The 288,358-nt window shown below is 44.9% G+C and overlaps 2 protein-coding genes across 3 annotated transcripts; one reads left to right on the top strand and one right to left on the bottom strand.

Moving 5' to 3' along the window:
• Positions 1–9,495: 9,495 nt before the first annotated feature.
• SBDS (SBDS ribosome maturation factor) lies at positions 9,496–16,347 on the bottom strand. Of its 2 annotated transcripts, none has more exons than XM_045994027.1 (5): positions 16,081–16,347; positions 15,314–15,443; positions 13,656–13,856; positions 11,925–12,089; positions 9,496–10,224 (listed from the first exon to the last, which is right to left on the bottom strand). In XM_045994027.1, exons 1-5 carry the CDS (start codon positions 16,092–16,094, stop codon positions 10,096–10,098), a joined length of 639 nt encoding a protein of 212 aa, XP_045849983.1. In that variant the 5' UTR covers positions 16,095–16,347; the 3' UTR covers positions 9,496–10,095. The 2 variants fall into 2 exon arrangements, with proteins under 2 accessions (XP_045849983.1, XP_045849982.1); XM_045994026.1 differs by lacking the exon at positions 16,081–16,347 and adding an exon at positions 15,535–15,778.
• A 259-nt stretch (positions 16,348–16,606) lies between these two features.
• LOC123934211 (S-adenosyl-L-methionine-dependent tRNA 4-demethylwyosine synthase TYW1-like) lies at positions 16,607–217,268 on the top strand. The gene is made up of 16 exons (XM_045994245.1): positions 16,607–16,757; positions 17,790–17,917; positions 18,481–18,618; positions 24,324–24,425; positions 26,068–26,262; positions 28,385–28,606; positions 34,194–34,316; positions 50,006–50,123; positions 54,969–55,021; positions 90,838–90,956; positions 109,532–109,641; positions 121,282–121,459; positions 139,719–139,854; positions 184,393–184,503; positions 193,597–193,764; positions 216,117–217,268. The coding sequence occupies exons 1-16, from the start codon at positions 16,754–16,756 to the stop codon at positions 216,336–216,338; spliced, it is 2,127 nt and encodes a 708-aa protein (XP_045850201.1). The 5' UTR covers positions 16,607–16,753; the 3' UTR covers positions 216,339–217,268.
• Positions 217,269–288,358: the final 71,090 nt, after the last annotated feature.

Genomic DNA, 288,358 nt, shown 5'->3' on the forward strand with positions numbered 1-288,358 from the left:
TTGGATGGTGGATGAGGAACACAGGGAAGGAACAGGTAGGAGGGAGGGAGGGAAAAGGAAGCCTCCGGGGGACACAGGGGCGCATCTAAGTGGAGATGTCCAAGGCGCCACGGGAGCCCAGAAGAGCCATCCGACCCAAGACACAGACATGAGAATCTCACATATTCACGACGTTCGAAGCCACAGGAGCACAGTTTTATAACCAGGAAGATCGGGCAGGCTGGTTCCTTCGTGGGGAGACCTGAGACCCTGAATCCTGGAAAATTCTGTGTTTCATCACCTTTTCATTTCCCTTCCCCAAGGGCCTGGTAGACACATGCTTTGACGTGGGGCTGTTCTCCCCAGCCTAGTGAGGGGCTCTTGGAAGAAAGGGTGTCGAGGATTTCGGGGATCACCACTGAACAGGAAAGTGTATCTGACGAGGAGGCGTGTCCTGCGTGATCCTCTCTTCAACACCGGGCTGCATCCGAAGCTGGAGCTCTTTTCTGATCAGCTTCAGTCCCCACTCTGTCTGTCGCTGTGAGAAATCCAGTATGTCACTTCCCTGCTCATACGTCCTCAGTGACAGCCCATCTTGTCTAGGGTCACGGCTACGGTCCTTGGAGTGGCTGCTAACGTGTGTGTGTGTGTGGTCAGCCCCCTTCCCTGGACCACGGACCCCCTTCCTCAGGAAGGACCCCTATCCTCAGCCCCCTGCCCTGGACCCCACTCCTCTGAACACAGCTGGGGTCAGTCCCACAAGCCATTTGCTGTCCTTGCCACCGCCTTGCCTCTCACAGCTCTCTTCTTGTGCATTTGCTGAGGGCTTTAGTTTTAACTGTGTGTTCCCTGACTTTCTTCCTCTCCTTCCTGGGTTCTCGTAACGTTCCATGCTTCCAGCGTTAGAACGTCAGATCACTTGACTCTAAAATCCCCCACTACATGGGTGCCTGGGTGGCTCAGTCTGTTAAGCCTCTGCCTTTGACTCGGGTCATGATCCCAGGGTCCTGGGATCGAGTCCTGCGTCGGGCTCTCTGCTGAGCGGGGAGCCTGGTTCTCCCCCTGTTCACTCCTCCCCCACTCAGGCTCGCTCGCTCTCTCTTTCCCAAAAATAAATAAGCAAAATTAAAAAAAATACCCCATTACAGACCATAAGTTCTACTGAGGCAGGGACCACATCTCAATTATTTCTGTATTTCCAGTGGCCCAGCACCCAGCCTGACGGCCTAGACGGGCTCTTGGAGGACCAAATGAACGTGACCCATCCAGGTTCTGCTGGTGGCGGGTCACAGGCCTCGGTGGTGCTTGTGGATTTAGCCCCTGAAGGACATCACAGTGATGTCCTTGCTGGAGCATGTTTGCCAGGGAAACAAACGGTGTCTTTCCCTCTCTTACAGTGTCAGGATGTCGCCTGCAGTAAATAAAGGCTCGGAACAGGTGAACTGTTTCAAAGTGTGGTGTGCTTCTGGATTGGGGGCTATTAGGCTATTTAATTTAGTAAAAGAGGAGAAATTCAGGCAAGTGGGGTCACCACATTTTACAAGGATACTTAGGTATCTGTCTGTTTCCGTCTCTACGCACCTGTCACCCTCTGGCCAGCGTGCTGTTTTCCGAACTGTTCTTTTTCTGAACCACTTATTATGTTTTCCTGCTCCCTCTCTTCCCGCCTCTGTCTTTATGTAATATTGGGATATTGAGACAATTGACATGTTCAAGTGGAATTTTAAAAATTGGAATGGGGGGGCACCGGCTGGCTCAGTCGGTAGAGTGAGCGACTGTTGAACATGGGGGTCATGAGTTCAAGCCCCACGAGGGCTGTCAGACTTACTTAGAAGTTGAAATAGGAAAGAGACTCGTTTATGCTTCCGTACTGGGCCCCGAGTTTTAAGCATTTGGTGACCAGTGCTTTTGTCAAACGCTGGGGCCCTTTGGACTAAGAACAGTTTTGTGTCTCAGGATAAGAAATAGATCGTCAGTGAAGACATTGCTCTGCTGAAGCCTGGCGTTTCCTGGCCTCCTCTGCCGTCCGAGCAAAGGTGGGACAGGAAACCTTCTCTCCGGGAGAAGCCGGTCCCTGTGCGCCCTACTTGCACGAGGAAACTCTTGTCGGGGCCGAGCTTGCCAGACTGCGGGGAGGAGAGCTGCCAGCGGGTTTTAAGATCCATTTAAAGGGTTGTGCTTAGATGAGAAGCATTAAATAGGACAGAGAGGATGGGAGAGTATCTCCACAGGGAGGCTGGATCTCAGCTCATGAGACGAGTGTTTTATTGTCGTGGGTGAGCGTGCGTGCGTGTGTGAGGTCCTTCTGTACAATGCACTTCTCACTGGGGTTGTGGTCCAAAGGTCCGAGAGCGCTGAGCTCTGGTCGCTGCCTGGGCAGTGCGGCCCCGACACCGCCGCCTTCCCCGCCAGCTGCCTCGCGCGAGTGGAGCCTTTGCCTCCAAGGGGGAGCGTGTTCGAGACCCCGCGGGTCAAGGGTGTGTTGGGCCCGGAGGACGGTTCCTGAGGGCGAGACAGGGATCCAGCCTGTAGCTGACCTTCCCTCCATGCCCGTCCTGCCCGTCCTGCCGGGTCTTCCTTCCCAGCTTCTTAACCACCGTCTCCTGCTGAAGCCTTTCTTCCCTCTCGTTAGCATTTTGCACGCTAAGTCTGGGGTTGTGTTTGGTGAGGCTTAGTGCTTTGCAACCTGTTGTAGGACACGGTCTGTTCGACACACGGTGTGAATCTCGCCTTTCCTCAGGTCCCAGAATCTGCGAGAAAGTCTCCCATGCCTTCCAAACGGTCCTCCCCGCGCCTTCCGCCCGTCCTCCCGCGCCGCACCTGGTAGCCGGCTGGGAACTACAGGCTCAGACGTGCCGGATGAAGACGGGTCACGCGCGTGTGAATACGGAGGGCGCGGGTTCACTTCCGCAGCTCAGGCCGAGGGACACTCCTGTGAATGAGAAAGCGTCGTAATAACCGCCACTTGGGGGCAGCTTCCTCTCGGCCGACCTGGCCGAGTGTGCACCGCGTCCCCGAACTCGCGGCCCGCACGCCAGCCCCGCTGGGCTGCACGTGAGGACCACCGGCGCCGTCGTTCCAGAAAGGAGCAGACGGGGGGCGCCTGGGGTGCTCTGTCGGTGAACCGTCTGCTTCGGCTCAGGTCATGATCCCAGAGTCCTGGGATGGAGCCCCGCGTCGGACTCTGCTCCGCGGGGAGCCTGCTGCTCCCCTTGCCTGCGCTCTCCGTCTCTCTCTGGCACGTAAGTAAATAAAATCTTTAAAACCAAAACAAACGAGGAAACCAAAGCAGCTTACAGAGGCCGGGCGAGCTCCAGGGAGGGCAGCAAGCAGCCAGGGTCACGGAGAGAAGAGCAGAGGGAGGCACAGACCGGACCTCCTGAGCTCAGCCCCCACGTGGCGCAGTCACGGCCCGGGGTGCTCGGGGCGCCCCGAGGCCACTGCCGTGACCTCGTCATCTAGAAGGTTCCGTCCTTTCAGAAGGAACCCGTGTTCTCCTTCTCGGCAGGTGGAGACGTGATCAGGCGGCTGCGGGCGGAGGGGCGTGAAGGCGGCCGTGTTGTGGCTGGAGCGCGGGGGCCTCGCCCGGTGGGTGAGGAGTGTCACCGTGTCCGCGACGGTCACGGGCAGGGGCAGCTGCTGTGGGTCGTGCTGAACCGCAGCGCCCGTTTCTGTGTCTGGGGCAGGAGGTTCACCACGGAGCCCCCCTTCCTAACGCCCGGCCCTCTTGGAGCTGAGGGACTTGGGTCCCTGACACGGGCCACGATGAAGCGCTGAGTCCCGGCGACAGGCGCCTTCTCAGAGGGAGCCGTGCAGGTGCTTCTGGAGAACTTACTGGCCGTCGGGGCTGAAACTTGAGCGTGTCCCTGGCCACGGGCTGACATCTGACCTGCGCGGAGGCTGGTCGGGTGCGCGCGGGTGTGTGCAGAGCCCGTGCCTGGCCCCTCGCCCACCGGGACACAGTGGGGCGCAGGCCCGGTTAGGTCCCTCCGGGAGGGTCCGCCCAGCCCCGGGCCGGCCCCTGCTGTGCAGACGCTGCTTCAGCAGCGACCACGAGCGACGGAGGAGACCGTCGCTGCAGACTTTCGAGCGTCGAGGAGACACACCGGCCCTTTTCCCAGCGAGGACACCGTGGCCTGGAGATGCCATGGAATGTTCCGGAGGCCTCATGCTGGAGAGTGACAGAACCACGTCCGTTCTGTCTGCGACACTTCCAGGAGCTGACGTTGCCCTGACGAGGCTCTCAGGGATGCACGAGAAGCTCCTGAACTCGGGCGCCTGGGGGGCTCCATCGGTGAAGCGTCTGCCTCCGGCTCGGGTCATGATCCGGGGGTCTTGGGAGCTCAGCAGGGAGCCTGCTTCTCCCTCTCCCTCCGCCCCTCTGCCCTGCTTGTGCGCACTCTCTCTCAAATACATAAATAAGGTCTTTTAAAAAATAGTCATTAGACATTATAAAAAAAGGGCAGACTTACAGGGCATGGCTGAGGCTTTGGCGACTGCTCCCCACCCCGTTTTCCACAGGGGACCCGTGGCGTCTCCGGCGGACGGGCGGGAGCCCCCGCGCTGTGGCTGCTTCCCAGGTGGTGGACACGGTTCTGCTCATCAGGACGTTCTCACCGCGGGTCCTGCCGGGCCCGTGTGAGATGAAGACAGTCTGAGCCAGGGTTTCTCAAGAAAACCCAAAGGCTTTTGTTACTAATAAATGCACATTTCAGTCAAGGTGAACTGTCAGAGCGGTTCCCTTCAGGAAGTTTATTTTTTCTCTGAAGCTGTTCAGAGTCTGGATGTTTGGGGTCTGCGGGGACCAGTGTGGTCCAGCGCCCCCCCCGCCCCGGGCACACTGACTGGAGGCCCAGCTCCTCCTGTCTGGGAGGCGTGTCGGGCCGCCCCAGGGCACCCGGAGCAGACTGGCGGGCTCTGTGCCTCCAAGCTCAGAGGGATGCTGGGGCGCATCTGGGTGGGGATGATTCCAGAAACCCCGGCATCTGCTGCAAGAACGCCTCCCACTCTCTTTCTCTTGTTGGGACTTACCGGGGAAATACACACATAAGGAAAATGTAAAGAAAGTCCGTCTGGATGCTTTGCCTGGAAGCAAAACCAGAAATCTCCCTCATATTTTTCTTCTCTGCCTTCCCATTTCGGTAGAAATTGTATTTTAACATCCGCCACAATTCATTATTTCACAGGAAAATACAAACCACATAGCTCTTGGTGTGGACGCAAATGGAATTCACGTTTGCAGCATCAAGGTCCCCCCCGCCCCAAATAAATCTTTTGAGCGGAGCAGCATCTTCAGTGTTTCCTACAGGGAGAGGGGGCAGGCACACCTGGTTTCTCAGTGTCTTTAGAGAGTCCGGGGAACAGACCTGAGCACAGCAGAGTACAACCTGCATCCGTCCCGTGGACGTACCCTGATGTGTTTTCAGACATTTCTCCTTCATCACCTGCGGCTCCTTGAGGGCAAAGACTGTGTCTCACTTGCCGCTGTGTCCCCAGCACCCCGGAATGTCTCCGGATTTGTTGTGGATCGAGGAAGCAAAAGCTCTGTGTTTGTCGTCTTAAAGGTCTGTTCCCAAAGACCCAGGCAAAGTCATCACAGAAAAGGAAAGAAGCTTTTGGAAAACACAGTGTTTTCAGATAGTGAAATCCCCGGCAGGCACCTTGTCTGCACGTCCTTGCCAGTGAGAACGAGTGACCTGTGGCCGCCCCAGGTTCGGGTCAGTGGGGGGAGCCACCGGGTCCTCCTGTGCTGGACCAGGGAGGGGAGTACGGAGCTCGCGCTCACGCCTCCAAGGGGCAGTTCGCCGAGCCCACAGGGTTCTAGACGCTCTTCTGAGTGTCATGTCACCTAGGTCATCGCCAACGGATGGGCAGCAGATGTGAGCCTCCTTCCGCAAACACAGACCTTGACCTTGGGTGAAACTGGGTAATTGCTCACATGTCTGAGCAAAACCTTCCTGGTCGTGAGTCACAGAAACCAGCTCGAGCTCAGTTCTGCAAAGGAATCGAAAAGGGAGGGGCAGGGAGGGGCAGGGAGGGTCCAGGGATGTTGTGCTGAGCCCACAGTCAGACCTGCCACCAGAGCCAGGAGGACCTCGAAGTTGGATCGGGAAGGAGCTGGGAGCCTGGCAAACACACCCCCGATGCGTCCTTCCGGCCACTGCAGAATGGCTCCTTTCTCTCGGTTCTTCGTCCTTTGAGAAGGATGGCAGCCCTGTAGCTCCTGAAACCCTGTATTCCAGGGCCAGCCGCCTGCTGAAGACCTGACTGTCGCTCCCAACTCTAAGCTTTTTACAGGGACGACTGCGTCTTCTTAGTAGGGTCTGCGGCCAGGCCACACACACGGTTGCAAGTTTCTCCATGTGTGGAAACCAAGGATTTCAACCACCTCCATTTTGACTTCGAACCTTCTAAGGCATTAAGGTCTTTCCAGCTATCTCTGAACTCAGCAAAAGAGCCCGCAGGCAAGGTATCCCCTGTGGGAAGTGAAACTACCTGCTCCAGCTGACCTTTACGGCCCGCCTGCAGGTGCCCAGCAACCTTTATCCCCCGTTTTCCCTATCAACCTGGAGTATTTTCAGCATCTTGGAGACGCTAGTCCACTGCCTTCCCGGAGTCGGCCTCACCGGAATAAATTCTTTCTTGTTTCACTGTCACTTGTCTCTCTGCGAGCAACTGGACCTGGTCCGTTTGGGGCCCCTGGAACCAGATGCTCTCGCACGCCTGTGCCCCAGCTCAAGAGAGACGGAGCGACGGGTTCTAGACAAGCGATGGAAGGGTCGTGGGTTTGACAAACACTGAACATGCACTCGCTACGTACCAAGTTGATGCAACTGGTAAGATTTAAATTCCCGTTTGTCCAAATTCATTTCAGACTCGGGGCTTCTTCTCTTCCTAGGATGCTTTAAAACAAATCTGTCTGATGCTTTTTTCCGGTTCCTTTAGCCTCCCCAGATGGTCATCAAGTTTCTAGAAAATCTGTCGCAGAAAACTCGCAGGAATGAAAGTCTTTCCTTCCTATGCATTTGGCTTCTCGGCTTTCCCGTGTCCCCATCCGAGCTTTGCACAATCTAAATGCTTGTTCTTGGCTTAAAATATTGACTTACAAACTCCAGTGCGCATCTGAATCACTTGGAGAGATCACTGCAGCAGACGGCGGGGCCCTGCCCCCAGTCTCTGATTCGTTAGGTGTGGAGCGAAGGTCAAGAATGTGTGTTTTCAACAAGTTCCCGAGAGGTTCTAACACTGCTGGCCCGGGGACCGCACTTGCACAACTGCCGAACTGGAAGAGCCGAAGTCACGAGCAGGTCCCCCGACACACGAGTCACACAAAGCTGTGTTTGTTTAGCTGACCCTTGAGCATCTCGGGTTGCCCCGTGTGGGTCCACTTACACGCGGGTTTTTCTGGTAAAGACAGTACAGCGCTGTAAATGTGTTTTTCTTCCTTATGACTTTCTAGCTTACTTCATTATAAACATACAGTATATGATACACACATGTAAACTGTGTTAAACGACTCATTCTGTTACTGGGGCTCTGGTTAACAGTACGCTATCAGCGGTTGAGTGTTTGGGGGTCCAAAGTTGTATGGATCTCGGACTACTCGCTTCCTCTGGTGGGGAGGGCAGGGGTCGGCACTTCTAACCCCGAGCCACTGAAGGGTCAGTGGTAATACAGAAAGGACTGAATTAGCAAACATGCAAGGAGAATTCAGCCCTTGCCATTGTTTTGTTTGAGCAAATTTGGTAGAGAAATTGCTCAGAATTCTCTGAAAAGCTGAGTACACTCAATTTTTCTGCAAAACTTGGATGTGGAATTGTATTAATTCTTACCGTAGAGAGCTGGAATCAGAAAATGCAACAGCTTGTCATGAATTTGTAAAATGATGAAGACCTATGAGAGAAGTTTGTCATTTGACATTCTTTGGTCCTTTCAAGAGGAAACTGTTTTCCTGCGAACACATTTGAGAACGGGAGGCACCTGGGAGCCCTGGGTGGGGTATTACGGTGAGTAAACAGAAATGGCGAATTACCCTGCCCCCCCGCCCGCCCCGCTCAGGACAGCGTCTGGAAGTGCGTGGAGTGAGCGTGGGGGCTGGAGGCGGGAGGCTGGAGTGTGGGGGAGCTGCGGGGCACTTGCATTTCACAGATTCTGCAGCTGTTTCGGAAATCAGAGTATCTATGAGGACAAAGTGGAGCCTTGAGAAGCAGCAAATGGAAACACAAGCCAAGGAAACAGGAACTTAGAAGTGAATTCATTAGAAATTACGTGTTTTGCAGGAGACTTTGTCCCTATACTGTTTACTTGCTATTCCTGAAGGAGGAGGACTAATTTTTACACTAAAACGTCTTCTGGGGTGTTACACTGCCTCCTGCTCAGAAACCGGGTCTAACATGGTGACCTACCTTGAGGATACTTCCCTTCTACCAATCATCTGGTAATAATTTCTGGTCCATAGTTACACGGTGTGGGGCACCTGACTCTTGGCTTCAGCTCAGGCCATGAACTTGGGGTCCTGGGATAGAGCCCCGCGTTGGGCTCTGCATTGAGTGTGGAGTCTACTTGTCCCTCTTCCTTGCTCCTTCTCCCCCCGCCTCTCTCCCCAATAAATAAGTTGTTAAGTAACACAGCACAACCATGTAAATACTTTTGAGAAATGAGATTAGTATGTGGTAAAACTTACTTTTTATAGGCTCTGACTCATTATGTGATCTACATTTTACATTTCTTAAGGCTCCAGCTTTTTAGATGAATAATGAGAAAAACTTCAGGGGCTACCTAACCGTTGAACCTTCCTACTCAAGATGCAGCTAAGCGAACATTTCCAGTGAGTAGGATTTCCAACCTGAAACACTGTCGAAGCTGGAGATAAAGTGTCAATCTCGTTGGCTAAAAAACTATCTTCTGGGCCTTCAAGTTCAGATCATCCTCATGAGACAACGAACTTCACCGGGAAAGCGGAGTCAGTCGGAACGCCACCTTAGGAACTGGCAGCAGAGCGGGGACTCATTCCAGCGCAACAGGAAGTGTGTGTTCCCGAGACACCCAGCAGGAACACTTCTTCTGACATTGTGAGAAACAATTTGACTTTGCAATTTCCATCAATTATTTTTAAATGGGCCGTTTCTGAGAACGAGCATTAGCAGTGAATTGCGTGTGCTTATAAAACCCAAATGGGCCTGGTCAAATACAAAACTCCTTCAGTTAAAAACTTCCGTCCACAGAATACAACCACATGTTAATTTTGAGTGAAACCGCAGTTTGTTTCTACATCTCTTCTGAAGATAAGTAGATTTTAGGAAACTTGCATTGTCCATTTAAGTGTTTATGTACCAAAATAATTGTATTCAATTACTTCCCAAATCACGAAGACTTATCCGGTGTCCGTTGGAAGAGGCCATGTTCTAAGCACCCCTCGCGGGACTTACTTCGTCCTGCTGAGAACTCCCCAGAGCACTAGACGGCGGCAGAGGAAAGGAAGGGAGCCTGGAAGCGGTCTAGAAACACACGCTGTCATCCAATAAAAAATAGAGTGCTTTTATTGATTACATATAATTCCACTCTGTTAACATATATTATAAACTTTAAGGTTCAGAAACCAAGGACGTTATTCTTTACCGGGAATCACAAAGGTTAGGGCCGCACGGTCACTGAGAACTGCTTGTCCTGGGTCTCCCCAGAGCTACTTCCGGATACTCAGGGTCATCGTCCAAGCTATGGATTAGGCCATGTCTCGTTAAGTCAGAATAGGACATTGTTTTCAACAAACACTTCCTTTTTGTCATATCCTCCTCTATGTCTCTTGCTATAATGTACAAAGTCTAACTGTTGCCGCACGGACTTGCCTTGGATCACCTGCAGGCTGGGAAGTCCGGGCAGGAGACAGCAGCAAAATGCTTCTCTGCCCTTACCATCTTGCATTTTTCATTTTTGCCCGAAACCCCACTTTATAACTAAAACTGAGCGAGCCCCACAGTGTACTACCTATCAGAAGAGTGTGTTTGTGTACATGAGCACAAGGACGGATAACGTCAGAATCTGAGTTCGGTGGACCAGAAAGGAGGGGACTGTGGGGCAGAGGGTGCTGTAGTGTTGAGCAGAAGAGCCTGCCGCGGGTCACTCCAGTTTCTCATCTCCTTCTTCCACGTCTTTCAGGCTGAGCACTTCCAAGGAACCTCTGCCCTTCGTCTCCTTTTTTATCAGCTCGTCGATTTCTCTGAAGCAGCCGGGGTCAACCAGACACACCTGAAACACGAACACAGCTGCTCACCTCGTGAAGACAGAGTGACACAGCACCACCGTCCCGGGGACAAACGCGCACTTTCCGAGCGTGCCTACTGCTCGAGCTCTACAGCGCAGGAGCCAAGACCACGCAGCGGGCACCAGACGGGGTTCAAGTCCAGCCTGTCTTTCCCCACCCCTCCCAACTTTTATTTAAATTCTCGCCAGCACAGTGCACTGCTGGTTTCGGGAGAACTTGGGGATTCGTGGCTTACGCAGTAACATCTTGCGCTCATCATAACAAGTGCCCTCGGTACCCACCCCTATCTGGCCACCCCCTCCGTCATCCCTGTTTGTCTTCTATCCTCACGAGGAGTCCCTTATGGTTTGCTTCCCTCCATTGTTGTTTTTCCCCCCTCTCATGTTCATGTTTTGTTTCCTGAATCCCACATGTGCGTGAATCACAGGTATCGGACTTTCTCGGACTTATTTCGCTGAGCGTGACGGTCTCTAGCTCGGGCCACGCTGCTGCAGACGGCCCATCTCACTCTCTGACCGCTGCTCCACGGTCTACTGCACACGTACACCGCAAGCTCTTTCTCCCTTCAGCCGCTGGTGGACACTCGGGCTCTCTCCGTAGTGCGGCTGAGGCGGCTGCTGCTGCTATAAACATTGGGCTGCATGTACCCCTTGAAATCGGTGTTTCTGTACCGTCTGCGTAAACACCTAGTACTCCCATCGCTGGATGCAGGTAGCTCTGTATCAGCTTTTTGAGGACCCGCCATACTGTTTGCCAGAGCGGCCTCTTTCTGTAAGTGTGTGTGTAGCCCCGGGGGGAGTCCACTCCCTGCCTGAGGACGTCTCTGGATTCCTTGGCTATAAAGGGAATGGGACTAAGAATACTATGGTTCTTTTGCATTAAAATTTAGCACGAACATTAAAGTTCTGTGAAAGCACCACTTTTTATGGACATCTGAAGGAGAAAAAGCAGCTCGAAGGCCCACTTAGAAATCACACGTGACGTTCTGAAAAGATCTGGGAACGTCAGGATGTCGGCTGTGCTGCTCCCTGTTGCGGGGATGCGCCCGGTCCGTCTAGACTCATTTACACGGAAGCTCTTGCAGAATCTGAAGGCATGAATTTGCAGACAACGGACCCTATACTGTGCCTGACACCGTGGGGTGAGGACCCAAGACACAAGGTTTTTGTTGCTTCTACAAAATGTCCTGTGGTAGGAGGTGCCTGGGTGGCTCAGTCTGTTGAGCATCTGACCCTTGGTTTTGTCTCTGATCGTGAACTCAGGGCTGTGGGACTGAGCGTGGGGTCTGGCTCCGAACTGAAAAGGGAGGCTGCTTGAGATGCTCCCTCTCCCTCTGCCCCCCCAAACCCTCTCAAATAAATGCATCTTCAAAAAGAAAAAATTCTGTGCTAAATAAGACTGTCCAACTTTTAGTCTTATTTCCCATTTTCTGTAACAGAACACTCCCTGTAAAATATAGTCTCTCATCCAAAATGAGTGCGGACTTAACAACAGCAAAATCCCAAGTGTGCCTAACTATGATTTAGTTTGACTTAGAACTTGACATTCTTACTTAATTCTATGTCAGAGGTCTTGGGAATGTCTTACTGTTCACACCCTCTAAGTGTCAGTTACGCGTTTATGACCACAGAATGGAGGACTCTGGTAACACAGAAGCAAAGGAACAAGAGTGTGTTCATCTCACAATCTCTAACTGCTGGCCGTAGTCCTCGCTCTCTATGACCTTGATCAGGGGCTTGAGCTTTTCTTTCAGCTTCTTCCCTTCGTTCACCGGGAGAAGGAACCGGAGTCTCATGTGAGCACGTTCGATCTGCATTTTCTCCTTTAACTGCTTTATCACCTCCAAAGCCTAGGAAGACAAAATGGAAAACAATGGCCATATTTCGCTGCTGCTTCTGCTGCATGTCTTTGGAAGGGATCCAAAACCAAGCGGGTTCTATCTGGCTGAACTGGGCGCCAGTCCTTAGGACACAGAGAACACGAGCAACCATAGGAAAAAAGTGTTAAATTGGGACTTAACGAAGACAAACCTTTGGGTTTCATAAAAGTGTCAAGAAAGTGGAAAGACAACCCAGGAAGAGAAGACGCAAGCAGGTTGTACATCTGATGAGGCACCAGCATCTAGAACATGTACAGGACACTTACGATTGGGTAATGAAGACACAGATCATTAAGAAAGGGTCAAAGGACGTAGACAGTGTTTTCTCCACTGAGGACTAAGGGTCAATAAGCACATGAGAATACGCTGAAGTCACAGGTATCAGGGAAATGCAAACCAAACCCAGGAGAATACACCCAGGACAGCTCTAGTAAAAAAGGCAGATTAATCACAAACATCATCAAAGACGTGGAGAAACTGGAACCCCTGAGCATGGACTGTGGGAATGTAAAACACCTCGGCTCTTTCAGAAAATGGCTTGGCATTTCCTCAAAGTTAAATATAGCCACCGCATGACCCAGGAATTCCATTTCTGGGTACAGAGAAATGGAAACACGTACACACAAAAACGTACACATAGAATTTCACAGCAGCGTTATTCATAATAGCTAAAAAGTAGAAACCACCCAAATATCCATCAACAAAATACGGTACTTCCATACAATGATCACTACTGAGTCCTAACAAGGAATGAGTACTGACGTGCTTTAACAGGTATGAACCTTCAGAGGCCACTTGATTCCATTTCTATGAAATGTCTGGAATAGAAAAGTCTGTAGAGACACAAAACAGATTTCCCAAACACTTGTGAGACGAAGGAAACAAGGAGTGACTACTAATGTGACAGGGTTTCTTCTGGGCGGTGACAGAAATGTTCTCAAATTAGGTAACAGGGAAGGCTGCACGAACTGTGAACATGCTGTTGAATTACACCCTATAAAGAGATGACTTTTTTGTGTGGCACATGAAATATGTGTAAACAAAAAAATACAAAACACAAGTTGAGACGACTCTTTAGAAACCCAAGTTCTAGGGTGCCTGGGCGGCTCGGTCAGTTAAGGATCTGACTCTTGGCTTCGGCTCAGGTCATGGTTTCACGTTTGTGGGATCCAGTCCTGTGGTGGGCTCCACGCTCAGTGTGGAGTCCGCTAGAGACCCTCCCTCTCTTCCTCCGCCCCTCCTCCAGATTGTGCGCACACTCTCTCCCCTATAAATAAATACATCTTTAAAAAAACCCCAAATTTAATCTTTAAAGGACTGATCTGGAAAGGAACAGGTGAGCTGTAGTACATCTGTGCTTTGTTAAAAAAGAATTCCCCTACTCCTCCCTATAACCCCCGCATTTCCTTCCCCCTCCCCAAAACCTCTACCCCACTGCTTCTAAGTAGTATTGTTATTATTACAGACCATCTTAATATTTTCTTCAGAGAAAACTGATTTTTATCTGGATACTTCCTGACACCGAAAAGCACTCACCTGCTGTTTTGTACTCTTATTGGTTTTGACTGAATAGTGGATGTCCTTCATGGCTCTCTCAATCAGGATAACCGTGTACGGTCTCTTCGTCTCAGGGTTCACACACTTGTCGGCTACGATGGTCGCGATGTCCCTAAACATCTGCTCCAGCTGCGTCTGCCGCTCTTTATCTGACACTTGAACCTCCCCTTTCGTCAAAATCTAGAAAACCCAACAGATTTAAAAATGCAATGTTTTCACTGTGCATTACTTGTGAACTAAGCACAGGAATTAATAACTTGGGGAGAAACTAAGTCCCATCCTCCTCAGCTACTGAGGCACCAGTAAGGGTCTGAGCTGCACCTACAGGAGAAACTGCATTACCTGGTGCCGGATCTTCCCTGTTTAGGTAGGGACAGGGGAAAAGGCAGTATTACACAGGGGTCAATGGTGAAAACCTTGAAGAGAAATTCTTATTTTCAGGTATATTACACTGAAAATACATAAACGGACAAAGTACTGCAGATCAGTGGAACACTTAATTTTGGGGAGCGTGGCGAAATTGTTCCTGTCCTGAATTATTAAAAATGATGCCACACAATAAAACCCCAAATGATGTGACTAAAAACAGCAGAGAACCTCAACAGACGCTTGCCAAGGAAGACGTGCGGACGGCCAACACACAGACAAAACGATGCTCACGTCACCTGTCACCGAGGGGACGCAAGTCAGAACCACCATCAGTGAGCACCGCATGCCTGTCGGAACTACTGGAGTAAAAAAACCAAAACACCAAGAAACAGTAACTGCCGTTGGAGACGTGGAGGAGGAGGAGCCCTTCGCACCGCTGGTGGGCACGAAAACTGGGGCAGCCACGGAGAAGACGGGACGCGGCTCCTCACAAAGTTAAGAGCGGAAATACCGTGAGACCCAAGACTTGCCCTGCGGAGCATTAACACAGTCATTCGCAGTCGGGCGCACCGTCCCCGGCCGCGGTTGACAGGAGCCGAGGGTTCGCAGACGGACAAGGCAGGCACGGTTCGTGTGAAAGTGTGCGGGCGCGCGTGTACACAGGCTCACACGCAGTACGACTCAGCACCGGAAGGACCGGGTCTGGCCACTTGCAGTGACAGGGACAGACCCGGAGGGACGATGCTCTGCAGTCGGAGAAGGACGGCACCGTGTGACCTCTCTGGAGTGTAACGCAGAACAGCCAACAGGGACGAACAAAACCACAGCGGACTCTTGGCGGTGAGTTGGCGGTGCCGGCGGGGAGTCGGGCCGCAGGAAACGGGAAAGGGGTCGGAGGTCTGACGTCCCGCAGGAGACCTCCCAGAGCCGCCAGGAGGGGTCGCGCTCCGCTGGCAGGACCGCGGCAGCACTGCTGGCGGACGGGCGGTGACCGGGACAGGCGGTGACCGCGACAGGCGGTGACCGCGACAGGGGATGACCGGGACAGTCGGTGACCGCGCCGGCCACGCTGCGCACCGGACACCAGCGCCACCGCACGGACGCTAAGCTTCCCTCCCGAGACAGCTCGGCCACGCGGTCCGACCCTGACTCATCTCGGGTCACGCCCTCAGGCCGATCCGCGCCCGCTGGGCTCTACTCCCGCCCCGCGCGCGCCCCGCCCCACGGCCCGGTCAGGCGCAGCCCCGCCGGGAACGGCCGCGGCTCACCTGCTTGCAGACCTCGGTCTGGTCGTCCGTCCCGAACGCGCTCAGCAGGTCCTCCCTCCGGGCCACCTGCCCCTTGGACACGTTCACGAACACCGAGTGCGTCTGCAGCACCTCGTCCAGGTCCTTCTCGCTGCCGGCGGCGGGACACGGCGCGTCAACGCCCGCACGCCCCGCCCCGCCCCGCGCCCCCCGCGCCCCCGCCCCCACGGCGCGGCACTCACACGCCGCTGCGCCAGCTGACCACTTTGTTGCGGTAGCACGCGATCTCGAAGCGCTTCCCCGCGCGCTTCATGCGCACCACCGCCACGTTGGTCAGGCGGATCTGGTTGGTGGGGGTGAAGATGGACATGGCCGCCGCGCGCAGACGGGGCCGCGCTGCCGAGGCTCACTCGCGCCGCCGGCCCGAGGCCCACCCGCGCTCGCTGTGGAGACCCGAGCCGCGCGGCTCCGCCGTCCCCACACCCGGCTGACCTACTGCGCAGGCGTCGGGTGTGGCGGAAGTCGGAAGAGGAAAAGGGAGCCACAACGCCTGCGCGCTGCGGCTTTTACGACGTCGTTCCGCAGCCGACAAGCGAGGCTCTCTTCTTTCACGTAATACACTTCCGCCAATGAGTTAAACCGCCCTGACTGAGCGGGGCACGGCCGTTTCCGCGACCGGGCGGAAACGTAGCGTCCGCCGCTCTTGGTTCCGCAGAGCTCGAGGCCACCCGACCTTAACTCTTTATTGCGGAAAAACTAAGATGAAGTTGAGCAAAAAGATGACGAACCCCCGCGAGCCCATCGCCCCGCTTCAACGATGACCAACGCTTTGCCGTCCCTGTGTCCTTCTCCCTCTTTCTTCGCTGGGGTAGATTAAAGCCAGTTACGTTAGCTCTAAGTGCGTCCGTGTCCACTCCTTCCAGACGCGCCCAGCTAGCTCAGCGAATCGCCGGTCCACAGCCACAGTCCCCGAAACAAGCCCTTTCTGTGGTCGCTGCGTTCCCACCGAGGACCTGCCCCGGCGCACAGCGGCGGGCGGACGCGGCTCTCTCCGGAAGCCCTGCTCCCGCCGGCGTGTCTCCCGGGAGCCACGCCTCCCTGGCCCGCCCCCTCTGGACACGCCCCTTGCGCCTTCGCACCTGTTCGGGAGCGCCACCCGGAGCCGTGGGCGGTGCTTCCCTCGGGGCCCGCCCCTTCCCGTCGGAGCCAATCGGAACGCGATCGGGAGGGCCGGTTTCCTCGCGCGGACCTGTAGGAGAGGCTTCCCTCGGGGCCCGCCCCTTCCCGTCGGAGCCAATCCCGACGCGCCGGCGACCGGCATGGCGGCCCCCAGCGCTGAAGCGTCGGGGCTCGCTGGCCGCGCTTCAGGGTAGTTCGGCGGCCTCCGTGCGCGCGCAGGCGCCGGGCTCTCCCGGTCTGCGGTCCCGGGGTCTGTGCCCCGCGGGCCGGGCTCGGAGGAGCATGGGTAAGGGCCCTCCGGCGGGCGGCACGCGTGCGGCGGGTGAGGGAGGAAGCCGTGTCCCCGGAGCGTCTCCCCGCGGAGCGCGGTGCTCGGGCCCGTGCTTCGGCGCTTGCTGCCGCCGGCGGGACCCGGGCCGGGCTTGCCCCCGCGGAGCTCGGGATGGGCCCGGAGGGGACCGAGCGTCCGCCCTGAGTCCCGCGCGGGCGAAGCGCCGGCTCTCCTCCCCGCGTGCGCCGGGCCCTCCGTGCTTCCCGCGCCGGGCGCCGACCCCGACCCCGCCGCCCGCCTTCGGGGCTCGCCCTCTGACCAGCGTGCGGGTCCCACCGGGAGGCTCGGTCTGTCTCCGCGCTGCGGGAGGGGCGGTGCGGGGTGCGGCGGCGGCGGACCCGGTGCGGGCGGCGGGGTGTCCGAGGCGGGAAGCTCCGCGGAGGGAGCGCCGCGCAGGCCGCGTGCGGGGTGTCAGCGTCGCGGGCTCCGAGCGCCGTGTCCCGCGTGCGCGGTCCCTGCGGTGTCCTGTCGCCCCAGTGCGCGGTCCGTGCGGTGTCCTGTCGCCCCAGGTGCGCGGTCCGTGCGGTGTCCTGTCGCCCCCCGTGCGCGCGGTCCGTGCGGTGTCCTGTCGCCCCCCGTGTGCGCGGTCCGTGCGGTGTCCTGTGGTCCCGGTGCGCGCCGTCCGTGCGGTGTCCTGTCGCTCCGGGTGCGCGCGGTCCGTGCGGTGTCCTGTCGCCCCCGGTGCGCGCGGTCCGTGCGGTGTCCTGTCGCCTCCGGTGCGCGGTCCGTGCGGTGTCCTGTTGCCCCCCGTGCGCGCGGTCCGTGCGGTGTCCTGTCGCCCCGGTGCGCTGTCCGTGCGGTGTCCTGTCGCCCCCGGTGCGCGCTGTCTGTGCGGTGTCCTGTTGCTCCCGGTGCGGCCGCGCCGCTTCTGTGGTGTCCGACCCGGTCCGTGAAGGCGAAGGTCGGTTCCGTCTGTGTCCCTGCGGCCGGGGTGAGCCGCGTCGTGCGCTCCCAGTCAGGTCACTCTCGCGTGTCCCTCCGATGCAGATCCCGCGGGCGCCTGGGACTCCGCGTCGCCCTGGGTCTCGCTGTGGACAAACAGGTTTTACGTGTACGTGGGCTTGGCCTGTGGCATCAGCCTGTGGATCTGCTTCCAGATCGTCGTCAGGAGGCGGGTAAGCGGCTCCTTCTTCCCGGGCACGCGGAGGGGCCGGTTCTCTCGGGTTTCGGAAGAGCCGAGAGGAGCCTGCACTTTCCGTGCAGTCTCGACTTTTTTTTATGCCTGAAGCATTTATTATCGTTTTCAGAGTCTAAGTTACTATGGACTAAGCTAAATAGGTATGTTTTGAGGGGCTGTGGGTGTCTCCCTCTTAAGTTACAGGAAGACTCCCTAGTGGAAAAGTAAACTTGTAAACAAAGAGTCTCTTACCCCTCTCCAAAGGGCAGGGATCTCCTCCTTCCTCACCACGAACTCAGGATCGGTGCCGCTTCGGTGAAGCCCACCTCGCATGGGTGTGCGCGCGAGTGGTGTGGGTGTGGGGGGAGTGGGGTCTTCATGGTCTCAACCAGCCTGGGTCCCGCCTTTCAGGGACCCAACCGTATACCCACGGGTCATTATTTGAGGAGGACACCAGAGGGATCAGGAGAAAAGTCAGTCAGTGTCTGCTAGTTTTCATCCCTGTTGAAGCTGGGAGAGGATTCGGACCTGATGGACTTTGTGCACTTGTTTATCTTCAAGGACAAGAGCTCCCAGGAGAAATCTGTTCCAAAAGCAAGCCAGGATTTGGGGACAGATGGTTCTATCTCTGTTCAAAAGAAGGAGGTCTCCGTGTCCGGAGTGAAGATTTTCTATGGTTCCCAGACTGGAACCGCGAAGGTGAGAACCTCATGCTGTGCTTTTCCTTGGGTTTCCTGATCTTGTACAAGATCCCTTAAAAGTGTCCACTAACTGCGAACGGAATCGGTCTTCTAATTGTTTTTTTTTTCATCTTTTTTCCCTTTTCCAGCTTACATCTTTCCTTTCTGGGGTGCCGGATGGGTTTTTATTCCTTGGGCCTGGTTCCAGCGGGTTGGTGGAGTCGGGTGGTCGCTGTCACGAAGGGTCTCTGTTCTGAAGCTTGCCTTTGCCTCTGCAGCAGAGTTCTAAGCCTATTACTGATGGTGCACTTAGAAGTAGGGGACCGTGAAAAGACAATGTCCGCAGTGGTGTCCCGGGTGCGGCCCGACTTTCACAACTTCACACGTCCAGTTAGTAAAGTGTATTTTGTTTAGTAGCATTAAATGGTTGACCGTAGATATTGTATAGTGTTTAAAGTAGATACGTGCTGCAGATGTATACGCTGCCGGCTTCCTCGTTATGAAGGCCACAACCGTTCAGTGCTTTCTAGGAGAGGATTCTAAAGTGGACGTGAAAATGACATTCAAGAAAAAAGTCAGTGTCCAGTTAATTTTGTGTTGGACTGAAGAGGGGTGCACTGCCCTCCTGTGGACATTTGCAGAGTAATATTTCTTGGTTTTCCCGAAGTGCAGTGAAGGTTCGGTTCTCCACTTCTTAGTTGAGGGTCTCGTAATGCCAAGTTCAGCTGTAAGCAACAGAGGTGGGAAACCGGCAGAAATGTGAAAAAGGCATCTTTTTCACAAGTCCTTTTTCACGAAGTCCTTTTATGTTATTTATAGAAGATCCTATTCATAGCCTCTCTCGTGTGTGTTTTTAATGTTTTCTAGAAGATCAGATCAGCACTTGCAGGTTGTCCCAAGTCCAGGTGTGAGGAGGGTTCGTAATGAAAAGTGCTGTGTAGTGAGTCTCGTCTGAACTGTTCCGTATTTTTGGTTCCTCTGATCTGTCTTTTTAACCTGTGTGTGCTGTGTTTCTAGATTATTGATGTTAAAGTTACCGACTCCTTATAGTAATTAACACAGACATTCCTCAGACCTCACTGGCTTTATTGTGGGCCACCTCTTTGCTGATATGGGTTGGACGACCCTCCTTGAAGCTGTGCCATTGGAGTTTCTTTACTCTGCTTTCACACTGGATGGGTTCATGTCTGCGTAGGGGAGATCAGCTTTTCCTTACGACTTTGAAGGTGTCACTTAACTGTCAGAGCTAGTCTCCTCATTCCTTTGTCGATTACTTAATTTTTTTTGTTTCTGGAAGCTTTTAGAATCGGTTCTTTGTCCTTGATGTTTCAAACTTTTTTTTTAAGGTTTTACTCGTTTTCTTGAGAGAGAGAGAGAGTGTGCGCACAAGCAGAGGGAGAGGAGAAGCAGGCTCCCCTGCTGGGCTGAGCAAGGAGCCCAATGTGAGGCTCGATCCAGGACCCAGGATCATGACCCAAGCCCCAAGGCAGACGCTTAGCCGACGGAGTGACCCAAGCACCCCTATGTTTGGAACTTTTTTGAGGCGGTGTCTAAATTGGCTCTTTTTTTAGCTGTTGGCTGGACACTTGGACTCTTTTGAAGATTTGTGAGTGTTTCTGTTAAGATTTCTTGGGAAAAATTTTCCCCCCTCCATTTTATTTAAATTTTTTTCTTTCTGGGACTCTTGTTGGTTGAATGTTAGAGCTTTTGGATGACTTGTCTTAAGTCTTTCCTCTTTTGTAACTTTTTCTTTCTTCTCTGGGTTGTGAGATTTCAATTCCAAATCTTCTTTTCTGAATGTTCAATTTTGGCTATTATGTTTTTAGTTGCAAAAACACCACTTTTTTTCAGTTTTCATGTTATATTATTAGTAATTTGAGAGTATATCTCCGTAGGGGCACCTGAGTGCTCCGTTGGTTAAGGATCTGTCTTTGGCTCAGGTCGTGATCCCAGGGTCCTGGAATCGAGTCCTGCACTGGGCTCCCTGCACAGCGGGGAGTCTGCTTCCCCTCTGCCTCGCTGCTTACCCTGCTTGTGCACTCGCTCTTTCTCTCCCTCTCAAATAAATAAAATCTTGAAAAAAAAAATGTATCTCAATGAATTCATTTTTTCTCTTCCCTGATTTGTCTGCTTTCTCACTTTTTCTGCTGCTGCTATTTCTCCTTCCTGCTGCTTGTTTTTAAGATCTTCTTAGTGATCCGCGGTTTTCTGTTAATGTAGAAGAGAGACCAGTGGGGTAGCTGTTGTGGATTTTCTCTGTTCCTGTGTGCACGGATTTGTGTTCTCTAATTACAGATTTCCTGTGCATTGTGGGTCGGGCAAGCCAGGTTCCCTGTTGGCCTCACATCTCCCTCCTACTACTGCACTAGTTTTTTTTTTTTTTTTTCTTTAAGAATAAAGCTTCTTGAGTGTGTCTGCTCCCCAACTCCACCTCTGTAATTTCCCTGCTCCTGTTCGCCTTGGGCCGCTTTAGTGAGGCACATCCCGACGTGTTCCCAGGACTTCCATGTTGCTCAGTAATTCTCACTCTTCATCTGTCTTGACGCTGTTCTCTCCTCCTCAGCCAAGGCTTGTCTTCCTCACCATTTGCAGATTTCTTCTCATCGTCTTGACCTTGAAAGACAGGAGTGTCCCCAGGCACGGTCCCTGAGACCCTGTCTTTATCTGCACTCGCTCTAAGGGATCTTGTCATCTAGAGCTTCACATTCTTATTCATTAGATATAATTTGGCAGACTTTTTCTATAAAGAGCAAGGTGTTTTGTTTTATATGCTGGGTTTTTAGTTTGTAGTTTCTGTGGGCCATATGCCTCGTTGCATCTACGTAGCTCTGCGCTGTAGTGCGGAAGTGGCCGCAGAGGGCGGGTGAATGAACGGCACAGCTGGGTCCCAGGAGCTTTTACCTACGGACACAGACGGAGGACTGCCTCTGACCTTCACGCCTCGTTTGTGTCCGTTTCTGATCTGAGCTGTTCCCCTCCACTCGTCTATCCTGTACAGTGGGCTGTCATAGGTCTCCATGTGACGTCTGGTAGGCATCTCAACAATAGTACGCTTCAGCTGAACTCCCCCCTTTTAAAAAAATTTGTCAGAGAGAGGGAGAGAGGGAGTGCAGGCAGGTGGAGCAGCAGGCAGAGGGAGAAGGAGGCTTCCTGCTGAGCAAGGACCCTGACTTGGGGCTCCATCCCAGGACCCTGGGATCGTGACCTGAGCTGAAGGCACAGGCTTAACCGATTGAGCCGCCCAGGTGTCCCAGTGAACTCCCATGTTTTTTTCCCCCATGGAGAACCCTTACCATTTCAGTAAACGGCAACTTCATCTTTCCAGTCGTTTCTAGTTGACTAGTTAAAACAACAACAAGTTTTTGAATTCTCATCTTTTTCCTGCTACCCCCATGCCATTTGTAGCAAATGCTGTTCGTTCTACTTTCAGAATGGATCCAGATGCCAGTCGCTTCTCAGCACTCTGGCTCACGGCAGCCTCTGCCTTTGTCTGGATCACTGCGGTCACCTCCCTGCTGGCCGGTCCCCTTCATTCAGTGCTGCTCAGCCCCTCCCCTGGCCTCAGTGTCCTCTCAGCCCAGCAGCTCGGGGACTTCGAAAACTTCAGTGACATCACGTTCCCTTCAGCTTAATACCCTGCAGTGACCTCGTTCACTTAGAGTGAATCCAAGCCCTCCCAGTGGCCGGAGACCCTTGCCCCCGATTCTCCACCGTCCCTTTTACCTCTTGTCCTTGGTCCTCACGTCTCCAGTCCCGTTGACCTCCTTGCCAAGCCTGCTCCCTCCTGTGGGCCTGTTCACGTTCCCTTTGCTCTGCGTGGGGTAGCCTCGTGGCTTGTCTCCCATGTGCTTCAGGCTCGGCTCAAGTCTGTCGCACCACATACGTGTCGTTTCTCCACACTGGCCGTCCGGTTGTGACACGAACTACGCAGAGTTTTCGTCAGACTCCACAGTGTAAGGACGCAGTCTGCATGGTTGTCTCCGCTTCAGTTGCCAGTCCCAAGTCCCAGGGGCCACCTGTGCTTATGACTGGACCAGCTATAAAGTCGACCCCGCGGTCCTCTCCTTAGGTTTGATTGTTTCCTAGAAGGAGTCACAGAATCGGGAAATTGCCGGACTTCCCAGTTTTAGGAAGGATACAAGGCAGACGCAGACAATGGTAGACACGCATAGGGCAAGGTTTGGCGGGAACGGTGGCTTGGAGCTTTCACGCGCACTCTGTGCCCGCCATGGCTTCAGCACAGCAGCACCCACAGACTCCCCGAGTCCTATCATTTAGGGGTTTTACGGGACATTTCAAATCCTAGGCCATGGGCGATTGAACTCACTGAGAGCAACGGTGCTGAAAGTTCTAAGCCTTTAATCACATAGTTGGTTTTGTGGTGACTAGCCCCCTGCCTGGAGCTTCCTGGGACCTGCCTCCCCCTGAGTTCTCTCATTCGCTCACCGAACCCAGGAAGTGCCAAGTGTTTTAGGAGCTTCGTGCCAGGAACTAGGGAGAAAGACTGAATATTTATTTATTTTTTATCTTACACACCCGTCCTGACCGTCCCTGTGTAAAATAACAAATGTCCCCGTACTGTCCTTCCCTGCGTTCTCCCCCCTTACCCTGACTTATTTTCTTCCTAGCACTGGTTACCACCTGACCGTGTCTTTTCTCATTTCCACGTCTGCTCAGTCTCTGCCCGCTAGAACGTGCGCTCCCCGCCGCAGGGACTGTGCGCGCATTGTCACTGTTGGGTGACTCCGCCCGGGACAGAGTCTGCATGGGAGACGCCCGCTAAAGTAACAGATGCTCGGTGCGCCTCGCTTTCATCCTGGGAGGTGGGGAGCCTACGGTTAGTCTACTTACGTGAAAAGTATGAACATGTTTTTCAGGGTGCGCACAAGTCCACCATGTGGCTACAGGTTTTCCCAGACACCGGGTTCATTTTGTCCGGAGAAGAGCCAGCGGGTGTCTGTCGGGGGGCGAAGGGCTGCCTGGGCTTGGAGTGTGTTTGTCCCGTCTCCAGACTGCCTGCTGCTCAGTTCCTCTGTGCCCTGGGCCTCCGTCCCGGCTCACTGTCGCGGCTGTTTCTGAGCCCAGAGTCTCTCCAGGGTTCTATCGGGGACATGGACTCTCCCCTCGGGCTTTCTGCTCCCTGTCAACCTGCTTCTGTTTGATTTTTGTCTTCCAGGACTGTGTCACGTTTCTCCCGTGTCACCTTCTCGTCCCTCTTCAGGATTTCTTTCTTTCTTTCTTTTTTTAAAGATTTTATTTATTTATTGGACAGACAGAGATCATAAGTAGGCAGAGAGGCAGGCAGAAATAGAGGAGGAAGCAGGCTCCCCGCTGAGCAGAGAGCCCGATGTGGGGCTCGATCCCAGGACCCTGAGATCATGACCTGAGCCGAAGGCAGAGGCTTTAACCCACTGAGCCACCCAGGCGCCCTCCACCCCCTTCAGGATTTCTTATCACCTGGTGTCTATCCTAGCGGCGCAAGGCGCCAAAAGCCCGTTTAGATTTTGTCCCAGATGTGTCCGTGCAGACCGCGCAGCCGAGCGGCCGATTGTGGAAGCGGGAGAAGTGAGAGTAGTGTTTTTGTTTCTGATGCTAAACGTTCGTCAGTGGAAAGGCTCCTCACGATAAATGCCTTGTTCCTTTGACAGCGTAAGTGAAGACTGTGTTTGCTCAGTTAGCTTCTTGAGGACTTTATGTGATTTTTTTCCTTTTTTTCTCTACTAGGGATTTGCAGCAAGTCTTGCTGAGGCAGTTACCTCCCTAGATCTGCCTGTGACGGTTGTCGATCTGAAAGACTATGACCCAGATGATCATCTAGTAGAGGAGGTTGGTGATTGGGTAATGTTTTCCTTCAGTCCAGACTCTCAAATGGGATTGACCTCCTGGGTTCCGGCATAAATAGAATTTTCAGAACAAATTTAATTTTCATGCTAAGGAATTTGAGTTGGTTGAGTTTGCAGCGTCAGAGGTGCTGAGTGTGTGGTGTGGGACCCGTCCCTCTGGCGTGCGGTCTTTCCTGTGGCAGGAGGAAGGGTGGGCAAGGGTGGTGGTAAGATGTTCCCTCCTCCCTCCTGCTACTGATCTCATGGTCGAGCGAAGGTGATTGGTGGCATGTGCTGGGCCATGAACCACGTGTGAGCTAAGAGGTCAGGAGCCGCTTGGGTAGCAGAAGGAGTATGGATTTTGAAGTCAGAGAAATCTCTTATTACCTGTGTGACATCGTGCGTTACTTAACATCTACATGGGTGTAATTTCTTCACCTGAGAAATCCCCTTCCTTTTAGTCATGCTCAAGGGAGTTTCCTTACAGTAGGGGTTCTGAGTGTGGTCCTTGAATGGGCGGTATCAGCATCTCCTGGGAACTTGCTAGAAATGCAGCCCAGCCCTCGGCGTGGGACGGTAATTTGACAGGTGCTCCAGATGATTCTGAAGCTCGTAGAGCAGGGGTCGATGATCTTCTCTTAGAATGGACCAGATGGTAAACATCAGCTTTTGTGTGGCCGTGGGCAATATATAATGAGTGAGTGTAGCTGTGTCCCGATAACGCTGTATGAAGACAGAACAGAACAAGCCGTGAGCCGGACTGGGCCGGTGGGACATCGTTTGGGAGCTGTGCATAGCCCAACTGTGTCCATTTCTTTCTGCTGTAAGAGAATAGTGGAGTGCAAATGAGCGAGCTTGAATCTGCTCAAAATTACTTGTGAAAAATTATTAGCAGCTTTTGAGACTTTATTATTAATGATGGATTGCTTATAACACACCTCGTGACTTATAATTTCTAAGGTGCATTCAAAGAGATGGAAACCATAGCCGGCAGGATGGAGGGGTATTTTATTTCCCCACGCAGATGACGGCACCAAGTGAATAAGTTACTTGACATTTAAAAAGTTTTGTTGCTTTAATTTTTTAGGTAATTTTAAAGATCTCTTCCTGTGTTTTTTTCCTGATTTGGATTTTGTTCCTGTATGACAACTGGAGACCATAGGAACTACTGCTTGGGAATTGGAATGGAGCATGTAGTTAGGGGCCCCGGGGAGTATATTGGCAGGAGCAAGAGACTGGGTTTTCTTCCCATGCAAGGTGTCCTTGCTTTGTTTTCTTTCACTTTTGAAAATGAATAATGTTTTGAAAGCACCTTTGTCCTTAGAGATTAGTATTCATGTTAATGTCAGCATTTTAATTTAATTTTATTTATTTTTAAAAGATTTTATTTGTTTATTTGACAGAGAGACACAGCGACAGAGGGAACACAAGCAGGGGGAGTAGGAGAGGGAGAAGCAGGTTCCCCGCTGAGCGGGGAGCCTGACGCGGGGCTCGATCCCGGGATCCTGGGATCATGACCTGAGCCGAAGGCGGACACTTAACGACTGAGCCACCCAGGCGCCCATGGTTGTCAGCATTTCAAAAAGGAATTTTTTTTACTGATAAGTTGTATGTTAAATATTCTGAAATAATTACTTTCTTGTTAGGTTGCTAGTAAAAACGTTTGTGCCTTCGTGGTTGCTACATACACTGACGGTCGACCCACTGAAAGTGCAGAGTGGTTCTGCAAGTGGTTGGAGGAAGCAGCCAGTGACTTTCGATTTGGCAAAACTTACCTGAAGGGTATGAGGTACGCTGTATTTGGCCTGGGAAATTCTGCCTATGCAAGCCACTTCAACAAGGTAGGTATGTGTTGAAATATGGGGATAAATTCTCTGTTGTAATTAAAAAAAAATTCACACGCACACACATTTGCATGTGTATGTGACGTCGTCCCCAGACTTTGGTGTTTAATAAACTTCCTGTGTTACTCTCTTTGGGGGGAAATGCTGCATATATGTACCCATGCGTGGGGTGCAGTACGTTCTCAAGTAAGTTTTTTTTTTTTTTTTTAAAGATTTTATTTAGTTATTTGACAGACTGAGATCACAAGTAGACAGAGAAGCAGGCAGAGAGAGAGAGAGGGAAGCAGGCTCCCTGCCGAGCAGAGAGCCCAATGCGGGACTCGATCCCAGGACCCTAGGATCATGACCTGAGCCGAAGGCAGTGGCCCAACCCACTGAGCCACCCAGGCGCCCTCTCAAGTAAATTTTTATTGAATAAAATGCTTATACCTCCTATTGTCTGGTGTCATAGTGGCCTGGGTTCATGGCCGTCGTGTTCAGTGTGCCGTCCCCAGGCAGGACCTTGGGGATGAAGATCACTGATTCTCTGGACTTTCTCAGCCGCCTGTTCTGTTGCTGAAGAAACTTTATGGCTCAAGCTAACCCTGAATACAGTTGAGCTCATTGTCTTTTAGTCATTGATTTTTTTTTCTTTCTTTTTTTTTTTTATTAACATATAACGTATTATTATCCCCAGGGGTACAGGTCTGTGAATCGCCAGGTTTACACACTTCACAGCACTCACCATAGCACATTCCCTCCCTCATGTCCATAACCCAGCCACCGTCTCCCTAAACCCCTTCCCCCGGCAACCCTCAGTTTGTTTTGTGAGATTAAGAATCTCTTACGGTTTGTCTCCCTTCTGATCCCATCTTGTTTCATTTATTCTTTTTCTACCCTCCAAGCCCCCCTCGTTGCATCTCCACTTCCTCATATCAGGGAGATCATATGATAATTGTCTTTCTCCCCGATGACTTATTTTGCTTTAGTCATTAATTTTTAAAGGGAAGTAGAAGAAAGACATTCACTGTCTTTTAAGTAATAAAACATTGTTTTGTTTTCCTAGATCTTTTTTCTAAATGAAGTTAATTCGGATCCTTTTTTTTGGCAGTCTGTTCTGTATACTCTATTTATTTATTTATTTTTAAAAGGATTTTATTTATTTATTTGACAGAGAGAGAGATCCCAAATAGGCAGAGAGGCAGGCAGAGGGGGAGGGAGAAGCGGGCTCCCTGCTGAGCAGAGAGCCCGATGTGGGGCTCGATCCCAGGATCCTGAGACCATGACCTGAGCTGAAGGCAGAGGCTTAACTGAGCCACCCAGGTGCCCTGTTCTCTATGCTTTAAATAATCGAGAAAAAAAAAATACAGAGCATCTCTCTTTCTTGTGGTTCTTAACAGTTACTAGAACTTTTGTACATGTACCTCTTCCCAACATGGGCCCCGCCTGGCCCACCTTTCCCGGATAGATGAAGGTGGACATGGAGATCTTTCCGTAAGCTTGTTTTCGCTCAGTTGTTGTATCAAGGTGTGTGTTTCTGACCATATTTTCGAAGGACGTAGACTCCAGACTGGTTCAGTTCAGGCATGTACATGTTCCGTGTAATGCCCGGCCCCTCAGGAAGCCTGTTCGGATTTTGAACTCCTACCGTGCTGCTCGGTAGCCCCCGAGTCAGCTCAGCCGCTGCCGCCTGCAGCGCGTCAGAGTGCGGAGCTGGTCAGGTCTGAGTCTGGCCAGAGGGACTGCGTTGCCCTTTGTTATTAAAACAGGCTTTGCTGCCTTTTGGGACAAAGTTATTTTGCTAACGAGTTACTTTATTCTGACCGTGACTTAGAATAGCAGTGTTCAGTCTTTTACGGCAGCCACCGTTACCCTGGTAAAAGGGTTTGTCCCTTGATTCGTAACGAGTCTTTTGGTGGTTCTGTCAGCGGTAGCCAGTGTAGTGTTTGTAGGTTGTAGCTGGGGCTGGAGGGCCCGTTTGGGCCAAGTTCCTCTTCCGGCAGCAGCCAGTGATGGGATCGGTGACGGGGTCGGTGACGGGGTCGGTGACGGCGTCCCGGAGGAACTCGGGCCTTTTGCAGGGCCAGCTCCCAGCCTGTGATGTCGAGGACTGCGACTTAGCTCCTCTGTCTTCTCGCAGGTTGGCAAGAATGTTGACAAGTGGCTCTGGATGCTTGGTGCCCACCGTGTGGTGGCGAGAGGGGAGGGGGACTGTGACGTGGCTAACAGCAAACACGGCAGCATCGAAGCGGACTTCAGAGCCTGGAAGACCAAGTTCCTCACTCGGCTGCAGTCACTTGAGAAAGGAGAGAAGAAGCCCTGTGACGGCAGCTGCAAGAGAGGCCAGTGTGACTCGTCCGCGGTACGCAGCCCGTGTCTGGGTCTCGCTGCTGTCCTGTGCATAGGGATGCTCGCTGGGCCTCACCTCTGCCCCGAGAAACGCCTTCCCTGGCTTCTGGTTAGAAGGAAGATGCGGCTCTGCGGCGGCGTTTGCGAGGGCACGGGTCTTCCCAGGGCCGCCAGGTGGGCGCCGCGCCCTCCCGGTTCTCTGCTGCAGCGGTCGCGCGGGACACACGGCCCAGCTAGCGGGGCTTCTCCTGTAGCTGGCGGGTGGGAGGCTGAGGCTGAGGTTACGTGTGTCCCGTCCTCGTGTCCCCCAAGCATGTCTTCATCCCGACTCTCTCACTGGACGGCTGCATTATCACTCAGACTGGAAGGCTGCCCGTCACCCTAGATTCCTCTCTCTGTGTCCCTCACTTTCTAAACATGTCTCTGGTCCTTGTTCAGGGACCCTCATTCCTCGGAAGCTCACGTCACCCGACGTTCCTCTGCCGCTGTTGTCACGGCCGTCTGTCTGCCTTTGGTCACCTGCTCACTTGGGTCATTCAGGAACCACTTTACTTTCTGACTCACTTTCTCTCCACCATGTTCCTGTCCTTTCCCCCTGGGGAAAAGCCGTTCGTGCAGGTGACTGATGCAGTGTCCTGTCTGCCAGGTGTCTGCTCACCTCCAGCAGCCGTTGTCTTCGCTGACCTTGGCCTCTCACTTCCGCAGTCACCTCTGAAATTTCATGTTCCCGTGACCTCGCCTCTGATCTCACATGTCCTACTTTAAAATTCTTTTGGTTCCAAGCCTTTTTCATTGGATAATGAAAACTGCTTATGCTGCTTCTGTCCTCACCCAGTTTGGGTTTTATGCTCATTCTTTTACGAACGATCTCCAGTTGCCTTGCCTTCCAGTTGCCTTGCCTTTGACCCGACTGGTCAAACCCCAGACCGGGTTGAAATCTACCACTTGCCCGCCTGTTTGCCTGCTGCGAGCTCCTTGACCCGGGTTCTAGGCCCGTGTGTGCACTCAGACCTGCCCAGCAGTGTCCAGCGTTCTTGTTTAAGTTCCCTTTCTTGCTCTCCCAGGTGACTGGCTGTTCAGTACTTTTTCTCCCTGCTTGTTCCTCCAGCTATCACGGGATGCTGCCAGAGATCTCCTGTAACGCTTCCCTCCCCGTCTCTTGTGCCGCAGGACACCGTGGGCCCGACCGACTCCTGTCAAAGCCACTCCGTGTGCTCTGGGATCAAGGGCTTTTTCTCTTTTTCTGGGTCTCTTTCTGTCTCTTGTTCGTCTCTTCCCCCCCCCCCCCCATTATATTGTTCTGTAGATTAATGCACATGCCTTGGAATCATCCTGTTCAAAGGAACAGGAAAAGCAAGTAAGAAACAAATGTTTCCTTCGTTCTGTATGTTTCAGCTGCTGTTTGTATTTTCTGTTCTCTTTTCTAGCTAGTCTTTTTGCTTGTGTTTGCTTATCATCCCTCCCATTGGTCCTTACTATGTTTTTACCCTGTTTAAGAAAATTGAGGTAAAATGCACATACATAGGATGAACCGATTAACTGTTGTAAAGGATACGGTGTGTTGGTGTTCAGTACATCCTCGGTCCCGTGCAGGCACTGCTCGTTTCAGAGTGCCCCTTTTCTAGGTGCTGGTACACTTGTTTTCAGATCGGCCAGTTTCCAGCTGATCCGTGATCTTGTTTGCTTTTCTGCCTGCTCAGATCTGCTCAGATCTGCTACTGAGACCTCTAATGACATTTTTATCTCGGTTATTAGACTTTACAGAGCAAGAATTTCTTTGTTTCCTTTCTATAATTTCTGTCTGTGTTGACGTTCTCTATTGGGACGTCATTCTGGGTTCCTTCAGCTCTTGGAGCATTTTTTTTTTTTTTAATATTTTATTTATTTATTTGACAGACAGAGATCACAAGTAGGGAGAAGGCAGGCAGAGAGAGGGTGGAGGAAGCAGGCTCCCTGCTGAGCAGAGAGCCCGATGGGGGGCTCCATCCCAGGACCCTGAGATCATGACCGGAGCTGAAGGCAGCGGCTTTAACCACTGAGCCACCCAGGCACCCCTCTTGGAGCATTTTTAAGGCTATTGACTTGAAGTCTTTATCGGGGAAGTCTGCGTTTCCTCAGGGATGATTTTGGTCGATTTCTCCTTTGGGTAGGTCAGACTGTTTTATTCCTTCTTTGTGCCGGTTGTGTTGAAAGCTGAAAGTTTTGAATATTGTGATATGTTAACTCTGGAAATCAGATTCTTTCCCCTGCTCAGGGTTTATTTTTGTAGTTTGTTGGGTTGTAATTGTTTGTTTAGTGACTTGAAAACCATCTTTGTGAAAACTGTCTATTGTGCATGGTTTCTGAAATCTGTTTCTTCAGTTTGTGTTCAGCTGGTGTTGTGACAGACTTCCTTGGGTGGTGTTTCTAAGTTTCCTTTTTTAAAAAAGATAGCTAGATTTATTTATTTATTTCTATTAACATATGGATTATCTGTTTCAGGGGTGCAGGTCTGTGAGTCAACAGGCTTACACACTTCGCAGCACTCACCACAGCACACACCCTCCCCAATACCCATCCCCCAGCGGCCCCATCCTTACCCCTGCACCCGCCCACAGCCTTCCGTTTGTTTTGTGAGATTTAGAGCGTCTTATGGTTTTTCTCCCTCCCGATCCCATCTTGTTTCACTTTTTCCTTCCCTACCCCCCACAACCTCTTGCCCTGCTTCTCAAATTCCTCATATCAGAAAGCTCATATGATGATTTTCTTTAAGATTTATTTATTCATTTTAGAGAGAGAGCATGTGAGCCTGGGCTCGAGGAGGGGGAGGGGCAGAGGGAGAGGGAGAGAGAATTTGAAACAGATTACCTGCTGAGTGCGGAGCCTGCTGTGAGACTTGATCCCAGGACCCTGAGATCATGACCTGAGCCCACATCAAGAGTTGGACGCTCAACCAACAGCCACTCAGGCACCGCAAGTTTCCTTTTTCTCGAGTCAGTGTTTACTTGGTTCTTGCAAACCTTTGTCAGATCTCTGGGAATTAGTCAGAGTTAAATCTTAACTTTTAGTTGTTTCTGTGGGAGGACAGGCCCGTGGAATTACCTACTCTGCCATTTTTGCTGATATCAGCCTCGGATCTTAACATTTAAACAAACTTAGATAAAAAAATTTTTTTTAATCAAAAGTAACACTTGTCGTTTAAATCCTCAAATAGTGCTTCTAGGCTTATAATTAAAAACTATACTCTCTTGCCTTATTCTAATTCTTACTTTCCCAGGGCAATCATTTTTAATTCTAGCTTTTTCATCCGATATTTACCTCTGTATTCCTAAGTAATAGGCTCTTCTTGCTATTTCCTGATTTTTAAAGCAGTTCAAAATCTCTCTCTCTGTCTCACATGGACACACACACGGTATCACTTCCCTTCCTCTCATTCTCTTTGTGTGGTTGGATCACACTTTCTGGCCAGACCAAATGCGAACTGTGCACGCGCCCCCTCCCTTCTGTGACCTGTGGTGTCGCGTGTTCATTCCTGTACACTTAACCTCCCTTAGAGAGTGCTGCATCTGCTTTGCTCTGTGACTGTCACTGATTCGTTCCAAAATTCTAGTGGAACGGAAGATTATCTCTCAGTATCCTGTAGTTTTTATCGATTTCTTGGAGGGTTCTCACGAGTCCTTTCTCCTCCATGGTTTTGGATGCATGGCTGTTCTCCGAGGCTTGGTGCGGATGAAGTCCTTTCGTTAACTGGCTTCCTGGGTTGGAGTCCCTGGTTCTGGTATCTTCTGTCTTATTTCTTGGTTGACTCTCCTTTTGGAGCACATTCTCTAGGGTGTGAGGAGGGTTGTTTTGGAAGGAAATTTTCAGAATTTTCATGTCTGCATGTCTTTATTGTGCCCTCGGAGTTGACTGATGCTTCACTGAGAAGAGTTCTAGCTCGGAGTAAATTTCCTTTTTTCCCCGGAAAATTGACCACATTGATCAACTGTCTTCTCGTTAGAGTATTGCTTTTGGGAACTTCAATTTAATTTGATTCTGAATTTTTATTATAAGATTCTCTTCTACCCCTCCCAGAAACTTTAGAAGCTTTGAAAAATACTTTTATCTTTTCTTTGCTCTGTTTTTTCCCCCTAATTTTCTGCCTGTCTTCTCTGCTTTCTTCTCTTGCACAGAATATTTATTTCTAATTTATCTGTATATGGGAAATGCAGCCTCGTGGGGTCCCAGCTTTGACTTTGGTCTTCTGTGTTAGTCTCTCCTCCCCGTATCATCTCCTCGACTTCGCCTGCTTTTCCCTGGTCCTGTCTGGCTGTCAGGTTCTCTAGAGGCCGGCGGATACTCTCAGCTCCGTCTCTTGCTTACCTCTCACCCTTTTAAGTTCATATTTGTCCTCTTTGAATTCATCCTATGTTTGCCAACTCAGTGACACATTTAAAATTGTGCTATTAATATATTCTGTTATTTAGTGTTTTTTCTTTTTTTTAAAGAATATTTTATTTATTTATTTGATATGGAACGAGAGTGGAAGAGAGAGAGAGCGCGCTCAGGCTTCAGGAACAGCAGGCAGAGGGAGAAGCAGACTCCTCGCCAAGCAGGGAGCCTGATGCAGGGCTCGATCCCAGGATTCCAGACCATGACCCGAGCCAAAGGCAGACTCCCAATCAGCTGAGCCATCAGGCACCCCTGTGTTATTTTCCAGAGTAGGGGTGTTCAGTGTCCTCCACCTGGCACCTGGGAGCAGAAGTCCCAGGTCACACCCGCCCACTCCGGACTGGCTCTCTGCCCCACAGTGACTGCTCTTTCCTAGGCCCCAGGACATGGTGTTGTCTTCATTTTACTTGACCTCTCAGCAGTGTTTGGTTCTGACTCCTTTGAATCACTCTCCTCCTGACTCTTGATACCATTCTCGTGGTTTGCTTTCTTTTTCACTTGGGATCGTCCTCCCTTTTCCAGCCTCTACATGGTGCAGTGTTTCAGGGCTTGGTGCGCAGCTCTTTGTTGGTACTTTCTTCCTGGGTGAGCTTATCCAGTTTCGTGGCCTTGTGTTCTGTCTGTGTGCTGGCCAGTCCCAGGTTTATATTTCCAGCCCTGAGCTTTACCCTGAATTTTGTTCCGGTCTGTGCATCCTTTTTAAAAATCTCTGCTTGAATGTCTGAGGCATCTCATACTTTACACATTCAAAATGGAGCTTTCCATTTCTGCTCCTGGTCTGTTTCTCCCCCCATCTTTCTCATTTCAGTGAATGGCACCATCATCTCAATTACTTCTAGAAGAAACTTGAAAGCCATGTTTAAGTCCTTCCTTTTCCTCATTCCTGCATTAGTTCATCACTAAGCCTGGTTGCTTCTGTGTCTCAGACAGAGGTCAGGAAACTTTTTCTGTAAAGGGCCCGCTGGTAAATATTTCGTCTTTATGGGTCAGATGGTTTTTGTTGCAGCTGTTAATCCTGCCACCGTGTCACAAAAGTAGCTACAGATGATGTGTAAAGTGACAGCTGCATTCCGCTTGCAGGGCTTGGTTTGCTGACCTCTGGCCTAAAATATCTCACATCTCTCCAGGGACTCACAATTTGGGAGCTTTGCTACTTTGAACAGTGTGTTTCTGACATGTTGATGTTCCAGGAGGAAGAGCCCTGTGAGAGCACCAGTGAGGACGAGTCTGGTGCCGAAGACCGTCCGAATCTGAGTTCTGTCGTTGACGTTGAGGACCTCGGCAGGATCGTGAGCTGCGTGAAGAGAGAAAAGGTAGCGTAACCCTGGGAGAGGCGGCTGGGACCCTGCAGCTGGCTGCCACCTCGCTCAGACTCCATCTGAGTCGTCTTTCTTGGCCTCCTCCCTGACAGTGTTACACTTCGTTGCCATCTTTTAATAATTTTTAAAATTTTAATTTTTTTTAGAGGAGAGAGTGCGAGCGGGGCCGGGGGAAGAGGGTGGGTGGAGAGAGAGGCTGTCGAGCAGGCAGCCTCCACGCCCCAGGCAGAGCCCGAAGCAGGGCTAGATCTCGGGACCCTGAGAGTATGAGCCAAGCCTTGAACAAGAGTTGGACGCTTACCTGGCTCAGCTGCCCCAACTCTTTGCCATGTTTCTGTGAGCTTGTAGGAGGACGGGCGGATCCCAGGGCCGGAGCTGAGGAAAGGGTAGATGGTTACAGGGGCTTTGTTCAGTGCTGTGGCTGGAGAGACGGGTTGAGCAGCGTGAAGAGATCGTGTGGGGATTCCAGGGGGATCTCTCTTACAGGTGCTTCCCTGTCCCAGAGACTGAGCTGTGTTGGGTTTAGGGACAGCACCTTGGTTTGTCAGGGCTAAGATCAGCGTAGGTGGAGGGCCTAGGAGTTCGGGAGATGTTAGTTTGGCTTGTCATTGTCGCCGTGACGGGATGAACATGAGAATGTACGGTGGTAGGATTTGACACAGATTCCAGTGATCCGAAATTGAAATAGTGTAGTGCACACAAGAGCATAAAATTGTATAGACTCGATTTATGTATGAGTTTTGGGAAGTGAGAATGTCTTACTACAAATGTAGCAAGTGCATACGTTTTAGAAACAAAGGAGGTAAAACCGTGGAAAAAGCCCAGAAAATCAATGATAAAATTAACACAACCTCAAACGAAAGAAATCAGTGAAGTAACAGGATATAATAATATATTTCCAAACAATAACCAGTTAGGAGCCCTGGCGGAAGAGAAAAACCCCTCTACAGCAGCTATATAAAAGGTAAATAAGTATATAGAAATAAATCTAAAAAGTAATGTCCTAAATCTCTGATGAAAACTGAAAACATTCCTGAAAGATATAAAAATGCCTTGAACAGTCACACCTCTTGTTTTTAGATATGGTGACTCTGTTCTAAAGATGCCGTTTCTCGTTAATACACAGATTTGATGAAATCCCATTAAAAAATTAAGTTTCAATAACTTCTATTTTTTTTTTCCTGGAGCCAGCCTCATTGATTCATATGGAAGAATAAACGTGCGAGAGCGGTGAGGAAAGCCTTGGTATAGTAAGGAGAAAAACCAGTCCTACTAGATATTAAAACTTACTACAAGGTATCTAATTAAAACTGTTTTGGCTCCTTTTGAGACAGATCCATGCAACAGAGTAAAATTTCAGGAATAGACCCCAAAATTATGAGAATTTCGTATATAAAAAGGTGTTATCTCTTTTCCTTGAGGGAAAGACACACTTTTAAGAGAGATGATATTGGCAGCTTGATAGCTGCTTGTGCAAATTTAAAATCGGCTCTGCTCCTTACATATATCAGAATAAATTACACTGGGTCAAGAGATCTCAGTGTTGAAAAATATATATATAACAGAGTTGAGTTAGATGCATTACTTTGAACTTGGAGGTAGGTTTTCTGTATGATTCAAAATCTATAAGCAGTAGGGTGGCTGGGGGATGGACACTGGGGAAGGTTTGTGCTGTGGTGAACGCTGTGAAGTGTGTAAGTGATGACTCACAGGCCTGTACCCCCGAAACAGATAATACATTATATGTTAATTAAAATAAATTTAAAAATCTAGAAGCAATGAAAGATTGAATTTAGCAATGGTTTTTTTTTTTTTTTTAAAGATTATTTATTTATTTATTTGACAGACAGAGATCACAAGTAGGCAGAGAGGCAGGCAGAGAGAGAGAGGAGGAAGCAGGCTGTCTGCAGAGCAGAGAGCCCGATGCGGGGCTCAATCCCAGGACCCTGGGATCATGACCTGAGCCGAAGGCAGAGGCTTTAACCCACTGAGCCACCCAGGCGCCCCTAGCAATGGTTTTTAAAAAAGATTTTGCAAGTCAAAAGACAAATGATAAAGAGGGGAAAATATTTGCCTTTTATATAATAAAGAAGGAGTTAATTTTTCTACTCTACAAATTGCTCTTAGAAGTTGAAAGAAAAAAGACCTGAAACCTCATGGAAAAAATTGTCCAAACCCCCTGAATAGGCAAGTCTCTAAAAAAGTTGCACAGATGGTCTTTAAGCATATGAAAAAATGCTCAGATTCACTTAAAATGAAGGACATGCACATTAAAACCACGCTGACCTAGATTTCTCACCTGCCAAAACAGCAAATGTTCAGAAACTGGACAGTGCACGTAGCTGGTGAGGCTCGGGGAGAACAGGTATGCGTAGCTTGGTGATGGGAGTCTGGAGTGGTGTAACCTGTGCGGGGGTTTTGGTAGTCTACCAAATTCTCGTGCATTTACGTACGATCCAGCAGGCCCGGTGTGATTTGCCTTGCAGATCCAGGTTTACAAGTACAAAACAGCAAACACACGGGGCTAGCTATACGCATGTGTAGCGAACAACTGCCAGATCTTGGTCGGAAAAGCATGAATTTTCCACACTGTATAGATACTGTTGTGCAGCTGTGGAAAGCAGTAAGGCGGGGGCCGCCCAGGTGGCTCAGTGGTTACGCATCCGACTCTTGATTTCAGCTCAGGTCTTAATCTCGGGGTCGAGAGCTTGAACCAGTGTTGAGCTCTGCACTGGGCATGGAGCCGACTCAAAAAAAATTAATTAGTAAGGTGGATTCACGTGTATTAATGTGATTGTCATGTGGTATTGGATTTGATTTGGGAGTTGACCTGAACATCTGATTTTTTAAAAAAAATCTGTTTATTGTCATTTATAATTTGAGTGTGTGTGTGTAAATAGTATTTTGTAGCTGTGTTTGCAGAAAGAACCTTTCATACTCTTTTTTTTTTCCTTAAAGATATATTTGTTTATTTGATAAAGAGCACGCGCAGGAGGGGCAGAGGGACAGGGAGAGAATCTCAAGTAGACTCCACGCTGGGTGTAGAGCCTGACACGGGGCTGCCATGGGCTCGCTCGATCTCATGATGGTGAGATCACGACTGAGCCGAAACCTAGAGTTGGATGCTTAATCAACGCACTAGCCAGGCGCCCCAGAGCCCTTCATGCTCTGACACCAGCTAACACCCCGTTCAGTTCAAATGGCCTGCTGTTGGGTTTGACTCCGACACCACCTGGAGTCAGCCTCAGACTGCGGGCTTAGGTCATGGTCTGCACGAGACGGCCTCTACTTCCCTTGGCAGCTCTCAGTTGGGGGCCATCTGCACTTTGGATCAACTGGTTATAAATTTGGGGGTCTCGTGATCCCCCGTTTCGGTGACTTGCTGGAATGACCCAGAACTCACCGAAAGCACTCACAATGACAGTTTTAAGAGATACAAATTAGAAACAACCAGTGGAAAAGACACATAGAGCAAGGTCTGAGAGCAGAGGGATGGGGAAGAGACTCAAGAGTTTCTGTAAATCCAGGCACATCGCCCCGTCCCGCTGCACCCCGTGTTCGCTGATGGAGCTGTGCTGAACTTTCACTTCCGGAACTCTTACTGGGGTCTCATTGCATAGGCCCAGCTGAGTAGATCATTGGCCATGGACTGAACTCGTTCTCCAGCTGACCTCCCTTCCTGTTTCTTGCCCTGCAGATCCAGCTGGCCCAAAGTTGCACCGAGTGGTTGGTCTTTCCGATGACCAGCCCCCATCCTGAAGCTATTTAGGGACCCCCCCACTCCAGTCACCACATTTGCATAACAATGACCCTTCTGGCACTTAGAAAATGCCAAGGTTTTTTGAAGCTCCCTGCCAGGATCTGGGGACAAAGAACAGATGTATGCTTTGTTATGCCACAGGCCTAGAAACAAAGGTAGTGAGCTCTCGAATCTGGTTTCCTAAATGTCCTCCTTCACTTAAAGGAACCAGGGCTTCTTGGAGAAGTGACTTCTTCCAGGGTTGAGGAAAGGAGAGTCACGTGGGCCTGGGACATCTCGTTGGGCAAGTAGATCCTCAGTGACTGACGGAGATATGTCCAAAGGACGTAAGAACCAGCTCAAAGAGTTTCCCGCAAGCCAAACTGGGGACACTTTGGGCATCGAAGATGAGCGCAGTGGTTATATAATGAGCATGTGGATTCTAGTGTATCAAATTAAAAAAAAAACAGTCATTGTGCTACTGAACAAAGAAGAAGTACAGGAGAAAGTCTTTGTAGAAAGTTTTCAGGTAATAAATATAGCAGCCATGATCAAATTAGAAAATCACTTGTTTTCAATCCCATGTAATAATTGATTTAAGCAAGGATTGGGTGAAATGCCTTTGGGGAACAGATAGTCACATAGTTTCAAAATTTCATCCCCCAAACTAACCCACTTAGATGCGCCAAAAATAAATCAGTTGGGGGGAACATACCCTTTCAGATGTTTTGCTCTTTACAAAGGATAAAATGTACCTTTACAAATGGAGTGAAGGAAATCCCAGTAAGTGTTTGGACGTGAAAGCTCAGTGTAGCTTCCCAGTTAGCGAACACATGATGTGGCGGGAAGAGATGATGTGCCGGGATTCCATAGTCAAGTTCAGCTTCGTCATCTGTGTTAAATCAGCCTGTGTGCCTCCTGATAGGATGAGTATGGTAAGATGTGTGCAGTATCATCTGTAGACTTCTGTGTCAAACATATTGAGCCTGAATTTAATCGTGGGGAAACAGTCAGACAAACCCAGAATGCGGGATAGTCTTGGAGACAACTGGCCGGACTCTAGAAAGAGTCAACGTCTGGGGTGGCTTTCTGTCTCAGTGCGTAGAGCATGTGACTCTTGATCCCAGGGTCGTGAGGTCAAGCCCTGTGTTGGGTGTGGAGCCTACGTTAAAAAAAAATTAAATTGAAAAAAAAAAAAAGATTTTACTTATTTGGCAGCGGGAGAACAAGCAGGGGGAGCAACAGAGGGAGAGGCAGAGAAGGCTCCCCGCTGATCAGGGAGCCCGATGCAGGGCTTGATCCCAGAACCCCCGGATCCTCTGACCAGAGGCAGACGTTTAACTGACTGAGCCACCGAGGTGCCCCCAGAAATAAAATAGTCAGCATCATAAACACAACAAAACGTGGAGTGAGGACAGTTCTACGGTTTACAAAGACAAATGAAACATAATCAGATGCATCGTACAATCTTTGATCTTGAAGAGAAAAAGCCATTGTCTGGACACTTGAGAGTATTTGGAACGGATTTTTTGAAGTCGATAATATCGGCTCTTCATTAATTCCCTTTGTTGTGATACTGGTATTATAGTTCTGCAGTTCTGTCTTGCCTTTTTTAGGAGATGCATTCACAGTATTTAAGGGTAAAGTGTCATGGTACCGACCACATGCAAGTGGTTCATTCTGCACACGTGTGTGTCTTGTAGGGCATGTGTGTGCGTGTGTGTGTGCGTGTGCTCGCGTGCACGCACGTGGACGGATGCCAGGTAGTGGTGGAGCGAAAGTGGTGGATCTGGGTGGGGGGACTGTGGGTCTGTGGTACCTTTCACCTTTTCTGAGGATTTGAAATAGAAAGTATGAGGACCTACTTTCCCTCCATGCTCCCAGAACAAAACAAGAAAAATCTAATTATCAAATAAATTATAAACTATTTATGATACTGCCGTATAAGACTGTCTCACATTCTTTTTTAAAGATTTTATTTATTTATTTGCCAGAGATAGAGCGAGAGAAAGAGAGAGAGAGAGACAGAGAGCACAAAAGCAGGGGGAGTGGTAGGCAGAGGGAGAAGCAGGCTCCCCACTGAGCAAGGAGCCGGATGTGGGACTGGATCCCAGACCCTGGGATCATGACCGGAGCCAAAGGCAGATGGTTAACCAACTGAGCCACCCAGGCGTCCCCTATCTCCCATTTTTTGCTAGTTTTGAGTTATATATGGATTAAAACATGAGGACTCTAATTTTATACAGGGTGGTCCCGTACTATAACAAATGGTAATTGAAAAAAAAAACAAATTTAACGTTTATTTAATTTTGCCTATTAAACTTTTTCTTTTTCTTTTTTTTTTAAGATTTTATTTATTTATTTGACAGACAGAGATCACAAGTAGGCAAGGAGGCGGGCAGAGAGGGAGGAGGAAGCAGGTTTTCTGCCAAGCAGGGAGCCCACTGTGGGGCTCGATCCCGGGACCTTGCGGCCATGACCCGAGCAGAAGGCAGAGGCTTAACCCGCTGAGCCACCCCGGCGCCCCTAAGATACAAAGTCTTAATTTGGCAGTACAATGCCCAATTTGTGTAATATATATCTAGTCTTACTAACAAACTCAGTTTCTGACTTAATTCAGAGGTGAAATACCCTCCATCTTGTGTGCTCTCTGGTCTGTTTGCCAGCTGCTGTTTTGGATCTGCCTAGACTCTGGGGGACGGACGGGGAGGCAGGAGAGGGAGAAGTAGAAAGTTCTCTCTGTGCTCTCCCCTCCTCGGTCTACAGTTGACTCTTCTCCCAGCAGCACCGTCATTGCTTCTTTGGGGACATTGTCCATGGCGGCCCCTGACCAGTTCCTTGCACAGACCAAGCGTCCTCCGAGACGTGTGCTTCCGATGGTGGCTTTCTCCTTCCTCTGCGCCCCGTGCCTCTGCCTTCATCTCTCTGAAGTCCGTCTCCGTTCTCTGTAGTTCCCACTTGGTCTGCATGAAGACCTTCGCCACCACACCCCTGTCCGCTCCCGCGGGAGACTCCCGAGTTCTTCATTCTAGGAGGACGGGCCGATTCCCGCCGGCAGCCGTGCTCACTCGCTGAGGCAGCTGGTCATTCCCTTGGTGTCTGGACTTCGGGGCAGGAGCCCTGCACTGCTCAGTGATGCCCTCCGAGTGCAGGGCATAGGCGGCAGCTTCCTCGAGGGGCTGCGCCAGAGCCTTTCTCCAGGGGTTTGGGGTAGGTGGGCCCCTACGCCCAGCCTCTCTCTGAATGAGGCAGGTGGGGGCCTCAGACCACCTTCCCAAAACTCCCCAAAGAAGTTTTCAAAAGTCCTCTGTCCTTACCCCCACGTGCTCTACCCTTTCACATCGTTGACGTGAAGGAGGCATTTAAAAAATTTTTGAATATTTGAATTTGGTCTAGTGAACAGACAGCGTATCACCGGTTTCGGGGGTAGAGCTTGTGATCGGTCAGCACGTGCGGTGTGAGGCTTAACGCCCGTCCCCATCCCAAGTCGCTGCTTCTCAGATCGTCCCTTTGAAAACACGGAACTTGATTTGACCCTCCCTTTGAGGTTGGTTTAACTTAATACCCTGTTGACGTGTGTTTAAAAAATCCGAAGAGCGCGGCTCCTGTCCCTGTTCTTCCTCAGTCTCCTTTTCAGAGGAGGCCGCAGTTTACAGTTCGGCAGTGTTTTTCCAGGTGTTTCACTGGCTTGACAAACACACCTGCGTTTGGCCTGACTTTGTGTTTCTGGCTGCACAGCTGGGATCTTTCTGTACTCGCAGGTCTACAGACCGCTTTTCTCCTCTATCTCGATAGCTCTCCAGGGCCAGCATAGAGACCTGCCCACCTCGATTTCACATTTGCGTCGTGGCCCAGGACCGTGTCCCGTAGTGTATTTGGCTCCTGCTGGTTAACATGTAGGTGTTTGAATATTATATAAATTTGTCTCAAGAATAAGTTCATAAAGTTGAAATTTCTGGATCAAAGGGGATTTTATAGTTTTAATAGATACTTCCAAATTGTCCTATAGATAATTGAAGTTATTTTTATTTATTCTTATAGGAGAGATGAGATTTCTCTATATCTTTGCAGCCCACAGGTGTTACCTTGCCAGCCTGACAGGTGAAAAATAATAACCTGATTTTAATTTGTGTTTCTTTCATTTTGAGTCAGATTGAACCGTTTTATTTTCCTGTGAACGATTTCTTTCTGGGTCTGCCTGGTATTCGATAAACCACAAGGTCTGAGGGCATCGTCCCCACGACTGCTTTCACTTCTGACACCAATTGCAAGTCTTGCTGGGGGGCGGGGTTCCTGAAAACCACCCTCAGGTTTGATAATTTGCAAGAAGGACTCACAGAACTCCCTGAAAGCTGTTATCCTCATGGTTGTGGTCTGTTGCTGGGAAGGGGAACAGAAAAATTGGCCGAAGGGAGAGATGCACAGAGCAGAGTCTGGGAAGAACTCATTCATTCTCCAGGACGTGCGGCCGTCTCAGCACCGATAATGTGACGGTGCACCTGGGTGTTGCCAACCCAGGAGGTTTATCTGAGCCTCACCGTCCAGTTTCTGCTGGGGCCAGTACGTAGCCGGGACCGACTCCCTGCCCGTGTGGCTGAACTCTGTCTCCACTGCCTCCCCCGAAACCCCTCGCGGTCTGCTGTGTCCAAGGGGCCCACCGTGAATAGCAGACCTGCTCTCACGCAAGAACTTCCAGGCGTTTAGAAGTTACTTTCCAGGAACTGGGGGCAAAGGCCAGACTTCCCTTTTGGCAGGGCCACAATTTTTAGTACATGCTGTCCTGTATCCATTTTTATATTGGCTCATTTGGCTGCTTCTGTAAAGCTCAGAACCAAAAAGAATTCTTGTTGAGTGTAAAACTCTAAGCTGTAATATCTAGAATTATTACCTCGATTTAAGGTTGCTGAGCGTTCTTATTGGTCATTTTTAAATACTTGCCCGTGTCGCGATGGCTTCTGTCATTTTTGGAAGCTCTGTGTTTCGGAAGCCCTGGCAGAGGGGCTGTGGAGAATGACAAGTGTGTGCAGCGTGGGTTCAGGCCTTGGCCCAGCGAGTGTGTAACTCAGTGATCCGAGGGCACAGCTTAACCCTCCCAGCCTTAATCCCCTTGTCTGTGGAGCAGGGGCCGCACCCTCTGCCTTCCTCACACGTGTGAGTCAGATGAGAACACACGTGACCGTGCGTCACAATCCCAGCCTGACACACACGTCAGAGTGAGAAACGAGATTGCTTAGACATTTTGTACATTTTCCTACAGCTGGCCGGCCAGTCCCTTTCAGGCTTTCTGCTGTTACAATTAGCACTGGTCTGAGACCTTTTTTACTTTAAAAAATGTATTGAAGGGCGCCTGGGTGGCTCAGTGGGTTAATCCGCTGCCTTCAGCTCAGGTCATGATCTCAGGGTCCGGGTCCTGGGATGGAGCCCCACATCGGGGGGGGGGGGGTCTCTGCTCAGCGGGGGGTCTGCTTCTCTCTCTTCTCTGTCTGCCTCTCTGCCTACTTGTGATCTCTGTCTGTCAAATAAATAAATAAAATCTTAAAAAAAAGTATTGATATTATCTTAGGTTATATTTTCCCCACATTGGTACACCGGGTGAAAGCAAATGTATAATTTTATGACTCTTAATGAAGAATCCGAGTAATTTCTCAGTGGCAAAGCTGTCTTAAAACAGGGTAGATTTCTGTGCATGAGATCCCTGATTTTGATAGATTTCTGGATTTTTCCGTTAGGCTAAGAGGAGATATTTAAACTTTATTTGTAGTGAGTGAAGAGTTTGGAATGATTTTTTTCTCTAGCTTTATTGAGGTATGATTGATAAATAAAAATTTTATCTGTTCTGGTTGCACACTGATTTTTTAAGGTATATTATGTGATGATATGTATACGTTGTGCAATGATTACCACAGACAAGTTAACAAGTCCTTCCTTTACAGTCACCTCGTGTGTGTGTGCGTGCGTGTGTGTGTGTGTGTATTGAGAACACTGAAGATCTAATTCAGCAAATTCCAAGTGTACCGTCATTCGTGGGTTCATTTTTTCTGTGCTTTTCATCTTCTGTCCAGTAGAGGGCACTGGAGAGAGCAAACGGACGTTTTGGACAGCTCTGCGAAATTATCTTTGGAAATGACGATTTTGGATTTTATGAACTTTAAGCAATTGATTTATGATGTTTTAGATTTCTTTTAGAAGTTCCTCATGAAGTCATTAGATTTGGGGCAAAAATAAATGTAAATGTTTTTCCAGCTTCCGTGTGACGTGAAAATAAGCAGTGTTTGTTCTTCATTGAATTCAGCTATGGCAGGGTTTCCGCGTGTGTCTCGTGTTTTCATTTTATACTGAACATAATGTCGTAAACTCAGTGGTGGATGGTACTAGTTCTCCTGACTCTTGTCCGGGGCGCGCTCACGTGCCCGAGCTGTTACTGTAGACGAGCACGAGCACCTGTGAGTGTTGGGCCAGAGTGCTCCTGTCGTAGGACCTTTTTTGGAGTAACCGTCCCCGATTCCCACGGAGTCACCCTGTCTCAGCCTGTGTGTCTGTTGGCATTTTACTCGTCATTTTGTTTTCCCATCTCTCAAGTGGGAGATACAGAAGTGACTGCTTGGGAAGTTGTTGTGAAGGCGGAGGTCACTCACGTGCACACTGTATTTTGCTGCCTGCCTTGTGGTGTGGACGTGGTAACTGGGAACCATTTTCGTATGCGATGTCTTGGAAGAGCGTGAGTTTGGTTGACTGGTACACCACCATGTGGGGTTCTGCCTCCCATCTTCCGTAGCAGGATCCAAGATGGTCGGTCCTGGGCTGAAGAAAGTTCGATGAGTCGCAGTGATGTCCGCGAACCAGAGCCAACGTGTGAACGGTTGGGAGGTCAGGAAGGTAGACACACAAGCAGAGGGGTGGCGTGCCGGGGAGCACGGCGTGTTTAGGGAGCTCCTAAACAGTGTGATGTGTCTAGAGTTTCAAGTGGGGGTGGGCAGGTGTGGAGTGAAAGAGAAGGAAGGCGAGGCAGGGGCAAGATACGGGAGGCCTGTTCATTCTCTGCCGTGGGGCTGTGACCTTTAACCTGCAGGCGTTGGGAAGCAGTGCGCTTCGATCGAATAGGACGGGGAGTTTAGGGCTGTGGGGAAAAAGGGTGAGTCCAGTACAGGTTCAGGATATTAGCAGAGATCGAAGTACACATTGGATTGTCTCATTCGGTCCCCACAGGGACCCCGATATCCATACTGTTACCGTCTCCGTTCTACCGTTTTACAGGGCAGGAAGCATGTGTAGAGAAGTACGGCAGTTTGTCCAAAGTGGGGTCAAGGCTAGACTCTGTCTCTCCGTTTCACCCTCCAGGGCAGCAGTGGTTCTTAGAAGAGAATCTAAAGAGTTTCGGTAGGGCTCAAGGAGTTAGCCAGAGCCCGGCAGTTCTCGTTGTTTATTTTTTGTTTTTCTCTTGGTTGTGATTTATAAATGTAGAGCAGAATGTTCCTTTTTTCCCCTGCAGTAAATTAATGTTGTTAAATACTCCCCATAGCATGTTCCGGTTAAGCAGACAAACAGTGATACCAGTATCGTTCGTTTCGGAAATAAATGGTGAATGCTTGGTAATTACTCACCAGAGAAGCATTTCAATTTACAGAGGTATCTCGGTGTGTCCAGTTCTCATTACAAAGTTGCATAGTCCTGCAGTGGAATAACATGCAGCTGTTCTCTTTTCGTTATTATTTTTAAGGATTTGGGTATTTAATTCACCCAGAAACACAGGTGACAGCGCCTTTAAACCAGCCTGCCTTACCCTGGCCTTTGTAGCCAGGAGCGCTGTTACAGTGAGTTCTGGAATGCTTTTCCTTCCTTTCCTTTTTTTGTTTTAAATAAAAGATTTATTTGTGAGGAAGAGAGAGAGCGAGCACAAGCAGGGGAAGCAGCAGGCAGAGGGAGAAGCAGTTCCCCGCTGAGCAATGAGCCGGATGTGGGGCTGGATCCCAGACCCTGGGATCATGACCTGAGCCGAAGCCAGGCACTGCGTCGACTGAGCCACCCAGGCGCCCCTGGAATTATTAGGTCAGGTGATCCAAAATAGAATCACGGGGTCAGAGGAAAACCATTTGACACATCTGGTTAAGGTGCTTTTCAGAAAGTGCAGAAAGCATCCTTAAAACCTAGTCGTCAGAGAAACTTTGAGTCCCATTGAAACCTTGTCATTTAAAAACTGAGCTGTGACAAGTAAGTGGTATATGGGGGTGGAGTCCTTTTTTTTTTTTTTTAAAGATTTTATTTATTTATTTGACAGAGAAATGAGGGAACACAAGCAGGGGGAGAGAAGAGGGAGAAGCAGGCCTCCTGTTAAGCGAGCTTGATCCCAGGACAGTGCAGGACAGACGCATAAGGGCTGGGCCACCCAGGTGCCCCACAGGGGTCCCTTTCTTAAAGAAATAGGACCCTGCAGAAGTGGGGTTAAATTGCAGCAGAAGGAGTTTTAGTTTCAGTACCCAAAGGAGAGTTTTAATCTTGAAAGTTGCCAGGTCTAGAATCATTATGGAGAGTAGTGAGCTGGGCATTTCTCGAGCTAGGACTAGCTGTGCGCACGTTTTGAAGCATTCATTTGTTCGGCCAGACATTGGCTGCGTGCCACCCTGGGCTAGCAAGGCCCCCGGCTTGAGCCAGCTGACGGTATAGGAGAAGGACCTCTCCGGAGAGCCTGGCCACGGCTTCCTGCCTGGCTTGTTGAGGGAGGGAGTCACTGGATGATAAAGCAAGGATCAATAAAATAAACGGATTTAAACAGATTCTTTTCCCCAGAAGAAACGTCTGTATACTTTGGTAATGAAAGACTTGTTTGTGGCAAAACACCTGTTTGGCACCTGGCTAGGTGGAATTTTACCTTCAAATCTTTAACGGATGACTTTTTTTTTTTTTTTTTTTTTGCCTTGTTTATTTCCTAGTTGATAATTGGGATGGTACTGCGGTTTCTGGCATGACAGTATGAAAATGAATTAGCCGATATTGTTAGTATCTTCTTTTTTAAAAGGAAATTAGTACCACTTTTGCTCCCAAGATTATGTAAGATTAATATAGTGCTGTCTGTTTTTAAAGGACTTTTCACTTATTTATAATCATTTTCCTAAATGCCTAGGAAGTTAGCTTATAAGCAGCTTTCTTCTTTGCTTGTCGGGAAGCAGCAGCTTGGAGAGGACGTGCATTTTCTTTCAGGGCAGGCGTGGTGGGTGTGGGGGTTGGAAAGGGATGGAATTACAAGTTGGAGAGGGTTTTTACAGTTGTCCTGTCCTTCGGAGAAACCAGGGCCTTGTGCATGGACTGAGCCGATCTGTGGGAAGTGAAGCTTCAGAACTGGTCACTCATTGTTCAGTGGGGCGTCCGGGGGAGGGAGGAATCAAGGTTGGCCATCCGTGGAATTTTCACTTACTTCGGCTTAGGCTGTGTAACCACCGTACATATGTATGTTTGTTACGTTACTGTATTGGGGGCGAACAGTGAACAGGGTCCGCACCCAGGAGATTAGAATTAGAATTGGAATGGTGCTTTGCCCTTCCCTGGGGACTGTTCTGAACCATGGCCTTTCTTTTCAGAAATAGAGTGTAACTGCTGCGTTCGGAAGGCGGGGGACTGAACTGCCGCAGACAGAGAAGGGTGAATGTTTGTCCTGAATGCTCAAGACCTTTCATCACGGCCTCTGATTGCTTTCCTATCTAAATTTTGTATGTGAATGGTTGAAATGCAGTAGCTACACTTATATTTTCTCCTGGACAACTTCTCTGTAGTGGGACGTGGATGGTACTCCATGACCACCGTGCTAGGAGTCTGCATTTCATAGGGGTCGGAGTGTGTCTTTTTGACCACAAGTGGGTGTCTCTGGAGCTCTGAGTCCAGCTTTGGATTGATGTGGCCGTGGGGTAAGCAGACCAGCTGGTGATGTTTTGTGGAGATGGAGGTTTTGGAGCGCAGACACTGCTACCTCCTGGCCCTTCTCGCGTGGTTAGTGGGGTGCTAGTAACTTGCCGTGCAGTGACCCAGAGACTCGGACTCGCTGTTGGCGTCAGCTCATCTCGCTGTACCACACACTGCCTTTTTAAGCTCACGTCTTTGTTTTTGGATCGGAAATAGACTTAAAACAAAAAAAAGCCAGAGGATTCTTTTATTTTTAAATAATTGTATTTTTATTTTTTTTGAGAGAGAGAGAGCAAGGAAGAGCACGAGAGTAGAGGGGGCAGGGCCAGAGGGAAAGGGACACAGAAGCCCAAGCAGTCTTCCTGCTCAGTGCTGAGCCCAGCGCAGGACTGGATCCCACTACCCTGAGGCTGACCGGAGCCAAAATCAGGAGTCAGGTGTTGAACCAGCTGAGCCACCCCAGGTGCCCCTGATTTTAAATATTTTAAAAGACTAACTGAAACTTCTAAATTTTTTTAGATAAAATACCCAACATTAAATGGATTTTATGATGGACGAGAAAATCATTGATGCTTATTTATAAATTTTTTCAGCTCTATCGGAAAATGTGTAGTTGAGAACTGTATTAACAGAAGCAAAATTGTTCATTAGCTTTGCATTTGGATTATATTTAGTAACTGGGAATGCTGACTTTAGGACAGGTAGAGTTAATTTGGGTTCATTGTTTCTCATTTGATCCCTTTGAGTCTCTAAAGTACTTTTTTACTGACTTCCATTTTGGAGCAAATCCTTGAAGTAACAGGGAAGGTAGAGAAATCAACTTCAAATTTCTTTGGCTTATAAGCCTTTCTGTTTCTTTCTAAAAAATTTATAATCCGTTTTACGTTTTTTGTACAGAGAACTTTGCATGTTCGCAGAAGTAGACAGAATGATACAGTGAGTCCCCGTCGGCTTCAAACACGGACCATCCTCCTGTCTCAGTTGGCTGCCCATTTCAGTCGCCCTGTGGTCTCTGAGGTGTTCCCACTTTTGGGCAGAAAGGATATTACTGTTAGATTTGCTTACTGATTGCTAGGGACTGGGCACTGGAAATGGGTTTGGTGGTGGGGCCGCTGCCAGGGTGAATTATGTTGAATTTCTGCATCTCCTAGTAAGACCCGCTAAGTGTCTCCTCTGAAGGGTAACACAGATGTTGTGTGTTTCCTCGGAATTACTGATAAGCGCTACACCACCTTGTGAAAAGACATTGAGAGAACTTAAAATTATGTGTATATGGTAAGATTTAAAAAGAGGAAGAAATGAGTTCAAAGGGTGAAGGTCATCGTGCAGTCAAGCCACGTGCAGAGAATCCACGACAAGCGTGACGTGAGGCTTTACGTGGTTGTCAGTTTGCTGCTGAACTTTCAGGGGCCACAGTCACAACGAGACACAGTCAGTCTTGTGTTATCCTTCAGATTCTTTTTTTCACTGAAGACGCATTTTCCCCGCAGGATCTTCTAGAAGGAGCCATCAGGGCGACAGGTGGAGTAGTGATTTGGTCTCTGAGCAAACGGCTCAGAGCACTATTTTGGCTTGTTTTGGGGCTTTGCAGTCTTACCAGCAGTCTTACATCTTCCTGAAGTCTGTTATGTATCAGGCTTGGTGCCTGGTGATTTATTTCTTTTAATCTTAACACATCCCTGCTCCCCAGATGCTACCTTCCTCCTTTTCAGGTGAGAAATTGAAATTCAGAGAAATGACTTGATGAATTTCGGCAGCTGTCTGCCCTCAGATTGCTAAGGATAATTGGCAGCTGGATGAGTGGATCGTTGACTTATATTTGGTGGGTGTATGTGTTGGAGTGCGCAGTTACTTTTTTGGAAAGAAAAAAGAAAAATGAGGCTGGCCGTTCTTCGATCGCCGTCTGACTGGGACCATGATCGTTTTGGAGGAGCCCGGGTCTGGGGGCCGGGGTTCGCGAGAGCCCTGTCCTCGCCGCTGTGTGGTCGTGAGTGCTGTGCTGTTACTCTCGTGCCCTTGCCCGTGCTGACTTGTTCTTTTAATTTTCACGCAGAGAGAGAAGGAGCAGCAAGAGGAGAAGAGTGGCTTGGTCAGGAGCTCGGGGAAGAACGGCCCTGGCGAACGAAGAGCTATGATAACCCCCGCTCTCCGGGAGGCTCTCACTCGACAAGGTGCGGATCCTCGGGCGGTGCGGTCCCAGGACGACCCCCACAAGCCTTCTGATTTCATACCTAGACGAGGAAGCCTAAATTGGAAGTGCCACGGGGAAAGCAGGGTTGGGGGTCCTTCTGGGGTCAGCCTAGCAGCTGTGTCATGCGTCACTGTCGAGGAACCCCCTCTTGTTCCCACGGATCACTGGTGTGTGGGCTGCTGGGCCAGCACGTTTCCCCTCTGCTTGGTTTATTGGGTTGTTAGTGTCCGTGTGGCTCGGGTATGCGGACGGAAGATGCCGTCGCGGGCTTCTTTATGTATTGTCGTTTATTAAGTGGAAGTTATTATTATTTTTTTTTAAATTTTTTTTTTTTAATATTTTATTTATTCATTTGACAGAGATCACAAGCAGGCAGAGAGGCAGGCAGAGAGAGAGGAGAAAGCAGGCTCCCCGCTGAGCAGAGAGCCCGATGCGGGGCACGATCCCAGGAGCCTGGGATCATGACCCGAGCCGAAGGCAGAGGCTTTAACCCACTGAGCCACCCAGGCACCCCAAGTGGAAGTTATTAAATGCAGGAAAAAGCTCGTGTTGATATGAGGCTGGATTGAGTTGAAGTGTTTTCTGTAGCATATGTCTGGGGTTCTGTGGTCATCACTTACTAAGGAGCCTGTAACGTGAGATCAAATAATAGTTTTGATTTCCTATAGAAGAAAGAGTGGTCAGTTGGGAGTCAGTAGACTGACTGCCTCCCCTCACTCGAGTCTTTCTGTATTTATTGAGAAGCTTTTGTGTAATAGTTGTGGAAATGCAGACCAACATACAGTCTCTCCTTCAAGGAACCATCAGCCTGTTAGAGGAGACGGACAGGAATATTCAGCTCATGTGTATATATGTTTGTGTATGTTTGTATTTATATATATAATATGTATATGTAATATGCTTTTAATAAGGACATTGAGATTATTTACTATTCAGAGTGATTTTATGATAGGTTCAAATCTTTCTGCTGTCTGTTTTCTACTTGCTCATGTGTTCTTTGATTTCCTTCTTTCCTGGTTTCTGCCTTCTTTGGATTACTTTTTTATGATTCGGTTTTACATCCTTGTTGGCTCATTAGTTACAGCACTGTCTTGTCATTTGGTGGTGGTTGGCAATTTTACACTGTGTCTCTGTGTCCTGTCCCAGTGTATCTTTGGGATGATACACCTCTTCCTGCGGGAGAAGCGGGAGAAGTGACTTCAGGAGTAAAACGTCTCTTGCCTCCTTGCCAGCCTCTAAGCAACTGCTACGTGTTTTACTTTTACGTGTGTTAGAGACCTACACTACGCTGTTGTTATTTTGGTTCGAATAGTCAGTCATGGATTCAATTAAATTAAAATAATTAGTAACAATCTTACATAATTATTTCTGTAAATTTATTGAACAATTAAAATAATTAGTAACAACCTTACATAATTATTTCTGTAACTTTATTGCATTAAAAATAATTAGTAACAATCTTACAGAACTGACTCAGGTGGGTGCCACACTTGGTGCTTCTCGGTCCCTTGCATAGGTCGGTGTTTGTCCGGCAGCCTTTTCTTCCTGCCTGATGGGCTTCGATTGGCATTTTGTGTTGTGTGGGCTTTTTGGTGATTAATTATTTCAGCTTTTCTTTTGTGTCTCTGAAAGAGACTTTGTTTTGCCTTCATTTTTGAAGGCTGTTGTTTGATGGGTGTGGAATTGTCGGTTGACGCCTTTTTCCCTTTTGGCGCCTTCTAGGTGTCGACTTGCACCTGTTGCCTCTGATGAAGCTTGTGTTCCGTCTTTCGTTTGTTCCTTTGGATGTGATGTTTTCACCCTTGGGCTACCTCTAAGATCTTCTCTTAATTACCGATTCTGAGCAATTCAGTTACAATGTGTTTCAACATCGTTTTCTTCATGTTGCTTCTACTTGGGATTTGTTGAGCTTCCTGGTTCTTATTATATGTATATATTCATATATATATTTATATATATATATTTTTATATTCATATATATATTTATATATATATAAATTTTATATATTTATATATATATTTATATATATATATTTATATATATATTTATATATATATATTTATATATATATGTATATATATATAAAATCTTCCTGGTTCTTCTTCCTGGATTTTATAGTTTTAATCAAATTTGGAAAATTTTGGCCATTATTTCTTCAAATATTTTCCTGTCACTGCCTCCCTCTCCTCTTTCTTGGGGACTTCAGTTTCATGAGTCTGACCTATAGCTCACGGATACTCTTTTCATTTAAAATTCTTTTTTCTGTTCTAGCTTTCATTTTCGCGTAGCCTCTGTTGCTGTGTCTTCGGGTCTGACGTAGTCATCTTTCTTCTCTGATGTCTGCTCTTCCGTTAATTCTGTCTGTGTTTTTCAGCTTCTGGTTTATAGTCTTCATCTGTGGAGTTGAGTGTGGGTCTTTTTATAGTCTCCATGTCTCTCCTTAACGTTTTGAGCCTACAAATTATAATTAACAACTGTTGTAATGTACTTCCAACCCGTGTGTCAGTTCTGGATCAGTTTAGTTGCGGGTTATTTCTTCATTGTTGTGTTGCGTGCTTGGTGGTCTTTGATGGCATGCCAGGTCTACTTTAACCTTAATGGGTGCTGGATATTTTTGTATTCCCGTAAACATTCTTAAGCTTAGTTCTAAGATGAAGAGCAGTTACTTGGAAGCAGTTTAAGCCTTTTAATCTGGCTTTTATGACTCGTCAAGTGAGACCAGAGCTCACCCACTATATGGCTAATTACTTCTGATGATCGGGGCATCTGTGCCTTGTGAATCTTAAGCTTCCGACTGGTATGAGAGGGACAGTTCCCAGCCAGCTGAGTGCAAGGCGTACCTCTAGGCCTTTCAGATGATTCTTTCTCATTCTCCATGAGTTTTTCTCTCACTATCGCACTAGGCAGTCCTCCGCTAGATATTCCTGGGAATCCTCCGCAGATTCTTGGGTTGAATCTCTGTGCAACTCTTGACTCTCTGGTACTTCGTTCTTCAAACTCTAGCCATGCGGGCTCCCCGGACTCTTGGCTTTCATGTCCTTACCTCAGAGAGTACTGAGCTGTTCTTGGATTGCCCCTTCCCGCGGCATGACCTGGAAACTTGCAAGGCAGTAAGCTCTGGGAATGCTGGGCTCATCTTGTGTGTTTCCCATCTCCCTATTACTGTCCCTTGTTGCCGATGTTTCATGTCTTGGAAACTGTTGGGTCATATATTTTGTTCCATTTTTGGCATTTCAGGTGGGAGAGTAAATCCTCTGTCACTTAATCTTGGTTAGAACAGAATTGTGCACTGTGATTTTTAGCGGCTGCAGTCCTTCAGCTTATCTTGGCATGGTGGTCAGCCGCAGGTCTGTCCGACCTGTACTCTGCGGTCTTCTTCATACCTGTCTAATGAAAATTTTGTAAAACCCTGTGTATCTTGGAAGAGAAGAACATGAAGCACTAACATAATAGAGCGTGATTTCTATGATAATGGTCTCAAGAACATATAATGTAGAAATCCAGAAGAACTAGGATTTTCTCCGGGAATCTTTTAAATGCTCATTCTGCGTCTGAGCTTACTCGCTCCGGTGGACTCAGTTCTGTCTTCAGATAGAAACGAAGAGCCTTATTAATGTGCAGGATATTTACGTGAATGTGGAAGACGGTAAAAGACAAAGCTGTGTCGTATTGCCACGAGAGACTTGTAATCCACATTGACATTGTTCCATGAATCGTCACCCTGTGAATACGGGAGTTTAACCAGCCATGGAGCCACTTCTGCCACCATCCAGACTAGATTTCGCCTTTTGCCTCATTCGTCTGCAAGTCAAGAGTCTTTTTGTGTAAGAGACTCCTAATTGTGGCTTGTTACTTGAAGCCTTGTGAGAAACTTTGTTAAATGCTTCCTGAAATCAGAATGTTCTACTTGTTTGCTCTTCTGGGTCATTACAAAAGGAGATGTGATCACTTTGGCATGGCTTTTCCACGCTTTTTATGTCTTCCGTGGCTCACGAATTCTAAATGCTGGGTTATGGAGTGGTGCTGAGAATTCATGTTAGGTTATGGTTCCTAGAATTTTATCTTCCACTTCTTGGGGCAGTGTTTCCTTATTTCAGTCTTCTTTTGGCCATCTGATTCTTCATCTTTTTTCAAAGATTACTGTTGCGAGTTCCCCAGTCTGTTGTTCTTGCTTTTGCTTTACGCCCAGCATGTGTTTTTTGTTTTTAACAAAGTTTCCCTGCGTCCTCCAAAAGCCCGCGCATTCTGTAGGTGTCATTCTGTAGGTGTTGCCTGTAATACTCTGTGTTCTTTGTCGCTTTACTGTGTTGTTTCGATCTTAGATCTCCAGTGAGTTTCTGTCTGTGGGATCTGTTAGATACTGAAAGATGTGAAAAGTTTCTATGATTTTGTATTAGCCTCTTGTTTCCGTATGTATTTCTAGTCTCTGTTATTACATGCATATACATTTTAAGGTGTTTGATCATCCTGGTGAAGTAAACCTTTAAACCTGTGTTTTTGCCACTGGGTTGTTGCCTGCCATCATTTAAGGAAAGAAAAATGATTTTGTTATAGTTTTGTTTTTTTTAAAGATTTTATTTATTTATTTGACAGACAGAGATCACAAGTAGGCAGAGAGGCAGGAGGAGGGGGGCAGGGAAGCAGGCTCCCCGCTGAGCAGAGAGCCCGATGCGGGGCTCAATCCCAGGACCCTGAGACCATGACCTGAGCTGAAGGCAGAGGCTTAACCCACTGAGCTACCCAGGTGCCCTTGTTACAGTGTTTTAATCACCTATTAATATGAGGCTTTGAGTCAATTCAGTGTTGTGTTCTTTTTCTGTTTAGGGTATCAGTTGATTGGGAGCCACTCCGGGGTGAAGCTTTGTAGATGGACAAAGGTATTTATTTTTATTTAAATGTTATTTCTGTTTCATGCAACTTTTGTATGGCTATGATACGCAGCCAATGAATTTTACCATTTTAAAGAATGATTTACATTTAAAGTAATGATTTTGAATAAATTTGCTAAATGAGTTCAGTGTATATTGATGGATGTTTAAAAAAAAAAACAAAAAACCTTCTCCACCACCCAAATTAAGATATATACCGGCCATGTTCCTCACCCTGGTAAGTTCACCGTGTCCATGTCCAGCCAGCAGCGCCCCCCACAGCCAGGAACAGTTGTTCTAGTTGCTGTCTAGTTTAGTTCTGCCTGTTCTAGAATTTCATACGAATGGAATCATAATGTGTATTTTTTGGCAAGTGGATTCTTAAAGTCAACGTAATGTTTGTGAGGGTCATCCGTGTTGTAGTACATGTCAGTAATTGATCCGTTTTTATTGCTGGGCACTGCTCAGTGATGTGGAAGTACCACAGTGTTTAGTCTGTTGAGAGGCAGTGGCTTGCTTTCAGTGTTTGGCTATTATGACTAAAACTGCCATGAGGCTTCTTATACAACACTTTGTTATGAACATGTGTTTCAGTTTTCTTTGGGTCCACACCCCAACGTGGGAACTGCTAGGTCGTAGGGTAGGTATATATTTTACCTTCGGAAAAAACTCAGTCTATTTTCAGTGTGGCTGTACTGTTTCATACTTGGATTGGCAATTTCTGAAAGTTCCAGTTGGAACATGATCTCACCAGTCTGTGGTATTGAAAGTCTTTTTAATTTTAGCCATTCTAGGGAGTGTAAAGTGCGATCATTGTGGCTTTAGTTTGCATGTTGCAGATGACTGCTGATGACGAGGCGTGCCTTTTTTCATGTGAACATGGGCTGTTCTATTTGTAAAGTGTCTGTTGTCCAAATTAGGTTGTTTAACATGATACTGTTGATTTGTAGGAGTCCTTCCTGTTGTGGAAATGAGTCGTTTCCCCCAATATGCACTGTGCACATTTTTTCCTAATCTGCGGCTCCCTTTTTACATTTCCCAAATGGTATCTTTTGAAGTCTTAAATTTGAATAAAGTCCAAATTGTCTTATTTTTTTTTTAGCGGTTAGTGCATTTTGTTTCTTTTAGTTTTTTGTTTGTTTAGTGTTCTTTATATATTAAGGAATCTTTGCCAACTTCAAAGTCACAAAGATACTGTGTCTTTTTTTTTTTTTTGTGAAAGCTTCATATATAATTTAAACTATTATGTTTTAGGTCTTTGATTTCACCTTGAATTGATTTTTATGAATAGTGTGAGATCAAGGTCAAGACTTATTCCTTTACCTGCCCCCATGTGGATATTCAGGTGTTGTAGCACCATTTGTTGAAAAGAATTTCCTTTAGCCATTGCATTACTTTAGGCCTTTGTAAATATCAGTCATTGTCTATGGGTAGTCCCATTTCTGGGTTCCTTATTCTGTTCATTGGTGTCTTTGTCTGTCCTTTTGCCAATACCACAATTGTCTTAATAACCGTGGCTTTGTAGTAAGTCTGAAATTACGCAGTGTAAGTTCTCTGTCCTGTTTTTTTTTTTTTTTTTTTAATTTCCAATCTAGTTTCCACCCTTCTGGGTCTTTTGTGTTTCCATATAAATTCTAGAATCACCCTGTGAATTTCTGTTGTATGCATTTATTCTGTCTCCTCAGATGCTGTATTTGTCTCTTTGGCATCCATTCATCACAGGATCAGTTAGATTAACTATATTTTCTTATTTTGTGTATTCTCGATGCTCCGGCTTTTGGGGGCCTTACAGACCTGGGGAGAAACTGTCCCTCCCAGGGCCAGCTAATTCCTAAAGATAATAACATCCTGCCTGGAGTATGCCTTTCATGTGCAAATCACCCACTCCGGAACCTTCAGCCTTCAGTTACCTCCTTATCTAGCTCACACACCAGGCCAGTATTTTCCCTGTGCGGCGTTATCCCAGGGCCAGGTACGGGTAGACTAGAGACAGCGCTACAGCCTGAATTATTCAAATAAGCCAGTCCTGCATCGTTTACCCTGTCCTGGCTCGCCTTTCCTGCAGAAACCCCAATAAAAGTTCTGGCCTACGCTTTCCCCCGCTCCTCTCTCTGCCTCCTGAGCAGACCTGCTGCTCCTCTCACCCTGTGTGGTGTGCGTGCCCTCCTTGTCTTGAGAGATGTCAGTGGTGTGTTCTTTCGTTGGCATTGGCCTCTTCCGGTGGGCTGGCACTCAGTCACTTCCATAAATTCAAGTAAGATGGCATTTTTAAACAGCTTTATTGAAATATAATTTACCTATCATACAGCTCCCGCATTTAAAGTGCACAGTTGAATGGGTTTTAGTACATTCACGGGGCTGTGCAAATATTATCACAGTCTGACTTTAGAACATTTTTGTCCCCTCTGAAAGAACTCATGCACCCAGTAACCATCCGTCTTCATTCTCCCTTCTCCTCCCAGCCTTGAAGCCCCATTAATCTACTTACTATCTTCATAAACACCCCCTCACCTGGACGTTCGCACATTATGTGGCCTTCTGTCTGGCTTCTCCCATCTAGCATCATGTTTTCAAGGTGCGTGCGTGTGATAATTTATATCGGTATTCCGTTCCTCTTTATGGCCGAGTAATAGTCTGTGTATAGCTATAGCCCATTTCGTTGTTGGCCGTCTGTTGGTGGACATTTGGTTTGCTTCCCCTTTTTGGAATTTATGAATGATGCTTCTGTGAACATCCTTCTGTGTACAAGTTTTTATGTGGACGTGTTTTTTTGTGCTTTGGTTATATACCTACGAGTGGAATTTGTGGGTCATGGTTACTATGTTTAAATCATTTGAGGGACTGCAAAACTATTTTCCAAAGTGGCTGTACCATTATATTTTACATTCCCACCGGCATTGTTCGAGGGTCCCAGTTTAGTGTTCTTTATATAACGTTTGTTCTTTTCCATCTTTTTGGTTATAGTCATCCTTGTGGGTGTGAAATGGTTTATCTCACAGTGATTTTGATTTGCACTTACTTTTCCCTTAATGACAAATGTCGTTGACTCTGTTTGTGTGTACTGACTGGACAGTTGTGAATCTTCTTTGGAGAAATGTCTGTTCGGGTCCCTTGCCATTTTAACGTTAGGTTCTTTGCCTTTATATTGTTGGGCTGCAAGAGTCGTTCATGTCTTCTGGATGCTTGTTCTTTTTTTTTTTTTCCCTAAGATTTTATTTTATTTGAGAGAGAGCGAGAAAGAGTGTGAGAGCATGAGCAGGGGAAGGGCAGAGGGGGAGCCGACTCTCCATCGTGCAGGGAGCCCGATGCATGCTGGGCTTCATCCTAGGACCCTGGAATCATGGGCCTGATCTGAAGGTGGTCACCTAACCGACTGAGCCACCCAGGGGCCCCAGGATACTAGTTCTTTATCGCACGTATGGTTTAACTCCCCACGGCTGTTGGCGGCCGCGTCGCCAGGAGCGGAGGTGCTGTAGGCCTCGTAGCTGGGCTTCCGGGGTCACAGGACCTCCACTGGCGTCTTCTGGGCCTTCTCTAACCTGGCTTGTCCCCACGGAGTATTCCCCACAAAGATCTGTGCTTGCGGTTTCGGTTAGCCCACACCAGGCCGTTTTGAATAAAGCTGGACTTTCTTCTCCAGGCATGCTTGCCTTTTTCTGTTCTCTGTCCTGCTCTTAAACATCTCTACCCTCAGTCCACACCGCTGCCTCCTGCTGTCTGTTACTTCACGTTTGTGTGTCCCGTCCTTCATCTTGTACCTTCTTGTCCTTCGTGACTCCTGCCTCGTCTCGTACCTGGCGAGGAAACAACCTTTTGTCTTCACCTTTCTCCCGGAATGGCCCTGCCCTCGATGTCCTAGTCCGTATTTGACCTTTGCTTGGTGGCGCCGTGCGTTGATGGCCCTCCTCAGTAAGGAGCCTGCTGCCCCAGCTCCTGTTGTTTTCGGAATATAGTATCTTCTCAGCACTCCTCTGGGCCGCGTGTTCCTGCTGTCCGCTCCTTCGTGCTGTTGCTGTTGCCTGTGAATAGCTGAGAAACTCTCCTTTTTCACTGCTGCTCTTCCGCCTTCACCCGCAGGGGCAGGAGCATCCTGAGGCGTTTCTGACTCTGCCGTCCGGCGCCTTCTTGTGCTCACCAGTCTTTTCTTTCTGTAAACCCTTTTCACATCCAGTACTTGTCTCTTCCAATCCACTGATTTTCAGTAATGTCAGACTCAGTGCTTTCTGCTTATAACCAGTGTTTTATAATTCCCTTTGGCCATTCTAGATTAAATTCACAGATTTACAAATATAATTTCACGTACGTAATTGAAAAAGTCAGTGTTCTGCTCTAGCTGTGATGGAAGGACAGAAAAAAGGAAGTACTTTGTATTAAAATAGTTTGTATTTCTTACAAGATGCTTAGGCACTACTGTGTTAGAAGGCATAGTAAATTAGGAGCTACTTCTACCTGCTTATAACGGACAAGTTTGTAGCGAGGAGAGATAAACAGGAGTTATTCTGTAGAAGGGGTAATAGCAAGGCAGAATTATTTAGGTATAATAACAGAAAGAGGAAGATAACCCTAATCGAAATAGGGCTATGTACCCATCAACTGTAGACTATCAAATTAGAAAAATGAAAAATGTAGATGTACTTGTAAATGAGTGGTATCTCGTTTGTGAGTGTTGAGAAAGAAAAATTTTCTCTGTTGTCATTTGGGAGGAGGGGAGACAAATTGTTGTAGAAAATTCCTGCCTTGAAATTCCAGATCTTGTTGAGAGCCCTGTGTCCAATTTGTTACAAAATCCTTTAAGTGTCAGTAGAAACAGAGGATGAGTTGGAAGCAGAAAATGTGGTAAGAGTGGCTGAGAGAAGTGTGCTGGACCTCTGGTGACAGGCTCAGAGTAAGATTTTAAAATGGCAGGCCACCTCCCCCAAAATAAGTTCAATTTCAAATAATTATTGCAAGATAGAGACCTGTCCTTATGCCATAAAAGCTAACAACGTGTAAGATGACTGTCATAATTTTAAAATGGCTTTGATCCGTGAGAATCCTGCATTTCATGTGTCTGTTATGTAATATTTGGTGCTAAGTCTACCAAGAGCGTCTTGAGTCTCTCCTGTAATGCACTTGTAGGTGACGCCTACAGATAACACAGACGCAGGAGTTTTGCTGGGGACTTAAGCATTAGAAAACTGCGTTATTTCCTATGCCACGGTTTTTCAAAATGGTGAAATTTCTTGGAGAATGTTTTGCATAAGAGAGAGTGTTCTCTCTTCTTCCTTTTTTCCAACTTTATTTACTTGTCGGAGAGAGAAGCTGCAAGCAGTGGGAGCAGCAGGCAGAGGAAAGGCAGACGCCTCACTGAGTGAGGAGCCCGATGCGGGACTCGATCCCGGGACCCTGGGATCATGACCTGGGCTGAAGGCAGCCGCGTAACTGACTGAGCCACCCAGGTGTTCCAAGATTGTTTTTTTTTTTTTAATTTTTGAAAAATTTACATGGTAGCTGCGTTCCTGGAAAATTCAGTGTATGTTAAAATTGTACAGAAAATATCTTATTAGCAATATGAAGTTGGAATCTAGGTTCAGAGAATGATGATCAGATTTTTCACAATTATGGAGGTCTGGTGAGTCATTTGAAAGGAAGTAGAGAAAAAAAAAAAAGAAAGGAAGTAGAACCCCCTCTTTTCTGTGGGATTTATCCTGAGCCGTGGCTCCGCTTGCTTATTGTCAGTGCCTCCAAACATGTCAGTAACAACAGTATTTCCACCAGTTTCCACACCCCATCAAGTGCCGTTGGCTCCGCTGAGGACCTCCGTCCCAGGGCATTTTCACTGCTCGCCTCCCAGGTTCAGGTTTTCTCGAGCACTGACTGCATCTACTTTTTTTCTCCTCTAGTAGCAGCTTCCAGGGAGCCCTCCTGCTCTCCTTGCCCGTCCACTTACCTGACGCTAACCAGGTTGGTGTCTGGAGCGGGCTTCTCTTCTAGCTGCTCCCTTCTCGGGGGGTCATGGTTGCTCTCCGTTACCCATCCGGGTGTGTAACAGGTGTCTTGAACTTAGCATATCAGATACTGAATTCTGATTTTCACCCCTGACTGTGTTTCCCTCAGTCTTTACTGTCAGTTAACGGTGGTTCTATTGTTTGCTCGGGTTGGAAACGTGGGGGTCATTTTTCCTCCCCTGTTTATCCCCCTGTCCCATTTCTCGTCCCCAAGCAAATTTTCTTTTCGGATGTATCCAGAATGTGACTTCTTTTCACCGCTCATACTGCTATGCCTTGGTGTGAGCCACTGTCCTGGGCTCCTTATACTATTTCAGGGATGTTAGTGCCCTTCCTGGTTTCACTCTCATCCGTTCCCAGATAGATCAGGTCCTGTCACTTTCGCTCATCCTCGCAGTCCCCCCAACCTGCGAGCCTGTTTTTCTTTCCGATAGCGGGAGTAGAGCCTGGTGTGTGATAGTTGCGTGGTCAGCGTTTGTTAGATCAGAGGGTAGTAGAATAAAGCCCCTGAACCCGAGAAGGAGCCTGCTTAGTATCGTTTTGACCCACTTGCTCAACTTTTCCTTCTCTTGTAACCTCGTGCACGGTGGGCTGCCGCACCCCGCCCCCCCCCGCCATGATTTCCACCTGCCGGTCTGTGTTGGTCAGGAAAACAGACCCGCCCTGGGGATTGTAGCGAGAACAGATCTAGTAAAGGAAATGAACTAAATGCTCACAGAGCCATTGAGAGGCCTGCGGGAGTGAAGGCAGAGAATTGCTTCTGGCTTTGAGGAGTCGGAAGGCGCTGGCCTCAGAGGACGCTGCTTGTGACCTGGGCGCCGCAGCACTGAAGCGGGTGTCCCCGGAGCCTGCTGGGAGCCGCTGCAGACTTGATGTGTGTGGTCTGCCCTCGTGCCTGCCTGCGGCTGCCAGAGAGGAGGCGTGGTCCCTCCTTCTTGTCTTCCGCAGATCGTGTAAGCGCGTCTCCTTGGTGGGTTCCTTCAGATCGGGGAGTCTGGGAAGTGCGGTGCGCTGGCCCCTGCCTGCTCTCTCCAGCAGTAACGTGAACAGAACGTTGACTTCCGCCTGGTGTGTTGCGAAGCTGCTGCTCCTGCAGGGGAGGCTGCATTTGCGCACCTGCTCCTCGAGAAGGGGGAGCACCGTTCCGAGATCTCGGGCCCAAGGATGCAGTTACAAGGTTCCCTGTCGCCGGCCTGTCTTCTGGAAGTAGCTGGAGGAGCGGGGGAGGATGATCTGCCTAGATACAACTGTCCTCGTTTGTACCTGGTCACCCACTGTGGTTGGTCTTTATAATTTTCTCCTTTGACCGGGCCGGTTGCATTTCCCTTGTGCTCAGTGAATGCCCGAGAGACTGCTTCCTTACCAAGTGGGGGTCCAGCGTGCCAGGGAAGCGTTTGGGCTGTTGCCCCTCCTGCTCTCTTCTCTTAACTTTTATCTGTTGCCCATGGGCCCCAAGAGATGCCCCAGAGATCCCCTTGGTTCCTGACAGAACTTGTTCATGTGACACGAGAAGCTCAAAGGAGCGGGTGGTTGTGTGAATTTTTAAAACCCGTGGCGAGTGTGCTCCTCCGTCTTCTTGCAAGCTAACAAGTGATCCTGGCAGACGACCCTTGGGTCAGGGCAGAGCACAGCGGCAGCTCGAATGTCCTGTTCATGTTGGTTCCCTTGTTCCCCAGATGCCGTGAGGGTGACGTTGAAGTGGGCCCAAGGCAATGCAGGGTGCACAGTGGATTCGCTAGAGCTGAGGAGTCCCGCGTTAGGAAACCCCCCGCGTCCCGAGAGCGGTGTTTGCAAACCCGCCCACCCCTTAGCTGGGGGTAGACACTGATATATTATGCTGGACAGGAACCAAATCTGCCTTCCGCCCCGAGAGAGATACCCTGTCTTCCAGGGCTGTTTGCTCTACAGACGTCCTTGAAAACAGCCTGCAACGCGAGCTGGTGGGAGAGCTGCGAGCCGGCGTGGGGTGCCGGCCAGTACTCCTCTGGGACCGGCTGGAAGCGTTCTTCCCTGGGGAACCGGTGAGCTGCCGCCCGTGTCCGAGCGGTGTGAGGCAGCAGTGGAGTGCGTGGGTCCCGGGGAGCGGGGAGAGGAGGCACAGCTGCACCCACCTCCGTAGCTCTCCTATGGGCCTTCTTTGCCCCGCTAGTTCGGTATCCGCGCCACACGGTACGGCGCACCGGCTCATTCCTGATGCCTGGCCGCGTCACCAACACAGCCGCCGGCCCCCTGGGGCTCTCGAACGTTTGTAATGTGGCTGGTGTGACTAAAGAATTGAATCTTAAATTTTATTGACTCTGAATTCATTTAAACTCAAATAGCCACACATGGCTAATAGCTACATTGGGTAGTGCAGTTCTAGACCTTTCCATCGTCCTTCCTAACGCCCTAAAGGAGCTTTCCTTGTTTCTCTAATAAAGGGAAAGTAGCTTTGACTACTCCTGATTCCAAAGCCATTTCTTTGCATCTCTCTGAAAGCAGTTATCAGTTTCTAACTCATAACACAAATGGTATGCATAGGACTTACTGCCCCGCTGAAATGTGTGTTTAGATTCATTTCAAACATCGTCATTTACTATTGTAGAGACACTGTCTATGCTTTGTAGAAAATGGGAAAATTGGGGAGAGATAAAAACAAAGTAAAACATCCTTTCACCATAGGCTCAGAACTATGTAATACACGAATACACCTTAATACATAAGCTTTCCGTGTACATGTGTTCGCTTTAGCCTGCGTGAGCTCATAGTATATATATGATGAAATCATAGCGTTTTATGACCTTTTTTTTCCTGGCAGAGAATCTCTAGTTTACAGTAAATCTTCATCTGATCTAATACCCAGAACACACTCCTGTTTCCTGAATTAGCCCCCAAATGACAGTTACACCTGTGAATCCTCCCGCTTCATCTGGTTTTGTCTGTGACGTTTTTTATTTAAATGATACTGGCTTGTGTAGTTAGGCTAGTTTTGCACAATATTCAACCTTCCAGATTTATCTGGTTGTTTCTTATATCTTTGTATACTTTTAAAAAATTTTATTTAAGGGGCGCCTGGGTGGCTCAGTGGGTTAAAGCCTCTGCCTTTGGCTCGGGTCATGATCCCAGGGTCCTGGGATCGAGCCCCACATCAGGCTCTCTGCTCTGTGGGGAGCCTGCTTCCTCCTCTTTCTCTGCCTGCCTCTCTGCCTACTTGTAATCTCTGTCTGTCAAATAAATAAAATCTTTAAAAAAATTTTATTTAAATACAATTTAGGTAACATATACTATTATTATTAGTTTCAGGGGTAGAATTTAGTGATTCGTCAATTGCATAGAACACCCAGTGCTCATCACATCCAAGTGCTCTCCTTAATGCTCATCACCCAGTTACCCTATCCCCCACTCTCCTCTCGAGCAACCCACTGTTTGTTTCCTAGAGTTAAGAGTCTCTTATGGTTTGCCTCCCTCTCTGTTTTCATTTTATTTTTCCTTCCCTTCCCATGTTCATCTGTTTTGTTTCTTACATTCCACACGTGAGTGAAATCATATGGTATTTGTCTTTCTCTGACTGCCTTATTTCACGTAGCGTAATACTCTCTAGTTGTAGCCACATCATTGCATGCAAATGGCAAGATTCATTCATTTTGATGGCTGTGTAATATTCTGGGGTGTGTGTGTGTGTGTGCACGCGCGCGCACGTGTGTCTCACATTTATATACCACATCTTCTTTATCCATTCATCTGTTGATGGACATCTGGGCTCCTTTGTGGACATTTGCTCATTGTGGACATGGCTGCTATAAACACTGGGGTGCAGGTGCCCTTTGGAACCAGCATTATTGTATCCTTTAGATAAATACCTACTAGTGCAATTGTTGGGTCGTAGAGTAGCTCTGTTAAACTTTTTGAGGAATCTCCATACTGTTTCCAGAGCGGCTACACCAGCTGGCATTCCCACCAATAGTGTAAGAGGGCCCCTCTTTCTCTGCATCCTCACCAACATCTGTTTTTTTCTGAGTTAATTTTAGCCATTCTGACAGTGTGAGGTGGTGTCTCATTGTGGTTTGATTTGTATTTCCCTGATGCCAAGTGATATGGAGCACTTTTTCTCGACAATGATCTGTTGGCCATCTGGATGTCTTCTTTGCAGAAATGTCTGTTCATGTCTTCTGCATGTTTCTTGACTGGATTCTTTGTTTTTTGGGTGTTGAGTCTAATAAATTCTTTATAGATTTTGGATACCAGCCCTTTATCTGATAAGACATTTGCAAATATGTTCTTCTATTCCATAGGTTGTGTTTTAGTTTTATTGACTATTTCCATTGTTGTGCCAAAGCTTTTTGTCCTGATGAAGTCCCAGTAGTTCATTTTTGCTTTTCCTTTGCTATGTTTAGCAAGAAGTTGCTGTGGCTGAGATCAAAGAGATTGCTACCCGAGTTCTTCTCCAGGATTTTTTTTCCCCATTGAGGATGATATTCTCTGTGGGTCTTTTATATATGGCTTTTGTGATATTGACGTATGTTCCCTCTATCCCTACATGGTGGAGAGTTTTTATCAAGAAAGGACACTGTATTTTGTCCAATGCTTTCTTGCATCCATTGAGAGGATCATATGGTTCTTGTTCTTCTTTTATTTATGTGGTATATCATATTGATTTGTGGATGTTGAATCACCCCTGCAGCCTAGGAATCAATCCCACTTGGTCGTGGTGAATAACTCTTTTAATGTGCTGTCAGATCCCATTAGCTGGTATTTGGGTGAGAATTTTTGCATCCATTTCATCAGCGATATTGGTCTCTAATTCTCCTTTTTAGTGGGGTCTGTGCTGGTTTTGGAATCAAGGTAACGCTGGCGTCATAGAGTGAGTTTGGAAGTTATGCTTCCATTCCAATTTTTTGGAACAGCTTCTGAAGAAAAGGTACTAATTCTTTAAATGTTTGGTAGAATTCCCCTGGGAAGCCATCTGACCCTAGACTCTTGTTTGTTGGGAGATTTTTAATGACTGATTCAACTTCTTTGCTGGTTGTGGGTCTTTTCAAATTTTTTGTTTCTTCCTCTTTCCTTTCAGTTTTGGTAGTTTATATATATCTAGGAATTTATCCATTTCTTCCAGATTGCCCAATTTGTTGGTATAAAATTGCTCATAATATTCTTTTAGAATTGTTTGTATTTCTTTGGCATTGGTTGTGAATGCTCATCTTTCATTTATGATTTTATTTATTTGGGCCCTTTCTCTTTTCTTTTTCATGAGGCTGGTTAGGGGTTTATCAGTCTTACTGTTTTAAAGAACTGGCTCCTAGGTTTGTCGATCTGTTCTACTGTTTTGTTTTCATTTCTATATAATTAATTGTTGCTTTAATCTTTATTATTTCTCTTCTCCCATTATTTCTCTAAATCCTTGGATTTAGGTTTTATTTGCTGTTCTTTTTCCAGCTCTTTTAGGTTCAGGGTTAGGTTGTGTATTTGACTTTCCCTGTTTCTTGAGAAAGGCTTGTATCGCTATATCCTTACCTCATTGGATTGCCTTTGCTGCATCCCAAAGGTTTTGAACTTGCCATGTTTTCATTCTCACTTGCTTCCATGTATTTTTTAAAGTTTTCTTTAATTTCCTGGTTGACCCATTCATTCTTCAGTAGGATGCTCTTTAACCTCCATGTATTTAACCAATTTTTTTCTTGTGGTTGGCTTCAAAATTTATAGCACTGTGCTTGGAAAATATGCATGGTATGATCTCAGTCTTTTGGTACCAGTTGAGACCTGATTTGTGACCCAGTATGTGATCTGTTCTGGAGAATGTTCCATGAGCACTTGAGAAGAATGTGTATTCTGCTGCTTTAGGATGAAATGCTCTGAACATATCTGTTGAGTCCATCTGGTCCAGTGTGTCATTCAAAGCCCTTGTTTCTTTATTGATCTTCTGCTTACATGATCTGTCCATTGCTGTGAGTGGGGTGTTAAAGTCCCATACTATTACTGGGGCACCTGGGTGGCTCAGTGGGTTAAGCCTCTGCCCTCGGCTCAGGTCATGATCTCAGGGTCCTGGGATGGAGTCCTGCATTGGGCTCTCTGCTCAGCAGGGAACCTGCTTCCTCCTCTCTCTCTCTCTCTGCCTGCCTCTGCCTACTTGTGATCTCTCTCTGTCAAATAAACAAATAAAATCTTTAAAAAAAAAATAAAGTCTCCTACTATTACTGTATTATTATTATCAGTGGGTTTCTTTAATTTTGTTATTAATTGGTTTATATATTTGGCTGCTCCCAAGTTAGGGACATAAATATTTACAATTGTTAGATGATCTTGCTGGATAGACCCTTTTATCATAATACAGTGTCCTTCATCTCTTATTACAGTCTTTGGTTTAAAAATTAGTTTGTCTAGGGGCGCCTGGGTGGCTCAGTTGTTAAGCTTCTGCCTTCAGCTCAGGTCATGATCCTAGGATCCTGGGACTGAGAACTGCATCAGGTTCTCTGCTCAGCGGGGAGTCTGCTTCTCCCTCTTCCACTGCTGCTCCCCCTGCTTGTGTTCTCGGTCTCCTTGTCAAATAAATAAACAATATTTAAAAAAAAAAAAGTTTCTACACAGCAAAAGAAGCAATCAACAAAATTAAAAGACAGCTTACTGAATGGAAGAGGATATTTGCAGATAACATACCTGCTCAAGCATTAGTATCCCAAATATATAAAGAACTTAAAGAACTAAACACCAAAAAACCCCCAAATAAATCCAGTTAAAAATTAGGCAGAAGACATGCACAGACATTTCTGCAAAGAAGACATCCAGATGGCCAACAGATACATGAAAAGGCGCTCAACATCACTTACCTGGGAAACATAATCAGAACCACAATGAGATATCACTTCATACATGTCAAAATGGTTAAAATAAAAAATACGAGAAATGGCACATGTTGGCAAGGATGTGGAGAAAAAGGGGACCCCCTTGCAGGTTTGGTGGGAATGCAAAGTGGGGCAGCCACTGTGGAAGACAGTGTGGAGGTTCCTCAAAAAGTTGAAAATAGAGCTTCCCTATGATCCAGCAATGGCACTGCTGGGTATTTACCCAAAGAACGCAAAAACTCTATTTTGAAAAGATACATTCACCTTATGTTTATTGCAGCCAGATTATGGAAACAGCCCAAGTGTCCATCCACTGATGACTGGGTAAAGATTGTGATGTATATCTATGATGGAATATTACCCAGCCATAAAAGAATGAAATCTTGGGGCGCCTGGGTGGCTCAGCGGATTAAGGCCTCTGCCTTCAGCTCAGGTCATGATCCCAGAGTCCTGGGATCGAGCCCCACGTCCAGCTCTCTGCTTGGCCAGGAGTCTGCTTCCTCCTCTCTCTCTGTCTGCCTCTCTGCCTACTTGTGATCTCTATCTGTCAAATGAATAAATAAAATCTAAAAAAATTAAAAAAAAATGAAATCTTGCCATTTGCAACAACATGGGTGGATCTAGAGGGTATTATGCTAAGTCAGATAAATGAGTCAGAGAAAGACAAATACCATATAATTTCATTCATATAGAATTTAAGAAGGAAAACAAAGAGTTAAGCAACAAAACAGACACTTAAATACAGAGAATGAATTGGTTGCTAGAGGGGAGGTGGGTGACACAGGAGAAGGGATTAAAAGTACTTACTGTGATGAGCACTGAGTACTCACTGTCGAATCACTGTAGTTTACACCTGAAACTAACATGGCACAGTTTGCTGATTTTCGTGAAAATCTATATACGTATTGGAGATTCATTTCTCTAGCCTTCTCTCAACTTCATTAAACTTATTTTTTTTTTTTTTTTTGGTAGTACCATTTGATAGTACTTGTCTGAGAGAATACGTATTTAGGCTTTATATAATAATATTTTCAGTTTTGTTATTTCTTTGTTAATTGGCTATCATTATTCTGTAAAGAAGAATTTGTTTTTCTTATTATTAACTGTGGGTATTTGGTTACTCGGAAATATAGTTCCTATTGGCAAGTTAGGATAAATGCTTAATTTACTTTAGGTACCAGTTCTCAAAGTCGATGTTATTTTACTAGCTGCCTCAAATGGTAACAAATTTTCTTCTCTGTTTTGGAATACTATAATGTTATTTTCTTCAATTCAGCCCATCATAGTAATTTTCTTTGTTGGACCTAAATTTTCACAGTTTGTCTGGTGGGAACTTTTCTAGCTGACTCCTGGGTTTCTCTTCTCTCCCTCCCCACTCTCCCTTATTTATTTATTTTTTAAAGATTTTATTTATTTATTTGACAGACAGAGATCACAAGTAGGCAGAGAGGCAGGCAGAAAGAGAGAGGGGGAAGCAGGCTTCCTGCCGAGCAGAGAGCCCGATGCGGGGCTCGATCCCAGGACCTGGAGATCATGACCTGAGCTGAAGGCAAAGGCTTTAACCTACTGAGCCACCCAGGTGTCCCCCCCGTAAGTTAAAATATTTTCGGCATTATTGAAGTATAATCGGCATACAAGAGATTGTATATGGCATGTAAATTTTGATGAGTTTTGACATATATATATGTACTAGTGAAACCATCATCAAAATGAAGGTAATGAACACCCCCCAAATTTCCTTGTTTTTGTTTGTAATCCGTCTGTCTCTTTATTCCTATCTCCAGGAAACCACTGATTTGCTTTCTGTGTATATAAGTATGTATTTTCTAGAATTTAATATAGTTCTGTATTATGCTCTCCTTTTGATCTGGCTTCATTCATATGGCATAATTATTGGGATTCTTCCATGTTTTTGTGTGACTCAATATTTCCTTTCTTCCTGGATCTTTTCCATTATATAGATAGGTCATTATTTATTCTTTCACTTCTCCATAGACATATGGACTGTTTCTAATTGTTTTGCTATTGTTTTTGCTCCTGTGAAGTCAGTGCTGTGAACCTCCTGTACAGTCTTTGGACATAACACTCATTTTTCTTGGGTGTATACCTTGGCATGGAGTTGCTTAAGCATATGTTGAGATTTAGTAAGTATTATGGATAGTTTTCCAAAGTAGTTGAACTCTCATTTCAATTTTAACATTAGTTTTCAGTTGCTTTAATTTTATAATTGTAACACTTTTTCCCCCCTCAACAAAAATCTTGGGTTTTGGTGCTGGCATGATTTCTTATTGCCGTTAAAGCTACAGTGGTGGTTCTTAAAGCGCGATCTGCAGATCCTGTGGGGTCCCAGAGATCAAAACTGTTTTCATCATAATAACGCTATGATGTTACTTGTCTTTTTTGCTGTGTGGACATTTGAACTGATGGTACAAGAGCAGTGGTGGTTAAGAAAGTGGACTTCTCAGTGTGAATTAGGGCCGCAAACCAAACTACTGGTAGTCAAGGTATAGTCTCTCCTTTTTAAAAAAAATTTTGTCAATTATACTTAAGAATTACCTTGATAAAGTAGGAGAAATTAGAACTTTTTATTTAAGATCTCTACCTTCGAATACCCGTCTGTTTAGTATTTTGTATGAAGAAGTGGAGAGATGCATAGAGCGCTTGGGTTATGCACCAGAGTTACAGTTTCTTTAGGAAAACAGTGTTAGAGGTAGGCTGCAGGTTGCTGTGTTCATGGAATGCCATCGTAACACACAGAAACAATGAAGAATGGTTATTCGGGCTTAGGTATTTGGCCAGTGGTTTTTGTTTTTGATTTCTTTAGATAATCAAAATGATCCTGGGGCGCCTGGGTGGCTCAGTGGATTAAGCCGCTGCCTTCGGCTCGGGTCATGATCTCAGGGTCCTGGGATTGAGCCCCGCATCGGGCTCTCTGCTCTGCAGGGAGCCTGCTTCCTCCTCTCTCTCTGCCTTTCTCTCTGCCTGCTTGTGATCTCTCTCTCTGTCAAATAAATAAATAAAATCTTAAAAAAAAAAAAAGATCCTGACATTTCAAGGAAAGCCATTAAAAGTATTTATTGCCAGTAATAAATTTGAGCCTTAACATGAAAACTAGAATTTTAGAAAACTTGTATTAATGTCATAAGTTTGGCAGTTTCCCAGTACTTACAGGGTCTAATGATGAGATCAATTCTGATATTAAAAAGTGTGATTTTTAAATACTATGTAATGAATGAAATGTGCCAATATTTGGAAGATCTGCCTAACTTTGTGAATCTTTGTTTTCCAGTGCATGATGCTATAAAAGCAAATTCAAAGTGCAAGATAAATAGGTTTTACTATAACAAAATATGAGAAGTTCATTGATAGTTTCCAGATTCCATAATGCAGTTAGTTTTTAATGAAATTTGTGGACTTTTGGTATAGTATCAAAGTAGAACCTTCACAATTTTCTGAAAAAGCTATTAAAGCACTCCTTTTTTTCCAGCTGCATGTCTTTGTGGGGCTGGATTCTGTTCATATACTGTAACCAAAATAACATATCGCAATAGTTGGAATGTAGATACGTATAAGAATCCAACTGTCTTTTCTTATTTTGTCTTGAAAAAAAATTTTTTGTCATAAAACCGTGCTTTTTTGTCATAAAACCGTGCTTTTTTGTGAACCTGTAATAGGCTTGTTATTACCGCAGATGAAATAATGTAAAGATATAAACATCTCTTGGTTCTGATTTCTATTATGTTAATATTGATTGACACAAACCACACATATATGAAAGTTCTTTGGGATCCTCCACAATTTTGAAGAGGAGAAAAAAATTCATAGTAGCTCCTTCTGTCAGTAGAATTCATCTCATTAAGAGTGTACATTCCAAATATGCATTTCTAAAGTTCTTTGTAATAAATTGTATGTCTGTGTGACTATGGTAGTAATTTGATCTTTGTTAATATATATCAATTAGATTTCAGTGTAAAAATTTTTAAAAAACATTTTTTTAAGTAGGTTAATACGCTTTTATGCTTTTCAAGGTAAAAACTTTAGGATTATATAAAAAACATATATACAGGGGTGCCTGGATGGCTTAGTTGGTTAAGCATCTGACTCTTGATTTTTTTTTTTTAAAGATTTTATTTATTTATTTGACAGATCACAAGCAGGCAGAGCAGCAGGCGGGGAGGCCGGGGGAAGCAGGCTCCCTGCTGGGCAGAGAGCCCGATGCGGGGCTCCATCCCAGGACCCTGGGATCATGACCTGAGCCAAAGGCAGAGGCTTTAACCCACTGAGCCACCCAGGTGCCCCCGACTCTTGATTTTGGCTCAGGTCATGATCTCAGGGTCATGGGCTTGAGTCCTGTAGCAGCCTCGGTGCTCAGTAGGAGGTCTGCCCGAGATCATCTCTTCTCTCTCTCCCTCTGCACTTCCTCCTGTGTGTGTGCACTCTCTGTCAAATAAATCGTAAAAAAAAAAAAAAAAGATACATGATGAAGTCAAAATCATTCAGTTTTCCTCTGGATCACTTAGCACAGAATATGATAATCATATATTAAGTAAACATATATTAAATATCTAAAATCAGTATATTTGCCAGAGAGCTGCAGTAATCACCATATAGTAAAAGGATTTTGTCATAATAAGGCAAAAATTGATCTGGAGCTGTTAGCCGCTATATTGAGTGTGAAAGCTCTTTGAAAACTAATGAATTGTGATGTGAGGCATTTCTCCCTTCAGACTAGGCGTGAACGTAATTAGTATAAACGATGTCGGAGTCTACTGACTGGGGAGCCCTCAACGACCCATGACTCAGTTTGGTCCACACTCTCGTAGTCCTTTCTCACAGGGCTCTGGGGGCGGTCGTGTGACCTGCTTGGCTGATGGGCCCTTAGCACGTACAATGCCATCCGTGGCTTGGTAAGTGCATGGACATCGAGGCTTGTCCTTTTGGAAGGTTTCCTCCGACCACCCAGCCGTCGTGCTGAAAGAAGCCCGTCTAGACCAGTGCAGTGAATGCGCAAGGCCTGTCCGCCAGCATCGCGTGTCAGATGTCTGCGTGAGGTCTTCCGGGTGTGAGCCCCCGCTGAACCACCTCTCGCTGCGGCTGCACGAGTGACTCCAGCACGCACCATAGGTGGTGGGAAAAGCCCCCACCTGACCCACGGCATTAACAGAGACAGTAATAGGTCGGTGTTGTGCTAAGCCACTGAATTGTAGACCAGCGTGTTAAGCAACAAGAAGTACCTGAGCCGGGGCACCTGGGTGTCTCAGTGGGTTAAAGCCTCTGCCTTCGGCTCAGATCATGATCCCAGGGTCCTGGGATCGAGCCCCATATCGGGCTCTCTGCTCCGCAGGGAGCCTGCTTCCTCCTCTCTCTCTGCCTGCCTCTCTGCCTAGTTGTGATCTCTCTCTGTCACATAAATAAAAAAAAATTAAAAAAAAAAAAAAAGTACCTGAGCCGGATGTACTAGTAGTCGTGGTTTGCTGCTGATCTGGTGGGTGTTAGATACCTTTGTGGCATCTGTCATCCTGCAGACAGGAGTTTAGATGGGAATGCTGAGAAAAGCCCAGGAATTGTGATTGATTCGTTTCTCAGTTCCGTGTCAGGGAGCATTTGCTTGAAAGCCCAAGGGCCTGGGAAGCATTCTGTCAAGTGCTCTGTGGCGTTGCCATTTTCGTTTTCTAAACCTCTGTCATCTGAGTGGAGTCCTGGCTGAAAGAAAGGACGCGTGACTTTGTAAGGGTACCGATGGAGGAGGAGGGCGTGGTCACTTTAACCTGTTTGGTGGTCACTTTAACTGACAGTGTGTTTTCCCGTCTTTACCACTGCAGTCTGGAAAAGTTATATATATTTGTCCTAAGTGTGTGCCTAAATATATACATTGTATATGCCGTGTGTCCTGTATCATAGCACTTCCACTTTTCATTGTGAATGTGGCTTTCTTACTGTTAAAGCAGTGGTAGTACGTCACGTGTCCCGGGAGTAGCAGAAATGACAATGTGATACTGCTGTACCACGGTCAGCCACTCAGCAGACGCTGTCTGTGCTGCGAGAAGTGCAGGCCATAGGCACGTGAGAGGCCTGCTCTCGCCGATTCTGTGATTCAGCTTGGTGAAAGGGTCCTGTCTCTGCCTTTGTCTGTCTTCTCCGGTTTCCCTCCACAGCCCCAAGTAACACCAGTAAGCCCAAGCCCAGATCAGAAGTTGACTTGGTAATAGTCTTTATATCCTTGCTCGTTTTTGGTGTCATTTTCTATCTGTTTCTTAGAGAGGAGTGTTCAAAACTCCAGCTCTAATTGTGGATTTGCCTTTCTCATTTCAGTTCTGTCAGTTTTTGCTCACGTACGTTGCAGCTCTGATGTTCGGTGCATATACGTTTAGGATGCTTATGTCTTGGTGAATCTGCCCTTTTAGTGTATGTGATGTCCCTCATTTTCTTTAGTAAGGGTTCTTGTCTAGAAGCTCAGTTGTCTGGTGTTAATTTAACCATCCCAGCTTTCTGCTTGCAGACTATCCTTTCCCCCTCTTTCTGCTTTAATCTCCTTGAGTCTTTGGCTCAGAGCAGGTGAGCTGGCAATGAATTCTCTTAGTCTTTCTTTACCTGAGGATGTCGTATTTTGCTTTCATTCTTTGTTTGCAAGCATATAGGATTGTGGATTGACGGCCTTTCTTTGAGCACTTCAAAGGTACTGCTCCGTTGTCTTCTGGCCTTCGTGGTTTCTGGCGAAAACTTCCCAGTAAGGCATACGATTGTTCCCTGCAGTGAGTTCTGCCGTGCACAGTAAGTTGTGGGGGAGGAGTGTCTGTGAGCTTACTGAAATGCTGAGCCACAAGTAAGTGATGAAAAAGCACATTCTCAGCGTCGAGAATAGTGGGAAGCAGGATGCACGGTGATGAGTTAGGCAGATAGCCATTCCGAAAGCTGTCACATTCCGGTGAAAAAACATAATCAGTGCTTAAAGTCGTGATCTTACACTTAGTGAAGAGGTTCACAGGCTTTGTGGATGATGCTTTTCATGTTCATCCTTCAAATCATTTGTCCTTAACAAAACTACTTTATAATAACACCTTTGTAAAATAGGTGTTTTTTGTAAAAGGTATCTTTGTAAAAAAAAATAAGAAGAATATAGGGGCGCCTGGGTGGCTCAGCGGGTTAAAGCCTCTGCCTTCAGCTCGGGTCATGATCCCAGGGTCCTGGGATCGAGCCCCGCATCGGGCTCTCTGCTTGGCTGGGAGCGTGCTTCCTCCTCTCTCTCTCTCTGCCTGCCTCTCTGCCTACTTGTAATCTCTATCTGTCAAATAAATAAATCTTTAAAAAAAAAAAAAGAAGAATATAGAAATAAAATAAAACTTACATTCCACCTTAGAAATCTTAAAGTGTATTTTTTTTTTATTTTATTTATTTGACAGAGAGAAATCACAACTAGGCAGAGAGGCAGGCAGAGAGAGAGGAGGAAGCAGGCTCCCTGCTGAGCAGAGAGCCCAATGTGTGGCTCGATCCCAGGACCCTGGGATCATGACCTGAGCCGAAGGCAGAAGCTTTAACCCACCGAGCCACCCAGGCGCCCCTTAAAGTGTATTTTCTTTCAGCCTTTTCTACTGTTCACCTTTATGTATACTTTTACATGTTTGAAATCATGTTGTATATGAAGTTTTGTATCAGTTTTTCTCACCGAACATTGTAACAAGCTTTTTCCTGTTGAAGTCTTTTCTAAGCATAGAGACTACATAATTATTAATGAAAGTGCCATAATTTAATTTGCCATTTATCTGATGATGATGTGGGGTTTTTCCCCATTAATATAATGAATTATGTGAAGAATGTGTTTTTGTATGAAGCTTTGTTAGCATTTACATTATTTCCTTCGAGTCCTAGAAATGACATTACCAACTGAAAAGGTTTACTATCTTTTCTTGTAATTTCCTATGAACTGTTTGTAAAACTATTAATGAAGTCTGGGTCTGTCATTATTCAGAATATTCTTCCTAGTCTGTTCTTTGCTCCTTCAGTTGTTACTGTTGTTGATGTGCTCTAATTTTACATTTTTATTTATTTTTATCCATTTAATGTTGCCTTTGTGTTTTCTTCTTTTTTTTTTTTAAAGCAGGAGAAAAATAAGGTCTAAATTTTATTTTACTTTTAAAAAAATTAACATCATGTATTGTTTGTTTCAGGGATACAGGTCTGTGATTTGTCAGTCTCACCCAATTCACAGCACTCACCATAGCAAATGCCCTCCCCAGTGTCCATCTGCCACCACCCCATCGATCCTACCCCTCTCCCCTCCAGCAACCCTTAGTTTGTTTCCTGAGAGTAAGAGTCTCTTATGGTTTGTCTCCCTCTCTGGTTTCATCTTGTTTCATTTTTCCCTCCCTTCCCCTATGATCCTCTGTCTTGTTTCTCAAATTCCTTGTATCAGTAAGATCATATGATAATTGTCTTTCTCTGATTGACTTATTTCATTTAGCATAATAGCCTCTAGTTCTATCCATGTCATTGTAAATGGCAAGATTTCGTGGTTTTTTTGATGGCTGCATAGTATTCCATTATAGATATATACCATATCATCTTTTTCCATTCATCTGTTGATGGACATCTAAGTTCTTTCCATAGTTTGGCCATTGTGGACATTGCTGCTATAAACATTCCAGTGCACGTGCCCCTTCGGATCACTACATTTGTATCTTTAGGGTAAATACCCAGTACTGCAATCGTTGGGTCAGAGGGTAGCTCTATTTTCAGCTTTTTGAGGAACCTCCATGCTGTTTTCCAGAGTGGCTGCACCAGCTTGCATTCCCACCAACAGCGTAGGAGGGTTTCCTTTCTCTGCATCTTCTTCAACATCTGTCGTTTCCTGACTTTTTCATTTTAGCCATTCTGACTGGTGTGAGGTGGTATCTCATTGTGGTTTTGATTTGTATTTCCCTGATGCTGAGCGATGTGGAACACTTTTTCATGGGTCTGTTGGCCATCTGGATGTCTTCTTTGCAGAAATGTCTGTTCATGTCTTCTGCCCATTTCTTGGTTGGATTATTTGTTCTTTGGGAGTTCAGTTTGATAAATTCTTTACAGATTTTGGATACTAGCCCTTTACCTGATATATTATTTGCAAATATCTTCTCCCATTCTGTCAGTTGTCTTTTGGTTTTGTTGACTGTTTTCTTTGAAGTCCCAGTAGTTCATTTTTGCCCTTGCTTCCCTTGCCTTTGAAGTTGTTTCTAGGAAGAAGTTGCTGCGACTAAGGTCAAGGAGGTTGCTGCTTGTGTTCTCCTCAAGGTTTTTGATGGATTTCTGTCTCAAATTGAGGTCTTTCATCCATTTTGAGTCTTATTTTTTTGTGTGGTGTAAGGAAATCATGCATTTTCATTCTTCTGCATGTGGCGTCCAATTTTCCCAACACCGTTTGTTGAAGAGACTCTTTTTCTATTCGATGTTCATTCCAGCTTTGTCGAAGATTAGTTGACCATAGAGTTGAGGGTCCATTTCTGGGTGCTTTATTGTGTTCCATTGATTTATGTGTCTGTTGTTGTGCCTGTACCATATTTTCTTGATGATTACAGATTTGTAGTAGAGCTTGAAGTCTGGAATTGTAATGCCGCCAACTTTGCTTTTCTTTTTCAACCTTCCTCTGGCTATTCAGGTCTTTTCTGGTTCCATATAAATTTTTAGGATTTTTTGTTCCATTTCATTGAAAAAAGTTGATGGTATTTTGATATGGATTGCATTAAATGTGTAGATAGCTCTAGGTAGTATTGACATTTTCACAGTATTTGTTCTTCCAATCCATGAGCATGGAATGGTTTTCCATTTCTTTTTGTCTTCTTCAATTTCTTTCATGAGTATTCTGTAGTTTTCTGAGTACATATTCTTTGTGTCTTTGGTTAGATTTATTTCTAGGTATCTTATGGTTTTTGGTGTAATTGTAAATGGGATTGACTCCTTAATTTCTTATTCTTCTGTCTTATTCTTGGTGTAAAGAAATGTAACTGATTTCTGTGCATTGATTTTATATCCTGACACTTCACTGAATTCCTGTATGAGTTCTAGCAATTTTGGAGTGGAGTCTTTTGGGTTTCCCACATAAAATATCATATCATCTGCAGAGAGTGAGAGTTTGCCTTCTTATTTGCCGATTCAGATGCCTTTTCTTTCTTTTTGTTGTCTGATTGTTGAGGCTAGGACTTCTAGTACTATGTTGAATAGCAGTGGTGATAGTGGACAGTCCTGCCATCTTCCTGACCTTAGGGGAAGAGCTCTCAGTTTTTCCCCGTTGAGAATGATATTTGCTGTATATTTTTCATAGATGGCTTTGATAATATTGAGGTATGTGCCCTCTATCCCTACACTGTGGAGAGTTTTGGAGTTTCTATTTTATTTATTTTTTCAGCGTAACAGTATTCATTCTTTTTGCACAACACCCAGTGCTCCATGCAAAACGTGCCCTCCCCATTACCCACCACCTGTTCCCCCAACCTCCCACCCCTGACCCTTCAAAACCCTCAGGTTGTTTTTCAGAGTCCATAGTCTCTTATGGTTCGCCTCCCCTCCCCAATGTCCATAGCCCGTTCCCCCCTCCCAATCCCACCTCCCCCCAGCAACCCCCAGTTTGTACTGTGGAGAGTTTTGATCAACAAAGGATGCTATACTTTGTCAAATGCTTTTTCAGTATCTATTGAGAGTATCATATGGTTCTTGTTCTTTCTCTTATTAATGTATTGTATCACATTGATTGATTTGTAGATGTTGAACCAACCTTGCAGCCCAGGAATAAATCCCACTTGGTCGTGGTGAATATTCTTTTAACGTACTGTCGGACCCTATTGGCTAGTATTTTGGTGAGAATTTTTGCATCTGTGTTCATCAAGGACATTGGTCTGTAATTCTCTTTTTTGATGGGGTCTTTATCTGGTTTTGGGATCAAGGTAATGCTGGCCTCATAAAATGAGTTTGGAAGTTTTCCTTCCATTTCTATTTTTTGGAACAGTTTCAGGAGAATAGGTGTTAAGTTCTTCTTTAAATGTTTGGTATTCCCTTGGGAAGCCATCTGGCTCTGGGCTCTTGTTTGTTTGGAAATTTTTGATGACTCCTTCAATCTCCTTACTGGTTATAGGTCTGTTTAGGTTTTCTATTTCTTCCTGGTTCAGTTTTGGTCGTTTATACATCTCTAGGAATACATCCATTTCTTTTGTCTAATTTGCTGGTGTATAGTTGCTTAGAATATATTCTTATAATTTTATTTCTTTGGTGTTGGTTGTGATCTCTCCTCTTTCCTTCATGATTTTATTAATTTGGGTCCTTTTCCTTTTCTTTATGGTAAGTCTGGCCAGGGGTTTATCATCTTATTAATTCTTTCAGTGAACCAGCTCCTAGTTTCGTTGATCTGTTCCTCTGCTCTTTTGGTTTCTATTTCATTGATTTCTGCTCTGATTTTTTTTTTTTTTTTTTTTTTTTTTTTTTTTGCTGTTCTTTCTCTAGCTCCTTTAGGTGTAGGGTTAGGTTGTATATTTGAGATCTTTCTTGTTTCTTGCGGTGAAAGGCTTGTATTGCTATATACTTTCCTCTCAAGACCACCTTTGCTGCATCCCAAAGATTTTGAACAGTTTTCATTTTCATTTGTTTCCGTGAATATTTTTAATTCTTTCAATTCTTTCATTTCCTGGTTGACCCATTCATTCTTTAGTAGGATGCTCTTTAGCCTCCATATATTTGAGTTCTTTCCAACTTTCCTCTTTTGGCTGAGTTCTAGTTTCAAAGCATTGTGGTCTAAAAATATGTAGGGAATGATGCCAATCTTTTGGTGCCGGTTGAGACCTGATTTGTGACCCAGGATGCCATCCATTCTGGAGAATGTTCCATGTGCACTAGAGAAGAATGTGTATTCTGTTGCTTTGGGATGGAATGTTCTGAATATATCGGTGATGTCCATCTTGTCCTGTGGGCCATTTAAAGACTTTATTTCTTTGTTAATCTTTTGCTTGGATTTCCCTCTGCTAGCTTTTGATTTGTTCATTCTTTTTCTAATTGCTTAAGTTGTAGTGTTAGCTTGTTTATTTGAATTCTCCTTCTTTCTTTGTAACACAAGCATTTGTAGCTATAAATTTCTTCCTCAGCACTACTAAATTTTGGGTTTTTTTGTGTGTGTTTTTTTCATTTTCATTAATTTCTGAGTATTTTCTAATTTCTCTTGTGATTTCTTCCTTGATGCATTGATTGTTTTAAAGTGTGTGGTTTAATTTCTACACTTTTGTAAACTTCCTCCCATTGTAGTCAGAGAAGATACTTTGTATGATCTCTGTTTCTTAAAATCCACTGGACTTAATTTTTGGCCTAATTTGCAGTCTGTCCTAGAAATGTTCTGTGTGCATTTGAGAAGATTGTGTATGCTATTGCTGTTGGCTGGAGTGTACTACATGCATGTCTTAGACCTAATTGGTGTGCTGCGTGAAGTCCTGTTTCCTTCCTTGTCTTCTCTCTGGTGGTTCTTTTCATTGTGAGTGGTGGGATATTAAAGTCTCCAACTGTATTGTGGAGCTATTTCTCCCCTCATTTCTGCTTCATATATTTTGAAGATAGGGCATTTGGTGTGTAAATGTTTATAATTATTTTGTATTCTTGCTATTTTGAATCGTTTATTAATATATAATGTCTTTTGTCCCTTGTAATCTTTTTTGATTTGATTTGTCTTTTGTCCCTTGTAACCAAAATCTATTTTATCTGCTAATAGTATAGCCATTCCTTCTCTCCTTTGATTACTGTTTGCATGGAATATCTTTCCGACCTTTAACTTTCAACCTATCTATGTCTTTTGGAGGTAAAGTGAGTCTCTTGTAGACAGCATAGAGTTGGATCATGTCTTTATATCCATTCTGTCAAGGTCTGTCTTTTGATTAAAGAGTTTAATCCATTTCAATTTAAAGTAATTACTGGTAAGGAGGTGCTTCCTTCTGTCATTATACTTTTCCCCCTATATCCCCTATTGCTTTTTTGTCCCTCATTCCCTACATTTTTGTTTTTTTTAGTTGATTTTAGTAGTGAAATGTATAAATTTCTTCTTAATTTCCTTTTGTGTATATTGTATAGCTACTTTTTTTGTGGTTACCATGGGGATTACATTTAACATTAATGTAACATTTTATTTTAAAGTTACCACCGCTTAACTTCAATAACATGCAAAAATTCCACCTTTTTTTTTTTAAGATTATTTATTTATTTATTTATTTGACAGAGAGAGAGATCACAGGTAGGCAGAGAGGCAGGCAGAGAGAGAGGAAGGGAAGCAGGCTCCCTGCTGAGCAGAGAGCCCCATGTGGAGCTCAATCCCAGGACCCTGAGATCATGACCTGAGCCGAAGGCAGAGGCTTTAACCCACTGAGCCACCCAGGTGCCCCCAAAATTCCACCTTTAAAGCTCTGTCCACACCCCTTTCAGTTAATTGATGGCACAGAACTCTATCTTTATACCTTGTGAGCAGAAAAACATAAACTAGTAATTCCTTTAATTCAGTTATCTCCTAAATTATGTAGGGAACAAGATTTGGAATTACAAACCATAGTTGCAAAATACTGGTTTTATAGTAATAATTTTTTTCTTTAAATGTATTAGTCTTTAAATCATGTAGAAAACGAAAGTTACAAACTATTGACACAATAACAGTCGTTTTCACAACTGTTCCCATACTTACTTTTATTGGGATCTTCTCCGTACGGCTTGGAGGTACTATGTAGTCCCCTTTCACTTCCCTGCGGGAACCCCTCGAGCGTCTCTTTTGGAGCAGGCCTAGTGGTCATGAGCTGCTTCAGGTTGTGTTCATCTGGGGATGTCTTGATTTCTCCCTCCATTCTGAAGGATGGTTTTTGCCAGATATGGAATTCTTGGTTGACGGTTTTTTTTCTTTTCGCACTTTCAATATCTTGGCCCACTGCCTTCTGACCTCCGAAGTTTCAGACGAGCGATCTGCCCATAATTTTATGACAGACCCCTTGTACGTGATGATTCATTTTTCTCTGGCCACTTCCAAGGTTTATTCTTTGTCTTTTGAAAGCTTGAGTGTGATGTGTCTTGGTGTGGGTCTCTTTGAGTTCATCTTAAAGAGTTTATTGAGCTTGTTGGATGTTTACATTCATGTCTGTCATCAAATTTGGGGAGTTTCCACATATCGTTTCTTTATATATTCTCTCTGCCCCTTCTTTTGGGACATGTACAATGTGCATGTTGTTCCACTTGACGTGTACCACAGGTCCTTTGAGCTCTCTCTGCTTTTCTTCATTTTTCTTTTTTTTTTTTGCTCCTCAGCCTTGGTAAGTTCTACCCTTCTATCTTCAGGTTCGCTGATTCTTTGGCGGTTCAAATCTGCCGTTGAATCCCTCTAGTGAATTTTTCATCTCCATTATCAAACTTTTCAACTCCAGAATTTCTTTTTGGTTTCTCTCTAGGCTTCATAGCTCTTTATTACTATTTCCATATTGTTCACACATTGTTTTGTTTTCACATCTTCCCTTAGTTCTTTGGGAAACTTTAGGACCATGTTTTTAAGGCCTGTCTAATATATCTGCCGTAAAGTATTTTTCAGGAATAGGTTCTGTTGAATTATTTTTTTCCTTTCAAACGGAACATGCTTTCCTATATCTTTGTGTGCCCTTTGGCATTTGAATCTAGTCACGTGGTAACTCTGGAAATCAGATTCTCCCTTCTACAGGGTTTGCTGTTTTTTTATTATTGTTTTTGTCTTACTGAGTTTTGAAGGCTCTCTCTGTAAGGATCAGGCTGAGGTGTAAACTTAATGTTTTACATCTTTTTCTGAGCCTTTCCCTGGGCATGCAGAGTAACTTTCTGTTTCTCCCTGCATGTTCCACTGTATGTGAATATTCTAGTCTTTAATGTCTGGTTCCATGAAACAGAGGATGGAGAATGCAACGCAGAGGTCAATGAACGCCCACGATGGGACAGTGTAAAGTGGAGGGGGTAAGAATAGGTAGAGGCCCTTTCAGTCTCCTGGAAGTCACTTCAGCTAGAGGGGTAAGGCCTTGCACAAATCTGGATGGGGAGTGGTGCGACAACATTGATTGGCTCTATGCTTTTTCGTACCTCTGTGATCAGAAGCTACAATTAGCAGTCACAGCACAGGTCCCTAGGATTTTGCAGGACAGGTCCTTTTTGCCTACCCGAGCTGCCACAAACGGTGTGCAAGCTGCCTCAGGAACACACGTGTAGCTCTCTGCCACATGGCTGGGGGTGGGTAGCTCCTGCTGTGCTAAGAGCTGAAATGAACTGTCCAAGCTTTTTCCTGGAACTTGCAGCCCTCCAACCGACTGGTTTCCGAGTAGTTGCGTTAGACATATTCTAACAGTGCAGTTGTCCGGGTGGGGCGACTGATTCCTGGTGGGTCCTCCTCCTCCGTCTTCCCTGAATTCACCTCCTGTTTGTATCCTGTTTGTTTAATCAGTTGGAATTCATTTTGCTCTAGAATAGGAAAGAAATACCCGAGTTAGGGGTCAGTAGACTTTTTCTTAAAGAGCCAGTAGTGACTTTTTAACTTCTGTGGGTCGCACGATCTGTGGGGCAGCTCCTCCGCTCTGCCATAGCAGAAGAGCCGCTGTAGGCAGTAAGTACACAAATTGGGGGGGGGGGGCAGTATTCCAGCGGTCCTGTACTTGGAGAAGCCAGCAGCAGACTGGTTTTGTCCCATCGCAGGTGTTCATTGACCTCTGCGTTGCATTCTCCGTCCTCTGTCGAAGATTTGAGTCTGAAATTTTATCCACTTGTGTATAGCCGGTTAGCTGGCCACAGGGTCATCGATGCTGGCAGAAGGCACAGGCAGTTTATGATAATAATAGCTGTAGCCAGAGTGTCATTATTTACTCTGGTTCCGGAGTCCTTGGTGCCCCTGGGGCAGCTCTGGAAGGGCCAATAGCATCTCTGTATGTGCTATAGGAGAGGAACCCCAAGTTTCGGGAAAATGAAGCTCTTAGAGTTGACAGTAATCCTGCCTGACCTTTGTCCTAGAGGGACATCTCCTTATTATACTGGATAACAAACACACATATCATTGGCTCCAGAGAGAGACACTGTATCTCCTAAGGCCATTCACTATACAAACCTTTTTGAAAAGATAGTCTAGAATAAAGGCAGTCAGTGCTGCTTGCGTGAATTCAGAGAGAGACCCATGGAGTTCTGTCTCCCAACACCCCATCTCCATTCCTCCCCCTGCACCCCTGTCCCCAAATTGATGTGCATAAAGCCTGCCAGATGTGCATAAAGCCTGGCTGTGCTGGGCTGCAGCTGTATTTTCTTGGGCTCTCATTTGCCTGGAGGCCAGGAATTCATGGATTCATAACTCTGAGGCTATCTGTAATTTCTGCCCCTGGATTTAGAACATAGATTTAATTCGAAGTGTGTATTACCCTCAGGCCTTTTCCTTTTCCATCCTCGTTATTCACTAATTTTCACATGGGAGAGCTCTTCCTTTCAGAATGTGTTATCTGGTGCTCCCTTCGGCAGCATATATACAGAATGTGTTATTTGAGGATTTGTGCTCTGGACAAGGGGGCCTAAACTCCTTTCTCCCTCTTCCTTCCTACTATGAATAACTCTGAACCTGGGAAAACATAAGAGGCACCAGATGAGAACTTTGAAATATGGTAAGAGGAAGTCTAACTGGTTTGGACTCCAGGAGTGGAAGAACGATAGGGCAGTAGGATGTTTTACGTCTGTCTGTCTAAAGAGGAAGGCTGAGACCCCCATTTCCTAATCCTTAATTTAGCAACAGAAAACCACCTAAGGAGGCTCATTAACTCCTGGCACAGAACGAGAGTCCCTTCAGCGGGATCAGGCAAGTCCAGGACCATTGCCAAGGGGATCAGCTGGGAGCCCCCCGACAGACAGTAAGCAGCCAGGACAAGTGGTCTCCTTCCCTGCTGGACCTGAAATTCTCCTCCGCTGTTAGGAGATACCAGGATCGCCAGGTGAACGTGGAAAGAGAGAGATCCCTTCCTACCACCTCCTTTTCCAACAAGGGACCTGACTTGTGAAATGCTCTCCATCCCTGCCGGGCCTGAGGCTTCCTCTCCCAGCTGAGAGATACCATAGTGGCTGAGTGTCACTGGCAAGATGGGTCAGTGGGGAAGCAGTCCAGCTGAGGATGCCTCTTTGCCCTGTGGCCTGAGACTCTCCTGTCCCACTTAGTTACTGGAGCTGTCTGGGGCAGTCGGCTAGAAGCACTGTGCCACACAGACAGCCTAACCGGGGAAGCCAGCTGGCATGACACTTTCCTCTTCCATTGAGAGCCCCGTCAGGGAGCCATCCTGGAGAAACCCCTTCTACTTCTGAGATGGTAGCAGCAGAGACCAGTGGAATCCAAATTAAAATTACATTGCAGAGGTTCTGAAAATTAAATTGCCTTTGGAACCACAGCACACAAAACTGGTCCCAGTCCTGCTTGAACAGGAGAATTAAATAGGACCTAGAGTCCCCTAACACAGTAGATGGAATGTCTGGGATGCAATGAAAATCACTTGTCACCCCAAGAACGAAGAAAATCACAACTTGAACAGGAAAAGACCGTGAACTGATACCAGTACCAATGAATGAGATCCTAGAATCTCGAGATGATTCTCATTCTTCATCTATCATCATATCAGGATGATGGAATGAGATGACGGAATTTAGAATCCTGACAAGGATTATAAAGCAGTTGTCATAAAAATGCTTCAGCAATCAGTTACAAATTCTCTCGAAACAATTGAAAGAATAAAAATTCTCAGCAAAGAAATGGAAGTTATAAAAAGAACCAAGGGGGAGTTATAAAATTGAAGAATACAGTAACAGAAATAAAAAAAACTCAACCGAATGGGCTCCGCAATGGAGTGGAGATGACAGAGGATAGAATCAGGGGTCTTACCACATCAGTAGTATGATCTGTAAACAGCACAGCTCGATAGAATTTACCTGATCTGAACAACAGAGCAAACCGCAAACAGGATAAAACTAAAGAAATCCACATCATAATACCTTAGAATTAATGATCTGAAAAGTAAAAAGAGATCTTGAAAGAGGGTAGAGAAAAATGATGTGTTAATACTTATTTGACATCAGATTTCTAATCTGAAATCATGGAGGCCAGAGGGAAGTAGTACACATTTTTCAAATGTCGAAAGAAAATACGTGATGAGCATTAATTCTGTATCTGGCAAAACTGTCCTTCCAGAATGAAGATTAAATAAAGACCTACGTGATTGAGAACAGAGAATCTGTTGTTTGCTGACCTGCCCTTAAACCCGGCTAAAGGGGGGCTCCTGCGTGGCTCAGTGGTCTAAGCCTCTGCCTTCAGCTCAGGTCATGGTCTCAGGGTCCTGGGATCGAGCCCCGCATCGGGCTCTCTGCTTGGTGGGGAGCCTGCTTCCTCCTCTCTCTCTGCCTGCCTCTCTGCCTGCCTTTCTGCCTACTTGTGACCTCTCTCTCTGTCAAATAAATAAATAAATTAAAAAAAAAAAACGGCTAAAGGAAGTTCTAATGAAATGATACGGATTATTGGAGCACAAAGAAAGTCAGGAAGAATAATGGAAAGATCAGGAATATGGGTATGTGCAGGAGATGATCATTTTCTCATGATTTTTAGAAATCATATTTGATGTCTGAAACGAATTAAAATACCACATAGTACTCAGGGCAGTGATATTTCATTTAAAAGAGGAAAGGTTAAAGGGAATGGAAGTGCCACACTTCACGTGAGGTATAAAATATTAGTAGCAGCCGACTCTGAGAGTCATGTATGTATGCACATATCCACACGCACACACATATGTACATGCAGTATACACAAAAGTCCTGTGTATATGCAAGACTCAGAATAACTGCTACAAAACTATACCCAGAGCTGCCAACAACTTTACAAAGGGATACACTAAAAGAAAAAAAACCGCAAGATAAATGCAGATGGAATACTAAAAGTGTTTAGGTAACCTGCAGGAACGAAATCAGGAAAAGAGTAATGAGAATGAGAACAAAAAGGAAGCAAGCAGGAAGCAAATAACAAAATACCAGACCCGAGGACTAATAAATTAGTGATTGCTTCAAATGTAAATATTCTGAAGATTTTATTTATTTATTTGAGAGAAAGAGCACAAACGGGGGAGCAGCAGGACGAGGTGGAGAAGCTTCCTGCTGAGCAGGGAGCTCACCCGGGCTCGATCCCAGCAGTCTGAGACCATGACCCGAGCTGAAGGCAGACACTTAACCTACTAAGCCACCCAGGCGCCCCTCAAATGTAAATATTCTAAATATATGAACTGGCAGATAACTGCAGAGCGGGTAAAAAAACGTAGGACCCCAGAATACATTAACAAGAAACTCACTTCAAATCCAGTGACATGGGTAGCTTGAGTAAAATGATAGAAAGATTCGTAGCATGCCAACAACAACCCAGAGAGCAGGATTGCCTCTATCAAGTCAGATTAAGCAGACCACAGAGCCAGGAAACATACTAGAGACGGAGAATGACATTTCGTAATAATAAAAGGATAATCCACAGTAAGTGACGTTACATCAGACACTGGAGGCTTAGAACTGATGTAGTAGGATGGAAAAACCTTAGAAAAATAAAAATTCACAGTTACAGCCGGGGACCTTTTTTAAAAGAGCACACATGTGAGCGGGGGGAGGGGCAGAGGGAGAGAAGAGAACCTCAAGCAGACCCCCTGCTGAGTGCGGAGCCTGACCACCGACCGGGGGAGATGGTGACCTGAGCTTGATCCAAGAGTCAGATTCTTACTGGCTGAGCCATCCAGGTGCCCCTGTAGTTGGGGACTTTGAAACCCCTTTCAGCATCTGCTGGAACTACTTGACTGAAAATCACAAGGATATAGAAAATCTGAGCAACACTAGTAACTAATAGGTTCTGGTTGACAGATAAAGAACATCTTACCCGCAGCAGCAGAATATACATGTTTTCCAGTGCCTGTGGAACACCGGCCAAGACAGACCGTGTCCTCGGCCAAAGAACAAATCTCAGTGGATTTACAAGAGTTGAAATCCTTAGGTTGTTCTCTGACCGTAATGGAATCAAGCTAGAAATGAATAATAGAAACAAAAAGAAAATCTCTGTATGGAAATTAAACAGTGCATTTCTGAAAGCCCTGGGCCACAGAAGAACTTGTAAAGGAAATGAAAAAAATACATACAAGCGAATGACAGTACAGAGAAACCAGATGTGGGGGGTGAGTCAGGCAGGGGTCCGAGGGAGGTTTACAGTGGCAAGTGCTTACGCTGGAAATGCGGAAAGAGAACAAAGCAGAAATCGATGAAAATCTGAATGCGCGTACATGTGAATGGAAATCTCAGTAAATGCTGATACGTTAGAAGACACAGTGCGGGAAACTGTCACTTTCCCCCCGACTGATCTGTACGTTCCGTGCAGTTCCTACTAGAATCCCAGTGAGGGTTCTATAGAAATAGACAGACTTACTCTCAGGTTTGCAGGGAATGGTCCTGGCCCTAAAATAGCTTAAGCAGTGTTGAGGAAGAGAAAGAAAGTGGGAGGAATCATATACCTCCCTGTGATGCTGTGATGCTGTGATGCCTGCCCAGCGGGGAGCCTGCTTCTCCCTCTCCCTTTGCTCCTCCCTCTGCTTGTGCTCTCCCTCCCTCTTTCTCTCTCTGTGTCAAATAAATAAAAATAAAATCTTTGAAAAAATAAACTTCACATCTTACATGAAAATTAACTGAAAATGCATCATGAACTAAACTAAAGCTATAAAACTTACAGAAAAAATAGTTATTTTATTTTTAAAAGATTTTATTTATTTATTTGACAGAGATCTCAAGTAGGCAGATAGGCGGGGGGGCGGGAAGCAAGCTCCCTGCTGAGCAGAGAACCCTATGCGGGGCTCAGTCCCAGAACCCTGGGATCATGACCTGAGCCAAAGGCAGAGGCTTTAACCCACTGAGCCACCCAGGCGCCTGAAAAATAGTTTTAAAAAGAGAAACATGCCATCCTTCTTCTCATACGCTTCTGTCCCTTTATCCTTTTAGCTCTCTGGTATTCAGTGTGCACAGCACCCCTCTGGGAAGTTTTCTCCGCTCCTGCAAGGCCAGCTGGCTTGGCGTCCATCTCACGGGCTCCAGTAACGCCGTGATGGACACTTGGCTTTTCTCTGCTTGCCCAGCATCTGGGCCTTTTCGTGTTTGGGGAATTCCCTGTGACATTAGCTTTGTTTAGCGCCAGGACCCACTGCCTGCTACCAAGCCAAGAAGGAGAGATACTGTTTCCTGGTATCTCGGGCTGGCAGTGGGTGTAACATATCATTTAGGGTGGTGCTTGCCTTTGCCTGAGACTTGGAGTGTGAGGTAAGTGAGGAAAAGGACCTGGGCATGGGCACCTCATGCTTGGGCTGGTGGCAGCAGCCTCTGCTTTTCATGGCTGGTGCCGGTGATGGTGTCCCGAGAGTGACGGATTGAGGGCTGGTCCTGCTGCCAGCCAGCCTTATTCCTGCCTTTCTAAAGATTCTGTGAGCTGTGGGGTCCTTTTAATAAATCCCGTTTCTTTTCAGCCACAGTCAGTTTTGTTGCTTGCAAGAGACTCTCGATTGATTCAAATGCCCTGTTGTAATAGCATTCCCCGTTTTGCCTCTTTACTTGACATTTCCTCGTACTGGATCATGGTTGGGGGCTCCGTCTTACTCATTCTTGTACATTCAACACCGCGTCCTCGAGGTTCATTACCTTCTCAGTAAATAATGGAATCTGCAGGTCTTCAAGTTTGTTTCTCCTTTAGTGCTGGTTTCCCTCTGACTTCAGCATTTGGAAGGCTTTTGTTTTTAGTTTCCGGTGCTGTTTGCAGGATTCGAATGTTTTGTTTGCCTTTTGGATATTTTATTGGGAAGTTGAAAGAGAATTTGTGGTTACCTTGAACAATATTTTTTCTTACTTTTCTTCATGTAAGTACCAAGTGAGATGGACAAGGGAACTGTTTTCGTCAGGGCAAAAAATAAGACTTTGTGATCAACCAACATAGTAATGAAGCTGGTAGATTTTTTTGGGTAATTTTCTTTCATTGTGGATAGCATTATGATGTTAGCACACTGATATATATATCACACATGCGCATGTGCACGCACACGCACACACACACACGGGCTCCTCACGTCTCCTCGTTTGTTCCTGTTATTAATTCAGTCATACTTCAGTCGCAGCTGAGATGAGTCAACATCAGAGTCACCCTGGCTAGCTCTGTTTTGACCCTTCAGTGGGGATGCCTTTGAGCATACCTCCTTAGCACCCTTCCTCTTTTCTCCACTAATAGGAGCCAAGTCACCATAACCTTATTCGCGTAGCTTCCCCCCAGATTTCGCTCTTACTGAAATCCAGCCTGTCTTGCAGAATTTCTAGATGGATCTTCCTGATGAGACCTCAGAAAGCTTGATAATATCTCGTGATTCCAGCCCTAAGTTGATCTGCACTATTTCTTCAACTTTTCATTCTTACTACACTCACCGTGGTTTTACGACTCATATATTGAATAGTGTCCTTTTTGGGAAAAGTATGTCTTTTACGTTCATGCTGCTTGTCCCCTTAACAGTCTCAGTATGTTCAAGTTCTGCCCTTCAGTTGACACAACGTGCTTCAGGCTGCACGCCCTTTCCCGCCTCCCTCACTCAAAGTGGAGATGCCCTTTCGTGTGAGTGCTGTGCCCTCTTCTTGGAGCCTGTCGTACCTACCCCTTGGTTTTCTGTATTATTGGACTAATATTATTTGAGGCAGTTGAATGGGTTTGAAAGTGTAAGCATCAGTGTCCTTCTCTATACAGCTTTCAGAGTTAATGAATCATAGGTTTATTTCACTGGGTTTTAGAAAACTTAAAGGACCATCAAAACCCAAAGCACCATCAAAACACTATAATGTTAATTTTCTGCATCATGCCGATACCAGTATTTATGGTTATGAAATGCACATTTTTTTCTTAAATATGATATACTTGGTTTTCTGTTTCCTTGCCTTGAGAATTTTATCCGGATTATCCTTTGTTTTTTCACTTTCACAGTCGATGCTCCGAGGGAGAGGAGGTTGCTATAAACATACATTCTATGGCATTGAAAGTCATCGCTGCATGGAAACTACCCCAAGCTTGGCTTGTGCAAATAAATGTGTCTTCTGTTGGCGGTAAGTAAAAATGAATGGCTGTGGTGACCAAATATCTAACCATCTGTAATAATCAATTTCTGTTCAGATTGCTCGCAAATTTACCTAAAGCTCTGCTGTTTCTATAATGAATCTTTTTCATTCCTAATATACTCATGCGTTTGGTGGTTTTCTGTGATTAGTTTTATCAGGGGGTTGCCAGTTTTTTGTCTTTCATGAATCCTTTACATTATATTTTTGTTTTCTTGTTCATAATCTACTACTATTTTTTTTGCCCCCTGTTCTTTTTGGAACTTAGATCATTAACTCATTAATACTAGTCTTCTATAAGTCTTTAATCAAAAATTTTCATCTAAGGACTTCTTCAGCTACATCCCATAGATTTTGATTAGTTAATTTAAAAATGTAAAAATCTGAATGTAGTTGACGTACATGATAGTTTCAGATGTGCAGCATAGTGACTCAGCAAGTTTATGCCCTAGGCTGTGCTCACCACGACGGCAGCTCTCGTCTGTTACCGTGCAACACTAGGACAATACCCTGGACTGTATTCCCTATTCTCTACCCTTTATTCTTACGACGTATTTATTCAGTAACCGGAAGCCTGTATCTCTCACCCCCCTCACGCATTTTGCCTGTCTCCCATCCCTGTCCCCTTCTGGGAACCATCATTTCTCTGTATTTATAATTCTGATTCTCTTTGTTTCTTTCTTGATTCATTTGATTTTAGATTACAGATATAAGTGGAATCATGTGGTGTATTTGTCTGGGTCTGTCTGCCTTATTTCATGTAGCGTAATACCCTCTAGGTCCAACCAAATTGTCACATACAGTAGTGACTCATTCTTTTTGTGGCTGAGTACTAGTCCATTCACATGTGTTCCACAACTTCTTCATCCGTTCATCTACGAGGGGACACTTGGGCTGCTTCCATTTCGCGGTTATGATAAAGAATGCTGCAGTAAACAGCAATACATACATCTTTTTGTTTTCTTTGTGTAAATAAGTGCCCAGGAATGGAATTATTGGATCATATGGTAATTCTATTTATAATTTTTCGAGTGACCTCCATACTGTTTTCCACTGTGACTGTACCAACTTAATATTCCCATCAGCTGTGCAGAAGGGGTTCTTTTTCTCCATACCCTTGCCAATGCTTGTTATTTCTTGTCTTGTTTATTCTATTCTGACAGGTGTTAGGTGATAGCTCGTGTGGTTTTGATGTGCATTTCCTTCATGACTGGTGATGCTGAGCATCTTTTCATGTGTCCGTTGGCCATCTGGATGTCTTCTTCTGAAAAGTATCTGTTTAGGTTCTTTGCCCATTTTAAATCAGATTATTTGCTTCCTGGTGTTGCGTTGTATGAATTCTTTATATATTTCGGGTATTAACCCCTTATCAGACATACCAGTCTCTTTAGTATTTTCTCCCAGTCCTTTGTCAGTTACTTTTAAATTTCCTCTTTAGCTCTTTGGCTCATTCTCTGCCTGATTAATTCTCTCTGATTTCGTCCTTGGCTTTCTTTTATTGTTCTGCATTATAGTGGTAGGAGAAGTAAACCGTCTCTATGCGTTCATTAAATACCTTTATAATAGTTTGACACCTTATATTCTTGGTTTTTGTTTTGTTTTGTTTTTTTAAGAGAGAGAACTTGCAAGCTGGGTGCAGGGTTGGTGGGGCGGGGGGGTGGGAGGAGAGACGGGGAGGAACAGGACGAGGGAGAATCTTAAACAGGCTCCACACCCAGCACAGAGCTGGCTGCAGGGCTCTGTCTCACAGCCCTGAGATCTTGAGCCAAAATCAAGAGTTGGACGCTTAACTGACCAAGCCACTTTTGTAATCTTTGTCTCTGGCCCTAGTCTCCCTTCCGAGTTTTCATTCTCTGTTTGCAGTTGCCTGTTGGATATTTGGATATATTCTTTCCGCTGATCCCCAGGTACTCCCACAGTGGGATTTATTATGCTATCTGTGAACCTCCTCCTCTGGTTTTGTTATGGCTCCATTAGCTGTCCAGTGGCTTAGGCTGAAAAGCTCTTTCTCTAACTCACTGTATCCACTTATATGCCAAATTCTGTGTTACTTTCTCTCTCTCTCTCTCTTTTTTTAAGATTTTATTTATTTATTTGACAGAGAGAGATCACAAGTAGGCAGAGAGGCAGGAAGAGAGAGAGAGGGGAAGGGAAGCAGGCTCCCCACCGAGCAGAGAGCCCGATGTGAGGCTCGATCCCAGGACCCTGAGATCATGACCTGAGCCGAGGGCCGAGGCTTTAACCCACTGAGCCACCCAGACACCCTCATTTTACATTCTTAATATTTCACCCTTTAGCAACCAAAATGATTTAATACTTGCCAGTCTATGCCATTTCTTCATTTATCATATTGGTATAAGAGCTGTAATTCTTTTTTTAAAAATGGTTTTATATCATTGATCATAAAAGTAATCCGTGCTTACTGTAGAAACTTTTAGAAAATACCAGAAGGTGTAAAATATTAAGAGAAACAACTCTCTGTAATTCCAGAGTCCAGACAAATCACTGTTAATGCCTTGGAGCCTTTCTTTCTCTTTTATCCCCCCCCGAGTCTTCTTATATTTTCAAAAAACGTGGTTGAAATCATTCTCCACTTTCTGATTTTTATCCTGTTTTTATTTTTATTTATTTATTTATTTATTTTAAGATTTTATTTATTTATTTTACACAGAGAGAGAGAGATCACAAGTAGGCAGAGAGGCAGGCAGAGAGAGAGAGGGGGAAGCAGTCTCCACATGGAACAGAGAGCCTGATGCGGGACTCGATCCCAGGACCCTGGGATCATGACCTGAGCCAAAGGCAGAGGCTTAACCCACTGAGCCACCCAGGCGCCCCTGTTTTTATTTTTTAAAATATGAGACTCTTGCTCTGTCATTAAATTCTTACAGGCATAAACTTTTTGTTTTGAAATAATTTTGGGTGCACAGAAGACTTATAAAGATAGTAGAGTTTCTGTATATTTTTCACCTAACTTTCCTTAATGTTAAGTAAGACCTTACTTAACTATGGAACAGTTATCAAAACAATTATAAAAAATAATCAAAATGAAATTAACATTGATGCGGTCCTATTGATTCAACTAGAAACTCTGAGTTTCATCAGTTTTCCCACTAACTCCCTTTTTCTTTCAGGATGCAGGTTGGGATCCCTCATCGCATATAGTCATTATATCTCTTTAGTTTTCTGTTGTCTGTCACAGTTCTTCCGTCCTTCCGTGTTTTTCATAACCTCAACACCTTGGAAGACTGCTGGTCACAAATCTTGTCTAGTGTTTTCTCCTGGTTAGAGTGAAGTTACGGATTTTGGGGAAACTACCATAGGAGTGATGTGACCTTCTCAGCAGGTCCTATTGAAGGGATACACGATAACATTCTGTTCTATAAAAAGCATTAGCTTTTATCATTGGATTAAGAGGGTGCTTGCTAGGCTTTCAAGTGTAAAGTTACACCTTAACATTTTTCCCCTTTGTGTAATTAATAGATATTTTCGGAAGATACTTTGAGTCTATGCAAATATGCTGTTTCTCTTTAAGCATTTGCCCACTAAATTTTTCATTCATTGGTGGATTATTACAAATTATTACTTTGGTGGTCCACTGATTATTTTTTTTTACATTTAATAATTGGACTGCTTCTTTAAGGAAGACTCATTTCTCCCTCATTTTAAAATTTATTATTATATTACTTTGGACTCAAGAAAATCCAATACTGTTGTTATTTACTTCATTGCTCATATTTTTCTAGCTTTGGCCATTAGTAGCTCTGTTGGGTTGGCTTCTGTGTCTTTTCTTGCATTTACAAAAAACGCTTGCGTGTTACCTGATTCCGTAAGAGGCTCCAGGTCCAGCTCGTGTTTTCCTGCCCAGCTTTGGGGTCAGCCACTTTTCTAAGGAACTCTTGTTCCTGTTACTGAAGAATGATCCTTAGACTCGGAAATTTGGATGCTTGATCCGCTCCTTTATATTGGGGTATTAGTGCTTCCAGGGCCTCTCAGCAGATAGAAGTAGAAAATGTATGTGTATCTCTTGGTGTAGATTAAAATACACAACTAAGAGTTTTTACTAGTATCTTCAACTCCCATCAGCATCATAGAATTCATTCTAGTATTTCTTTTGTGCTTTTTTGTTAGTTTTTTCTTGGACAGTCAGGAACCCAGCCTGGCCCTCATCATCTACAACATAATAGCTTCAACCTTAGTTATATGCATGTGAAGGACTTTAGAATTACAAACTCACACCTTTGTGAGAAATAAATTTATCTAGGATGGATTTATCTGGCTTTGGCATTAGGATAATGCTAATCTTACAGAATGAGTTAGGAAGTGGTCCCATCTCTTACGTTTTTGGAAGTTTGGGAAGAATTGGTATTGATTCTTAAAATGATTAGAGGAATGCACCAGTGAAACCTGTTTTGGGGCTTTTCTTTGTAGAGAGGTTTTTGAATACTGATTCAATTACTTGTCATAATTTGGTTAAGATTTTCCATTTCTACTTGAGTCAGTTTGGGAATTTGTATGTTTCAAGGAATTTGTTCATTTCATCTAGTTTATCTAATTTGTTGGCATATAGTTGTTTATAATATTATCATGATCCTTTATTTCTGTAAGATTGGTAGTGGTGTACTGTTTCATTTCTGAGTTTACTGATTTGAGTCTTCTTTTTTTTTTTTTTTTTTTTTTTTTTTGCTCAATCTAGGTAAATGTTTATTGGTGTTGATTTTTGCAAGAACCAGCTTTTGGGTTCATTATTTTTCTTTTATGTTTTTCTGTTTTCAAGTTTCATTTGTTTCTATTCTGATTTTTGTTATATCCTTCCTTTTGATGCCTTGAGCCTAGTGTCCTTCTCATTTTCTAGTATTTATGGTATGTAGGTAGGTTATTGATTTTTTTTTTCATGTGAGTGTTTACAACTACAGATTTCTCTCTGAGCACTGTTTTAGCAAAATTCTGTTCATCTGTAGTATTTTGTAATTTCCCTGTGATCCACTGGTTGTTTAAAACTGTTGCTTAATTTCCATTTATTTGTTGATTTTCCAGTTTTCTTTCCTGTTCTTTATTTCTACTTTTATTTCATTGTGGTTGAAGAAAATATTTTGTATGATTTCAGTCTTTGAAAATTTATTGATACTTGTTTTATGGCCTAACATAGGGTGCATCCTAGAAAATAGTCTATGTACAATTGAAAAAAACGTGTATATTGGTTTTTTTTGGGTGTTTTGTTTTGTATATGTCATAGGTATTATTGGTTTATCATATTGTTCAAATGCACTATTCCTTTTTTGATCTTCTGCCCAGTTCTATTATTTAAAATATGGTTTTTGAATTTTAAATTACTAATATAGAACTGTATTTTTCTTTTAGTTTATAAATTTTTGTTTCATGTATTTTGGTGCTCTTATATTAAGTATGTGTATACTTATAATTGTTAATATCTTGATGGATTGATCTGTTTATCAATATATAATGTTCTTTTTCTTTTCTAATGGTTTTGACTTGTCTATTTTGTGTTATATGAGTATAGCTACCTCAAGTCTTTTTTGATTACTATTTGCATTAAATGTTTTTCTTCCTTTCACTTCTGTCTGTGTCTTTGGATCTAAAGTGAATCTCTTAGGCAGTATATTGTTGGATTTTTTTTTAATGAATTCATTCTGCCAATCTCTGGCTTTTAATGTAGATAATTTAATCCATTCACATTTTGCTCTTTGTTTTTGTAAATTTTATATCTTTTATGTTGTACACTTTATTACTGTCTTCTTTTGTGTTTGTTTTTTGGTTATGTACAATTTGACTCCTTTATTGTTTCCCTTTCTATACATGTTTTCATTATTTTCTTGGTGGTTATTCCTCTGGGGATTAAAACTAACCTCTTAAATTTACGACAGTCTACATTTAATTTTCTTTATCTGTGGCAGTTAAGTTCTGTGAAGTTGAACGAATGCTGCATTAGCAAATATTAAACTGACTTTTAGGGGAAGTAAAGGATGAAGTTCTTGGAGTCCTCTTGTCACAACGTATTTGCCATCTTCCCAGTGTGTAACTTTGTTCTCTGTGTTTCTGTGTAAAGATGCCTTATTTTACATAAACTATTGATTCATTAACATTGAACTTGTGGCCAACAGCATTGTAATTCATGCCTGAATGAAGCTTATCTAACACATATTTTCCCTCAAGGCACATTGTAGTTTCTTGTGATTCAGAACACTACACAGCACTTTAGCCCTGTGCTTCGGAGCTATTTTAAATAGCAACATCGCTAAGAAAAAGCACAGAATGCAAAAAGTGGGACATTAAGTTGACTGCCAAAAGAACGTTGTTTGCAGTATAAAAGCTTAAACAAGAAGGCAAAGAGAACATTGTGTTGTTTGACCTCATTTGGGATGTATGTACTAGACTCGGATTTTTTTGCTGCTCTCTGAATGACCATGAATGACCATAAATATTGACCTCAAGTATTGATTTTGGGGTTACAGATAAATTTTAGGAAGTAGGTAATTTTGCAAATATGGCATAAGCAAATAATGAGGATTGACTTTATTTTGAACAAATACCACCTTTGGTGAATCGGTGTTCAAAAACTTGGCTCATACAAAGCTTCATTGCTTCTCCTTTGTGTTATCACAGGTTACAGTTTTATGCATTGTAGGCTTATTAACAGAGATTTATGATTATTGTTTTATACATGTATTTTTTAAATTGTATAGGAAAAAAGAGGTGCTGGAGTCCAAAAAGTTCAGTTATACAGACTTTTTTGTATTTGTAACAAGCTTTATGTTCAATATTTTTTGTGTGGTGCAAGTCTATCTAGTGTCCCTTCCTTTCTGCTTAAAGGGCTGCTTTTAGCATTTCTTGTAGTGCAGGTCTGTTAGCGATGAACTCCCTCAGCTTTGCTTCTTCTGGAAATGCCTTGTATTTCCTTCAGTTTTGATGAATAGTTTTGCTAGATATGGAATTCTTGGTTGACATTGTTTTTCCTTTTAGCATTTTAAATATATTATCTCACTACTTCTTGACCTTCGTGGTTACTGCTGAGAAATTGGCTGTTAATCTTACTGAGGATCCCTGGCATGTGATGAATTCTTCTCTTGCTTCGTTCAGGATTCTTGAATGCTTTGTCTTTTCGCAATTTGGTTATAATGTGTCTTGGTTTGGATCTCTTTGAATTTATTCTGCTTGAGTTCATTGAGCTTGTTGGGCGTGTAAATTAATGTCTTTTATCTAATTTGGGAAGTTTTTAAAGTTTTTAGCCATTATTTCTTTGGGTATTCTTTATGCCCCTTTCTTTGTTTCCTTCTGGGACTTCCATTAAACATATGTTGGCATTCTTGGAGGGTGTCCCTCAGGTCTGGAAGGCCACATGCACTTTTCCTTTTCTTGCTCCTCACACTGGCTGATGGACACATCTTCAAGTTTACCGATTCTTCTCGAAGCCTGCTCAGTCTGCTGTTGCAACCCTCTGGTGAATGAATTGTTCATTTCAGTTCTTTTTACTTTTTAGTTCTGAAATTTGCTTTCTTTTTTTTTTTTAATTGTTTTTATCTCTTAATTGACATTCTGTATTTGTTCAGACATTTGTCTTGGTTTCCTTCAGCTCTTTGACCATGTTTAAGACAGTTGACTTAGTCTTTTTCTAGCAATTTAAGTGTGATGTTTGTGCTTCTTCAGGGACAGTTTTTATTATTTTTCTCCTGTGAATGCGCCATACTTTTCTTGCTTCTTCATATGCTTTGTGACGTTTTCTTGAGCACTGCACATCTTGGAGATTATGATGTGTTAACTCTGGAAATCAGATTCTTTCCATTGTTCAGGTTTGTTTTTGTTGCTTGCTCTGGGTTTTAGTTGTTTTTTTGCTCAATGAGTTTTCGAGACCATTTTTGTACTGTCTTGGGTATTACCTGTGAAGCCTGTGTTTTAGCAGCCAGGGAATATGTTGATAGAGATCACCTTGAGCACCTGGAGTGAAAGAAAAAAAGAGGAATAAAAGCCCTTTCCCAGTCTTTGCATATCGACTGTGTGTTGGGGGCATTCCTTCAAAACTTGGCCAGGCCGTTGCCAACTCTGCCTTTGTCTTCATTTCCTATTTGTGCTGAGCTTGAAAATCAGTTGTGGGTGAAAGTTTAGTGTCTTCTCAGGGCTTTTCTTAGCATGGATTCTGTCTGGGTGTGCAGTAGCCTGTCTTTATTCTCCGAAGTATGGGATGCTTTTCAGTGCTTTGACTTACCCGGTGCTCTTTCTCCGAGCATTTCTTTCCAGGCGTTCAGCTAACTGTTGTTTTCTTGAACTGTTAGGCTTTGGTGGAGTCAACAGCAGGTTGTTTACTTATCTACCGAGATCTGTATGGAGTTCCTTTTTTTAAAATTAGGACTACGGAGTTTTTTAGACGGATGAATAGTATAATGAACAAAGCCAGCCATGTTCTGTTTGTCTACCCCGTTATCACTATTTTGATGCAGATCCCAGCCATGATATTGTTCTGTCTGTACATACTTAAGTTGACAAATAATATTTAAAAAATGACCCTTTAAGAAAGAATATAGCCATAATACCATCATCTCATACTAAATTTTCTTCGTCTCCTATTAAAGGGAATGCATGTGTTTCCTTTTCTAGTTATCCAGGGCTATAGGAAAAAACAAACAAGCAGACCTGAAAAATATCTCTTTGGACATCCTGTTAAATCAGTGGTTTTCAACTGGAGCAAAATTGCTATTTTTCACTCTGTGGGGAAACCTTGGCCATTTGACAATGTCTGGAAGCATTTTTGATTGTTAAAGCTGAGGGCGGTATTTCTGGCATCAAGTAGGCAGAGGTCAGCGATGCTCTTAAACATCTTAGAGTGCACAGGGAAACCTGTACAACAAAGAATTATCCAGTCCAAAGTGTCAGTTGTGCGGCTGCTGAAAAGTCCTGTGGGCAGTGGGCCAGAGGGACTTTTCCAGTCAAAAGGACTGCGGCGGTGTGATGTCGTTAGTCATAGAGTCTGCTTATGAAATTTAAAATATTGTAGGATGAACATTTGCCAAACAAAAGCCATGTGAGGGGTGCCTGGGTGGCTCAGTGGGTTAAGCCTCTGCCTTCGGCTCAGGTCATGAACTCAGGGTCCTGGGATGGAGCCCCTGCTCAGAGGGGAGCCTGCTAACCCCTTTCTCTGCCTGCCTCTCTGCCTACCTGTGATCTCTGTCTGTCAAATAAATAAATAAAATCTTATAAAAAAAAAAAAAAGCCGTGTGAGCATGCAGACTGAAATATCAGATCACGTAGTACTTAGCTTGTAGGAGAAGGAATCAGGGACTTTGTGTCCCAGTCCTCACTGCATCACATTTTACAGCCTCTTTTAAATTCTCCCTAAGATTCTTTTTTTTAGATTTTATTTATTTATTTGACAGACAAAGATCACAAGTAGGCAGAGAGACAGGCAGAGAGAGAGGAGGAGGAAGCAGGCTCCCTGACAAGCAGAGAGCCCGACGCGGGCCTCGATCCCAGGACCCTGAGATCATGACCTGAGCTGAAGGCAGAGGCTTAAACACACCGAGCCACCCAGGTGCCCCTCTCCCTAAGATTCTTGACATGAGTAGTTGTGTGTGTGTTTGCTTTTGTTTCTGTTTTTTTTGAAGGCCAAGATTCAAAAGAAATAATGGGATTTAGTGGGTGGTACCCCTTCCTGTGTTACCTGTTCATAGCCAGTAGCCAGTCCTTCAGTTTCTGAGGCACTAAGTTTACCCAGGTGTTAGTTTTAACTTTAATTTTTTGAAAATTTATTTATTTGAGAGACAGAGAGAGGGACTGAGCAGGAGGGGCAAAAGGGAGAGGGAGAGAAAAATCTCAAGCAGATTCTGTGTGACCCGAGCCAAAACCAAGACTCAGACATTTAACTGATTGACCACCCAGGTACCCCTACCCAGTTTTTAAAAAAGGAAATGATATACTTAATGAAGTCATTAATGAGACTTTAGAGAAAAGTTAGTGGAGAGATTTCACTAAGCGTAGCTTCTGACAAAGAAGTACTAATACACCAACTTTAAGATTAGAATTCACCATCTGTCTCAGTTACAAATAATTTAATACACATGTTAGAAAAGGCCTAGAGAAATAGACTTAGATGCTTATGTGAATGTTTTACTTATCTTTATTTCATTTTACAGTTTCTTAAAAATAGCCTCTGATCCTCAGTTTCCTAAGTGTAAAATAAAACAATAACACCTTCCTTTCAAGGTTGCTCTGAGCCTTAATTGCTTGGGGGAGATGGTGCACGTGAAAGCTCTTCAGACTGCCGTATGATGTGCAGATGTGAGTTTTCCCTAATGACTTTCTGTAGCTTTGTTTGGATAATATGGGTAGCAGATGGTTATAGATAGATAAAATATTATTGTTCTATTAATTTTCAGGAGTTGTTGAGTGCTATGTGTATAGATAGCCCAGATTTACCAGTTTGTCTCCTGTTTTCTGTTCATGTAAGTGAAAATTTTGTACTTTGAAATTTCAAATTCAGAGTTTTACGTGTCTTGAACAAATAACCTGATTACAAAAATGGGCAAAGGATCTGAACAGAGTTTTCCAGAAAAGATATACAGATGTCCAGTAAACACATGAAAAGGTAATAATAGTCCCAAGTTGGGAGGTGCCTGGGTGGCTCAGTGGGTTAAAGCCTCTGCCTTCAGCTCAGGTCATGGTCTTGGGGTCCTGGGATCGAGCCCCGCATCGGGTTCTGTGCTCAGCAGGGGGCCTGCTTCCCCTTCTCCCTCTGCCTGCCTCTCTGCCTACTTGTGATCTCTGTCTGTGTGTCAAATAAATAAATAAAATCTTTAAAAACAATAATAGTAGTTCCAAGTTGGAAATAAGTGAAATACTCGTCAACTGATGAATAAATGAACAGAATATCCATCCAGTGGAATACTATTTGGAAATAAAAAGGAATGAAATAGCGATGCATAGTATGACTTGATGAACCTTGAACATGGGCCGCTAAGTCAAAGAAGCCCGTCACAAAAAAACATAAATAGTATGGTCGTATTTCTATAAAATACCTAGAATAGAGAAACCTGTAGAGCAGGAAGTAGGTCAGTGGTTGCTTGGGGCCTGGGTGGATGTGTGGATTGAAAAGTGACAGCTGAGGGGAGCAGGATTTCTTTTGGGGAATGACAAAAATACTCTAACATTGACTCGTAGCGATGGATGCACAGCTCTGTGAATATACTGAAAGCTGTTGGATTTTATGGTATGTAAATTATATTTCAGTAAGGCTGTTAAAAAATTTTTGCTTGAGGGACACTAGGTGGCTCAGTTGGTTAAACATCTGCCTTCAGCTCAGGTCATGATTCCAGGGTCCTGGGATTGAGTCCTGCATCAGGCTCCTTGCTCAGTGGGGAGCCTGCTCCTCCCTCTGCCTCTGCCTGCTGTTCCCCCTGCTTGTGCGCTCTCTCTCGCGCTCTCTCTGTCTCTCTCTCTCTTTCTCTCGCTGACAAATTAATTAATTAAAAAAAAGGAAGGTGACATTTCCACTCATCATAGAAAGTTAAAAAAAAAGTTTTGCTTGAGTAGTAAACATAAGTTTTACAAATATATTTTAAATGTGGTTTGAAAGGTCACCCTTGCATATAGTGAAAATGCAAAATGTATAACGCCGTGAAAATTGTCCTCTTTTCATTCTTGTCTTCTTGTCACCTAGGTTTTCAGAGATATGCCTCACACCTGCGAGTGGATTTGTGGGTGTGTACTGTCTTTGTTTACACGCACACACAAGTGGCAGGACGCTTTACAGTATTCTGTGTCTTGCTCTTTTTGCTCCCACTTTGAGAGATCTCCTCATATCAGAGGGCATGTGGATTCAGACCCAGCTCTTCATCTGCCAAAGTACATCGCTGTTTGGAAAGCAGGAAAGAAACATGTTTAAAGGGCCTTTGTCTTTAAAGTAATTACTAAGGTCTGTGTCTTCCACAAAAATTTCCTCCTTCTTTGTATGTAATAGGATTGTCCTATAATTTTACTCCAAAGTAGTGTTTTATTATTATTATTATTGCTGTGGTAAGAACACCTAACGTGAGACCTGCTCTCTCACGGAATTTTAAGTGTGCAATGCAGTATGGTTCGTCATGATGTGGTCTAGCAGCTCTCTAGAACGTGAATCTAATGTAACTGAAACTTTGTATTTGTTCAGTAGCAATTCCGCGTTTGTGCCTCCTCTAGCCCCTGGCAGCCACCGTCTTGCTCTCTGCCTCTGTGCGCTTGACTCTTCTGCAGACGGTGTCTGGGTGCTGTCATGCGGCGTTCGTCCTCCTGCGGTAGTGCGTTTCGCTTTAGCGTGATGGCCCCAGCTTCATCCATACGTCACATACATGTGGCAGGGTTTCCTTCTGTTTTAAGGCTGAATTGTACTCCATTGCACGTATGTACCACATTTTCTTTATTCACACATCGACTGCAATCAACATGGGAGTGGACGTCTCTCTTTGAGGATCTGTTTTTTAAATCTTTTGTAGAAAGACACAGAAGTGGGATTGCTGTATCATATGGTTTTCTCTTTTTATTTATTTTTAGAAACTTCCAGACTGCTTTCCATAGTGGTAACACCATTTTACATTTCTAATAGTGCATGAGGATTCTAATTCCTCCATATGCTTGCCGACGTGTATTATTTTATTTTTATTATTTTTTCTGATAATGGCCATAGCAGTGGGTATGAGGTGATACCTTACTGTGATTTGCTTTGTATTCCCCTGGTGATTCGTGATACTGAGCATCTTTTGATATACCTGTTGGTCATTTGTAGGTCTTCTTTGGAGAAATGTCAAGTCCTTGGCCCATTTTAAAATTGAGTTATTATTAATATTATTTGCTGTTGAATTAACGGGATCCTATATATATTTTGGATATTAACCCCTTATCTAGTTTGTAAATAACTGCACCTTTCACAGGTTACCTTTTCACTCTGTTGTTTTTTTCATTTTTTTTTTTGATCTGGATATGCTTTGTTGTTTATTTTAAGGCAAATGAACTTAAACTGTTCCCCTTAATTTTTTGATGTCCTCTTTTTGCTTTGGTAGAAGATAAACAGCAAATAAACACATCTGAAGAACAAAATCTTAAAGAACTGGTGATTAGGTGGTATCGCGTGTGGCAATATTATCAATCCGATGTAACTGAAATTAGTAGAAGTTTTATCTAAAATTGTATGTATAAGATCAAAAAAGGAGAGAGGGAATAAATAATATTAACTAAATGAAAGATGATATTTGTAATTACAGATGTCTCAAGGATTTAATCTTTTAATTAGTTAACACTCATTGCTAATATTCATGAATTTATTAACTAATTAATCAATATTGGAAAATTTGGAAAAATAAAATTCCTTGTAAATTTATTTATTTTAAAACATCTATGGAGTTTATTCAGATTTTGCCAGTTTTAAATGCACTCATTTTTGTGATGGGTGTATGTGTGTAGTTCTATACATTTGTATCATCTGTTTAGAATTGCGTATCTAAAACCACAATCAAAATAGAGACTTTTTCCTTTTTGTTACCTCTTGATAGCTACACCTACTCCTTTGTCCTCCCAGCTCCTAATCCCTGGAAATCGTTAGCCTTTTCCCATTTTCTAAATTCCTTGTAAATTTAGATTTTCAAAAGTAATTCAAGAAGAATGTCATTTTGAGTACTTCTGTAATCACTATAGTAATGGAATCAGTAGTTACAAACCATTATCAGAAAGAAACCAGACGTAGATGGTTTTATAAGTAAGTTCTAGCAAACATTCAAGGAAAAGGAGTTCTCCAGAAAGCAAAGAAAAAAGGAACACTTAGGAAATAATTTTAAGAAACTACTGTAACCTTGATAGCAGCCCAGAGAATAGCATGGAAAACAAAAGGGGCAGCGCAGTCTCACTCATTAGAACTGGTGTAAAATCCTGAACAGTACATTAAAATACGGAGTCGGGGGCACAGGAGTGGCTCAGTTGGTTAAGTGTCTGACTCCTGATCTCAGCTCAGATCATGATGTCAGGGTGGTGAGATCGAGCCCTGTGTGGGGCTCTGTGCTGAGGTGGAGCCTCCTTAAGATTCCCTCTCTCCCTCTCCCTGCACTACACGGCCCCCACTCCAGGCACTCTTTCTCTCCCTCCTAAAACAAAACAAACAAACAAACAAAGAAACAAACAAAAAACCCAGAGCCCAGCATCGAAAAACAATGAAACAACCATGCATCAAAAGACGACAAAAGACCATAGTCAAGTTGGGTTTAATTTTTTTAAATATAATTTTTTTCTTTTTTAAAATTGAAGTGTAATGAATGTATAGTATTGTATGAGTTTCATGTGTAGAGTATAATGATTCAACAGTTTTTTTTTTTTAGAGTGTGATCATGGGGGGAGAGGGGCAGAGGGAGAAGGAGAGAGAGAATTTAAGCAGGCCACTATACCCAGCATGGAGCCTGTAGTGGGGCTTGATCTCACAACCCTGAGATCATGACCTGAGCCGAAATCAAGAGTCAGAGGCTTAACCGATAGTGACCACGTGCCCCAAGTGATTCAGCAATTTTATATATTATTCAGTGCTTGTCAAGATAGATGTCTTTTTTTGTTATTGTAGCTGGCTGTGTAATTAGTACTCCACTGTACAAATGTTTTGCGTTTTTATTATGTATTTTGGACACAGGTTATATCAAGTGTGAATCAGTATTAAGTATGAGTACTTCCTTCCTGTGTTTTCAATGAGGGTTAGAGATGCAAGGGAAGAAAACCTTTCCTTATGCGACAGGTTGTGTGGAGAGTTCTGGTATACCCTTCATATGCCTTCCTGTAATGCTAATATCTTCCCTGATGATGGGACAGTTATGACAACCAAGAAATTAACATTTTGTGTCAATTACAATAGATAAAATACTATTAATGAAACTGGAGACTGTTGAGATTTTGCCAGATTTGCCGTTACTGTTCTTTTTAAACCGTTCGAGGATCCACTCTAGTACCCTACGTTGCCTCTAGTTGCTCTGTGTCTGTCTTCTCCAGCCCGTGACAGTCCCTTAGTTCTCCTTGTTTTCATGGTTTCGACACTTTTGAAAAACACTGGTCAGGTATTTTGGAGAAGGTTCCTTAATTTGTATTTGATATATTTTCATTATATATTTGATATATTTTCAGTATATCATTATCTATTTGATATCTTTTCATAATTAGAATGAGATGATGGACGTTTTGTGTGAGCAGTAGTGTTCTCAGTACAGCAGGCCTGCCGGAGGGCACTATCAGTTTGTCTTACTCCTGAGGACGTCAGGGTAGGGACAAGTGGTTTGTTTTTGTTTTGTTTTCGTTCCAGCTTTTGGATATTGAGTGTTCTAGCACCATTTATCAAACGGATTATTCTTTCTCCCTTGAATGGCCTTTGTGCCTTTGCCAAAACTCAGTTGATGACATACGTTGGGTGCATTTCTGGTTTCATTAGTCTTGTTGATCTGTGAGTCTCTCTTTGGCCAATACCACACATTCTTATGTGTAATGAAGACAGTTGATTTTTGTGTGTTGATCGCATATCTTAGGCATTTGGTAGGCTCCCTTACTAGTTCTCATTAGTTCCAGTCTATTTTTTGTAGATTCTTTTGAGTTTTTATGTAGACACACATGTCATTTGTGAAGAGAAAGTTTTATTCCCTTTTCTGGCTTCATTTCACTGACTAGGATTTACATGTTGTCTAGGATAGAAGAAAGGACGTTCTTACAGTGTTTCAGATAAACATTCATTCTTTCACCATTAAGTCTGACATTAGCTGTGAGGGTTGTTTTTTTTTTATCCCCTTCATAAAAATTAAAGAAATTCCCTTTTATTTTTAATTCGCTGTGAGTTTTTGTCACAAATGGATGTTGAATTTTATTAGATGCTTCTGTAGTGTGATTGATTTTTTCCTGCTGAACCAACCTTGCTATTGCTGGGGTAAATTACTGGGTTGGGACACATTTTCCTTTTCATGTGTTCCTGCATTCAGTTTGCCTAGGGTCTTTATTTGTTTTACCTTTTTAGGTTTCTGTCTCTGTTCATGGAAGGTGTAGGTCTGTAATTTTCTTTATAACATCTTAATGTGGTTTTTGTATCTGAGTGATGCTGGCCCCATAGTAAGGTCTAAGGGTGTGTGTGTGTGTGTGTGTGTGTGTGTGTGTGTGTGTGTGTTTTCAGATTTATTTATTTATTAGAGAAAGAGGGAGTGGGGGAAGGAGCAAGAGAGATAATCCCCAAGCCAACTCCAGGCAGAGCATGGAGCCTGATGTGGGGCTTGATCTCACAACGCTGAGATCATGACCTGAGCCAAAACCAGGAGTCAGACGCTTAACTGACAGAGCACCCAGGCACCCGCATTTTTTTTTCTTCAGGTCTTATGTTTTAACCTGATAATATCCTTTAACTGGTGTTGAAACTGATTGTCAGTATGGTTCAATGAAATTTTACATTTGCTATTTTCTAGTCTCTGTGTTGTTTTTCATTGTCCTTCCTGCTCTCTTGTTAATTGAGTATTTTAAATAGTTTTATTTTATGCCCAGTCTTGACTTATTCTTTATAAACCTTTAAAGTATTTTAGAGATTCTCCTGGGGTTTACAGTGCGCGTCTTCAGTCAGCCAGAGTCTGCCTTCCGATGACACACCACGGCATGCGTAGTGTAAGGGTTTTACAAGTGTTTCTTATTCCCCTCGACCATCTTTGGCTTTCGTTGGCATAACTTTTACATATGAACACACAGTACATCATTACTCTTTTTTACTTACACTGTCAGTTATTTTTAGGGCAGTTAAAGGTAAAAAAGGTAAATATTTGTTCCTTTTCCTCCCCCTTTCCCAGTGCTCATTGTTTCTTTGTACAGTTTCAGGTTTCTATCTACTGTACGTTTCTTTACTCTGAGCAATTCCCTTTAGCATCTCTTGTAATGTAGGTTGTTGAGAAGGAAATCTCTTAGACTTTGTGTGCAGAATTTTCCGTTTCTGAAAGATACTCTCACTGGGCGTAGAATTCTGGTTGGTGAGTTTTGTTTCTGTTAGGCGCGCTTCTCGGATTGGCCTTGCGGTGTCATCCGTTTCCTGATGAGATGTCACATGTAATTTTTAATCTCTGTTCTCACGTAATGTGTCTTCTTCCCTCTAACTTAAAGATTTTCTCAATATCTTTTATTTTCATCATTTGGATATGGTATTTTTAGGTTGTCTTTTATTTTTAAAATGTCCTGGTGGTTCTGTGAGCTTTGGATCTGTGGTGGTTTTTCATTATCTGTGAAAAACTGTTAGCGATGATTTTTCGACTATTTCTTCTGCTTCGTTATCTCTGCTTTCCTCCCGGGATTCCAAGTGTGTGTAATCTTGGGCCTGTTCTTATTGTCCCCCAGCTCTTGGACGCTGTGTCACTTTCTTCCCACTTAAGAAAGAAAACTGTGTGTTTTTGTTGGCTTATTTGCACCAGTCTCCAAGGTTTTTTTGTTTTTGTTTTTGTTTTTTTTTTAACTCACTAGTCACTGCTGAACCTGTCAGAAGCCCATTTTTTTCATATTTAACATTTTCTTTGTTACAGTTTCCGTCTCTGCTGAATTTTCGCATCTGATCTTCCATTTTACCCACCTTTTCTGTCAGGGCTTTTTTTTTTTTTTTTAATATTTTAGTTATTTGTTTGACGGAGAGAGAGCGATCACAAGTAGGCAGAGAGGCAGGCAGGAAGAAGGCTCCCCGCTGAGCAGAGAGCCCGATGCGGGGCTTGATCCCAGGACCCCAGGATCATGACCGGAGCCGAAGGCAGAGGCTTTAACCCACCGAGCCACCCAGGCACCCCTGTTAGGGCTTTTAACACAGTAGTGACTGTTGTAACAATTCCCCGTCATGTACTTCAAGCACTCGTGTCGGGAGTTTGGTTCTGCCGACTGCTTTGTTGGAAACGTGTTGCTTTTCTGTGCCTCCTATTTTGTTGTTGTTTTAAAGTCAGACTTCTTACGTTAGAGACTGAGGTGCGTGGCGTTTCTGTGTTTGGAAATCAGTTCACCTTTCCTTTCTGCTTGCCTTTCTCTTCGGAGTTGAGGTTCATTGAGTCAGGAGCTGGGCTCGAGTTGAGACTTGCTGTTTCTGTGCTAACCTCGTTCTGCCACTGGCTTTAACATCCCATTAGGCGATGCCGGAAATGTGGCCTAGAGGCTGCTGTGACAGTTTTCTCCTCACGCCTCATCCATCCTAAGCGTTAGGTGTTCAGCTGGGCTCCCTCTCGGAGAGGGTCAATTACTATGGTTTTGGACCTTTTCCAGGAATATTCTGTTAGCATTTAATGGATGCTTGTTAGCCTGGTGGCGGGTGACTGGAAGGAAGAAGGGTTGCACGTTTCCGACTGTCCTGTTAAACCCGTGTCAGCCAGGCACTTCTCCAGCCAACCTTCTTAGCTCATGAGCTAAGCCAGAAAACACTGCTATAAACAGCTAAACTCTTAGGGGGAACCCAACCCTGATGTTATGACTTCATGGTTTCTCTACTGTGACTTCATGGTTTTACTGCTACTGCGTAGTAGATGTCGCACTGAGATGTCACTCCAGGGTCCTTTAGAACTCTTGCCTCTTGTTCTCAGGCACCACACCAATCCAGTGGGCACCGAGTGGCGGTGGAAGATGGACCAGCCTGAAATGATCCTAAAGGAGGCCATCGAAAACCATCAGAGCATGATTAAGCAGTTTAAAGGTATTTATCTGCCCTCTACAAAGGAATGCTAATTAACGTGAATTAAATTGGCTGAGCAGTTGCCTCTTTGACAGGATTTTGTTCCCACTGGCAAATTTTCATATAGGGAAGTGAAAACTTCATAGAAATATTACAGCATTTTGCCTTTTTTGGTTTTTACTGACAACATTTATGTCCCATATGATGGAAGAACTAAAAAAAATTCATCCAAAGCTTAACAATTTAGAATACTGCACACTCAGCCTGTAAGTTGTGCCTGGGAGCATATCATCATCCTTCCTAAAAACTCTTGATATTGTTCTGTCTTGGTAAGCACAAAGCAGCTTAACGAGTGGACAGGAAAGTTTAGATCATTGGAAAATTCTTAAATATTATCAGTAATATAGTATTGGGAAAGCATTTTTGATTAAATGACTTATAAAAAGGAGGGATTCTATTAATATCATGTGATCCATAGTATTGTGAAAATTCTGCCATTCAGAATTTCTAGAATTTCCTAATTCAGTTCTGTTTTATACTAAAAGGTATGTACTTTACTGGAGGTTACTGGTTCTCAGGCTTTAGTGAGCATCAGAATTATCTGGAAAGCTTGTTAAAACAGATTCCTGGCTTCCTTTCCAGAGATTAGTTCAGTAGGTCTGGACGTGGGGCCCAAGGGTGTGCATTTCTGAACCTTTGCTGGTCGTGCTGATGTTGTAGAACTAGAGACCCCGCTTTGAGGCCCGTTGCTGCAGATAGATATGGTGGACTTACAAAGTGTTGGCTTTGTAGAGTGATAGCTGCCTATACGGCACTGAAATTTGTTAGGTTCCCTGAGAAATCTGTGTGTCTGTCTCCACCTACCACTTGGAAGTCCTTTTCTCCTCTCTGTTCCTTTTCCTTCGCTATGCAACAATAAAACATGAATCTTAACCAAGGTTGTGTTGATACAGACACTTTTGTGGTGCTAACTTCATACGTGGGAGTCCTTATTAAACCCCAGTGATTATCATTTTGAAGATCAGATGATTCTTTTATGTGAAGAAATTTGCCAGGTCACTCCTTGAGATGAAAGTACTTCTGGTGAGAGAGAGAGAGAGAGAGAGAGAGAGTGTGTGTGTGTGTGTGTGTGTGTGTGTGTGTGTGTGTGTGTGTGTGTAGACCACTCAGCCAGTGTCTTCAGTTCTCAGTAGACACTGGCTGGGCGGCCTGTAAATTTAATTCAGTTGGAACACTCTGGCCGTAGCACCCGACCGCACAGGATGAGGGTTCCGGCCTCCAAGACCGCCTCACGTCAGACCCCAATCTCTGGTCGGGGCTGTTCCTGCACTTCTGAGTGACTGGCTGTAAACGGCAGGTTCCTGCTAGCTCCTGTTCAGATATGGTTAATTTACTGGAGCGGCTCACGGATCGCAGAAAAATATTTATTTACACTTAGTGGACTCACCCATTTCTTAGAGAGGGTTTTACGGAGGAGTCAGGGACGGCTAGAGGAAGAGGTAATGTAGGGCAAAGTCTGCAAGCGCAGGAGCTTCTGTCCCAGGGGACCTGGAGTGCGGCACCCTCCTGGCACATGGAGGCACTCACCAGCCTGGAAGCTCACCTCCTCCTGCTCAGGAGTTTTTATGGAGCCTAATGTGGAGCCCTTCTCCCCTTCCAGGAGCTTGGTGTCTGTGCTTGAAGATTCCAGCCCTCTAATCGCTTGTCTCTCTGGGGACCAGCCCTGTCCTGAGGCTATTTAGGGGCCCTGAGTCACCTCATTAGCTCTGCTGTCCTCCGCAGGGGCTTCTTCTGAATGACTAAAGACACTGCTTTCACTCAGGAGATCCCAAGGGTTTTTCGGAGCATTGTGCCAGGAGCCAGGGCTGAAGACCCAATATATAGCTTGTTATAGCTCCGTTATTTCTTACGAGAAACTGAGAAAGGTATGCAAATGCAGATTAGTCAGTAATGATTTGTTAAGGCTAATCAGTCAATAATTACACCTTTATTTTATTCTTCATGAGTTTTCTAAGGAATGTGGACCTGTGCATAGTCGTGTGTGTCTGTGTACGTGCGGACTTATTTTTGTACATCTGGGAAGATGCTAAGAAATATTTAAATGTGAATCTTGACTTTTAGTCTCAAGCACTTTTTTTTTTAAACAAATTACTTTCTCTTTTGTGGATAAAGCAGTGTCTCTTATCAGTGTTTAGGAAAATTACATGAAACTGGTGAAGAACCAAGTTTCCACATTCTGGCATCTGACTAGCAGCACTCACTGATTTGGTTAATACTGATTATTGATCTTCAAACAAATCATGTGCCTTCTTAAAAAACTTCAAGGCAAAGTCTTGTTTTCTTTTGGATAATGTGTTGGTCAGAGTTCCTCAGAAACACTCAGCAGAATGGGGTGCATGTGTGTGTGTGTGTGTGCATGCGTGTGTGTATAGAGATTGAGAGAGAGATGATTTGGGGAACAGGCTCACGTGGTGATGTAGGTTTGGAGTAGACCAGTTGCTGGAGATTTAGGGAAGCGTTCAGCTCCAGAGTCAGTCTCCTGGCAAATCCTTTCTTGCTTGGTCAAGGTCGCCTCTGTTTTATTAAAGCCTTCAACTGATTGGATGAGGATCACCTGCCTTACAGAGGGCAATCTGCTTTTATTCAAGGTTCACTGATTTAAATGTTAATCATCCAAAAGACACCTTCTCAGAAATATCCAGAATATTGGACCAAATATCTGGGCATTGTGGTTCAGCCAAATTGACACATAAAATTAATTATCACAGATCTTTATATCAGAACCAGGCAAATGCCAGTAATTTATCTTCATATTCTAGTAAGTTTGTGTTGTTTTAGTGCGTAAGGAGCCCATTGTACCCATTAGTGATGGGACGAGATGTCTGAGAATGTGTGATTCGCTGGCAGCTGGCAATCTCCCTGCGTGATTTGTGTCCCAGGCAGTTTGTGTGGGGACGAAGCAGCCTGAGGAGGAGGCGTTCACTCTTGCATTCAGAGATGTCCTTGATGCAGGATGACAGTTTGAGTTTTGGTAGTTATTTTTCTGACAGGAGCATTTTTGCAAATTCACTTTAAATGAAAATCAGTGATGAATAAATCATAGGGCTGACTTTACTCATGTTAGTAGCATGTCTTAGGAGAACTCAGGGAGCCCTTGTTCTTTGTTGTCTGCCTCATCTGTTTGAAGGGCTTGTCCTGTGCACAAGGTATATCTGATTGGCAACCTCGTACTTACTTTAGTCTGTAGGCATCTCACACGGTTTGTCGTTAGGTTCCCATGTGATAAGAAACAGAAGAGCTTTAAAAAACATAGGTTATCTTATAGGGGGAAGATAGAGAAAGGATTGGAGAGAGAGAGAGAACAGAGCCTGTCTGTGAACAAGTGAATCCTGAATCGTGGTTAAAATGCCTAAGGAAGAGGGAACGACCCCCCCCCCCATTAACAATGACTGTCAACTTCATTCTTTTTTTTTGTTTTTTAAGATTTTATTTATTTATTTGATAGAGAGAGATATCACAAGTAGGCAGAGAGGTAGGCAAGAGAGAGAGGAGGAAGCAGGCTCCCCGCGGAGCAGAGAGCCCAATGCGGGGCTCGATCCCAGGACCCTGAGACCATGACCTGAGCCGAAGGCAGAGGCTTAACCCACTGAGTCACCCAGGCGCCCTTGTCAACTTGATTCTTAAAAAACCTTTTCTAGAGTATTTACTTTGTCCTAGTAATTTCCCCAAAGGATTCTTTTTTCCCATCTTAATTACTTGACATAGTGTTACCACGTCAGCACAACAACTATTCATTTAATCAACAATAAATTTTCAACAAGGGTTTTCAAGTTGGAACTGGTCGACCTTTGCACACCAAGTGCCAGAGCAGTTCTTCTTGAAAGCAGTAGTGGCTGTAGAAAATGGGTTTCTGTGGGAAGGTGTGCAGGGTGTCAGGCACGTGGGCATAAAGGAGCTCTCATTCGTTGTATTTTATGTTTTCATGAAGGGTGAGAGCTCTCTTGGTCTTCAGTGTTTGGATCATGGTAACTATTTGCTAACGCTTTTTAAAATTTTATTCCAAGCTTAAACAAAACATTACTTTTTTGAAAATCTGTCTTGTTGCTGTACTAATTATAGTACACCTGGATGGGATACTATAGTACTAAAGGAGAAAAAAGCTCTAATTATCAAAGGATGAAATACATAATTCGTAAAAATTCAGAGCTCTTCTACAAAACTGGTGGTGGTCTGCAGGCTCAACAAGCATGTGAATTGTTTTCTTTTAGAAAATACCACAGTGGGGGCGCCTGGGTGGCTCAGCGGGTTAAAGCCTCTGCCTTCGGCTCAGGTCATGATCCCAGGGTCCTAGGATTGAGCCCCACATCGGGCTCTCTGTTCAGCGGCAGCCTGCTCCCTCCTCTCTCTCTCTCTGCCTGCCTCTCTGCCTACTTGCGATCTGTCTGTCAAAAAAAAAAAAAAACCACCCCACAATGGGCAAAATTAGGAAATTTTAGTATTTCAGAATATTGGTTATATTTTCTCTCTTCTTGGCTCTCAGCAGAAAGTAATCTAAACCATTCAAATGCATGGTTGTTTATTTTATGGTAGACAGTCATCAGGCAATGAGATTTTATAAGTTCGCTCAGTCTTTATCAGTGGTTCTAGTCTAAAGTTCTCTCTTTTTTTATGAACCAGAATGCCTCCTGTATTAAGTGAAATCTTTTATTCATCCCTAGGGGATAGGGTATAAGTAAAACAGGTCCCGTCCTTTCTGAATGGTGAGCCCCTGAACTCCTTGGTAGAGATGGGTCTAGAGTCCTCACCGAGTCGCTGCAGGAAAGTCCGCCTTTCTCCCACACGTTACTTTCCCCGTTAGAGCACCGGTGCTCTTCCCTTGTGCCCTCTGGCGGCTTAAGAAAAGCAAAACAAAGTGAGGAATGGAGTGTTCCTGGTTTCCTTGGTTAGAACTTGGGTTGTGCTTTCCTATAGGAGAAAAAAATTCAGTTTGACTAGTTACCACTGAAATAGATTCATTAGTACTGTAGCTTAGGGTTATTGCTGATGAATTTGGTGTTGGGGTTTGAACGGTAACTCAGTCTCCATTTTAACGGTATTTTATCCATGGGAATACAGAGTTGAGGTTTACACAGAAATGTTGTAGGAACATTATAGGCAGAGCCAATTATTTTGTTCTTGTTGGTTATATTCTGGATATCCTAAGTTCATCGTCTCTTTAGAAGTTCAGCTTTAACTCATTCATAATTTCCCTTGTTCTGGTTTGGAAGCCTTAGGTTTTCAGTGTGCTTTTCTACCTTCTTTCTCCACGGGTCTGGTTCGGTTGTTTTATGGTTTTATTTTTGTGGAGCAGGAGACTTGCCGTGGGTGTTGCGGCTTATTCCCTCTGAGTTTCAAGCTTTAGCGAAGGGGCCAGCCTTGAACAGATTTTAAAGATATTCTGATTTTTTTTTTTTTACTGTTTCCCTTTTGTGCTTCTGTTCTCAATTCTGAGGGTAATTATTGTCTCTTCAGTTATTTAATTGAATCATTAAAATAGATTTTTCTCATGACCTTTCTTAGCTCTCCCTTCAGACACATGCAGAATTAACTTTGTGTTGATTACTAGTGGGTCAGAGTTTCAGCTCAGCCCAGCATCTGTTCGGAACGCTGCCTGTCCCCCCAAACGCTCCCACAGCAGGAGAAAGCGTTCCAGAGTGGGCTGGAGGTTTCCTTCGGTCAGGTTCCCCCCGGTTCAGCAGTCAGGTCCTTGTCAGGCACGTCCGCAGCGCTGAGGGTGCAGACAGGTTTTCTTTTCCGTAGTTTAACTTAGACGTGAAGTGATACGGAGTAAGTGAGTAAATGAGTAAGGGTCTCCGACAGACGGTTTTCGCAAACAGGGTATGCTGAAGCACACGTCCAGAAGAGACACAGGGTGCTGAGGAAGAGAGCGCCGCCTGCTCATTGTTTCCCGAAGGCGATTTATGAGAACCTCACGGTGGAAGTGACTGTCAAAGACTCATGTGGCACTTACCGGGGAGGCTTCGGGGAAGACCTTTGGCCCGGGACTATTGTTACGCAAAGAAAGAGAATATTTTATGTCTAATTGCCCCACCGTTTAGATTTAGGCATGAATAGCCTTTGCTGAGCAGTATATCGTGTTAATTTTGGGTTACCTGGTGGGATTGCTGTGACAGAAGGACGAGACTTCCGGCATCTGAAGCGTCTGCTTTGGCTCCTTCGAGGGGGTAAAGTAGGCTTCCTAGTTAATCTGACACCGCGGCGCTTGTCCAGGATCGGGAAGCTGTTCGGGGTAAGGGAAATGTCAGAAACTTGCTTCAGGAAAAGAAAATCAGAATAAGAAAGCAGAGTTTGGTTGTGAACAAAGGCTTAGGGAATGAGAATGGAGAGAGAGAGAGAGAGTGTGTATGTGACAGAGACAGACAGACACTCCCCATGTGAAAAATATTTCTTTAGCTTTGTTACTAAAATGAAGTGTTTGCTGTTCCGTGGTCTGTCTTCCCGCTCTGGGGCTTTTTTCTATTAGAAATTTAGAGGATGTCTTGTTTTCTGACCTACTTCCTTGAGGACAGTGAAGGAACCAGGTGACTGAGTCCCTGAGGGCCTTGTTTCAGGAAAGATCACTGTAACAGCCTCCGGCAGTGACCATGAAATGGAAGGTGCTGCTGTAAAGGAGAGACCCACGGTTTTACATGTTCTTCTCAACACTTTACTTTTGAGAAAATTAAGATAATTTTTAAATCCCAGAATCATTACTCTTTTAGGAGATTTACTTAGGGGACTTTTTTTTGTCTTGGCTTTTGTTTTTGTCGATGTCTAAATGGGCAGGTTGATTTTTTCGTTCAGGCTCTCGGAGACAAGGACAGCTGATCCTTTGCTTTTACGCTTTCCTCCTTCCCCAGCTGCTCCTCGGTCGTGTCCTCTGACGACCCGTCTGCCTTTCCCGAGACACGCGCGGCTTCTGGCTCCCGGTTCACTTCTCTGTCTGCGCTCACTGCCCTAGCTCAGACCCGGAATAGAAGTACCATCTGTTTGCCAGAATGTTTATTTCCATCCAGTCCATCCTTCCAGACTCCAGAGTTGAACGCTGGACGCTCTTTCACGCACAGAGAACAGACACATCGAACTTGACCCTTCTACAATTGACAGAGGTCATTCCCGACTTGTGACACCCGTTACCCTTAGTGACTTGGTCTCCGGTGGTGGTAGCTCTGTTGCTCTGGCCAAAAGCTTGTAGAAATCATTAATTACGTCTCCTTCTCTCATATCCTCCCTCCAGTCCATTAGACAGTCCATTGGTCGATCTCTTCCTGCGGCCTCGGCTGTCGCCATCGCAGTGGAAGCCGCCATCATTTCTTGCTGAGGTTACGCCATAATCTTTTGCCAGATGAGCCTCTTTTCCCCTTTGTTCTCAGCTGCGCAGCCGATCCGATCCAGACATGGAGAAGGACGTTTAGACCTGGCACCTTCCTCCAAACCCTGCAGCGCTACCCGTGTTTCTCAACTTGCTTGGACCAGCCTGCTCCCACCCCAGGGCCTTTGCTCTGCCGTCCACTGCCCACAGTGCTCTGTCCTTCCATTCTCTCTGGGTCTGAGCCTCATCTCTTCAGGTCAGATCTCAGCTTCCCGGTGAGCTTCTCCAGACTGCCCTGTCTTCAAGGCAGCTGCCTCTTCTTTGGGTCCTCGACCTTCTCTACCCTGCTCCACCTTTCCTGTTCCACACGCTTCTCTCTTTCTAACATACTAAAGATGTGCATATCCTGTATGGTAGCCAGTAGCCACATATGGCCCTTTACATTTTAATTAATGAAAATTAAATAACATAATAAATCTGGTTCATCATCAGTCACACCAATGACATTTTAAGTGCTCAAGAGTCTCATGTGGGGGCGCCTGGGTGGCTGGGCACCTGGGCACCTATGTACAGTGGGTTAAAGCCTCTGCCTTTGGCTCAGGTCATGGTCTCAGGGTCCTGGGATTGAGCCCCGCATCGGCCTCTCTGCTCGGCGGGGACCCTGCCCCCCCCCACCTGCCTCTCTGCCTGCTTGTGATCTGTCTGTCAAATAAATAAATAAAATCTTTAAAAAATAAAGAGGCACGTGTGGCTGGCGGCTGCTGTGTTAGATTGTACAGAGAACATTTACAGCATCTCGGAACATGTTACTGGACTACAGTGGTGTAAAATTTACAGATTTCTTATGTTTGATATTTACTTTCCTTCTCTCATAAGACTATAAACTTCATAAAGGCAGAGGTTTTTCCTCTAAAGAGAGAAATTACTTATAAAATTATTTACTGTCGAAAAGATACCTAGAACACTAGTTGACCCATAGCAGGTGATCAATAAATGTATGTTGAGTTGAGTGGAATTACCATTTAATTTGAAATAAAGGATTGAATTTGTTTCATTCACAAAGTAATTATTAAAATAAGACTATTTTAATAATTTTGTTAAACGTAGCTGCCATTTTTGGAATGCTTATGTGCTGGGCCTGGCGCTTCCCTCAGAATTTATTTCATTGACTTCTTATAGAAGTTGTGTATCGGGGCGCCCAGGTGGTTGAGTTGGTTGGTGTCCAGCTCTTGATTCAGTTGAGGTCATGATCTCGGTGTCATGAGTTCGAGCCCTCTGTCAGGCTCTCCATTCAGTATGGGGTCTGCTTGAGATTCTCTCTCCCTCTTCCTTTGCCCTCCCCTTGCTTGTGTACGCTCCCTTTCTCTAAATAAATACTTTTTTTAAAAAAAAGAAGGGTGTGTGTATGTGTGTGTGTGTGTGTGTGTGTGTGTGTGTGTATAAAATTCCCAACTGCAGATCAGGGAATGGGCATAGAGAGGTTGAATGGCTTGACCAAGGAACACAGACCAGCCAAGTGCTACAGCCAGAATTGAGACCTGTTATGCAGGATTTCCCGTGCTGAGGGCTTAGCCAGTGCTCAGTTATCTAGTTCCCGAGTTTCAGGTCAGTTTTGCAGTTCAGGTTAAATCTGTCTTTCTCATTGGGGGAATTAAAGTTAATGATTTTTTTTTATAAAAAGGAAGTGTTATGCTTATGGTTGGGTTGTTTTGGCAACATACAGTGAGTTAAGGATCAGGTTTTTTAAAAAACTTGATTCTTAAGATCTTAGATTTCAGTTATCTAAAACAATTATTCATTTAAAAATACTGATGTGAAAAACGTTCTCAGCAGACATCAGCTGCCACATTTAGATTACTCTGCTTTTAACCTCTGTTGTGTTAGCTTGATCTCTTGGGCATTTAGTTGCAGTTGCTTATGTCCACACACACACAGAGAAAGAGAGATAGAAAGTGTGTGTGTGTGTGTGTGTGTGTAAAAGAAAATCACTTCCTGGAAACTAAGGTACAATTGAGCAGTGAAACCTGAATTTATCTTCTCCAGGTTTGTTGTTGTTAAGGTGATGTTGATTGGGAGTCAGTCATGGTAAGAAACCAGGGTACCTGCTGGAATAAATTTTTAGTGAATGTGTCTGGGGTGCCAGGCACTCTGCTAGAGCCCTTGACATGCATTACCTCAATTAATGGCAACAAAGTTTCTTAGAGGTAGGGACTTGTTACAGTTCAGGCAATTATGTTTCCAAGGTAGCTGGTAAGTGACTGAGAGGGACTATGAACATGGTTCCCCCCACCCTCAGTCTCCCCAAAGAATCTCTATCCTGCAGAGACTATGTGCTTTGGAAAAAAACCTAGTGTTAATTGATAGAAGTATCTGAAGTAAAGGTGATACATTTTTATTTCCTTTTTTATACTCTAAGTCTTCCAAATTCTGTCTCAGATTGAGTGCCTTTTGCATTTGAATGGAGAACAGTTCTCAACCCACTGTGTAGGCGAGGATCTGATGGGGGGTGTTTTTTAAAAATGCCCCAGTCCTATCCGCAGAGGTTTTGATTTAATTGGTTTGGGATACCACCTGGACATTGGGATTTTTTTTTTTTTTAAGATTTTATTTATTTATTTGACAGACAGAGATCACAAGTAGGCAGAGAGGCAGGCAGAGAGAGAGGAGGAAGCAGACTCCCCACTGAGCAGAGAGCCCGATGTTGGGCTCCATCCCAGGACTCTGGGATTGTGACCTGAGCCAAAGGCAGAGGCTTTGAAGAAGAGTGAGCCACCCAGGTGCCCCCTGACATTGGGATTTTTAAAAGTGCTGTGGGTAGGTAGTTCCAGTGTCCGGTGAGGGCTGAGGACCCATGGTGTGTGCTACTGGTCCCCAAACTTCTTTGCACTTTGGAGTCACCTGGGGAGCTTCCAAAGCCACTGCAGCCCACGCTTCTCCCCCAGGATTGGGATTTAATTGGTCCGTGATGGGGTCTGGAGTTTGGAAGTGTTCAGAGTTCCCAGGGGAGTCCAGCGTGCCAGCAGATGCGGGGCTTCTGATTTGTGGTTTTGGACCTTGGTTGCCAGTGAGTATCACTGGAAGATTTAAAACTCCCATAACCCTGGTTTACACCCACCCGGATTAAACGCAGTCTTTGGCAGTGGACCTAGTTTTTGACCCTCCTGGTGATTCCAGCATGCAGCCGAGGGAAGTTCAGGATTCTTCATTTTCTCTCCTGCATACTTTTGGACCAACTCCATTGAGTTTCACAGTTCAGAGCACTTGTGGAGTAAAGGGAGAAGGGATGGGTCTAGAAGACGCTTTTCCTCATACTGAGTTCAGCTTCCTCCCCTCAGATTTTTATTGTCGTAAAATACACAAAACACGATATTTACCAGTGCAGTCATTGTAGAGTGTACGGTTCAGTGTCCCTAGGTATTTTCTTGATATTGGGCAGCCGTGACCCCTGCCCATTTTCAGAACTTTGTCATCATCCAGAACAGAAGTTCTGTACCCAAGAAAAAATAACCACTGGTTTCTCCCTCTTCCCAGCCTCTGGTAACCTTCCACTTTCTGTCTGTCTGAATTAGCCTGTTCTAGGGACCTCAGGTAAGTGGGACATAAGTTCGTCCCTACGTGTTGGCTCTTCTCACTTAGCACAGACCCGTCCGTGTTGTCACTGGTCAGCACCACATTCCTTTTGCAAGGCTGAATAATATTTCATTGCACGTTTACACTAAATTTTGTTTATCCACTTAGCTGTTGATAAACATTCGAGCTCATTTTCTTAAACCAACATGAAAGAACACAGAGCTAAGCAAATTACAGAAAGCGATGTGCTCCGCATTCCAGATCGTTAGCTAACGGAGTTCGCTTCGCCTGCTCATATTCCTGTAGTTCAGTTAGGTTGAACTGAAGGGGAGATTCCTGATCTTTCTGATTAACTAATTCTAGCCCTTTCCCCTGGCCCTTGTTTTGTATTATTTGGACGGTTTCAAAAATGAATTTGCCTTCTGTAACCAAAGAACCATTAAGAAAAATTAAAAATCTTTGGGGCACCTGGGTGGCTCAGTGGGTGAAGCCTCTGCCTTCGGCTCAGGTCATGATCCTAGAGTCCTGGGATCGATCTCCACATCAGGCTCTCTGCTCAGCGGGGAGCCTGCTTCCCCCCTCCTCCGCCTGCTGCTCTGCCTACTTGTGATCTCTCTCTCTGTCAAATAAATAAAGTCTTAAAAAAAAAGAAAAATTAAAAATCTTTTATTAAGAAAAGTGAAAGTGATATTCTTTCCCCATGTTTTCTAGAGCTTGTTCTTTTTCACTGTGTTCTCCAGGAGTACCGGGTGTCAAAGAAGAACGTTTTGAAGAAGGAATGAGGGTAAAGCACTGTGCGTTGTCCCTGGTGGGAGAACCCATCATGTACCCGGAAATCAACAGGTTTTTGACACTACTCCACGAGTGTAAAATCTCTAGTTTCCTGGTCACAAATGCACAATTCCCTGTGGAAATCAGGTGAGCCCTCCAGCTTATAAGATACTCTGCTAGGATCGTGTTTGACGGAAAGGCCTTAATGTATTCATAAAGGGCTTATTGATTACCAGTTACATACACATGTTGGTTTTTTAGGGGGTGAGAGATGGGCCTTCTCTTAAAAATTCACTCTGTTAGGGAAGATAACATTAGTAAAAAGAATAGAGGCACAAATTAATTCCTGGGGAAATTCAAAAGAGAATGCAGTGTTTTTTCCAGAAGGGTGATACTTCTCAGAGAAGCCACTGTTTAATTGGAATCTAAAAGGTAGGAAGCTGTAGTTTTTAATAAGAACCTCCTGAGAGAGGTAGGAAGTTAGGGTGTTTGTGATACCATTATGTAAATATAGTTCATCGGGACCACAGAGTGTGGGAAAGAGACTGGCAACTGGAAGCCAAGCTGAAAAGGTAGGGGGTAGATTGGAGAGGACTTCAAGCGCTGTTCTTTGGAAAGATCTTGCTTCCTGCAGAGCAGCCTACTAGCAAAGACGGGAGAGCCAGAATGCAGGCAACCAGACAGGAGAGTGTTTGTTTAGGTAAGAGTCATAAAGATGAAGGTAAGACAGTGAGAATGAGGAGCCCTAAAAAAGACATTATGGAGATGTCGACAGCAGCTTGGCAGACTGCATGGCTCTGAGAGCCCCGCGTGGAAGAGGAGGGGTTCCAGCTGTTGACTGCTCGGGTTATGGGGCCCTGGAGCAGTAGAGGATCCCATAAAGAACAGGTTTAACACGTAAGATGTTGAGTTGATTTGGGTGACTTAGAGGGAAAGCTTTCCAGATGTAGGTGACCATCTTCTCTGGCTTGGAAATGACCTGTTTGTGCATTATACTTGAACTGTGCACGTGTTATAACACCAAAAAACATTAAATTTTACTTATTTTCCTGTGCTTTCCCCATAAGACTGAGTTGCTTGAGACCGGTGACCCCTGCTTATTTATTTTCACATCACTAGTGTAGTGCCTGTACGTTCTCAGGAGATGGCTAGTGAAATGTTGGGGAAATTTCCATAGAGGAGTAAAAGACAGTGATCTTTTAAAATTCAAAGTTGTTTTGTAAATACTGACCAATAAAGTATAACATGAAAAAAAGGAGAAAATAATTTTCAAATTTAAGAAAGACAGTATTGGAGTGATGTCAGAGTCATGGAGGCCTGCCTCATTCCCTTTTTCTCTTGCCTTGCGTTTACAACTAATCAGATACCCGTAACCAAACAACAAAAAAAAGCACCTCTGTACAGCACACCAGGACACCATAGAGAGGTATTTGCGTGTGCACCCCAAACTGAGTGGATTGGGCAGTGGAGTGAGGGGTGGCGGTGGAGGCTGCAGGGACAGGTCTGGTAGGAAGCCAACACCACCCTCTGGCAGAGGAGGTAGAGGCTGAAAGCAGTTGCTACAGAGCTGGAGAACCTGTTGCTCTCTCTGTGAAACCACAGTGACTTGAGGGGTGGGAGGTGGGGGAATGAAAGGGAAGGGAGGAAGGCAGACACAGAACTGGAGGAAAGTTATGTTTCCTGCTGTCTGCCCCAGGGGATTTAGATGAAAGTGCCCATGGAGCTCTGGGAACCCCCTACTTGAGGATCATGGGGCACACCCAAAGCCCTAGGTGCTAAGCACATCCCACCTTCCACTGTGCTGCCCCCCACCCCTTTTATTTTAAATGCAGAACTCTCCCAGCCTTAGTGGGGAGTCAGCGCTGGTAAGAGAAACCAAAGACTTGTGCTGCAGCACTACCTTCTGGAAGAGAAGAGGAAGGCTTCCAATTACCAACCTGTTAAAACTATTAGAATCAAACTAAACAAGGCTTTTACTTAAGTAAGAAAGGTGTTTGCTGCTTTAGATGCGGTGGCAGAGGCACTTTTCATGAAACACTATGAAAACTCATGGCACTATGGTATCACAAAAGGAAAATGACAATTTTCTAGTAACAGAACCACAAAACACAGACTATTGCAATCTGATACATAATTCAAAACTAGCTATTATGATGGACTTCAACAAACTGCAAGAAAACTTATGAAGGCAATACTATGACCTCAGGAATAAAATTAGTGAATAGAAGAAATACTTTACCAAAGAGTTTTAAATTCTAATGAAGAACCAAACAAATTCTGGAGCTGAAAAACTCAAAAAATGAAAGGAAGAATGCATTTCAAAAGCATTGGAAATGGAGCAGATCAGATGGAAGAGAGAATTCACGAGCTGGAAGATAGGGATCTAGAAATGATTCAGGTGGAAGAGGAGAGAGAACTAAGATTTTAAGAAAGTAAAGAAACCCTGTGAGAACTATCAGACTCCATTAGGAGAGTCAACATTAGATGAATGGGAATTTACCAGAGGGATAAGAGAGAGAGAAAGGAGCAGAGAGCATATTTAAGGAAATAGGAGCTGAGAACTTCTCAAACCCGGGGAAGGAACTGGACAGACAAGTCCACAAAGCTAATAAAACACTTATCTCAATGTGAAAAGACCTTCTTTAAGACACATTATATTGAAACTGTTAAAAGTCAATGGTAAAGAATTTAAAAGGCAACCTGGGGGAAAAAGACAATAACTTACAAAGGAACCTGCATTAGGCTTTCAGGAGATTTCTCTGCAGAAACTCTATAGCCTTGTGAAAAGTGGAATGATTTTTTTCAAAATAGTGAAAGATAAAAACTGCCTCCCAAGAATATCTGGCAAAGTTACCCTTCAGATACGAAGTAAAGATAAAGGCTTTCCCAGACAAACCAAAAGTGACGAGAGTTCACCACCAATAGACCTGCCTTACAAGATACGTTGCAAGGGGGCGCCTGGGTGGCTCAGTGGGTTAAAGCCTCTGCCTTCGGCTCAGGTCATGATCCCGGGGTTCTGGGATCAAGCCCCGCATCGGGCTCTCTGCTCTGTAGACAGCCTGCTTCCTCCTCTCTCTCTCTGCCTGCCTCTCTGCCTACTTGTGATCTGTCTGTCAAATAAATAAATAAATTCTTAAAAAAAAAAAAAAAAAGATACGTTGCAGGGAGCTCTTCAAGCCGAAATGGGAAGATGAAAATACACAAAATGCTGATTAAAGTGGTAAATGGACAATTAGAAGACTGTAACTCTTTTTTACATTAGTATATCAAACCCTTAATTATAGCATAAAGTTTAAAGGAAAAGTATTAAAAATAACTGTACCTGCTACCACTTGGTAACAAAATCACAGCATGAAAAAGTAATTTGTCACATCAAAAATATTGAAGAATAACAGTCATCATATGGTTTCACTCATATGTGGAATGTAATAGCGCAGAGGACTATAGGGGAAGGGAGGGAAAACCCATGAGAGATGCTGAACTCCAGGACCCAAACTTAGGGCTACAGAAGGGAGGGAGTGTGGGGATGGGGTAAGTGGGTGTTGGGTATTAAGGAGGGCACGTGTTGTGATGAGCACTGGGTACGCAACTAGTGAATTGTTGAACACTACGTCAGAAATTAATGGTGTACTATATGTTGGCTAATTGAACATAATAGTTAAATACTGAAGAATCAAAAGGATGGAATTATAGGCAAATCAAGATAAATTCCTATCAGCAGGAAAAATGGCTATTTCATCTAGAGGTGTTTTTTTGTAATCCTCATGGTAACCACTAAGCAAAAAATGTAGAGCATAGACACAAGACATAAAGAAGAGGGGAGACTGAGCAAATCACCATGGAAACCACCAACTACAAAGGTAGAAACAGAATGAAAAAGAAACAGTGGGAAAGCAGAAGATAAAATGGCACTAATAAATCATTACATATCAATAACCCAAAATTGAACCCAGCAATCAAGGGCTCAGAGTGGCTGAATGGATTTAAAACAACAGCAACAAAAACCACACAGGACTCCACCATATGCCGCCTATAGGATACTCTTCTCCAGCTCTGAAGACACCAGCAGGCACAAAGTGAAAGGATGGAAGGTGACCATCCAGGCGGTGGGAATCAAAAGAAGGTCGGTGGGGCATCCCTCTCTCCAAGTTGAAAAGGGTCACAGGGGACAAGGAAGGTCATCACACAATGGTAAGTGAATCTGCACATCAAGAAGATAGAACACTTGCGTGTACAGTTCCAGCGCCCAAGCACCAAAGTACATTAAACAAATGCTAAGAGATCTTGAGGTACAACTCAATAATACAGTCACAGTAAAGGACCCAGATACCCTAATCTCAGCAGTGGATGGATCAGGAAGTCGATAAGGAAACACCGGAATTGAACCACACTTCAGAGCAAACGGACTTCACGGACATATGTGGAACATTCCAAAGTCAGTGAAGAACTCGGTCGATTTAGCAACAAAAAACAACCTGATCAGAAAATGAGCAGAAGAACTAAATAGGCATTTTTGCAAAGAGGACATCAAAATGGTCAGCAGGTGCATGAAAGATGCGCAACATCACGCATCATCAGGGTGATGCAAATCAAAACCACGGTGAGATACCACCTCACACTTGTTCAAATGGCCGTCACCGAGAAGACGGGACAACAGGTGCTGGCGAGGGTGTGGTGACAAGGGAACCTTTATACTTTGTTGGTGCAGCCACCATGGAAAAGAATGTGGAGGAATATGGAGGTTTCTAAAAAAATTAAAAATAGATCTACTGTATGATCCAGCAACTCCACTTCTGGCTATATACCCAAAGGAAATGAAAACGGGATTTTGATAAGATAAGTATTTCCGTATTTATTGCAGCATCATTCACAATAGCCAAGCTATGGAGACACCCCAGCTGCCCATCAACAGATGAACGGATAAAAACTGTGTGGTACATATACACCACGAAATATTATTGACTGATAAAAAAGGAGGATATCCTGCCATTTGCAACACCTTGGATGGACCTCGAGCACATTATGGTATGCAATCAGAGAAAGACAAGTACTGTATGATACCATTTATATGTGGAATCTCAAAAAGTTAAATTCGTTTAAAAAAAAAAAAGTAAATAATGGTTACCAGGGAATGATGGAGGGTGTTAAGATTGGTGGTGTTTAAGGGTACAAACTTGTAACAAGTAGTAACTAAGCCATAGAGACCTAATGCATAGTCTAATGAATAGAGATAATAATAGTGTACTAAATTAGGTAATGTTAGAAATGTCACTCTGACAATCATATGACAATATACAAATGTAACGCGTTGTACACCTTAAACTTACAGTGCCACATGCTCAATTTATTCAGTAAAGAAGACATTATTGTTTGTAAAAAGAATGATCATACACAGGCATGCACAAAGTGAATTTAAAATTTAGCATCCTAGGAAATCAGAGTTGGTTAAAACCGACTAATGGGCAGTAATAAGAAAACCTGTGACATTGTCACAAGGATAGCTAAAACAATACTTTTTGAAGTCGTATAAAAAGGTAAAGTTAAAAGGGAAATGTTTTAAAAATGTCAATGTATAAATTTTGTGTGGGTTACCGTTCCTTTTTAAATATTTTTTTAGGTTTAAAACCCCTGGGTTTTCAGATGGCTCATGAGGAAGGAGTTGATGTAGGTGTTGGGATTGATATACACACAACAGAAAGGGAGTTTATCCCAAATTTGAGGCATATATATGTAGAAAGAATAAATCTGCTCAAAGTGGGGTGTAGGTAATTCTCGGCAAAATGGTAACCAGAGAAGATGATTCATTGTTTGCACGCACAGCACTCCTTGCGAGTGCTCACGGACTGAAGAAGTTTACAGAGCGGCGCATAAGCTCTGTGCTTGGAAGTGTCCAGCAAAAGCCTGGCACATCGTGAACGTTCAGAAAGTGTTCTTGGGTCTCTCTTCCCCACTCTTGCTGGTGAGCCTCCTCTCGGAGCCTGGGGACCGTGATACGACGCAGTGTCCACGGTAGTCTTGACTGCCATCAGTGAAAAATGGGACACAAAGGTGTTGATTAAACCAGTTGTTCAGTGTGGGCACTGGTAAACTGGGAGGGAGGCAAGGAGGAAGTGAAGTAGCAGGGGCAGGGGCATGGGAAATGAGCAGATTTCTCGGATGTTGAACACAAGAGTTTTTAGAAAACGGAAGGGTATACCCTGTGAGTAATAAGAAAGAGTGCTCCGAGAAGGAAAGTTCCTTTGTGTGGATTTGGAAAGCGTTCTTGAAGCTCCTATATCAAGGGTGCCGGGGTCCAGGGACGTGCGTCCCTTCTTTAGTTGTCCTTATTGGGCGAAGGAGAGAATGTGTGGGAAGGAGCTGTTTTAGGTTTGGAGCTCAAAGAGTTGGCGTATCTTGGTTATTTATTGAAATACCAGTGTGGATGGAGGCAAAACCCAAAGTTGAGATCCACAGTTATGGCTGGGCTCCGCATACTACTGCTAGGATCCGAGAAGAATTTCTGTTAGCGACACCCTAGCAGAGATGGATCAAAGAGCATGACGTTCGGGGCTGCCTTCTCTAACGCACAGCAGTCCTGCTGGTGTGGCTGTGACGTGCATGCCCGGCGTTAGGGGCCCGAAACAGGAGGTGACTGTCCTACCCCTGCTCTTCCCCAGAGTGATGTGTGAGTAGTTCAGGAAAAAGTTAGAAGAAGAGCACTGAGATTTGACATACTAGATACTAAGATGTGTTAATCCTGAGTATTAACTAAGTGTTAAAACTAGTATTATAACTAAGTGTTGTAACTAGTATTGTAACTAAGTATTAACTAAGTATCAATACTGAGTATCAATACCCAGTATTTGAAACTCTGAGTTTCAGATACTCTGGGCTATAGAGTAGTGAAACAAAACGGGCCTGAGGCGCCCCTACTCTTCAACTGATACTTCCCCGACCTGAGGCCTCTCTGAGTTGAGCCAAGTGCCCTCCTCTCGCGTCAACCCCGTGGCCCAGGAGGAAGTGGAAGGAGGAGTCCTGAGTCCAGATCGTACTGTTCTATTCCTTGAGTTGGGAGGAATCCAAATGCCGACTGTCTCGGGTGTCTTCGTCTCTTTGGGACCACAAGGCTGTAGACTCCCGGACCTGACTTTGGGAAGTTACCCGTAGTGTTTTAGGGCCGCTTCCGTACAGCGGGTCAGCTCAGGCAGCCGAGCCGGCGAGCGAACCCCCCGTAGCCGTTTTATCACTGAGCGCGCTCTGGGCAATAATGATGCGCTATCGGCGATCGGCGGTTTACTAAGTTGTTTTTTTTAATTAAAATTTTTCCCTAAGTTACTGCAGTACCACCCACACTTTAATACCTTCTGAGGAGGTTCTTGACTTTGTCCGTTGGCCTTCCCTTGACCCACACGCAGGTGTCATTCAGGCCAGTTCCCTTTTCCTGACGCTTTTCCTTAAGAGAATTTCAGTCCGCCCTCTGGCTCCCCAGTGTGTGGCTTCGTGCTGGCGGTTCTCCCACTGAGGGCCGTTGTACAGGGAGTGGTCCTCAAGGATGTGGAGGACAGACGCTAACACCTTGGGCAGTGGAGAAGGCTGTTAGACTCTGCAGCTTTATGACTTTGTCAACACGGGCTTTTATCATGTAAGACACTTCGTATTAATAGTAGGACTGGGAGTGATTGGACCATGAAAGCCTTTTCTGTTGAGGAAAGGCCCTCTTAATCCCACCAAAGAAAGTGGTTTTATAGTGCTATTGTTAGCAGGCATGGCATCTTACCAGTTACCTTTTCTTGTAATCACTCATCGTAAAACCAAGTCACTCAACGTAACCACCATTTATTTAGCTCATAATCCTGGGTGCGCTGGCTTTGCTGGTCGCAGTGTTGTTCATGGGTCAGTTGGCGGATCGCAGGGCTGGCTGGTCTATGCGGCCCGTGGCTGGGACCACTGGCCTCTATTCGTGTAGCTTCTCACCTCCCGGTAAGCTCGTCTGAACGGGCTCACATGGGGGCGGGGTGTCAGGGAGCCGTGCGAGACAGTGAGCTTCATGCCCAAGCGTCTTGTGAGCCTCTGCTCCTGTCATGCCTGCTCACTTCCATTGGCCAAAGCAAGTCCCAGCTGAGAGGGCACCCCCAGCTGCGGGGCAAGGGGACGTGGATGTAGGGAGAGGAGGAATTTAGGGCCGTGTTTGTCGTCCAGTGTATGGCACAAGGGGCTGTAGTGGTCAAGGAGGTTAACCTTGAACCACTGGATTCCCTATTTTTTAGGAACTCAGTTGAAAAAAAAAGATAATTTTCTGGGACGGCTGGAGAGGGCCAAAGGTTTCAGATTGGCAGTTGGTCAGACAGAAGTGGGTTTTATTTGTCCTGAACCATGTTTAAAAGCTTTTTGTTTGTTTTTTGAGCCAACAGTTCACATCCAGACATTTTGCATAAAATCTGAATTTCTGACTTTTGGAAAAGACAGTCTGGCAAAATTGTTAAAAGCCAAGTAAAAAGTGCTGTTTTTCCAGTACCAGAACACTTCACTCTTAGCTGGTTTTATCACTCATGGCCCTCTGACACCAGATGTGTGGGTTTTTCCACACCAGCAGCTCTCCGGTTCTCTGCGGACACCAGCTGGGTGTCGTGCGATCCAGTCCGGTTATGACACTACCTGGACCCGGGCAGATTGCATAGCTTGGGGGGCTCAGTCTGATAAGAGCGCCCCACTTCTGGCACCGGGCGCAGTCCCAGATCGCACCGGTTCTTCTGACCAACGAGCTGTAGATCGGGGCTTCCCATGACTCCTTCCCCAAGTTCAGTGATGTGCTAGAACCACTCACGGAAATCAGGGAAAACCATTACTCTTACTGGTTTATTCTAAAGGATACAGATCAGGAATAGCCACATGGAAGAGATCAAGGGACCCGGTATGGGGGGCACTACTCTTCCATCCCATCTCCAGGCACAGTAACCCCTGTCCTCCCCCCGCCCACTCAGTACCTCAGTGTGTTCACCAGCCTGAAGCTTTCGGAACCCCATCCTGCAGAGGGCTTGTGGAGGGGCCGTTACACAAACAGGATGGAGTCAGTCTTGGTCAGTTGGTGATTAGCTCAACCTCGAGCCTGTCTCCCTCCCTGGAGGTTGGGGGGGTGGATCTGAAAGTTCCAGCCCTATCATCACGTGGTTGGTTCTTCTGACTGCCAGCCCCATCCTGAAGCTCTCTGGGGGCCCAGCAGGAGTCACCTCACTAGTAAAGTGAATCTTTATGGTTGAAGGGCGCTAGTATGGGTAACAAAAGATGCTTCTCTCACCTCTGTTGCTCAGGAAATGCCACGGGTTTTAGGAGCTCTAAGCCAGGAACTAAGCATAAGAAGTCATATCTTATTATACAGTATCACACCAGCTAATGGTTATTCCTTCGATGAAGCTGTGGTTTTCAGTTTGCCAGACTGGTCCCTGTTCTGTCGTCTCCGCTGTAAGGCTGAGTGTTGCCGGCCACTTGTCAGAGGAGCTGCACTGTCGTTCTCTTACTGCAGGGAAGTTTCTGTCACCATTTCCAACAAATACGAAACCATGAGAAGGGCAAATGGAAGCATGTCGTTTTGAGTAAGCAAAGAATATTCCTGCGTGTTTCATATGCAGTTTGCGTTTTGGTGTCCAAAGAACTTTCTCCTTTAAAAGTGGCTTGCTTGGCAGCAACCTCTTTGACCTCAGCTGTAGCAACATCTTCCTAGGAACAACGGCAAAGGCAAGGGAAGCAAGGGCAAAAATGAACTATTGGGATTTCATCAAGATCAAAAGCTTTTGCACAGCAAAGGAAACAGTTAACAAAACCAAAAGACAACTGACAGAATGGGAGAAGATATTTGCAAACGACATATCAGATAAAGGGCTAGTATCCAAAATCTATAAGGAACTTAGCAAACTCAACACCCAAAGAACAAACAATCCAATCAAGAAATGGGCAGAGGACATGAACAGACATTTCTGCAAAGAAGACATCCAGATGGCCAACAGACACATGAAAAAGTGCTCCACGTCACTCGGCATCAGGGAAATACAAATCAAAACCACAATGAGATATCACCTCACACCAGTCAGAATGGCTAAAATTAACAAGTCAGGAAATGACAGATGCTGGCGAGGATGTGGAGAAAGGGGAACCCTCCTCCACTGTTGGTGGGAATGCAAGCTGGTGCAACCACTCTGGAAAACAGCATGGAGGTTCCTCAAAATGTTGAAAATAGAACTACCCTATGACCCAGCAATTGCACTACTGGGTATTTACCCTAAAGATACAGATGTAGTGATCCGAAGGGGCACGTGTACCCGAATGTTTATTGCAGCAATGTCTACAATAGCCAAACTATGGAAAGAACCTAGATGTCCATCAACAGATGAATGGATCAAGAAGATGTGGTATATATACACAATGGAATACTATGCAGCCATCAAAAGAAATGAAATCTTGCCATTTGCGACGACGTGGATGGAACTAGAGCGTATCATGCTTAGTGAAATAAGTCAATCGGAGAAAGACAACTATCATATGATCTCCCTGATATGAGGACATGGAGAAGCAACATGGGGGGTTAGGGGGATAGGAGAAGAATAAATGAAACAAGATGGGATTGGGAGGGAGACAAACCATAAATGACTCTGAATCTCACAAAACAAACTGGGGGTTGCTGGGGGGAGGTGGGATTGGGAGAGGGGGAGGGGGCTATGGACATTGGGGAGGGGAGGCGAACCATAAGAGACTATGGACTCTGAAAAACAACCTGAGGGTTTTGAAGGGTCAGGGGTGGGAGGTTGGGGGAACAGGTGGTGGGTAATAGGGAGGGCACGTTTTGCATGGAGCACTGGGTGTTGTGCAAAAACAATGAATACTGTTATGCTGAAAAAAATAAATAAAATGGGGAAAAAAAAGGAAAAAAAAAAGTGGCTTGCTTGACTCACACTATATTCTTGGCCCCTATGGACAAGTGAGTTTAGGACCCTTGTAATTCTGTACAGTCAGTGTTTGCGTTCCACCCCGCAGCCAGGGAGGTCCATCACGCTGTCGTTCTGCTGGCACAGGCCACGTTACTCCTTCCCAGGTTGCTCTGGGCTGTGAGGCCAGTGCCCCGCAGTGAGACACTTGTTAAAGCAGACCTCGGAGGTCCTCGCCTTGGGCGGTGATGAATTGGATAGCTCTTCCCATACTAGATGTTTAGTGAACGTGTGAAGAAATGCATGAATTTTAATAAAAATAGTTTTCGTGTATTTTTTAGCTCAAATAGTTTTCTTGTATTTTTTAGGTTACAGAAAATAGCTTCCAGTGAAATGAGGATTATAAACATCACCTGATCCTTTCAGTAGAAGCTTTTCTCCCCTCCCAGCCTGTTTTATTTATAGTAAATATGTTAAGTTTAAAATATAGTCTTCTCTTGTGTCTGTGAGTTGATAGAGTACCTTTCAGAAATATGCTGGTCTAGGGGCGCCTGGGTGGCTCAGTCAGTGAAGTGTCTGCCTTCGGCTCAGGTCGTGACCTCAGGGTCCTGGGATCAGGCCCCACATCGGGCTTCATGCTTAGCAGAGAGTCTGCCTCTCCCTCTCCCTCTACTCCTTCCCCCGCTCATGCTCTCCTTTTTTCTAATAAATAAATAAGTAAATAAATAAGATCGTTAAAAAAAATGCAGGTCTAGATAGGCTAAAAAAGAGGAAATAGTTAAGGTGTTAAGGTGTTAAGGTGTTAAGAGCTGGGCTCTGGTCTAAAAGAGATCTCGTTTGAATCCTAACTGAATCTCTTGCTGTCTTAGTGACACCGAGAAAGTAACTTCTCGGGGCCCAGCTTCCTAACCTGTGAACAGATTTTATAATCATGACCATCTTATAGTGGCATTGTGAGTATATGAGATAATGTGTGAAAACACTTAGAAGTTTCGCTTTTGGAAAGGTAGGCTAAGTAATAATTTGGTCAGAGCGTACTTTAAGACAGGTATCGTTACTTGAGATAAGGTAGATGTTTCTTAATAATAACATTTTAAACCCACTGGGAACATAAAAGAATTTAGCAATTTAAAACTTGTAAACACAATAACATGATCTCAATATTGAAAGAACTATGAGGAGAGATAGTAGGTTTTTAACGTAATTCTCTCAAACTATTAAAAGAAGCAAATTAAAAGCAATAGCAGTAATGAAGATTTGAACAACTAAATCAACAAATTTATCCTGTGTCACAGAAATTGAGCATTGGAGCCAGAAACTTTGGCATATAATTTTTTTCAAGAGCATGGAATTTGCTTGCAGACTAATCAGCTAATGGCCGTATGCTGGGCATTATAGCAAGTTTCAACAAAGTATTGAACTCGTATAGAGCATGATACCTGAACATCCTGGAATCACACTATAAATCAACATGGAGAGATTAATAGAATATTCTAGTATGTTTGTAATTTATCAGTGTACTTCTGATTCGCTTATGGGTTCAAGAAGTCGCAGTGGAAGTCGAAAATACTGTGATGGGTAGTGAGGGGACTGGAAACAAAGCTTAAGGTTGGATGTCAGCTGGAGTAACAGAGTACAGACCTTCAGAACCTGCTGCTCCATAAAAGCAGTGAGAACACTAGCAAAAATGGTCAGAATCAACTTTTTCTTAACCAAAGACACACAACAGTGTGAGGAGCATTTATTCTAGAAAAATGGTTGAATCTCAATGGGGACAGTAAGTCTTGTGATGCGTTAATATGTCCTATTTCGTGTCCTAAGCTTCGTGGTGTCTTAATGTGTCCTAGTCCATCCCCACTCCCCCAGCGCTGCAGTAGCCTAAACCCAGTAGCTTGTAGCCCCAGGAAACACCAGCCGCCTGGCAGCCGGGGGAAGGGAGGTGGAACAGAGCGAGAACTGTCATTACGTGAGTTCTGTGGCCGTTCCCTGGAAGCCCACGCACAGGGCTTGTCTTTATTGAAGTCACTCATCCTGCCTAGGGAAGAAGCTTTTCTCGGGGTGGGGGTGGGCTCTCGTTAGGGCCAGTTATAGGCAACTGTTCAATTTCGCAGCTGCCCGAGGCAGCGGTTGTGGTTGGGGCAAGCAAGATGCCCATTGAAGAGATTAAAGAAAAAGCTGGGGAATGAGACGTTCATAGGGAACTTTGAAAAGCTCCTGTGTATTCCTGGGAAGGTAGAAGCCGGGCCTGCCAGGGAGACGTGACAAGGCTTTATTCTCTCGCCCCTGCCTGATGTTGATGTCTTAGGCAAACTGAGGCAGAGTTGTCAGCCGCCTGCCTCCGCTTGCCCCGACACACAGAAGCCTCAGCAGAGGTGGGAGCCTTACTGGTTGAAGGCACTAGGGCTGTTTCTGGCCGGTTACTAGCAGACTACTGAGCTAACCAAGCAGGCTAAACGCAGGAAAGAATTACAGAATTTACCACAGTAGTTCAATAACAACAAAAACAGTGACAAACAAATAAAAAACAGCAGGCCTGCATTGGGAGGTATCTGATACACAGAGTCATGCATAATATTATTTAAAATGTTAAATGTTTATTTAAAAAAATCATGAAATATGGGCGCCTGGGTGGCTCAGTAGGTTGGGCTACTGCCTTCGGCTCAGGTCATGATCTCAGGGTCCTGGGATCGAGTCCCACATGGGGCTCTGCTCAGCGGGGAGCCTGCTTCCCCCTCTCTCTCTCTCTGCCTGCCTCTCTGCCTTCTTGTGATCTCTGTCAAATAAATAAATAAAATCTTTAAAAAAATAAAAAATAAAAATAAAAAAATCATGAAATAGACAAGTGAGAGTGTGGTGGCCCATACACAGGGAAGAAAACAGCTAATCGAAAATGTCTTCTTTCTTTTTCTTTTTAAAGATTCCACATACAGGTAAGTTCATGCAGCATTTGTCTTTCCGTATTTGGCTTATCTCACTTCGCATAATGTCCTCCAGGTTCATCTGTTATGTTGCAAATGACAGAATTTCCTTTTTCCTCATGGGTGAATAATGTGACATTTTCTTTATCCACTCATCTGTTGACAGACACGTGTCCATGTCTCGGCTGTTGTGAATAATGCTACAGTACACGTGGGGATGTAGATATCTTTTCAAGATACTGATTTCGTTCTTTTGGATAAACACCCAGAAGTGGGATTGCTGCATCATACGGTATTTCTGTTTTTAGTGTTTTTGAGGAGCCTCCATAGTGACTGTACCAATTTACATTCCCACCAGCAGTGCACAGGGTTCCCTTTCCTTTGTGCATCCTCATCGCTCGTGTCCTCTCTTGTCTTCTTGAGAAGAGCCATCCCCCATGGGGCTGGTACTTGGATTGACATCTCCTTGCTTACGAGCGATGTTGAGGTTCTTTTCAAGCAAGCACCTGTTGGCCACTTGCATGTCTTCTTTGGAAAAATGTCTGCGCTAGTCCTTTGCCCATTTTTAAACATCAGATTAGGTTTTTTGCTTTTCAGTTGTAGGAGTTCCTTACGTATTTTGGATATGAAACCTGATTCAGACATACGATTTGTGGAGATTTTCTTCCATTCTGGAGGTTGCCTCTCTGGCTTTGTTGTGCAGAAGCTCTTTAATCTGGTGCAGTTCCACTTGTTTGGTTTTTCTATTGTTGTTGCCTGTACTTTTGGCGTCATATCCAAAAACTGTGGCCAAGACCGAGGTGAAAGACTTTTCCTCTGTGTTTTCTTCTAGGAATTTTACGGTTTGGGGTCTTATATTTAAGTCTTTACTCCATTTTGACTTAGCTTTTGTGAGTGATACAAGGATCCAGTTTCATTTTTTGTATGTGAATACCCAGTTTTCCCAGCACCATTTGGTGAAGAGACTGTCTTTTCCATGCTGAGTGATCTTGGCTCCCTCGTCAAATACTTGTTGACTGCGTATACACATGGGTTTATCTCGGGATTCCTGATTCTGTTCCATTTGTCTGTTTGCTTTAATGTCATTCATGTTTTCATGTGAGTGTTAACATCATACTGTTTTTATTACTGTATCTCTGTGCTGTAGTTTCAGATGAGGAAGTACGATGCTTCCTGCTTTGTTCTTTTTTTCATTAGGATTGCTCTGGTTATTCAGAGCCTTTTGTGGTACTGTAGGAAGTTTAGGATTGTTTTTTCTCTTTCTGTGAAAGGATCATTGGAATTTAGTAGGGATTGCCCTGAATCTATAGATGGCTTTGAGTGTTAACAGACATTTTCATTATCACCATATTAATACTTCTGATCCATGAACATGGGATATCTTCCCATTTATTTGTGTTTTCAACTTTCTTGATCGATGTGGAGAAGTTCTTGAAACTAATACAACAGTACACTTTCTAAGGCTCTGTTCCTAGAAGATGATTCAGTCTTGAGAGTGGCCCAAGAACCTGAGTTTGCAGGTGCTTCTGATACGGGTGGTCCTGACCACACTTGGAGAAACACTGCTGTGAGGCTTTCCTTGACAAAGGGCCAGCCAGTACTGTCTGTGAACTGACCGTTCTGAGGGAGGCGTTGCGGTGCGGGGCTGGGGGAGCAGGCTCTGGGGTCCCATCTCAGCTTGGGTGTCAGTATTGATACTTGTGGATTCTCCAACAAGCTACTTAGCCTTTTGAGTCTCAGTTTCATCGTGTCTAAAATTGGTAGAAGTAGCGGCTACCGTGTTGTTTTACTGTGAAGTTTTCATGAACTAAAAAGAAGGATGAAGCACAGAGCACCCAGCACCTGACGAATTCTCGGTAAATCCTTCCCCTTCGTCATGCTCCTCTTCTCCTCCTGCATTATTCGGCCACAACTAACAGCCCAGATTCTGGTTTTAATGCTATTGATGTTTGGACCACTTCTGTTATTTTTTTATGTTTTGTTCAGTAGGAACATCAAACTTACTCTCTAAGCCGTTTGATTTCTTACAAACATAAATCTCTTCCTTTTTTCCTTGCTGTAGAGATTGGTTCTCATTCTCCCTTCCAAGCCAGTGGCCTGCTAATCTCTATGGAGAGGCAAAAAAGGAAGAGGGATTTTTATGTCCAGTTGTCAGCGCATTTGTATTTATGATTGTTTTTAATTCAGATTTAAATGAGCAGGATGAAGGATCGTCACAATAATCTCACCAAGATTCACTGGGTATTTTCACTGGGAATGGGGTTTAGGATTGTATTTCCCTTTTATTTTATTGTCCTTTTAAATTGTTCTCAGCAGCATTGTGAGACTGTCACACACAAATTATTATCATTATTTTAAGGTTATAACATACTCTTGCTTTTTGGGAACGAAAACGATGCAATCTCTGTATAGAATAGTGATAGATAAATGGCCGTGCCGAGAACCTCTTGCTTGTCCTGGGGAATAGGGGCCAATCCAAGGCAGACGTAAGATCCTTGAGGCTCAGAATATTTCTCCAAGGTACTTTTCATGTTTTGAGTCCCTTGGGAATAAGCTCTGTAATTCCCAGGGACTTTTCCTCCTCTTCATGCTTCCTCTGCTCTTTGGTAAGAGATGTACAAACTTCCTCGATCATAGCATCTCAGGTTTTAGTTCGACTGAAATTTCTTACTGGTACTGTTAGTGTCCAGGGCTTCCTTTTTTGCAAGTGAGGGAAGTTTTTAAATAACTGTGACCTTTGGAATTTACTGTTTATAATCTCAAGTAGTTATGAAGGCATAGTGAAAGGTCAAGCCAGTCCCCACTTTGCATTAGGCAGCTTTATGACAAAGTCCTGTAAGTATCAGATAATGATAGCTAGCAGTATCCGTTAAAACAGTCTCTTCTACTTTTATTTTCTGTACAACATAAAGCCCAGTTAAGGTAGCATAGCTTGTCTGTTATTAAGGAGGCTCCCAGCAAGAGGGGTGATGAGACCGAATGTGCCATTACAGGACGCTCCTGTTTTTCATTTTCAGTAATTGATGTCCTTTGCTCAGTCGTGACACAGGATTGAACTTTTAAGGATTCCCTTTGTACGCCAGTGTTGGAGACGGATTAAAGCAATGAGTTTGCCAGTATTTTAATCACTTCTTAACTTCGGTCAGAGCTTCTCCACTCTTAATAACTTTGGGTTTAGACCCTTCTGATTTTTCCATATGTCACTAACCAGATCATTATAAGCATCGGTTTGGCCTGCATGCCCTAAAAAGTTAGGTTAGCCCAAGTCAACAATATCGAGTAAAAAGTAGCTACACGGACCTGCCTGCCTGGCTGGGTTAAAAAAAATATGGTTCTTGCCCTTCGAGGTCTTAACATTCAGAGACTGATTAGGCTGATACTGATAGATACAAAAACATAAACCACTTTGGTGGTGAATTTTATGGCATGTGAATTATATTTCAGTTTTTAAAAGTGCATAGACTTTGAAGCAAAAAATGCATAAATAAATTCTGGGGGTAAATACAAATTCTGGAAAGCTAATAGTGAAGAATTTGGTCAAAGCATTATTAAAGGGAAATGAATTATGAGACTCTTTTGTTTTTTATTTTTAATTTATTAGAAAGAGTGAGAGAGAGAGCACGAGAGGGGGCAGTTGGAGGGCGAAGCAGACTCCTCACTGAGTGGGGAGCCCCATGTGGGGGTTGATCCCGGGACTCTGGGATCATGACCTGAGCCGAAGGCAGATACCTAACCGACTGAGCCACCCAGGAGCCCCTATGGGACCCATTTGAAGAGAGAACAGGAAGGTTTTGGAAAGCATGTGGTCTGGACTTTAAGTGTAACTACCAAGTAGACTAGATAAGAATGAATGACTTTAATGAGATGAGTCCGTGAGGTTGAGTAGTGGAGAGTGAGTGGCGTTCAGGAGACTGATCAAGAAGGCACAGAGCCTAACCTGCCGCACACAGTCTTCTTGGAGGTATGGTTTGTAAGGCTTGGTTGCTGTGTTAGCTCCACATGGCTTAAAGCTCCCTGACTGGGCCTTCGTTCGCCTCCACAAGGCTGAACTTCAAACCCACTCTGGCTCTCCAAGGCATAGATGAGGCTCAAAGAAGGTTTGAGTTTTTGGGGTTGTTTCTTGGTCCTTCGAAAACTTCTCCCTCAGTGAATTGGGGATGGAAGGTGGCCTGTGAGCACAGACCCAACGCGGCTGCGGCATTTCTGCTGTATAAAGCTTGAGTGGCAGAGTTCGTGGCAAAACCCAAGTCTGGGACCCCTTCCAATTGCCCTGGGCTCATGGTGCCTGACCTGCAGCTAGATCTCATTTTGTTTGTTTTCCACTAAAAGCTAGGGTTTGAAGAGGGGCCAGTTTTAAGGAATTGAATGCTTTCAGTTTCTTAAGAATGGCATCCAGTCACTGTTAGACATAATCAGCTGGCGGCCCATTCTGTCACGTTATGAAAATCGTTTCTTCAGTCCTTTGGGAGAGGCAGAAGCCTGTAGACCTGTGCGGTGCTTGATTACCCCATCTCCTGTAGGCTGTGAATCACAAAAGCCTGACACAGAAATAACTTTTCCCCGTTTTTTGTTTTTTTTTTTTAAATTACAAAGGAACCTCAAACCAGTTACCCAGCTGTATGTCAGTGTGGATGGTAGCACCAAAGATAGCCTGAAGAGAATCGACCGCCCGCTCTTCAAGGATTTCTGGCAGAGATTCCTCGACAGCTTAACAGCTTTGGCAGCAAAGGTAAGAATGTTGACATCTTTAAAAGAGCGAGAGAGAGAAAGGATGGGGAGAAGAGGGTTTTTCCTTTGCTTTTTAAAATCATAATCATAAATAAAGAATAAACCCTTCAACCTTTGTTTAGCCTTCTACTTTCATTATTCAGTAAATATTTATTGAGTTCCTCTTAAGTTTGTAGCACTCTGCCTTATATGTATAATTTGCCCTTCACGTATTTAGGGAGACAGAGACACAGTCCCGAAGTTAATTAATAAAACGTTGCAAAGTAGCCAGCTCGTAGCAGCCCTAGAAGACGTGCCGGCAAATATTGTATGTGTTCAAATAGGAGGTTAATTTTCTTGAATCTCTAAGACCAAATTTCCTACCAGTAGGGAATGCAACCTCAGAATGTCTAGATTTGGGCTTTCTCTGCCAACATTTGCCCTTTCTTTCTTTTGCTTTTTAATTTTATTTTAAAAGATTTTATTTAGTTGCTTGACAGAGAGAGAGCAGGGGAAGCAGAAGAGAGAGAGAGGCAGACTTCCCACTGAGCAGGGAGCCCGGGTGGGACTCGATCCCAGGACCGGGAGATCATGACCTGAGAGGAAGACAGACGCTTAACTGACTGAGCTCCCCAGGAGCCCACATTTACCCGTTCTTATGTCTTCTCTGACGTCATACTTACTTTCCTGTTCTTTCAGACCTCACGTCACCCTCTGATTCTTCTTTTCCATTAACCCCATATCTCGATAGTTGGTATTTTCTGTTAGTCCTGCCTCCGTTGTTCTCTTGTAGCAAAATCCCCCTTCCTGTCCTCTCGCTTTGGCCCCGCAGTTCTCGACACTTTACCCAAACACAGCAGATCACGGGAAGCCCCGCAGGACCTCCAAAAATTAGTTTCTTATTCCTCGTAGGATTTGAGAATCTGCATTTTGAACATCCCTCCTCTCTCTCCTTTGCCCGGCACGTACTTTACCCTTCTCTGTCCAGCCTCAGAAGGCCGAAATTCCTGCCGATGGCCCACCACTTCTTGAGTCTCGGGTTCCCTCCCTGGAGCCTGGGTCACCCTTTCTTTCCGTGTCTTTGACCTGCAGTAGTTCTTTGTGACCCGCGGGGCTCGGCGTCATGAGCACTTCAGGTGTGAAGCCTTCCCCAGGGGCAGATCGCTGTCCCCGTCTCTCTCCTTGGGTTTGGTATCGGTAAACACACATCATTTCTTTTGTTTCATCTTCACCGCTTTTCTCCTCAGCTGGGTTCCCCGCTCCTGTCTGAGCTGCACACGGGGTTCAGCGCAGCTGGGTTCCCGCTCCTGTCTGAGCTGCACACGGGGTCGAGCGCAGCTGGGTTCCCGCTCCTGTCTGAGCTGCACATGGGGTCGAGCGCAGCTGGGTTCCCGCTCCTGTCTGAGCTGCACACGGGGTCGAGCGCAGCTGGGTTCCCGCTCCTGTCTGAGCTGCACACGGGGTCGAGCGCAGCTGGGTTCCCGCTCCTGTCTGAGCTGCACACGGGGTCGAGCGCAGCTGGGTTCCCGCTCCTGTCTGAGCTGCACACGGGGTCGAGCGCAGCTGGGTTCCCGCTCCTGTCTGAGCTGCACACGGGGTCGAGCGCAGCTGGGTTCCCGCTCCTGTCTGAGCTGCACATGGGGTCGAGCGCAGCACACTTAATGTATTTAGCAGTGATCCTTAGAGGCATGAATGGGTGGAAACCTAACGGACTCCAGTGCTGAGATGTACATGCACGTTTCTGGACTGTTCAGATGTTGAAAACTCCTCCTCCCCACTTTTGTGCTGGAGAAGTTAAATCCATACCTATGTCTGGTGATTTGGCGATTAAGGCTGACGTTTTTCAGGCAGCATGGAATCAGCGCTTGGTTTCCGATCCGTCTTGGACTCTTTATAAATGACAAAGCTGGTGGGTGATTTATAGGGCAGGCAGGCTGGGTGCTTCGTGGGCTCCTAAAATCTCTGTCTCTGGACTCCACGCTTAGCTCCGTGGCCTTTACCTGCAGCCGAGCCGGGAGCTGCGTGGCCTGCAAGTGGGGATGTGCTTAGGTAGGAGGCAGCCAGCAGGAGCCAGCATCATAGGACGCATCTGAGATTGTCGGCCGCACTGTGTTCCAAGTCAGCTGCGGAGGACCAGAAGTGCGCTTTACTAGATTGGCTGAATAGCTGCTTCTTTTCTCTTTTGGTCAGAATTGTCCACAAAACGCATTCTTATCTCGAGGTCGCAAGCCTTTGCATGTCCGTTTCCATTCTGAGTACTTTGGATTGACTCACTGAGAGTAATGCAGTAACTTGAAGTCCTGCAGTATTTTCTAACCTGTGAGCTTTTTACACACAGCATCATTATTGTGTCCATGTAACTCGGTTGGAAAGGTTTCCCTGGGCTGCTGAACGATCTGCCGGGCAGATGGGCACTCGGTGGCTCCGTCGGTTCAGCATCCGTGACTCTTGATCTCAGCTCAGGTCATGATCTCGTGGGTCGTGAATTCGAGCCTGGTGTGGGGCTCCATGCTGGCTGTGGAGCCTGCCTACAAAAATGTGAAACTGTCTGCTGGCAGATCAGGGCAGCCACAGTCCAAGCATTTTGTAGTAATTAGAGTCCCTGTTTGTTACTGTATTGTTAACATTGCCATTTAAGAAAGAATATCTGTTATCTGTTATCTGTGGCAGGAAGCTCTGAAAACTTTTCTTAAATTACAGCTGTCTTATTTCCTCCTGAATATCTAATATCATTGATACAGTAGATACTATCTAAAGGTCTGTTTTACTGCTGCTTAACACTCAAAAATAGAACACTTACATTGTAACTGTTCTTACCAGGTAGGGTCAGACTGTAATCTGGTATCACTGAGTTTTTAAATAAAAACTTCTAAATAAGAGTGACTTTTCAGATTTTTTAAAAAAATATTTTATTTGTTTATTTGACAGAGATCACAAGTAGGCAGTGAGGCAGGCAGAGAGAGGGGGGAAGCAGGCTCCCCGCTGAGCAGAGAGCCTGATGCGGGACTCGATCCCAGGACCCTGAGATCATGACCTGAGCCGAAGGCAGAGGCTTTAACCCACTGAGCCACCCAGGCGCCCCTCAGATGTTTTAGTTAGAACATCTGTACATCTGTACTATTATCTTTTGTACTTGTTTAGGCTTTTAGTACTTTTTGTTACTTGTTACTTGTTTTTTTTTTTTTTTTTTTTTTTTTTTTTTAAAGATTTTATTTATTTATTTGACAGAGAGACATCACAAGTAGATAGAGAGGCAGGCAGAGAGAGAGAGAGGGAAGCAGGCTCCCTGCTGAGCAGAGAGCCCGATGCGGGACTCGATCCCAGGACCCTGAGATCATGACCTGAGCCGAAGGCAGCGGCTTAACCCACTGAGCCACCCAGGCGCCCCTTGTTACTTGTTTTAAACAGAGAAATTTGATTTGTCCCAAGATTTTCAGCCTATTTGTGAACTAATACAACCCAAAGTAGAAGAAGGTAGGAGGATTTTTTTTTTTTTAACTCTTGGCAAGTATAGTGTTTACACTTCCAGAATGTTCCGTTTCAAATGTGAGGAGAGAAATATATTAGTACTTGAGTATGGGGAGCTAAAAAGCAATTCCATCAAGATAACCAGCAAAAATGTGTTAGCTTCAATTTCCGCCCACAATAGCTACTTGTCAAACAGTCCTTTTCTGAAAAGAGAGAAACCCATCTTGTATAGGACAGCACTGCCTGCCTTGGGCAGTAGACTTTTGTCGGCAGCGTGACCAGACGCGTTTCTGCCGGCACGCTGTTCGCCAGCGTGAAGATCCAGTAGGACAAGTGATAATAGCGATGTGCTTGAAACCTCATATTTGAAAAGAAAAACAAAAACAGTTTTCTGCATTATACTTTCTTGGATATCAGACGTGAACATTAACACTCTTTCTGCGGATCTGAGTGTGCTCCGACCTGATGTTATTGGAGTTGATGCTGTTTCATGGTTAAGAAGGGCTTAGTACACGTTGACATAGCTTTGTGTCTAATATTTAGATATCAAGGTATCCACGTGGCCCACAATTTGCAGATTGAAAAACAAACATTGAATATTTGACTTCCTTATCCCTAATCATAAAAACATTATGTGTTCATTATGGAAATTTGGGGAAAGTAAAGAGAAATATAAAGAGGCAAGGAAAGAAGTTACCTATAAATTGAGGACCTTGAGACAACTAACATTTAATCCTTTGGGGAGTGCTTTTTTATATATATCATTCAATTTAATATGTTGCTTTTGTTGTTAAACTCAGGTTGTGGCATGTTTCCGTGCTACTGATACTTCTGTGTGATCTTCCTGTTAAGGACAGCTTAGTCTCCCATCTCGGTGTGCAATAATAGAAACTATTTGTATGTTGGTTTCTGCACCCAGTCCCTGGCACAGAATTCCTAGAACGTTTGTAATTTTCTAAGTGGTAAGAACACAAGGAGCATTAATATTTCATCTTTGACCCCAGACTTAACACAAGGCTCTTAAAGCCCTGGTAGATCCCTGAGTGGTAAGGCCACAAGGACCATCGTTGTTCTAATGAGGGAACTCCGGGTGGGCTCCTGGGTGGCTCCTAGATTGAGGGTGGTCACCAGACAGCCTGAGCTGATTAGAAGGTTGGAATGTTCTGCTAATTCTCCCCACTGCTCTAGAGAGGGGAGGGGGCCGGAAATGGAGTAAATAATTGATCAGACCTATGTGAGGAGCCTCCATAAAAGTCCTAGTCGGGGGCTTGGGGGGCTCCCTGGTTGGTGAACACATTCACACCAGGAGGGTAACACACCCCAGCTCCGTGGGGACAGAAGTCCCTGGGCTGGTTCCCAGATCTCACCTATCTCCTCGCCTGGTTGCTCATCTGTATCCATTAATAAACTGGCAGATATGCGTGTTTCCCTGAGTTCTGTAAGCTGCTTTTGCAAATTAACTGAATCTGTGGGAGAAGGGTCGTGGGAACCTCTGATTTCTGTGGCCCATTGGTTGGAAGCATAGGTGACAGCCTGGATTTGTCACCAGCATGTACAGTGTGCCGTAGTGACAGAAATGAGTTAAATTGGGGCCAGGAAGTGTGTAGTAAATAGGTTTCCTCCAGCCCCGACCTCTACCCAAGCTTGTGTCAGGGAAAGACGAGCATGGTGGGTCTTTGGGTTCGTGTTGTGGCGTCCATCATCCGGTCATCGGGTCATCGGGTCACTGCCCAGACGGCTGGGGCCTCAGCCGCGTTAGTGTGCGAGCACGTCCACGGGACAGTCTCCCTGTGGCAGTAGGTTGGTAGGTCGAAGGCAGCAGGGCGTGGGCTTGTTCAGGAGCGTCTAGAGAGGAGCGAAGAAGGAGCCTTGGGGAGAACCAGTGTCGAAGCTTTCGAAATGAGGAACGTGGAGAGAGCGAGCCTGGAAGAATTTGGTAAAGTCTGGTGCAGCTCCATACGAGTAGGTGACCTACAGTTCAGAGAAGCAGTTAGGCTCCAGAGAGAGAAAAGGAGAGGGTTAAGGTACGAGGAAAAAGAAACTTGGTTTATCAGTTGGTCTCCAACGCTATGTCGAAAGGAAGTGGACGGCAGGGAGTTGTGTAGATGCCGCTGTGTAGTGCGTCGGGTGGGGAGGACGAGACGTGGAGAGCGAACTCTAGATCCTCCCGTAACGAATGTGAACCTTCTGAACCAAGAGCGGCAGCATTTAATGAAGAAATTAAAGGTGTTTCCTTTCATCAGATAATTGTCCAAGCATACCTGCCAAAATCCAGTTTGGAAATAGGTAGTACCGTAATGACTCGTACGCCACCAGACGTTAAAGATAAAAAGCACTTAATGCTGTGTGTCTTCCGGAGCGCTAACTCGGGGGCGTGTGTATGTGTGTGTATTTTACTTACAAAATGAGATCATACCATATGTACTTTTACAACTGTGCTCTTTATCCATAATGCCACAATTAAAATATTTATTGAAAATACCAACTTCTGTCACCATACATTAATTTTGCCTACTTTATGGATTTAACAGTTTAATTTTGCTGTTGGCAGCCTTCCATGACTCCCTCCTTCCCCTTGCCTGGTTTATGTCCCACAGTGCCTACATCCGGCTCAGGAACGTGGAAGGTCTAGGCTTCTTGCCCACCACGGTGCTCCCAGCTCCCACCGCGGTGTTGGTTGCCACGTGATCAGAATGCGTTGACCCACTCCCCTCTTGGTGTGTATTTAGTTGTTTCCCAGCGATTAGTCTTGGTGTGGTAGTTGTGAGCTTGGGATTCCAAAACATGCTTAGGTTTGAATCCTGTCTCCTACAACCTCCTGACTGTGTAGTAGCGGACACGGGGCTCGGCTTTCTCATCTGTAAGATGGGGTTAATGACCGTCCCTACCTCCCAAGATCGAGATAGAAACACCCAAAACATCATGGAGTGCTTGTGTCTAAATTTTAAAATGTCATGCCCTCTGTCACCAGTCTTGTGTGTAGGATTGATTTGGGACACTTAAGAAGAGACCGCAAGTAAGATGGTAAATACCAACGTGTTTATCATCCCGTGCTGTTTCTGTACTTCACTCCGTATTTACAACTCCACGAACCACTGTTTTCCACGTTTTAAAACTGTACATGATACTATCATCCTATAAATACCATCCTGCAACTTGTCCTTTCTTGGGACCATTTGAAAAAATAAAATTCCGTGTTTCACCCGTTTTTACACGGACAGTTCAGTGGCACTAAGTACATTCCCATGGTTGTGTGCCCATCACCACCGTCCATCTCCAGAGCCGTGTGCCCATCACCACCGTCCGTCTCCAGAGCTGTCTTCCTAAACAAACTGCCCACGAAGCGGCAACTCCCCGTCCGCTGCACCGCAGCTTCTGCGCGTTGGTTTAATATTCTGCTGCGGGGTTTACTCAGATATTGCAACGGCTGCGTCGCTGTCCGTCCGCACTGTCGCCCTCCTTCTCCCGGAGCTGGCTGCTTCAGTTTGCGGTCTCCAGCTCTCAGCGAGTGTAGACAGAGGGCTCTCGCGTGCCTGTGCAGGCGCACTTTCTGCAGGGCCCATGGCCGGCCACGAGCGTCACTGCAGGACGCTCATGTCTGCAGCCGGATTTCTTCCTCCCAGTGCTCCGGACGTGGCTGTGCTCCGGGGGCTGGTGTCGGAGACTTGCCATGGTCTGTCCTCACGACCAGGTGACACCGCCAGCATTTTAAACTGACTCGGTGTCTGCTGTGGTTTTATCGTGCGTCCCTCTAAGAGCGGGTACGCGTCGTCCCGTGTTTTGGTCCGTTTCCGTAATCACCCTCATGGACCTTGCTTACTTTCCCACTGCTGCTTTAGGCAAGCTTTGGGGATTCTTCGGATTATTTCTTTCAGTAATGCTCCCTCCCTGACATGAGTGGGGTTTGTCTGCTCACTTCCTGGAGACTCCGTTCAAACATCACCTTGTTAGAGTCCTTGGCTGACCACCCGCGGGACGGCGTTGCCCTCCCCAGCAGCATTCTGGTGCCTCTTCCCGCCGATCTTTCTGGTAGTGCAGGTCACTGCCCGGCGTGTGCGCCTGTCCCCAGTTTGACAGGAGCCGCGAGAGCAGGGACCTTGTCTTGTTTCCTGCTGGACCCTCAGGGCCTCCGACAGACTTGGCCTGTGTGCGCATTTAGTAAGTATTTATGGAATGAAGGTAAGAACACACGTGTGTGGCATTCAGGTTCCCAGAAGGGGCTACCACCTTGGGCTGCGTAGAGTTAAACCGATGCTCAAGGTTCATGAAAGACCCCATGGATCCCACTTCGTGAGCCCCCGCAGTGGGTGCCTCCGGTTTGTCAGGGAACCTAGGGAAAGGCTCAGATTTCTGCCGGCCCAGAAGACCTCCAGGTGACAAAGATGCGGGTAACCGCGCTCACGTCTGCCCTCTCCCCTCAGTGCCCGCAGCCGTCGCGTAACAGCTCTCGGATCCGACAGACGGCACACACATGCCCTCCGTTCATGTTGCCGTTCTGCTTGACCCGTGTTGGGTACCGTGAAATTCTCCCTTCCAGGGTGTGCCAGCCTATTTACTAGTTTACTACTTTTTCACGATGCTGGGCGACCGTCCCTCCTCTGTCATTTCCGAACATTTTCATCAGCCCAGCCTTTTATTTAAAATGTTAAAACATTTTTTTTTAAGCCTTTATGGTTTGTATTTAGGTCTTCAACTCCCGGTGTGTCTCTGTAGCGTGTGTCCTGCCTTCCAGGGCTCTTGCTCCTCGGGGTCTGTCCAGAAAGCCCACACAGGCTCTGTCCGGCGCCGCCCAGCAGTTCCCGGGGTGTTCAGCCCGACCAGCCAGGTCTACACCTCCCCAGCCCTGCTGGCGAGACTGGAGGCTAGGTTCAGAATTGAGGTGCATGTAAGGCAGACATTGGACCTTGCAGAGAGCATTATGGCTGTAAGTTTTTATGTTTAATAATGAAGTTTCGATAGCTAACGTTCGTTAAGTGGCGGCTTACTGAGATCTAGAACTGCTAACCCTTCACGTGCGTCATTGTGCTTTGTCTTCGCTCATCTGTTATGAGGTAGAGATTGATGGAATGGAGGCCTGCGAAGTTGTTTGGCTTCTTGGTATTCCCTTTTTAACCCCCCCCCACTTTTTTTTTTTTTTTAAAGATTTATTTTTATTTGACAGATAGAGATTACAAGTAGGCAGAGAGGCAGGCAGAGAGAGAGGAGGAAGCAGGCTCCCAGCCAAGCAGATAGCCCGAAGCGGGGCTCGATCCCAGGACCCTGGGATCATGACCTGAGCCGAAGGCAGAGGCTTTAACCCGCTGAGCCACCCAGGCGCCCCCCCCCCCCACTTTTTAAAAGATTTTATTTATTGGGGCTCCTGCGTATCTCTCAGTCATTAAGCATCTGCCTTTGGCTCAGGTCATGATCCCGGGGTCCTGGGATCGAGCCCCGCATCGGGCTCCCTGCTCTACGAGGGAAGCCTGCTTCCCCCTCTCCCACTCCCCCTGCTTGTGTTCCCTCTCTTGCTGTGTCCCTGTCAAATAAATAAATAAAATCTACAAAAAAAAAGGACTTTATTTATTCATTTGAGAAAGAGAAACAGCGAGAAAGAGCACAAACCCCAGGAGACTTGTCAGCTGCTACTCTGTATCCGGAAGACGAGTTAGTCTGGCGGCCGAAACTTACCACCTTTCCCTCTCTTGTTTTTCTGTGAACCGGGGCAGTAAGAGGCATTTCTGTATTCTGGGATGTGACGAGGTGGAGATTTTCATGGGTTTGCAAAAGTTCGTGAAAACATTATCACTGTGGAGTTCTGTGATGGTCCGTTGCCCAGACGCTAGTGCTGGGGGAAGATTTCATCTGATCTGAATAATGAATTAAATTATAAGTTGCTTGTTGTTTCACCTGGGAAGGAAATATTTTTGGATTTAGTCAACATCATCACGTATAATTCGGAGTGCTACTCAATGAGCGAGGAAGACTGGCAGTCGTCTGCACTTCGACGAAAGGCAGGGACGGGTACTGTGTCCGTGCGTTACAGTGAGGTCAGCACGGAAAGGTAGACACGACTGAGAGCAGAAGCTAACGTCTTTTAGGGGGTGGACAAGTCACAGGTTTTCCTGTTTTCTTAGAGGAGTTTTTGGTTGAGAATTGGTTGTTCAAGTGACCTCCTTCCTCCACCAGGTTTCGAAAGGAAGGTGCTGGGACTACAGACGACACGAATCAAATCCTCTGCATTCCTCCTCTCCCGCATGTGCTCGCTTCGGCAGCACATATACTAAAATCCTCCTCTCCCGCAGTCACCCCTTCTTTATTGCATTTGCTTCTAAGACTCAGACTTTCTCTTCATCCCATGCTGAGTGCCCAATTACAAAATATTCCCAACGGTACTTCTTTAAGCTCATACTCAATGGCCCTACCTCACAGAAGACAGTGAAGTGCTCTTTGCTGTTTCTCTGGGGTAAAATGCTCCTAAGCCCGCATTAAAGGAATTCCAGCTTGGTGGGGGGCAGTAATCACCACCGGTTTGAACAAAGCCTCTGGGAGGCATTGCTCATGGCTCAGTGACTTGGTCTGCAGAGCTGAACTTCCTGAACATCGTGGCTCCCCGTTGGATAGGTCTGTGTGTCTTGAGGTGTGCACTGAGACCCAGGATTAAAAAAGAAGCCCTCTGAGGTGGCCTGTGGGGGGACCGCATGAAGCCCCCTGCGCCAGCGTCCTGCCAGGAGGGCCTGTGCCTTCCTCACTGAGTGCTTAGTCAGGGCCTCCCGGAAGAGGCATCACAGCCCCTTTTGAGACGCCCTGATCTTAGAGCAGGGAGAGTCCCACGCTCCCGCCCTGGGTCCCTCCTCTTGATCGGTCATCAGGGCACCGAGAAATCGGTTTAGACCGAGAAACCCGTGAGATGGCTGCTCATCGGGAATCGGCCCGTGTTCTTGTTCAGTAGTTGAGGTGGCTTTTGAGAAACCCTTTGGGCAGCTCCCTTGGCTTTCGTGGGTCAAAAGAGGGTGACAAAGTCCCGTGGGACCTTCTAGGCCAGGACATCACCATTTACCCGTCAGTACCCCTCTGTGTTTATTCTGTGGGCCCCTACTTAGGGCCGCTTTAGACCAGCTGGGGCTCCCTGCTCTGTGGGAACCCTGGAAAATGTGTCTAGCCGAGGCGTCTGAATGGTGCCAAACAGGAAAGGTGGGGCACTGAGTTGGTGCGCTCCCGGCCAATCAAGGACAGGTAGTGAGTTCTGAAATTCTGCGTGAACTGCCGGCAGCTCATCCCATGTTCACCCACACCGAACACTCTGGTAGACCTTCTAAAGAAAGCTCTGATTTCTAGCCACTGAGTGTCAGTTGCAAGTGATCAGGAAAATTTGACAAGGGTAAGGTCAGCAGCATGTGTACAGTTGTCCGCAGCCAGGATCGAAAGCCACAAGAGTAGGTATGTGGGGACGCTAGCCATCCTGCGCCTGGCAGAGTGCCCTTCAGGTGGTCCGCGCTACAGCACCCGCTCAGGGTGGGGAAGGGTGCTTTGCAATGTTTAGACCAGAAATGACTTTTTTTTTTTAATATTTTATTTATTTATGTGACAGACAGAGATCACAAGTAGGCAGAGAAGCTGGCAGAGAGAGAGAGAGGAGGAAGCAGGCTCCCTGCGGAGCAGAGAGCCCGATGCGGGGCTCAATCCCAGGACCCTGGGATCATGACCTGAGCCGAAGGCAGAGGCTTTAACCCACTGAGCCACCCAGGCGCCCCAGAAATTACTTTTTTTTTAAAAGAAAAAACACTATAACTCTTTAGAGGCAGGAGAAATTCAGTACAAGAGGGAAGTTCGGAAAAGAGTTGATGCAAACATCTTCAGAACATAATATTCTCTGTGGCTTTACTTCGTGTGTATTGTCTGTGGATCCTTTTTTGTCTTGAGTTTTAAAATGAACAGAGCACCTATAACACGTGGAGCAAGTAAGTATATTTAGACACACACAGACACACATTTATAAACATGCGTGTGCGTACGTTTTTGTGCTGTCTCCTGTATTTACAGATATAGGAAATACATATAGATGTATTTTGCAGTATCTCCAAATAAAGAATTTAAGTCTCAAAACATGAGAAACTGAAAGATCACATATGAAAAGTAAGTTCTGTTTCTGTCTCGAGGATTATTTTCTTTGTGAATCATTATATTCCCTCCTGACCTGTTAGTGTAAGAAGGGAGCGATCCCTTGTCTTCTGCCTTTAGAACTTATAAAATACTAGTCTACCCTCTCGTTTCTTGCCTTGAATATTTCTCAGCCGTATGACAGTGTGTTTTGGGATGGGGATATTTTTGAAAAAAATATTTCTAAATCAAAGTTTAAAATAAAGTAAATAAAGTTAGGAAACTGTAAAATACCAAACTATTTTAAACTTAATGAAAATGCTACTACCAGTCATTAAGTAAAGGAGTGATAAACCCCATAGGGAGATAAGCCAAAGATACACACCCTTCATGGAAAATGAGATATTAATGGCGCATAAATATAGATAAAAATGTCCGTGAGGAAGCGCGTGCTCTCCTGCATCTCTGGTGAGAACATAAATTGGTACAACCTCATCTTTGAAGGATGCTTTTATGCTGTCTATTAAAATAAAAAATGAATGTGCCCTTTGAGTGGTTCGAATCTGATAATTTACCCTGAGACATAGTTACATCCACACGAAGTAGAATATACGCAGGATCGTTCATTGTGACGTTATTTATGGCAGCAGAAGATTGAAGCAAACTGCATGTCCGTCAGCAGAGAACCAGTTAAGTTAAATACTGTGCAGCGTTCCGTATACAAAAAGTGTTCCTGCTTTTTGACCCGCGTGTCTGAGGAGGAGGGAGATCTTCGGCTGTGTTCCTCTTTGTACCTTTTCAGAGTGTTCTTGCTTTTTAAAAGGAGAACCATGGGAAGCTGCCCCAGGAAGATCATTTTTCTAGAGAAAAGGATCATAAATACCATTTTGTATTCCTTTTCTTCTTAGTGTTCACAGTCCTTCCTGAGGCTCGGCTCAAACAGAGAAGCGTTGTAGGAAATGAAATGCTCCTGACAGAGCAGAGATTCGATTGTAGGTAATAGTGGGTTCGAGAGCGTAGGACGTGTTCGTTGTCTCATGTACGCATATTTTCATCTTAAGTACGTTCAACGCTGTGTGTATTTGCTTTTCCTGCACAGTCTACCAAACACGTAAAATAACCCCCGAGACTCACATTCGTCGCCCGGCATTGTAAACTTTTATTTTGTTACCATTCAGTGTGGTGTTTACAGAGAAACAGAGACTTTTCTTTCAGATTCCGTCACCAGCTTTTGTTGTTGCTTTTTTGGTTTTCACCCTTTTGAGGCTTTTCTGACAGTGCTTGTTTGTGCATCATGTCTAGTCCGTGTTTTTGGTGGGACCCTGTGGAGGGGTGAGCGTGAGGGAGGTGTCTGACTGTGCCAGGGTGCGCGCCGGCTCTGCGGCCTTGCTAAATCACGGAGCGTCGGGAGAGCCTTTGCTTCCCACCGGTCAGCCGGGGGTAAGGGGTGTCGGTGCACGCCAGCCGGCGCTTGGGGAGTGAGTGCCACGGCGCCTGTGAAACTTGGAGTACAGCGGTGGGTGTGCCAGCGGGCTCCAGGCGTCGGTGCTCTTCCTAATGAGATTGGCTGAGACTTGAGCACTGGTCATGGGCCTCTTAGAGGAATTTTTGGTCACAAATGATTGTCGGTGTCTCAGAGGCTTGTTTTTACGGTGCTCCTTTCGCCGACTCTTACTTTGAGTTTACTTTGTTTCCAGTCCGCTGCGAGGCCCCGGGATATAGCTGGATACGGTCCATCTGGAGGAATTGCAGTCCTCTGGGGACAGACGGACCGTTTCAGCAGGAGGGGTTGAGTGCTGGGAAGACTCGCAGGGACCGTAAGGCCGTAAGGAGTCCCTGGGGTCAGCACCTTCTGGCGGGAGCAGAGCCTGAGCTTTAACCACCGGTTAGGACTTAAGGCATAATCTGTAGAGGCCACAGGTGGGTGACAAATTTACAAGTGGGCTTCGCTCCAGCGCTGGGCTCCCGAGAGCCCCCACTCCTGCTAAGGTGCTCTCTCAGTGGGAAAGGAGAGTCGAGCTCCGAGATGCAAGAAGCTTGTGTGCTCCTTTGCAGGTTCCGTCCTGCAGGAGTGCACGGGGAGGGGGAGGAATGACAGGAGGTGGAGGCGGTGTTGGGAATTCTTCAGCTGTGGTTTAAGAAAACAACAGCGAGGGGCGCCTGGGTGGCTCAGTGGGTTAAGCCGCTGCCTTCGGCTCGGGTCATGGTCTCGGGGTCCTGGGATCGAGTCCCGCATCGGGCTCTCTGCTCAGCAGGGAGCCTGCTTCCCTCTCTCTCTCTCTGCCTACTTGTGATCTCTCTCTCTCTCGCTGTCAAATAAATAAAATCTTTAAAAAAAAAAAAGAAAACAACAGCGGATCTGTGCTGACTCGAAAAATGCAGAGCGGACTTAAGAGATCTCACTGTCTGTACCTTTATAGCGCCTGGCATACCCAGAGTTTAAAAGATTGTTAAAATTGGTGGTCCCGGGGCACCTGGGTGGCTCAGTGGGTTAAGCTGCTGCCTTCGGCTCAGGTCATGATCTCAGGGTCCTGGGATCGAGCCCCACATTGGGTTCTCTACTCAGCAGGGAGCCTGCATCCTCCTCTCTCTCTGCCTGCCTCTCTACTTGTGATCTCTCTCTCTCTGTCTGTCAAATAAAAAAAAAAAAAAAAAAAAAATTGGTGGTCCCAAAACCACTCCCAGTCGTTTGAAAGCATTTTATTTTTTTTTTAAGATTTTATTTATTTATTTGACAGAGAGAGATACAAGTAGGCAGAGAGGCAGGCAGAGAGAGTGAGAGGGAAGCAGGCTCCCCGTCGAGCAGAGAGCCCGACGCGGGACTCGATCCCAGGACCCCGAGACCACGACCCGAGCCGAAGGCAGTGGCCCAAACCACTGAGCCACCCAGGCTCCCTGAAAGCATTTTTTAATGTAAATTCCAATTAGATAATTTTTTGACTAAAAAATTATGTTGAACAAAGACATTCATAATAGTTGTGTCACTGTGGGGTTGTGGGTGATATTTTAACAAGTTTTCCAGTTTTCATCAAAAATAAAATCTATTAACGGCGCCTGGGTGGCTCAGTGGTTTAAGCCTCTGCCTTCGACTCAGGTCATCATCTCAGGGTCCTGGGATCGTGCCCCGCATCGGGCTCTCTGCTCAGCGGGGAGCCTGCTTCCTCCTCTCTCTCTGCCTGCCTCTCTGCCTACTTGTGATCTCTGTCAAATAAGTAAATAAAATCTTCTAAAAAATTTTTAAGAAAACTATGATAACATTAGAGAAGAACAGTTTATATTTTGTCTTTCAGGTTTGCTGTAACTTTATATAGGTTGTTCCTGTAGCAGTGGACAACGTATTCAGTAGAAATTTCTGGAATTTGATGGTCTAAGTAACCAATACACAGAGTAATATGCATCTTGGGCAGAGGACTTTCAGGGCCAAAGCTGTTTTCCATTTGAGAAAGTGTCTTTTACATGAAGCCTGGTGTACATTAAGGTCAGCCCTGAGTAGATTGTGGCTTGAATGACGGTGAACAGTAGCGACAGGCGGCGGCTCAAAAGCTGGTAAGTGGCTTTAAAGATCTGGCTATCTACAGGTTGATAGAATTTTACCTACGCTTCGACCTCCAGCTCCTGTATCATCAGATCATCTGAAGACTATAGGAAGAGACACCTCTTCCAAGTCCAGGAACACCCTATAGACCGTCTCCCTGCAGGGCGTGGGTTTCGCAGTACAACGTCTTTGTAATATCTAGACTTCTGGAGCACAGGAGTCTTCGCTACGTGTTTTTAATTGATATTTACAAGGGCAAAATTTATATGCTTTTTTTCAAAACATAGTACAGCCTTCGAAACAAAACGGTGATGCAAGGACGGCCCTGAATGACCTTCCAGGTACAGCCGGAAGCTCCCCAGAGTCCAGTGTGGACGATTTGAAAAGCTTACCAGGTGGCTGCGGGGGGGCTTGGCTTCTCGGCGCCCACCCTGCGGGAGGCCACGTCACTGTGCACCCAACCTCATTTGTTTTAAGTTGTTAAGTTTGGGAATTAATGTTTAACGTATATTACAGACTGATACAATAGTTATTAATGTTTATGGACATTTTACCTTCTTTTAGTTTCATTTTAAGAAAGTCTTTGGAGGTTTTTATGTGTAACATTTTAATTTTTCTCACTTCAAACAATGGGAAATATGCTTCCTTTGGCATTTTTATGTGTGGTGTTAGGTTTCAGGAATGGGTCACTGCTGTTTGCTGGAAGACGACTGTATTACTGTTGTTTCGTGATGTTTAATTAACCAATGACCTGACTAAAGCATTGTTTTTTTAAGATTTCACTTACTTGTTTGAGAGAGATGGGGAGAGGGAGCAGGAGAGGACGAGGGACAAGCAGACTCCCTGCTGACTCCTCACTGAGCAGGGAGCCTGATGCGGGGCTCGATCCCAGGACCTCAGGACCGTGACCTGAGCTGAAAGCAGACGCTTACCCTGCTGAGCCACCCAGGTGCCCTATGATAGGATGGTTCTTGATGTGTTTGGTGTGTGTTTCTTGTGGCCACTTTTTTTTTTTTAAGGTTTTACTTCCATCCCAGTTAGTTAACAGCGTGCTTTCAGTTTCGGTGTACGATTCAGTGGCTGAGCGCGTGTGTACCACCAGTGGTCATCAGGACAAGTGCCCTCCTTTGTCCCTGTCACCTGTTTCACTCACCCCCTCCGGTAACATCAGTTTGTGCTCTTTAGTTAAGAGTCTGTTTCTTGGTTTTCTTCTTTTTGTCCTGTGCTTGTTTGTTTTGTTTCTTAAATTCCTCATAAAAGTGAAATCATGTGTTATTTGTCTTTCTCTGACTTTTCACTTACTGTCATACTCTACCTCTGTCCATGTCCTTGCAAATGGCAAGATTTCATCCCCCCTCTTTTTTTAAGGTTTTATTTATTTAGGGACACCTGGGTGGCTCAGTCGGGTAAGCATCTGCCTTCAGCTCAGGTCATGATCCCAGGGTCCTGGGATCGAGTCCCACATCGGGCTCTCTGCTCAGTGGGGAGCCTGCTTCCCCCTCTGCCTGCCGCTTTTCCTGCTTGTGTTCTCTGCCTCTCAGACAAATAAATAAATAAAATCTCTTAAAAAAAAAAACATGCTTCGTAGAGCGCCAGGCATCATATTGGCCTTTATTTTGAGCAGGCAGTGTGAGGACAGCTACAAGAAGGGGCACGTCTTTTTAAGATGATTTGTATAACTCTCGCATTTACATCTTGTCGGCCAAAACTTGGTCCCTTAGCACGTCCCGCTGAGGGAGGTTGGGAAATACCATCTTTGAGGGTGCTGTTGTCCTTGAATAGTGGAGGCTCTCTGCTTGGTGAGGAGGACGCGGAGAATGGGGTTACAGGTGACTAGCAGTCTACGTCACTGTAGTGTGACAGCAAAGTCAACTTATTAAGAAGAAAAGATATAAGATTCAAGAAGTCAACTAATTTGGAGGGAAAGTCCCCAAATATTTGCATATGGAAAATTACTGATGCCCATTACCAGAGTATTCTCCGTGGTTTGGTGGAGGCGGAAGGCAGATTGCCTAATGTTTGTAGGAAGAACAGAGAGCAAGTGGTATCTCGGGAGGAGAAGGGAGACAAAACTCTGGGATTTGTTCGGGACGGGGCGTGTTAGTTGTTGCTTGGTTTGAGGTGGAGGAGGCCTGAGCATGAGCATGGAGGTGGAGGGATGTAGACAGACGTGATCTTTATGCATCTCAAATAGAGGTGTGTTTTGTTTGTAATTTCTAGACCAGTGGTTTCGTCGGTGTCTTAGGATTTTTGCATTATTACGACGTTTGTGTTAAGACAAGTAATATTCTTTATCCTCATTCAGCATAGTGTATTCAGTAAGATTCTTTTTTTTTTTAGTGATAGTCCAGGACATCACATTGGAACTAAGGTCACTTAATGATGCTATTTGGGGGTAAAATTGTTTGTCCTAGTGTGCATATATCATGGGTCTTCACCTGCCAAATGGGGGGACACAACAAGGGCACCCAGACATATGACACAATGACCGTCACTTTCAGTTCGTTTTTACTGGTATTTATTTTGAATTTCCAGATAATATTAAGGGAACATTTGCTTGTTAGTCAGAGGTGGTCTGGGGTTAGAAATGGTTGTGATCCACTGCTACCAATGGGTGTCACAAAAGTCATCAGTCCTCTGTCACTGAGACCAGCAGGCATTCTTTCCTGCCACTTTGTGGACTTCATCCTCTCTAATTTCTTTCAAGTGGAATAATTCAAAGCTGTTCATCTCAAAGCTCATTTAAAAAATTTTAGCTTAGGTATTGCCATCTTGGATATTAGAGCTGAACCTTTTTATGAGAATCGTTGTGTCTATGAGTAGAGTTAGGAGGAAAGGGAAATTCAAAGAATGGTCAGAAGCGAATTTCTTCTGCTCACTGAAACTAGAGAGAGGGAAGTGCTTTCTCAAACTGACGTCTGAGGACCTTTATTAGTGCATTTGGGAAACGAAGGCAGTGGAGACTCAGTTCGGTTTGACTTATGGCAACGGGAAGCTAACCCGCTCCTCTGACATAGCCGGTGAGAAGCTGGTATGTGTGGCAGAAACTCAATTGCCACCTTCTCAGGAGGAAGAAAAAATGATGCCATTAGTTTCTTCCTAGTCTGAGGTATTGGACTGAAATAAATACCACTTATATCCCGTCATTTGCACCTTCACGTCATCCAGCCGCACAGTGGGGAAAAAGGTGTTTTGCCTGTAACAAGTTAGAATGTTAAAAACCACATAAATAGATTCGAGCAGCCCTTCAAGTTTATTAGCTTCATCTCCACCAGTTTTAAGAGTCTTTCTGACGTAGCTTCGAGCTTTGGAGCCTGGAGTCCCATCTCAAGACCGCCGGAGACACCGACCTGGCACGGTGCCTTCACAAAACCTCTGTTGTTTATTTCTCTTTTCTCCTGTTCCTGGCTCAGGGGGGGAAATTGTCCTCTTTGACTTGGTGTACTTTGAAAACATCTGGCAGACACTGGAGGCACTGGAGAAGGCCTCAGGTGTAGGTACGTTTGTGTACCTGCAACCCCGCACAGTGAAGGGGCCGGTCTTTCCCAGGAGAGAAGCAGTGATTATTTCGAGGCTCCTGCTCAGCAGTTTCTGGGGATGTTGGCATGTAGGGCTGAGGACAGGATGGAGGAGAGGCGTGCACGGACCACCTCCTGCCCGTCTTTTTTAGATGGTTCCACTTAGTGGAGTCGCATTTGGAATACATTGCATTCTTTACCGAAAGTATGAAGATTATATCCTGAAAAGGCACATTTGAAGACTTTAGCACTTACAGCAAAATTTAGATTGAAGTCAGAAATTATAGTGAATCAGTGAAATCCCTTAAAATACTGTGTTCATAGAGAATATTAATAACATTTTATAAATCTAATTAATAATGGGTACTGTTAAATTAATTTCTGCTTTTCTGTTCTTTGCTTGCAGTAGTATTTTCAGACTCCCGTACAGTACGCACATGATAATTGCAAATTTGTTTTGTTCTGTGTTCATGCATAGTAAATAATGCCTTTGCTTTTTACTTCCTCTTTGACTTATGGCTAAATTGTTGACTTTCAGGTCTCATTCTGGTTTAAGAAACCCAGAGAATAAGTAGGGCGCTTGAAATTAAAAGCCTGGGAATAAATTTTATTTAATTCATTTAGTTGATCAGATTTTAAAATGTCCTCCTTAACACAGAGTTAGCTACTTATGTTTAACTTTATCCCAGATCTCACCTGAATTTATTGAAACTAAAATTTCCTGTTTCCTAATAGGTTCCAAAGTTTATTTTAAAGCCTGGGTTTGTTTTGTCCTTTTAACTCTTTTTCCTGACTATATAATCCAAAAACCCCCACCACTCTACCTTTTATTACCTGTCCTTTTCTCTCTAACACCTAGATCTCTTTTTGTGACCCCTCCCTTGTTAGTGATTCAGAAATTCCTCTGCGTTCTCACTGGAGTGTTCACAGTTGAGGAAGATACAGGTCTGCAGGGGTAGAATTTTACAAACAGGGAACTAGTGATGGGGGCGGTGGGGGGACTACTGTGTCTGGAGGCAGCTTCTGAAAGCAGTTATTTCCCGGCAGGTATAGGAGAGACTGGTATGGTGGGGGAGCGTGCTGCAGTTTCTTGGCCCAAATGAGACTCGCGCCTGCTTTTGTGACAAAGTCTCACTGGAACACAGTCGGGCTGCCGGTTACATCCCGTCCACGGCTGCTTTCCTGTTCCAGGGGCAGAGGAGAGTAGTTGTCACCGAGACCATTTGATTCCCAAAGCCTGAAACGGGACGAGTTTGCGAGCCCTGGGCTGGACTCACCCCTGGGGGGCTGGGGCCTGGCTGTCTGTCCCGTCCACGGCTGCTGCCCCCGTCCTCCTGAACCCGGCTTTGTTCACCTGACCGCCGTTCGCTTCCTGAAACACTGTCCTCCCTTGGAGTCCTGGAACATGTCACACTTGTCATTTTCCTTCTGTTCCTTGCCACCTTCTCCCCCGTGAGGCCTCTCTTCAGACCCTGTCTTGGGGGTGTCCCGCAAGCCTCTGTCTCAGGCTCGCTCTGTGTCTCGTGATCTAGCTCGAGCGTATCTCTCTGTGCTCCCTGCACCCCAACCCCAACCCCGCTCCCACTCCTGAGCTCTGTTTCCTGTTTCCTCATCAAATGTGCCTCCAGACACACTCACCTGTTGCTCTCTGCTGGCTCCTGGGAATCCGGAGGCCCGAAGCCCATCCCGTCTGTGTTCTCGGGCCTCCGTTCCTCCTTGTCTCCCATCTTCCTGTCAGCGTGGCTGTCCTGCAGTCCCTTTTCACCAGGAAGAAGTCAGTTTGACTCTTAATCCACACTTACCATGGTTGAGGTGAGCGTCTTCTATTTCCTGGGCTTCCCCAAAACTCCCAAAGCGATACTTGCAGAGTATACGTCCTTTTAGGGTTAGGGTTATATATGCACTGATGACCAGCATTTTTTAGGCATCATATTGTATGTACTGTTCTGTGTTTTTTAAGATGAAAAATTACTTTGTCAAATTTACTCTCATAAAAGATACAAAAGGATAAAAACCTAAACCTCCCTGTGTGAGCCCCACTCCCTTCACGCCTTAAATCTCATTTCCTGGAGACGTTTCTGTTACTGTAGAAGCATCTTTGGGGTGCCCGCCCGGCTCAGTCGGTGGAGCCCACGATGCTTGGCCTCAGCGTTGTGAGTTGGAGCCCACGTTGGGTGTGGAGCCTACTTTTAAAAAGAGTCTCTTCATCCACATATGTTAGTGCGTGTCAGCTGTACTTGAATTTTAAAAATACCGATCGGATCTCGCTCTCCACAGTGCCTGTAGGTTGCCTTTTTCATCAATAGATTTTGTACCTTGGTCTGAATACAGATAATTTTACCTCCTCCTTTTATAGCTGTACCCGGGTGGCTGTTATTTAACCGTTTGCGATGGATGGTTATTTCTGTTTGTTGTTATAAGCACTTGAGTAGGTTTTTATTTTTCAACAAACTTGTACTTCAGAACAGTTTCAGAGCTGTTGAAAAGTTACAAAGACAACACGGGCAGTTCCCATGCACCCCTGTTACTTTTTCTCTGTTTTCAGCTTGCTACGTTGGATGGTGCATTTTTCATAATTCATGAACTAATACTGATGCACCAAATTCACATTTTATTCCGGTTTCCTTTTTCTGTCCCGGGTCCCACATTGCACTTCGTGGTCTTGTCCCCATGGACTTCTCTTGGCTGGCCTGTCTTCAGACTTGGAAGTTTTTAGGAACACTCGTCAGGTTTTCTGTAGAAGTCCCTTGATTGGAATGTGTCCGATGTTTTGGGGAAGAAGATGACAGAACCAAAATTTATATACGCTAGGATTCTCTCGGGGGTTCTCGGATGGCTCGGTTGGTTGAGCATTCAGGTCTTGACATCAGGGTCATGAGTTCCAGCCCTGTGTTAGGCTCCATGCTGGGTATGGAGCCTACTTAATAAAAAAAAGATTCTCTCTTCGAGCTGTGAAGTTCTGTGGTTTTGATCACCGCACATTGTCATGGACCCAGCGGTAGTGTCAGATAAAACAAGTTCACTCCTCCAGAATTCCCCTGTGCGTCCCGTCTTCAGAATTCTCCACCTCCCCCAAGTCCCTGGAGCCACTGATCTTTGAACTCTATAGTTCTGTCTTCTGGGTGCCATATAATTGCATCATACGGTATGGAGCCCTCTCCTGCCAGCGTTTTTCACTTATGTTTATACACTTAAGATTCCTCCATGTCTTTTCATGGCTAGTAACTCATTTCTTTTTATCATCAGTACTTCATGATGTGGATATTCCACGGGTTATCTGACCTTCCTTGGCAGGATGTCTGGGTCGCTTCCAGTTTTTGGTGGTTATGAATAAAGATGCTATAAACATTTGCGTGCAGGTTTCTGTTAGTTGAGTATCTCTGCGCTCCCTTGCTGGTCCTAAGTCTGCGTTCAGTGCTCTCATGAACTGCTCACGCTGTCCTCCAAAGGGGCTGTACCATTTTGCATTTCCCCAGCAATGGAGAGTTCCTGTTGCAGGGCGTTCTCATCAGCGTTTGGTCTTGTCAGTTCTTTGGGTTGGGAACTTCCGGTAGCCATGTAGTTATGTCTCCTTGTTTTAATTTGTGGTTCGCTAATGGTAAATTGTGTTGAGCATCTTTCAGTCCGCCTGTTGGCCATCTGTATGTCTTTTTTCTTGGGTTGTTTGTTCAAATCTTTTGCCCATTTCTTAGTTTCTTTTTTTTTTTTTTGTTGAGTTTCAAGAGTTCCTTGTATATTTTGGATATGAAATATTTATCAGATATGTGCTTTGTGAATACTTTCTCTCAGTATGGTTTGTCTCTCATTCCCTTAACAGCATCTTTCTCAGAACAGAAATTTTTAGTATTAATAAAGTCAAACTTACTGAGGTTATGCTTTTGGTATTGAATCTATAACCTCCTTACCAAACCCAAGCTCACGTTGATTTTCTCTTGTGTTTTCTTCTATAAGTTTTATAGATTTGCGTTCTACATTTAGGGTTTTAAAAAGATATATTTATTTATTTTAAAGAGAAGGAGAGAGATTGAGCACAGGTAGGGGAAGTGGCATCAGGAGAGGTAGAAGCAGGTTTTCCACCGAGCAGGGAGCCTGATGCGGGGCTCCATCCCAGGACCCTGGGATCATGACCTGAGCTGAAGGCAGTGGCTTAATGACTGAGCCACCCAGGCGCCCCTACATTTAGGGCTGTGTTTGTGAGAGAGAGAGAAGGGGAGAGAGAAAGGTGTAAGGTTTTCATTCATTCATTCCATCAGTGGACGTCCAAATATCCTAGCACCATTTCGTTGGAAAGACTGTCTTTTCTCAGTTGAATTGCCTGTGTTCTTCCTTTGCTAGAGATCAGTTGACTCCATTTGTCTGGGTCCATTTCTCAGCTGTTCTGATGACCTGTTCATCTTCTTTCACCAATATTATACTGTCTTATCTACTGTAGCTTCGTAGTAAATCTTGAAAATGGATCCTGTGAGTTCTCCAACTTTGTTCTTCTTTAGAATTATGTAGGTTGTTGTAAGTCTTTTACTGTCCGGTGTACTGCAGTCAGTTCGTTGGGGTTTGCGAAGCAGCTTCCTGAGACTTTCGTTGAGATTGTGTTGACTCTGTAGACCAGGCTGGGAAGAAGTAACATCCTAACGGCATTGAGTCCTCCAGTTCACGAACACAGACCGTTACCCTTTTATTTAGATTTTCTTTGATTTATTTCATCAGATGTTGATCTTGAATATAGTTTTGTTAGATTTATATATACATACATGTATATGTATATATGTATATGTATATATGTACATATGTATATATGCATATATATATGTATATGTATACATATGGAATATGTATATTTCATTTTTTTCATACTATTTAAAAAATTCTTTTAAATTTCAAATTCCAGTTGTTCATTGCTGGTGTATAGGGAAGCAGGTGACGTGTCTGTTCATCTTGTGTCCTGTGATCCTGCTGTTCTCACTTGATAGTTCTAAGAGGGGTTTTGTGTCCTTTTTTTTTTTTTTTTTTGAGAATTTCTGCATAGACAGTCTTATCATCTGCACATAAAAACAGTTTTATTTCTTCCTTTCCAATTTATACACCTTTTATTTCTTTTTCTTCTCTTATTGTTGAGTCTTTTGGCACCTTGTTGGATAGGGGGCAAGAGGGGGCATCCTTGCCGTATTCCCAGTCTTGGGGGAAAAGTGTCCTGTTTCTCGCAATTAGGTGTTGTATTAGCTGTGGGTTCTTTGCAGATAGATATTCTTTATTGTTCCTGAGGAAATTCCCCCTTATTCCTAGTTTGCTGAGAATTCTGTCATGAATAAATGTTGGCTTTTGTCAGATTCTTTACTGCATTCATTGGTTTTCTACACTACTGTTTTTCTGCACTACCCTGTTGACGTGAGATGTTGAATTTTTTGGATACTGAACCAGCCTTGGATACACGAAATAGATCCCAACTGCTCAGCATGTGTGTAATTATTTTTATACATTGTTAGATTCACTTAGCTAATGTTTTCTTTTTAAATCTATGCTCAGGAGAGATACTGACCTCAATTTTCCTTTTTTATAATGCCTTTATCTGGTTCTAATTTTAGGGTAAGACCGGCCTCCGAGTTCTGAGAAGTGGTGCCTCTGTTTTCTAGAAGAGACTGTAGTAAATTGATATCATTTCTGTCTGCAGTGTTTGGTAGAACCCAGCTGGGCTTGCTGCTTGCTGGAAGATGATCAATTATTCATTCAATTTCTTTAACATATGTAGCCCCAGTCAAATGATTTCTTCCTGCGTGCATTTGATCTTCAAGGATTTTGTCCATTTTACCCATGTTATCAAATTTGTGGGCATAGTGTTATTTGAGTATTTTTTTGTCCATGGGATCAGTAGTGATGATCCCTCTTTTTATTTTTGATCTTAATAAATTATGTTTTCTGTCATTTTTCTTGGTTAGCCTAAGTAGAGGCTTATCCATTTTAGTTTATTTTTTTTGCCCCTTCGGAGAACTGTGTTTTGGTTTTGTTGATTTTTTTCTCTATTGGTTTTCTTTTTCGCTGTCATTGATTTCTGCTCTAATTTTTATTATTTCTTCTACTTGGCTTAGGCTTAAATTGCTCATCATTCTCTACTAAAGCGAAGGCCTGGGTATTGATTTTTTTCACTTAAGACTATGTCATGACTCTTTGTGTAAATATTCTATTACACTGAGTTTATTTGCTGCATAGTTGTTCATCAAGTGGGTTTGCTATTCGTTTTTTTTTTTGCTATTAAATTCTAATATTTAATAGTATTTACTATTAAATACCACTACTATTAAATACCGCTATGAAAACCTATGTACATCTTTGCTCACATTTCTGATTACTTACTTAGAATAAATTCTACAAAGGAAATTCTTGGGATAAGAAGTTACAATTACAGAGATTTTAAATAGATACTGCCAAATTTGCCCTACAGTAAGTTTGTATAACATGGTCTTGTCATTTCTGCACATGTTTACCAACTTCAGATATTAATACTCTGTCATTACTCAGCTTATAAAAACACTTGTCTTATGTAGATTCCGATGTCTTTTTTTTTTTTAAGATATTTATTTATTTGAGAGAGAGAGAGAGAACACAAGCCAGGGGAGAGGAAGAGGGAAAATAGACCCCCCACTGAGCAGGGAGCCGGAGGCAGGGCTCAGTCCCAGGACCCTGGGATCATGACCTGAGCTGAAGGCAGATGCTTAACCAACTGAGCCACCCAGACGCCCCTGATAAATCTTATTTTTAATGTTAATTTTCTTTTGGTTGAAGTGTAACCTGTATCACTAAAGTACACAAGTCCTAATTAAGTGTACAGCTTGATGAATCTTGAAATGAAGTCAATCCACCTGTATAATTAATAGTCTCAAGATCTCTTCATGTCCCTTCCCCACTAGAAACCACTATTCTGAATCATTAAATATGTTACTTTTTTTGGCCTAGCTTCCTTAGTAGCATTTTACCCATCAAACTCATCCATGTTATTGTATGTGGCAGTAGTTAATTTTTTTCATTGACCTGTAGAATTCCACTGTAAATAGGTCACAGAACTTCCTGAATTTATTCAACTTTGATGAACATCAAGGGTGTTTCCAATTTCTGTCTGTTATGAACGTTGCTGCTTTGAACTTCTTTTTTTTTTTTAAGATTTTATTTATTTATTTGACAGAGATCACAAGTAAGCAGAGAGGCAGGCAGAGAGAGAGGAGGAAGCAGGCTTCCCGCTGAGCAGAGAGCCCGATGCGGGGCTCAATCCCACCCTGGGATCATGACCTGAGCCGGAGGCAGAGGCTTAACCCACTGAGCCACCAAGGCGCCCCTGAACTTTTTTTAAACCAATGTCCATTGTGTTAATGCGTACTTAATTATTTGTGTTGTTAAGACAATTTGCTGTATTTTTTTGCTTTTTTTGTGAAATCATATTGTGGCTCTTAACCATTCTTTTGAGATGTTTGTGATTTTCATTAACTTGCAAATGCTTTTTATTAAGGACTGAAGATCTCTTTGTGTGTGTGTGTGTACGTACACACATACGCACGTGTGTGTGCATATCTAGCTGTTTATCATATGAAACAGGGTTTCTTTTTCCCTGTGTTGATAATTGATTGAAGCAGCATCTGTTGTTTGAGTAGTTCATTCCCTGCCCCATAATTTGTGGTGGCTGCCTGCTGTAATCATGTTTTCGTATGTTCGTGGATGTTTCTGAACTTTCTACTATGTTATATCGATTTTTCCTTCCTGTCTCACTGCCGCGCGGTTACTGTAACTTTGTAAGACTCGATATTTAGCTCCAAAGACCCTTCTTCCTTTATCAGTCTTGTCTTCAAAACTGTCTTGCTGATTCTTAGCACCTTTATATACGTTTTCGTATGTATGTTAGAGCCAGATTGTCCGTGTTCATGCGCACGACCATGCACACACACACAGCTTTGGGGTGTTGATTGGAATTGCATTGAATTTGTAGTCTAACTTGAGAAAGTTGCCGTCTTTGTGGGGTGGTATCTTCCGTTTATCGCTTGTTAAGGTTGCCTGCACTGTCACTTTAATTTTCTTCTGCTGGGATTTATTTTCTAATTGTGGGCTATGTTGGCTGTCTCTGGGGAATGTCACATTTCCACACATCTTCTGAAATGGTTTGCAGGCTCTTCTGGAGTAGGAGTTATTTCTGCTCACGGGGTGCTCTGTCAGGCTGCTAGGTCCAGTCCCTGGTCGCAAGGCTGTCCCAATATATTTTTTCCGCTAGCTTTGTCTGTGGACTTGGCATTTCTCATTACATCTGTTTTGCCGTGGGATGGCTCAAGAGATGAACTTGAAGTGTCCTTCTGGCCATATGTCTGTTATATGTACTATTTGGTAAATAATGTGAATTAGATAAGTAAGGATTTTTGATGAAAGGCTTAATTTTGGGCATTTTAGTATCTGTATAGCAAGTGCTGTCTGCCCTTCTTCCAGGCCCATCGTGCTGTCATTCCAGATCCACTTTCCTGTGAGTCAGACACAAGCCAGAGTTCTGTATACACAGGCACATCCTGTCACTGTGAAGCTTTCCAGGGGGAAGTTTTATAGGCTTTACTTCACAGACTTAGTCACCTTCTAACGAGTCACCCCCACCCAGCCAAGTTTAGGCACAGGGAGGTTAATTGGTGGGTTAGCACAATCTGAACATTTCTCAGCTCTGCAGTGTTTGCATTTGGACAGTTCATTCCTCAGGAAGGGAGCCTGTAGTATATACCATTGGGGACTTAAATTCATGAGTCGTTACAAGCCATATTTCTGGAGAAACAGATCTGTAGGGTTTATTGAACTTAAGGATGTATGGTTTCTGGCTATTCCATAATCCTTTCAACTTTACTTCCAGGGGTGGTGCAGGACGTGTCGTGGTTCTGTTGAGAGCCTCCTCATACCGTCTCCTGTTCCCTCCGGATTCGGGTGTTTCTCTCTGCGGCTGCCGCAGGGTGGTAGATGGACCTTGCCTGTGGGAACACCGCAGAGATCGTACGTTTTTGTCAACGTCTGCCGTCGTGCAGGTCGATGTTGTTGCTCCGGTGATCGCAGTCTGCGTGTTCTCCCGGGTGTAGGCAGTGACATGATCTACTAACTGAGTTTTATGACGTTGTTTATCCACTGGTATTTACTGTCTGTAGATAGGCTACGGCTCTCCTTCACCTTGTGGCGGAGGCTTTAGACTAGATGTTCTCTCTTGTGGAAAGCAGAGAGTGGCCTGTGATTCCTGTGCTCAGCTCTTTCTTCCTCAGAAACCTTACCGTTTATTCATTCTCTTTCATTTATTTTTGTTTTGTCTTTATTCTTTACATTCTCTCTCCCTTATTTATCTTTTTAAAAATTATTATTCTCAGGGCGCCCAGGTGGCTCAGTGGGGTAAGTGTCTGCCTTTGGCTCAGGTCATGATCCCAGCGTCCTGGGATCGAGTCACGCATCGGGCTCTCTGTTCTGTGGAGATTCTGCTTCCTCCTCTCTCTCTGTCTGCCTCTCTGCCTACTTGTGATCTCTGTCAAATAAATAAATAAATAAAATCCTTAAAAAAATTATTATTCTCCTTCCTTTCCCGTGCATTGCCATGTTGTGAATTTCTGTGTCCGTGGTCTCGGCACAGGCCGTTTCCACGCAGTGAGGACGCAGTCCCCTGTTAACATGCTGGCGGAGCCACACGCGAGCACTTCCCGCAAGCGCCAGAGAATGGAGAAACCTGCTCCGTGTTGCTCGTAGGCTTTTCTGAAGTGGAAATATTGCTGCCTTTTGACAATTTTTTTATCCCGTAATGGGAATTTTTTCTTGCTCTCGCGTATTTATTGGCGCTTCTGAGCTTTCTCTTCTTGTGGCTCCTCAGATGAGCCCCTTTGTATGTGTGTTTATGCGCTACAGCTCGTGGCTGCGTGTGCGGTCTGTTCCGTGTGCACACGTAGCTCCTATGCACGGCCGCCCCCTCCTCCTGCTCCTGCACGCAGGCAGCTGCGTCCTGCTCATTAGCATGTTGCCAGGAGGGCGTCCCGCTCTTCCTTCCTTCTCGCTGTTGCCGGTGACTTGTGGAGGCACGTGGGCCTTCAACTCTGGGCCCTCCAGCTCGCATCCCAGTGGAGACACCCGCTCTCCTGTGGCGCCGCCGAACTAAGGCGGATCTTCTTCTATAGCCTGTACTGCGTTCCTGGTCTTTGGCCGGGAGACTGTGGTTTAAGGCATCGGCTAAAACGGATAGTCGAGATCAGGAATATCAAGAGACTGTTAAACTGATTCAGTCTCATCTCAAGACTCAGAACTATTAAAAAGTGTGTGTGTGTGTGTGTGTACGTGTTTTCTGATCCCACAACTTTTGTTACATTTCCTTCCAAACCTGTGCAGTGTTGTTTTAGCCTTTCAAAAGTCCAACCCGATTACATAAAAATTTCCCTCCTCATTAACCTTCTTCTAAAACCAGTTACTCTCCACGGGAACAAGTTTGAAAACACAAGTCCCTCTCCCATTCCTGCCCTTTCTGAAAATCACGCCTCCATGGAGCTTCTCCTTCTGTTAGGAGTGTGTTTCTCTGCTGTGTCGGGATTTGTAACCCCGGCTCTGAAACGTCCCCTTTGGTGTTACGTAGCTGTGTCATACATCGTCGTGCTCTTTCTCGGGATTGAAGTTCTTAAGAGTTTGTCATTATAAATAAAGCTGGAGTGAACATTCCTATTGATCAGTATTTATCCACAATTTTTATCATTTCCAAAGGTGAAAATTTCAGAAGTACAATTATTGGGTCAACAGATTGGAGTATTTTTCTGGTTCTTTAATCGTGTTGCTGTGTTACTTCCCAAAATGTTTTTACTGGATTCTGCTTTTACCGTCCGTGAGCAAGTACGCCTGTCTTGCTAAACTGTAGCATTGGATATTGCTATTTTAAAAAATCTTTGCCAATTTGATAACCCAAAATGGTACCTCATTACTGCTTCAATTTGCATTTCTTTGATTACTGGTAACTCAGTACCATATTTTAGGAGACCGTTTTATCTTGTTTTGACACAGCTTCAACTCGAGTTCATCTTGAATTGCAACTGTCAAGATAAATCGTGGAAATTAAGCGCCGTAGTCCTGGGGTATAATAACCTTATCCAGAATGTGTAGCACTGAAAGCTGCCTAATTAGAAACAACAGAATTCTGTCTAACTCACAGTTATGCATTTTTAAACTTTATTATCGATTTTTAAAGCATGTAAGAGAAAAGAGAATAATCGAATGAATTCCTGTGTGACTGTCATCTTCATTTGACAACTGTTGGCAGTCTTCGTGTCTCGTTTCATCTGTCCCCGCTGTGTTTTTGGGGTGGAGGAGGCACCCGAATATTTCAACCCAAATAAATACGTGACTTTATCCATGAACACTTGTGTGTATAACATAGAAAGGCTTTAAAAAATGAGTGTCTTTCCCCAGCATTCTGTGTTTATTTCATCTCTCATAGGATTTATTTATTATTTTATTTTATTTTTTAAGGTTTTAATTTATTTGTTTGTCAGAGGGAGAGCAGGAGCACAGAGAGCTGCAGGCTTAACAGGCAGAGCAGGCAGAGGGAGAGGCAGGCTCCCCGCTGAGCAAGGAGCCTGATGCAGGACTCCATCCCAGGACCCCAGGATCATGACCTGAGCCGAAGGCAGATGCTTAACCCACTGAGCCACTCAGGCGTCCCTCTCATTGGATTTATTATTAGAGTGTATCATACTTACAGAAAAGTGCACGGAGCTTAAGGGGACAGCATGGTGAATTATTACGAAACGAACACACCTCTGACTGCTGCAGCAATGTTAAGAGCACCGTCGGAGCCCCCCTTTTGCACCATTCATCTCTCCTCCTGGTCATTAGCCCTCTTCTAACATAATCACTGACTTCTAACACTGTCAGACGGTTTTCTCTGTTTTTCAACTTCAAAGAGATGCAATCACAGTATGGAGCTGGCCCTTGAGCCGTGCTGCGGTTGGGGCGCTGACCCTTGTGCAGCTGAAAATCCGTGTATAACTTTACCATCAAAAACCAGCCACTAAAGCCTGCTGTTGGCCAGAAGCCTTATCGATAACACAGCCAATTCACACATATTTTGGATAGGTATTATGTGTTGTGTTCTTATAACAAAGTAAGCTAGAGGAAGGCCAATGTTAGGAAAGTGGTAAGAGAAAACACATTTACAGCACCACGCCACAAGCAGTCCACATGCAGGCGGACTGGCACAAGCCCATGTTGTTCGAGGATCATGTGTTTCACTTCTCGTGTGTGTTAGACTTACCATGGTGCTGCGTGTCGCTCTAACCCGTTCGTCTTCATTGTCCTGCTTCATCATACGAACGAGCGGCAGTTAATCTGTTACTGTTGAGGCATCGGCACACTGTTCCGGTGTTTGGCCGTCGTGAATCAACCACTAGAGACGCTCCCGTACAGGTGTTTCGGTTTGTGTGTCTGCTCAGTGACGTTGGCTGCGCGTCTGGGAGCACGCTTGCCGGGTTGTGTGACGTGCGTGAATTCACCTTCGGTCAGTAACGCCGAACAGCTTCTAAGGTGACGTGTGAATTCACTCTCCGAACTGTCACGTGTACCGGCTGTTTTGCATCCCTGCCACCAGCTGGTTTTGTCAGTCTTAGTGGTGGTTGTGAAACTGTTTTCTTGTGGATTTTATTTGGATTTCTTTCTTTTTTTTTTTTTTTAAAGATTTTATTTATTTATTTGACAGACAGAGATTACAAGTAGGCAGAGAGGCAGGCAGAGAGAGAGAGAGAGAGGAGAAAGCAAGCTCCCCGCCAAGCAGAGAGCCCGATTCGGGACTCGATCCCAGGACCCTGAGATCATGCCCTGAGCCGAAGGCAGAGGCTTAAACCACTGAGCCACCCAGGCGCCCCTTATTTGGATTTCTATTCATTGGTCATTTGATACCCTCTTTTGTGAAGGATGCTTGCTTCGAAGTTAGTGTTCTCTGTCACTAAATCGTAAAAACCATGCTTACTCAAGGATATACAGGGACATTCATGGCTTTTGTCAGTATTTCTTTTGCATTTGTCTTTTTTCTTATTGGTTTGTAGAAGTTATTTTCATATGGTAGATACGAGGAGATGTCTTTTTTCACTCTATGGCTTGTCTCTTTCTTTTATCCTATGCAGTGCAGCTTCATGAGGCTTGCTTTTCTGTTGAGTGTGTCTCGAGCTGTTTCAAGAAAGTCATGAAGAGATTCTTGTCGTCTAAATATTCTGTGTCTCTTTCACATTTAAGTCTATAACCCATTAAGGCATTTTTTTAAGTGTCGGTGCGTCTAACCCCCTACACCCTTGCACCCAGCACTGTTGATTTAAAATATTATCCTTTTCTACCTTGTTCTGCAGTGGCAATTTGGTAAAAGATCAAATATCCATACTTGTGGCTCATTTTTGTTTTTTTGTTGAGTTATAATTGATGCTTGACCTGTGCTTGACAATTGATGCTTGACATTTTGTACGTGTAAGGTGTGTTCATCTGATACATTTATATAATGTGATATGGTGCCCATGGCAGTGTGAGCTAACACTTCCGTTGCATCCGGTAATCATCTTTTTCTTTATGGTGAGAACATTTAAGATTAGTCTCTTAGCAACTTTGAAGTGTATGACGTAGAATATTTTGACTATTAATCACAGTGCTGTTCGTTAGATCTCCAGAGCTTCATTCATTTTACAGCTGCAAGGGTGTACCCTTTGGCTAATACCTCTCCAATTTCCCCACCCTACAGCCTCTAGCAACCACCGTTCTACTCTGTTTCCATGAGTCAGCTTTTGTAAATTCCACATGTAAGTGATATCATACAGTTGACTGTTAAACATCATAGGGTTCAGGGCACCATCTCCCTGTGCAGTGGGAAATCTGCATATTAACTTCTGATTCCCCCAATACATATTTTGAATGTTCTATATATTCTATATTCTTACAGTAAAGCAAGCTAGAGAAAAGAAAACATTACTAAGAACGTTAAGGAAGGGAAAATACATTTATAGCACTGTGTGTGTGTGTGTGTGTGTGTGTATTTACTGAAAATCCATGTGTAACTGGACCCACACAGTTCAAAACCATGTCATTCAAGGGTCAACAAATTGTATTTGTCTTCCTTTGATTTACATCTCTTATCATGCCTTTTATTTTTTTTAAAGATTTTACTTATTTATTTGACAGACAGAGATCACAAGTAGGCAGAGAGGCAGGCAGAGAGAGAGAGAGGAGGAAGCAGGCTGCCGGCTGAGCAGAGAGCCCGATGCGGGGCTCGATCCCAGGACCCTGGGATCATGACCTGAGCCGAAAGCAGAGGCTTTAACCCACTGAGTCACCCAGACGCCCCTCTTATCATGCCTTTGATGCCCGTGTTTGTGCATTTACTCACAAATGGGAGTATTTTCTTCTTTCTCCTGGTTGAGTGATATTCCTCTGTGTGTGTATGTGTGTGTGTGTGTGTGTGTGTGTGGACACTGCGTGTTCATAAACTGCTCCTCTGTTGATGGACGCTTTCGTTGTTTCCATTATTGACTATGGTGAATATCCTGTTTCCTTTCCTTTGTATATGTACCGGAGATGGGGTTGCTGGGTCGTATGCCAGTCGTAGTCTGTATTTCCTGAGAATCCTTCATGCTGCTCTCCACAGGGACTCTACCAGTTCACGTTCCCGCTAGCGGTTCCCGGAATCCACAGTCTAAACAGGTCCCCTTTCCCATCTCAAGGACAGCTGTTCTGACACGTATGAGCAGATGTCTCGCTGTGGGGCTGACGTACATTTCTCTCATGTTGAGCATATTTTCATGTATCCATGGGCCATTTGGGCGTTTTCTTTGGAAAAATGTCTGTTCAGTTCCTCCACCCATGATGTTAGCTTTTTATCAGAAAAGTGTTGGTTAAAATATCTTTTCCCATTCAGCAGATTGTCTTTTCATTTTGTGGATGGTCTCCTTTGGTCTGCAGAAGCTTTTTAGTTCGATGTAGCCCATTCGTCCGTTTTAGCTTCTGCCGCTGGTGCTTCTGTTGTCATATCCGAATAGTCATTGCTAAGATTAGCGTCAGAGAACTTTTCCTCTGGGTTTTCCTCTAGGAGTTCTATGGTTTCAGGTCGTATGCCTAAGTCTTTCATCCGTTTCGAGTCAATGTTTGTGAGTGTGGTAAGGCAGGGGTCCATTATCATTGCCCTGTTGTGATTATCCAGTTTTCCGGCCACCGTTGATTGAAGAGACAGTCCTTTCCCCGGTGAGTATTCTTGGTTCCCTGGTCAAATGTTAGTTGATGGTCCATGCGGGGGTTTACTTTGGGCTCTTTGTTCCATCGGGTAATGTGTCTGTCTTTGTGCCAGCGCCAGGCTGGTTTGATTACAGTAGCTTTGTAGTCAGCTTTGAAAGCGGAAATGTGAGGCCTCCAGCTTTGTTCTTTTTTAAGATGGCTTCGGTTATTGAGGGTCTGTTGGGGTTTCATACAAATTTTCAGATTGCTTTTTCTGATTTGGTGAAATCCCATTGGGATTTTGATAGGGATTATATTGAAACTGTAGGTGTCTATGGGTATTACGGACATTTTAACAGTATTAGTTCTTCTGATAGTTCACCATATTTTTATAGGTATTTTATCTTACATTACTTTCTGCTTTTATTTCCCCTTTTTTCTTCCCTATATTTAGATTACCATCCAATTTCTGACTTCCTGAGATGCTCTTAGATGTTCAATCTTTTTCTTATTTTAAAAGTTGAGATATAATTCACAGAGCATAAATTTACCTTTTTAAAGTATATAAATTCACTGGCCTTTAGTGTAGTCACAAAGTTGTGCAACTGTTAGCATTATTTAATTCCATGCCATTTCAATAGTTTCTGGCTCCTTTCAGTCAGCATAATTGTTTTCAAGAGTCATTCATGTAATTGCTTGCAACAGGACCCCACCCTTTGTGTTTCTAGCCAAGTAATACTCCATTGTACGGATATGGTACATTTTGTTTGTCCATCCTTCAGCTGGCAGACATTGGATGGTTTCTGCCTTTTGGCTCTTAGAAATAACAGGTTGTGAATATTCATGTTCAAGTTTTCATGTGAATCTATGTTTCCAGTTCTTTCAAGTGTATCTGCCTAGGAGCGGAATTGTTAGGTCTTATGGTAATTGTATGTTTCACTTTCTGAGGAACCGCCAGACCGAAGCACTGAAGTTTTTCATTTTGATGAAGTTCAACTTATTTTTTTCATTTGTTTCTTGTGCTTTTGAAAGAGGTTCATTTCCTTAACTCTTACATATAGAGATCAATTTGGACTTAGTTTTCATGTACGGTATGAAGTAGAGGTTCCACCTCATGCATTTGTGTGTGAATGTCCAGTTGTCTCAGGACTCTTCTTCCTCCATTGAATGGACTTGACATGCTTGTCCGATCAGTTGTCTATGTGTGTGTGAGTTCCCTTCTGGACTCAGTTCTGTTGCCTTGATCCATGTGTCCGTTCTCATGTCACTGTCACACAGTCTTGGTTATTAGAGCTTTGAGTGAGTCTTGCAATCAGGAAGTATGAGTCCCCCAGATTTGTTCTTTTTCAAAGTTATTTTAGCTCTTTGAGTCCATATGCATTTCTGTATGCATCTTGAAAATCACCCCACCCCCCACACGCCCCCTGCTGAAAAATGGGCAGCTGGAATTTTGACAAGAACTTTTTATTTTTTATTGAGGTGAAATTCAAATAACATAAAGTTAGCCATTCTAAAGTGAAGAACTCACTGGCACTTAGTACATTCACGATGTTGTTAGTACCTCTACCTAGTTCCTGAACATTTCATCATTCCACAACAAAGTCTTATATCCAGTAAGCCACCCTCCTTACCCAGTTGCTGACAACCACAAATTGCTTTCTATGGCCAAGGATACACCTGTTCTGCATATTTCATACAAATGAGTTCATGCAGTCTGTTTCTTTTTCATTCCTGGAATAAATCCCACTGACTCATGCTGCATAATATTTTAATACGTTGTTGGATTTGGTGTGGTAGCATTTCACTGAGGATTTCGGCATTTATGTTTATAAGGGATACTGGACAATTTTCTTGTGATATATTTGGTTCAAAGGTAATGTGGTCTCAGAGGAGTTTAAAAGTGTTCCCTTTTCTCCTGCTAATGGGAAGAGTTGGAGAATTATTCTTGAAATGTTTGGCAGAATTCACCAGTGAAGCCATCTGTTTCTGAACTTTTTTTGGTTGGGAGTTATTTGATTACTGATCTAATCTCTTTACTTGTTACAGGTCTGTTCAGATTTTCCATTTCTCTGTGAGTCATTTTTGGCAATTTGTGTGTTTCTAGGAATTTGTCCACTTAATTTAGGTTATATCTAATTTGTTGGCATACAGTTGTTCACAGTCTTCTCTTGTACCCCTTTTTATTTCTGCAAGGTTGGCAGCTTTGTCTCCGCCTTCATTTCTGTTTTAGTTGTGTCTTCTCTCTTTTTCAGTCTGGTTACATGTTTGTCAATTGTGCTGATATTTTCATAGAACCGGCTTGGGGCTTCTTCTTCTCCAGAATTTCTCCCTTCTTTCTTTTACTCTGTTCTGTTCTCTAGTATTTCTTTCTTTCTTTTTGCTTTTGTTTTAATATACTCTTCTAGATACTTGAGGTGTGAACTTAGGTTAATATTGTTTAAGATTTTTTTTTTTTAAATGTAGGTGTTTAGAGCTATTAATTTTTCTCCAAGCACTGCTTTTTCAGTTTCTCTAAGTTTCGGTATGTTGTAGTTTTGTTTTTATTTATCTCAAAGTATTTTCCCTTTTCATTTTTCCTCTGACCCATTAGCGTGTAGTGAAAAATTAACTTTACCTGAGATGTATGGCTTTTGCCCTCTACTGCTGGGAGGTGATCTCTTGATTCTTGGAATATCCCACCTGACAGAAGTATCTTTGTTTGCATGGGAGCTTTGGCCAGTGGACAGTCTAGAAATATGATTTATGGTGGAGGCTTTGGAGCCTTATTAGTTTTTTAACTAATTCCATTATTAGTTCCAATCTCCAGAGGAACTGATAACTAAAAGTATGACCCTGACCCTCCAGGAGGTTCTGGAAACCCAAGATGAGCCATGTGAGCAGTGTGATGGAGCGCCAGTAAGAACTCTGAACCCCAAAGGTTCATGTGGACACGTTCCTGGTTTGGCCGCACTCCTGATGAGAGACTGGCTGTTAATCTTGTGGCAGATCCTCTGTGTGTGCTCGTCGCTTGGCACATAAATGTTTATAACTGTTATCGCTGGCTGAGTAGCCGTCTTATCAGTACGTAAGGGCCTTTCTTGTCTCTTACCCCAACCTTTACTTAAAATCTATTTGGTTTGTTAGGAGTATAGCCACCCCAGCTCTCTCTTGTGTACTGCTTTCATGGAATCTCATTTTTCCATCCTCTCACTTTCAACAAATATGTATCTTTGGATCTGAAGTGAACCTATTTTGTAGATAGCATAGAAGGCTTTAATTTTTTTCTTTTTTTAAGAAAAATGCATTGTGTCTTTTAATAGGTGAATTTAGTCAACTTACATTTAAGGTGATTATGATGAAGACTTGTATGATTTTTGTTTTCTATATGTCTTGCATCTTTTTGTTTCTCATTTCTTCCAGTACTGCCCTTTTTAGTTTGTTTTTTTTCCCCAGGTGCCTTTTGATACCCTTTTCATTTTCCTTTTTGCATATTTTTTTAGTTATTTTCTTAATAGTAGATAAGACCTTTAATTTTTAAGTTTAGTTTGAATTCCTGCTAGATTAATTTCAATTACATACGAAAACTGATCCAATACAACTCTGTCTTCCTCGTTTATGTTGTTAATTTCATACCTTACATTTTTATACACCGTGTGCCCATTTAACATAGATTTGTAATTACTTTTTTTTTTAAGATTTTATTTAGATTTTTTAGATTTATTTATTTGACAGAGAGAGAGACAGCAAGATAGGGAACACAGGCCAGGGGAGCGGGAGACGCAGGCTCCCCACAGAGCAGGAAGCCCAGTACGGGTCTGGATCCCAGGACCCTGAGACCATGACCTGAGCAGAAGGCAGACCCTTAATGACTGAGCCACCCAGGCACCCTGTAGTTACTCTTTTATGTAGATGTCTTTCAGATCACATTTGGAAACAAAAAGAGGAGTTGCAGACCACAAATAGAGTAATACTGGCTTTTATATTTATCAATGCAGTTACCTTTATTGGAGTTTTATTTCTTCATTTGCTTTCCAGGTACTGTCTGGTGTCCTTTCCTGTTGTTCTGAAGGACTCGCCTTTACTTTCTCCTCTGGCAGTTCTGCTCCCAGTGCACTCCCTCAGCGTTTCTTCATCTGGGAGTGGCTTGGTTTCTCCTGTAGTTTTTGAAGGATAGTTTTGCCAGGTAAAATATTCCTGATTGACAGCCTCCCCCCACTCCCTCCCCAGCTGCCTTCCGACTACTATGGTTGGCGCTGAGAAATGTGAGAAGTGGGCTCTGGACCTGTCAGGAGTCTCATATGCATTAGTCACTCTGTCTTGCTGCTTTCAGGGTTCTCTTTGTCTTTTGACAGTTTCATTATCATGCGTCCTAGTGTGGGTCTCTGAGGTCATCCTTCTTGGAATTTGTTGAGCTTCTTGGATGTGTGAATTTATGTTTTCACCAAGTTTTTGAAGTTATGGGCATTCTTTTTTCAAGTATTCTTTTTGCCATTTTTTCTTTGCTCTCCTGAGACTTCTGCCATGTGTGTGTTAGAACACTTCATGGTGTTTGGATCTTTAAGAAGAAACGTAAACAATAAGCCTACAATCCTCCTCCTTTTTTGGGAAGTAAGCATTATTAGTGGCTTGATGAGTGTCCCTTTAATGATTTCCTGTTGGATCAGATTTTCTTCACTGAGGCTTTTAAAATTTTTTTTTAAATATTTTATTTATTTATTTGATAGAGATCACAAGCAGGCAGAGAGGCAGGCAGAGAGAGGAGGAAGCAGGCTCCCCGCTGAGCAGAGTGCCTGATGCGGGGCTCAATCCCAGGACCCTGGGATCATGACCTGAGCCAAAGGCAGACGCTTAACCCACTGAGACACCCAGGTGCCCCTTCATTGAGTCTTATAACCATGCCTTTACCCTCTTTCCTTGATCTGCATTTTTAGTTGTTCATTAAGGTTAAAATTGTTGGGTTACTTGATTTATTTTCAGAGTAATTCTGTAACAGTTTGCCTTGAATGTAAAGAATATTTCACTCAGTTTATCATGAGTTGTATCTTTGAATTTATTTTCTCATTCTTTATTTGACTTATCAGATTGACACATTCTGTTTTGTCTCCCACAAATAGTACAAAACTTAGTTGAAAGCCATTTCAATAACAGGTATGGTTCCTAAGGAGTTTGATAGAGCTCCCAGTTTCTAGTAGAGGTATTAAAATATTTATTAAAATACTCCTTTGTTTTTAGAAACAATAGTCATCATTGAGGAATTGTTTTAATTTTGAGGGTTTTTGTTTTGTTTGCTTTAAGTCATTCGGTTCAGAGTTAGTTTTTTGACAAGCATGCACTTGGTCCACGTTCACTTTGGGTTTTGTCGATTGAGGAGATGGTGCAGAAGGCCGCGGTGGTAGACGTTGCCTCTGCTGGTCTCCCGGCTCCTCTGCTCGCTTGGTGTTACTACTGTGGCAAACTCTTTCTGACTCTGGTTTTGTTCACTTACCAGAGTAGAATGTAAGTCAACAGCAAGCAGCACTTTGTTTGCTTTGCTCACTGCTGCATCTCCAGCTGCTAGAACTACGCCCGGCATAGAGAGGGACCCAGTGTCTGGTGGGTACCCGTGTACACGGGCGACTTGTGCCGCAGCTGGTGCTGGTGCTGGTGACGGTAGCCGAAATGGACTCACACCCTTCCTTGTGCTGGACCATGTTGCTTTCTCCCTCTTACACTTTTGCTCCTTTCCCGCATCCTTCCTGACTACTCCGGCCTTTTCTGCTTTGTACTTCATCTTTTTCTCCCTCGGTTCCCTTGGATAAGCATTTAACATTTACCTTTGGTATCTTGACCTCAGTTTTTTGTCCCTGTATTTTCAGTTGATGTATTGCTTGCCTCCAGGAAACATCGTAAGTTAAAACACAAATTTAAAATCTGTCACAAAGATCTGGTCTGAATTTTAGAGGTGAACATCGAGGTCTCTTGCTAGAGACCAGCCGCATTTGATGTGATATTACATTCAGATTTTTCCCTGCCCCCCCCATATTGCTGTGTTTGTGTGCACCACTAGGGCAGGTCGGGGGGATCTTGGATCCTCAAAGTTAACAGAAAATACGTGTAATTATAACATGCCAACTTCTTGGCATTTTCAACAAATCACATTGTGACATTTTACAAATAACATTGAACACTAAACAGCAAGTAGCTAAGCTGTTTGCCTGAGTTAAATACCTTCATCCTCCTTTTTACATTCCATGGTACCACAGTACCTGTCCCTACCAGATAACATGCCACATTCAGAAAATTCTGTAGTAATGACCATTCTAGAGCCTGTGCAAATTGAAAGTACTAAATTCCCAAACTGAAAAAAAAAAGTTTAATTCAAATTAAATGGATACAATCCAGTTTACACTCTTTTTTTTCTTTTTTAACAAAGAAGAATAAAATAACAGTGTTAAGTATTTCCTTTGCAAAGGAAATTCCAGCTTTCACCTTTCAAGCAACATCTGCACATAGTTTTTGTTTTAATCTAATCTAACCAGTCTAACACCCTTTTGTTCCTCTAGAGACCTTAGGAACTGTTTTAACTAATTTTAAACAGACTTTAAATAAAGTCTCTGAAATGATTCCATTGAGTAAGCTCCCCACAGACACAGCAAAACCCAGAATGTGAAGTTGATAATTTGAAATAAACTAATCTAATCAAGTCCAATAATAACTCCTTTTCCAGTAATTCCATAATGCTTCTCTTTGTCTGTAGCAATTTGATTGTATGTAATAGATAAAAAGGTATGAAAATTAGTTACTTCTGCTGATCCAACGATATGAAGAAAGTGAAAAGGAAAGCCATAAAGTGTGTGGAAATATTTCCAAGACATTTATAATAGCCTTCTTGTAGCCAGAATATATCAAGAATTTAGAAAAAAATCAGTAGGAAAAAGACAGCCCAATAAAGAAATATTTAATACACAGAACAGCTACTTCACAAAAGCTAACATCCAAATGGCTAGAAACATAATCAGCTTCTTTAGTAACCAGGCAAATACAAAATCAAACAATACAGGGGTGGCAAAGTTTGAAGACTAACGTGTTGTGACTAAGCGAGACGCTGAGACTCTGAGACCCTGTGGGAGAAAGTAAGTGCAGTGACTTTGGAAGCCGGGCTGGCTGGTCCGGAATTGCGTGAGTGCATATCCAGAGACCGAGCGTTCCTGCTCTGAGGTGCCTCCAAGAAAAATGTGTGCTCTCGTGCCTCAGGGGTTAAGTGCAGCAACATTATTTTGTAAGGGACCCAAACTGACAACTTTCCCCGGTAGTGTGTTCATGTGACGGACCACCACACGGGAGTGAAGACGTCTGGGCAGCTACGTTCCACAGTAGGGCACTCTCACAGAGGTCCGTTTCCATGGGAGAAGCCAGGCCTAAAAGAAGACATGTCATGTAGCATTTCATACAGTTTCCCGAAACAGGCAGAATTAAACAACGGTGCCGTAAAGGTGTAACGGCTGAAAGTGGCAATGGTCCAGATGTCTGTCCGTGGGGGAACGGTGAGTAGATTGTTGTGTATTCGAGTAACGGAACGCTGGATAACGAAGAAAACGAGCGGATGTGAACTTCCAGTGACATGGAGGAATTTCATAGACATGTTCAATGACAGAAGCAAGACACAAAAGAACATGGTTCCCTCTATGTGGATTTCAGACAGGCAGGAATCTACAAGTGTGATGTGACTCCGGGGTATTAGGCGTCTCGGGGACAGAGGGAACGATGGTGGCCGAACGAGGGTGTGTTCTTTATGGCAGCGCCTCCGCCGCACATGCGTGTTTCATACACCTTTCTCTTTGCATGTTTCATTTCATGATTCTGAAAAGGCTTAGCAGAGAGAGAAAGAGCCGTACTGCTTGGGTTCACAGCCCAGCCTCGCTGCTTCCCAGCTATGTAACCTCGGGAAATTTACTCAACTGCTCTAGGCCTCGATTTCCTAACTGTCACGTGAAGATAAACCAATTTTGTACGCTTTGTGGTAAAGATGAGAAAATACTGGAATCTTCGCTCTGATATCAGGCCGGTGGAACAGCAGCTCGTGGAAAGCGCCGAGTAACTGCTCACCCTGCCGCCTCTGTTGGTGCCATTGTGTGCAGTGTGTTCGTTCAGGGAGAGTTAAACTCCCTCAAGCTAACATGTTCATAGAGCTATCGTGGCTCTCTGTGTAGGTGAGTTTTTGTTTAGGTCTTTTGGAAAAGTTTGTTTTCTTGAGTGTCCGTGTTCTTTCACAAACTAATTACGAGGTGTTTTATACTTGTCTTTTACAGTTGTCAGTCAAATTTTCCTTGCTTGCATTTCATAATTGGTCTTTGCCGGCGTCTAGCAGCTAATACTGTTCAGGACTTACTGCTGTCGGGCTGGGTTCTAAGGTCTACACGAATTCGTGCTTTTTCTCCTGTGCAGGATCCCTGGTTTACATAGAGTCGAAACTGAGAACAGGGCGCCTGGGTGGCCCAGTTGTCGAGCGTCTGCTTTTAGCTCAGGTCATGATCCCAGGATTCTGGGATCGAGCCCTCCGTTGGGCTCTCTGCTCAGTGGGGAGCCTGCTTCTCCCTCTCCCTCTGTGCTGTCTCTCAAGTAATTAAATAACATCTTAAAAAAAAAAAAAGAAAGAAAGAAACTGAGAACAGAGGGTAAAGGTAGCAAACTAAGTATGTGGTCGGGGATTCGGTCTGGCCGCAGCACCCGTATTTACTCCACTGATCTGTGCCACGAAAGCTGTTTGTTTTATACTTTTATTTAGTAACTGGCCACTTTTCCTTAGCATAATTTTTTAGTTGACTTTCTCAGGTTTCCAAGAAGTCAGTTATATCATTTGCAAGTAATTTTTTAAAAAAGATTTTATTTATTTATTTGAGAGAGAATGAGTGAGAGAGAGCATGAGAGAGGAGAAGGTCAGAGGGAGAAGCAGACTCCTCCCCAAGGAGCTGGGAGCCCCATGCGGGACTCGATCCTGGAAGTCCAGGATCATGACCTGAGCCGAAGGCAGTTGCTCAACCAACCAAGCCACCCACGCACCCTGCAAGTAATTATTTTTTGTGTAGTACCCAATAATGCTGGTTCCCTTGCCATACTGCTTTGACTTTAATGTTTGGGGGAAGCATAAACGTAACGTAACGGAGTGGGCGTCCTCCTGTTAGTCCGACGGAAGGCGAACGCCTCTATTTTCTAAATGACTGAGAGTGACATTGACCATTGACTGCAGAGTGTTTTCTTTATGTTAAGAATATGGTTTTTTGAGTTACAAATTGTCTTTGATTTGTTTATTCTGTTTTGTTTTAAAATTAGGGGTGACTTTTAAGTTATATCGAATATCTTTGTGTATCTTTGAAGATGACCACTTGGATTTTTCTGTGTTTTCTGTGTTAAACCATGTAATGACCTTCCTAGAATTTTTTTGAGATTTTTATTTCTTTATTTTAAAGAGAGAGCATGATCCTGGGGAGAGGGAGAGGGAGAACGAGAATCTCTAGCAAACTCCTTGCTGAGCACAGAGCCCGACGTGGGGCTCGATCCCGTGATGCCGAGATCATCACCTAACCCGAAATCAGGAGCAGGACACTCAACTAAGCCACCCAGGCGCCCCGCATTCCTAGAATTTTTAACATAATGCCAAATCTTAATTGCTAAAATTTCTGTGAGATTTCTGTGTATATAGTCAGTACAAATGAGCGGGGTCTGGAGTTCTCTGCCGTTTTTGTTAGGTGAATTCTAGCAGTGTAGGAGGAATCTGGAAGATTCCTGTCTTTTCTTGCATTACATACTGTATTTTAAAATAATTTTTGAGAACATTTTGTGGTATGGCTGCCTAATGCCATTCATTAGATTTTTTCATTAAAGATCTCAAGTGTTTCTTCTCTTTGACTAGTTACGGAAATCTTCAAACATAGACATAAGTAGAGAGGTTGATACCGTTTCGTTCATTTCTCACCTCACTTTGTTTTTCTCTCAAGTATTTTGGACCTTGCCGCTTAGAGCATGGATATTGCCTGGGAACTTGCTGCAGGTGGACGTAATCACGGGCACATAAGCTCATACTTCACAGCACCTTTGCCGTACGCTGTGGGTTAGAGGCAAGTCTTAGCTCATGCCCCCCACGCTTGCTTTAGGTTTCAAACCATGACAAGGAATGTTCTGAGATGTTGAAATAAGGCTTCGAACATTTGAACATTTGCCTGGGGTCCTGGAAGGGAATTACGAAGTCAGAGGCATAAACTTTTTAAAGCTTTTGATGTCTGTTGTGTAGTTGCCTTCAGAGAACCAGCACCTCTTTCGGTTGAATGGTTGACAGTTGACGGCACCGACGGTTCAGAAGTGCGCCTTTTCTGCCAGTGAGGCCTTTAAAGGCGAGAAGGCAGGAGAGAAGACCAGAGTAGTTAGAAATTCTTACCATAATCACTTGAGTGATTGAGAGCCTGAAGGTTACTTGAATTGATTTTCAGCGTCTCGAACCGTTCGGTCAATTTATGGTTTCTTACTAAATCTAGATCAGTGTGTCGTTGTCGGGAAACATTCGGGTGCCTGAGCAGCATCAGAGGTTAGAGTGAGAGAAGATAGATGTTAGCATCTGTGCCTTTAAAGGGCTTATAGGAATCTTACTATATTGTATACATCTTTTCATCTTCCTACAAAATATAACTTCGACTTAAACAAAAGTTAGTGCTGAATTTTGCATACGCTGGGTTCTCATTGAAGTAATTTGAAAATCTTCCTGGGTGTGACTTCCACCGAGATAAAAACAAAGTTGGCTTTTCCTCTGTTGTAGCAACAGCGTACTGTGTACAGACTGACTCTCGTGAAAGCATGGAATGTGGACGAACTCCAGGCCTACGCTGAGCTGGTGTCCCTGGGGAATCCCGACTTCATCGAAGTGAAGGTAAGCGCCTGCCAGCCAGTCATCGTATCGCCCCGGTGCTGTGTTGGCCGCCGTGAAGTAAGCATCTTTTAACTCAGTGGGGGGCCCAGATGTTTTATTTATTCATTCAGGAGTATTAATCAAGAGCCTGGCACTGTTCTAGGCATTGGGGATAATAACAGTAAAGACGAAGCTTTTGTTCTTAGTAAGCTTATATTTATGGAGAGGTAGACAGTCAACACAAAATGAATAATTAAAAACGACATCGTAACGTGAATGTCCTGAGAAATAAAATAGTGTTACAGTGAGGAACTGGTTGGCCTTAAAATGAACTTTCATCGTGGAGAATTTCAAACATAAACAGAAGTAGAGAGACTGGTCTAATGACCCTCCATCCGGTCGCCACCCAGCTTCAGAAGTTGTCAGCTCCCGGCCAGTCCTGTTTCTAGTCTCCCCCCCGACCCATTTTCTCTGCCTTACCCTGTTGCTGGGAAGCAGAGCCACACGTGGTATGACTTTCCCATAACAGTTGGAGGAGACGTCTCTAAAAGACAGACACTCGTTTTAAACACTTACTCAGAATACGGTTCTCGCAGCCGCACAGTGTCCACAACCGTCATGCAAGTGTCTCAAATAGAAGGTTTTAAACTTGACCAGTTATTTCTTCTTGTTTAAGCAGGATTCGTGAATCTGGGTCCCAGTAAGGGTCATTGACTGAAATTGGATTATTTCTCTCTTAAATTTCTTTTAACCTGTTCGTCCCTCCTCCATGTGTTTCTCTCCTCCGTCCCACCTCCCACACCAGTCACCTGGTTTATTCATCCTGCCAGTGCCTGTGTGTCATTTTACATTTTGCTGACTGCATGTTCCTGTGCCCCTGCACTCCCTGTAAACTGGCAGTTCGATCGAGGGAAGATTGATCAGCTGTGTGTGTGTGTGTGTGTGTGTGTGTGTGTCTGCATTTCATGATTGTTTCGTTGGTGGTATTTATACTTAGAGCAGGAGGCATGAGGTCATGTCTGGTTGTCTCTGGGATGGGTTCCTGTAAGTGGATTTCTGTGCCAAAGGGCAGATACTATTTTGCTAGATATTGTGATTGGCTGTTTTAGATTTCATAAGGGGGTTTTGCTGAGGAGAAGGGGACTTTTTTTTACAACGGATTCCTAAACAGTAAAAAGCAGTGCGGTACACAGAGGCCTGGGGTCAGGGCATTCCGGCCGCTGGCACAGGTAATGTCCAGAGGTCCCGTGTGATCTCAGTGGAACAGCGGAGTCGGCAGAGACAGAAGGTGAGCCACAGAAGTGGGACGGGCCAGATTCTATTAGAACTTCCAAGCAAGAAAAGAACTGGGTTTTATACTGAATTTCATAGTCAGCTTTTTGAACAGTAGATGTACTGGGCAAAGGTCTTAAGCTGGAGAGGATGTGATCTGATTTGTTATTTTAAAAGGTCACCCTGCTGCTATCCTGAATGGATTACAGAGGTTCAGAGTAGGAGTAAGTCGACTAGTTATAAAGCAAGAGATGGGTGGCTTGGGAAGGTCGTTGCAGATACCGCTGGAGAGCGGTGAGTGCCCTTGGGATGGATTCTGGAAGTAGAACCAGCAGAGCTTGGTGCCAGTTGAGATGCAGGGAGTGAAGGGACAGACAGAATCAGGACAGCACCTGGGTTTTGGCGGAAGCGATCGTGTGGCTGTGGAACAGTTTACTGAGCTGGAAGAGACCAGTGGGGGAGGGCGGGGGTGCGCGGGTCACTTCACGAGTTCTGTGTTGGCTGCAGTCGTTTGAGAGATCTTTCCAGTATACACGTACAGGTCCCTTAGGCCGTCGTTTATATAAGCCTGCAGCTCTGGGGTTGAGGTGGGGCTGGCCGCGGGAATTTGGAAGTCATCAGCATGCCATGGTGTTAAAGCTGTGGAGTGTTACGAGGCAGATGAGTTTTTGGACAACTAAGAATCCACGTAATGACAAAAAGGGTCAAAAGACCCAGTCTCCGAAAGCTCCATTCTCCGTGCGTGTGCATGAAGCAGCTGTACTCGGCGTCATTTGAGGGGGTGTTTGAGTTCCGCAGCTCTTTTAGTGAGTCCCGCCTTCTGGGGGGCCGTATTCCAGGGGGCCGGGGAGCTGGGAAGAGATGGAATGTTGCTGAGTGTGCGGCGCTCCAGCTCTCGTCCGGTCAGAGACACTCTTTTCTTTTGAAATTGCTCTTCATTTTATTTTATTTTAAAGATTTTATTTATTTATTTGACAGAGAGAAATCACAACAAGGCAGAGAGGCAGGCAGAGAGAGAGAGAGGGAAGCAGGCTCCCTGCTGAGCAGAGAGCCCGATGCGGGGCTCGATCCCAGGACCCTGAGATCATGACCTGAGCCGAAGGCAGCGGCTTAACCCACTGAGCCACCCAGGCGCCCCTGAAATTGCTCTTCATTTTAAAAGGCTGCTCTTGGCAAGAGCTCTGATGATGCAGAGATGCGGACTACATCTGCGGTGTATGTGTCCGCTTAGGAAAGCCTGGCCACACCGGGGATTAATGAGGTTTTAATTTATGACTTAGCTATTCAAGAATGCTGCCCCCGGTGAGGTTGCAGTAAAACTTTTATTACAAAGCAAGTTGACTCGATCGCACGGTCACCTTTTTAATCCCTCTCCCTCCTGCTCTCCCTCCTTCCTTGTGTGCCGAGAAGCATGACCCGGTATTGTTTTTAAAAGGAAGATGGCCACTTGGTCGACAGTGTCATTTCTCTGACGGATGTTTTAGTTTGGAACTCAGAAATAAAGCCTCTTGGCTACAGTGGAGATGTCGTAATGACACGGTTGCTTTCACACAAGAGTTCCTTTTTGCTGTTTGACCCTCGCATCCGGCAGATGCCTGTCAGCTCCCTCCATGTGCGGGGCCTGGTCAAGGCCCCCGAGACACGACATTTGACATGGAGATGTTGTTTGGGACATGGATGATCTTCTAAAGTAAGGCAAAGGCCAGAGAAGTAAAATCAGGCACTCGAACAGATCTTACTTAAAAATTTTGGAGAAACGTGTAATCTGTTCTCAATTTTAACTGCCTTATGTAAATGATAAAATATACCCTAATAGATAACAGTTGTATCGGGGGAAAGCCTGGTGGCGACCAGCTCGTTCTTTGTAGAAGGCCCAAGGCAGAAATGGCCCGTGTTACAGTAGCTGCGCCACTGAGGACTGGATCACGTGCTTTGTTAAATTCAGCCCTCGTTTGTCCCGCAGGTTAATGAAGTATCTTCCTTTTAAACTGAAGTAGCAGGGGCGCCTGGGTGGCTCAGTGGGTTAAAGCCTCTGCCATCGGCTCAGGTCATGATCCCAGAGTCCTGGGATCGAGCCCCGCATCGGGCTCTCTGCTCAGCGGGGAGCCTGCTTCTTCCTCTCTCTCTTCCTACTTGTGATCTCTGTCTGTCAAATAAATAAATAAAAAATCTTTTTAAAAAAAGCTGTAAAAAAAAAGGCTGTAAACTGAAGTAGCAAATGGGATGTTTGAATGAATGGGATGTTTGCAGAGTGTAGTCTTCTGAGGAAGCAGAACAAGTTCTAGAGTGACACTTGACTGTAATTTTAACCATAAACGTTTGGACATATTGCTATGTAAGGATACAAGACCCTTCCCAGTGTTGTATTTAGAAGAAGGACAGGGAAAGGCTTAGTGACTTTACTGTTCACGCGTCCTTGCTCTGCGAATTATCAGTGAGCACGGTACTTCTGTAACCCCAGTGGTTGAAATGAGATCAGTAGAGAAGGCAGCTTTTCCTGTTCAGTCGAGTTAAACTATTTAACGTCTGACAAAACATTTTGATTATTTTGTCGTCTTATTAGTTAAAGTGACCGTTTCCTAAAACGGCGGTTTTTAAAACAAGCGCTCTCCGAAGAACATCTGGCGCAAGCTAGCGATGGGGTCGGCTACGTCACCTCAGATTCCTCTGAAAACACAGATCTCTGTGTTAAAATAAACATACTTTCGGGAGCATAGCCATCTGTCCGGTCTGTAAGGAAACCCCTTCGGGGCTCGACAAGGAGAGGCCGCCCTGGTGGTCGTTTGTACTCCGGCGCCGCTGGGTCAGGTCTAAAGCCCTGCCACTTCCGGGAAAGCCCGGGTCGGGACAGACTCTACCCGCTGGTCCGCAGGGAGCCTGGAAGCTTGTCCCTCACCTGCGCTCTGGCGTAAAACAAGGAGTCTCCCGGAGCCTGGCCCTCCCACAGGCTTGGCATTAAAGCTTTAATAGTGCCTCAGGCTCACATAATGCCCTGAAGGTGTGAGACTGATTGTACAGACTGACCCTTGCCGGCGGTAGGCCTGGGGCTCCCTGCAGAAGCAAACACAGTACTTGTTCGTGTCTTGTATTTTCCAGGTGTGTGCGCGCATGTACAGGCTCTGTCCTAGTCTGCACACGCTGGAGTCTTTTTTTCCCGTGTTCCAGGATTCACTGTTTATGCACCACACCCAGTGCTCCCCGCCATCCGAGCCCTCCTTAGTACCCACCAGCAGGCTCACCTAAGGACTCACCCCCCCCGCCCCCGCCTCCCAAACCCTCAGTTTGTTTCTCAGAGTCCACAGTCTCTCATGGTTCATCTCCCCCTCTGATTTCCCCCAATTCACTTTTCCTTTCCTTCTCCCGATGTCCTCTGTGTTGTTCCTTACGCTCCACAAATAAGTGAAACCATATGATGATTGAGTCTCTCTGCTTGACTTATTTCACTCAGCATAATCCCCTCCAGTCCCGTCCATGCTGATACAGAAGTTGGGTGTTCATCCTTTCTGATGGAGGCATCATACCCTACGACCCTGCAGTTGCACTGCTGGGTATTTACGCCAAAGATACAGATGTAGTGAGAAGAAGGACCATCTGTACCCAGTGTTCATAGTAGCAATGGCCACAGTCGCCAAACTGTGGAAAGAGCCGAGACGCCCTTCAGCGGATGAATGGATAAGGAAGATGAGGGCCCCCCCCCCCACACCCATGCTAGAGTCTTCTGGGGAGTGGGAAGGGGCAGGCTCTGATACTTCAATAACGCTCCTAAAAAGTACTGATGTAGCCTGGGGCAGGTTACTGATCGTCTCTGAGCCTAAATTTCCTCAATATTAAAATTAGAATGATAGTATCACTTTAATAGGTTTATGTTGAGAATTCAGTGGGATAATATATGCCTGGGTTCAGTAAATGTTTAGATCCCCTTTCATTAAGCACATTTATTTAAACTAAATCAATAGAAGCTATTTCTTGATTATATTGGTGTCCTCTTTTCTGCCATTGCTAGTCTTATGAAACATTTTTCTGTTTTACTCCCTGTAAGTGAACATATATTTTAGCTTCATTAGACTTAAATAGGCCTTTATTTGCTAGCCTAAGAATCTTAGTGATCATTATTTGCTTGCTTGTTTGTGAAAATGTGTTTCATGTTATAAACATCTGCTGTCTCGAGAAACTTCTAGCACAATCCATTTGTAAATGAAATACTGTCTTTCTACCCTCTGCCTTGCCTTGCACCTTGAAAATAGTAAGTGCTCAGTAATGATTTGTTGTCAGATGATTTAAGCTCCTTCACACTCTTGGCACTGTGTCTGTCTGCAGAGCTCAGTCCTTGCAGAATGCATTTTGTAAAGCAAATGCCGTAGCCTGACCTCACTCCCTTTCTTTGCACAAAGGTAAAGAGTATATCCGCTTAATCATGTAGTGGTCCTGAACCGTTCATCAGTTCCTTCATGTCCTGTCATTAAAGATTGAATAATGGGAATGAAACTTTTATTAGATCAGAAGAGGGTTCTGGAGTTTATCGTCATAGAAAAGAATACGTGACTTGATCTTTAGGCCATGCAGCATAGATTGGTTGGGGTACAGAGAAGAACAAGGCGTAGCCCTTCCCCCTAGAAGCTCAGAATTTAGACAGGATTATAATTATACGTTATATATGTATACTAGATGTCTGTATTATACATGTATATACAGAATATATACATCAGTAAGAGCTATGTGCAGGATATGAGTTTGGGATCAGATGCAGTAAGGGTTCCTGAACAGAGACGGAAGACGTGGTGGGAAATTTCGCCCGGTACAGACCGGATGTGGGGCAGGGCAGTCCCGTAGGAAGGCCTCATGGCACACTGAGAAGCTGGGGCGGTTTTCTTGTGGGAAGAGCTGTTGGAACATTCTTAGAATAGGGTGTCGTGTTTTGAGTATATTGTGCAAAAAGTCAGGAAGCCACATTTCTCATCAGACTGAAGGAGACAAACAGTATCAGGAACCTTTCGACACCCAGTCAGCTTAGCTGAAGTGTCAGACAGTCAAACCGGCACAACACAGCTCTTCGGACGGACCTTGAATCCCAGGAAACTGTCCACGCAGCTGGTAAGAGACCGAGTCCTAGAGCAGAGCGGTCCAGCCGGAAGGCAGCAGCGTAAGGGTGTAGGTCATTCTTTTCACTGCAGGCCCAGAGATGGGTAAGTTGTCCTGTTCTTCAGGAACTTTCTTTGGGTCTGCTTGGTACTCCTCAACCTACGGATTCTGAAGTGAGGGCTTTCGGTTGCCACATCGTGCCCATCCGTTGTTTGCTTGAGTTCACTCTTCTTTCAAAGCAGCGAGGGACAGAGTTGGTGCTGGTGCTAGATGGGGTGGGGACAGGGCGGTGGTGGGGTGAGAAGGTGGCAGACAGCTACGGTACAGAAAATGAAGGACTTTTTAGACAATTTAGCTAAAGTGTGATCAGGAGCAACGCCGGGGCAAGTTGTCAGTTGGACTGGAGTGCAGGATGGACATGAAGCCGCTAGAGCAGAGAAGGGGACACGGGGGGCCGGACTGACGGGCTGGACTTCCCAGAGGTGATGCCACAGACCAGTTCACTGGGACTGGTTTCCGCGCGCAGCACTTGTATCACAGAGAGCTCTGAGGCTCCGTGGTGGGCTCAGAAAGTTGCTCGCACGGCCTACCCCAGAGGGTTTTGTCTGGCTACAGTGAGAACTTCTAAGTGCAAGAATTCGGCTAAGTGGGAAGCCTCATGTGAACGGGACAATGTCACATGAAGGCACCATACCACAGCTGTGGCGTTCGTTCTCTCTTTGCCGTTCCTAGCCAAGTCCATGCTTACTGTCTCGTGATTTATTGCTGAACAGGAAATATTCAAATATTTTCCAAAGCCGTTGTCCTAAATGTAAGATCTAATCTAAAATCTGTTTCAAGGAACTTTTGAAATATGAAAAGTAAATTCTTTTGTGTTGCTACTATGTACACACTTGCTCGTATAATTCACGTATCATGAACCCTATTTAAATTGAAATAAAATAATTTTTCTAACTAATTTAACCTACCAGCAAATAATTTCTGTGTTTTGTATACATTGGGGGAAATTTAGTACAATTTTTCAGTCATACCTAAAGGTTTTTAAAACTGACATATTATTTGCTTTTTTAAGTTCACCTAAATCTCAAGCTCAGTTTAATGAATTCTGTAAATCGTCGGGCTGGTAGAGAAGACGCTCTTGTTTAGTACAGCTAAGCTGGGTCGCCTTCAGTCTGTTCAGCAAAGGTCATCTCGGTTTACCGCACCAGTGACCTTTCTGAACGGCCATCTGGAGTCCATTGGCGTTTCCAGCCAACTCCCAGCTGTTCTGTCTGCAGGGTCACGGGCCCTGTGCAGTGCTCGTCCGTGGGCTCCTCATAACGTGGCACCCTGCCTCCTCCAGTCTGCGTGTGTGCGTGCGTGTATGTGTGTCCATGTCCGTATCCATGTATGTGTGAGTGTGAGTGTGTGTGTGTCCACATCTGTATCCATGTATGTGTGTGTGCACATCTGTATCCGTGTGTGTCCACATCTGTATCCATGCATGTGTGCACGTGTGTGCACATCTGTATCCGTGTTTGTGCACACATCTGTATCCATGTGAGAGTGTGTGTCCACATCTGTATCCATGTATCCGTGTTTGTGCACACATCTGTATCCATGTATGTGTGAGAGTGTGTGTCCACATCTGTATCTGTGTGTGCGCACACATCTGTATCCATGTATGTGTGTGCACGTGTGTGCACATCTGTATCCGTGTATGTGTGAGTGTGTGTCCACATCTGTATCCATGTATGTATGAGAGTGTGTGTGTGTGTGCACACATCTGTATCCATGTATATGTGTGTGTGTGTGCACGCACACATCTGTATCCATGCATGTGTGAGAGAGTGTGAGTGTGTGTCTTTATTTCAGTCATTCCCTCCTTAGTTGTAGCAGATCTAGAATGTTCCAAACACTTGTCAGGAAAGTTTGATCCTGGAATATTTAAAGAGCCCACAAAGTTAAGATGTCTCTCATTACTAGGAGTGTATCATTATGTAACTTACCAAATGGAAAACTTAGTTATGGAACTTTGGGGTCCTATATGCCTGGGCTGTCAGGGAGCGTGCAAAAGACCAGGAAGCCAATTTACCTCCATTTGTGTGACTCAGGAATTTCTGCAGGGGTGAGACACGCTTACACGAGCGAGCGTGTGGAAAGGACGTATGCATAGCCCCAAATGTATTTCCTGTTTGGCACAAATCTGTGTTAAGTGTATCCATTTACAAAATGCATTACAAAGTGATCTTCTTAAGGCACGATTTCAAATGAGATCCCCAGCTGGCCCTTTACAGGGCCATCATCAAGCCTAAACTGGGCTGGAAAACTGGAGCTCATCTCATTTTGCCAGTGAGTAAGGTGTTTACTGAATTTTTGTGGGCGCCAGCCATGCCTCCATTATTGGTCTAGGAGATTATAGCTCCTTGAGAATTAACCTCTTATGGTGCACAGAGGAATCTGAAAGAAAAGATGCGTTATTGGTTCAAAGACAGTGCTGTTCCCAGACAGCAGAGCATGTGACCGCACAAAGCCGGGCACCAAGCATTGCAGTCGTGGGGCAGGGAGGGCATCTGCCTGGGAGCTCCTGCCGACTTGCATGAGCTGCCGAGCAGAGTCCATCACCTCGGATTCACTGCTCCTTTCCTCACCTTTGCATTGGATTGGATTGGGTTGGGGGGTGGAGTCGGGTAGATTATCTCTAGACGCCTTTCTGGCTCTGACACTTGTTCAGGACGTTGAAGTAGGTCGAGCTTATCTCTGACTGTTGTACTGCTTCCGCAGGGCGTCACCTACTGTGGAGAGAGCTCAGCCAGCAGTCTCACCCTGGCCAACGTGCCCTGGCATGAGGAGGTGGTGCACTTTGTCCAGGACTTGGTGGATCTGATCCCCGACTACGAAATTGCTTGTGAGCACGAGCATTCCAACTGCCTCCTTATAGCTCACAAAAGGGTAAGCGGAGCCCAGCTTGCGTTCTTCCACCGCTCCTCCTCCTCCTCCTCCTCCTCCTCCTCCTCCTCCTCCTCCTCCTCCTCCTCGGCGTCTCTTCCCTTCGCTGTAGGGGACCCGCTTGTTTGCTTCCTCTCCTGAGACGACTTCAGGAGGCCCTCAGTGCGTGTGGGCGCAATAATCCGGAGAACAAAGGCCAAAGAAATGACAGAAAAAAACTAAATTGCAGAGAGCAGTTGTCGAGAGCCCATCGACAAGTACTTGGGATAGGCAGGGTGACGGTCCTCCAGGCACTCAACTGCCTCCGTGTTAAGACCTTGCTGAAGGCAAAAGGCAGCCTTTGCTTGACATTAGCCCCACCTCCAGGGTCCTGTGAATCTTCTTTAACATTGAAAACCCCCTTGGAAATGTCTTTTCTCTATCCTTCACCCCCAAGATATATGTTAGTAATCACCTTCCAGACATGGTCCCCTGATACCTAGCTGAAGGCTCTCTTGACTCAGGTTTTACCAGACATTGCTAAATGACATTATCCTAACAGCAGCTAGCCCCTCAAGGTCCTGGAAACCTGGCTTCCCACTTTCTCAGAGACTTAGACTATCCCTGACCCCCTCCCAGCTTGAAAATAAGTGATCAGTCACTCCTCACAACCCTAGTGCAGCTCCTTCTGCCCACAGGTCCTGTCTGCCTGCCTTAATGAAACCACCCTTTTTGCACGAAGATATCTTGAGAATTCTTTCCTGCTGTTGGCTCCTAAACGCCAGCATTTGCCATCAGACAGGATGACTGTTGAGAGGGACGATAGCACATTCAGGTTCGCTTGGTGACTCTGCCTCCGTTTCTATTCAAGTTCTGCATTAACAAGTGCTTTTTAAAGTTTTTTTTTTAAAGATTTTATTTATTTATTTGAGAGAGAGAGAGAGAGATCACAAGTAGTCAGAGAGGCAGGCAGAGAGACAGGAGGAAGCAGGCTCCCCGCTGAGCAGAGAGCCCGATGCGGGGCTCGATCCCAGGACCCTGAGATCATGAACTGAGCCGAAGGCAGAGGCTTTAACCCACTGAGCCACCCAGGTGCCCTGTACAACAAGTGCTTTTTTTTAAAAGGGGACATGGATGAACCCTGAAAACATTATTCTAACTTAAAAAAAGAAAAGAAAAGACACAAAAGGGCACATATTGTATGATTGCATTTGTATGAAATGTCCAAACCAGGTAAATCCGTAGCCACAGAAAGTAGGTCCGTGGTTGCCAGAGACTGAGGAGGGGCAGGCTGGGAAGTGAGCACTGCCAGGCACGGGTGTTCTTTGGGGGTGATGGAAATATTCAAGAATTATCGAGTGGTGTCCGTTACCCATCTCTGTGACTATATTGAAGTCCCTGAATTGTACCCTTTAAAAGGCTGAGTTTCGTGGCATGTGAGTTATATCATGATCAAGAAAATTAATACCAAAAAGATAATAAAGGCCAAGAGTGGAGTACCTCTTACATAAGTGCTTTTTATGCGAGTAAAGTCAGGCTTAATTTGAACATGAAAGAACATTTTGTCCTCCCCCAAAACCTTACATGGCTTCCCGAACAGCTTCTTAGCTGAACAGCGCTTAAAAATACAAGATTTGCTCAATTAAAATTTTCCCTCTAGTCTCACAAACGCTAGGTTAAAGGGCCCACATGCGTTGGTTGCGCTGAGAGTGTATGCAGCTGACCTGTGGTCCGTCAGACTTAAATATTTAGACAGAAGAGTATGTTTTCTGGGACGTCAAGGAACAGAGAAATAAAGGCCACCTGGTATTTGAAATGTTAATTAAAGTAGCTTCAAAGCTAATGAACTTACAAAGCAAATCTTAAAAATTAAAGCCAAACCCTGAATTTTATTTTCTGGTTCTTCGTTCGGTGTTTTCATAGGTACCAGGCTAGAGAATACGACCTCTGGTGCTCAGACGCTTCAGTGACCTCCCTTCACTTTTAACTTCAAAGTCAAGATCCTTAGTGGGACCTTAGGGCCCAGTGTGATCAGGCTGTGCACCTCTCCAGCTCCAGTGAGGTTAGGTCTTACTTTCCCTTTAAATGGGCTGGAATTACGTACTCTTTTCTGTTCTTGTAGTGGCGCACTAGGAATGGCTGTGCACGTCCTCTGCTAATCGCAGTCTGATGGTAGAGGATACTTGTACACTCTAACTGCAAAGCAGGGACCTGAGAACACCTTATCGACCCCCATTTCCCTTCCCAGCTCACGTGCTGTTACCATCGTGCACAGTAGTTACGAGTGGGCAGGAGCAGAGTGTCGTTAACTGCCTCACAGAGTCAGGACACCGCTGGATGGACGTGCATCTTTAACTCTGTTTTGCTCTCCGCTCCTTTCTGCATTTTTGACCCTCCACATGGAACTGTTTCCCTTCTCCCCAGAAGACACTTTGGAACATACGCATTGGTGGGAGTCTGCTGATGGAAAATTCCATTCTCGCTTGTCTGGAAATGAACATTTTGGCTGGGGATGAAATTCTGGGTTGACATTTGTCGCCTTCACCACAATAGAGATATTCTCGTCTTTTAAATTCCATCGATAACAAGTCAGCGATTGGTTTGTCGCTCATTTCCAGACAATCTGACCTTTTCACGCTTCTGGCTTCTCTTTTGGTTCTGCCCGTATCCACAGGGAGTTCCCAGAAGGCGCCAAGCAACAGAATTCAGTGTGATAAATGCAGTACCAGGCCGAGCCACCAGGTACACACCAGCACGAAGAGACAGTCTGAGACTGACGCTCATTAGCTAATGTTTCTTGGGCACCCAAGGTGTGTCAGGCACGGTGCTGGGTCTTAGGAATGCACAGATGAGTTAAGCAAATAGTCCTTGCCTTCGAGAGTGGTCTGACAGAAAAAAGAAAAAAGGCAACTATCGAAACAAAAACCTCCAGTTTTTCATCGGAGCAGTAATGGAAGAGTAGAGTAGAACCCGGGGCGGGGTGTGCTGGAGACAATATGGTACCATCAGGAGAGGCTTCCCAGAGGAGCTGCTCTTTGATTGGATGTCCAGGACAGCCCAGCGAGGACGGACATGAAGGCAGAAAAATGTACAAGGAAAGGTCCTTGGAGAAGTGTAGAGGCCTAACCTGTTGGGAGAATAACGAGTAGTTCATGATGGCCGGAGTTCAAAAGGAGAGTTGAAGGGAAAGGAAAGGGGTGATTGGTCAGGGGCAAGGGCGTTGGTGGTGCTGAATGGAATCCTAGTCGTGCCATTTCCTGTACAGCACGGGCAGCGTGGAAGGGTTTGAAGTCGGACAGTGACACAATCAGATTCGGGTCTCAGAAAAATTTGTTTAGCAACATCAGGGGGGATGAAGTGTAAGACTAGAAGACAGGGAAGCCCATTAAAAACTGTTGTGATAGTCCAGCAGTCCAAGGGTGACGTGATGAGGGTCAGAAACAGGCTGTGAAGGGAGAGAAAGGAGACCGGTAGACTTGGTCGGACACTCAGTGCAGGCTGCTCTCTGTCTTCCTAGGTGAGTCGTGGGCTGGTGTCATCTCGACCAAGCAGATGTCAAGGTTCGGGTCCCCACTCGGCTCCATTGACCTGTTGGGGGAGGAGTGCCTCCTTATGGCTAATTTGGGGGTGAAAGTTTGGGCTCTCCCCGCAGAATCTCTGCTCCACTCTGACTAGCAAGGGAGGACCATGTTGTTGCTGCTCCCCAGTGACAGTATGGGATGGATGTGGGGGCCTCGTTGCCCCTAGGCAGCTGGGAAGGTTTTGGCTCTCTGCTAAGCTTCCTCCGTCCCCACTCTGGTGTGGATGGGGTGAGGTACCTTGCTACAGCCAGGTGAGGCCCGTGCTCCTGGGACCACGGGGGTAGGAGGCTGGGATGGCTGGATCCTCCACTCCACCTCCACTGAGAGCTCCCCAGCGGCGAGGAGGGAGGGCACGGCCCAACGTGGCTGGGCGGATGGGAAGGTCTAGGGTCCCCCATAGATGCTACTGACCTGGGGTGAGAATTGGGCATTTTTCTCATGGCCTAGGTTGGTTATTGCTTAAGTTTTCTGTTCTGCTAGCTAGGGTGCCCTTTCCTGGTCCTCTGGCTGAGAAAAGCAAGTTTTTCATGGAGCTCTAAGATGTGTTTGTTTACTGTTTATGCCCTTTGGTATTTCTGGATTGCGGGCTTCAGCCAGGCTTCTAGACTCCAGCACCCAGTGCCGGATTCTTGAGCCACAGACAGAGCCCAGGGAGTGCATAGCCAGTTGCCTTCTTCTATGTTCCTTTGAAGTCGTCTTATGTTTGTTTGTATATGATATCCAGGGATTTTAGCCGCGTAGTGGGAGAGGTAGGAAGAAGTGACCTCCATCTTGTCCAGAAGCAGAAGTCTGTGACCACAGTTCTGACATTTATAGATTTTGGCTTCATACCTCCTCGGGGAGCAGTAGCGCCAGTCCACTGGGCACACCGTGACTTACAGGTTATTCAGCAGAATGCTTCCGTGTAAGTTGATTTCCTTTACTGGTGTTAGTGTCACCCAGGACGTTCCAAGGCCGCCCCCGCAGTGTTACCGGAAGACTTTCCTGAAACGTACACGAAGACATCCCTGTCTGTTCTAGTCCGGGCCTCAGATCCCACTTAGTGAGGAGGCCGGCAGTTACCAACGGATGCCTTTTTAAGGTCACAAAAAACAGAGCTATACCAAAAAACCAAATCAAGGAAAGAAGCAGAAAAAGAGAAAAACAAAACCTAAGACTAGAAGAATCCATAAAACAAACCATTTAGTTCATAAATAACAGCGTGGGTATTGACTGTTTAACGACCTCATTGTTTACGCTGCCAATTCCAAGCTTACTCTTTCTCTGCTATATTTTTAAACAGGACATCTCGCAGTGAACGCAAAAAAAAAAACCTAAATACTTGATTCTTAATGACTTTCACAATCAGGGCCTTTTCAGCTTTGTCTCAGGCCCCCTCTCTGGGCCTCTGCCAGGTCCCGCCATGTTGCTTTTTACCTCAGCCTTTGCCCAAGATGCCTCTTCTGCAAGAAAGACACTCACACCTGCCCCACCGCAGTTCACCTGCTGAATTTCTGCTCCTTAAAATGGTAAAACAGATCTCCTTGGGGGCTACCTCCCTGGGATCCTTGTGTGCAGAGATAAGGCTGCCTTTTTAAGAGCTGTGTGTTCACAGAACACGGAACACTTAAGTGCTGATCGTCCCCAGCACTTCCCAGAATCCCTGGGACACCGTGGATTCTGCACGTTTGTGTAGAGAACTGACAGCCCCTTCACCATCCTCTCCGTCCCTTCTTCACTGTCTGAGCTCCAGAAAGCAGAGACAACGTTCCATCGTCCTTCCTGATTTTGATCCATTCTTACCTCCTTCCTTATTATTTACTCATTCATTCATTTATTCAGTAAATATTTATTCCACGGAGTTTGCTATTGTCTAGGTCGTCACTGACCTGCTGGTTGTTGAATCTGCCTGTTTTCCTGCTCCCCGTCTCCTCCCTGTTTTTCTGCGGCAGGAATCGATGCCAGTCCATGCTTTTGAACGTTTCTTCTCTGCGGTGCTGTACTTTTCTGATTTTAGTAGAGCCGGCTCACAGAAATAAGAACATTGCCACCAAGTGCAGCACTGAAAATCCCTCCCCTGTGGCATTTCTTTCTTTATCCATTTCAAAAATTTTAAATTCTCTCTGGGATACCACATAGCCCAAAGCGTGAGGTGAATTCTTTCAAAGAAAAAAAAGATTCTAGAGATTTCAAGCATTGGTTGAACATTTACATTCAAATGACCTTTTAAGATTCTACGTTAAATTAGTAAATTTCACAACGTGGACCACTCTGGAGAATCCATTATAATCCGCATCGCCCTGTCCATCCTGAGAATACTCCGTGGTCATCTGCATCATTTACAGCGATCTCGTGATTGCTGTGTGGTATGCCACATGCAAAGTATTTCTTAATTCTTGGAATATTTTTGTAATGGATGGTTATTTTTTTCACAACAGTTTTATCATTTAGAGGTGAAGTTTAGACTCTAGATAAAGCAGTTTCTGGATAAGAGGGAGTTTCTTTCGTGGGTGGGAGTAGAAAGTTCAATGAGTTTCTTTGACTTTGAACAAAGGTAAGACGGACACAGACTCAAGGTAAGTAAGTCAACATGTTTTAGTTCCAAGGTTGAGCTTGGGGGACAGAGATCAGTACAGTTGCCCACAGGAGACTGTCTACAGGGGGAGGGGGGGCCTGTCTGTGTGCTGTGGAAGGAACGCCGGGATGAGGGGATAGTTACCCCTCTGCTTCGGTGTTCTCCCGTGGCAGCTCAGATGTAACCTTGGGCCTGTCCGTCTGCCAGCTTGAATGAGACCTTGATGAATACAATACACTTGATGATTTTACTGTAGAAACAGTGAGGTCCTTCCCCTGTGCAGATTGGTGATATCCTGTTAAAGTGGACCACTGCCAGCGGAAACCAAGTAGTAGGTTATATGTACGGCCCGCAAATCCACAAAGCACTGTTTTAAAACTTAATTGCTTACTTAAAAAACAGATTTCATGTCTTAGTACATACAGTTTGGGATTTATGGAAAAGTTGAGAAGGCAGTACAAAGAGTTCCTCTGTCCTCTAGGTTTGCCTCGTCACGAATATCTCGCATTGGTGTAGTACGTGTGTTACAGCTAGCGGACCAGTGCTGCTCCGTGGTTCGCCAGAGCCCTCAGTTCGGATTTTGTTAGGTTTTACCCAATGTCCTTTTTCTGTTCTGTTCCATCCGGAAGAATATGTTATATTTAATGTCATGTCCCTTTAGGCTCCTCTTGGCTACGGCAGTTTCTCGGACTTTCCTTGTTTTAGAGAACTCTGACAGCTCTGAGGGGTACTCACGAACTATTCTGTGGGATGCACCACTACTGAAATTTGTCCAGGGTTTTTCTCAGAAGACCTGGGTTGTGGGTCTTTAGGAGGAAAGCCACAGGGGTAAAGTGCCAGTTTCATCATCTTGTATCAGGGATGCATGCTGCCAACATGACCTACAGCTAGTGATGTTGACCTTGGCCAGCAAACTAAAGTAGTGTTTGTCCGGTTTCTCACTGTAAAATTACTCTTCCCCTCCCTTTTCTGTACAGTGACTCTTCGGAAGGATGTCACTCTCTGCAGCCCACATGTAAGAACTGGGAGTTACATTCCACATCCTCGATGGTGAGATAGCTACATAAATAGGTTTATCTCTTTTCCCAGTTTTTAATTTATTCACTCATTTTTTAAAAAAGATTTATTTATTTGACAGAGCTCACAAGTAGACAGAGAGGCAGGCAGAGAGAGAGAGAGGGAAAGCAGGCTCCCTGCTGAGCAGAGAGCCCGATGTGGGGCTTGATGCAGGGCTCGATCCCAGGACCCTGGGATCATGACCTGAGCCGAAAGCAGAGGCTTAACCCACGGAGCCACCCAGGTGGCCCTATTCACTCATTTTTTATAGCAGTATGGACTCGTGGTATTTACTTTGTACCTTGGGTTATAATCCAGTTCGACTTCATTTCTTTTGTTGCTCAAATTACTCTAGCTCTGGCCACTAGGATCTCTTCCAGTGGGCTCTTGTGCTCCTTTGACGTGCTCCCATCAGGGCTTAGGGCTTTCTTTGTCTTTGGTCTTGAGCACTGCTTTCCTTTCTGGCTCTACAAGGTGTTCCAGGCTCATGCTGCACATTTTCTGCTCCAGTCCTGGAAGCAGTCATTTCTCTCAGCAGCCCTGGTTCCTTTATTGAAGAGTGGTGTTAGAAGCCAAGATCTGGGCAAAGGTGTGCTTGGTGCTGCTGGGGTGTTGTTTCTTCTTTTATGCACTTGGAAAGGTGTACGACAGCAAAGAAATTGTGTGTATATTCCAGCCTTTGTATATACACGTGGCTGTAAGTATTTCTGCATTGTATGAATGAACAATCTCCAATTGTATGAAGCTAAACATGCTAACGTCTCAAATGCTAATCCATTGCCAGCAGGACTCACTCTAGCTGCTTCTTGCTTATTTATAAATTCCCCTCTAACAGTGAGAAACTTGGCTCCTTATAGCAGCCATCTGTTTCCTTAATCGCACAGTTCCAAGATACGAGTACAGCAGTGTCAGAACTTTTAACCCTAGAGCACAATGCTTGTGTGTAGGTCCCTTGGCTTTCGTCTTAGAAGCTCCGCTTATATCCAGAATTACTTCGGTCAGTACCTTTTCCTCTTCCTCCCCTTCATGAAGTTACTTCATACATTTGTAACAGATTCTCACGGTCTGCACCTTTTCCTGGGATTCCCCCACCTCTCCTAAGTGATTTTTGTATTTTATATATATTTCACATATATTTGGATGTATGTATTTCAAAATGTAAACTATTTCTTATTTTAAGGTTCAGTATTTGTACTATAAAGTTGTATAGGTTTTTGAAAGGTACATAATGTGAAAAGATGAATGAACATCTTTTCATATGCTTATTTGCTGCTTGGACATTTTCTGCAGTGAGGTGTCTGTTCAGATCTTTTGCTTATTTTTTCATTGGGTTTGTTATTTTCTCATTGTTAAGTTTTAAGTATTCTTTACATATATTGGATACATGCCATTTATCAGATGTGTTTTGCAAATATTTCCTTCCAGTCTGTGATTTGACTCTTTATTCTCTTAACTGCCTTTCTCAGAGCAAACATTTTTAATAAAATCTGGCTTATCAACTTTCTCTTTCATGGATGATGCTAGGTTTCTAAACTCAGGGTCACCTAGACCTCATCCTATGTTACCTTCTAGAAGTTTTATAGTTTTATTATATGTTTAGGTCTAAGATCTGTTCTGAAAACTGTAAGATTTATATTGAGATTTTTGTTTGATTGTTTGATTTTTGCATGTGGATGTCAAGTTGTTGGAAAGACTGTTCTTCCTGCATTATGCTGGATTATATGTTTTCAAGTATCAGTTGACTATACTTGTGTGGGTTTATTTCGGGTCTTTGTATCGTTCCATTGATCTGTGTGTCTGTTCTTTCACCAATACTATGCAGTCTTGACTTTGGGTAGCTTTATTGAAATTGGGTGGTATCAGTTCTCCAACTTGTTCATCTTGGCTGTTGGGTTGGCTATTCTAGGTATTTTGCCTTTTCATGTAAACTTTACAATCAGTTTGTTAATACCTATAAACTAGCTTGCTAGTATCTTGTTTGGGATCGAGTTGGATCTACAGATGAAGCTAGGAAAAATTGACATCCTAACAAGTTCAGTCTTCTGATCTATGAACGCTTAATACCTCCTGTTTAGATCTTCCATGACTTCTTTCACTGTTTTTTCCTGTGTATAGATCCTATACACGTTTTGTTAGATTTATACTTAAGTGTTTCATTTTTTTTGATGTTAATGTAAATGGTACTGCATTTTTAACTTCAAATTCCAATTGTTCATTCCTGGTATATGAGAAAGTAGTTAGCTAATATTTCTCAGAATATTACCTTCTATTTTGCACCCATGCTATAATAACCTGAGTTCCACAGGATATTTTGTTATTGTTGATTCTTTGGATTTTTCTTCTTCTTTTTAAAAATTATTTGTTTATTTGAGAGAGAGAGTGGGAGAGAACATGAGAGGGGAGAGGTTAGAGGGAGAAGCAGACTCCCTGCTGAGCTGGGAGCCCAATGTGGGACTTAGTCCCAGGACTTTGGGATCATGACCCTGCGCCAAAGGCAATTTCTTAACCAACTGAGCCACCCAGGTGCCCCTCTGGATTTTTCTACATCAGTTAATGTGGTTATCCATGCATCTCTTCCCAATCTGTGTATCTTTTATTTCCATTTCGTATCTTACTGTGTTAAGCTAAAACTTCAAGTCTGATGTTGATTAGAAATGGTAAAAGGTGAACCCCCTGGCACCTGTGGGGTTATAAAAAAAAAAAAAGAAAGAAAGAAATGGTAAAAGGGGGCATTCCTGCTTTGATTCTGATTTTAGTGGGAAAGCACCTGGTTTGTAACCATTAAGTATGGTGTTCACTGTAGGGTTCTGGTAGATATGTATCAGGTTGAGGACATTTCCCTCTGTTTCTAGTTTGCTGAGAATTTTTAATCATAAATCAGTCTGGATTTTTGTTCTATACTTTTCCTGCAGTTATCGGTATGATCATATTTTCCTTCTTTAGCTGTTGTGTGATGGGTCACATTAATTGATTTTCAGATGTTGAACCAGCCTTGACATGCCTGGAAGAAATCCCACTTGGTCACGGTGTTTAATTCTTTTAATAATTGTTGGATTTGACTTTCTAATATTTTGTTGATTTTTTTTACACGTGTTCATGACAGTTACTGTTTTGTAGTTTTCCTTTCTTGTAATGTCTTTATTGTTTTGGTCTATTCGTATTTTCTGTATCTTTGTGCTTTAGTCTTATTAGGTTTTGTGTTTCTAGGAATTTGCCCATGTCATCTAGATTATCTAATTTGTTGGTGTACATTCATAATACTCTTTTATAATCCTTTTTATATCGATAAAATCAGTAGTAATGTCCCTACTTACATTTCTGATTTTAGTTCTTTGAGTCTTTTCTCTTTTTTTCCTCAGTCAGGCCAGAGGTTTGTCAATTTTGTTGATATCTTTGAAGAACCAGCTTTTGGTTTCAGTGCCTTGTTGTTTTTTTTTTCCTATTTTTCTATTCTCTAATCATCTCTGCACTGACCATTATTATTTCCATCCTTTTGGTTTGGTTTAGTTTAGTTTTTTTTTTTTTTCCTCATACCTTAAGTTGTAAAGTTACGTTGTTCATTTGAGATCTTACTTTTTAAAAGAAACATTTAGGGGCGCCTGGGTGGCTCAGTGGGTTAAGCCTCTGCCTTCGGCTCAGGTCATGATCTCAGGGTCCTGGGATCGAGCCCCATATCGGGCTCTCTGCTTAGCAGGGAGTCTGCTTCCCCCTCTTTCTCTGCCTGCCTCTCTGCCTACTTGTGATCTCTCTCTGTCAAATAAATAAAATCTTTTAAAAAAAGAAAAGAAAAGAAACATTTATAGTGATAAATTTCCTTCTTAGTATTGCTTTTGCTGTGTCCTTTAAGTTTGGTATGTTGTGTTTTCCTTTTCACTTAGTCTCTTAAGTATTTGTTAATTTCCCTTACGATTTCTTCTTTGATGGACTGGTTATTTAGGAACATGTTGTTTAATCACCACAAATTCGTGCATTTTCCAGTTTTCTTTCTGTTACTGATATTTAACTTCATTTCACTGTGGTTAAAGGGATACTTTATATGACATTTATCTCTTCAAATCTGTTTAGATTTAATTTGTGGTCTAACTATTGTGGTCTGTCCTGGAAAATGTCCCATTAAAACTTGAGAAGAATGTGTATTTTGTGTTATTGGGCAGACTGTTTTCTCAGTTCTAGCCAATTTATTGTGTTGTTCAAGTCCTTTGTTTCCATACTTCTGTCTGATTGTTTTATCCTTTATTGAGAATGGGAATCTGAACTCTCTCATTATTATCGTAGAGCTGTCTATTCCTCCCTTCAATTCAGCCAGTATCTGCTTCATATATTTTAATGATCTGGTATTAGATATATGAATGTTTGTAATCATGTGTCTTGCTGTATTGAACCTTTAATTAATATAAATTGTCCTTCTTTCTGTCTTATAATCTTTTTAATTTGAAGCCTCTTTTTTTGTGATATTACTATTGCCTCTCCTACTCTCTTTTGGCTGCTGTTTGCATAGAATATCTTTTTCCTTCCTTTCATTTTCAACCTGTGTGTGTCTTTGGATATAAAGTAAGGCTCTTATAGAAAGTATATTGTTGGTGTGTGTGTGTGTGTGTGTGTGTGTGTGTGTGTGTTTAATCCATTCTGCCAATCTCTGTTTGAGTGGAGAGTTTAATCCATTTACATTTAAAGTAATTACTGATTTAAAAACAAAAGGGACTTCTGTCATTTTGCTCTTTGTTCCTCATATGCCTTATAGATGCTTTGTCAACTCCTCCTAGCATTTTGCAGATATTCTGTTGTCTTCCAGCATAATCTTCTAGAATCTTTCATCATTAATGAGCTGTCTGGTATTATTCCTTAGTTTGGTGTCTGCTGATAAACTCAACAATCAATAACATTTATTAAGGTCACTTTGATAACGCTGTGTATGCATTAATTCATTTAATTTTTAGAAAAATCCTATGAGTCATAAATATTACTCTTCTTCATATTCTGAGGAAGATATCTCAGGCTAAGAAAGCACAAGCACAATTAGAATTCAATCCCAGATATTTTGAAATACAAATGACATGATGACCATGACAGCATACTGTCTCTCAGGTGCTACAGAGCAGTCAGACAAGATAGGGAAGCGGAGGTAGGTGTCTGATGAGATGGCGTAGATCCCCACCCCACCCACCAAGAAGCAGTTTCATGGATCTCCTTCAAGGTCAGCTCTAAGAAAGTTTTTGCTGCATTTGAGGCTCACAGACTCGTCCCTCTTGGACATAAAAATTTGCAGTCTGTAGAGGGAGGGAAGAAGGCCTGCCACTTCCCTGAGCCCTCCTTTCTTGGAGTAGGAAGGGAATTGTCTGTCTCCATTCAGGGCTTATGCAGTGTCCTCCTAACAAAAGCCAATGACAGAATATTTTACCTTCTGTGATATGTGTGGAACTCGTGCTTATCAGAGGCCTGGTTGCTTCCAGTAATTACTTTTGGAAAAATGTCAGAGAAAATTGGCATTTTGGTGACTTTGGTGACATTGCTGAGAGGACTTAGCTCAGCTCCAGCAAAATTATAAAGGAAGGTTGAAATTCCAGAAACTAAGTTTCCAGATTTAAAAACGTTTTAATTGCACTTGGATATATATCTAGAATTCAAGTGTATTGTAGTTTTGCTTCTGAATGTGGTTCCTCAGAAAAAGGAGCGACTCTGCTTGGCGCTTCCCTGTCACAGGTCGTCAAATTCCCTGTGCGGTCTGTGTGATCTCTCCTTTCACCCAGAGAACAACACAATCATAGCTACGGTAGCCAAGAACAAAATTCATGTATCTGGGAAATTCGGGTGCTACCATAGCACTATTTTTTTGTGTTCCAAAATCACTTCTCCCTCCAACCCTGGGATTCCATCTACTCCTTCCCAGTTCACATCTACTTCTGAGTTACGGGAAGGCCTGGCAGCCCCTCTTCCACCCTCTAACCAGTACTTTCCAGGGTCTGGTTTCTAAGTATTAACTATGTCTGGGGCAGCAAACTTGGGAAATAATTGACACTAAGGTCATACCTTGTCGAGAGTGAAAATGCAAATGAAATGTATGAATCTCTTTTGTTTGGTTTCTTTTTTATTTCTGTATTAGTCTACTTTGTCCGTTGTATGTGGACTTTGAGTTTTGGTTGCAATTTGACCCAAAGAAAAGGCAGAATTTTGCCCTCAGCTTCTAGGAAGTGATTCCCAAGCTTTTGGAACGTCCTGTCTGTGAAGAGTGTCTTTGTTTATTGGGGGGCCCTGGACCACACCTGACGGTCTACACCAAGCAAGTAAATTAGGGCTTTAGACGACACAGTATTTGTTTGACCTTCAGAAGAGCTGGCAACTTGTCAGCCATGCCACGATCAACTACGTCTAGGTGACCAAGTCCCAGGCAAAACTCTGGACATTAGGGTGTCTGGATGGCTTAGTTGTGTGAGCATCCCAGTCTTGATTTTGGCTCAGGTGATGATCTCAGGGTTGAGATCGAGCCCCACTTAGGGCTCCGTGCTGGGCGTGGAACTGCTTAAATTCTCTCTCCCTCACCCTCTGCCCCTCTAACCACCTCCCCTGCCTTTTTTTAAATAAAGATTTTTATTTATTTATTTGACAGAGATCACAATTAGGCAGAGCAGCAAGCAGAGAGAGATAGGGAAGCAGGCTCCCCGCTGAGCAGAGAGCCCGATGTGAGGCTCGATCTCAGGACCCTGAGATCATGACCTGAGCCAAAAGGCAGAGCTTAACCCACTGAGCCCCCAGGCGCTCCTGCCCACCTCCCCTTTAAAAAACAACAACAACGAACTCTGAACATCAGGGTTCAGGTGAGCTTCCTAGGCTGGCAACACTCCATGCCACTTCTTGCACACCGCTGATGGCTGAGATGAGCTCCGACCACTCTTCCAGAGGACTACTGCAAAGTCCACAGATGGAACTCTCCTGAAGTCTGCCCCATGTGGCTCTTCCCTCGGCTGATTTTGATCTGTGTCCTTATGCTGTCATGAGCCGTACTGACTATAACAGCTTTCATTGAATTCTGTGGGTCCTCGTAGTGATTTTGTCAGACTGAAGATGATCTTGGGAACCCCTGAATTTACAGTTGGTAACAGAAGCGAAGGTGGTCTTGGGAGCTCCTGAACTGTGAAGCAATGAATCTATTTTCAAATCCGAGACTCCCCGTTTCTCGTGTTTCTTATCGGAAGAAGAGGGTAGCTCTTTCCAGGGTTACTTTGACGGCTAAATAAAGTGACAGGTATGGGGCAGCTAGACGAGTGCCTTGCCTGTGATGGGGCTATAATAAAGGGTCTTCCCTAAGGTGCTGATGATGACTTTTCAGCAGAGAACACCACATATCATGTGCAGGAGTGTTTGCACAAACTGTCGCCGCTGGTGACATTAATCAGTAGCTCTTGATTTGCTCTTTTTGGCTCAGATGCAGGATTTCCTGTACTCTTGGCTGGGTAGACGTATGATGCCTTTGAATGATGCCTTTGAATGATGAGAGCTTTTCCAGAAGCTACACAGTATTTATCATTTAGGAGCTGGTGTAACTTCAGCACAACATGGTTGAGGCACAAGATGGACAGGCCAAATGGTAAGAATTTTTGTTTGTGGCATTTTGAGTTTGACGTGGCTGTGGATATTCCACATGGACGTCTGTGTTAGGACGATAGTGTTGAAACTGGTGGGAAATCAGTTCTTCACCTGCAGAAACAAGAAGTGAGCGTACCTAGACTGCCTGTGCTATTGAGAACCAGTTAAGATAATGGGAGGAATAGCTCTCCCTGTGGCACGTGTATTTTTTTAATTATTATTTTGCCAGAAAGCTGTGTACATAACACAGAACACTCAAAGGCAGAGCCGGCTACGCTTGAGGTCCGCATGTAAGTCTTTCGTCTCCCTGCATTTGCCTTGGAGCAGACAGTCTGCTGGGCTGTACGTGGGTAGAGAAGTAGTGGACAGCTTCTCCGCATGGTGCTCGCCGTGCACGCTTTGTGTTGAGGAAGGTTGAGGGACGTGAAGAACTTGGAGCACACGGATCATTTCCTGTAGCTTTTAGACCGGTTAAGCAAAGGGAGTTAACTTAGGAATATTACACTTAAATAGATCCAGGGGTGAGAAAAATCTCTCTGCCCTCCAAGCTATTCGAGAGACAGCCTGGTGATGACGAGTTCTGTCGTTTTCCGGCTTGACAGCTGATGGTGTGTGGTAGCGTAACGACCACAGGGCTTGAACACCCACAGACTGGAATCTTGGCTCTTCCACACAGAGGATAGGACCCTGGCATATTTGTTACTTGGCCGTTTTGGACTTTTGCCCTTGTATTAAAGATGAGAGTCCAACCACATGAGTCTTGTTTAGGGGGTTACACAAGCTGGAGAACCAGACGTAGTGCAGCGTGCTCAGTACGACGCTTCACAGATGGTGGCCACCGCCATTTTCGCGCAGGCCTCCCCTTTGCTCCCCGCCATGTTTGTTGGTTCGGGTGTTAATACTCTTCCTTGGCATTGAGAGATTGGTTGTTACTACTTAAAATTTTGCTTTTTAGTTTTATCAGAATCCTATAGAGACAGTTTAAAAAGTCAAAGTTTATTATAAAAATCCGTAGTCCCTCGTATTTTCCTCAAACACAGCTCCTTCTCCTCTCAAGCAACAACCACCTTCAACTTTTGGGTGATTATTTTGGTATTTGTCTTTACGTTTCTAAATAACACGCTTAATATTGCTGCTGTTCACTGTTTTTTCCTCATTGTCTTTTCATACTATGGAAGATGAGATGAGGCTTTCCCCTGCCCTTGCTCATCTCACATTCCCTGTGCACACACCATAGTTTTACGCGTTACAGGACCAGATGGACACTGTTCACTGTGGAGCAGTGCAGTCGTCTTTGGTTGCTGTTTGTTTCCAGTGTACCTACTGGTTTCCTTAGAGTTAATATTTACTTGTTTTTTTCTTTGTCTAGATTTCTATATTCTTTAGCTAAGTGAACTCTCAAATTCTCTGCCACCTCTGTCATATTCATCTCTTTATTTATTTTTTAAAAATTTTAAACTATTTTAATTCAATTGAAACAGTTTATATTTAATAAATAATAAAATAGTGATTATTAAATTAACATATATTATCAGTTTCAGAGGTATAGATCTGTGATTCATCAGGCTTATATAACACCCAGTGCTCATTACATCACATGTCCTCCTTAATGGCCATCACCCAATTACCCCATTCCGCCACGCCCCCTCCCCTCTAGCAACCCCATTTGTTTCCTATGATTGAGTCTCTTACGGTTTGTCTCCCTCTCCGGTTTTGTCCTGTTTTGTTTTTTCCTCTCTTCCCCGATGATCCTCTGTTTTGCTTCTCAGATTCCACATTATTGAGATCATATGATAATTATCTTTCTCCGATTGCCTTATTTCATTAGCATAATACCCTCTTGTTCTGTCTATGTTGTTGTAAATGGTAAGGTTTCGGGTTTTGATGCCTGCATAGTATTCCTGTGTGTGTGTGTGTGTGTGTGTGTACCACATCCTCTCCATCACATTCATCTGTCCATGGATAGCCGGGATCTTTCCATGGTTTCATTCTCGTGGAAGTTACTGCTATAAATATTGGGGTGCACGTGCCCCTTTGGGTCACTACATTTGTATCTTTGGGGTCAATACCCAGTAGTGCAATCACTTGGTCATATCTATTTCCAGCTTTTTGAGGAACCTCCATGCTGTTTTCCAGAGTGGCTGCACCAGCTTGCATTCCCACCAACAGTGTAGGAGGGTTCCCCTTTCTCCACATCCTCTCCAAGATCTTTTGTTTGCTGACTTGTTAATTTTAGCCATTCTGACTGGTGGGCGGTGGTAATCGCAATGTGGTTTTGATTTGTGTTTCCCTGATGCCGAGTGATGTCGAGAGTCTCCCCAGAGGCACTTTCTGGCCCACCTGCTTTGGATATGCAGCTGCCGTACTGGGCCTTCCTTGAGCTCTCTCCTGTGTGGAGTGTCTGTTTTTGGGATGCCTGTCTCATTCAGGTGAAACATCCTCCAGAAGAGTCCTGAGAAGGGTTGTGTGGAAGGTTCAGTTTATTGAGAACTTAAATTCCTAAAATTGTTCTTATTCTCCTTACACACTCGATTGATAGTTCAGCTGGGTATGGAATTCCCTGTCACGCACTGGCCCCTGTGCATCAGTGCCACTGAGCTTTCCGTGTGGTTTTTGAGACCCTACAGGCATTCTGATCCTGAATCTTTGTGTGTGACCATATTTCCCTTGCTAGGATCTCCTTTTGTCTCCCTTGTTTTGAAATTTCGCTGAGATGTGCCTCAGGCAGTGCAACTGTTCTTATCCCTCGTCCACCCCTTTAATCTGGAAACTCAGGGCCTTCACTTCATAAAATGTTTTTCCAGGATCATTTCACTGAGGATTTCCTCCTTGCTGTTTTTTTCTCCTTTCTTTCAAAAACTGGTGTTATTTTAAAGTTAGGTCTCTTGGGCAAGTCCTTTATTTTTTTATTTTTTATTTTTTTTAGTAACTTCTCTCCTGTTTTCTGTCTTTTTACTCTACATTCTAGGAAATTCTCTTAAATTTTTTTTTCTTTACTGTGAATCTTTCATCTTTGCTCCTGTAGTTTTAAAGTCTAAGGTTCTTTTCACTCCTTGAGTGCTCCTTTGTACGGTAACTTTTTTGTGGATACAGTATTGTCTCATTTTTCTGCGGACAACTGTTTTAGTTCAGTTGTTTGGGTTTTTAATCTTGTTTAGTCTGCTGTTTTCTCCTTGCCTACACTCTGTTTACTCTGTTACTTTTTTCCTTTGGCTTACTTTTAGTTCTCTTGTTAGTTCTCTGCTCATATTTAAGTGGGAAACTTAAAAAATGTATTAAAAATCCTAAGTGATGGACTGGGCTTGACTTTATCTTAGAGAAATCTAGCTGAGTCATTGCCTTGGGAAAACCCAAATAGTACTTTTCGGTCAGTCCTCTTGGGCTGGCCAGAAAGGTCACCTTTTTTCCCCCAGGCTGCGTGACCATCGGGGATGGGGAAGCGGGCAGGGAACAGGGCTGTTCTGAACTCTCGTTTCTGGTATGATAGCCCTGTTCTCAGTTCTGCCTGCTAACCCATAGTTTTCCCTCTTACTGTCTTACGAGAATAAGCCTCCTGTCTTCTTCTGGGGAGGGTGGTTGGGCAGCTGCTCAGCTGTGTGGATATGCAGGGTATGGAGGGACCTTGGGATTCTAACAGTTTCTTACATAGAGTATAGACCTGTCTTTGGGGCTTTTGTGAGGGTGTGGGTTGAAGTTGGCGCTTCTTCTGCCCCTGCTTCCCGAGGTGACTGTGCCACCAGTTCCCAGGCCTGTGGGGAATTCTGAGGCATGTGTCAGGTGGAATCCGGGATTTTTCTGTTTGCTGGTTGAAGATGCAGTGCCCTGGGGCCTGCCAAGCCAGTTACTGCCCATCCGTCATCCTTGCAGCTTCTAAAAGTTTGAGAACTGTCTTCTCCTCTCCTGATGTCTTTGCGTTTACAGGTTTATGTGTCTTGCACATACACTTTCTGTGTCACTCTAGTGGGGTTTCAAGAAGTGAAGAACAAGCATGTGTTTAATCTGTCACCTTGGATAGAACCTTTTTAGACACTAAAGTAATAAAGAATCTATTTGCCATTATTCTGTTCAGTGACATTTTCACTCCTTGGAAGAGAAAATAATGAGAACAAGACCCCCGGTAGCTGCCATTTGTTGTGGACGGTGGGACCTAGAGCAGCGGCCCGCCTGCCCCGCAAGGCTGCCGAGCCCGGCTCTTCAGCCAGGGCCAGCTTTCTCGTACCTCATTGCACTGGAGATCATCTGTGAGCTTCTGAGTGTATCTGTAATTCTGCATAGAGTTGCCTCTTCCCTTACTGTTGGGTTTGAGGAGTTCCTGAAGCAGGGTGACCTCCCGTCTCGGCATACTGAACCTTGGATTTTGTGATTTGGGGTTTTACTCTTGTTTATGCATCTCTGTGTTTCAGCGCGTCGCTCCACCAGCTCATCAGCGCTCGCCCTTTCAGCTTCTGCCTTTTTCTGGAAACAGTTTGACTTTTTCTGAGTTGTTATTTAAAATTATTCTGATTGTCTTCGGAGGGGGCATATATAGATTCATTTTGTCTTTGGAGTCTGGTGGCTTGGTGTCAAGAGTCACCCACTGTTCTAGACTGAGTATTTAGGTCCGTTCAGAACTCACATGCTGAAGGCCTAACCCCCCGGGGGTGTGTATTTAAGACGAGGCCTCTCAGGAGATAATTAAGGTTAAATGAAGGTCATAAAGGTGGGGCCCTGGTCTGGTGGGGTCGTATCCTCCTAAGAAGAGACACCCCCATGCACACACACTGAGATGGGAACCGGTGAAGCCACAGCTTCTGCCCCCTTCCAGCCTCTGGACTGCTGGAAACCCAGTATCTGCCGCGTCAGCCACCCAGTCTGCGGTATCCGGTTATGGCAGACACCGAACAGCTAATACACCCGCTCTTCTTAGAGGGCAGCAGTCCGTGGTCGACGCTAGCTTGCAGTGGTTGTGTCTGCACAGCTGACTTCCTCCATTTTAAGGCAGAGTAGAATCCCAGCCGCAGGGGGACCAGATCGTCACCGCTTCAGGGGTCAGGGAACGTAGCCCCCTACCGCAAGTGACTTTTTTTTTGTTTTTTTAAATGAAATCAGTGCCATTGGTTTGTGAAAGTTGTGTTTCCAGAACGTGTGTGTGTGTGTACTAGACTGAGATACAAAATATATTTCTTGTAAGTTGTGGTGAAAAAAGATTTTAAGTCTGCTGCCCTAGTTTAAGCTAATCTAGTAGTCCCTGTTGGAATACCCATGGCACGTGATGCTGGTTGGAGTTTGAGGGAAAAGGAAGACCAGGATGACGGACCCTGCAACGTCAGCCTTTGGAATCCAAAAAGGGACCTAGAGATGTAAAGTCCGAAGGGAGAGGCATGGGACGAGAACTCAGTTATCCGTCTCACCCAGCAAGCAACGCAGAGGGCCCCTAGGAGGACCTTTCTAGTAGGACCGAGCTCTTGGGGGGGTGAGAGTGACTTAGCACATCTTCCGCGCATAACCTCACTCGCTGAACACACCACATTAGATTGTGATTGTGTGTTAAATGTCTGTGGCCGGGCCAAGGCCATCGTTGACACCGTAACTGTCTCAGGCGGGAGGACGAGAAGGTAGCCGTTGTCACTGGCCTCCCTTCGCCGTCACACACAGCAGTGGCAGTCACTGGCCTCCCCTCACCCTCACACAGCAGTGACAGTCACCGGCCTCCCCTCACCCTCACGCGCAGCAGTGGCAGTCACCGGCCTCCCCTCACCCTCACACAGCAGTGGCAGCCTCTGCTGCTGCGCTGGCTGGAGCGCCTCCGGTCGCCGGTGAGTGTGGTGCCTCCTCTCGGGCCTGCGCTGCGGAAACCCCACTTCCACTTCCGGTGCCGACCGCGGAGCCGCACCTCGAGGTGTCAGTCGCGCCGGTGCACGTTTTCTTCCCCGTGGGGCCTTCTGGGTCCGCTCGAGGTGAGCGGAAGGGGCTGGGCCGCGCGTCCGCCGGTGCCAGCGTGAAGTCGCACATGCCGCGTCGGCCACCGTCACAAGGCGGCGGTACTGGAGCGGGGTGGGGGCCGGCGGGTCGCGACAGAAGCAGTTCTGGGCGCGGGGGGCCGAGGTCGGGGGAGTGGGGTCCTGCGGCAGGTGAACCGTGGCCGTCCGAGGGATCCGGGAAGACTCCCGGGGCAGAGGGCGCGTGAGAGGGGCCGCGAGGCAGGAGGAGGTGTTGGTCGGCCGGAGGGAGTAGGACGCGCGTCCGTGGGGGCGGCCCTCGTGGAGAGCCTCCGGCGGAGGTTCGCGTTTACGCCCGAGGCTCCCGGTCCGGGGCTCTTCCGCGGAGGCCGTGAGGTCAGTGTCGTGCGGGGGCGGCCGGGGCGTCAGGACACCCCGCGGCGGGGACGAGGGCCCGAGTTACGGGCCCGTGTCAGGACCTCGGAGAGGCTGTGGCGAGGAGGCGGGAGCGGCCGGTGTCTGGGTGTGACGGTCCAGGCGGGACGCGGCTCCGCTCCCTCGGCAGCGGCCGGTTGCGTTCGTGGCCGCGGGGGGCCGAGAGCGGCCTGTCCCCGGACGGCGACCGCGGAGACGTGCGCTTTGTACCTCAGGGTGTGGAGTTCCGGGAGGCCCCTGGGGCGCCTCTCAGGGAACGGCCGTGCCAGAGGCAGTTTGTCATGGTGCGCAGACAGACTAACCCGCCGTTGGACGAGAAACCGCGGGGCTGTGGGGTCGGAAAATCGGACGCCGCAGACGTTGGGCTCGTCTAACATCCGAACCCGGGAAGCTGCACGTTCTCGGCGTTGTTCCCGGCTAGAACACGAAGTCGCTACTCCCTTGGCTCGTCATCGCGGTTCTTAGAAGACGGCAGCTTCCAGAGGGACAGTTCGGGCGATGAGTCGGTGTTCTGGCCTCACGCGCGGGCTTCCAGCGTCCGGGCTTGGAGTCCGAAGCCTTCGCAGTTCCGGGGTGACGCCTTCGGAGCTTCCCCCACTTTGCTGTTTTCTTCTTTCCCGGTCGCTATTCGACAGTGACTTTCGAGAAGCCGTTTTCTTAAAAGAGTCCAAATTGGATTATTCCCTTTAGTGGATTGAAATTCTTAACGAGGCCTCCGCTAACGGGGTCTTGTATTCGTGTTAGGTTGAACGGGCCAGGTGGAGCTTCAGTCGGCGGTTCAGAATGAGGAGTCGTTGGCTGACGCTTCCCGAGTAACTCGGGCAAAGTTCGGCCATAAAACGGGGCCCACTGGCTGCTGCCGACACAACCAAGAAAACTCATCGCAAATAAAAAGTGGCAGCAGCAGGAATTAGAAATCAGCTCATCCACTAACACATGATAAAGCCCGAACAATTTAATTAACCTTCTTTCAGTGACGCTGCTGAGGATGAACTTGACCTGCGGCTCCAGGACCAGTTTTCCCCTCAGCACCGGGGTCTTCCTGGCGCAGCACCGCGGCAGCCCTGGGGGGAGAGAAACTGCCCCCGACTGTCAAGCTCTGCTCTGACTCGGAACCGTATCTGAGTGTGAAAGAATTTTCTTTCGCTTGATGGGGAGAAGAGAAATCCGGGCTTATTTTGAATTTTTAAAATATTATTATTTTGTAATGGATGTTTTTCCTTCTAACCCAACGGCACTTTTCCTTTCCAGTTTAAGGTTGGCAGCGAGTGGTGGACGTGGATCGATTACGACCGCTTCCAGGAGCTGGTGCGGGAGTACGAAGACAGCGGGGGCTCGGCCACCTTCGGCGCACAGGATTATATGGCCAGAACCCCGCCCTGGGCCGTATTTGGTGCCCACGAAAGAGGCTTTGATCCCAAGGACGCAAGATACCAGAGAAAGAACAAGTCAAAGGACATTTCCGGATGTTGAGATGATCTGGCCGTGGGCGCTGAAGGACAAGCGCTGACAGCCCCGAGGGTTCTCCCTCCCACCCCCCACGGAGGTTTTTCCAAGGACACATTACGGGAGTTCTGTCAGAGGAGGCTGTAAGGCTCATGGGGACGCGAGTCACATCGGGGGTTGGGGAGGCCGCAGCTCCACCACTGCTTTCGGGAGCTCAGGCCCTCTCCTGACCTGACTTCCTAGAGGACTGTTGCAGGGCAAGTGCACTGTCCTCAGAGTGAACTGGTGGCTTTGAATTATAACTTGTAAGACCGGCTGGAACGCTGGTCCTGGGCTGTTGTAGGGAATGAGTACTGTTCCCCATCCCCTCCTGGGCTGTGGGCCTTTGTGGATTGTTCCTCTCCAAGGTAAGTGGATCTGCTCCCTCCTGGCCGCCCGCCCTTCTTTGTATCTGGAATAATGCCTCCCGGGAGTCATTCAACTGCCCTAATTCTAGACTATCTTTTAGTACTGCACAGATTACATTAAATTTTTGCTTAGTACCGGCCCTTTATGAAATCGAGTGGATCTAAGTGTCCCTGACTCCTCCCCTCCTCATGCAGATCAGAGCGCCGCAGAAGGAGTGAGGGGCCCCACTAGCTTCCGAGCTTCTTGCGCTTGCGCGGGGGGTGCCCTGTGGTGCCTGGAGGAGTGAGTCCCCAGACAGGCTTTGAGACCGGGTGCGATTTCCTTTTGGTTTAAAAAGTCAGTGTTTAAGCCCCGTCCTTACCCACAGAGCAGGTCCACACCTTCTTTTCCCTCTTGTAGCCTCCGCTCTTTTCCACAGTCTGTTTTTAGGGTTCAAGATTTTTCTAATTGAAAACGTCATTAAATACTGAATAGTTTTTAAAATGTCATAGTTATTTAAAAAAACTCTCTATCCTAAAAATTTAATAAAATCTTTTCTAAAGACTACAATTTTCTCGAGTGTTTATTTTAAAGATGCTTCTAGTCCCATCTAGACCTCTTCTTTATGTGTCAGCTGTGGTTGTAAACCCTCTATTTTCTGCTGAAGTGAGATTCCCAGATAACGAAACCTGCCTCTTCACTCAGCGGAAAACCAGGCTCGGGATTCATATCTGAGCGACATGGCAGGGGCTGGTGGGAAAGCATCCCAGAAACCCTTCGTTCTTCTCGGACGCACCCGCACGCTCATGTGTGGTCTCCTGTTCCGGTGACTTAGGAGACAGACGAGACTGGACTGGTGAAGGCCACTGAGGCAAGATCTCACTGAAACCCAGATGGGTTAGTGTCCAGTGAAAACAGACGCAAAAGCACCCTCAAGTGGAAGGAAGTGTTAGAAAAGCAAGTGCTGGGGCTGAGCGGGAGGCCGGCGGCGAAGCATGCAGGGCTTTGGACCATCCTCAACCTCTTTTTCAACCTCGGTAAGGACCTTCGTGAACCCATCTTCCCTCTCAAACAAAGAAAATACAGGCAAAGTGACTAAAATCAATGAATTTTTGAATTTTGACATTTAGGGCGCTTGGGTGGCTCCGTGGGTTAAGCCTCTGCCTTCGGCTCAGGTCATGATCTCAGGGTCCTGGGATTGAGCCCCACGTCAAGCTCTCTGCTCAGCGGGGAGCCTGCTTCCTCCTCTCTCTGACTCTCTGCCTACTTGTGGTCTCTGTCTGTCAAATAAATAAATAAAAATCTTTTCTAAAAAAATGTTGACGTTTAACCAGACCTTCACAATGAATTGAAAATCATATGTTAAGAGACAAATCAATAAAATTAACTGTTGACTTCTTATCAGAAACCATAGAGGCCAAAAGACAGTGGGATGGTGTCTTCAGAGGGCTGGAAGAAAAGACTTTCAACTAACCATCCTTTGTCTAAATCCTTCTTCAAAAATAGAGGAGAAATCAAGACATTTCCAGGTAAACCAAAAGTGAGAGAATTCACCTGCAAACCTGCCCCACAGGAACACTGGGAGCCCTTCAGGCTCTGGAGAAGAGGACGACGAACTCGAAACCACGGGAGTAGGAGCACCCGTACAAGTGCTCACACAGGTTTTGTGAAAGACCGCAGAACCGTGTTCTGGTAACTCCTGTTGTAAAGCAAGAATTCCGGCGCCGTGCTGACGGACTCCCGTGTAAAGATGTCATTTGTAGGACCGGGACAGCGCAGCGGGGTATGGAGGATGCAGGCATGCTGGGAGAGATTAAGTTAGTAGGATGCAAAGTAGATTGTTTCAAATTGGGATGTTAATTGTAATCCCAAGGGCAACCCCTAAGAGGATACATTTTTAAAACATGGGAAAAGAGTATGATTCTCTTCTGGATTCCTCTGTGTGGGCTCTTCCCCCCACACCAAGCGCATCTCCCACCATTAGATCCTGATGCTGTCTACGCAGAGACAAGGTGAGATCACCACAGGTTAAGGGCTCAGCCCCACAAGGCTGCCTTCTCTCCCCTTGGATGCCAGTTGCCAGCCCAGGTTGGCTAAGGCTTCTGAGCCTTGGCTATAAATCGTGGTTCTCAAATCCTCTCCTTGGTTGATTCATTTGCTGGAGCAGCTCGCAGGACTCGGAGGCATGTTTTACTTACGAGGTTACTGGTTAATTGTAAAAGGACAGAACTGAAGAACAAGGGCAAGGTAACGGGGAACTGGTCCAGACTTCCCGCGCCTTCTCTGAAACGCCGCTTTGTGCTCACCAACCCCAAAGCTCTCTGAACCTTGGCTTCTTGAGTTTCTGCAGAGGCTTTATTCTGTAGGCATGATGGATTTGAATCATTGGCCTTTGGGATTGAACTCTCCTCCCCTCCCCAGAGGTTCTGGGGCCTGGATTAAAAGTCACAACCCTCTAAGCACCTGGTTGGTTCCCCTGGCAGCCAGCCCCCAGCCCCAGGGGGTTTTCCAAAAACCCCTGCTTTTTTCATTAACATAATAAAAGATGCCTTTTCTGCTCTTGGCACTTAGGGAATTCCAGGGGTTCGGTGTCAGGAACAGGGACAAAGACCAAATATTTTTTATAAATCACAGTATCAAGCAAGGGAACTTAAACGGTGTCCTGGAGAGTATCTGTTTAACACGAAGGCAGTGAGAGGCATAAAAAAACGAAGACCTAAGACATTCGAGTAGCAGAGCTATCGAGCGTACATCCTGCCTGTAGGTAAGTGTATCATGTAAATGGATTAAATGCCTCCAATTAAAAGAGAAATGGCAAAATGGATTTTTTTAAAAACCAAAAATTGTATGTTATCGATAAGAAACTCACTTTAGGAGCGTCTGGGTGGCTCAGTGGGTTAAGTCTCTGCCTTCGGCTCAGGTCATGATCTCAGGGTCCTGGGATCGAGCCCCGCATCGGGCTCCCTGTCCCCCGCCCCACTTCTCACCCCCCCTCATGCTCATATGCTCGTGCTCACTCTCCTGCTCTCTCAAATAAATAAAATCTTCAAAAAAAAATTCGCTTTAGATTCAGTGACTGAAAAAGATGGGAAAAGATTTATCGTGGAAGCCAGAACCCAGGGAGCTAGAATGGCTCTGCTAATGAGGAGGAAGCAGAAGGCAGCTGAGGACAAAGCAAAAGGCTGACCCCTTGCAACCTCCCCCCACCCCCACTCCTGGGTGGGCCATATGTGACATTCTTTAGGAATCGCCCACCCATCTTTTTTTTTTTTAATTTTTTTTATTTGTTTATTTACAGCATAACAGTGTTCATTGTTTTTGCACCACACCCAGTGCTCCATGCAGTACGTGCCCTCCCTATTACCCACCACCTGGTTCCCCAACCTCCGCCCCCCCCCCCCCGCCCCTTCAAAACCCTCTGGTTGTTTTTCAGAGTCCATAGTCTCTCATGGTTCATCTCCCCTTCCAGTTTCCCTCAACTCCCTTCTCCTCTCCATCTCCCCATGTCCTCCATGTTATTTGTTATGCTCCACAAATAAGTGAGACCATATGATACTTGACTCTCTCTGCTTGACTTATATCGCCCACCCATCTTAGTGTTAGTACCTCGCTAGAGGGCCAGACGACCTTGGCAATGACTAGGCCTCTGGGGTCCGTATCTTGTAGGTCCTCTTTAGCATATGAAAGTTGTACTGAAACCTCCCTTTTCCTCACCTTCCCCCAACTCCACCGTCTGTAACCTGCCGCCCCTCACAGCCCCGGGCAGCAGCTCGTCCTGCCCACGGGTCCTGTCCTGTGCTTTAATAAACCATCATTTTGCACCAGAGATGCCTCAAGAGTTCTTTCTTGGTGATCGGCTCCGGAACTCACCCCAGCGAACCTCATCTATATTCTAGAACTTCATCACTAATATCAAAAAACCAGACTTCAAAGGCAAAAAAAAAAAAAATTGTTACTGGGGATGAAAAAGGACATTTTTATAATGCTAAATTATAGCGGAGTTATAATTTTATCTTCCTAGAAAGCTGTAATGATTATAGGCGTCTGTGCCTCGGACAACAGCGCCCTGGGCGCCGCTCCCTGCGGGCACCGTCGGCCGCCACACAAGGCCGCACCACAGCCCCATCCACGGCGCTCCCCGCGCTGTACGGCTTACACCGGTGACTTACTCACTCCGGAGCCCGAAGCCTGGATCTCCCCTCCCCTTCCCTCTGGCAACTGTTAGTTCTCCCCATTTCTAGGTCTGACTTGGCTTTTTGTTGATTCCTTTTCTTTTCGATTCCACGTACGAATGAGATCATGTGGTATTTGTCTGTCTCTGGTTTATCTCACTCAGCATAATACCTTCTGGTTCCGTCCATGTCGTTGCAAAAGGCAAGATCTCATCCTGTGTATGGCTGTGTACTATCCCCTGGCATCTCTCTGTCCCCCCATCTTTATCCATTCTCCTACTGATGGATGCTTGGGCTGCTTCCATTATCTTGGCTGTTGTAAATAAAGCTACAATACGCATTGGGTCTATATATCTTTTCAAATTAGTGTTTGCATTTTCTTTGGGTAAATACTGAGTATTTACATTTTATGTCAGCGAATTTTTTGATACATGCATATATCAATATATATCAATAAAGCTGTAAAAAAAAAAAAAGCAAACCCTGGATGTATATTAAAACCAATATAGCATAAGAGAAGCATCATAGATCAATGGGAATTTGGAAGAAAAATAATTCAGTTCTGTTCTTTATACTAAATACTAGGAAGAGTTAAATGAAACAAAAAGCTCCAGGGAAACCTTAGGTGAAAAAGGCCCTTCCTGACCAGGGCTCCCAAACTTTTTCCTGCAGGAGAGTCACTTGCAGTCCTCGTTAAAGCCGCTTTCAGGTCACACCCCACGGTTCCTGATACTCAGGTGTGCGCTGGAGAGCAGTGTGTTTCCCAGCACGTTGGTGGTGATACGAATGCTAAGAAAGCACACACATTCGGAACAACTTGCAGATATAAAAACAATGTAAGAACTCACAAAGTTTCAACAGGCCAAAAACTTTACAGAATATGTTCAAGTATCTAATAATCAAACATCACAAAAACTGGAAAGACAAACCGGGAAAAACAGTTTGCATAAAATAGGACTCACCAATCCTTAATGCTAAAATCTCATCGTTTCATTTAAAAAATGTTAAGACTTGGCTCAGTTTGTTAAATGTCTGCCTTCAGCTCGGATCCTGATCCCGGGGTGCCGGAATCAAGTCCCACATGGGGGCTCCCTGCTCAGCGGGGCGTCTGCCTCTCCCTCTCCTGCCCCCCTCCCGCTCACGCTTGCTCTCTCTCTCTCCCTCTCTGAAATTAATAAATAAAACCTTAAACAAATGTTAAGACTTGACCGGTTAAATAAACAGGGGCTGTCGAACATTGTCACTGGTGAGGAAACAGAGCTCCAAACTGTGAACAACTGTTCACTTTCTGCGAAGAAAATCTCATTTTTAAAAAAATCAAATTAGCAAAACGCCCATATCCTATTAAGGCAGAATACGGGTATTGCAAAAGCAGTTCGGCAGTATATCAAAAAAGCCTTTATTTTTGAAAAACTGATTTAAAGAGAAAAACAGTTTTATGTTTAAAGGTATTTATTAGAGCATTTTATAATAGCAAAACCTGGGAGACCTAAACGTAAAATAGGCTACATTTACTGGTCCTTGAAAGGACGCCGGTTGCATTACACCGTGCTGGTGGGCGTCTCATTCTTCCGGCGAACTCTCAGTGAGCCCTGGCCGTGCTCCAGCCGCCGAGGGGTCGCGGATCGTCGGCAAGTTAGAGAGAAAGAGGGGGACGAACTCTTCCCCTTACGACGCTGACGCCGTCAAAGACAGAGACTCAGACAATAAATGTCAGTCGTCAGCCTGCGGCACGTGCTGTGGAAGGGCCGGTCCCGATCGGAGTGTGTCCGTGGACAGAAGTCCCAGTCGGGGGCAGATGGGGTCCCAATGTCGGAGGGCGCAGGGTAGGACGCTGCGGTAGAGCACTGTGCACCCGCGAGGGCTGTGGGTGGCAGAGGGTCGCGGTCTGAGTAGCCATGGGACGGCCACCGTGCCTGGAGGTGTGGGAGAGGCCAGGACACTCAGGAAACATCGTGGGGCGTGACTCGGGGAGATGTCGGCCAGGCCTGGCCCTAAGAGCAATTACGCCAAGGAACGAGGTGATCACATCTGCATTTTAGCAAGTGCTCCAGCCGCGGGTGCAGAACAGCTGGGAGACCTGCGGGGACAGGGGCTGGTGGGGGATCCCTGGGTCGTGGCCTCCGTGCAGGGCTCACCCCTCCAGGCGGCCCCTGGTGGTGGCTAGGGAGGGCTGTGGAGAGGTTGGGACAAGACCCGGGAAGGTGACAGGGCTTGGCCACAGATTGGTTGGTTCGGGGTGTGGGGTGGGGAGGAAGGAGGAAATACCCAGGACGACTCCCGAGTCTCGGGCCGGCAGCCGGGCTGGGTGACAGCGTCATTCAGGCCGCATGATCCTGGCAGAGGCCCTGGGGAACGCCCTGGGTCGTTTTTGGACGCAGGGCCTGGACTTCTGTTAAAAAGAAAACCGCGGGCCCCAAATGGCGTTACTGGGGCCAGGCCAAGTCGCCAAACCAGAGTTTAATCCTCACCCAGCTGCAGTCCAGCCTCCCCCAGAAATGTGGATCTTCCCATCTCCGTCGGGAATGGCTGGTTGACACCGGGCAGCCTCCGACACGGGCTTCCCCACCCCCAGAGGAAGAGGAGGTCGTCGCCTCTAGCGAGCTGCCCTGCAGGTCCCCCCGAGGGAAGCTGGTCTTGCCTGGAACAACCTCTCTCTCGTGCTTACACTTCCCTGCCCCCCACTTCTAAAACCTGCCCCGCAGCTCCCGGGGCATCCCGCACGCCCGAGCCCTTCACGTCTCCTGTCCCCGGAGCCCTTCACGTCTCCTGTCGGGTCTCGTCTCCCAACACTTGCCTGGGGAGGGCGGAGGCGGCGTCAGGCATAGTCTTGGGGGGTGGAACGTGCAAATCGTCATCTTTACTGATACTCAAAGCCTCAAGGAGAGCCGAGGTCAGCTGCAGAGATGACACGAGGAGAAGGGCAGGGCCGCTCACGAGGTCCGGCAGGTAGTGCGGGACGGAGATGGGTCCGTCCACTGGGGTGGGGGGGTGCAGGGGACAAACCGGCAGGGGGAGGTGCAGACACCCTGGGGTGGGGGGTGGTCAGGACAACACTGGTTGACCGTGGCCAGGCCAGGGAGCCGTGACCAAGGAGCATCACAGACAACGCCCTTGGGACGGGGTCCTCATGTCCTGTCACAGCTGTGCGGCTGATGCTGGCCCCGAGGGAAGGTTCCGAAGGGCTTCTGACGGCGAGAAGCTCAGGACACCGTGTGCCTCTGACACCCAGAATGCAAAATCCCGGTCGTCTGAATGACATCAGAATCGCCCGAAGCTGCGCACGACTGCGTGTAGAACATAATCGTAGAATTTATAATAATGCTCATTCATTGAGCTCCACCTGTATACCAGGCCAGTGCACGACCCACGCCGTCCAGACTCGGGCTTTCATTGATGGGCACGGGTCAGAACCGCAACTCTGTGTCTCACTTCAAATTCCATGCCCTCCTTCTGTCCAGCCACTGGACAGGCTGCCCAAGGGAAGGTTCTAGAATGCTTATCCAGAAGGTTCTAGAATCCACGTCCCTTCCACCTAAACCCGTCTACGGCTCCTTCAAGCCATAGGCACGTCCAGCCCCCTCAGCCTGACACGCGGGGGCTGCCTGTGCTCCAGCTCTGCTCCCCCGCGCCTCCCCCGGTCCCGCGGAGCGGCTCGCGGCTCTGGGAACTTGGCTCCCAATGCGGCTTGTGCTGCTCATGCCCACCCTGCCTCGACCCCCGCCAGCGCCTACTCGGTATCTAAACTCCAGCTTTTGACTCTGTTGCACGTGATTAACCGGATTCAGATGACGTCATCGCTGGGGAAAGTACACATTTGCCTTGATTGTTTTTCCACCGTAGACAGCTAAGCACAGGGCTTTGCTGCATCTGCGCAGTTCCTGGCACCGGGGCGGACGGCGGAGCGAGCGACCACCCTGGGGGCAGAGCGTCCTTGTCCCGTTTCTCCGCGGCGCCGAGCCTTGGGGGAGCGGGTGATGCCCCCGGAGCAGAGGGCAAGGCCGCGCGTGCTCCCGCGTCTGGGTTTATGTTCAAGCCACAGGACGTTTTTATCCACTTTGTACTTGACTTGAAATAACTGATGGTTGGAAACAAAACACCGGCCGTATGTTAATAACGTTCAAGTTTGAGGTGGTTTTGTCTTTTCATTTCTCTAGGCGAGTGCCAGGCGGGAGAAAACCTTGTTTACACCAAGGACCGCGGCCATCGCCACCGCCGCGCTCCCCGGCCAGCTCCCTGGCTCAGAAGCACAGTCGCCCGCTGGACGCGGCTTTACCAGTGCGCTTTCTCGCGAGCTCATCCGAACAGCCCGGAAGCCGCTGGTCCCCGGACTGCACGTACAGAGGCAGAATCAGGGGCCCGTGGGTGGCTCAGTCCGCCGAGCGTCTGATCTGGGTTTTGGCTCAGGTCATGACCTTGGGCTCCTGAGATCCAGCCTGATTCCTACTGCCTGCTCAGCAGGGAGTCTGCTGGAGAGTCTCTGTCCCTCTCCCTCTGCCCCCTCTGCCCACACTCTCTCTTTCATGCTCTTTCTCCAAAAATAATTAAGTAAATAAAATATATTTTTTTAAAGATTTATTTATTTATTTGACAGACGGATATCACAAGTAGGCAGAGAGGCAGGCAGAGAGAGAGGGGGAAGCAGGCTCCCTGCTGAGCAGAGAGCCCGATGTGGGGCTTGATTCCAGGACCCTGAGATCATGACCTGAGCCGAGGGCAGATGCTTAACTGACCGAGGCATTCCAGTGGCCCAATAAATAAAATCTTTAAAAAATAAATAAAATAAATACGAAGAGTCAAAGAGCCAGACACATTCCAGTCCTTCCACTGCATCATTTGAACATGTTGGCTTTTATCTTCAAACTGTTTGCCCCATGGGCTCAAGATGGCTGCCACAGCTCCAGACATCACATGCTCAGTCGTGTTCAAAGACAGGAAGGAAAAGGACAAGGAAGGGAGCGCTCTTCTTTCCAGTTGCTCTATAGATCAAGGGGGGGATCCCTCAGACTTCTCCTTAAGTCTTATTTACCATAAATGGGTCACCCCGCAAACCCCAGTTATAAAAAAAGGCTGAGAGCACGTCTGGCACTTTTAGCCTCTATGAAGGCAGGTGGAGTCTATCAGAACAACAACTCCATGTGCCACAGAGGATTTATTCTTGCCTGTGTGTTCCTCCACCCAGCAAAGAGGCATGGGGCACCTGCTCAGGGCCAGGGGCTTGCTCCAGGGCTGGAGGAGGAGCTTCGCTGTGTAGGACCCGGCCCCCGCCTTGCTCAGCAGAGGGCAGAAGCGGTTTCCATGAACCAGAGATGAACATTCGGCAAAGTAAGACCAAAACACTCTGGGAACCGGGGACTAGGGCTGAGACCCCAGCCTAGCCTTAAAGAATGAAGAGCTTCCCAGGGGATGTGGCCTTTGAGTGGTGTCTTGAGGGATGAATAGGAGTTTTCCAGAAGAACGCAAGGAGAGGCCATTTCTGGAGCTGCAAAAACTTGCTTTTGTTCTACGGACAGCAGCCAAGTCTGCCTGGCGTTCAACCACCGCCACCGCTCCTGGCTCTGAAAGCTCCGCCCTTCCCCGGAGTGGACTCGATGGCCCGTCTGGCTGCTGCTAGAGCAGAGGGACGCACGCTCACTGCGCAGACTGCACTCAGAGGCCCACGAAGCCCTTCAGGCCTGCAGGGAGCGGTCTGGGCGCCCATGTGGGGCATTGCTTCCTTGTGCAGCCCACGGTGACACCCCGACTTTTGGGGGATGCTACCGGCTCCCACCCACTGCAGCAGGGGGTCTGCACTCAACCTGCCCCGGTCTTTGGCTGGCAACCAGCCCCGAGATTGGCCGTGTGACCCGGTGGGCACGGACGGCCTCCGCGGCCCGCTGACGGGTCCAGAAGCGAGCAGGACGGGCCGAGCCCGCTGGAGGCCCCCCGGGGTTTCTGCGCATCGAGCTAGCAGGAAGGAGGCGTTTCGCTCTTTGGGTGTAACCGATGAGCGTGAAAGGTCAGAGCTGCTGGCGCCGTGGGCCTGGCAGCCTGCGGCGCGGGTCTGAGAGGCACATGGGAGGTCCGGGCCGGATGCCCGTGTCCGGGGTTCCCGTGCGCCCCAGCTGCGGGGCCAACAAGTCACCGGCTTCGACTCAGGCTCCTCGGGGCTGCTGCGGTCACTTGCAGTCGTCTTGACGGACAAACGTGCATCATCTCTGTGAGCCTCCGTCCGCCGCCTCTCCTGGGAGTCAGGGTCTCGAACCCCCGACGCCGTCTCCTGCCCGCTGCGGCTGCTGGGGGTGGGGGGACACCGTCCCGCGAGACCCCCCGCGGCGTCTCTGCTCCCCGTGCTCGGGGACCTTCCCTCCGTGGCCATCTCCATGTCAAGCCATCGAAAGGCTCCTGTGGGCCCTGCAGGCCAGGCTGTTTGCCGCAGGGAAGGGTCACTCAGCCCCGTGGGGACTCCAGGTCACCTGTGGGGGTCCCCTGGGGGCTGGCAGGGCCCGCTGCAGGTGACAAAGCCGCCCCCAGCTTTTCTGTCCCTTGGTGTGGAGTGGCCGCACCTTCCCGTGCTGGGGGCGCCTGGCCCGGGGGGGCCCGAGAGCTGCTGGCGCGGGGCCAGGCCGCAGAGGTGCGGGTGGTGGGCGGATGCGGCATCTGACCACTGCGGGGTCCGGTGCTCCCCTCCCCGGGCAACCCCCTCCCCAGCCGGGGCGTCTCAAGCTTCCCCGGCCAGAGTCCCCCGTAATCAGAGAGACCCCGGCTCTGCTCCACGTCCTCGTCCCTGAGCGAGATGCCCTCCCGGTTCTGCCCCCGGGGTCGGCCCACGAGCCGAATCCAGCTGTGACCTACTTGGGTCCCGCTGCGAGCCAGGAATGCTTTCTGTTTTTACATGGTTGGGGGAAACCCAGAAGACTATTCCACGATGTGAAAATCACATGAAGTTCAAATCTGTGTCCGTGAGTAAAGCTGTGCGGGACCGTGATGCGCCTGTCCCCTCGGCGTTGCCTGCGGCCGCGTGTCACAGCTCAAGTGCTTGTGACAGGGACCATAGGGCCCTTCAACGCCCAAATCACTTACTGGTCGCAGAAAGAGTGGCTGCCCCTGCCCTGCCCTGTCCCTTAGGCGTCCTGGGGACTTTGGCTCCACCCAGATCTCCCAGAGAAAGGGACAGTCCTGCCGCTGGTCCGTGGGGACTCGGCGCTTACGAGGGACATCAAAGAGGCTCGCTGCCGCTCTGACGGCCCCGCACCACAGAAACCCGTCCTCGTGCCGACGTTCCCGACCTCTGGGGGGACTCGGGGGCTTCCGATGGGTCGCTGGGCCTCCTCTGCCCCTCGTGACAACACGGGTCAGGACATGTGTCAGAGCCGGCCGGCGCCAGGCCAGCCACGGGGGTGCTGCTCCGCGACATTCCTCTGCCTCCGCACCGGCCTCCCGGGTCCCATCTGGGTCAGTGAAACCCCCGGTTATCCCCTTCCCCGGGCAGGCTGCCGTGTCCCCCACCGTGAGGATCCGGGAAGCTGACTGGGACCTTGAGCCAAGAGGTCCCCGAGGCCGGCGAGCCGAGCGCCCGCGAGCTCTGCGCGTGGGACCTGAGTTCCCGGAGCGTGGGAAGCGGGCGGCCCCGGGGGCATCGGCGCTGGAGGTGGCCGCGAGGAGTTGGCGCCGTTGGGGGTGGGCCACAGGGCTCCGTGGCCGGCACAGGCAGCGAGTGACCCCGCATTCCCAGGGCCTGAGCACCAAAGCCGTCTTGTCACGTTGCTGCTGGGAGGCCCAGCCGCGGCGTCTGGCACTCACCCCGCGGCTCAGCCCCGTCCAGGGTCCCCGCCGTCCTCCTGTGGGACCGTCCATCCCCGTGGCCGTCACAGGGCAGGCGCAACAGCTGCGCTCGCGGCAGGAAGGCGTCAGGCTCGCTCGGGCCTTGTGTCCGGGCGGACACCCAGTCCAGAAGCCCCCATGGACGTCCTCACACCCGCCCTGGCTGGGCCTGTGCCTGGCGCCCGCCCGCAGGCTCTGACCCCCCAGACCAGGCTCGTGCTGCAGGACGAGGGCAGCTGCCGCCTCCTGGGAGTGACACAGGAGAAGGGCCGCCAGGACGTTTCTGGCCCAGCAAGGGGACGGCCCGTCCATCCTCCGTCGGCGAGGCGTGCCTTGTGGGAGGAGCAGCCGGCGTGGAGCGGGGAGCGGGGCCGGTGCGTGAGTCAGACCCGCGGGGACACGGAGCTCGCTGCTGGCCGGACACGTGGGCCACAGAGCTGGGAGCCCCGCGCGACCCCCTCCAAGGCCGGGATGGCGAGGTCGCCCACAGGTGACGTCCGCACGATTGCTAGCTGCTCACCTGTCCGCAGGTTGGGGGCCTCCTTCTCCCCCCACCTCCCGTGCCCCCTCCCGGGTCACCCAAGTAGGAGACGCGGCGCTTGGGACGGGGAAGCCCCCACCGGCCTGTGGCCCCGGAGGTTGCTGGAGTCACTCACCCACAAGGCTGTCCCTTGCCACGTCATCCGGCTTTCAGAGCAGGCGTCCCCTCCCCCGCAGTGTCCCCGGCTCCGGGGCCCCCCGCCGCACCCACACCTCCTCTCGGGGGCCCCTCCCTGGCAGGACGCAGGGCGGTGGTCAGGGGTCGGCTTGTGCCCTTGAACGAGCTCCTTGGTCACTGCCCAGTCAACCTCCTCCAGGTCCTCCTCGCGTCCTGACCCTCTGCTCATTGCCGGCGGCTCCCGGACTTTCTTTCTTTTCTGGTTTCTAAAACGGGGCTTTTGTTTCGAAAAATCAAACACAATGTCCAAGGAATTGTTCAAATTCCTCGACGTCTAGAACGGTTTAACCGGGAGTACTTTCCTCGCATAAGTTACTTGAAGGCAGGTGAGTTTGGAGGATAGGTCAGTGGGGACGGATTTTGCTGGAAGAGGAGCCCAGGCCCCCTCCCCCAACCCCCCGCACTCCTGGGACGGGTAACTGTTCGACGGGACGACACCTGTTCATACACCGCACGGGACCAACTGTTTACAGCTGGGACACTCGTGCCTGGAACTCCTTCCCGGGCCCGTCCCCTCTTCTGGAGTGCCCGAGGGGACCGCGGGAGGGGACGTTTGATCCGGCTTCTCCGGGACCCGTGGGCCACGAGTCTGTCTGGGTCTGTCGGTAACGAATGCGCCGGTGCCGGCCGCGACGTCGAGCCCCACCGGTCTCTCGTTTTAAAAGCCCATAATTTTAATTCCCGAAGCTTTTACAGGGAATGGGCCACAGGGCACCCTGTCTGCCTCCTAATCACGGCAGTTCGTGACTCAGAACCTCAAACTGGTCCTTTCTTGGGCCACTCTTCCCCGCGTCCCCCCCCAAAGAGTCAGCGGGGGGAGGCAGATACTGATGTAAGGCATCGAATTACAACCCTTGCTGGGGGGGGGGGTCAGGAATATGAAAGGTGTTTGCAGTAGGGCAGGGTCGGGGGAGATAAAACACGTTTCATTAAAAACCTGGAGAAATCACTTCCTCATCCCCACGCGCTCACTCTACCGTGTTCTGGTCACTAAGCTCACGTGCGTTCATTACTTTTATGGGAAAACAAGACAAGATCAAGCGGCTTTGCCCCCACACAAACACACGCAAAAAGGAAACCCAGCGTGTGTGCATGAGGCCGGTCGGCGTCGGCCCCATAAGGACCGTTCCCGGGACCAGTGGGATCCCGATGCGCTTCTCGGAGCCACCGCGGTGGGCCAGCCGTGTCCCCCGGGCACTGTGCTCCCCGCCAGTCCCTCTGCTGAGAAAACCGTCAAAGAAATTTCTCCACTTGGGGAGCCCCGATGCCGGCCTCACTGCCTCGGTTTCCCCCACATAACAGCTGCGTGTGGTTCTCCAGAAGGGAGTTTCGTTGTTCCCGCTCTGATGAGCAAGAAGTCAGGGGAAGAAACCCCTTTGTCACCAGCAGCGACCCCCCTCCCCGGCTGCGTGTCCTCCAGCCTATGAGGACGCCCTTCCCCTCTCTCTCCCTCTCCGTCCCTGACCCACGGGGGCCTCGGGTCCACGCGGGGCTTGCTCACCCCGCTTTCTCCTCGGAAGCTCAAGCCTGTTTGTCCAGCCCCTGAGGTGCCCGCCGGCTCCCCCCGCTTGGCCGGTCGGCTCCTGGGGGCTTCCCGAAGGGTTTGCCTCTAGTTACGACCCCGGGCCCCGGCCGTACCCTCGCTTGCTCCGCCGTCCCTCACGGCTGCTGCCACCGCCCACGGTCAGGCCCTTCTCTCCCTGGGTTCGGCCTTCACGAGTCTCCCGCCGCCTTCCCTGCCCCTGGGCCACGGATCGCGTCCCCCTATCAGGAAGCGGTTCCAGCGGGCCTCCCGGACGCGCGTGTGCCCTTACACGTCACGCGCGTGCCCTGATTGCTCGCAAACTGCATACATTCACCAACAGACATTCTGGAGGATGCGATACCAAGTAGATAAAAACGCAAGTTCTAGTGTTTTCTCTGGCAGGCCGGGATTTCCTACTCCAGCCGGAGTCCCCCGGTCCAGGCTGCTCCGGGACCTGCCCTCTGTGACGTGCTCTGGGGCCGTGGCAGCGAGGGACCAGAACCGGGGGGGTCTCACGTTTATCCCCTGCGGTGCTGCGGCTCAGAAGTCTGAAACAGCCGCGCGGGGCCGGAACCTAGGTCCTGCTGAAGGCTTCGGGAAGCACCGTTTCTTGGTCTTTTCCGGTTTCCAGAGCTGCAGCCCTGCGCCCCCGGCCCCTGGCTCCATCTTCGAAGCCCGCAAGCAGTGTGGCAGCTTTGTCAATGCCCCCCCCCCGCCCCCCCGTCGTCTGCAGTGTAATCTCTCTCTGCCCCTCACTCGCTCGTGATGACCCGGATGACCCCGGCCATCTCTGAGATCCTGACCCTAGTCACAGCGGCAAGGCTCCTCTGGCCACATAAGGGAACATCCACGGGCTCCAGGCATTAGGACCTGGATATTCTGGGGTCTGTACTGAGCCTCTCACACCCTCCCTGCAGCCCCAGTGAGCTTCTGGACATGGCGGCTGCCGCACCTCTTTTCTCTGGCCCAACACTGCGGAAAAGCGTGGAAGGCCTTTCAGGGGCTGGCTCTAGGCACCTTTGACACCACATCTCCCACCACTACTTCCTCCTTCTTCACCCCTAATACCCAGGGTCCAGCCACCCATGAATATACTTCATGGTCCCAACAAGTTCTCAACAAGGCCCTGCATGTACAGGTGCTCAGGTTGCACACTAAGTAAGCCGCTGCTTATTCAGGAGGTTCACATCATGGACGTATACTAATTTACGCAGAACAGAGGGCTTCCCACCAAAACTTCCCTCCCCTGTGAACCTTCAGGGGAGCTCACAATGAAATCCCGAACCGATTTTTGAACTATGTAATGGCGGTGTCTTTTCTAATTCATACCTAGGCATTGGACAGCTACTGGCAGCCCTGCCCTCGAACGCCAAGCAGTTTTATCCCTGCCTTTGCACTTGCTGAACACTTCACCTTGAGCACGGTCTCATTTTCCCCTTACTCGATTGCCTTTCAGGTCCGGGCTGAGACCTACGGCCCCTCAGAGGCCCTGCGTGCCGCCATCTGAGGGGGCCACCCCTCTCTTTGTGCACTGCACAGGTATTGGTCTTTACCGGTTTAAACCAGAGGAGAGCCGCCCCTCCCCCAGCAGGGACTGTGCCTCCCCCCCCCCCCCCACTTTGCAGTGCCTCTTACAAAGCCGTAGAGCTACCCGTTGGAGAACGGCTGTAGGAATTCTTCCTTTTGGCAAGCTCACATAGTAACAGATTTCTAACTGCCCTAATTATCTTCCGTTCCCTCCTATTCAACCAGTTCTCGGAGCCCTAATATCTCATGAATACTTTTTAATGGACTCATTTATAAAATCATTCTCTTCTTTAATAAGTCAGGGGTAACTTGCCATGTCCTTTATTAATGGCCTCTTTCAAAATGCCTTCTTGGCACCTCTTTTGATTTTGAAAGGCCCTAAATGGTTTTTCTGAGTTTGAACAGACCAATTTATCCCTTTGAGTTATACCAATCAGAAATGAGAACATTCTAAATGAGTCATAATATCTATATTGCAGTTTTCCTCCAAATGTTTTAGTATCTGTGATATTTTTGTCCTGAAATGTGGCGTCTGCAGACGAGGGTCCCCTGTCAAGTGACCATGCCTCCCGGGGGTCTTCAGGACATCGTGCAAGTTCGCCCACCGCCCCTCTCTGGGCCCCTCACGTCAGCTCCTCCCTGGGTCTGCCCCTGTGGGAGGAGTAGACTTGCCTCTGTCCCCCTGGCTTCAGGCTTGGCTATTGGACTTACTTTGGTCAATGGCATGCGAGCCGACAGGACGTACGGCCTATCCCAGCAGAAGCTTTGAGAACTGATGAGTTTCTTCCAGCTCTTGTCCTTCCCCTGCTTTGCCAAGAAAGTGGCCCATCCCAGACTAGAGCTGCCCCTTTGGCTTGTCTCCTTAGAAAGATGAAGGCACTTGGACCAGAGCCACGGTCAAGTCAACACGTAACACGATGAGACACAAAAGTGCGTACGTCAGGACTCCCACGGTTCTGGAGGTGCCCATCGCTGCGGCCTACCATGGCAGAACCTGACCCATACACGTGCTTGTCGACCTGGAGAGTAGACGCAGATTCCCGTGTTTGAAACTCTTGGAGATTTCCTCCCTAGCCCTTGGGATCATGGGACCCCCACTCGCTTTCTGAAAGAAGTCCACCTTGAAGAAGACGCACGAAACCTCCACAACGCCGTTTCCTGTCGGATCATGTCACCGTCTCCAGCTTTGGCGTCCTTGCCATCCATTACCATAGCAACACACAGCCTGGGACAGGAAACCACAGAGGAAGAATTTTCACTTCCTCCCTGACCTCAGAAACCTCACGGTATCTTCTGTAGCTTTCATCTACGGTGAAGCTGACGGTAAAATGTTCTAAGACATAAGGGAGCGGAGACCAGGGACTCTGCTTTTATGAGGAAACGTTGTGGGGGCCTGCCGCTTGCTGGAGGCAAAGGGGAGAGAAGGGTGCTCACAGGAGGTTCAATTCCGAGGAGCAGAGAGCTCGCCCAGATCCTCACAGAGCACAGCTTCAAGTAGCACTTGTTGGACGTGTGACTCGGGAGGGCCCTGAGTGTCACTAGGACTGCTCACATCTTGGGACCAGCAGCCCCAGATGCTCTGATAGATGTATTTTGAGGTTGTTGAATCTAAACCAGGACAAACCACTCCTATTTCTGTCGGGAAGGATCTGGCAAGGGCCTCCTTTCCTTCTTGCACAGGAGACCTCGTTTTGGTGTCGACTTGCATCACCCAAGAGATATACCCGGATTCTTGAAAAAAGAAGTTTCAACACTGGGCTTTGGAAAGAAATGCCCTGATAACATTCCGTGCTCGCCCCTGACTCAAAATGAAAGCAGGGCAGATGGGAGCCATGACTGCGCTGCGTGTGTGCACCCTGGGCCAGAGATCTTGGCTTTGAGGCAGCAGGGGAGGAGCAAAGCAATGTGGGCCCACAGGCTAAGTGTACTGTCGGGCTCTCAAGAGAAAGAGAGCCAATAGGAGATTCTATATATTACAGAATAAGAACAGTCTCATGCAGCTGTGGGGACTGAGATGGTCCGGGATCTGCTACGTGCAAACCGGAGACCCAGGACAGCTGGTGGTATAATTCAGTCCTAGTCCGAAGGCCCGAGAACGAAGGGGGCTTATGGTGGGAATCAGAAGATGAGAAATCCCAGCCCAACAGTGAGGCCAAAGGAAAGGGGGAAGGGTGAATCCTTCCTTCCTCCCCCTTTGGTTCTAGTCAGCCCCTCAGGGACGGGATGGTGCTCCCTACCTGGCCGAGGGAGGTCTTCTTTGCTCTGATTCAAATACCAGAAACACCGATGCGGACACACTGAGAAATAATTAGTCTGGACACTAGTGAGGTTAACACATAAAATTAATCCTCACTGGAGGGAAGCCCCACGCAGACACAAACATGGCCCTGGAGAGTGCACAGGCAAGGTGATACCAGGAGCCAGGAAGGACATGGGGGTTGAGCCGGACCCGCCTCGAGTGCTGGGAGAGAAACCAAGGCAGACTTCCTGAGGCCAGCTTTGCACCGGACAAATGTACTGGGTGATGTAGGAAAGATGTTAGGGTTCAAAGCGGACAGCCAAGAAAGAATTCTTGAGACATCTTTGGTGTAAAAAGGGGATTTTATTAAAGCACGGGGACAGGACCCGTGGGCAGAAAGCCACACTGGGGTCATGAGGAGTGGCCCGTTATATACTTTTGAGTTGGAAGGGGGTTAGGGAGAGCCTAAGTCTCTAAGGAATTTTGGAAGCGAGGTTTCTGGGACCTGGAGGGGGCTGGCTGCTGTCAGGAAAAGGTCATTTATTACCGTCTACAAAACCTTCGTCATGAGACCCTTCAGATGTATATCCGTGGGCCATATGCTGGGGGGTGGTTGCCAACACGTATCTTGGGGGCCTTAGAGATGAAGGAAGTTTCCAGAAGAATTTTTATACGTTGAGGCAGACTTACAGGATGCTAGGGGGTGGGGTGGTTTGGGCTAGGATTGCCTTTGCCCTTAGCAAAGTGTCAACGTCCAGGCAGCTGAGTCCCTCGAGGAATGTCACTCTGCCTGTTTCAAGGACTTGTCACTGGGCTGTTGGTAGTAAGGAAATTTAATTTTTCTTCTGCCTTTTTTCCCCACATCACTGGGGAGGGGGGCCTGTGACTTGTGAGTTCTGGGCCCCCCCCCGGCTGTCCCCAGAATGCTGGGCGGCAGAAGGTCTGCTAGAACAATCCATTCCTGCCTCCCCTGCTGGCTGCTCTGGCTGCCACGGGTCTTTGTGGACCGCGTGGGGTGGCCCTTCGCCAGTCACCGGAGGCACGAGGGAGCCGGCAACCCCACCGCACCCCTCGACTCGGAGAGCCCCGCGTGTCTCCCACCCGCGCACTCCATCCCACCGCCTCCCTCTCCGGATGTTCCGACGTCACTGCCTTCCAGGTACAAGCGGAGATTAGATGGCGTCGAATGCCCTGGAATCACCGGGCATCTTCCTCGTGTGACTCCCAGCCACCTCGGACCACCTCCTCGTGGCCACGGAACCAAACAGGAAAACGCTGACGGGGCTTTGGTCTCCGAGTCTTGGGCCGAGACCAAAGCGTCCCTCCAGGGAGGATCTTCCCTGTTTTCTCACAAACGAAGGATTCGGTCGGTTAGCGGACGGGCGCCGAGGCATCCCGAAGGGATCCTAAGGGGTTTTTGTCCCAGTGCGTGACCAGGTTCCGTCAGTTCCTTCTGGTGTTCTCCCTGCGGGCTGCGGGCTGCGGGGAGCGAGCGTCGGAGCGCCCGGAGGTGGTTCCTAGTCGGAGCGAAGGTCCTTGTCCCCCGTCCGCGCGTCGCAGGGCCTGGGCTGGCCGGCGAGCAGGTGCTCTGCAGACCAGTATCTGAGGTACCGGTGTGCGTGCGGGCGTGGGGAAGAGAGAGGCAGAGGGGAGAGGAGAGGAGGGAGGGGGAGGCGGCCGGCTCGGGGTTGCAGATGCTCAGGCTCTGGAGTTTTCCCGACGGAAACGCGATGCCAGCGTGTCCAGGCGCCGCGGCTCACACAGTACACGGGGCTTTAGGTAGAAGATGGGAGACTTGAAGCAAGGGAACGGACCCTTGAGGTGCTGGAGCCCAGATCCCAGCCAGGGTTCTGGTTATTTCTACCGAACCCTGACCCGGGGTCGTCCCGCCCAGAACGGAAGGCCTCTGGCGACAGACAGCCCCCGCCACCGGCCAGAAGCAGGCGCCGCGCAGGCCGGAACCACCAACCCGAGGCCCTGTCGGCTGAGCTGCAGTGACTCTGCCGGCCGCTGTCCCCTCCCGGTCCCCGTTCTCACCTCTGGCACGTGCAGAGCCCCTGCAAGTGTTCACCGAGCCTCCCTCCTCCTGCCTTGCCCAGACCAACACGCCAGGCGCTTCCAGCCTCGCCCATGCGACCACGGCTCACATGCCTTTGGATTTCTGGCACATTCTACCTCGCCAGGTCTCTACGCAGGGCAGCCATTCCTTGCACTTTGAGAGCTTGCAGAGCGGCCCGTTGGGAAAGGGCAGGACCCTGTCCTCTGTCGGGCAACGGCCCCCCTTGTCTTCTCAATGCGGGCGCGGGCAGATGCGGGCTCACGGCCGAGCGGCACACGCCGGGCCTGCTGGGGACATCAGCCTCCAAGACGGGGACCCTGGTCCTTGAACCGGGGGCCTTGAAAACTGCTGTTAATGAATTTATTGAGATTAATTGGCCTACAGTAAGTTACACGTATTTAAAGTCCACAATCGGGTAAATAAGTCATGCGCACCCATTCACGGAACGACCACCTCCGTCAAGATAGTGGACTTGTCTGTTACCACCAAATCCCATTTATCCCTTTATAAACCATCCTCCCTCGCGGGTAATCGCTCTTCTGCTTCTGTCCCTAAAGACTAGTTTGCGTTTTATACTGTCACGTACATGGAATCAGAGGGGATGAGATGCACGGTTTTATCTGGCTCCGTCCACGTTGTCGAATCCATCATTATTCCTTCGGGTTGCCGGTCTGTTCCCTGGTAGGGCGGCACCTCAGCTCGTTCTCCCTTCCACTTGCTTGGGTTGTTTCCGGTTTGGGGCCATTACGAACAAAGATACCACCAACACGCATATACAGACCTTTGCATGGACATAGGCGGTCTTTTCTCTCGGGAAAAGACAGCGAAATGGAATGGCTGGATATAGAGAAGGAGCACGTGGACTTTCAGGGACAATGCCGACCCCTTCCCCTCTCATCTCCACCACCGGCGGACGAGAGCTCGAGCTTCTCCACATCTCTGCCAGCCTGTGGTGGTTGTAGCCGTTTAATGGGCACGCAGGGCTCTCTCCCCATAGCTTTAATCTGCATTCCGGTGGTGATTAATGGTGTTGAGCATGTTTTTATCTGCTTATTTGCCATTCACATGTCTCTCTTAAAAATTTTTTAAAATTTATTTAAGTAATCTCTACACCCACCATAGGGCTCGACTCATGACCCGGACACTGAGTTGCTCGCTCTACTGACTGAGACAGTCAGACACCTCACCCGCGTCTTCTTTGATGAAGTTCAAGTCTTTTTTTTTTTTTTTAAGATTTAATTTATTTATTTGACAGAGAGCGAGCCCAAGCAGGGGGGAGCAGCAGAGGCAGAGGGAGAAGCAGGCTCCCCATGGAGCAGGGAGTCTGATGAGGGACTCGATTCCAGGACCCTGGGATCATGACCTGAGCCAAAGGCAGATGCTTAACACACTGAGCCACCCAGGCGCCCCGAAGTCTTTTACCCATTTTTAAGAAGTGGGTTGTTTGCTTATTATTGAATGTTGAGTGTTCTCTACACATTCTGGATTCAAGTACTTTGTAAACATATGCTCTGTGAATATTTTCTTTTTAGTCTGTGGAATATTTTTTATTTTTTGTTAAGTGTCTTCTGAAGAACAGAAGATTTTAATTTTGATAGTGTAATTTATCCATTTTATTCTCTTATGGCTCATGCCTTTGAGGTATACTTAAGAAATTTCTGCTTAATATTAGGTCATCAAGGTTTTTTGCTTGTTTTCTTTTCTCCTTTCTTTAAAAAAGACTTAATTAATTAATTATTTTATTTATTATTTTTCTAAAAAGATTTTTATTTATTCAAAAGAGAGAGAGAGAGCATGACCAGGAGGAAGGGGAGAAGCAGACTTTTCCTGCCTAGCAAGGAGCCTGACTCAGGGCTCAATGCAGGACCCTGAGATCATGACCTGAGGCTTTAACCCCCTGAGCCACCCAGGCGCCCCCCACCCGCGCTGTTTTCTGTAGTGGCTGCACCATCCGCATTCCCGCCAGCAGTGTGCACAGTGTTCCCTTTTCTCCACACCCTGACCAGCACTTGTTATTGTTTGTCTGTGATGAGAGACTACAATTACATGTATTATTAGTCACTTGAATTTGTCCCACAACTTACTGAGGCACTATTCATTTTTTAAAATTCCCTTTTCCTCTGTGTGTTTCATTTTGGATAATTTCTCTCGCTAAGTCTTCAAGGTGTGTTCTGTTCTCCTACTACCTCTAATCTGCCATTAATGCAGCCATCGCATTTTTCATCTTAGACATTATAGTTTTCATATCTAGGATTTAAAAAAAATATATCCCATCTCTCTGCTTGACTTTTTGAACTTACAGAATACAACTACTATAACGACTGTTTTAATGTCTTTGATAAATCTAACATCTTTTTCAGTTCTGGGTCATTTTCCTTTTGTTTTTTAAAAGTCTGCCTTTTTTTTTTTAAAGATTTTATTTCTTTATTTGACAGAGAAAGAGAGATCACTAGGAGACAGAGAGAGAGGGGGAAGCAAGCAGGCTCACCGCTGAGCAGAGAGCCCGATGCAAGGCTCGATCCCAGGACCCTGAGATCATGACCTGAGCTGAAGGCAGAGGCTCAACCCACCAAGCCACCCAGGCGCCCACCAAACTCTGCTGTTTTTAAAATTGAAATATAATTACCACACAATGTTATATTCATTTGCATCATTTTAAATTGATTACCTTTTCTCATCCTTCTGGGTCCTGTTTTCCAACTTATTTCTGTGATCTTTGTTTTGTAATCTTTGATTGGGAGCAAGATATTATAAATTTTACCTTATTGACTGCTGGATGTTTTTATGTTCCTATATTTTTTACTTTTGTTCTGCTCTGCAGCTAAGAAACTTGGAAACAGTTTGATCCTTTAGGGTCTTGCCTTTAAGATTCATTAAGTGGGACCAGAGCAGTGTTCCGTCCAGGATAATGAGGCAAGACCTTCTTGAACTCCCACCCAGTGCCCTCTAGATGATGAATTGTTTCCAGTCTGACTAGCGGAACAGGCCCTAGTCCTGTGCCTGTGTCCGCACGAGACTCCGCTCACTCTGGTCCTTTCCGTTGTTCCCTTCCCTGGCCTTGGATAATTTTCTTCACACTGATGGGCTTGCCAATATTTGACTAAATTCTCTAGGGGTACCTTCTGTGGGTCTCTGAGGCTCTCTCCCTGTGTAGCTCTCTCCTCTCCTCTCCTGTACTCTGTCTTGCAAACCACGTCTTCATCTCATTACACTCTCAAGTGGGTGTATTTTTGAAGCAGCGTGATGAGAAAAGCATTAGGCACAACACGCACTTCATATATCAGAAGTTGGGATAAAATAACCATAGGACAGACAGACTCTGGGGTTTGACCCCATCCTACTAGCTCAAGATCTGTGTTGAGCTGAATGGACGTCAGCCTCTGCCCTGACATGACCAGGAGGCTGGGGATTAGCCTTTGCTGTTGCTGGTGGCAGGATTTACCACACATGAGTTCCGAACGGAAGCACCCCCTTCCCTCACTACATGATGCAGAGGTTGAGGTCTCAGCTGAGTGGCTGAACGGGATTGATGGCCTCAAGTTTTTGTGAAGCTCGGTCGGAAGAGGACTCCTTTCTAAAAAAGTCTGTCCTGCAGGGGATTCGTCTTGGAAAAGTTGATTTTTTAATTAAGTTTAAAAATTTAAACTAAAAAGACAACAAAATAAAACCAAATCTGTGCAAAATAAACATTAGAGTGGAATGCTTAAGAAATAGCGCATGCAAAGAGCCTGAGCATTAGTTGACATCATATGAGTCAGCGTTGAGATGCCTGCCAAAAAAAAAAAAAAAAAGGCTAATGTGACCTCGGGTTCAGTTAAAAGGAATATAATGTCTAGGGCAAAGGAGGTGATATCCCTCTGGCTGCCTGCGAAGAGGGCAAGAGACTTGATGATAAGTCTTGTTGATCTGCTCGCCAAAGTCAGAATCCCTTTCCTTTACACTTTTTGATTTAATAGGTAATTGATGTCTGTAATTTAAAGCTGGTTTTGGCTGGATATGCTATAGCTCGCGGCTGAATGTATCTTCACGAATGCGACCTTCCCAAGGAAAATCATTTCTCCCCACTATGGGCAGATACATCTTTCCTTCCTAGACTGTGATCTCATGAGACTAGACTCATTGCCTGACCCATTGTATGGAATATAAATACATATTAAACGATGCATGAAAAATGAAATTCTCTGTACATATGACCAGCCTTGCCCCTTGTCCTTCATTTATGGATAATGGGAGAAAATGAAGAAAGGACCATCAGAGTCTAATGTGTGTTAGACTTTTTGGTGTGTATTAAAACCCAGATTCTCAGGTTTCACTGCCCAGAGACGCACCTTTGGTAGGTCTAGGGAGGGGCTCTGGAGTGTTTTGAACCAGAATTCTAGAATATTCTAACGCCGGTGATCTGCAGGCTACTTTGAGAAACACTGGTGTAGAGAACCGAGGACTGCTAAAATATATACATGGGATTTCCCCAAATGTGGAAGGTAAGTTTTGCAGCCACTGACCAAATTACCTGGCTCTTGATGTGTTTTTAAATGATGTGGGGCAAAATCATTCTTCTAGGATATTGTAAGGATTTGGCCCAGCTCAGTCCAGTCCTGGGACAGTAGCTGTTCCTGGGACAGTAGCTGTTCTCAGATGGTCCTTTGAAGTCCTGCTTTTATCATGGCTCAGAAATTTCTCCCTGGCATTCCCTCGTTCTCCTTCACACGACATATTCTCTTTCCTACCAAGCAGGTTAGTCTGCTAGTCTGGCTTGGATCTTTGCTCCAAGTGTGATGATGAGAGAGAGAGGGAGAGAAAGAGATAGGGAAAGAGAGAGAAATGCAGGAGAGAGAGAGAGAAATCATCAAACACAGATGGCCTTTAATTCCTTAGAGAATTAATTCAGTTCTTCTGGACTAATCTCCTAAGAACTTCTAAAAACATTTCCTTTTGGTTCAAAAGAAAATCTATGCACTTAATCATTTGCACAGAAGGAAGGCTCCCAACAGACAAGAACGCTGGGACCAAAAATGATATTGGAACAAGAGAAACATATTTTCAATCCCATAAGCCACATGAAAGTTATGCAGAAATTAGGACTTTTTAAAAGGAAATATTCAGGTTTTAAAAAATCATATTTGTTGTACAATATTTAGACAAAATAGAAAAACACAAAGATGACAATAAACGTTACTATTTATAATTCAATAACCCAGATATAACTATGGCCGGAGTTTCTATGCTTGTGCGGATGTGCACCTTTTTTCCTTAGAGAGAGGAAGTACCTGCACATGAGCAGAGGGAAGGGGCAGAGGGAGAAGGAAAGAGGGGTCTTAAGCAGACGCCACGCTCAAGGGCTCCATCTCACAACCCTGAGATCTTGACCTGAGCCAAAAATCAAGAGTCAGATACTCAACCAACTGAACCACCCAGGTGCCCCCAAACACGGACTTTATAACCCTTAAAAAATTGGAATGATGGGGCACCTGGGTGGCTCCGTGGGTTAAAGACTCTGCCTTCAGCTCAGGTCATCTTGTGATCTCTGTCTGTCAAAGAAATAAATAAAATCTTTAAAAAAAATTGGAGTGATAATTTTGAGTCTATGTTTTTCACTTAAATTTATTATGAACACTTTTTGCATGCAATCAAATATCTTCCCAAACCTAATTTTAATAACTGCATTATGTATAAAATACATAAAATGTTTATGTATATTTATATGTTTATATTATGTTACACATAGTATATAAATAGCAGTCCTTCCTGTTGGAATCATCTGTGTGTGTTCTTCACCTATTTTTTATTGGCAGGTTAGCATTTTACATATTGACTTTAAGAACCAATTCATCTTGAAGGCTATTGACATTTTGTTTCCTTAGAAATCTTTTTTTTTTCCAGTGGTTTGTCAGTTTCCCATTTTGTTTATGCATTTTAAAGCAAGGAACTGGATGATTTTTACATAGTCAAAATATGACTCTTCTAAAAGCAACATACTTTCACTTGGATATATTGGATCCTGAATAGAAAAAAAAAAGCATCAGTAAAAAAACCTGTAGTTGAAACAAAGTGTAAAGTTTAGTCAACAGAAAGGTGCCAATGTCAATTTTTCGCTTTAAAAATTTTTTATTTATTTGCGAGAGAGAGAGAGAGAGCGCGAGTGCGCACATGAGTGGGGGCAGGGGCAGGGCAGAGGGAGAAGGAGAAGCAAGCTTCCAGCTGAGCAGGGAGCCTGACACGGGGCTCGATCCCAGGACCCCGAGATCACGACCTGAGCCAAAGTCAGAGGCTTAACTCACTGAGCCCCCCAGGCGCCCCAGTTTCTCACTTTTGACCAAAGCACCATGATAGTGTATGATGATGACCTTGAGGGGGGGAATGAGTGACGGGTATATGGGAACTCTTTGGATTATCTTGGCAACTTTTCTACAAATCTAAAATTATTCCACAGTGCAAGTTTATTAAAAACAAAAAATTCAGTACTTTGTACTTCAACTTTTTTATAACTTCTACTTCTTTTTATTACTTTAGACTGGAGAAGTTCTTGCTTACATGAGATCATGAGCATATCCATCCAGTTTCCTTTAAAGATTTCATGTTTCGAGGTTTAGAATTTTATTTCATTCTTGGGGTGCCTGGGTGGCTCAGGTGTTTAAGCATCCGACTCGGTTTTGGCTCCGGTCATGATTGCCGGGTGGAGGTTGGACCCTCCATTGGGTTCCACGCTCGGTGCAGAGTCGGCTGGAGATTCCCTCCTCCTCTCCTTCCCCGCTTGGCCCTCCCCCTGCTCAGGCATGTGCTCTCTCTCTCTCAAATAAATAAATTTTAGAATCTTTTTTAAAAAACAATCTTATTTCACTCTTTTTTGTCTATCTGTAGTTTATTTTAGCGGTAATAAATCAATATCTAAATTGGCGTTTTCTCATATATTTAACTGCTTTCTCTAAAACCATTTGTGTTAGAATTATCCCTTATTGTTGATTCCTTTATTATGTATAAAATTTGTATATTCCAGACTTTTGCTATTGTTCAGCAGAGAGTAGCAGGAATTGGATTCACCCACTCACTTGAAAAACCAAAAATTTGGCAAAATAGCAGACAAAATATAAGATATGACTCTCAAGAGAGCGGACATAAGACGAGGAAGAATGATGATCCTTGAAGGATAAGAAACAATGAGATAAACCCTTACCGCAGCGTGCAGTCTAAGGCGAGTTTCCAGGCCATGGTGCATTGAGGGGAAATCATCGGGACCCCAACAGTCTCCCTGACTTGTTACAGGGCTGGGAATCCAGGGAGACCAAGACGTGCAGAGTTTTCGGAGCCGAGTCGTGGAGAGAAGAGAGCTGCGCGGATAGAGAATTGCTAAAGATTGGCAGAGGAACTCCGTCTCCAGTGGGTTCTGATCGATGTGTACGTGTAAGGAACTACCTGATATTGGGAAAGAATCCTCTGAGAATTTACCTAGAGCAAACCTCAGTTCAGACAGGACCAGGAATAGTTCCTGTTCCCACGAGTTACAAAAGCATCGGGTAGAGAGCTAAGAAGGGTTTTGCCTCAGGGGTGAGGAGAACAGAACGGAGAACATGTGAGATAAATAGATAACAAGTAGCAAACGAATCAAATTCTACCAGAACATTAATAACAGTCAATATAAACAGCATAAACACCAATTAAATAAAAGTCATGTAAAAGGCAGAATGGTCAGATTGCACAAAAAACCATAACCTGTTAGTTCTACCTACGTATATGGCAGCTTCAAGAGACCACATTTAAGTATAAAGACACAAATAGGTTAAAAGAAAAAAGAAGGAAAGAAATAGTTCATGCTAACTCCAATTAAAAAAAAAACCAGAATAATTATATTGGCATAAAACAAAGCAGATTTCAGAGCAAAGCATATTACCAAAGATAAAAAGGTCATTTCATAATGACTAAGAGTTCAGTGACTAGGACACGACAATCCCAAGCACCATGCGTTCGAAAAGAGAGCTTTGAAATTTATGAAGCAAAAACTAAGAGCAATGCAGGCAGAAATCGCTATAACCACAATTCTAGTTGGATACTTCAACAACCTCTCAATAACTGATAAACGAGTAGACAGAAAATCAGTAAGAATGTACAAGAACTTGGAAAACACTATTAATCAACTTGACTTAACTAATATTTATAGAATACTCGACCCAACAACAGTATCGAGAAGAAAAAACTCTCTTCTACCCTCTTGGGTTCTGTGGCCAACCTAAGAATTAAACTGACATAAGAAAGATTAACAGGAGAAAAAGCACACAGATGTAATTACTACTTTTACATGTAGACAGGAGTCTTCAGATGGAAAATAGAGACGTGGAAAAGCTGTGAGGCCCCAAAGCTTACATACCTTTCTACACCAAGAACGCTAAGTTGAGAGAGAAAGTAACAAGGCAAAGGGGCTTGGGCCAGGGGCAATAAATTGTGGGACAAGTGACCAGGAAATAGATGGAAAACTGGCAGGAGATAAAAGTTATTTTATTAAGTTTGTTTGTACAGGTCTCTGGTGATAAGAATTCTCTTCTCTTCATGGTACGTGGAAGGTACCTTTCTCGTGGGAAATTTTATGATCTGTTTTTATGTAAAAAGGAGAATCTCAGAGAGCCCTTGTCATCTGCAGTTTCTCAAGTGCCTTTAGCCTAAAATAATCAATTGGCCAGAATGGCATGTTTGGAGATGGCACGTTCTGGACCCTTGCAATAATAAAATACACATTAATTTTAGGATTAAACCATGTTCTGGACCAGAAGTTTTGATAAATTTAGAAAGATACAAGTGAGACAAGGTGTAGTATCTGATTACAATGGAATTAAATTAGAAAAAAATTACAGAAAAAGATATAGAAAACTCTAAATATTTGGAAACAAAATATCATACTTCTGAAAAATCCAGGGGTCAAAGAAGAAATCAGAAGATAAATGAGAAAATACTTTTCAACTGAATGAGAAGAAATATCTCAAACCAATCGCATAATGTTCCACATCAAGAAACTGGGTAAAGAAAACCAAATAAACCCAAATCAAGCAGAAGGAAGAAAATAATAAAGATAAGAGTAGAGATCAATAAAATTATAAAGAAACAAAAAAACCAATGAAACTAGTAACTTGTTTTCTGAAACGATAAGTAAAATGAATAAGCTTTTAGCAAGGCTGACAGAGATTAAAAGAGAAGAGACACAAATGACTAATGTTATAAATGAAAGTGGGAACATCACTACACACCCCAACAAAACTTAAAAAAATTAAAAAGAAAGACCATAAAATCCATACATGCATACATTTTATTGATAAATGGACCAATTCTTTAAAAAACTACAAACTACTAGAACTTATTCAAGAGGAAATAGATACTTTGAATAGTCCCGTAGCTATTAAAGACATTGAATTTATAGTTTAAAACCTTCCAAAAAATAGATCCCCATGCTAGGGTCACCATAAAAAGAATCATAGACCTGGTGGCTGAAAAAACAAATTTATTTTCCTAAAATTCTGGCTGCTAGAAGTCTGAGATCAAGATGTTAGTGGAGTTGGTTTCTTCTGGGGTCTGTCACCTTGGCTTGCTGATGGCTGCCTCCTCCCTCTGTCTTAATACAGTCTTCCCTCCAAATATGTCTGTGTCTTAATCTCTTTTTATAAGGATACCAATCATATTGGATTAGGCACACTCTAATGAGTTCATTTTAACTTAATTACCTCTTTAAAGATCCCATCTCAAAATAAAATCACGGTATGAGGTACTGGGGGTTAGGACATCAACATATAAACCTTTAGGGGACATAGCCCGTAGCACTAGTCCAGACGATTTCAATTGTGAGTTATATCAAATATTTAAAGAAAAAACACCAATTCTATATATGTTTTCCTCGAAAATAGAAAGAAAATCCTTCTCCAACTAGTTTTCTTTTTTCTTTTTTTTTTTTTTAAAGATTTTCTTTATTTATTTGTCAAAGAGAGAGAGAGAGAGAGCAAGCACAAGCAGACAGAATGGCAGGCAGAGGCAGAGGGAGAAGCAGGCTCCCTGCCGAGCAATGACCCGATGTGGGACTCGATCCCAGGACGTTGGAATCATGACCTGAGCCGAAGGCAGCCGCCCAAACCACTGAGCCCCCCAGGCGCCCCTCCAACTAATTTTCTAAGGTCGACATTATCTTAGTGGGAAGACCAGATAAGACAGAGGAAAAAAAAAAAAAAACAACGCAGAACAATATCCCTCATAAACAAGGGCATAAAAATACAAACAAAATATTAGTATATCAGGGATGCCCGGGTGGCTCAATTGGTTAAGTCATTAAGTAAAAAAGAAGAGAGAAGAAAAAAGCAAAGCAATTGCATGCTCAGCTCCCCACCCCACCCTGCCGTGTAGCCACAACTTCTCCCCCAACCCCACCCAGCCCCGCGGACAACTGCAGGTTTACTACCGGAGAAGAGTGTTACGGTGGGTGGGAGGCCCTAGTCCGACTGAGGCAGGTGAACTGTACTGAAATAAAATGAACACTTATATTCCGAACGCAGAGACCCATCGCCAGCCTTCCTCTCTTACTAGCATTACTAAAAATGCCCCAATATTACAGGCAATGTCCTGCTAAGAATCCTGACCGTTCCAGGGGAGAAAGACTTAAGATCCCGACATCAGGGTATCTCCAGGGAACTGGCCCAGCCAGACCACCTCCCATGCTTGGCCAGAGCCTCAGGATTCCCAGGTTCCAACCAGCTTCTTCGCCCCCACCTTCTAAACATGAGTGGAACACCAAGACCCACCTAATGGCTAAGGAAATGTGCTCTCACATGAAAAATTATAATGCAAACAATCAGCCAGCAAGCGCCTCAGACGAAACAGAGACAATTCAGGAAAAAGAAAACTTTGAAAAGAACAATCATTAATAATCTCCAAGAGGTAAGAGAGCACAATACATTCATTACGCAGGAATAGAACAGGATGCTATTTTAAAAAAAAGAACACTCAGAACAAAAAGGAACACTTGGAAATTAGGAGCAAAATAGAAGTCATGATAAAACTCAGTATAATGTTTGGAAGTTAAAATTAAGAAACTTGCCATAAAATAGAGCAAAAGGAGTCGGAAAATAGGAAAGAAAAGATAAGAAAATTCAAGGATTACCCAAAGAAGTCCAACATCCTAGTGATGGAGGTTGTGGAGGTAGAAAATAGAGAAATAAATACAGAAAAAAAAAAGGGTGACTGTAATAAAAGAAACAGTCCCGGAAAATTTCCCAGAACTGAAGAGACAAAAGCAAATAGGCCCACACCACGGTCTTTCGTTCACTCATCTACCAGCAGATGCAAGCTTTGGTCTGTCTTTGGGGATGCAACAGTGAAGAGACCGAGCAGAAAGATCAGTGTTTGCCAGGGATTCGGAGGGAAGGAGGAAGGACGAACAGGTGGGGGGCAGCGGAACTGTTCTGTACAGCATCAGGATGGCGGAACACCTACCATTATGCGTTTGTCAAATCCAGAGATTATACAATACGAAGAATGAACTCGAATGTAAACCGTGGACTTTGGATAATACTATCGTATCAATATTGACTCATCAGTTGTAACAAATGTGCCACAGTGATGTAAGATGTTAATAACAGGGGAAACTTTGTGTGTGCAGAGTCGGGGTTGATGGAAACTCTGTACTTTCCATTCATTTTTTCCTGTGAACCTAAAACTTCTCCAATAAATAAAGTCTGCTCATAAAAAAGTGAAATGAAAAAAAATCAAGAAATGTATTAACTCCAGAGGAAGGAGAAGTTGTTTCTAAGAGGAAAAGTATTCATAATTCGTGACAGGGAATATCCGTGTAAACAGAATGGTGTTACCCTCAAGTCTGATAGAAGCACATTGTGGTCCTGGGGGTGGGAGGGCTGAGTGGGAGCAGTGGGTGTGGGGCACAACCGAGAGTTAATCCTGGTCTTCTGCAGTGGAAAGTCCATAGAAACACTGGGAACTGAGAAGCCAGGAAATAGCCATGTGCCAGGATATTGAAGATTGGGGTTGGGGTGAGCCTCGTAGAACTATGTGACTTTTATTTAAGAGTATGCATAACACTTTTTAGTAAAAAACAAACTTTTAAATACAATTCAACATCAAAAATACATTCAGCCTCAGGGCACCTGGGTGGGTCAATTTGTTGCGCATCTGCCTTCAGCTCAGATCATGATCTCAGGGGCCTGGGATTGAGTCCCCTATCAAGGTCTGCTCAGCAGGGAGCCTGCTTCCCCCTCTGGCTCTCCCTCTGTGCTCGCTCTCTCTTTCTCAAATAAATAAATAAATAAATAAAGTCTTTAAAAATATATATCCAACTTCAACACTGTTAAATATCTCTGAGAAAAATTCCATTAGATTTATTTTAGATATTTTCTTATTGTTTTGAATAGATTCTCTCCCTACCCTCTACTTTCTTCTAAATAAAAAATTATTAATTCGAAAAGTTCTTTCTCCTCGAGTGAATTTTCTTGTTAATTTTCATTTACAATTGTACCCAAAACTATAAGATACCTAGGAATAAACCTAACCAAAGAGACTAAGAATCTATACACAGAAAATTATAAAGTACTCATGAAAGAAATTGAGGAAGACACAAAAAAATGGAAAAATGTTCCATGCTCCTGGATTGGAAGAATAAATATTGTGAAAATGTCTATGCTACCTAAAGCAATCTACACATTTAATGCAATCCGTATCAAAATACCATCCATTTTTTTTCAAAGAAATGGAACAAATAATCCTAAAATTTATATGGAACCAGAAAAGACCTCGAATAGCCAAAGGAATATTGAAGAACAAAGCCAAACTTGGTGGCATCACAATTCCGGACTTCAAGCTCTATTACAAAGCTGTCATCATCAAGACAGTATGGTACTGGCACAAAAACAGACACATAGATCAGTGGAACAGAATAGAGAGCCCAGAAATCGACCCTCAACTCTATGGTCAACTAATCTTCGACAAAGCAGGAAAGAATGTCCAATGGAAAAAAGACAGCCTCTTCAATAAATGGTGCTTTGAAAATTGGACAACCACATGCAGAAAAATGAAATTGGACCACTTCCTTACACCACACACGAAAATAGACTCCAAATGGATGAAGGACCTCAATGTGAGAAAGGAATCCATCAAAATCCTTGAGGAGAACGCAGGCAGCAACCTCTTCGACCTCAGCCGTAGCAACATCTTCCTAGGAACAACGGCAAAGGCAAGGGAAGCAAGGGCAAAAATGAACTATTGGGATTTCATCAAGATCAAAAGCTTTTGCACAGCAAAGGAAACAGTTAACAAAACCAAAAGACAACTGACAGAATGGGAGAAGATATTTGCAAACGACATATCAGATAAAGGGCTAGTATCCAAAATCTATAAGGAACTTAGCAAACTCAACACCCAAAGAACAAACAATCCAATCAAGAAATGGGCAGAGGACATGAACAGACATTTCTGCAAAGAAGACATCCAGATGGCCAACAGACACATAATTTTCAGTTTGGTTTTGACACACCTGGGTTTTTTAGGTATTTGATAACGTGTGCTAATACTCCTGTTGACAGCATGTGATAATATTTACTTTTGTTATGCACCCGGGTCCGTGTCAAATGTCTTTGCATCAGGCAGAACTCCTACAACGCTGTAAAATAGTAATCATGCTTCTCTTGTATTATTCTTGCTTTTATGGAAATAGCCCAGTCAAAAGTGCTCTATGCTGTAAGTTGGGTATTTAGTTAAGATATAAAATTTTTATCGTACTAAAGGAGAATGCTTTTAATTCTAGTTACTGTGTTTTATCAAGAATAAGTATTAAACAGCACAGGCCCTTTGAGGCTTCCTTTTTTTGAAGTTTATTTTTATTTTTTTTAAGTAATCTCTACACCCCATATGTCTCACACACACAAACCCGAGATCGAGTCACATGATCTTTTTCAACTGAGCCTGTCAGGCACCCCTTGAGCCTTCCTCTGAAAAATGTGGCGATTTTTCTTATTGGGCCAGTTTTTGTGACATTTCACAATGTTAAACACCATAATTCGACTGTCTTGCATTACTGGCATAAACTGTAGGTGGCCAGGACGCCCCTGTGTTGCTGGAATGAGTTCGCCACTGCTTTAATTCCACACTTGTGGGTCAGTTTGGGGCAGCATTTTCCTTCTTTCTGACTTTTTCCTTTTTTTTTTCTTTTCCAGATTTGGCATCAGAGTTCTGTTTTTTGTTTTTGTTTTCTTGTTTTGTTTCGGTTTTGATATAGCGTCAAACCCATTTATTCCTTGAAAAGGACAGGATGTTCTTGTTCAAGACATCAGACTCAACCCCCATTTGCCTTTCTTCTCCCTTAATTCCGCCTGAAGCAAGCATGAAGAAGCACAAGGAGAGGCGTGTGTTGTGTGGGGTTTAGAAGTGGAGAGGAACCTGACCAGAGATGTGGAGAAACTGCTAGAAGATTCTGTAGCCTTGGTCCCAGAGATGCTAAAATGGGGAGCTCTTGTGCTCCTTGGGGTTTCAAGCCCAGTGTGAAGGGTGACAAGAAAAGGAGGAGAGATACAACCTCAAGGTCAGGCTGCGGAGTAGCTGCACCATAGTGGCCCAGGCTCCTGCCTTGTCCCACGCCTCCGGGAGGCCAACTGCAAGAACCTGCTTGTAGACATCATCTGCCCGAGACGTCACGCTCTGCCACATTGACCATCCCTTTGGGCAGCACTAATGAAATGACAATGCAAGGCTTTATTAAGACATAGAAGTCTTATACGCATTGATTTTCAAAATAATTTTTAGAAATAGATGTTTAATCCTAGCTCTCGCAGAGACATGGAAAGAAAAATCTAAGTGAAATAATCCAATGAGACATCGATTTTCAAACCTGAGCCTGAATCCGTAGACGTCGGAGGGTTTGTTAAAATGCGGATTCCTGGCCTCCACCCCCAGAGTTCCTGACTTAGGACGTCTGATTCAGTGGGGATCAAAAGTTGGCGCTGTGATGAGGTTAAGTTCCCAGGCGCAGTTGACGCTGCTGTCTCACACTTTGAGAACCACTGGGTGAAGATATGACTTCATCGTACTCAGAGTCCACTCTTCTGAATCACATTTTAACTAGACGTCATGAACGTGCGTGATTTTCCCACAGTTTGGGGAAACGTTACGCGTGTAGGTGATGCAGCATTTTTAACAAGAATCCATCAAAGGATAAGGGCCATTGGCGCTGGGCTCTTTGACTGGCTCTGCAATTACATAGACTCTGTCTACTTAAAAAATAGCTTTCTTGAAGTGTAATTTACATAATATAAAACCTATCTATCTCAAATGTGTAATTAAATGATGTTTGTATATTTACAGAATTGTGCGACCGTTGCCATACTCTAATTTTAGAGCATTCCCATCACTCCAAAATAAATCTCATGCTTATTTACATCCACTCCTGACTCCTACCCTCTGTTGTGGGCGGTCACTGATTTCTGTCTCTATAGATTTGCTTTTTCCTGGACATTCAGTATAAGTGGAGTTAGACAATATGTATTCTTTATATGTCTGGATTTTTTTTTTTCACTGAGCATAATGTGAGGGGTTTTTTCTTTGTTTGTTTTTTTTTTTTTTTTTTTTTTTTTTTTTTTTTTTTTTTTAGAAAGAGAGAGAGCTCCAGTGGGAAGAGAGGGGAAGAGGGAGAGAGAGCAGAGCCTCAAGCAGGCTCCATACCCAGCATGGAACCTGATGTGGGGTTGGATCTCCTGACCCTGAAATCATGACCTGAGCCAAAATCAAGAATTGGACACTTAACCAACTGAGCCACCCAAGCACCCCTGACCATAATGTTTTTGAGGTTCATTCACATTGTACCATTTATCAGTACTTTGTTGCCCCTTATTCCTGAGTAGTACTTCAGTAAAAGTAAATGCTGAATAGTATTTCATGCCATATTTTGTTTATTCATTCACCAGTTGAGACATTTGGGTTTTCCCTCACTTTATGACAGTATATTGATAGAATAATTAAAAAATAATACTCCTATGAACATTCAAGCACAAATCAGTGTAGACTTGCTCATTTCTCTTTGACATACATTTAGGGGTAGAATTGCTGGGTCAGATGGTAACTCTATGTTTAGTGTTTTGAGGAACTGCTAGACTATTTGTTAAAGTGGTTGTACCACTTTGTATTCTCAGTAGCCATTTATGAGGGTTCGGATTTCTCCACATCCAAGTCAACAGTTGTTAACAGTCTTTTTGATTATAGTCATCCCAATGGATATGAAGTAATATCTCATTGTGGTTGTTATTTGAATTTCCCTGATAACAAATGATATTTAGCATCTTTTTGTGTGCTTATTGGCCATTTTCCCATTTCTTTGGGGGAAAGAAGAGATCCTTTGGCTATTTTTAATTGCATCGTTTATCTTTCTACTATTGAGTTGTAAGAGTTCTTAACATATTCTGAAAATAAGCATGCCTGGTGGCTCAGTTGGTTAAGCATCTGACTCTTGATCTCAGCTCCGGTCTTGATTGTAAATTCAAACCCTTCATTGGGCTCCACACTGGGTGTGGAGCTTATTTAAAAAAAAAAAAATCTATACACAAAGTCTGGGGAGATGGCACAGTAGAAAGACCCTAAGCTCACCTCATTCCAGGGACAGAACTAGGTAGCACTCACATCGGTGTAAATAACCCAGAAAATGACCCGAAGACTGGAAGACTGGCAGAACAAACTCCATAACTAATGGTAGAGAAGAAGCCCCTTTGAAGAAGGTAGGAAAGGAAGGACACAGTTTGGGAGCAAATGGACTGTGGCCCTCCATGATGGGGGAGAGAGCTGGTGTGTGGAGAAAGGCAAAAAACTGGGTATCATACTGGAGACCCCAGGTGGGGAAGGCGAATCTCCATAACATTTGGTTTTGAAAGCAAGAGGAGCCAAATCTCATGAGTTCTTACAAAGAAAAAAAGTGCCCCCAAACAACAGAATACTCATTGTTCTTGAGTGCACATGGGGTTTCTCCAGAATAGACCACATACTGGGTCACAAATCAGGTCTCAACTGATACGAAAAGACTGAGATTATTCCCTGCATATTTTCAGACCACAATCTTTGAAACTGGAACTCAATCATAAGAAGAAGTTTGGAAGGAATTCAAACACTTGGAAGTTAAAGAGCATCCTGCTAAAGAATGTTTGGATCAACCAGGAAATCAAAGAAGAACTTGAACAATTCATGGAAACCAATGAGAACAAAAACACATCAGTCCAAAACCTATAGGATATGGCAAAGGTGGTCCTAAGGAGGAAATACATAGTCATCCAAGCCTCACTCAAAAAAAGTTTAAAATCCCCAATACTAACTATCTTTACACCTTAAAGAATGGGAGAGCCAACAACAAATTAAGGTTAACCCCTGCACGAGAAGGGAAATAATTAAGATTAGAGCAGAGATCAATGAATTAGAAATCATAAATGCAGTAGAACACATCAATGAAACTAGAAGCTGGTTCTTTGAAAGAATTACTAAGATCAATAAACTGCTGGCTAGACTTATCCAAAAGAAAAGAGGAAGGAACCAAATTAATAAAATCATGAATGAAAGGGAGAGATCATGACTACCACCAAGGAAACAGAAACAATCATCAGAAATTATTATCGATAGCTATATGCCAATAAGTTAAGCAACCTAGAAGAAATGGATACATTCCTGGAAATCCATAAACTTCCAAGACTAAAACAGGAAGAAACTGACAACCTGAACAGACCAATAACCAGTAACAAGACTGAAGTAGTGATCAAAGACCTCCCCAAAAACAAGAGTCCAGGATCTGATGGATTCCTGGGAAATTCTACCAAACAGTTGAAGAAGAAATAATACCTATTCTCTTGAGGCTGTTTCAAAAAATAGAAACAGAAGGAAAACTTCCAGACTCTTTCTATGAGGCCAGCATTACCTTGTTCCCCAAACCAGGCAAAGACCCCATCAAAAAGGAGCATTTCAGACCAATATCCCTGATGAATATTGATGCCAAAATTCTCAACAAGCTCCTTGCTAATAGGATCCAGCAGCACATTAAAAAGTTTATCCACCATGACCAGGTGGGATTTATCCCTGGGATACAAGGGTGGGTCAACATTTGCAAATCAATGTAATAAAACAAATTAATAAGAGAAGAGAGAAGAACCACATGGTCCTCTCAATTGATGCAGAAAATGCATTTGACAAAATACTTCATCCTTTCCCAATTAAAACTCTTTGGAGTATAGGGATAGAGGGAACATTCCTCAATTTCATAAATTCCATCCGTGAAAAAACCACAGCAAATATTCTAGTGGGGAAAAGCTGATAGCCTTTCCCGTAAGATCAGGAACACAAGGATAACCACTCCGCCACTTTTGTTCAACATAGTACTGGAAGTCCCAGCAACAGCAATCAGACAATGAAAAGAAATAAAAGGTATTCAAATTGGCAAAGAAGAAGTCAAACTCTCTCTCTTCACAGATGACATGATACTTTATGCAGAAAACCCAAAAGACTCCACCCCCAAATTACTAGAACTCATACAGCAATTCAGTAGTGTGGCAGGATACAAAATCAATGCATAAAAATCAGTTGCTTTCTTATACAGTAACAATGAAACAGTAGAAAGAGAAATTAGGGAATTGATACTCTATATAAAGAAACTGAAAGACTCCACCAAAAACCTGCTAAAACTGATACTCAAATTCAGTAAAGTCACAGGACACAAAATCCGTGTACGGAAATCTGTTGCATTTTTATACAGTAATAATAAAGCAGCAAAAAAAAAAAAAAAGAAATCAAGAAAACAGCCCCATTTACAACTGCATGAAAAATAATAAGATACCTAGGAATTAACCTAATCACGGAGGTGAAAGACATGTATCCTGAAAACTACAAAACACTGATGCAAGAAACTGAGGAAGACGCGAAGAAATGGAAAAACCCTTGGTGCTCATAGATTGGAAGAACAGATATTGTTAATGTGTCTAAATTATCCAAAGCAATTGGCACATTTAATGCAATCCCTATCAAAATACCACCAGCATTTTTCACAGAGCTGGAACAATCCTAAAATTTGTATGAAACTGCAAAAGACCCCGAATAGCCAAAGCAATCTTGAAAAAGAAACCCAAAGCTGGAAGCACCACAATTCTGGACTTCAAATTATATGACAAAGTTGTGGCAGCCAAAACACTATGGTACTGGCACAAAAAACAGACACACAGATAAATGGAACAGAATAGAAAACCGGGAAATAAACCCACACCACTGTGGTCAATTAATCTTTGACAAAATAGGAAATAATATCCAACGGGAAAAAAGACAGTCCCTTTTCCCATTTCCCAACAAATGATGTTGGGAAACTGGATAGCAATATGCGAAAGAAAGAAAAGGGATCCCCTTTTGACATGATACGCAAAAATAAATTCAAAATAAAGAACTAAATGTGAGACATAAACCATAAAAATCCTAAAAGAGAACACAGACAGAAACTTCTTTGACATCAGCCACAGCAACTTCTTCCTAGATATGTCTCCTGAGGCGAGGGAAACAAAAGCAAAAATAAAGTATTGGAACTCTATCAAAATAAAAAGCTTTTGCACAGCGAAGGAAAAAAATCAATAAGATGTTTACAAATGAATACCTGATTAAGGCTTTGTATCCAAAATATGTAAATAACTTATAAAACTCAACATCAAAAACAAATAGTGCAATTAAAAAGTGGACAAAGACTGACAAGTAAGTTAATTAAATCTTTTTTTTAAAAAGTGGGCACAAGACAGGAACAGACATTTCTTCAAAGAAGACATACAGATGGCCAATGGACACACGAGAAGATGTTCATCGTCATTACCATCAGGGAAATGCAAACCAAAACATCAATGAGGCATCACCTCACACCTGTCAGAACAGCTAAAATCAACAACACAAGAAACGACATGTATTGGTGAGGATGTGGGGAAAAAGGAGCCCTCCTGCACTGTTGGTGGGAATGCAAACTGGTATAGCCACTGTGGAAAACAGTAGGAAGGATCCTCAAAAAATTAGAAATAGAACGACCCTATGATCCATCAATGACACTCCTAGGAATTTACCCAAAGAACACATGAACACTAACTCAAAGGGACACGTGCACCCCTGGGTTTATTGCAGCACGATTTATAACAGCCGGATGATGGAAGCATCCCAAGTGTCTTTCGATGAATGATTGCATGAAGGAGATGCAGTATATACACAGTGGAATATGACTCAGCCATGAAAAAGAACGAGATCTTGCCATTTGCAATGACATGGATGGAGCCAGAGGGTATCATGCTAAGTGAAATAAGTTAGTTAAAGACCAATACCATATGATTTTACTCATATGTGGAATTTTTGTTATATTTATTTTATTAAAAAAAAGATTTATTTATTTATTTGAGAGAGAGCAAGCAAGCAAGAGAGCAAAAACAGGAGGAGCAGTAGCATTAGAGGGAGAAGCAGGCCCCCCATGGAGCAGGGATCCTGACATGGGGCTCGATCCCAGGACCTTGGGATCATGACTTGAGTCAAAGGCAGACGCTCAGCTGACTGAGCCACCATGTGCCCACACTCAGAAACAAATGAGCGAAGGAAAAAAAAAAAAGGAGAAATAAATCAAGGAAAAAAAAAACCACTTAACAGGCTATAGAGAACTACTGATGGTTACCGGAGGGGAGAGGGGTAGGGGGAGGGGTCAAATAGGAGATGGTGCACTTGATGGTGATGAACACCCAGTAGCGTGTCAAATTGTTGCATTGCTACATTGTACACGGACACTAGGATAACACTGTGTGTAAACTACACTGGAACGAAAAATAGAAACTTAATAATAAATACTCTAGACACAAGATTTAATGAGCTAGGGGATTAGCAAACGTTTCCTGCCACTCCATTCTTTACCTTACTAACGGTAACATTTGTAACTCGAGTTTTTCATTTTGACGAAAGCCGATTTATCTACTTTTTTTTAGTTGTTTGTACTTTTGGTGTCATTTACCTAAGAAAAACATTACCTAACCCAAGATCATGAAGATTTTCTCTTGTATCTTTTAAGAATTTTAGAGTTTTAGCTCCTGCATTCAGATATGCTTCATTTGATTTGTGTATACAGTGTTAGGAAGGACTCCAAATTTATCTTTTTTTTAATGTAATAGAAAATTCTCCCAGCACCATTTGTTGAAAAAACTATTCTCTTTCATTGAATTTTTCTCGACGTCTTTGTTGAAAATCAATTGACTGTAAATGTAGAGAGTTGGGGGGGCGGGGGGGGAGCGTATCTCAATTTTCTTCCATTGATCTATCTGTCTACTCCGAATTCCAGCGTCATGTACTGGAAAAACTTACGATGCCAACATTGTAATAAGTTTTTTAAATCAGGAGATATAATTCCTCCCATTGTTCTTTTTAAAGATCGTTTTGCCTATTCTGGGTCTTTTGGAATTTTCATATGAATTTTAAAATCAGTTTATCAATATCTGCAAAAAGGCCAATTGAGCTAGCCCACCTTTTATTCTCATTTGAGAATGCTGTTAGGCATCTCTCGTTCATCTCCTCCACTCCCCTTTCTCTCGATCCTTTGCTTTCTATGGCTTGTGCTGTCAGGTTTTTCTTCTAAGCTGTTGACCCTTGTTCGAGAGGTATGGATGCAGACACCTCCAATATCTGTGTGTGTTTGGGACAGGGCAACTATGCGATCTGTACCTTTGGCCAAGACAGGTTGTGAGTCTTCAACTGAAGACATACATTGACTTGAGAGTAGTTAAAATGTGAAAACAATGTGTGTCTTTGAGTTGAAAAAATATGGTTTCCTTTTCCCATCTGTGCCCCAAAGTGTACTTTTCTGCAGAACAGTAAGAGTGGACTTTTTAGAAAGTAAGTTGACATATCATTTTTGGCTGAAGACCTTTTGAATGACGTTCCATGTCAGTCACCGTAAAATACAAACTTTCTACCACTGTGTTCAGGACTTTATGGGATCTCTTCCCTTAAACAGTCAGCCTCTTGGACAGCATTTCTTACAGCTCTCACTCTGACTGCTCCCCTCAGTCACGCTAGCCTCCTCGACACTGCTGAGACACGTCAGGCACATTCCCATTTCAGGGATATCACTCGCTTCTTCCCCTGCCCGGAACGTTTTCCCCAAGATACTCACATAACTCAGTCCCTTACTTCTCTCGGTCTCTGCTCAAATGTCACCTCTCAGAAAGGCCTTTTTGCCCAACTGATCTAGAAGAATCCCTCTACTATCACTCTTTCTTCTTTCTCTCTTAATTTTTCATGTTACCACCCCACCTCCATCAACTTCTTCCTCATCTGGAATGGAAGCTCTGTGAGAGCAGAGACTTCGTCTGGTTCATTTCCTTGTGCTTAGAATGACCGGCATAGAGCAGGTACTCAGTCAGGGTTTGCTGAATAAATGAATAAATGATTGGATGCGCCAGCACATGGAAACAAGGATGTTTGCTGCCTGGTTAAAACCAGAAGAACTGAACTTGGAAGCAGGGGTAGGAAATGCAAACATGTGAATAAACCTCGGACAGTGGAGAGTAGTGAAGTCTGTGAAAAACTGGAAAGTGCCAGCCCCATGTCGGGGTCCCTGTTGTTATCATTTCCTAAAGAATATTTGTGGCTGAATCTTGCTGAATGGGAAGGGGGCAGGTCGAGGGAGAAGAAACAGACTTTGATCAAAGGTGAAAGGAAATTTATTAACTTGCTTGAGAACAGGAGGGTCCCTCATGAGGGTGTCAGCATCCTAGAGTCTGGTCTCCGAAGAGGAAAACATGCATCCCAGCTGACGTTTGGGGCAATCCACCACCCTGGGAAAGGGAAATCTTAGGACTTTCATTTATATCTACTTTTATGACAATAAAAAAATTAAGCTCTGCTAATATTTGCCATGTGTATTGAACACAGGACCCTCAATTTCTGCCTGTGTCTGGCAGCCATGGGTCCTGGGTCATGGGCGCCACACGAGGACTCCTGAAGAAAATTTGGGAATAAGGACAGCAGAAGTCTTCAGTGCCCTCACTCAGTTATTCACTTTCAGAACATCGTGACCTATTGCAATCTACTCTTGGCTTGTCGAACGGATACATGGATTATATTATCTAGTTAAAGCTCACAAAACCCTCACAAAATGGACAACTATCTTCAAATATTTTCTTCAAAGAAACCCCAGATCAAAGACAACACTAATCAAGGAGGACGACCCACCACAAGAAGATGGCAAAGCCGGCACTTTTCACCAGGGGAAAATGATAATCACGTCAGATTTCCACACTGAAGCTTCTTTGCTGGGATCATTTGTTGTTGGTAGCAAAGAAAAACACTTTTGTAGCATTACAAATACATTTTTTAAATTATTTATCATATTTGCTGACTCTCTGGCAGATCCTTTTACAATTTCTATTTATGGATTTTTATGTGCATAATAACCTAGTACAGTTGTACATGGAATTTAAGATGGAATAAATATGCATATGTTGAAGTTGTGTGCACATTTTAAAGTTTTACTGATAAGGCTGTGTGATCAAACTAGCTTGGAGTCACAGTCCTGGTGTGAAACTCTCCTCATGGAGCCTCCTCAGAAGGCACAGCAAGCCTGTCTGAGCAGCACCCATGCACGAAAAGTGAAGGGTGTGTTTTATTCCTTTGTCCACATTTCTAGAGTAGAAGGGGAAAGGTAGCCCAGAGATATAAAGCAACCAGCATCAGAAGAAATAAGATCAGTTTTTCTTGTCAAGCAACACAGTCTTTTTCATAGCTGTGAATGACGATTCAGGATCTCTGAATATAAGACCAAGACCAAGATAAATAAATGGAATGAGAAAACCCAGAAAAAATAGGTAATTTGGTGAAAAGATAAATTATATAATTCTAAATTAATATCATAGGAGAGGCCAGATATTATGCAGAATAAGACCTTAAGACCCAGACAAGGAATAATAGAATAAATAAGGTAAGATATATTTCAGATATAAAGAGGCAATCCAGGAAAGTCCAATGTACTTCAATAGAATATTGAATATTCTACAAAGATAAAAGAGAAATCTAGGGAGTAAATTTGCCTTTAAAATTTTTTTTTGCTAATTATTTGCATGATGTATAACATTAGTATCAAAACTTGGTAAAGGTAATACAAATTTAAAAATTATAGGCCTAGATCACTTATGAATACTTATTTGAATGCTCTCTACAAAATATTAGCATAAAGGATCCAATACCACACTAAGAAAAGGACATACTATGGCCACGTGAGATTTATTTCAGGAATGCAAGGTTGGTTCAATATTTAAAAATTCATGGTGTAATACACAACATTAAGAAATGTAAACAAAGGGGCACCTGGGTGGCTCAGTTGTTAAGCATCTGCCTTCGGCTTGGGTTATGATCCTGGGTCCTGGGTCCTGGGTCCTGGGATTGAGCCCTGCATCAGGCTCCCTGCTCAGCGGTGAGTCTGCTTCTCTCTCCCACTCCCCCTGCTTGTGTTCCCTCTCTCACTGTGTCTCTCTCTGTCAAATAAATAAAAACTTAAAAAAAAAAGAAATGTAAACAAAAGTTTCATGTGATTATCTCCATAAACAATGAAAAGACCTTAAACAAATTAACCTCTCCTGATAAAAACACTCAAGAAAAGTCCATATTTGCCCCAGTGATTTGAGATGTTACTTTTATTTTACATTGAAATTCCACATGTACTTGTATCTATTTCTGGATATTCTGTTCTAGCTCATAGGTCTGTTTTTCTATTCAGGTACCAATACTACACTATTTGAATTTACCAAAACTTTGTGGTATATTTTAATATTTGGTAGAGCTAGTTGCCTCTCATAGTTTTTATTTTCTGGTGGTTTCATGGAAATTATTTTTCCATTTGAAGTTTATCATTATTTACTGATTTTTTTGTTACACAATATGATCTATTCCTGTGAATATTCCTTGTGTGCTTGAGAAAATGGATATTCTATTATTGGGGTTAAATTTAATTCATACCCAAAAAGTACACGATTTTTTAAAATTACAATGTTAATTTTTTATATCCTTACTTATTTTTGTCTACTTATTCAATACCACTGAGGCGAGACTTATCAAGGGATACTTCAATCCCGATGACTTTGGGCTTTTGTCTTTTGTTCCACTAGTGAAAGATTTTGTTGGTTCATGCTGTGTTTTTTAGAACTTCACCTATATACACTGTTCATGGAGCTACCTGCTGTCCTTGCAAATTTTCTTAGATTAACAAGTATGATGCTTGGCTTCTCTTTCCTCCCACATTCTCATAAGCTTATTTCTGGAAAAAATTCATGGTGATACCAAGTGATGGTTTAAAACCATTTTTATCATTTCCTGATATCAGATCCCCTGGATCTGGGAAAGATGGGATATCTTGGGATGTGGTACTGAGGTTTCGGGTGTAATAGTAGCCTGTAAAATGTTGGACAAATTCTGAAGGAACTTGACAGAAGTGAGATTAACTTCATACCAGCCCCTTTCTGTTTCTCAAGATTTGCCTTAGCATACCTGACTCCCAGGGAGACTTCTTAAAGGCATGCTAGGAGGGCAATAAACTCCAACATGGCTATTTGAGTGGATTTTCATCCCAATCCTCAAACTCTCTAAAATCTCTCCACTCAGCCATCAGCAAAGACTGGCAACTGGTGATAAACAAGACTGACTTTTCTTAGTACCCCCAGAAGACAGAAGATATGACCCTCTTCCCTATTCTCAGCTCCCAATTGTTACCCTTTTATAACCCATTTTCCTCTCCAAGGTATTTTTTTTATTTTTTTAAATTCGTTTATTTGTTTATTTACAGCATAACAGTGTTCATTGTTTTGGCATCACACCCAGTGCTCCATGCAGTACGTGCCCTCCCTATTACCCACCACCTGGTTCCTCAACCTCCCACTTCCCCCCCCCCCCCCCGCCCCTTCAAAACCCTCTGGTTGTTTTTCAGAGTCCATAGTCTCTCATGGTTCATCTCCCTTTCCAGTTTCCCTCACCTATCTCTCCTCTCCATCTCCCCATGTCCTCCATGTTATTTGTTATGCTCCACAAATAAGTGAGACCATATGATACTTGACTCTCTCTGCTTGACTTATTTCGCTCAGCATAATTTCTTCCAGTCCCGTCCATGTTGCTACAAAAGTTGGGTATTCATCCTTTCTGATGGAGGCATAATACTCCATTGTGTATATGGACCACATCTTCCTTATCCATTCATCCGTTGAAGGGCATCTTGGTTCTTTCCACAGTTTGGCGACCGTAGCCATTGCTGCAATAAGCATTGGGGTACAGATGGCCCTTCTTTTCACTACATCTGTATCTTTGGGGTAAATACCCAGCAGTGCAATTGCAGGGTCATAGGGAAGCTCTATTCTTAATTTCTTCAGGAGTCTCCACACTGTTCTCCAAAGTGGCTGCACTAACTTGCATTCCCACCAACAGTGGAAGAGGGTTCCCCTTTCTCCACATCCTCTCCAACACACGTTGTTTCCTGTCTTGCTAATTTTGGCCATTCTAACTGGTGTCAGGTGGTATCTCAATGTGATTTTAATTTGAATCTCCTTGATGGCTAGTGATGATGAACATTTTTTCATGTGTCTGATAGCCATTTGTATGTCTTCATTGGAGAAGTGTCTGTTCATATCTTCTGCCCATTTTTCGATATGATTATCTGTTTTGTGTGTGTTGAGTTTGAGAAGTTCTTTATAGATCCTGGATATCAACCTTTTGTCTGTACTGTCATTTGCAAATATCTTCTCCCATTCTGTGGGTTGCCTTTTTGTTTTGTGGACTGTTTCCTTTGCTGTGCAGAAACTTTTGATCTTGATGAAGTCCCAAAAGTTCATTTTTGCTTTTGTTTCCTTGGCCTTTGGAGACATATCTTGAAAGAAGTTGCTGTGGCTGATATCGAAGAGGTTACTGCCTATGTTCTCCTCTAGGATTCTGATAGATTCCTGTCTCACGTTGAGGTCTTTTATCCATTTCGAGTTTATCTTTGTGTACGGTGTAAGAGAATGGTCAAGTTTCATTCTTCTACATATCGCTGTCCAGTTTTCCCAGCACCATTTATTGAAGAGACTGTCTTTTTTCCATTGAATATTTTTTCCTGTTTTGTCGAAGATTATTTCACCATAGAGTTGAGGGTCCATATCTGGGCTCTCCACTCTATTCCACTGGTCTATGTGTCTGTTTTTATGCCAGTGCCATGCTGTCTTGGTGATCACAGCTTTGTAGTAAAGCTCTCCAAGGTATTTTTCCTTGAATCTCCATATTGGGGTAACCTGGAATGACTGGCTTCACCCCCCACTTTCCTCCCATGACCTGAGAGCCATAGGGCCAGCCCCCGCAAGTTCCATGAATGTGTGGAAAGAGATAGTGGGACAAGGGAGTGCTGTGAGCTGTTCTGGAAGGGAGCAGGAAATTGATTTGCAGACAGAGACGCAGCAATTTGAACACCGCGTGAAGACCTTTATTATGGAGGTAAATTATGCTGCCAACCTTGAAACAGGGAACCCAGAAGACATCAATTTTTACAAAGGCTGTGTTTTGATCCACTTCAAAGAACTCACTGGGGTTAGTCTTGTAAGTTTCATAATCCATCAGCCAACTGAGCCTGTGGAATGATCCTTCATCATGAAAATAGACTCATCAGGGAGAGGGTAAGAAGAATCAAAGACAAAAGAGATTTATGTCCCACCAAGTCAAGGGGAGTAATTAGTTTGCTGTCATAATCTTTACCTTTGTGTTGTGGAGTTTCTTGAGCCTGAAAGAAACACCCAGGGAGTTGACCTTGATGTGGGGCTACCCACCTGGGACTTGGGCACCTGTATGACAGAAGAAGGCACCCTAATGGAGATCAAGGACAAGGGCACAGCAGGACAATAGGCAGCTTGCCTTGTGTCCCCTCCACACCCCATTCCCCTTTCTCCCGTTTGTTTATCACTCTCTTCTCTTCTCCCTCCTTCATGCCCTCTGTGGGTGACTGAATTTGTTCCTAGAACTCTTGGGGAAAAGAGCAGTAATTAAAAAAAAAGGAAACACTTTTTTTCTGTGAAATTCTCTGTGGGTCATTAATAAACCAATGCATTTCTGCCTTGACTGACAGCCCTGGAGAAGCACTAGCTTTTTTATGGCCCCAGCTCTGGCCATAGCCCTTAGAGAGTCTTACAGCACATGGTGGCTGAAATGACTGTGCAGGGCAAGGACACAGCAGGACTGTGTCTGGGTGCTGTAAGGGAGAGTGTGATGCGTTTAATAGATTGTGAAACAGTCAGAGAAGGTTACGGGGATTAGGTTAGTCAGTTTTCAGGAAAAGTCACGATAGGAACACAATTTGGGAATTTGGAAAGAAGAATGAATGGAAAGGAATTTGGCAAATTAAGGGAAAAAATGAAACTCAAGCTTACAGAGGCTCGTCTCAATCTTCAGAAGGCCGTAGGTGTCTCTGAAGATGGGATTCAGCGTGGGTTCAAAATAGGAGGATTGGTGGGAAGTCTACAGGAAGAATCTGGATCTCCACATTCCCTCCCAAACCCCCCAGCTTTGGTGACTGCTTACCTCTGCAGAACACTGAAGTGTTGCTCCTTGGAGAGGTTGATCGAAACAGAATCTGGGCTCAGAAACACTGTGCCAGGTGCTGCCATGAAAACAGGAGGTTAAAGAGGAGCAAGATGGCGGAGGAGCAGGAGACCTAAATGTCATGGCGTCCCAGGATCCAGCTAGAGAGTTATAACACCATTCTGAACACAAACTCAACAGGAGATCGAAGAAGAAAGAGCAGCAATTCTAGGAACAGAAAAGCGATCACTTTCTGGAAGGCGGGATGTGCAGAGAAGTGAATCTGAATCAACGGGGAGGAGAGACCTGGCCAGCGGCGGAGCACAAAATCCGAACTTTTAGAAGTTTGCTCCATGGGGGGACGTCGCTGCAGAGACTAAGTGGAGGGTGGAGCGCTCATGGGGCCAGTGTGGTCTCAGGACCCACGGGGTCACGGAAAGACCAGGGGTGTCTGAGTATGGCAGGTCCCCCAGGTATCAGAGGAGGGAAGCCAGTGGCAGAGATGGAGCCAACCAGTGGGCTCTCAGCTCGGGGTCATCTTAACCCGGGACCAGAGGCACAGCCGGGCCACGGCTCTCCGCGCGGGGACCCACACGCGGCGGATCCGGGGACACTCACCGTCCTTCTCCGGGAGCGGCGGGCGGGAGTGCGCGGTGGGAAGCTGCGGGTTTGCGGCTCCAGACGGGCCGGCCAGAGACAGAGACGCTCGGTCCCAGGCAGGAGCTCGGAGCACGGTGGAGACCAGGGAGCCAGGAGGGACAGATGGCTCTGCTCCAAGGGCATGCTGAGGGGCCGCTGGAGCTCTTGGCTCCTCCGGGCTGGAGACTGGGCGGCCGCCATCTTCATTCCCGTCCTCCCGAGCTCGACGGAAAGCGCTGAGGGAACAAAAGCTCCGAGCACGAACCCAAGCAGACGACTTAGCCCGGCCCCTGGCAAGGCCGGAGCAATTCCGGCTCCGGCAAAGACACTTGACAATCACGGCAATGGCCCCTCCCTGAGAAGATCAACAAGAACATCTGGCCAAGACCAAGCTCATGCATCAAGGAGAACTGTGGAAGTCCAGAGCTAGGGGAATGTAGCACATAGAATTCATGGCTTCTTCCCCATGATTCTTTAGTCTTTCAAAGTTAAGTTTTTTAAATTTTATTTTTTTCTTATTCTATTTTTTAATTTTTAAATTTTTCTCTTTCCTATTTTAACCTTTTAAAAACTATTCCATCTTATCACTACAAAAATCTTTTAAAACTTTCTTCGTTATAGTCATATTCTATCCCTTCATTGCATTTGATGTTATTCTTTTGTAAACATATAAGTTTTTCATTCTTTAAAGTTTGGGATACAGTTTCTCCTAACAGATCAAAATATACCCCAAATCTAGTGTATAGCTTTGTTCTAGTCTCTGGCATGATCATATTCTCTCCTTTTTTCCCTGTTTTTCCAAACAACTTCTTATCAATTCCTTTTTTAGAATCTTTTAAAATTTTCATCTTAAAATATTCCATCCCTTCATTGTGTTTATCCTTATTTGTGTGTGTGTGTGTGTGTGTGTATAAACTATGTTTTTCTTTCTTTAAAATTTGGGGAGGAAGTTCCTTCTAACAGACCAAAAAACACCCAAAATCAAGTATGTGGCTCTGAGATATATATAAATATATATAAATTAGAATATATATTTTATATTCTAATTTTTTTTCTTTCTCCTTTCTTCTCCTTCTGGTTTCAGGTCTCTTCTGATTTGGTTAGTGTATATTTTTCCGGGGTCATTGCTACCCTTTTAGTACTCTGTTCTCTCATTCATCTATTCTTATCTGGATAAAATTACAAGGCAGAAAAACTCACCTAAAAAAAAAAAAAAAAGAACAAGAGGCAGTACGGACCACTAGGAACCTAATCAATATGGACAATAGTAAGATGTCAGAACCAGAGTTCAAAATTACAGGGGTATAGCTCAGGGGTAGAGCATTTGACTGCAGAGTTCAAAATTACGATTATTTCTGGGGTTGAGAAAAGTAGAGAAGATACTTTAGAATACCTTTAACGAGAAATAAAAACCCTTTCTGGAGAAATAAAGGAACTAAAATCTAAACAAGTTGAAATCAGAAAAGCTATTAATATGGTACAATAAAAAAAAGGAGGCTCCTACTGCTAGGATAAATGAGGCAGAAGAGAGAATTAGTAATATAGAAGACCAAATGACAGAGAATAAAGAAGCTGAAAAAAAAGAGAGATAAACAACTACTGGACCACAAGCAGAGAATTCGAGAGAAAAGTGATACCATAAGATGAAACAATATTAGAATAATTGGGATCCCAGAAGAAGAAGAAAAGGGGGGCGCAGAAGGTATATTGGAGCAAATTGTAGCAAAGATTTCCCCAATTTGGGGTAGGGAACAAGCATCAAAATACAGGAGGCATGGAGAATCCCCCTCAAAATCAACAAAAATAGGCTAACACCCCATAATCTAATAGTAAAACTTACAAGTCTCAGTGACAAAGAGAAAAATCCTGAAAGCAGTTTGGGACAAGAAATCTATAAACTACAATGGTAGAAATATGCTCTGAAGCTAGAACTTCACCACAAGAGGAAAGTTGGAAAGAACTTAAATACATGGAGGCTAAGAGCGTCCTACCAAAGAATGAATGGGTCAACCAGGAAATTAAAGAAGAATTTTAAAAACTCATGGAAACAAATGAAAATGAAAACACAACTGTTCAAAATCTTTGAGACACAGCAAAAGTTGTCCTGAGAAGAAAGTATATAGCAATACAAGTCTTGCAAGAAACAAGAAATGTCTCAAATATACAACCTCACCCTATACCCAAAGGAGCTGGAGAAAGAAGAGCAAAGAAAGTCTAAACCCAGCAGGGGAAGAGAAATAATAAATATCAGAGCAGAAATCAATGAAATAGAAACCAAAGAACAGTAGGATAGATCAACAAAACTAGGAACTGGTTCTTTGAAAGAATTAATAAGATTGATAACCCCCTGGCCAGACTTACTAAAAAGAAAAGAGAAAGGACCCAAATAAATAAAATCATGGATGAACGAGGAGAGATCACAACCAACACCAAAGAAATACAAAGAATTATAAGAACATATTACAAGCAACTATACACCAGCAAATTTGATGATCTGGAAGAAATGGATGCATTCCTAGAGACATATAAACCACCAGAACTGAACCAGGAAGAAATAGAAAACCCGAACAGACCCATAACCAGTAAGGAGACTGAAGCAGTCATCAAAAATCTCCCAACATACAAGGGACCAGGGCCAGACGGCTTCCCAGGGGAATTCTACAAAATGTTTAAAGAAGAATTAATACCTATTCTCCTGAAATTGTTCCAAAAATAGAAATTGAAGGAAAACTTCCAAACTCATTTTATGAGGCCAGCATTACCTTGATCCCAAAACCAGACAAAGACCCCATCGAAAAGGAGAACTATAGACCAAAATCCTTGATGAACACAGATGCGAAAATTCTCACCAAAATATTAGTCAATAGGATCGAACAGTACATTAAAAGGATTATTCACCACGACCAAGTGGGATTTATTCCTGGGCTGCAAGGTTGGTTCCACATCTACAAATCAATCAATGTGATACAATACATTAATAAGAGAAAGGACAAGATCCATATGATACTCTAAATAGATGCTGAAAAAGCATTTGACAAAGTACAGCATCCTTTCTTGATCAAAACTCTTCACAGTGTACGGATAGAGGCTACACACCTCAATATCATCAAAGCCGTCTATGAGAAACCCACAGCAAATATCATTCTGAATGGGGAAAAACTGAGAGCTTTCCCGCTAAGGTCAGGAACATGGTAGGGCTGTCCACTCTCATCACTGCAATTCAACATAGTACTAGAAGTCCTAGCCTCAGTAATCAGATAACAAAAAGAAAGAAAAGGCATATGAATCAACAAAGAAGTCAAATTCTCACTCTTTGCAGATGATATGATACTTTCTGTGGAAAACCCAAAGGACTCCACTCCAAAATTGCTAGAATTCATACAGGAATTCAGTAAAGTGTCAGGATATAAAATCGATGCACAGAAATCAGTTGCATTCCTATTCACCAATATAAAGACAGAAGAAAGAGAAATTAAGGAGTCAATCCCATTTATAATTGCACACAAAACCATAAGATACATAGGAATAAACCTAACCAAAGAGGCTAAGAATCTGTACTCAGGAAACTATAAAGTACTAATGAAAGAAATTGAGGAAGGCACAAAGAAATGGAAAAACGTTTCATGCTCATGGATCAAAAGAACAAATATTGTGAAAATGTCTATGCTACCTAGAGCAATCTTCTTTTTTTTGGAAGATTTTATTTATTTACTTTGCAGAGAGAGAGACAAAGTGGGAGAGGAAACACACTCAGAGGAAGTGGGAGAAGGAGAAGCAGGCTTCCTGCTGAGCTGGGATCCCAATGTGGGGCTCGATCCCAGGACCCTGAGATCATGATCTGAGCTGAAGGCAGATGCTTAATGACTGAGCCACCCAGGCACCCCTACCTAGAGCAATCTATATGTTTAATGCAATCCCTATCAAAATACCATCAATTTTTTTCAAGGAAATGAAACAATTAATCCTAAAATTTATATGGAACCAGAAAAGACCCCAAATAGCCAGAGGAATATTATAAAAGAAAACCAAAGTTGGCAGCATCACAATTCCAGACTTCAAGCTCTATTACAAAGTTGTCATCATCAAGACAGCATGGTACTGGCACAAAAACAGACACAGATCAGTGGAACAGAACAGAGAGCCCAGAAATGGACCCTCAACTCTCTGGTCAACTAATCTTTGACAAAGCAGGAAAGAATGTCCAATGGAAAAAAACAGTCTCTTCAACAAATGGTGTTGGAAAAATTTGACAGCCACATGCAGAAGAATGAAACTGGACCATTTCCTCACATCACATACGAAAATAGACTAAAAATGGATGAAAGACCTCAATTTGAGACAGGAATCCATCCAAATCCTTGAGGAGAAGACAGGCACAACCTCTTTGACGTCAGCTGCAGCAACTTCTTCCTAGAAACCCCCCAAAGGCAAGGGAAGCAATGGCAAAAATGAACTATTGAAACTTCATCAAGATCAAAAGCTTTTGCACAGCAAAGAAAGCAGTCAACAAAACTAAAAGACAATTGATAGAATGAGAAAAGATATTTGCAAATGATATATCAGATAAAGGGCTAGTATCCAAAATCTATAAGGAACTTAGCAAACTCAACACCCAAAGAACAAATAATCCAATCAAGAAATGGGCAGAGGACATGAACAGACATTTCTGCAAAGAAGACATCCAAATGGCCAACAGACACATGAAAAAGTGCTCCAACATCACTCGGCATCAGGGAAATACAAATCAAAATCACAGTGAGATACCACCTCACACCAGTCAGAATGGCGAAAATTAACAAGTTAGGAAATGTCAGATGCTGGCGAGGATGTGGAGAAAAGGGAACCCTCCTACACTGTTGGTGGGAATGCAAGCTGGTGCAGCCACTCTGGAAAACAGTATGGAGTTTCCTCAAAAAGTTGAAAATAGAGCTACCCTATGACCCAGCAATCACACTACTGGGTATTTACCATAAAGATACAAATATAGTGATCCAAAGGGGCACATGCACCCAAATGTTTATAGCAACAATGTCCACAATACTCAAACTATGGAAAGAATTTAGATGTCCATCAACAGATGAATGGATAAAGAAGAGTGGTGTATATATACAATGGAATATTATGCAGCCATCAAAAATGAAATCTTTCCATTTGCAATGATGTGGTTGGAACTAGAGGGTATTATGCTAAGTGAAGTAAGTCAATCAGAGAAAGACAACTATCATATGATCTCTCTGATATGAGGAATTTGAGAGGCAGCGAGGGGGGTCATGGGGAATGGGGAGGGAAAAAATGAAACAAGATAGGATTGGGAGGGAGACAAACCATAAGAGACTCTTAATCTCAGAAAACAAACTAAGGGTTGCGGGGGGGGGCAGGCATAGGGTGAGTGGGTTATGGACATTGGGGAAGGTATGTGGTATGGTGAATGCTGTGAATTATGTAAGACTGACGATTCACAGATCTGTACCCCTGAAACAAATACTACATTATATATTAATAAAAAAAAGAATGCATTTTTATGCATTGAATGGTGCTGGTGCCTCCTATTTGCCACATAGAATAACCCATAGTTGTGGTTATATAATTATATACAATGATTGACAGGTATAGAAAATAAGCAAATGAACTAATGAGACAATCATTTTTAACTCTGAGGTAGAGAAAATGTTATATAAGAGAGAAATTGTTTCTGTAGTACACGACTCAGCCATGAATAATTTTCATATTGGCATTGAATATTGATTTAACCCAAAATTGTAACTCTATTAGGAGGATGAGGGAAGATTTGTAAGGATGTTAAATTCTCATCTTCTGTATTGGGAAGTCTACGTTTAATACCTGAATGAAAAATCAAGAAATAGTAGGTAAATACATGTACACACAAAGCTACAAAGTGGTGAAAGCATTTACTGTGTAGAGCAAGGATTGGGGATGGGAGATTTATTTTACATTTTTGAACGTGTACATTTTCATGAAGACGGTGCCAAAGGTGAAGAAGGAAGTCCCTCTTCCCCCAAAGCTAAAGCCCAGCCAAAGCTCTGAAGGTCAAGAAAGCAGTGCTGAAAGGCTTTCACTGTCACACACACACAGAAAGAAGATCTGCGTATCACCTCCCTTCCGATGGCTCAAGACCCCACATCTCCAAAGGCAGCCCAGATATCCTCAAAAGAGCATCCCTAAGAGAAACCAACTGGACCACTGGGCCATCATCAAGTTCCCGCTAACTACCAAGTCAGCCATGAAGAAAGTAGAAGACAACGGTACACGTGGGTTCGTTGCAGATGTCAAAGCCAACCAGCGCCAGATCTGACAGGTTGTGAAGAAGCCCTATGACATTGACATGTCCAAGGTCAACACCCTGATCGGGCCTGGGGGAGAAAAGAAGGCGTATGTTCAGCAGGCTCCAGATTGTGATGCTTTGGATGTTGCCAACAAAATTGGGGTCATCTACCCTGAGTCCAGCTGGTAAATCTAAATGTAAATTTTTTCACCATAAAATTTTTTTATAGTAGTTAACAGAGATACGGTAAAGTGTTTGCATGACGGTTATATATAAAATATATGAAACATCATACATGGGTATATGTGTGCGCTCACATATATATTTGTAGCAAGTATAGAGGATGTCACAGTTTGAAAGATATGTCAAAGCGCTTGCATGTTTAAGAAATCTTCTATTTTTAGACTTCGATTATAGTATGTTCTGAAGACTCTGAATCTCATCACTTCTCCCATCACTAAGCAACTCAGCAACGAGAATGTAATATTTGACCTCCTCCTTCCCAACGTTTCTTCAGGAAACAGCGGGGAAATAAACTTCAGTAATTTATGAACATGTAATGCAAATAAATCTTGAGGCCTGACTAAGAAGCAAAGTCAGCAATTAAAATGTAATTTTGATGTTTACTAACACCATTTAACAATATTGTAAGGGAACCGCTCATAACCCACAGTCACAGTTTCTGGAATATCCTTTTCTTTGTGCTTCAGTTTCCTGACACCGCTGACTACTCTGAAGTCAACCCCTTAATTCTTCACTCTTCCCCGGACTAATCTCTAAGCATCTTATCTGTCCTGTTCTGGCGTCTTTCCACCCATTCCCCTGGTTTTATATCACCAAAGCTCTTCTTGTAAAGTGTGGGCAGAGAGGAAAGACAACACTGTCTTCAGCAGGTAAAAAAGAAGAGAGAAGTCCTGAGAATATTTATTAATGAATTTTGTTTTCATCACCAATGCAAAAAAATTATTTTAAACTAATTCCTCATTATCACAAACAAATGAAATGATAATTCAGGTGTTCTTTTGAATGTTTTCACACGAACAGTCTTTTAAGTTGTTATTTTGAAAAAAAAGTTTAAGATAAATTAACTCATACATAGTGACTCTGAAATGGAAATAACTAGAAAATTTTAACAGGTAGTTTTTAAATATAGAAATGCACAGAGTAAATAATAAAACCAGTGCCTCACCACCTGAAATTAGTAGATACTAAGAGGTTTTCATGTTTGCTTTAGGCATTTTTTAAATTTTAAGAAACAAGATGTTAAATGTTAAATTAAACAACATGTTCACAATTAAATTAAATACATAAGGACCAGGGGATCACAGGATTTGGAGGTTATCTAGCAAGGGCAGATTGGCAGAGAAGGGCAGAAGTGTTCTGAGAGTGGCTCCGTGAAGTCGATGAAAGAGAAGAACAAAAAAATTATAGCTGGGAATTTATAGCCAAAATTATAGTTAATGCTAGACTGTTAAAAAATCCTTCCTTATAGAAACAACTATCCTTGTGTATTTGCCCACTTATTAACCATTTCCAGTATGTCTCATTCCTTCCGGTAGATTCAAATTCCCAGTAGTATTATCTTCCTCCATATTAAAGAACGTTTTCTAGCACTGTTTGTGATACGGGTCTGCCGACAACAAACCATCTCTCTCTCTCTCTCTCTCTCTTTTTTTTTTTTTTTGATGATTTTATTTATTTATTTGACAGAGAGAGAGATCACAAGTAGGCAGAGAGGCAGGCAGAGAGAGAGGAGGAAGTAGGCTCCCCGCTGAGCAGAGAGCCCGATGCGGGGCTCGATCCCAGGACCCTGAGATCATGACCTGAGCCAAAGGCAGAGGCTTTAACCCAGTGATTCACCCAGGCGCCCCTTATCTCTCTTTTAAAATACTGTCTCTGATTCATTTTTGAGTAGTTTCTACTTGTTTGTCTTTAAATTGGTAATCTTTATTCTCCCCCCCATCCAATTTTCTGTTAATCTCATTCTATGAATTTTTAAAAATTTCATATATTATATCTTTCAGTTCTAAGGTTTCTACTTGGTACTTCTTAAAAAAGATTTTATTCACTTATTTGTCAGAGAGAGAGAGCACACAAGCAGGGGGAACAGCAGGCAGAAGGAGAAGCAGACATCCCGCTGAGCAGGGAGCCCCAGGAGGGACTAAATCCCAGGACTCTGGGATCATGAGCTGAGCCAAAGGCAGAGGCTTAACTGAATGAGCCACGCAGGCGTCCCTCTACTTGGTACTTTTTTGAGTTTCCATATCTTTTCCGAGATTCTTCATCTCTTCACTTATTATATCCATTTTTTTTTTCTGGTAAAATCCTTTATCCTTTATCACTTATTTAAAGTCTTTTCATCCTGAATCCTAAATGTGGATCTTTTTATTGACTTTTTCCTTCTCTTGACTTGTCTTCATATTTTCTTACTCCTTCACACGTATACTATTTTTTATTGCACAGGCACACTTTATTTTATTGAGCTTTGCTTTATTATACTTTGCAGATCCTGCATTTTTTACAAAATGAGGGACTGTGGTAATCCCGCACAAAGCAAGTCTATTGGTATCATTTTTCCAACAGCATTTTCTCACTTCATGTCTCTGCATCACATTTTGGTTATTGCACCATATTTCAAACTTTTCCATTATTATCATATTTGTTATAGTGATCGGTGATCAGCGATTTTGACTTGCTGAAAGCTCAGATGATTAACATTTTTAACAATAAAGTATTCTTTTTTTAAAAAGATTTTATTCATTTTTTTTTTTTTGACAGACAGAGATCACAAGTAGGCAGAGAAGCAGGCAGAGAGAGGAAGGGAAGCAGGCTCCCTGCTGAGCAGAGAGCCCAATGCAGGGCTCAATCCCAGGACCCCGAGATCATGACCTGAGCCAAAGGCAGAGGCTTAACCCACTGAGCCACCCAGGTGCCCCAACAATAAAGCATTCTTCAACTAAATTACTCACTTTTTTGTAGACATAATGGCTTTGCACACCTAATAGACTTCAGTTTAATGTAACATAACTTTTATATGCACTGGAAAATTAAAAAAATTAATTTGACTCACTTTATTGTGATATTTGCATTCTTGAGATATTAACTTCAAATGGTCTAGAGCAAAGCCTGCAATCTCTGTGAGGTATGTCTGTCTATCCACACATTATAGAGAACCGGATTCTGTTCTCCTTTTCTGAAGAGCGTTGCCTTTTTGTCCGAGGACGTCTGGCAGCTCGGGCAGCAGATGACCTGGATTTGGGGGAGGCTTGGCTCTAGGCTTTGTTACAGTGGATTCATTTTAATTTTGCTCTTAGTCCTGGGTGATGCTTCTTTTTTTTATTTTTTTAAATTTTATTTTTATTTATTTATTTATTTATTTGACAGAGAGAGATCACAAGTAGATAGAGAGGCAGGCAGAGAGAGAGAGAGAGAGGGAAGCAGGCTCCCTGCCGAGCAGAGAGCCCGATGCGGGACTCGATCCCAGGACCCTGAGATCATGACCTGAGCCGAAGGCAGCGGCTTAACCCACTGAGCCACCCAGGCGCCCCTGGGTGATGCTTCTTAATCCCAGGGCATGACCATGACCCTTTTAGAATTTTTTTAAGAGTCTAAAGTGTTTGCCACACTCCTCTAATTTGGGGAGATTTGAGCCCTAAAGTCTATCTTTCTACCTGAAATTCCTGTTCAGCATTTTCCACCTTCCAGCTCTTTCTTTCTTCGGTCTCAGTGCAGTTTTTCACTGTTGCATCTGCATTTTCAAATTCAGCCAGAACTTGTGGAGTATTTATGTAGAGATTTTACAGCTCCCTCCTTTCTAATATTTCCCTCACCTCTCAATTGCAAGCTTCTCTGGCAGCTCCCAACTCTCAATTTTGGCTCTTCAGCCTATGAAGACTGTTGCTTTTTACTTGAATTCCAGATCTCATTCTTCAGGCAGATTAGCGAGTGCCTTCCGGAGAAAAGTTACTCAGACGTGAATATCACAAAGTTTACTTCCATTCTCCCAAGCCTTTATCCCCCTAATTTCTGCATGCTTTTGGTTACTCTCTAAGGATATTATATAATTGTTTTAATATTTTCTTCATAATTTATAATTGTTATGAGCAAGTGGGTTTTGTCTGATAGAAGGTACCCTGCCATTATTTAGAGCTGGAAGAAAAAAGAATTAAGAAATAAAGTAGTGACATCCACTATCATTACGTCTATTCCACATATGAGAGGTCCTAACAAATGCAACAACAACAAAAAAAGAAAAGATAAGGTATTTGAAATGGAAAAGAAGAAACAAAACTTGAATTATCTGCAGATGACATGGAAATTGAAAGTAATCTACAGAACAAAACCTGAATTATAATAAGAGTTAAGGAAGGATGCCAGGAATCTGTTGTGTTCTACATATTAGCTTCCAGTCTTTTATTTATTTTATTTTTTTTTCTTTTTTTTATTATGTTCAGTTTTTGATGTACTGTTCAATGATTTAAGAACAATAAATATTTGTCTTGGATTCAGAACAACTTTGCCATCCTAATTCTTATTCGCATTTATCTGGTATCTTGAAACAATTTGAGTTTTGTTCTCTCTTATTTATTATCTCTTCCAGAAGAACTTTGGCTAAAAGAGAAGAGATTTCTCGGAGACCAGGTATAGAGAAGACAAGGGACCCCTTGCTCATGGGGTGAGGCACGTGCTTGCTGGAATAGACCAAGGAAGGTAAAGCACAAAGAGCTCTTCGGAGGCAAAGACTGTGTCTTGTTCACTGCAGTATTCCTGGCTGCTAACACGATGGCTGTAGTGCGGAACAGTCTCAATCAATGTTCCCCGGAGGAATGTGGTTATTTTTAAATATTTGCAGGTCAGGCATGGAGGAGGAAGTGACAGTCTGTGAAGGAGCTCTCAGAGGGTCAGCACCGTCTGAGGACCTTGGACTCCTGCACACAAGAAGTCAGGCAGAGGCTGGATGGGCGCCTGGCAGAGGTTGAAACGTGCGACTCAAACAACAGCTAGGAATTGGGGCTTTGACCTTCCATTTGGTAAATGGAAGAAAAACTGAAGAGTGACAGGGTAGCCAGCCTCCAAGATGGCCCTCAATGACTCCTGCCTCCCGGCATTCAAGGCCTCGTGTAGGGCCCTTCCCCGCTGACCTGGGGCTGGCTGTGCGACCGACATATTGAGATGCAAGTCATGGCAGGTGGCTGCTGGGACCTCATAGAAGGTATTGCAGTTACGGCTGGGGGGTCCTGCATTTTTCACTCTGGGAGAAGCCACCCCCTGTGCTAATGACTCTCAGACGATCCTGTGGGAGACCACGTGGAGAGGAACAAGCTGGCCAGCCTGAGCTTGTCACTGTGTGGGCCAGGCACCTGCGGGAGCAGACTGTCCAGCCCCAGTCAAACCTTCAGATGATTCCAGGCCCAGCAGACATTTGATTACGACCTCACAAGAGACCCTGATCCAGGCACATTCAACTGAGCCACTCCTGAATTCCTGACTCATGGATAGTATGAGAGAGGAAAATGACTATCGTTGTTTCCTCCAGTTGGTTTTAGAGTGGTTTGTGACACATCGTCTGTGATAGTCGATTGTGGAATTTCACTCCAGTTCTCCTTAGCGATAACAATCTACGTCATTTTTTTCCTCATTTCTTTCCTTATTTATTTAATTTATTTTTAATTGAGGTATAATGAACATACAGTGTCATATTTGTTTTAGGCGTACGATATAATGATTCGGCAATTGTATACACTACTCAGTGCTCACCCCAGTGAGTGCTCTTCATCTCCTTTGTCTGTTTCCCTCATCCCTCCACCCGCCTTCCCTCTGGCCACCACCAGTTTGGTCTCTGTATTTGAGACAGCCCCTGTGGAAAACTGTATTGAGTTTTCTCAAACAAACAAACAAACAAAATTACCATATGATCTAGTAATTCCACTACTGGGAATTTATCCAAAGAAAACTAAAACACCAGTTCAAAAAGATATATGTACCTCTGTGTTTATTGCAGCATTTTTTCCAATAATCAGGATACAGAAGAAACCCAAGTATCCATCCACAGGTGAATGGCTAACGAGGATGTGGTAGATACATGATGGACTATTACTCAGCCGTAAAAAAGAATGCGATCTTGCCATTTGCCGCAACTACCCAGAGGGTATAATGTTAAGTAAAATAAGTCACATAGAGAAAGGCAAATACCACATGATTTCACTCATGTGTGGAATTTAAAAAACACAACAAGACACAAACAGAAAAACAGAGTCTTACGTACAGAGGACAGTCTATGCTAGTTTTACATTTTATCCCTTGTCTCCACACACCAGAGACAAGGGCTCTCAGCACCGTCTAGGTCCAGCACATCCGCGGTTGGGAAGGTTGTGCTGAGCAGGAGTGGCAGCGCGCAAGTGAGAGGCCTTCTCCTCTGACAAGGAGCTCCTGAAAGACGAGAGTCCTTGCCCTGTGTTTGTATTCCCACCAGCATGGTGCCTGCCGCAGTGTGGGTGACCTTTAAATGTTCTCTGAATAACGAACAAATAAGGGTGAGTTTGTCAGAAACGGATTCTCTGGACCTCTGGTGTCTCCTCACGTTCTTCTGCTTAAGTCTTGCTGGCACATTCCTCAGCAGAGGGCAGTGTGGTGCATCCCTGAGAGGCATGAAAATTCATCTGTTGAAATAGGTCATTTCCCCCACGTTTTATGGCTCTGTTATTTGTGGGATAATTGCTTCTTGCAATACACCCTAGATTTATATATGACCAGAAAACTACAAGGGCAAAACACAGCTCAACACGTCTGAAGCTGATGAAGCCAGTGCTTGCGCACAGAGATACACAAATTAATTGACCTCATCTTGGTAATGATACAATGTTACCTATGTTAGCTCACTCAAAGCTTGGATACATAGAATTTACTTTTATTCTCATTTCAATAATAACCAAAGTGTTTGAGGGTAGCCCACAAAACACTTTAAGATCTGGAAAAGATAATGCAAGAACTATAAAAGGAGAATTAATCTACAGCACGGATGAACCTTGAAACATGATTACTAAGTAAAAGAGGCCAGTCACAAAGGACCAGAGGATATAGGATTCCATGTCTATGACATGTCCAAAGTAGGCAAATCTATGGAGATAGAAAATAGATTAGTGGTTGCCTGGGGCTGGGGGAGATGGCGGCAATGAGGGGTTACATCTAAGGGGGGGGATTTGATTGGGGGAGTGATCAAAATACTTGAAAATTAAGTTGAGGTGATGCTCGCAAAACTCTTTGAACATACTCAAAACCATTGAACCACATGCTTTAAATGGGTGAATTGTAGGGCATGTGAATTGTATCTCAAAGCATAAAAGAGAATGAATAATGTTCAACCAGAATTTTACATTCATCCTATTACCCTCCAGGTTTCGTCTCTATCTGTGATGGAGGTAACGACCTCCCAAGGACGGAACATGCCATCACCCATACGTCCCGGATGACATGGGCCAGGGGAGATCCATGTAGAAACACGACTCTTCCGACGCTTGGCGGCTGGTCTGTTTTCTGACCATGGCCATGGTGCTGCGAGGGGTGCAATGAGCCAGTTGGAATGAGAGGCAGTGCTCTCAATTCTGATCACCAGTCCCACCGCTGGAGCCATGGGGGTTGACCTAGAGGCTGGTCCGGTGCCCTTGCCCTGTTGGCTTTAACTAGGGGTCTAACCGTGTTTGTGGCCACATGAAACAGCAACCCCAGGACAACAAAGGCGGCAAGGATTTGCTTCTAATTCTCACTTGACTTCTACCAAAGAGGGGCCTTCTCCCGCTTTGCACGGCAGCTTCTGTAGTCAGCACTTCCAAGAAGGCAGTACTCTCTGGAACCAGCCATCTCAGCGATCGGGGGGAAAGCCTAATCCGTCCTTAGAAGAAGCACCACCCGCTGAGAATTAGAGGTTTGGCCTCTAGTTCCGGCCCTGTGGTTGACTGACCAAGATCAGACTGACCCTGAGTCCTTTCTGACCCTGGGTATGTCAGTACCTTCGACTTCGTATCAGAATCGAGGCTTAGAATGATCGGGTCATTCTCAGTTTTAAATCCCGGGACTTGCTGCTTTACACCTTGGGGAACAGGTGCAGTCCGAGTGTTGAAGACCAACAGGAGAGGGGGTAAACCTCTGCTGTCTCTTTCCCATCTGCGGTCTCTGCGGTTTGCAACACTCGTCATTGGAAAACAGCGGTTCCTGTGATCACAGTGATCACAGTGGTTTCAGCGGCTATTACCCGGCTGGGTACCCGACCGTTTGCACCTGCCAAGAGGGGTGAGGCTGGGAGCGTGACGGGCCCTGGAGGAGCTGCCTTTGATAGCCTGAGCCTCTCGCTTGGCCTCTCGGGCTTGCCCCATACCTTAGTCAAGGGACAATGGGCCCCACTATATGATATCTTCAGGAAAGAAATGCAATTCATAGCATCTTAAGTGACATATTGCCTGAAAGGACTTCTCGATGTGTTCTACTTGCATGAAAATGACACTTCTCGTTCCTTCAGGGCCTCTGGTCGTGTAGCAGGAAGAAAACAATGCAGCCATCGGTGGTGGCCGTCCTTTCTTCTCCTCCAGTTCCCGTGATCCCAGTCCCTCCCCACTGCCGCCAGCTCTGCAGAGAGCAGAGGCCCCCCTCGCAGAAGGAGGCATGGTTTGCCCTCAGCAGACCTGAAGACCCTTGTGAGCAGCCTCGCTGAATGAGCCTGGGTAGAAGGAGCTGCTGTCTGGCTGCCAGGCTGTGATTCAGCATGTGCAATATATATTCATTGTACAAAATGTGGATGATACAAAAAATAGAGAGAAAAAGTTACCCATAGTCTCACCACTTAGAAAGCCACATTAGTCAATAGTTTCCAATTTTTGAGCATTATTTTAAGCACCGAGTATTCTGCTGTGTAATAGCATACATTATGTAATGTGATTTTCACAAACAGTCTTTGAGATGTGTGCGATTATGTCCTAGAGCAGAGGAAGAAACAGTTTCAGAGAAGTGAGGCAACATGCCCAGGGCAGCACAGCCAGGAAGCGGCGGAGCTGAGATGAATTAAAATCCCATCGAGATGATGAATTAAAATCCCATCGAGATGATGAATTAAAATCCCATCGAACTGACTCCAGGGTCCACGTACTCTGTAACCTTCCGTCCTGACATTGTGTACATTTTCTCTCAGGTTCTTTGTTTGTTTGTTTCGGTTTTTGTCTTCATGACTTTGGTTTTGATCTATCTTTGCATAATCACAGTCCTACTGTGTTTTCTGGAGGCCTCCTACCCGCCAGACTCCCAGCTCTCGGGCCCTCCCGGGTATTGGATCTATGCAGAACTTCACCCTGTAGACACGATCCCTTTCGGAGGACCCCAGTGCACTCTACCGACACGGAAGGTCTTTTTCTGTTTGGCAGGGAGAAGCCAGGCTCTCTTTTTCAATCTTTCTTCAGTTCCTAATCTCATGAAGATTTACTTGCAATCCTTTGCCCAAGAAAGCAAGGACTCAGAAAAGAGTTATCTGTATGGGGGATGATCTCCACTGGGCTGCGCAGAGAGCTGTGGCTAGGAGCCAGGAGGCCTGGGTGCATGTGAGTGCCGGCCTGGGCTCCCTCATGCCTGCGGTGAGCACCGAGGACAGAGGAGGACACCTCCAGCAGCTCCGCAGTGGGGTGCTGAGGAGGGGTCCGTGTGGGGACTCTGCGGGGAATGCAGCCGGAGCGCACAGGGACGGAGCCCGCCAGGGGGTTGCAGGTTGGGGCTGCAGCACGGATCTTCCCCTGGGCAGGGCACCTCTCCTCACACCTTTCCTCCTGTCCTCATGGACTCCTGGAACGTACTCTTCTCACCCCATCCCCTCCCCGCTGTCTTTTTGTTCTGTCCAGTTTTCAGGACCATCGAATAAGGGCTCTTTCAAGAGGTTCCCTGGAGACAAACAGCCAAGAAGCAACATTTAGTTCTGCAGCGGGGCCGGCGAGCCCGCTTGACGGGATTCAGCCAAGTTGCGAGAGAGACTCTTCCTCGAGATTCCCGGTCCCCGGTCTGATTCCTCACCCTTCACAGGACATCGGGCTTACGCTGTGGGGAAAGTCTTATAAGGAAAATGTGAGCAAAAATAAAGAGCTCCAAATTCGGCTTTCTTACATTTGCTATGAATCTTTACAGATTGTGTCCGAAATCAGAGCTGGGGGAGGGCTGGGACCACAGACCCTCAGTAAGGATGTCTCGCCTTGAAGTGAGAGAAGCTGTGATGATTGTTTTTGGTAAAGGGAGAATGGTTTTTCTTTTTTTCCTGCCTGTTTCCAAAGAAGGGACACCCTCTGGTCTGCGTCCTATAGGAGGGCTACGGAGGTGACAAGCTCCACACCCATGCCCACCACTTACTTGCTTCTCACTTGGGCAGGTCGTGGCTGAGGTACCCCCAGAACCCAACGGTCCTTGACCCACATCATCAGGAGCTGAGTCACTGCGCTTCAGAAGCAAAGAAAGTGTCCGCCACACCTATGGAGACCATCTGCCTCAGCTTCTGGTCCCCATGAGTAAGCCCGCCTGGGTCAGAACGGTGGCGAGTTTTGAGCAGTAACCGGATATGTGACGCAGGCCTATGCGCCTCCATGAAACTCACAGTGTAAGAGGAGACCACCAAGGACTCTGGTCCAAGGCCCATGGACAGCCGCAGAGTTTAGCAGAAAGCTCTGTTCCTGGAGATCCTTAGGTACTATCTGACCATTAATAAGAATAATTCTTTGTCGTCCACTGGGCTACCCTTGTGTGCATTCTCTTACCTGCAGGAATCCTGGAGGAAAGAGGAAGGGATCCTTAAGCCCTTTAACCTCTAGCAACTTCCAACGTACTTGTCCTTGAACTCAGGCTCCACTGCCCTAAACACTGGATCTCTACTTTTTAATCCCCCAACAGGGGAATTTTCTTTCCTGGTCTCAAATCCCGGAAGGAACTTCTCTTCCATCTTTGTCATTACCTGTCAAACCTTTCTAATTCCCGTTTTGATCCTCACCTGGTCTCTACTCATCTTTTCTTTTTTCAGACTCTTCTTTTTAGCTTGTCGACCCCGCAGATATCGGTCCATTCCTGACCCACGTCGGGGAGCAGAGAGAGACACACCCACATCACACGTAAGTGTGACATACACATGTTGCACGATGTGTGCCTGTCACCGCATTCCCAGGAATGTCCCTGGCTTCTGAGCCCTTTAATGTTTTTCAGAAAGCAAGCTAAATTTTGGTCCAGATGTATTTTATAACTTTGTAGTTAAAGTAGCTATTAAAATAATTAATTTTGGTGTTTCATAAGAAAATCTACTAGCATAGTACATGGAAGGGAATCAGTGAATATTTGTTATGAATGGATGAATGAAGGAAGGACATGAAGGAGAAATAAATGGTGGTAATAAAAATTTAAAAACATTAAATTGCATTTTTAAAAAATCACTTTTTAGAGACCTATTACAATAAAGAAACAGCATAAATAAATATTACTATAGTAAAAAGGATATATAATACAGATTTACATATGTTATTACACAACATCTTTGTTGAGAATTCCATTGTTATTATATCTATATTATATCCATTGCATTGTTATTATATATACATTTGGTCCAATACAAGTTAACTTTTAAATTAAGCAAAATGACCATGGATCAACTTAGCTTACACACAGTTTGTACATAAACAGCACAACTTAAATTTTCTTGAACTCCTTTTTTTAAAAAAATATTTTATTTATTTATTTGACAGAGAGAGATCACAAGTAGGCAGAGAGGCAGGCAGAGAGAGAGGGAGAAACAGGCTCCCCACTGAGCAGAGAGCCCGACGTGGGGCTCGATCCCAGGACCCTGAGATCATGACCTGAGCCGAAGGCAGAGGTTTAAACCACTGAGCCACCCAGGTGCCCCCCAGCCTTAAATAAACTAAAAGCAAACTACATAAAAACACTTCAAGACATTGGACATCAGACTAAAAAATGACAGTTCTCCCAAAGAGATGAAGAAAAAAATGAGGTGAGCCTTACAATTTACTCCCAGTTTACTCCTTTGAGAGAATACCCAGATAGTGTTGCAGGGAGGATAAACCCAGGCAGGGCCTGACAGAATTCCTCAGTTGAGAAGAGATGGCTGACAGTCTGGGGCGACGAAGGAGGCTAGAATTCAAAGGCCTGAGAAGCAGAAGGAGAAGGCATACAGAGGAGGCCTGTGATCTGCAGAGGGCAGCCCCTAAGTTTTGAGCTGAATACTGATGAGTGCTTGCGTGTGAGAAAACTACTCAAGACTAGTAAGAGAACCATTTGGAAGGATGAGAGGTAACAATGTTTGACATGCACACAGGCTGGGAATAGAGCTTACTCCTACCAGCCAGAATAGAAAAACTCACGATTCATGGGACTTTGGGTGGGGTACCCAAAGGGTTTTTTTCTCAATAGAATAGCTAAAGACCCAAATATATAAAACTGTTACCAAACAGCTATTTCATAGAAAAAAACCTTGTGAACATTTATAATAATTTAAAAAATAGCCATCACCCAACAAGGTAAAATTCAATAGATATTTATTGGATACCACTGTCTGGTATCTGATAAAAAATTACCAGGAATGCATACCAGGCATGTGGCCCATAATGAGAAGAAAAATCAATAATTGAAACCAACACAGAGTTTACAAAGATGTTGAAAGTAGCAGATATGATTGATAATGAGGCAACTATTGTGAATGGTATTCCATATGTTCCCAAAATTAAGTGGAGACATGGGAGATATTTATAAAAAAAAAAAATCCTAAATCAAACTTCTAGAAATAAAATCCACAATATCTTGGATGAAGTATTTACTGGATGAAATTAATGGCAAATTAGACATTTCAGAATAAAAGTGACTTTTTAGTGACTCAAAGTCATAGCACTAGAAATTGTCCAAAATAAACCACAGAGAGAAAAGAAAGAGCAGAGCCTCAGTGAGCTGTTGGGATAACTCCAAGAAAGTTACAAATGTGTTACCAGTAAATGTGTAACTTGAGTCCACGACAAAGAAGTTCAGACTTCTTCACAAAGCAGAAAAATATTTGAAAAAATAATGACTGAAAATATCTCAATTTGATAAAAACTATAAATTCATAGATACAAGAAGCACAAGAAACTTAGCCCCCCCCACACACACAGGCATGTCATATGAAAACTACTCAAAACCAGTGATAAAGAGAAAATCATCGAAGCAGTTAGAGTGAAAAGACATGTTATATATAAAAGAACAAGATAAAGATGACAATGGATGTCTTGTTAGGAACAAAGGATGTGAGAGGATAGTGGAATAACATTTCCAAAATACTAAAAGAGTAAAAAAACAAACAAAAAATACATGACACCCTAGAAGCAAAATATCTTCAAAAATGAAAGCAATAGAAAGAGTTCTTTAAATATAAAAAAAAAAATGAAGGAATTAATGCCCAGCAGATTTCCAATATATGAAATGTTTAAGTAATTCTTTTAGGCAGATGGGAAATGATACTGGATGGAAATATAAACCTACAGAAAGAAATGAAGAAAACTGGAAATGACACTATTGAAGTATATATGCAATGTTTTTCTTTGTTATTTAAACTTATTTAAAATATATTGACTTTAAATGAAAATAATAATGGAACATTTGATTTATAACATGGGAAAGTAAAGTGTATGACAACAGTAGCACAAAGTTTGGGAATGAAGAAGTGGAAGAATATGTCCTATAATATTCTTACACTGTGTGTGAATTAGCAGGTATCCCTTAAAGGTGTGCTGTCATAAGTTAAAAATGTATTCTGCAAACCTCAAAGCAACTATTAAAATAACAAAACAAAGCCGACAAAGGGGATAAAATGGAATTATACAAAAAATATTCACTTAACACACAAGAAGATAGAGAAAAAAGGGGAAAGTGACCAAAGGAAAAAATAGAACGAATAAAAAACAAATACCAAGAAGATGGACTTAAATCTAACCATAAGGGGAATTGTACTAAACATAAATGGTCTAAACATCCCAATAAAAAGGCAGAGAAACTGGATTGGCAATAGTGATATAAGAAAAAGTAGATTTCGGAGCAAAGAATATTCCCAGTGATTTAAAGAATATTGATTTCATAATAACAAAATATTATGTAGGTTGATTCATCAAAATGACATAGTGATTTTAAGTATTTATGCTCTAATAACAAAGCTTCAAAATATCTGGAGCAAAAACTGATAGAACAGCAAATAGACAAATCCAAATTAGAATGGAAGGTTCCAGTACACCTAAATTAATATTTGAAAAAAATTAGACAGAAAGTCAGTAAAGATATAGAAGATTTAAACAACACTGTCCACCAGGTTGATCTATATGGCTTTTAAGGAACATATGGAGTCTCATTAAATTTCAATTTCTCAATATAAATTTGTTTTATGACTGTAATGGAATTAAATTAGAAATCAAATTAAATTTTAAATCAATAACAGAAAGAGCTTTTTAAAATCTCCAAATATTTGGAAACCAAGAAGCACATTTTAAATTTTTAAAGTTTTTATTTTATTTTTAAGATTTATTTATTTGTTTATTTATTTGAGGGGGAAGGGGCTAAGGAAGAGGGAGAAGAGGAAGTAGACTCCCCACTGAGCATGAACCCCACATGGAGTTCAATCCTATAACCCCAAGGTCACAACCCAAGTGGAAATCAAGAGTTGGACACTCAATTGACTGAGACACCCAGACTCCCCTAAGTTTTTATTTTAATTCCAGTTCATTGACATACAGTGTAGTATTAGTTTCAGGTATACAATATAGTGATTCAACACTTACGTACAACACCTGGTGCTCATCACAAATACACTCCTTAGTCTCCATCACCTATTTTAATAGACTGAGACACCCATGCGTCCCCCTCCATCACCTATTTAACCCATCCTCCCACCCCTTTTTCCTTCTAGTAACCGTCAAATTGTTCTCTATAGTTAAGAGGCTGTTTCTTGCTTTGTGTCTCTCTGTCTCTCTCTTATTTTTTTGCCCTTTGTTTATTTGTTTTATTTCTTAAATTCCATGTATGAGTGAAATCATATGGTATTTGCCTTTCTCGGGCTGACTTATTTTGCTTAGAATCAAATAACACACTTTTAAATGAACCATGGGTCAAAGAAGAAATAAAAAATGAAATTAGAGAGCATTTTGAGTGGAATGACAATAAAAATACAACATATCAAAATTTGTGGGAGCCATTCAAGCAGTACTTACAAGAACATGTATAACACTTATATTAGAGAAGAAGAAACGTCTTAAACCAATAACCCCAGCTTCTACTTTTAATGCTCTAGAAAATAAAGAGCTAAATTAACCCAAAGCAAATTAAAAGAAAAGAAAATGAAGGATCAGAATAAAAAAAAATCAGTAAAATAAAAAATAGAAAACAATAGAAAAAATAGAAAATAAAAAATAGAAAACATTGATGTTCAGAGAATATCAATATTCTCTAAATATTGATATTCTCTGAATATCGATGAAATAAAAATTTAGCTCTTTAATAAGATCAATAAAATTGACAGATTCTACATACAGTAAAATGGATGTTAGGAAATACTATTAATAGCTTTTTTATCAACAAATTTGACAATATAAATGAAACATAAACTCTTTGAAACAACAACAATAATCTGCAGGCCATTATGCCTCATGAATACAGAAGCAAAAATTCTAAACAAATTTTTGGCAAATCAAATCTAACAATATATAAAAGGGATAAAAAAAATGGAGATTATCCCAAGAATGAAGCATTGGTTTAATTATTGAAAATCAACCAATGTAGTTCAATCTCAACAGGCACAGTAAAACGTTTAACAAAATCCAACATTCATCCCTGAAAGATAACTTCAGAAAACTGGGACCGGAAGGTGGCATCTTCCATCTGATAAGTGGTATTCTTTTTTTTTTTTTTTAAAGATTTTATTTATTTATCTGAAAGACAGAAATTACAAATAGGCAGAGAAGCAGGCAGAGAGAGAGGAGGAAGCAGGCTCCCCGCCGAGCAGAGAGCCCGATGTGGGGCTTGATGTGGGCTCGATCCCAGGACCCTGGGATCATGACCTGAGCGGAAGGCAGAGGCTTTAACCCACTGAGCCACCCAG

Source organism: Meles meles, chromosome 21 (genome assembly GCF_922984935.1).
Source record: "Meles meles chromosome 21, mMelMel3.1 paternal haplotype, whole genome shotgun sequence".
Lineage (NCBI taxonomy): Eukaryota > Metazoa > Chordata > Mammalia > Carnivora > Mustelidae > Meles > Meles meles.

Coding starts and splice junctions, on each gene's coding strand:
- SBDS (XM_045994026.1), bottom strand. CDS start 15,662: ATGTCCATCTTCACCCCCACCAACCAGATCCGCCTGACCAACGTGGCG. Junction 13,857..15,313: donor AGACCGAGGTCTGCAAGCAG/GTGAGCCGCGGC, acceptor TGGGTTTTCTAG/ATTTTGACGAAAGGGGAGGT. Junction 10,225..11,924: donor ACGGCCAGCAGTTAGAGATT/GTGAGATGAACA, acceptor TTCGTGTTTCAG/GTGTGTCTGGTTGACCCCGG.
- LOC123934211 (XM_045994245.1), top strand. Junction 17,918..18,480: donor AGATCGTCGTCAGGAGGCGG/GTAAGCGGCTCC, acceptor TTTATCTTCAAG/GACAAGAGCTCCCAGGAGAA. Junction 50,124..54,968: donor GGAGGCTCTCACTCGACAAG/GTGCGGATCCTC, acceptor TTTTCTGTTTAG/GGTATCAGTTGATTGGGAGC.